This window comes from Papio anubis, chromosome 1, assembly GCF_008728515.1.
Source record: "Papio anubis isolate 15944 chromosome 1, Panubis1.0, whole genome shotgun sequence".
Classification (NCBI taxonomy): domain Eukaryota; kingdom Metazoa; phylum Chordata; class Mammalia; order Primates; family Cercopithecidae; genus Papio; species Papio anubis.
Genome location: NC_044976.1, coordinates 66,054,082 through 66,342,439, shown reverse-complemented (window position 1 = coordinate 66,342,439; position 288,358 = coordinate 66,054,082). Strand labels below are relative to the sequence as shown.

The following is a 288,358-nucleotide window of genomic DNA, read 5'->3' as shown; positions in this document are numbered from 1 at the left end:
GTGATAGACACTGGTTTAAATTCTGCAGGGAATGTGGGGGATGGGGGAGGAAAGACAAGACACCAGAAAGAGGGAATAAAAGAGGAAGGCACTCAGTCCTTATTCTCAAAGAGCTTTTTCTGTAGGTGAAAACATCCAGTGATCAGAATTGGACCTACACAAGTCTTTTAAATAACTTAGCTGGGGGGAAAAAAAAGTCAGATAAAAATATTATCCAAAATGAACACAAGCCAGGCTGACATTTCACTGGGCTCAAGTGTCAGGGACAGCGATACATACCCTAGTCTCCCCGGCTCTGCTCTGCCTCACCATGGTAACCGCCAGGGCCCTCATCCGCCAGATGGTTTTTTTATATCCTCTGAGTGTAGCTGGGGAGGAGGAGAAAATGCATGACTGGATGGCTAAAGTACCCTCACTCTCTGTGCAGCCCAGCAGTCCTAGATATGTCTCTCAAAATGAATTCCTTTATAAGCAGCACATCTTGGGAAAACTAATAACTCCCACTGTGTATCAGAAAATGACTGCCTTGAGCGGATACAGACCAAATCCCAAGCATTCCAGCCTGTGGGGCAGAGCTGCAATGGTGTATTAGTTTGCTAGGTCTGCTATGATAAAGTACCACAGACTGGGTGCCTCAAACAACTGCAATTTCTTTTCCTATAGTTCTGGAGGCTGGAAAATCCAAGATCAAGTTGTTGGCAGGGTTGGTTCTTTCTGTGGCCTCTCTCCTCGGCTTTCACATGGCTGCCTTCTCACTGTGTCCTCATATGGTCTTTCATTTATGGGTGCAACTCTGGTGTCTCTTTGTGTGTGTCCAAATTTTCTCTTATAAGAACATCTGTCAGGATGAATTGGAGCCCACCCTGAAGACTTCATTTTAACTTAATCACCTCTTGAAACGTCCTATCTCCAAATATAGTCAAATGCTGGGGTACTCAGGGGTTGACATTTCAACATATGAATTTTGGAGGGGCAGAATTCAGATGGGGCAGGGAGAGTCAGGGTGTTATATGGGTGTCCTCCTATAATACCCATCAGGCCCTCGTCCCTGCCTTCAATCATTTGAGGGCACTTGTTAAAAATTCAGATTCCTAGGTACCCCAGAGTCCCATTCACTGGCCTGGGGGTAAAGCCCAGGAAGCTTGGGGATTCCAGAGATGAAAATATCCTTGACCTCAAGAAGTTTCCAGTCTAATAAGTTGACATGTACACTTAGCATTGCAAAAGCTTTTTACTAAGACAGAAACTAGATTAAATGGGAGCATTACCTAAAACAGTGGTGAAATCTTCCTCAGGCAGTCAGAAGGGGCTTCTCAGGAGAGAAGACACTTGAATGGAGCCTTGGAGAAGGGAATAAGAAAGGTCTGCCAGCAGAAAACACAGATGTGATCATTCTAGAAAGAGGAAAGAGCAAGTGCAAAGGCATAGAAGAGTAAAAAATCTTGGTACTTTAGTAGACTAGTAAACAGCAGTAGAGCTAGGTCTTAGGATAAGGGGGCATAGGGAAGGAGGCCATGGGTAAGAAGAAGTAGAACATTCTAGAAAAGTCGGTGAGGCTAGGATTATGAAATGGCTTGTGGGTCAAGCCCCAGATTGGACTGGCTTTTATAGAGAACAGGGAACTGCTGGAAAATTTAAGCAGGGAAGTGACTGGTCAGATATGCATTTCAGAAAGATCATTCCACGGAGGTATGATTCCACCACCTCCCTCCCCCAACTTCCAGCATGACTGCCTCCACTCCTCACACTCCTGAACCAATGACCTTCCTTAAAGGCCAATCCCATCACAGCCCTCAAGCAAAATCCTTCAAAGATTTTCCATGGCTTTAAGAAAAAAGGTCAAACTCCTTAATGTATAGGGCCCTTCATGGCTAGACTGTACTCAGCCTCCCCTCCATCATCATCTTTTTTTTTTTTTGAGACAGAGTCTCACTCTGTCACCCAGGTTGGAGTGCAATGGCAGGATCTCGGCCCACTGCAACCCCCAGGCTGGAGTGCAATGAGGCAATCCCAGCTCACTGCAGCCTCTGCCTGCTGGGTTCCAGTGATTCTCCTGCCTCAGCCTCTTGAGTAGTTGGGATTTACAGGTGTCCACCAACACACCCAGCTTTTTTTTTTTTTTTTTTTTTTGTATTTTAGTAGAGACAGGTTTTCACCAGGTTGGCCAGGCTGGTCTCAAACTCCTGACCTCAGATGATCTGCCTTCCCAAAGTGCTGATATTACATGCTTGAGACACCACCCCCAGCCACCCTCTATCATCTTGAATCAGTAGAAGTTCCCCAATGTATTTTGGGTTTCTTGGCATGTGCTATTTCTAATGCTCTGAATGTTATCTCTTTACTACTTGTTGTTCTTTCCTATTCACCTGCAACACAGTTCAGACATCCCTCCCTGAGAAGACCTTCTTGGTGAATCCATGATCCCTCAAGAAAACATTGAGCCCTACCTATGATTATCAATTCCATTGTATTTTAAACAGTGTATAATTAACCCCTTTTGTCACTACATCATGAGCTCATTCAAAGGAATTATATATAGTTTTGTTGTTGTTGTTGTTTTTGAGATGGAGTCTCACTCTGTTGCCCAGGCTGGAGTGCAGTGGCATGATCTCAGCTCACTGCAACCTCCACCTCCCAAGTTCAAGCGAATCTCCTGCCCCAGCCTCCCAAGTAGCTAGGATTACAGGTGTGCGCCGCCAAGTCTGGCTAACTTTTGTATTTTTAGTAGAGCTGGAGTTTTACCATGTTGGCTAGGCTAGTCTTGAACTTCTGACCTCAAGTGATCCGCCTGCCTCGGCTTCCTGAAGTGCTGGGATTACAGGCATGAGCCACCATGCCCAGCCTAGAAACTATGTTTGATCTCTGTAATCCCAGTGCCTAGTATAGTACTTGCATATTGTCAGAATTCAATCAGGTAATTAAATAAGTAAGCATTAAAAGATGAATGAATGAAGCCCAGTGGACGATAAGAAACTGGATTCTTCCTGATTCTCCCACTAGTCTACTATGAGACCTGAAGAAATTCATTTCACTTCTCTGGACTTCATCTTTTTCATTTGCATTATAAGGGTATTTGTCTAATCTTGAATCTCCATGCCAGTTCTAATATTTTATGACTCCCAGCCAAGGTACCAGCAGCTCTTGCTTTGCTTTTATTTTTGTTTTCCTATTTCAGAAAGGCTTCAGTTTCCCTCACCTCCAGGGGTTTAATCCTTGCCACTTGTCAGCTATGTCAGTCACTGCATTACCTCCGATCCAATCCTTACTTTTGCACCTTTCCCAGATTGCTTCCTGGCCTGTGCTCAAGCCATTAGCAATGCCTTCCTCAACAAACCTCTTTCATCACCAGAGTCTCAAAACAATTTTCTCCCTTTGTGAAACTTTCCCAACCATGCCAGCCCCTAGAGCTCCCACTTGTCTTGGCATTGATTACCATAGCAGACAGAGAAAAAAGCTAAAGTATCACTGCATCACAAGTAAAGGAACAGAGGGGCTATTCATTCATTTAACAAATATTTGTTGAGCATCCTCTGTTTTCTCGTATTGTACTGGTTGCTAGGAATACAATAATAAGCAAAATATACATAGTCATGCCCTATGGAACCCATGTCTCTGCAAATGTTGGATAACAAAAATGACAAATATGAGGACATCACACCATCTATTAATTAAGAAGCATGGAGAGATGGGAGAGACTATTACAAAGGGGTCACAAGAAACCTGCGGGGATAGCAAGATCCTCATTATCAAAATTATAGTGATGGTTTTATAGGTTTATACATGTCAAATATGTAAAATATATGCAGTTTGTGTTGCTGTTAAGTATACTTCAATGAAGCTGTTAAAAATAAAGTCATCAGAATCAGGATGAGAAATAGGATTTTTGTGTATATGTGGGGGGTGTGTGTGTGTGTGTGTGTGTGTGTGTCAGGGGTGGGGAAAACAGGAAATTGGCAGGAGGCTTTTTAAACATTGGAATGGAGAATAAACCTGCAAGATATTTCATCATCTTAAATATCAGAGCTTAGAAGTTGTTTAGGGCCATACTTTCAGTTTCCACTTAGGGATCTGAGTCCCAGAGAGCTATGATGGTTTTCCAAAGGTCCTATAACACATTTCCGGTCATTAATACTATGAATAACAACTACCTTCATTTAGGCAAACACTAAGAACCAGGCACTGTAAGAGGTGCTTGAAGTCCATTATCTCACTGGTCCCCACAATTTCCCATCTAAATAGACATCATTATTTCTTTGTATGAGGAATGAGAAACCAGGCTTAGCTAAATACCTTGCTGAAAGTCACATGGTTAGAAAACTAAAGAGCTGTGATTTAAATCCAAGTTAGCCTGAGGCCAAAGACTGAGCTTATTTCATTTTAATAGAACCAAACATTAATAATTATCTACAAAGTGTTTTGTTCTAAGTAGAAGGTGAACATTATATAAATTTTGTGTTACAAAACACAGGGCCTTTGGGGTGATGAAAATGTTTTGGAACTAGATGGAGAGGATGGTTGCACAGCACTGTGAATGTACTAAATGCCACCAAAATGTACACTTTAACATGGTTAATTTTATGTTATGTGTGAATTTTACTTCAATAAAAAAAAATAGATGTTTAACTTCAGTAGAAGTAAAACACGTCTTTCTTCATCATTAAAATCAGTGAAATAAAGTTATTTCTAGACCTATGTTTTATTAACAGAGTATTAATTTGAAAGTCCTCTGGAAATGTATTTTCTTAAAAGCTGCAGAATAATCATATATAGCAAATTAGAGCATATTAGCAGTGCAGGCGTACGACAGAGAGCTCTTAACTGCAGCTGGCCAAGTTTCATGGAGTCAGGTGGGCTGGGAGTTTACCCTCTATATAACCTGGTGGGCCTTTTTGCTGTTTGAAACTTGGTTCCCTTAAAGTGAGGGTAGTACAATCTGTTCTGCTTGTCTTAAAGACCTATTGTGAAGCTCAAATCAGAGAAATAGCCGGAAGCTCTTTGTAAATCTAAAAAGCGAGACAAAATTGAGTCATTATCATTATCGGCAAAACACTGTAATTTGAGTGAAAAGCTCCTTCATTGCAGGGTGCCTGGTAAAGAGTAGAGGTGATGTTCACAATGCATCTAAGGGAATCTGACAGCCTCTGTGGCTGTGAGTCTGACAAGCTGTGACTGACAGGATCTCTGGCTCATTTGTTCAATGTCATATAGCAAAAGTGATACTGTGCCTGTTGCTGGTGTCAGTACTTAAGAAACTGGCAGCTTCTAATTTCTCTTTTTGTTGGTCTGGGGAAAGTAAGTCACCATGTAAAAAGTCTGACTATCCTAAGACCCTCATGATATGTGGAAGCCCAAGCTAGCCATGTGGAAAGGCTTGGTAGACAGAGAAAGAGATGCTGTTCCAGCCATTTAAATCCAAGCACCTGATATGTGAGGAGACCATTCTGGACATCAGTAGTGCAACGTGAGGAAAAATGCAGGAACCCAGCAGAAAGTTATAACTGAAGCCCTTGACAGACAGCCCTAGTTGACCTAGCTATCTCTAATTCTTGGGGTCACCCCAGCTAAGGCTCCAGTCACTGTGAAGCAGAGATGAGTGCACTGCCTAAATCCTTCCCGACAGAAGCATGAACATAATAAAATGGTTGTTGACTTACTCCACGGACTTTGGGGGTGGCTTTATATGCAGCAATAGATAACTAGAACACTGAGAGAGCAGAAAGCATAGGGGTCACAGAAAAAGATTACATTTGATTCCACACTCTTCCACGTACTTATTGTGTGCACTCGAGCACCTTAATTACCATCTTTGAGCTCAGTTTCCTCACCTGTCCAGTAGGAATAATCACATATACATTGCAGGATTCTTGTAAGGAATACACAAAATGTATGCAGACTTGCAGGTGTGAAGAGCACTTAATAAGTGGTAGCTATAAGAGATACCATTTTAATTCTTGCTGAGCTTTCAGTCCTCCTTCATGGAAAAAAGGAGAAACATTTTTGGAAACCTTGCTGCAATTAATTTTTTAGTTTGATTCGAGCTGAATGTAAACAGGCCGCCAGGTTTCTTTTCTAGTCAGAGCCCTTTACAAGGACTGTGTCCTGCCGGCAGCTGCTTTTCCCTGGGGGTGCCACCTCCCACACCCCAGTATGCCTCCCAGTCCTCCTTGTCCCATGTCTCTTTGAACCTGAAGCTTTTTGTTAGATATCCAGGGCTGGAGTACCCCAAAGACCTCCAGAGTTAGGAACTGTAGGCCAGGATTACAGTGTGGAAGTTCAGTCCTTTTGACCCTTCTAGCTAATTAAGCTCCTCGCTGAGAGTCTGGCAGAAAGAAATGAGATTCTGATTTGCAGCCAACTTTAAACTAGGAACTCTGGCCAATCAGTTCCTGTGTCACAGTTGTCAGTCCTGGATGGGGCCGGCCTGCATCTTTGGCGATGATGTGAATGCCAAATATCTGCTCAAGCTTTCTCCTCTGCCCCTTCATTCGCTTTCTCCTATCACAGCCACTGTCTGGCAAGGGGACAGTGTGGGAGAGCAGGCTGATAGCCCACCCCGCCTCACCCCCATGGCTCTTTAATTTCCTGTCCCTCCAAAATCCAAACAGCCTCTTAGGACCTGTTTAGAAAAACTGATTTATCAGTTCCAAATACCAACAGCAGGATTGCAGGGGATCAGGAGCAGCCAGGCTAAAGATTGGAAACGTGGCTTCTTTATAAATGTATCTATTTAACTAGCCCGACTTTCCCTCACTTCATTTTTCCTCCTCCTGTAACAAAGTGTAAGTGGAGAAAAGACAAGGGGCTGAGGGAACAGAGCAAGTGAGAGACCACCGCTCTTGGGCCTCAGGCCTTGCTTGCCGCAGCCACCTGAGGGACCTGAGTGGCTCTGAGCAGCCCGAACTGCCACCCTCTCAGATAAAAGGCGTCATAGTTGGCCTCTGCCCTATTAAAACAGCAGTGAAGCACTGCAGTCTTCACATTCATTTCCCCCTCTTCCTGTAAACACAGTAACCCCTTAATTAGTGCCCAGCCGTCTCTGACATCAGACAGCAGCACTCCTATGGGCAGCAATCCATTTAGCACCAGCTAAAACCGGTCTGGCTTCCAGGAGCAATTTGGGACCCCAGACAGCTTTCTCTGGAAAGAAAGAGCCAGAAGGGAGCCACAGCAGTGAAAAGAGAAAAATGTTCACATCAGCAGACCACGGCTAATTTTCTCAGGAGCTGCTGGCTGTTCACACAGCCCTGAGAGTAGCACAGGGTTGTGGGCAGGCTCACTGTGAGGCACCCCTTCCCTCTGCATCTCCTTGAAGAGAACTCACGTTTATTGAACCAGGGGCTTTAGAGAACCCTATTACCAGCGTCCACTTTTATCTCTAGTTTGAACAGGAAGAAACTGAGGCTCAGAGAAATTTTCATCACGTAGTATATTTGTTTCAATCAGGAAAAAAAAACCAAAAAACAGTACCACAAACTGGGCTACTGAAAACAATTCAAATTTATTCTCACAGTTCTGGAGGCTACAAGTCTAAAATCAAGGTGTCAGCAGGGCCATCCTCTCTGAAGCATCCAGGGAAGAATCCTTCCTTGTCCCTTCTAACTGTCCACGGTTGCTAGCAATCCTGGGTGTATCCTGGTTCTAGCGGCATAACTCCAACCTCTGCCTCTGTCTTCACACGGTCAGCCCCCTACCCCAGCACCATCTCTGTGTCCCAGTTTCCCTCGTTTCTAAGGACACCGGTCATTGGATCAGGGCACACCCTAATCCTGTATGACCTCATCTTAATTTGATGCACCTGTAAGGACCCTAGTTCCAAATAAGGTCATATCCGCAGGTTCCAAGGCAGATGTTTTCAACCTAGTGCAGCTGTAAACAACCAAGCTCAGATGGAAGCGTAGGTCTGTCTGAAGCTGGTCTTCTTTATGCCCAACAAACTGTTGCCAAGAATGTGTGTCCAGGGAAACCTAGAAACGTGGTCCCTTGACAATAGCTATCCCTTCTCATTTGCGGCCTTGATAAGCTAGGCAGGCACGATGTTCCACCCCATTCCATAAGCGGCCTCTGGGACTTAGCCCTTCTCCATGGGGATTGCTCCTTCACTCCTGTCTTGCTAAAGCCCAGACTTTCCTCCTTGTCCTTCTCGGGCTCCATAAGCACAATCTCAGAAAAAAGTTCCTCTGGGACCTGGCGTCCAACAGCCCTAAAGCAGGCGTACATACGTTTTGCAAGGAACATGGCTGTGCTTTGATCAAGGATAGGCCGAGGTAGGATGCTGACATCCTGCGTGACTTACCGAGTTTAGAGCACAGGCATATAACTCCACTTGTTACCACAGCCATGTTGCCATAACATGGGAAGGCCATCCCTTGGCCCTGTATCACTATTGTCTGTAAAAGGTATAACTGTCCTGCTGACACTGTGTGTGTGGCTTTGGGGGCTTGGCCCGGCTCAACATGGCTTAACACGACGGGTGTGCTGACGCCCAGAGTAAGAGAGAGAACCAAAGCTGTGCACCTTGCAGATGGACAGGAGGGAAACAGGGCACAGCTCGGCTTGCTCATGCCCAGAGAGAGAAAGAGTTAAGCTGCTGATCCTGAAGGCAGGGGAGAGCCGGCCGCGCAGCTGTGAGTGGGGTTGGCCGGCTCAAGCAGCCGAGACAGGGTAAACAATGTGAGAGTAAGCTGCTAGTGAGAAAACTGTTGATGAGAAAGCTGCTGAATAAAACTACATTTCACCTGCCTACAGCCCCTCAAGTGTTCTTTCTGCCCATCCACCCACTCCCTCGGACTTCAGCATGGGCTAGACCCGGATCCCAGGATCTGAAACCTATAATCAGCTCACAAACATGGCCACACTTCTTTCTGCCACCCTCTCTGGTACTTCAGCAAAGGACGAAGTTTGTCTCCCCAGCTTCTGCCCACATTCTGCCTTCATGCCACTCTTGTGGCTGCTTAATGTTGGTGGTTGGCGGGGCAGGGAGGGGGCAGGGGCGGGGTTGAATTCATATCCCCAAACCCCAAACCCTCTAGAACACTCCTGCAGGTTTGTTATGTACTCTCAGCTTAGTATCAGCAGCTTAAGAGGCAGCAAGGGTGGCAGTGATGGTTGATTTGTGGTGTCAACCTGAATGGATTAGGGGATACACGGATAGCTGGTGAGGTGTTCATTATTCTCAGTGTTTCAGCAGGCACTGAGCCTTTCCCTCTTCCGCTGAAAGGGAAGCCCAGGTGGTTTTGCTTTTGACTAGAATGATTGGACAGCTCCAGGTGTGTCTGTGAGGGTGTTTCCAGAGATTGGCTTGTGAGTCGGTGGACTTAATGGGAAAGAGCCATCCTCAATGTGGGCAGGTACCATCCAATCATCTGGGGACCCAGACAGTACAAAAAAGCAGGAGAAGGGTGAATTCTTTCTCTCTCTTGGAGAAAGGATGCCCTTTTTACCCTTGCCCTTGGGCATCACAACTCCAGGCTGTCTGGCCTTTGCACTCAAGGATTCACACCACCCCACCACAGCCCCCAACCCCACGCTCTTCAATATCTCATTAAGAGTTACACCATCAACTTCCCTGATTGAGGTCTTCAGTCTGGACCGAACCCCTGTACCAGCTGTTCTGGTTTTCCAGTTTGCAGACAGTCTATCATGGGATTTCTCAGCCTCTGTAATCAGGTGAGTCAATTCCCATAACAGATTCCTTTTCTTTTCTTTTTTTTTTAATTATTATAGTTTATGTTCTAGGGTACATGTGCACAGCATGCAGGTTTGTTACATATGTATACATGTGCCATGTTGGTGTGCTGCACCCATTAACTCGTCATTTACATTAGGTGTATCTCCTAATGCTATCCCTTCCCCCTCCCTACACCCCATGACAGGTCCCAGTGTGTAAAAGAAAAAAAAAAATGCTCATCATCACTGGCCATCAGAGAAATGCAAATCAAAACCACAATGAGATACCATCTCACACCAGTTAGAATGGCGATCATTAAAAAGTCAGGAAACAACAGGTGCTGGAGAGGATGTGGAGAAATAGGAACACTTTTACACTGTTGGTGGGACTGTAAACTAGTTCAACCATTGTGGAAAATGGTGTGACGATTCCTCAAGGATCTAGAACTAGAAATACCATTTGACCCAGCCATCCCATTACTGGGGATATACCCAATAAGTCATGCTGCTATAAAGACACATGCACACATATGTTTATTGTGGCACTATTCATGATAGCAAAGACTTGGAATCAACCCAAATGTCCATCAGTGACAGACCGGATTAAGAAAATGTGGCACATATACACCATGGAATACTATGCAGCCATAAAAAAGGATGAGTTCCTGTCCATTGTAGGGACATGGATGAAGATGGAAACCATTCTCAGCAAACTATCGCAAGGACAAAAAAACCATACACCTCACGTACTCACTCATAGGTGGGAATTGAACAATGAGAACACCTGGACACAGGAAAGGGAACATCACAGATTCCTTTTCATATTATCTCTGTATATATCCTATCAGTGTGTCTCTCTGGAGAACCCTGACTATAACAATGACATTATAGAATAATTATGTAATATAGAATGAGGCAAACTTGGGTTTGACCTTGAACCTTGCCTCATTTTAGCTGCACCATAAGTTATGTATCTTCTGGGAGCCTTGGTTTCTTCATGTATAACATGAGTAAAATAATATTTACTTGATTGGGTTGCACTGAGAAACAAACGATAATGTGTGCCAAGCACCTGGCACATCATAAAGTGCACAACAAATACACAGTAGATGCTGTCAGTGTCTCCCCTCAGCTAGATCTCCTCACCCCTACCATTTGAGTGCACTCCAACCCAACTCCCAACCACCAGCATCTGCATTTCCTTACCTTACTCCTCCTGCTGCAGCCTGCTTTCCCACCAAGAAGGCAGGCCTGAAATGCCGGGGAACAAATGCTCCCCGGGAGCAGCCCTTGGCAACTAACTATAAGGGCCAGTAGGTAAAGACCCTGCTCCCTCGACGCCTGAGTGGGATGGCTTTGAGCTGTATGGTTTACACTGTTCCCAAAGGTTCTCCACTGGGACTAAGCACCAGTCCTCCACACCGATGGCTGGCTTGTGAAGTGTCCTTTCTTGCCTGTGTTGCTTCTCTGTCACTCTTCTTCATGCTTCTCCCCATGATCCCTCTTTACCTCCTAAACTACAGTAGTCCTCCTTATGGAGATAAGTTCTGAGACCCCCAGTGGATGCCTGAAACTGCAAATAGTACCAAACACTATATATACTGTATTTTTTCCTATACAGACATATCTATAATTAGGCACAATAAGAGATTAAACAATTACCTCTAATAAAATAAAACAATTATAACAATATGCCATCATCACAACTCTTGTGCTTTGGGGCCATTAGTAAGTAAAATAAGGGTAACTTGAGTACAAACACTGCAATACTGAGAAAGTCAATCTGATAACCAAGCTGACTCCTAAGTGACTAAGGGGAGGTAGTGTGTACAGTGTGGATATGCTGGACTGAGGGCTCATTTACATTACAGGACAGTGTGAGATTTAAAATTGGGGATTGTTTATTTCTGGAATTTTCTCCTCAATATTTATGGACCACAGTTAACCTGGTAACTGAAGCTGTGGAAAGTGAACCCATGGATAGAAGAGACACCCAAATCCTCATCTCAGGGTTAGCTTCTGGGGGACTTCAAACTAAAACAAAAATAAAACTATTGCTATTATAATCACATACTTCTCATTGGTAAGACTCTCTAATGGTTAAAAATAATTCATCATTATATCGAGCGGAAATCTGCCTCCAGGTAGGTTGAACTAACTATATATCATTTGAGAACCAAAATGTGGCCATACAAAGCCAGCTACCCCTCACCTTTTGAGTTTAAGATCCAACAATCTCTCCTTTTTCGCTTAAGCAAGTTTGAGTTCCATTTCTATCACTTCCAACCCAGAGAGTCTCAACAACTCCACAGTTGAGCCAACACTTTAAATATATGATACGTGCCATTGGTTCCACAAATTTTTATTGAGCACCTACTCTGAATGCAGTTTTACTTTCCATATTTCTCTTGACCTAAATATTATAGACAATTAACAATTTTCCACATGGACTGAAAGATCAAGGAATGCTTCTCCAGGGAGTGGCAGTTGAGCTCCATTCTGAAGGACAACAGGAGTTTGACGGCAGCAGCGAAGCAAGTTCCAGATGGAAGAATCAGCACATGCTGGTTCACAGAAGTGAGAGAAATTAAAACATATTTGGTAAAGTGTAATAGTACAGATGATCAGAAAAGAGCTGCATGAACTCTTAAAGCTTTAGTTTCCTCATATTTTAAAATGGCTAACTAGCAGAAGTTAAAGTTAGCCATTTAGAAGTACTTTGAGGATTACATGCTAAACATATGCAGACATGCATCACTTAACAATGGGGATGAATTCTAAGAAATGCATCGTGAGGGGATTTTGTCATGGTGTGAACATCACAGAGTGTACTTACATAAACCTAGATGGTGTAGTCTACTATATACCTAGCTTATATGGTGCAGCCTTTTGCTCCTAGGCCATAAACCTACACAGAATATTACTGTACTGAATACTGTAAGCAGTTATAACACAATGGCAAATATTTGTGTATCTAAACAGAAAAGGTACAGTAAAAATACAGTATGAAAGATAAAAAATGATATAACTGTATAGGGCATTTACCATGAATGGATCTTGCAGGACTCGAAGTTGGGTGAGTCTGTGAATGGATGTGAAGGTCTAGGACATCACTGGACACTGCTGCTGAATTTATAAACACTGTATACTTAGTCTACACTAAATTTATTTTTAAAATATATGTCTTCAATAATTAACTCTAGCTTACTATAACTTTTTACTTTATAAACTTTTAATTTTTTGAACTTTTTGACTCGTAATAACATTTATCTTAAAACACATTGTACAACTATACATAAATATTATCTTTCTTTATATCTTTTTTCTATAAGCTTTTTTTTAAAAAAAAAAAAACTTTTTTAACTTTTTGAAGTTTTTTGTTAAAAATGAAGACACAAACACACATATTAGCCTAGGCCTACATAAGGTCAGGATCATCAAAATCTCTGTCTTCACCGTCCACATTTTGTCCCACTAGAAGGTCTTTGGAATAACATGCATGGAGCTGTCATCTCCTATAACAACGCCTTCTTCTGGAAGGACCACCCTGAGGTTGCTTTACAGTTAACTTTTTTATATACAAGTAGAAGGAGTATACTCTAAAATAATGATTAAAAAGTATAGTATAGAAAATACATAAACCAGTAACATAGTCATTATCATTATCAAGTACTATGTACTATACATAATTGTATGTGCTATACTTTGATATGACTGGAAACACAGTAGATCTGATCTGTTTACACCAGCATCACTACAAACATGTAAGTAATACATTGAACTATGACATTACAACAGCTACAGTGTCACTAGGTGAAATAAATTTTTCAGCTTCATTATAACCTTATGGGATCACCACTGTGTATGTGGTCTGTCCTTGACCAAAATGTTGCTATGCAGCATGACTGTATAAAGCCCCTAGTACAATCTATAATGTAAATGATGTTCCACAAATGTTAGTTTATTTTCTAAGTGCTCATATATTGTACATTTTATGTTCTACAACTTTCCTGAAGGTTGCCATTAAGGTCACGGAGCTAAGTAAATTACTTCAGATGATAACTTCCATCCACAAGAACAAATTAAGAGAGCCAGAAATGATAAATAAGAAGGTTAATATAACAAAAGCTATAAATATTCAATAGTTTTCCTACCTTATCTTCTTTAAAAGATAAAGTTATATAAAGTAATAATTATTACAATGTATAGATGTAATATGTATAAAAATAATGCCACAAAAAGGGAGAACGGGGAATAGAGCTAGATAGGAGTAACATCTGTATCTCACTGAAATTGTTAGTATGAACCTGAAGCTGATTCTGATAAGATAATATATGTTAAGTCCTAGAGCAACCACTAAAAAATAACTTTGAACAAGGTAAAACAGGCTGGGTGTGGTGGCTCATGCCTGTAATCCCAGCACATTGGGAGGCTAAGGTGGGAGGATCACTTAAGGTCAGGAGTTGGAGACCAGCCTGGCCAACATGGTAAAACCCCATCTCCACTAAAAACACAAAAATCAGCTGGGCATGGTGTTGTGCACCTGTAATTCCAGCTACTCTGGAGGCCGAGGTACGAGAATTGCTTGAACCTGGGAGGCGGAGGTTGCAAGGTAAAACAAATCATTAAAGAAATTTATATGCTACATTAAAAAATATTCACTTAGTACAAAAAACCCACATAAAACAAAAAGTAAAATGGCAGATGTAAATCCAACCATATCAATGTAAATAGATAAAACAATCCATTCAAAGGGAAGAGATTGTCAGATTGGATTTTAAAAAGTATTTTAACTATATATTGTTCACAGGAAACAGTTTAGAATCAAATACACAAATAGGTTGAAAGCAAAAGGATGAAAAAGGACATTATGCAAACATCAACCATAATAAAGCTGAAGTGACTATACTAATATCAGACAAGACAGATGGTAAAAAATATTATTAGAGAAAAAAAGAGACCTTTTTCAGTGACAAAAGAGTTGATACATCAGAAATACAAAATAATTATAAACACATATGCACCTAGTAACAGAGCACCAAAATACGTGAAGTAAAAAATTGCAGAAATAAAGGGAGAAACAGACATTTCAACAATGGTTGAAAATTTCAATACTCCACTTTAAATACTGAACAGAAAAACTAGACAGAGATCAATAAGAAAATACAGACTCAAACAACACTATAAACTAACTACAAGCAGACACTGATAGAACACTTCCAACGAAAGCAGAATATACACTTTCTTCAGTACACATAGAATATTTTCCAGGATATACTAGACCATACACTAGACCATACAAACCTCAATAAATTTTAAATGATAGATATAATAGAAAATATATTATTTGACTACAGTGGAATGAAATTAGAAATCAACAACAGCGGCAGGGCGCGGTGGCTCACACCTGTAATCCCAGCACTTTAGGAGGCTGAGGCGAGCAGATCACCTGAGATCAGGAGTTCAAGACCAGACTGGCCAATGTGGTGAAACTCCGTCTCTACTAAAAATACAAAACTTAGCTGGGCGAGGTGGCAGGTTCCTGTAATCCCAGCTACTCGGGAGGCTGAGGCAGGAGAATCACTTGAACCTGGGAGGCAGAGGTTGCAGTGAGTTGAGATCGTGCCATATAAAAAAAAAAAGGAAGGAAGGAAGGAAGGAAGGAAGGAAGGAAGGAAGGAAGGAAGGAAAACAGCAATCTGGGAAAAAAATTAAAATGTAGAAATTAATAAATGGGTCAAAAAAGAAATCAAAAGGAAAACTGGAAAACACTTGGAGATAAAGTGGTTATAAAATGAAGAGATAACATATCAAAATTTATGGGATGCAGCTAAAGTCATGCCTAGAGGGAAACTTATATTTATAAATGCCCATATCAAGAAAGAAGATCTCAAATCAATAACCTATCCTCCCACCTTAAGACATAGGTGGGAAAAAAGGGAACACTAAACCCAAAGCAAGCAAAAGAAAGAAAATTATAAAGATAAGAGTGGGCATTAATGAAACAGATGATGGAAAAACAATAAAGTAAATAAAACAAAAAGCTGGTTCTTTGAAAAGATCAACAAAATAGAAAAACGTTGAGCTAGTCTGACCAAGAAAACGTGAGTGAAGGTTAAAATTACTAGAATCAGCAATAAAAGTGATAACTTTATTGCCAACATTACAGAAATAAAAAGGATTATAAAATGCTCTGAAAAATATTATGCCAATAAATTAGATGACAGGTGAAATTGATAAATTCCTAGAAAATATAAACTATTGAATCTGACTTTAGAAGAAATAGACAATCTGAAGAGATTATAACAAGTGAAAAGATTAAATTAGTAATCATAGTTACCCACAAAAAAAGTCCAGGTAGAGATTGCTTAACTGCTGAAGTCTACCAAATGCTCAGAGAATTAATATCAATTCTTCACAACTTTTCCAAAAAAAAAAAAAAAAAAAAACCTTCAAGTCATTCAATAAGGTCAATATTAACTTGACACCAAAATCAGACAAAGACATCAGCGGAAAACTATGAACCAATGTTTATGAATATAGATGTAAAATATTCTCAACAAAATACCAGCATACCTAAGCCAGCAATATGCAAAAATAAGTATATAACATGATCAAGTACGATTTATCCCAGGAATGCATGGTTAGTTTAATATTTGAAAATCAATTAATATATCATCTCAATAGAATAAAACATAAAACCATATGATCATCTCTATAGATACAGAAAAAGGACTTGACAAAATTCAACATTCCTTTATAATAGGAACATTCAACAATGTATGTATAGAAGATAATTTTCTCACCCTGATAAAGAGGAACTACAAAAACTCACACCTACTAACATACTTATAGTGAAAGACTACGTGTTTTCTCTCTAAGATCAGGAATAATACAAAGATACCTGCTTGCACCTCTTCTATTCAATATTGCACTGGCACTGCCTAAGGAATTTAGTGAAATCCTAAGGAATTCACTAAAAAACCACTAGAATTAATCAGCAAGTTCAGCAAGTTTGTGGGATACAAATTAATATACAAAAATAACTTGTATTTCTATATACTTGCAATGAACTGAAAATAGTCCACTGTAAACAATTGTTTTTTCCCCTTCCTTCCTTCCTTCCTTCCTTCCTTCCTTCCTTCCTTCCTTCCTTCCTTCCTTCCTTCCTTCCTTCCTTCCTTCTCTCCTTCCCTCCCTCCCTTCCTTCCTTTCTTTCTTTCTCTCTTTCTTGCTTGCTTGCTTTCTGTCTTTCTTTCTTGCTTTTCTTTCTTCCTTTCTTTTTTTGAGACAGCATCTTGCTCTGTCCTCCAAGCTGGAATGAAATGGCATGATCATAGCTCACAGCAGCCTTTAACTGCCGTGCTAAGCAATCCTCCCTGCTCAGCCTATGAGTAACTGGGACTACAGGCACACCACCACACCTGGATTATTTTTATTTTATTTTATTTATTTTATTTTATGATGGAGTTTCACTCTTGTTGCACAGGCTAGAGTACAATGGCACGATCTCGACTCATGGCAACTTCCACCTCCCGGGTTCAAGCGGTTCTCCTGCCTCAGTCTCCCCAGTAGCTGGGATTACTGGCATGCACCATCAAGCTCAGCTAATTTTGTATTTTTACTAGAGATGGGGTTTCTCCATGTTGGTCAGGCTGGCATTGAACTCCTGACCTCAGGTGACCCACCCACCATGGCCTCCCAAAGTGTTGGGATTATAGGCATGAGCAACCACGCCAGGCCTATTTTATTTTATTATGGTGTTGGGGTCTTGCTATATTTCCTAGACTGGTCTCAAACTCCTAGGCTCAAGTGATCCTCCCACCTTGGCTTCCCAAAGTGCTGGGACTACAGGCATGAGCCACTGTGTATAGCCCAGTCTTGCCTTTTTAGTAAAAAGATAGGGTAAATATTTCTCTCATTGTTCTTTTACCTATTCATATTTGAAATTTTATGGAAATTTCTCCATGTATTGATTTTTTAAAATACTTTTTGAATTCTGCTATGTTGCTAGTCTGTGTGTATAGACACCTGAGGAAATGTTGACAGTATATTCTCTTGAGAATTTCAGGTTATGGTCTACATTATTGACTCTTCTTTCTGTGTCATGCCTATGGTCAAATCCTCATAGGGAATACATCAGGAAACGAGCTTCATTTTTACCTTATAAAATAAACCGTGTCCCAACATATTCTAAGTTTCTTCTTTGCAACTCAGAATACATTTTTGTATTGTCCTTAGAGTAGCCCACAAACAACCCTTAACCCTAAATCTGGCTAAAATACTGCCAAGTAAATTTCACTTACTTGAGAGGCTTGCTGTCAGTAAGTACTACTGAGTATTCCCATTATCAATCTGTCAATTTTCATGGTATACACTGCATTGATTAGTTGTTTTTCTTTGTGTTTTTCCCAAAAGTATGTCAGCTCAGCAAGAGCAGGCGCTGTGTCTACCCTGTTCACCTCTGAACCTCCAATGCCTAAAACATTGTCTAGCACATTGTAGAGGCTCAGTTAATCTTAACTGAATGAATGGATGCATTCTATTAGCCGCCAGTATAATTAAATCAGACTCAACAATTAAGCATCCAAGTATAAGAAGAAAACATGAAATCACAGAATGAGAACTCAGTGCAGAGGAAGGAGGCCTTGTACAAATCCTCTAACATCAGCTAGCCATGTCATCTTTGGCAAGTAACTTTGCTTCTCTGAGTCTTAGTTTGCTCAGCATAAAATATCTCTAAAGTCCTTCCCAGAGATAAAATGGTATGGGTACTTGAATTTACTTATCTTGTATAATGCTACTTGAGGAGGGACTGGTGCAATCAGAGAAAGATGGAGAGGCAGAAGAAAAACTTTTCCAAAGATTCTGAAGGAGGCTTCTGAGGACTTTGGAGGACTTTGCAAGTGATGGCTCTGTTAGTCTAATATCTTCATTTTCCCCACACACTAAATGGCTCTCTTTTTCCTAGCTTGAAGTATGTCATTAGAGCGTCCTTATGCCCATCATTTATAATTAGGGCCACTTTTAAGTTCATGACAAGTCTAGAGAAAGATAATTTTTGTGGTATAGTTTAGAGGCAGAAAAGAACGTGGGTACGATGTGTGTGTTCGTGTGAGAATTAGATGGCTTGAGATGAAGCACACTGGTTCATAAGCAATGAATGGCAGGAAGGAAAAAAGCAACAAGAGGGAAAATGATCCTCATGAGGATGAAGAAAGGAAGTGGTGGGGAAGAAATGTTGAATGAGCCAGTTATTCATGCTACGCATCCAAAGGCAATATCACCACAGAGTGACTGGGGCAAGCAGAGTTTACTTCCATGTGAGAGAGGAGACAGCAGCTGCTTTTTTGTTGTTGTGTGTTAACTTTTTTAAAAATAAAGGACATTCTCTTTTTGCTCATACCTCAATTCTTGTGCAACTGGGGTGCAATTTTGATGTCTTCATCTATCACATATAACTTTTCTATATCTTGACATTACAGTAGGTAGTCAGCTCTATGCTAGTTGCCTCTGGGGAAGAATATGGCAGGACTGAAGCCAGAATCACCCTAAAATTTCCCCAGGAAAACCAATTTGTCCTAGAGAATATGAAGGGAGAAGGCCCTCCTCCGGTTCACAAAGAGACAGCCCAGGCTGGGTGGAAGAGGAGGAGGAGGGCAGAGAGGTCTATGGCTCCTAGAATAAAAGGAGCTCAGAAAATGTGTCAGAGCCACAGAGAGATGGGGACCTAGTCTGTGCCTCCTGGAAAGCTGCAGGGTGGGAGTGCAGAAACAGAAAAATGATTCATGCCTTCTGGATCCTAGATAGTCCCAGCAAAATCCTGGGTGTCCTCCAATTCAATTCTGGGGTCTAGACAGCCATGGTGAAGCCAGGGTTCATATATGTGGCCACAGCACCTGGGCAAGGGAGAGCCAAAACCAATATGGCTCCATCCTCCCTGACACAGCTGTGCCTCCTGTCCATGCTGAGAGGAGTCGAATCCTCCAGGCATCCTATACACAGCTCTGTCCTCTGTCTGGAGCTCTATACTTGGTGTGTAAATTTAGGATCCAGATGAGCCCTGTCTTTCACAGCCATCCTGGGTGCCATGTGGGTACTTGGAACAAAATACCCAGGCCAACAGAGGAGGATATTAGGGATGGTAACTGTGTCATAGTTTCAAAATTCTTTTCAGTAATTTATCTTAAAGTCATGTTAAATTAAGTAACAGATAATCATAAAATGTCTGAGTAATTTCTATGTAACCTAAAATAGTGAAACATTATTTATTAAACCTAAGTTTAAATTTATATACTTTTGCATCTTATTTTTAAATGGTATAGAAAAGCTAAATATATTTAGATCTGTTAATAATGAAATATTGGGGAAACATCTTTCTAAAGAATTAGGAAATGATTTTCATCTACAAATACTCATATTAAACAGTTTGAAATTACTTCCTAGCTTTTCACTAGAAATTAAGGTTACTAAGATTTAAAATTCAAATTAACATATGTAATTAAAACTACTAAACTAAAAGAAATAATTCTATATGCAAGGTATACAAGAAAAGCAAGATATGCTTTTGATTATGAAAGATATAAAGGCATAAAATGTACATTTGGAAAAAAATTTTGTCTAGTTTAGGAGTTATTTAAAGGTTGCTTCCTATTGAGGGAATACAAATTATATAGATAAAACTAAATGAACATAGAAAGGTATGAAAAGAAAGAATACAAAGCAAAATTTAAGACGTAATTAAAAGTTTATGGAAATCTTGTGTGGTCAAAAGTTGACTAAGATAGAATGAATTTTATAAAGCATTATTTAAATTAGTTTTGGTATTGATAATACACTAACACAAAAGTAAAATTTGGTTTTCTCTTTTGAACAAGATTTTTGTGTAGTATTAACAAGACAGTAAAAGATTTTTGTTCACCTTTTAAGCAAACTGCAAAAATAAAAATAAAAAAAGGAGAGAAGGAGAGATAGATTCTGTGTCATGTTGTCTTTCTTAGATATTTTGATTGAAAAACTGAGTTTCTTCTTAAAGAGTAAAGATGTTTGTTTCTTAAAAACCTTTTAATTATAACTTTGGCTAAATGAATGACTATTACTTTACTCTAGTGACCTGTAATCCTATTTTGATTGTTTTAAACCCTTGGCATTCTTGATAGGCTTCCCAAAATCAAATTTCAAATTTTAAAATTGTCTTTTTTTTTTTTTTTACCTTAAACTAACTTTGGGATGTTCCAAAGGGCCCGAAAAGCATCCAAAAGATATAATAAACCAACTTATTTAATACGTCAAAATATATGGGAAGCACTGTAAAATAAGAAATGATGTTTAACATAAAATATGAAATGATGTTTAACATTTGAGTTATATTTAGGTCAATGTTTTATTACACTTTGGGAGGCCAAGGTGGGAGGATCACTTGAGGCCAGGAGTTTTGAGGCTAACCTGGGCAATATCACAAGACCGCATCTCTCTCTTTCTCTAAAAACAAACAAACAAACAAAAAACACATGGTATATGTTATCAGTCATAATTACTGTTATTATGTTAAATTATTGTTGGCCATAGAAATAAGCAAATTCCTTGTCAATTGTGTTTTTAACCATACTGTTTTAAGTCTTATTTCCACAGTTAATTCCTTAATTCTGATGCATTTTCTGAAAACTCTTTGTAAGTAAAATTCTAAAGTGTGTGTCTTCAAGGAGGTTTATGAAAAATATACAAAGGACCCTGACAAGCACTCTTGAATACAGGTTTCTGATAACTTTAAGATTTTATCATTCAAACTGGGTAAGAATCCTCAAACTCTAATGACTGACTAGTTTGTAAAACTCCTAACTCACACAGGAAAAGAATTAACTGAGCACCAAGAAAATACTTTGCCAGATTTTCATGCTAAATTAGCCGGTACTGAAATTGTTTTGATATGCAATTTGAATGAACTTCGTGGTCCAAGTCAAATTACCTATGATAACCCATCTAATGAAGAGTGCTATGCAGCTGAATTGGAGAAATAAAATTGGTATTTAACAGGATATAAATCTAATGTTGAGTATGGACTCAGGGACAGCCTGCATGACCACCTGGTCCTTCCTGAGTTCTCAAAGCTTCTATTATTAAAAGTTCTGTACTCTACGGCTCATCATGAAAGAGATAAGATGATCCAAATTATATTTTTAAAAATTGATGTGATGACTGTTCTAAATAGCTAAAATGGTTTATGACCAATGTATGCTTTGACAAACCCATAATCCTGAGAAGATACACAATCAAAACTTCAGGTACCTTTCTGCTACATGATGGTCCACATGAACATTTATAGAGGAATTTCATTCAATTGCCATTTTCAGTGCATGTTTTCTAATTGTATAGAAGCTTTCCCATGCAGGAAGGCCAATGCTAAACAGTAGCTAAAAAGTTATTAGGAAATGTTTTCTTTATGAAGCATTCCTGGAGAAATCTTCAGTGATTGAGGTACTTGTTTCATTGGACAAGTTGTTAAACAGTTAAATAAGGTATACAAATACAATAAAATTAGGCAAAGCTAACTGAATGAACTGGATTGCCTTGTCCAAAGGTATTGCAGATTGATGACAACCAGATCTACCTCCAGTGGAAAAGATAAGTTGACCACTTATGAAAGAGTCACTGAAGGCCTCTGCTCCTAATAATGGAACCTCGTGTATCTCCCACTCTCCTAGACTCTATTACAACTAAATGTTGCATGGCTTTAATATATTATGCCAAAGTGTATTTTCACCAGGTAGAGGAAGTTTTTCATCATCCACTGACTGTGGACAAATCTTTCACAATCTAGAATCCAGACATTGGGTCTTCTGGAAATGACATAAGAAAACGACCACCCTTGCCACCCACACTGCAGCAAAACTTCAGGACCTCAAACCTTGGGTCTGTAATCTCACAACTTAGAAGGACCCCTCCAGACTCTGGGAACTGTATGCCCATTGGAAATCTTACAGTAAAACAAATCCGAATAGTTTATCTACAGAAACAATGGCATCTTAGATGTGGCCAGCTTTCCCGGATCAAGATTTCTCTGCCATCATCAAACTCTTACCTCTCTTAATTTTTCCTTTCTTCTGTACCTATGAGCAATTGAACTGAAAAGGGGACCTTATGTATGCCCATGGGGTACACTTTTATTTGTGGAGGACTTGAGAGCCAACCTTATACATGGGCAACCTTATGTCTTGATGGATGGTAGATGAAGGACGAATGTGGGCTAGGAATTTGAATGGTATTTTTGTTGTTTCATAATTAGTCAGAGACAGAACACTGGTCCACTCCTCTTAACCTATATAATAAGTTAAAGAGAATACTTCCAGGAGACCTTCATCCTTCTGAATGGGCATCATTTTTAGATCCCTTTTGCCATGGCTTGGAATAAATATAAATGAGGCAATGGTTAGAAATGTATCCCTCATAATATGCTCTAGAGCAGATTCTACTGCAAAGGCTATGGTTCCACAACAGATTTCTTTAAATTCTCTCGCTAAAGTTGTAGTAGATAATAAAATTGCTCTAGATTACCTACTGGCCAAACAGAGAAATATCTGTGTAGTTGCCAACACTTCTGTTGTACATGGAGGAGAAATATATCGGATATTATGCAGACTCAGTTATAGGAGATTAACAAACAAGTTGCTTAATTGAAACAAGTAAACCTTAAAACACCAAAAGCAACGGCAACAAAAGGCAAAATTGACAAATGGAATCTAATTAAACTAAAGAGCTTCTGCACAGCAAAAGAAACTACCATCAGAGTGAACAGGCAACCTACAGAATGGGAGAAAATGTTTGCAATCTGCTCATCTGACAAAGGGCTAATATCAAGAACCTACGAAGAACTTAAACAAGTTTACAAGAAAAAAACAACCCCATCAAAAATTGGGCAAAGGCTATGAACAGACACTTCTCAAAAGAAGACATTCATACAGCCAACAGACACATGAAAAAATGCTCATCATCACTTGCCGTCAGAGAAATGCAAATCAAAACCACAATGAGATACCATCTTACACCAGTTAGAATGGCAATCATTAAAAAATCAGGAAACAACAGGTGCTGGAGAGGATGTGGAGAAATAGGAACACTTTTACACTGTTGGTGGGACTGTAAACTAGTTCAACCATTGTGGAAAATGGTGTGACAATTCCTCAAGGATCTAGAACTAGAAATACCATTTGACCCAGCCATCCCATTACTGGGGATATACCCAATAAGTCATGCTGCTATAAAGACACATGCACACGTATGTTTATTGTGGCACTATTCACAATAGCAAAGACTTGGAATCAACCCAAATGTCCATCAGTGACAGACCGGATTAAGAAAATGTGGCACATATACACCATGGAATGCTATGCAGCCATAAAAATGGATGAGTTTGTGTCCTTTGTAGGGACATAGATGCAGCTGGAAACTATCATTCTCAGCAAACTGTCGCAAGAACAGAAAACCAAATACCGCATGTTTTCACTCATAGGTGGGAACTGAACAATGAGATCACTTGGACACAGGAAGGGGAATATCACACACTGGGTCCTATTGTGGGGAGGGGTGGAGTGGGATAGCATTAGGAGATATACCTAATGTAAATGACGAGTTAATGGGTGCAGCACACCAACATGGCACATGTATACATATGTAACAAACCTGCACGTTGTGCACATGTACTCTAGAACTTAAAGTATAATAATTTTTTTTAAAAAGTAAACTTTGTATCTGGCTCATTCTTTGATCTACTTGACTTTAGTGGGTTTGGTTCATGGAGACCCTGGCTAAGGAGATACTCCAAACTCTTGTTGTTATCCTCCTAATGGTAGTCTCCCTGGTATGCTGTATTCTCTCGAAAGTTTGAAATGTATTCATGCAGCCATCCATAGAATACCAAATAGTCTCTTTTGACTGGAACAGCAAAAACTCAAAGAAATGCATGATCTTGTGGATGGACACTGTAACCTATAAATGACATGTTGACTGGAAACTCAAAATGATGGTAACGAGAGTAGTGCTAAAGCCCTAAGTCTGTCACACCCACACCTAGGTGAGAACCTGACCAAAAGGGGGGAATTGTTAAACAAAATTATGGCAGGCCATTCTTTTGAACTGAGTTCATGCATTAGGCCTAAGAAAGCAGACCTAAACAAAATGGAGTCACTCATGCTAAATGCCATATAATCAAATCGAAATTTTAAGAAAGCAGATAGATCCTAAAACAGACTAGTTTTGTTTTCTCTGAAAACAGAAGATTTCAGCATAATAAGGAAGTTTTTTTCTTCTCTCTTATAAAAAGGTAGCCTGAAGTAGCCTGGTATTAACTAGATTTTTCTATTGCTCTGTTTCCTTGTTCCCATCTTACAAAATCCACTGTTCCGTTATTACCCAGAGGGAGTTGAGACCAAATAAGTCCATTTATGATGGCAACAGAGTGACATCAATGTCTAAAATGGGGAAATTGTTAAATCAAGTTTAGCTTAAAACTAGCTCCTTACATATGTTAAGTTTGGCCTAAAGGTTTCTCCATGCATATATACTATTTTATTTTACCAATATTTTTTTTGAGACAGAGTCTTATTCTGTCAGCCAGGCTGGAGTGCAGTGGTGCAATCTTGGCTGACCACAACCTCCACCCTCAGGTTCAAGCGATTCTCCTCCCTCAGCCTCCTTAGTAGCTCAGATTACAGGTGTGCACCACCATGCCTGGCTAATTTTTTTCTATTTTATTTTTTATTTATTTATTTATTTATTTATTTATTTATTTATTTTTTAGTAGACACGGGGTTTCACCATGTTGGCCAGGCTGGTCTTGAAATCCTGACTTCAACTGATCTGCCCGCTTCAGCCTCCCAAAGTACTGGGATTATAGGTATGAGCCACTGTGCCTGGCCTATTTTACCAACAATTTTAAAACTAGCTTTATTTACCATTCTGGTTCTGGGAGCTGCCCAACTCGTGAATTATTCTTTGCTCAATTAAACTCTGTTAAATTTGTCTGAAGATTTTCTTTTAACAGCTTAAAACTGAACATTGACATTCTAGGTTTGATGGAGAGGACAGTCATGGAAGAATGTGATAGGACAAAGGTATGAGCTACATGTAGTAAACGGGGGCAAACCTGGCAGGGCCTGTTCATTCAGATTCCTCTCAGTATCCCTCTGTCACAGAGATAAAAATGCTCCTTTCCTCCAAGTCGTGAAAGGGCACCTCCCACATAAGGCTCTTATGGCCACATCAGGGAAACGTCAGAGAGTTCTTCCTGCACCTGCCGTTTCTCAAATTCCTTCAGCTTAAAATATGCAATATGCCAAAGTACCATATTCTGAGGTTCAGTGTGTCCTGAACCCCATCAACCTCTTGGTTTCTCTGAAGAAAAAATGAATGAGCATGATACCTGAAGCTAGACTATCCCTTAATCTATTCATTCATTTATCAAGTTCCTACTATGCACCAGACACTGTATTACACAATAGAGATTCAAAGGTAGATTAATCAGCTTCCTTTCACTCATAGTCACAGCCTTTTGATGTATAGGAAATCTTCAGGTTGTCTGTGTCCCACAAAGCCAGGGAACATTGTTCACATTATGAATATATGCCTGGAAGCCAGCTCACAGGCTGCCCAAGGAATTATGCAATACAGTGAATGGTCCTGCCTGAAGTTTCTCAACTCTAACATTCAATTCACTTTGAAACAGAGCTTTAGGTAAGTTAAGCACGGATTTTTAACTTGAATAAAGCTAAATAACAAGATACTCATTAAAAAGATCTTATAAGCTTTTCAGTCTCTTAGATTTTAGCCTTAAGCAAGTCAAAAATCAAAGAAGGTGACAAAAGTAGTTCCTATTTGGGCACATTCCTATTCTGTTTAATTCAGACAAGAGCCAAAAATTCCAATGGTTCAAGATGCCTCTGAATTGACATTGCCCAAAGGATGTTCCATGAAACACAAATAAAAGAGTTATTTGGGCAAGGCTTCTGAGGTCAGGTAAGTCTGAGAAACACTAGGTCGAATATTTTTCTTTATTGTAGATAATCTGGATGACATGAAAGTGTTAGTAAGCCACATGGATCTAAAAGAGAAGGGAATAGTATGTATTAGATCAACAGAACACTTTCTTCAAGAAGCAGCTGTCGGGTTTGGCCTTCTGTCAAAGACACGTGGGGAAATCTTCCAGATGATTCTTTGACCTTGGCCAGAACCACCTGTCAATGCACTTACCAGTAAGTGATGTCATATATGGCAATTAGCAGACCTGGATAGGGGAGGCACAGAGTGTCCCTCAAGGAAAAGGTAAACTTGAATTTTATGATATTCTGTGGCACTGACCTTTGAAGAATAAGAACCAAGTGCACACATTCAGCTCCCTGAGGACAAGAATCAGATTTTCTTCCTCAGTATTTCAGGCAATACTCAGAACAACTTGGTATTCAAGAAGTGTTTGTCCAACCCCATTAAAAAGTGGGTAAAAGATATGAACAGACACTTTTCAAAAGAAGACATCTATGCAGCCAATAAGCATACTCAACATCACTGATCATTAGAGAAATGCAAATCATAACTACAATGCGATACTATCTCACACTAGTCAGAATGGCTATTAGTAAAAAGTCAAAACATAACAGATGCTGGTGAGGTTGCAGAGAAAAAGGAATGTTTATACACTGTTGGTGAGAATGTAAATTAGTTCAACCATTGTGGAAGACAGTGTGGTGATTCCTCAAAGACACAGAAACAGAAATATCATTCAACCCAGAAATCTCATCACTGAGTATATACCCAAAGGAATATCAATTGTTCTATTATAAAGACACACACACATGTATGTTCACTGCAGCACTATTCACAATAGGGAAGACATGGAATCAACCTAAATGCCCATTAATAGTAGACTGGATAAAGAAAACGTGGTACATATACACCATGGAATATACTATGCAGCCATAAAACAGAACGAGATCATGTCCTTTGCAGGGATATGGATGGAGCTAGAGGCCACTGTTCTTAGCAAACTAATGCAGTAACAGAAAACCAAATACCGCATGTTCTCACTTATAAGTGGGAGCTGAATGATGAGAACACGTGGACACATAGAGGGGAATAACACACACTGGAGCCTAACGGAGGGAGGAGGGTAGGAGGAGGGAAAGGATCAGGAAAATAACTGTTGGATACTAGGCTTAATACCTGTGTGATGAAATAATCTGTACAATAAACCCGCATGACACAAGTTCACCTATGAAACAAACCTTCACATGTACCCCCGAACTTAAAAGGTAAATAAATTTTTTTTTAAAAAAGTGTAGCCGGGCGTCGTGGCAGGCGCCTGTAGTCCCAGCTACTCGGGAGGCTGAGAAAGGAGAATGGCGTGAACCCGGGAGGCAGAACTTGAGTGAGCCGAGATCGCGCCACTGCACTCCAGCCTGGGCTACAGAGCAAGACTCCGTCTCAAAAAAAAAAAAAAGTGTTTGTCAAAATAAATGTAATGTCTTAATATGCATACACATCGCTGATTTTACATGGGCATATGGGTTTCTATGCATGAGCAACTGCATTCATTTCATTCATCATAAGCATTTTGCATTATTGTATTTCTAGCGCCACGGGCAGAAAAATCTGCTTTTATCATTTTCACAGATAATATAGTACTTCCTGGTTCTAATTTCCTCTAAAAGCCAATACACAGCAATCAGGAGGAAGAAAATCAGCCCTGCTGCTGAGGCTGAGAGGCACTTACAGGTAATCTGTTCAGCATGGAAATTGTTTCCCTCATGGCTGTGCTTGCCCTGAAACTTCCAAGCCCTGGTCTTAGCTACAAGAAAACAGATGGAGGGGCAGCAAATGTCACCCTTGTACCCTGGCTGATTGTGAAACAGCTCAGAGCGGCCCCAGAAACAAATACACATTGATTACATTTAGCTATCCCGTTAAGAAGAAAAAGCAGCCATGACCTGCTGTGAGTCAAATTTTCCAGATAGTATTTTTTTTTCTTCTGGGTTTTAGAGGATTTTCACATTCTAAGGAAAAAAGGACAATCTTCTAGAGAGACACAGTCTGCAACCATCGTTTCTTCCATTCTCTCTTAGTGTGTGCCAGCAACAAGTCCAGCATGTTAAGTATTTCGTGGGGCTATTTTTCTTTTCTAAAATGTCAGTGCTGTTGTAATCTAAAAGAAGAAACCAAGCCCCTAGGGGAGCCATTGGTGAGAGGCTTAGTCATAAGGACACAGATATTGATTCTTACCTCCATTCTCTGAGCTCGGCAAGGACCTGGAGCTTTAGAGAAACAGCCTTGATTTATTACCTCTATCTTCTGACTGAAATCTCTCCATTAACAAGGTTGAGCTAGTTAAAAAAAAAAAAAAAAAATCTTACTGTGAAATATTTTTAATATATCTCGAAGTAAGGTAATTCAATAATTATGTCATATTGTTTTGTCTCTCCCCACTCCTTCTCTTGCTGAAATATTTTTTATTTTATTTTATTTTATTTTATTTTATTTTATTTTATTGACACAGAGTCTCGCTCTGTCGCCAGGCTGGAGTGCGGTGGTGCGATCTCAGCTCACTGCAACCTCTGCCTACCAGGTTCAAGCGATTCTCCTGCCTCAGCCTCTCGGGTAGCAGAGACTACAGGCATGTGCCACCATGCCCGGCTAATTTTTTGTATTTTTTTTAGTAGAGACGGGGTTTCACCATGTTAGCCAGGATGGTCTCAATCTCCTGACCTCATGATCTACCTGCCTCGGCCTCCCGAAGTGCTGGGATTACAGGCGTGAGCCACAGAGCCTAGCCTTGCTGAAATATTTTAAAGCAAAGCCCAGCTATCATGTCATTTTGTCCCTACATACTTAAATATGCATCTCTAAAAAGAAAGAGCCAAACTATCTCATTCGAAGTATGACATCATAATTCAGTGGGTTATCATATTTGAAATGCTATCATTTTCAAATTCTCCAATTGTCTTCTTTATGGTCATTTTATTCAGATCAGGATATTAAAAAAGGCAACTACATTTGGTTGTTTAGCTCTTATGTTTCTTTTAATCTAGAGCAGTAACCTACCGCCCCTTTTTAAAATGGCGATTGACATGTTGAGAAAGGGTTGAGCTATTTTAAAAAAGAAAAACAATGATAATATAATTTCCTCTCCTTTCCATCCTCCCCTCTCTACCTAGAAAAGGGGGAGCATTAATATCCATAGCAGAGACCACTTGTTACCACTATTATTTCTCTCCTTCTTCAAAGTAATGGAATTTGAAGCTGGGCTCATGACTGTCCAATATAAAGATGACAGTTCACGGCCACCCTTATAGTTAAGTATGGCCATGTGTGCAGAAGTGAGGGTGAACTTTCCAAGTTCCAGATTGTGTTCTGCAAGGAGAGAGGCATGCTTGCCTCTTCCTCATTCTTCTTCCCCACTGCCTGAACTGCAGCCATGGGGTGACCATGCAAACAGGACAGCACCACAGGAATGGCAAAGCCACAGAACAGCAGGTAGCAGAGTCCCTGATGATTCTGTGGAGCAGAGCTACCATTCCAGCTCAGACTTTTACACGAGAGGTAAATGTCTACCTTGTTTTTTCTTATTTGTTTTTGTTTTTTTTGAGACAGGCTCTCTTTCTGTCACCCAAGCTGGAGTGCAGTGATATGATCTCAGCTCACTGCAACCTCCACCTCCCAGGCTCAAGCAATCCTCCCAATTCAGCCTCCCAAGTAGCTGGGATCACAGGCTTGCACCACCATGCCTGGCTAATTTTTGTACTTTTTGTAGAGATGGGGCTTCGCCATGTGGCCCAGGCCAGTCTTGAACTCCTGGGTTAAAGCAATCCTCCCACCTTGGCCTCCCAGTGTGCTGGGATTACAGACTTGAGCCACTGTGCCCTGCTCAATGTCTACCTTGTTTAAGCCACTGTTCCTTTGGGACTTTGTCACATGCAGCTACATGTATATGCTTACGAATTCAATATCCATATTCATATGTCTTCAACCTGTCTTCCTGTGCTTTTGGGAACGTATTCTATCTCATTAATTCTGGATTTCCTCCAGTGTTAAAAGAACAATAATATTAATACCTATCTCAGAGCATTGAAAGAATTAATTCATGCATGCATTTATTCAACAGATATAAATTGAGTATCATATGTCAGTTACTGTGCTGTGCACTGGGCATATAGTGTTGAATAAGACATTCTTCCTGCCCTGTAGGAATTGACAATCTATTCAGGGAGGCAACAAGTTACAGATAATCACCTTAAAGTGCAATCATTTTACAATAAAAGAAATTAGGCACAGTGTGCCATGAAAACACAGAGAAGGAACATCAGCTTTGAGGCCTGAGAGTAAGGCAGAATTAGATTAAAAGGAGTTTGCTTATTAACCATCAAGAGTGCCTACACCCATCAGGACCTGAGCCTTGGTTGCTATTCCTACTTATTCATCTAACAAATGTACTAAATGCTGTGCATATAGCAATGGCTGAGACCTGGTCTGTGTTCTGCCTGGGGGAAGTACACAGTCTAGTGAGGGAGACATGCTAAGAGATAAATTATAAAATACAGTTGGAAGCATTTCAACAGGACCTTGAATGTAGAGGTAGAAGAAAGGGCACAGATAAAAATATTAATAATAGTATTAACCTTTGCTGAGTACTCACTAAAACCTCAGCACTAGGCTAAGCACTTTGTAAACATGCCTGATTTTCATTGGTAATCACAATAACACAGGATTTGAGCCAGGCACTCTTCAAAATACATTGGATGCATTAATTCATTTATTCTTCACAATAATAGCTCGAAGAAGCAGGTGATATTATTATCCTCGTTTCTCAGAAGAGAAAACTCAGGCACAAGAGGTTAAACAACTTGCCTAAGGTCATGTGGCACACCAGGATAAGAGCTTGGGCTCTCAGGCTCCAGCTTCATACTTGGCCACTCTGCTGGCACTGCCCCCGCAGAGCGCCTCCCCTCAAGTGGAGGGGAGAGAAGGCTTCTGGGGAGAGACAAGCTGGTAAGGACCTGACCTCAAGTAGAGCAGTGGGGAGAAGAGAGAAGAACCTCGCTATCTAAGGGAGACCTGACAGGATTTGATGACCTGTTAGACATTGATGAGGGTAAAGGTGAGGTGGAGTGAGGTTTCTGAAGAAGACCTTGGGAGAGTCTAGCATAGGAGGATGAGATGATGGCAGTGTCATTAATGAAGAATATGAGAGGAGGACAGGTGTCATAAGGGAAAGAGAAAGAATCTTGTTTGATCATGTTCCCTCTGAAGGGTCCCATGAATATTCAAGCAGAGATTAAGAGCTGGAGCTCAAGGAAGAGGATCAAGCCAGAGACAGAGACTGCCTAATCATTAGCATGGTGTGGCTGGTCATACAAGCCATGGGATGAGATCACACATGGAGTGTGTGTATGTGTGTGTGCGGCAAGAACAGAAAACAACCAAGGACAGAGCCAGAGGAATCCCCTAGCATTTAAGAGTAGACTAAGGAGGGCCGGGCGCGGTGGCTCACGCCTGTAATCCCAGCACTTTGGGAGGCCGAGGCGGGCAGATCACTTGAGGTCAGGAGTTCAAGATCAGCCTGGTCAACATGGTGAAACCCTGTCTCTACTAAAAATATAAAAATTAGTCGGGCATGGTGGCACACAGCTGTAATCCCAGCTGTTTGGAAGGCTGAGGCAGGAGAACCACTTGAACCCGGGAGGTGGAGGTTGCAGTGAGCTGAGATCACGCCACTGCACTCCAGCCTGGGTGACAGAGTAAGACTCCATCAAAAAAAAAAAAAAAAAAGATAGACTAAAGGAGATGAGACCATGAAATACACAGTGTCAGGCGGAAGTTTCTCTTATTACCATGAACATGGATGCTTCAGCAGCCATCTTATAACCATTGTGTAACAAGGGCGGGAACCATTAAGAGAATCACCCATATGTTGATCCTAACATAGGGCATGAAATTGCACAAATAATCGACTTTATACAGACATTGAAAGAAACATCATTATTCGAGAACTTACTGTATGTTGTTTTGTTTACAGCTGCAGTTTCCAAGAAACTGTTGATAATGTGGAGGAGTTACTGTACTCATTAAGCAGTAGAGATTATTCTTAACTATAAAATGAGAGTAACTGTCACATAGGATGGTTGTGAAAGCCGAGCCTAAGCATTTGTTGCATTCTCTACACTCATTAAGCAGACGGGGCACCAAGATACAAGGTTGTAAAATTTTCTTGGCCATTCACACAATAATTTGAGAATCAAAAAAAGCAAATTATATCTCCAGAGCAGGGGACCAATTATGAGGGGTAGGGTAAAGAGAATGATAGAGTAAATGGAGTGAATCGTGAAAATACAAAGTTTCCTTGCCATTAGGTCCAAGGTGGGGAGAGAATGAGATGAATCCAGGCCAGTGCTGACACACTGTTGACTCACCACAAGATCCTCCCATTTTGTGGTGAGATTCAGTCCTCTCAAAGAGGACAGACTACAAGACCAGTAGTTTAAAAGGGATAGAGGGGTTACATCTTGTGATCAGAAAAAGGGATTCCCCTGCTTTAAAATTTCAAAGGTGAAGTAGTTTCAAATAGTGACAAGCCCAGAAGCAGATGGTTGTAATGTGGTGGAAGCGGAGGTTACTGACAAAATAATCAAAATGAATAGTTTACATTTTATTTGAGTACTTGTCTAGCAGATTCCAGGTGTATTGGTTTACTAGTGCTGCCATAACAATGTACCACCAACTCAGTGGTTTAAAAACCAGAAATTTATTTTCTTGCAGTTGTGGAGGCTAGAAGTCCAAGATCAAGGTGTTGGCAAGGTTCATCTCTTCTGAGGGTTCTCTCCTTGACTTGTAGATGTTTCTTTTCCCTGTGTCTTCACATGATCTTCCCTCTATATTTCTGTGTCTGTATTTCTGTGTTGTATATGGACACCAGTCATATTGGATTAGGGTCCAACCTAATTCAGAGATCTTAATTACTTCTTTAAAGACCTTATCTCCAAATACAGTCATGTTCTGAGATGCTAGCGGTTAGGACTTCAACATATAAACTGTAGGGTTGGGGGACACAACTTAGCATATAATGCCAGGCAACATGTTAAGCTTTTGTATATATGAGTGCTATTTATACATCACCTAATTTTTACACTAGCCCTTTGAGAACAAAAGCATTATTTTCAAGTTTATGTATTAAAAAAAACGAATAGAGAGATTAAGTTACTTGCTCAACGTCTTAGCCAGTTTGGACTTCTATAACAAAATATCATAGATTGCATAGCGTAAACAACACACATTTATTTCTCACAGCTCTGGAGGCTGGGAAGTCCAAGATCAAGATGCCTGCAGATTTATAGATGGTTATTGCCTTGCTTTGTTTTCACATGGTAGAGAAAGAGATCAGTCTTCTTCTCTTTTTATAAAGACATTAATCCCATAATGAGGACCCTACTGTCATGACTTAATCTAACCCTGATAACCTGCCAAATGCCACATCTCCAAATACCATTACATTAGGGATTAGGGCTTCAACATGTGAATTCTGGAGAAACACAAACATTCATCCCTTAACACCCAAATACACACTGCTAATACCCAGTGGTGCTTAAATTCAAGCTCAACTCTGATTCCGAAGCCCATGTGACTTCTTTTCTCTCTTTCTCCTTCCTCTTATGTAAAATTTAAACCCTATCTTCTTTAAAATGGACTAGAGGAAGCATCTTACAATTATATCTAACATGAATCAAAAATACATTTTATCCCCAATCTGTGTTGTAATAGGTAATAAAAAAAAAATAGAGAGGAGGGACTAATAATGATGCAAGGGAATCAATAATGAAATTTGAAGATGACTAGTATGGTAAGAACTAAGCAATCGCTTAAGGAGAGCTGTGGATGAGGCATAACTCTAGGATGCTGCATTTCTGATTACCTAAAGTATTAGTTTTCTATTGTTGATATATTAAATTTTCACAAAGTTAGTGTCAAAAACTATAAATATATACTATCTAGCGGTTCTGGAGGTCTGAAGTTTGAAGTGGAGTCTTATGGGGCTAAAATCAAGGTGTTGGCTGGGGTGCATTTCTTCTGGAGGCTCCAGGGGAGACTCTATTTCCTTGACTTTCCCAGCTTCTAGAGGTCTCCTACATTCTTTGGCTCATGGTCCCTTACTGCATCTCCAGAGAGCATTGCTCCAACCTCTGCCTCTGTTGTTCTATCTCCCTTTTCTGACTGTGACCCTCCTCTCTCCCTTTTACAAAGACCTTTGTGATTACTTTGGGCCCACCCACATAACTGAGTATAAACACTCCAACTAAAGATCGTTAAATTGCTCATATTTACAAATTTTCTTTTGCTACATAAGGCAACATATTCATAGGTATCTGGAATTAAGGCATGGACTTTTCGGGTGCCTATTACTCATCCTACCATGCTGTTGTCCAGTGTTTATTTCAAGTAGGAGAGAAAGTACAATGGAAGTTACTAAGGCAGGTTGCTATTCTCAGCATTTTAAAACTTTTACAAGAAGAAATGAGGAGTGTAAGCACTGATCAAGCAGTCGGATAATGTTCCTCTATATAATGAAGTGTACAGTATGTGTGGTAGAGCAATCAGATGGTTGCTCTTTAATGAACATCCTCAAGTATAAGACGTATGACTCTTATTACGTAAATGTTTGGGAGCTGTAAAGCAGAGCATAAATTATGTTTGTGATTCTTCCTTTATGTGAGATATGAAAGGGGCAATAAAATGTTACTATTGTCAAGCATAGGATTTGACTATTTCACTACTTCTTATAGTAAAAATGATTTCAGGTGAGCAAGGTGTACTCTCTCATCTGGATAAATTAAACAATAATTTCCTTGTAGGGTGGTTCAGAGCTAAGTGGAGGTAGGGGTGGTATGTGAGAGCATTTGTAATGTGCACCTTATTTAGACTACCCATGGCTGCACCATCGTTCATCAGTATTTGATACCCACTTGTCTTAATCTGTTTTGTGTTACTGTGACAGAATACCTGAGACTGGGAAATTTATAAACAACAGAAGTTTATTGGGCTCACAGTTTTGGAGGCTGGGAAGTCCAAGAGCATGGCACCACCAGCATCTGGTGACAGCCTTCATGCTGTGCCAGCCGATGGTTGAAGATGGAAGGGCAAGACAGGGCAGAAAGCAAGGGGGGGCTGAACTTGGTTTTATAACAAACCTGGTCTCTCAATAACTAACCCGTTTATGAGATAATGACATTAATCCATTCTTGAAGGCAGACCCTTCTGACTCAATCACTTCTTACTAGGCCCTACTTCCCAACACTGTTGCATGGGGGATTCAGTTCCCAAAACATGAACTTTAGGGAACACATTCAAAGTATAGTATGATTCCTTCCAGACTCATAGGAGAATTGCTCTTATCCAGCCCTCTTGATGTTAGAAGGGTCAAAATAACTTGCTTTAGCCAACAAAATGTGATTGAAGACTCTCTAGCTATACTTCCTCTACAGTGATGATTATAGGAGCAAGCCTTGACATAAAGTGTCACAAGCACAAAATGCCTGAAGTCCTGAGCCTGCACAGGGAGGACAGGCACACTGAAAAGCAGCTCAGAGACAAAGAAGAATATATATGAACAAGAAAAAGATTCTCGTTCAAAGCTACTAAAACTCTGGGGGTTGTGATCCTGTAAAATTAAACAACTTAATCTGACTAACATACTATTACAGAGATAACCCTTTAAAGGTGGAAAAAAGCTGTCTTGGGGAAATTTGGTGCTAAACTGCTTCAAAGTTTCAAGGCTTTCAGGCTAAGTATGTGTAGTAGCAGTAATAATGGTAACATAACTGTTGTTGGTGCTTATGAGACTCAAGGTACCATCTTAATTACTTTACATTCTTTGTATTATGTCCATATTGTTCACACTGGTATCTGCAGTGCCAAGAACAATGTAAAACACAGTGGGCATATACTTAAATATTTGATGAATTAATACATTTCTGCTTTCTACTAGGAAGGAATTTGAGTACAACTTGAAGAAAACTCGAGTTTGATTAACAGTGAGTGAGCAGGCAACTTGCTTTACATGGGCAGTTACTTGTTTTTCATGCTTACACATTAGTATTTATTGCCATTATCAGCCAATGTATTGAATGTTTACCCTGAGTAGAATATATCTACTTTGATTTTTAATGGTTTGCCTACATGTTTTAAAACTGTTATATTTTTAAAAAGCACGAAAAATAATGTCCTTATTTCGTACAGGAAATGGTAAAAATATTAATCTATATCAGACATTAATAGGTCAGTAATGCTTGTTACAATCTCTAGAGTAACCATTAAAATTAGTAAAATAATGTGTAAGAAACTTATTTACAAAGGGAAAAGAACTGGATAATAAAAATAACTCAAAAGAAGGCAAGGAAGAAGAGGAGAAAGGAACATGGAAAGGGCATAGCAAGTAGAAAGGTGTGGCAAAATGATAGTTGTACACCTAAACATATCTGCAAATGCAGTAAGTATAAACATAATCAATATTTCAATGAAATACATAGATCGTTAGACTTGAGGGGAAAAAATGCTGCTTTTAAAAGACACACTTCAGATGATTCAGAATAGTTACAAGGATGGAAAAGACATGGAGGAACCCTAAATGAATACTGCTAAGTGAACGAAGCCAGTCTGAAAAGGCTACGTCCTGTGTGATTCCAACTGGATGACATTCTGAAAAAGGCAAAACTATGAATACAATAAAAAGACCAGGGGTTGCCAGGGTTAGTGGGGGAGGGTCAAATGAATAATTGGAGCACAGAGGATTTTTAGGGCAGTGAACCTATTCTGTATGACACTCTAATGGTGGATACATGTCATTATACATTTATCAAAACCCATAGAATGTCAATGCCAAGAGTGACTCCCTAAGGTAAACTGTAGATTCTGGGTGATGATGATGTGTCGTTGTAGTTCATCAGTTCTGCGCCACCTAATGGATTGCCCCTCTCCACCCACAGGTGGTCATCATCCTGAACCCATGTTCATCATTCCCTTTTTCTCTTCAACTTGTGCTTTCTATGTGTATACAAAGGATATACTTTTGCCTATTTTTGCACTTTATATCACACCTGAAATCATGCTGATGTATTCTTCTGTGAGTAATATTCGTTTGTTTAATAATGTGTTTTTGAGACTCATCCATATTGATGTGTGTAGGTGGCATTCAACCATTTTCATTACTGTAAAGCATATTGTTTGACTTTACATAAAAACAAATTTATCCATTCGTTTTTGACAGACATTTGGGCATTTCCATGTTTCTTTTTTATTTGTTTGTTTTTAAGAGGCTACACTGGGGAGAATCCTTGTTTATTTCCATAATGAGTAATTTTGCTAAGGATATGCTTGTACATATGCAATATTTTCTCTAGGTATAGTCTCAGTTAGTCTTGGGTCCAGTCATGAGTGACAGAAAGCCAAAATAACAATGCTTCAACAAGATCGAAATGTATTTTCTTCTTACTTCAAAGAAGTCAGGTTGGAAGCTGTGCATAGCTAGTGCAGCAGCTTTGCTCTCCTAAGTTCCCAGAGACTGGGACTCCTTCCAAATTACAATTTTGCCATTCCTAAGGTGTGGCTCTCACTCTCACAATCACGATGATGGGATCCTGTATTTCAGCCAATGGGAAGAAGGAAAAATGAAAAGTAAGCTGCAAAGTACATACATCAATTGTCCATTAAGGAAGTTTCCTATAAAATACTATATATATTTCTACTTATATCTCACTGGTCAGAAATCACACCTGGCTGCAACATAGAATGAGAAATGAAGTCTCTATTTTGGGCAGTCATAGGACCAGTTAGAAATTCTATTTTCATGGAGGAAGAAAAGAATGGATATTGGAAAACAACTGGAAGGTTCTACCACAAGTACATACCTAGGAGTAAAACTGCTGTGTGACAAGGTATGCATATGCTCATGTGTGCAAAGTAGTACCAAATCATTCTCTAGAGTGTTTGTCCCAGAGGGTAGAATTTGAATATTTTTATTCATTAAGCAATAAGTTATTAAACACCTACCATGCACCAGCTTTGTTCTAAGAGTTGTACTGTAACAGTGAGCTCACATTTTAGTGGAAACAAGTAATAAACAGATAATAAACAAACACTCACCAAAACCTGAATGTACAAAGTTACATATTCAGGAGTAAAGTGAAGTGAGTAGCTGATAAGACTGTAGGGGTACTAGGTTTTAGAGAGCAGGCAGGAAGGACCACTCTCCAGGACGCCTGAATGAGTAAGGCCAAAAAGGCACAAGTGGACTAAATTCAGATCCTTCTGTGTCTCCCCTTGGCACATAAGAACAAAGTTGTCCCTTCTAACAAGTGGCTTTTTTTTTTTTTTTGACCATCAAAAAAACTGAGCACGATGTTACTGGTAATTTATTCAAATAAGCATTATTCTGGTGGCAACTCCTACCTGAAATGCAGCACCACTAGATACAAAAGTTCAGAGGCCAGTCTTTCATTTATTCATCAAGTACATCACATTTGCAAAACACTGTGCCAACTAAGGGGGGTATTGCAAATGTGCAGAACAAAAGAGTGCAAATAGTAGCTTATAGGCACAAAGACAGTGAAGCCAGACTGCCACCAAGACAGGCACAGGAGGACAGGTAATCTGCCATGTGTGCAATGTACGCTTATGAGTACAGGGAGTACATCTCCAGGAAACAAGTCCCATGTGCAGATGCTCACATGTAATTTTCCCAAAACATGCTCAGAAAGCTTCTTCTAAGAATGGCAGCCAAGCTCAGGATTTTTTCTTTGCTACTGTAGTTGTAATTCAACTACCACTATTCCAGCTCCCCTTACCTAGAAAAATTACATATGAACCAATGCAACTTGAACTTTATACAGATACCATTCTCTCTCTCTCTCTCTCAATCAATGATTTATAAATGAAACGTTATTACAAAAACACATGCTGTAGCATAACAAATCTATTCATACAGTCATCCTTTCCACACTTGACTATCCTAATCCTTGAATGCAAACTCTAAAATGATATAGCTCAATATGCCCATCATGCTATTTCATCCCTGCTTGCAAACTAAACTTTTGCCTGAATGGTAAAGTAAAACAGCATGAAGTCAATCTACTCATACCTGGCTTGAACTTGTAGCCTTGTTTTAATTAGGCCTCAACTTCAAGAAGCTGAGTGAACCAACCACAAACAGCAGAGAAGTTGAAACAAGGAAAACAGCCATCATTCAATAAACAAACACCCAAACCTGAACGTACAAAGTATTCTCTGTGTGTGAACAGCAAAGTGGACCCCATGGTTGAGTCTAATGGGACATCAGATCTACACAGAACTAATATTTTAAAAAACGTGGGACGAAGTAAGTGCTGTGCCGCCTGGTGATGAATAGCACTCGCTGTTTCTAGGGCCCCATAAAGATGCTTGTATAAGCTCCATTTTGCTGGTTTTTAAACACAGCTGGGCCATCCATTACACTGAACCAGCCAGGACTCCTTTCCTCCCACACTAGATCTTGGAAGTAATCTTGGCATACAGTTATATTACAAAATTTTATCCACCTAAAATAATATAAAGATATTAAGTCAGGAAACAGTACAATGTTTGGCAAACCACTTCCCCATGTTGCCAATTTTCTGATCTTCAGAGTGCCCTTCACTTCACTTATGAAATATAGGACTGGAGTTGAAATCCTACTTTTTAGCTTTTCTGGGTCAGCAGACCATCACAGTGTCAGGGACATATCATCAACTGACTACTGTCCTCTTTTGCTTTTATTGGAACCCAGGGGTTGCAGCATATCTGCAGACTTCAACGGGAGAAAATGGTGACTTCCTTAGTCAGTGATCATCTTCATTCTCTTGCACTTGTCCCCTACCTACCCATGGCCAGAATATCCCTCACCACCTCACAAAAAAGAGGTGGGGAGTCACTTCCTATTTATTCTGGAGGCCCTCATGGTTCACTAACCTACAGATCTTAATTTCCTGTTCAACTAATCCCCATAAAACTCCTGTATCACAGTAGCCAACAGCTGATGCATTGCCTACAATTGGGCATTTACTAATTATGTATTTCATTGACGTGGAAAACACTGGGTTTTTAAAAAGTCCTACTGCAGCTATGGGAATACTGAGAAAGGATTTAGTAATTCTAACTGAAGAGCTGGGGAAGGCCTCGCAGAGAAGACAGTGTTTGAGCCACAGCCTGGAGGATGGAGTCAGTCTTGGTAGGCAAAGAAGACAATCAGGCATCCAGGCTGATGGAAGAGCATGAGCAAAGGCATGTTCAGGGAACACTGGGAAATTTAACGGCAGCAAAGACTGCATAATGTTGATGGGGGATAAAACTGGAGAAAGGGCTGGAGTCAGATGATGGAGAATCTTGAATGTAAAGTTAAGAATTTGGATTTGACTCTTTAGGTGATTGGGAGCCACTGAAAATTTCTGCAGAAAGAACTTCACCCGTCCTTTATAAAATCAGAGAGACGAACTTGGAGGCCAGTGAAGAGGCTACGGCAACACTCAAGGTAAAAGAAAATGGACACTTATCATAGAGAGTAACAGCGGGGAATTAAACAGGAGGAACCAGGCTAGCAAGTCATCAGGGAAGCTCAGATTTCACTGCTGATTTTCTAATTAGTAAATTGAGATGATTTGTATAACCTAAGGATTACTAAAAAAGTCATGGAACTGCCCATTTTTTAAATCCAGTGGTAGGGGAAGAACTAGTCCTATTGAATAAATGTACACCAACATGGGAGACACAAATTGATTTGTGGTAAAATCCTGAGTCATGCATTTTTAATATACTGCTTTCTCTATGGTCCTTCTTATGCATTCACCATGAAACCCAGCTTGATATATCCCTAAGGGCAGGTCAGCATCCTTAGTAAATGGGAATATTTTCATTTATTCATTCAACAGATATTTATTGATCATTCACAATATGCTAACTGCTCTGTATGTAATGAACAAGACACAGTCCTTGCCCTCAAGTTGTTTCCCATCTGGGTGATATGGGAGTCACATAGGAGAGGCTGTCTCAATGAAGTGGATGGCAGTTATGACAGAGGCAAGCAAGGGGTATCCACAGACCACCGAAGAGGCAACTAACTGAATCTTGAAGGAATAAAAAGGCATCAGCAAGAAAAGCAAGAGGTCAGTGAAAGGAAGGACAGTCAAGAAGAGTCTGATTAAAAGCCCCAAGGTGAGAGAAGGGTTGATATATTCAAGGAAACAAGTCGCTGTAGGATGGGAAATAAGGAAGAGGTGGAAATGTGAGAACAATAGTTCACCCAGACTGTGCAGCCTCCCAAACCATCCCAGGGAGTTGGGACTATATTCCAGGGTAATGGAATCATGAAAATCTTTTTTTTTTTCCTTTTTTTCTTTCTTTCTTTTTTTTTATTATTATTATTATACTTTAAGTTCTAGGGTACATGTGCATAACGTGCAGGTTTGTTTTAAGCCAGGAAGCAACAGTCTGTGTTTTAGAAAGCTCACTCTGACTGCAGGAAGCGGGGTGCATTAGAGGGCAATGAGGCTGCAGCATGGATGTGTACCATTCATAATGTGGCTGTTTCTGCCCAGAGCACCCTTCTGCCTATAGAAATCCTCCTTACTCATCAAGATTCAACTCCTGAGACATCTCTGCATCTCCCACACAATCACAGTTAATGATTACTCCTTCTTAAGTATCTCCATTATCCAGGTGCATGTACTTCAGTTTCTCTCAGTAAGTCCAGCTCTACAATACCTCCTGAAATATCAAAAGAATGAGAGCACCCTTTGTAAATTATAGTGTTATACAAATGTTTGCAAAGTGATGACAGTCGCAGTGAAGTTGTTTGCCTTTCTAGCTAGACTGAAAGATCTCTGAGAACAGTGATTGCGTATTAAATCTTCCAAGTCTAAATGTTTCAGCTTGGGTAAGTCTTCATGTAAAATGGTCTTTCATGCTGGAGGGTTGCTGAGACATATAGTAGAAAAGACTTTGGAGTCCAACAGACATGGGTTGGAATCCCAACTTCTGACTAGTGTATAGTTTTGAGTTCTTTTTACCTCTTGGAGCTTCAGTCTCCATATATGTAAATAGAAATAAAACTAACCCATAAGGTTGCTGTGAGAATCAGAAGTCGCATATAGAAAGTACCTGGCACGGTACGTTGTACAAATTAGGCAGTACATAATAATTGCTACTCTTAAATTGCCTCCATTTGTATACCCATGCTGGTGAAACCAAGTCCCAATTTAGAAATTGATATTCTGGCTTCAGAAGGAGGAAATCATGGCAGACCACAGGCAGGACTAGATTTCCCCTCCCACTCAGATGGACAGAGCAGTGTATACAGGCTTGCATAGTGAACTTTTGCTCCAGAACAACTGCAGGAATAAATGAGGAAAGCCGACAGAACACACAGATCCTCTGAAGGAAATGGATTGCTCCTGCAGGACCCAGGAGACACTCCAAATACTGTGCTGGTATCCACAGCTGAGAAACCCTCAAATGGTTCACATCACAAGACTCTGTGCAGACAACCCCCAGTACCAGCCCAAAGCGTAGTAGACTCGCTGGGTGGCTAGATCCAGAAGACAGATAACAATCACTATAGCTCAGCTCTCAGGAAGCCACACCCTGAGGAAAAGGGAGAGAGTACTACATCAAAGAAACACCCCATGGGACAAAAGAATCTGAACAACAGCCTTGAGCCCTAGACCTTCCCTCTGACACAGCCTACCCAAATGAGAAGGAAACAGAAAAACAACTCTGGTAATATGACAAAACAAGGTTCTTTAACACCACCAAGAAACCACACTAGCCCACCAGCAATTGATCCAAAACAAGAAGAAATCCCTGATTTGCCTGCAAAAGAATTCAGAGCTTAGTTATTAAGCAAATCAGGGAGGCACCACAGAAAGGTGAAGCCCAATTTAAGGAAGTCAAAAAAATGATACAAGAAATTAGGGGAGAAATTTTCAATGAAATAGATAGCATAAATAAAAAAAAAAACAATCAAAACCTCAGGAAACAATGGATACACTTATAGAAATGCAAAATGCCCTGGAAAGTCTCAGCAGTAGAATCAAACAAGCAGAAGAAAGAACTTCAGAGCTCAAAGACAAAGTTTTCAAATTAACCCAAGCCAACATAGACAAAGTAAAAAGAATAAGCTGGGAAAACTGGCTAGCCATATGCAGGAAACAGAAACTGGACCCCTTCCTTACACCTTATACAAAAATTAACTCAACATGGATTAAAGACTTAAATGTAAAACCTAAAACTATAAAAACCCTAGAAGAAAACCTAGGCAATAACATTCAGGACATAGGCATGGGCAAAAACTTCATGACTAAAACACCAAAAGAAACAAAAGCCAAAATTGACAAATGTGATCTAATTAAACTAAAGAGCTTCTGCAAAGCAAAAGAAACTGTCCTCAGAGTGAGCAGGCAACCTACAGAATGGGAGAAAATTTTTTGTAATCTATCCATCTGACAAAGGGCTAATATTCAGAATCTACAAGGAGCTTAAACAAATTTACAAGAAAAAAACAACCACCTCAAAAAGTGTGCAAAGGATGTGAACAGACACTTCTCAAAAGAAGACATTTATGTGGCCAACGAACATATGAAAAAAAGCTCATCATCACTAGTTATTAGAGAAATGCAAATCAAAACCACAATGAGATACCATCTCATGCCAGTTAGAATGGTGATCATTAAAATGTTAGGAAACAACAGACACTGGTGAGGATGTGGAGAAATAGGAATGCTTTTACATTGTTGATGGGAATGTAAATTAGTTCAGCCATTGTGAAAGACAGTGTGGTGATTCCTCAAGGATCTAGAACCAGAAATACCATTTGACCCAGCAATCCCATTACTGGGTATATACCCAAAGGATTATAAATCATTCTGCTGTAAAGACACATGCACATGTACGTTTATTGCAGCATTATTTATAATAGCAAAGACTTGGAACCAACCCAAATGCCCACCAATAGTAGACTGGATAAAGAAAATGTGGCACATATAACACCAGGGAATACTATGTAGCCATAAAAAAGAATGAGTTCATGTCCTTTACAGGGACATGGATGAAGTTGGAAACCATCATTCTCAGAAAACTAACACAGGAACAGAAAACCAAACACTGCATGTTCTCACTCATAAGTGGGAGTTGAACAATGAGAACACATGGACACAGGGAGGGGAACATCACACACCGGGGCCTGTCGGGGAGTTGAGGGCAAGGGGAGGGAGAGCATTAGGACAAATATCTAATGCATGTGGGGCTTAAAACCTAGATGACGGGTTGATAGGTGCAGCAAAACACCATGGCACATGTATAACTGTGTAACGAATCTGCACGTTCTGCACATGTATCCCAGAACTTAAAGTAAAATTTTAAAAAAAGACAGAAAATATGAACAATGCCTCCAAGAAGTCTCACATTATGTTAAATGACCAAACCTAAGAATAATCAGCATTCCTGAGGAAGAAGAGAAATCTAAAAACACGGTGAAACCCCGTCTCTACTAAAAAATACAAAAAACTAGCCGGGCGAGGTGGCGGGCGCCTGTAGTCCCAGCTACTCGGGAGGCTGAGGCAGGAGAATGGCATGAACCCGGGTGGCGGAGCTTGCAGTGAGCTGAGATCCGGCCACTGCACTCCAGCCTGGGCGACAGAGCAAGACTCCGTCTCAAAAAAAAAAAAAAAAAAAAATTTGGAAAACATATTTTGGGGAATAATCAAAGAAAACTTCCCCATTCTTGCTAGAGACCTAGACATCCAAATACAAGAAGCTCAAAGAACACCTGGGAAATTTGCTGCAAAAAGATCACCACCTAGGCACATTGTCATCAGGTTATCTAGAGTTAAGACAAAGAAAAGAATCTTAAGAGCTGTGAGACAAAAGCACTAGGCAACCTATAAAGGAAAATCTGTAAGATTAGCAGCAGATTTCTCAGCAGAAACCCTAAAAGCTAGAAGGGATTGGCGTTCTACCTTCAGCCTCCTTAAACAAAACAATTATCAGCCAAGAATTTTGTTTCCAGTGAAACTAAGTTTCATAAATGAAGGAAACATACAGTCTTTTTCAGACAAACAAATGCTGACAGAATTTGCCACTACCAAGCCAGTACTACAAGAACCACTAAAGAGCTCTAAAACCTGAAATAAATCCTGGAAACACATCAAACAGAAACTCTTTAAAGCAAACATCTCACAGGACCTATAAAACAAAAATACAATTGGAAAAAAAAAGGTATAAAGGCAACAAATAGCACGATGAATGGAATGGTACCTCACATCTCAATACTAACGTTGCATGTAAATGGCCTAAATGCTCCACTTAAAAGACACAGAATTGCAGAGTGGATAAGAATTCACCAACCAAGTATCTGCTGTGTTCAAAAGACTCACCTAACACGTAAGGACTCACATAAACTTAAGGTAAAGGGGTAGAAAAAGACATTCCATGCAAATGGACACCAAAAGCTAGCAGAAGTAGCTATTCTTATATCCGACAAAACAAACTTTAATGCAACAGCAGTTGACAAAGACAAAGACAAAGACAAAGACAAAGACATTATGTAATGATAAAAGGCCTAGTCCAACAGGAAAATATCACAGTTTTAAATATATATGCACCTAAAACTGGAGCTTCCAAATTTATAAAACAATTACTAATAGACCTAAGAAATGAAATAGACAGCAATATGATAATAGTGGGGGAATGCAATACTCCACTGACAGCACTAGACAGGTCATCAAGACAGAAAGTTAACAAAGAAACAATGGATTTAAACTATACCATGGAACAAATGGACTTAACAGATATTTACAGAACATTCTACCCAACAATCACAGAATATACATTCTAGTCATCAGTGCATGGAACTTTCTTCAAGATAGACCAATATGATAGGCCACAAAACAAGCCTCAACAAGTTTAAGAAAATTGAAATTATATCAAGCACTCTCTCATACCACAATGGAATAAAACCGGAAATCCACCCCAAAAGCAACCTTCAAAACCATGCAAATACATGGATATTAAATAACCTGCTCCTGAATGACCGACCATTGGGTCAAAAATGGAATCAAGATGAAAATTTAGAAATTCTTCGAACTAAACAACAATAGTGACACAACCCATCAAAAACTCTGGGATACAGCAAAGGCAGTGCTAGGAGCAAAGTTCATAGCCCTAAATGCCTATATGAAAAAGTCTGAAAAAGCACAAATAGACAACCTAAGGTCACACCACAAGGAACTAGAGAAACAAGAACAAACCAAACCCAAACCCAGCAGAAGAAAGGAAATAACCAAGATGAGAGCAGAACTAAATGAAATTGAAACAAAAAGAAATACAAATACAAAAGATAAATGAAACAAAAAGCTGGTTCTTTGAAAAGATAAATAAAATTGATAGACCATTAGCAAGAGTAACCAAGAAAAGAAGAGAGAAAATCCAAATAAGTTCAATTAGAAACAAAACAGGAGATATTACAACTGACACCACAGAAATACAAAAGATCATTCAAGGCTACTATGAACACCTTTACATGTATAAACTAGAAAACCTAGAGGAGATGTATAAATTCCTGGAAAGATACAACCCTCCTACCTTAAGTCAGGAAGAATTAGATACCCTGAATAGACCAATAACAAGAAGCGAGATTGAAATGGTAATTTAAAAAATTACCAACAAAAAAGTCCAAGACCAGATGAATTCACAGCAGAATACTACCAGACATTCAAAGAAGAATTGGTACCAATCCTATTGACACCATTCCACATGATAGAGAAAGAGATAATCCTCCCTAAATCATTCTGTGAAGCCAGTATCATCCTAATACCAAAACCAGAAAAAGACATGATTTTAAAAAAACTACAGCCCAATATCCCTAATGAACATAGAGCAAAAATCCTTAACAAAATACTAGCTAACCAAATCCAACAACATATCTAAAAGATAATCCACCATGATCAAGTGGGTTTCATACACAAGTCAATATGAAACCCACTTGATCATGGGTTTCACACAAGTCATACACAAGGGATGCAGGAATGATTTAACATACACAAGTCAATAAATGTGGTACACGACATAAAAAGGATTAAAAACAAAAATCAAATGATCATCAATAGATGTAGAAAAAGCATTTGACAAAATCCAGCGTCCCTTTATGATTAAAACTCTCAGCAAAACCTTCATACAAGGGACATATCTCAGTGTAATAAAAGCCATCTATGACAAACCCATAGCCAACATAATACTGAATGAGGAAAAGCTGAAAGCATTCCCTCTGAGAACTGGAACAAGACAAGAATGCCTATTCTCACCACTTCTCTTCAACATAGTACTGAAAGTCCTCGCCATAGCAATTAGAGAAGAGAAAGAAATAAAAGGCATCTAAATTGGTAAAGAGGAAGTTAAACTGTTGCTGTTTGCTGATGATATGATGGTTTACCTAGAAAACCCTAAAAACTTCTCCAGAAAGCTCCTAGAACTGATAAAAGAATTCAGTAACATTTCCAGACACAAAATTAGTGTATGCAAATCAGTAGCTCTCCTATACACCAAGAGTGACCAAGCTGAGAATCAAGTCAAGAACTCAACCCCTTTTACAATAGCTGCAAAAATAAAATAAAATAAAATGCTTAGGAATATACCTAACCAAGGAGGTTAAATACCTCTACAAGGAAAACTAGAAAACACTACTGAAGAAATCATAGACAACACAAACAAATGGAAACACATGCCATGCTCATGGATGGGTGGAATCCATATTGTAAAAATGACCATACTGCCAAAAGCAATCTAAAAATTCATGCAATTCCCATCAAAATACCACCATCACTCTTCACAGAACAGGAAAAAACAATCCTGAAATTCATATAAAATGAAAATGAGCCCACATAGCCAAAGCAAGACTATGCAAAAAGAACAAATCTGGAGGTATCACATTACCTGACTTCAGACTACACTATAAGGCCACAGCCATCAAAACAGTATGGTACTGGTATAGAAATAGGTGCATAGACTAATGAAACAGAACAGAGAACCCAGAAACAAACCCAAACACTTGTAGCCAACTGATCTTTGACAAAGCAAACAGAAACATAAAGTGGGGAAAGGACACCCTATTCAACAAATGGTGCTGGGATAATTGGCAAGCCACATGTAGGAGAATGAAACTGGATCCTCATCTCTCACCTATACAAAAATCAACTTGAGATGAATCAAGGACTTAAAGTCCTGAAACTATAAAAATTCTACATGATAACACTGTAAAAACTCTTGTAAACATTGGTGTAGGCAAGGATTTCATAATCAAGAACCCAAAAACAAATGCAATAAAAACAAGGATAAATAGCTGGGACTTAATTAAACTTAAAGGCTTTTGCACAGCAAAAGGAATAGTCAGCAGAGTATACAGAAAACCCACAGAGTGAAAAAAAATCTTTACAATCTATACATCTGACAAAGGACTAATATTCAGAATCTACAACAAACTCAAACAAATTACCAAGAAAAAAATCCCATTAAAAAGTGGGCTAAGGACATGAATAGACAATTCTCAAAAGAAGTTATACAAATGGACAACAAACATAGGAAAAAATGCTCAACATCACTGATTATCAGGGAAATGCAAATCAAAACCACAATGCGATACCACCTTACTTCTGCCAAGAATGGCCATAATCAAAAAGATAATAGATGTTGGCATGGATGCGGTGAACAGGGAACACTTCCACACAGTTGATGAGAATGTAAACTATGGAAAACAGTGTGGAGATTCCTTAAAGAACTAAAAGTAGAACTACCATTTGATCCAGCAATCCCACTACTGGGTATCTACCCAGGGGAAAAGAAGTCATTACATGAAAAAGATACTTGCACACACATGTTTATAGCAGCACAATTCTCAATTGCAAAAACGTGGAACCAACCCAAATGCCCATCAACCAACGAGTGGATAAAGAAACTGTGGTGCATAATATATGATGGAATACTACTCAGCCATAAAAAGGAATGAATTAGTGGCATTCGCAGTAACCTGGATGAGACTGGAGTTTGTTATTCTAAGTGAAGTAATTCAGGAATGGAAAACCAAACATAGTATGTTCTCACTCATAAGTGGGAGGTAAGCTATGAGGATGCAAAGGCATAAGAATGACACAATGGACCTTAGGGCCTCGGGGGAAAGGGTGAGAAAGGGGTAAGGGATAAAAAACTACAAATTGTTTACAGTGTATACTGTTCAGGTGATGGGTGCACCAAAATCTCACAAATCACCACTAAAGAACTTACTCATGTAGCCAAACATCACCTGTTCCCCAATAATCTGTGGAAATTAAAAAGTAAAAAAAAAAAAAAGAAAACGATACTCTGAAGAAACTAATAGATGAATAATAAAAGCTTCAATTAAAAAATCATTTTTCTCAGATAAAATTCAATGAACATGTCCCAGAAAGACAGACATGCTCCTCATAGTGACATTATATTCAAATAGAATGTTCTGCAATGATGAAAATGTCCTAAATCCACAGTGACGAATATGTGACCAGTAGCCACATGTGGCTCTTGAGTTCTAAAGATGTGACTAGTATAAATTTTTAATTTTAACTTTTTTCATTTTTTTCCTTTTTTAAAAATTTCAATAGTTTTTGGGGAACAGATGGGTTTTGGTTACGTGGACAAGTTCTGTAGTAGTGATTTCTGAGATTTTGGTGCACCTGTCACCCAAGCAGTGTACATTGTACCTGATGTGTAGTCTTTTATTCCTCACCCCTCTTCCATCCTTTACTCTGAGTCACTACAGTCCATTGTGTAATTCTTATGTCTTTGCATCCTCGTACTTATGAGTGAGAACATAAAATGTTTGGCTTTCCACTCCTGAGTTACTTCACTTAGAATAATGGTCTCCAACTTTATCCAGGTTCCTGCAAATGCCATTATTTCATTCCTTTTTATCGCTGAGCAGTATATATATATACACACACACACACACACACACACATATATATATATATATATATATATACACACACACACACCACATTCTCTTTATCCACTCATTGATTCATGGGCATTTAGGCTGGTTCTACATTTTTGCAATTGCGAATTGTGCTGCTATAAGTATGTATGTGCAAGCATGTTTTTCATATGACTTATTTTCCTCTGTGTAGATAGATACCCAGTAGTGGGATTGCTGGATCAAATGGTAGTTTTACTTCTAGGTCTTCAAGAAATTTCCATTTGTACTAGTTTACATTCCCACCAACAGTGTAAAAGTGTTTCCTTTTTACCACATTCACACCAACATCTATTTTTTTGATTTTTTGATTATGACTGTTCTTGCAGAACTAAGGTGATATCAAATTGTGGTTTTGATTTGCATTTCCCTGATAATTAGTGACGCTGAGCATTATTTCATATGTTTCTTGGCCATTTGTATATCTTCTTTTGAGAATTGTCTATTCATTTCCTTAGCCCACTTTTTGATGGGATTATTTGCCCTTTTCTTGCTCATTTGTTTAAGTTCATTGTAGATTCTGGATATTAGTCCTTTGTCAGATCCATAGTTTGCAAATATTTTCTCCCCCTCTGTGGGTTGTCTGTTTACTCTATTGATTATCTCTTTTGCTGTGCAGAAGCTTTTCAGTTTAACTAGGTCCCATTTATTTATCTCTGTTTTCACTGCATTTGCTTTTGGGTTCTTGGTCATGAAGTCTTTGCCTAAGCTAATTTCTAGAAGGATTTTTCTGATGTTATCTTCTAGAATTCTTATGGTTTCAGGTCTTAAATTTAAGTCTTTTATCCATCTTGAGTAGATTTTTGTATAAGGTGAGAGATGAGGATCTAGTTTTATTCTTCTACGTGTGTCTTGCCAGTTATCCCAGTGCCATTTATTGAATAGGCAGTCCTTTCCCCACTTTATGTTTCTGTTTGCTTTGTCAAAGATCAGTTGGCTGTAAGTGTTTGGGTTTATTTCTGCATTATTTATTCTGTTCCATTGGTCTATGTGCCTATTTTTATTCCAGTACCATGCTGTTTTGGTGACTATGGCCTTATAGTATAATTTGAAGTCAGGTAATGTGATGCCTCTGGATTTGTTTTGTTGTTGTTGATTGTTTAGTCTTGCTTTGGCTATGCAGGCTCTTTTTTGCTTCCATGTGAATTTTAGGATTGTTTTTTCTAGTTCTGTGAAGAATGATGATGGTATTTTAGTGGGAATTGCATTGAATCTGTAGATTGTTTTTGTTAGCATGGTCATTTTCACAATATTGATTCTAGCCATCCATGAGCATGAGATGTGATTCCATTTATTTTTGTCATCTAGGATTACTTTCAGCAGTGTTTTGTAGTTTCATTGTAGAGATCTTTCACCTTCTTGGTTAGGTATATTCCTAAGTATTTTATTATTATTATTATTATTATTATTATTATTTTGCAGCTGTTGTAAAAAGGGTTGAGTTTTTGGTTTGATTCTCAGCTTGGTCATTGTTGGTAGTGTTATCGATTTGTGTACACTGATTTTGTAACCTGAAATTTTCCTGAATTTATTTATCAGATCTAGGAGCTTTTTGGATGAATCTTTAGGATTTTCTTGGTATATGATCATATCATCAGCCAACAGCAACAGTTTAATTTCCTCTTTACCAATTTGGATGCTCTTTCTTTCTTTCTTTTGTCTGATTGCTCCGGCCAGGAAAATTTTCCTTCATTTACATTTAAGTAGCAATATATTGGTGTATGGCAGACATACACCAATGTATGGCAGACAGAAGTGACAGCAATACCTTAATGTAAGCATACCCTGAGAATGACCTATGGTCTAAGAAGAATGTGTTTAGAGTTCCAAGATAAGGAATCCGGGAGTGACCAACCCAGAGATTCATTCCTTATCTATGAGGAACATCTAAACCCCCCCACCACCGACACATGCCCTCTGCCCATCCTGTGGAATCCAGCTCATACAGGGGCTCAAGGCCTTTTGTTTTTGGTTGAATGAAGGTTACCAGGTGCAGGTTGCTAGAGAAAGAATACTAAGTGAAAATGCTACATATTGCATATTTTTTTAAAGTGGTGGCAGTTCTCCTCTCTAACCCACTGCCACCAGATCTCCCTGTGTGTAAGTTCCTTCAATAAACCCTATGTCTCATTCACTGGCTGTGGGTCTCTTCAGCCTCTTGAACACAGTGCCATCCCTATTGAAGTCAATAGGGGTCTGACACAAGAACGAGTAGATACCATGCTGGACTGTGTAGGTAGATGCTATGCACTGGGCTAGCCCTATAAGTGTGTGTTTTGGTGGAGAGAGCTTAGGAAAGGCATGAAGGGGCAGGAGGGATGGATGGGGAGATCTGTTTTCAAAGCTATACAGAAAAGTTATGTGAGTTTCAGTATAGTCATTACAAGAAGTTATAAGAAGGAAGCCCCAAGTGGCCAAGAAACTGGGTAACAGAGGTTAAGGAGGGTAGGTCCCACACCCCAGGATAAGGACAGGGATGGTCCTTGCTATGTGCAGAGAAAGAGAAAGCAATTCCCAAAAGCTGGTGCCAAACGCAAGCCCTAAGTATAACATCCTTATAGTGTCCTTGCAAATGAATTACATCAGCAGGTCAGACAGTTTGATACGTAAGGGTTTTATGATTTTGCTTCCTGTCTTTCAGCTGAACCCTAGATTTTACTCCACAGGAAATACATTTCTGGGGGTTGGTGAGCAACTGTTGGAGACGGCAGAGAAAAGATGAAATGCTAGAGGAATGTTCTGCCTCTCAGAGGAGGAAACACCTACTCTGAATTCTCTCCTCTCAGAATATGGGGCATGCATTTCACTCCAGGGCAAGTGAGCAAAGGGATGTGAAACCTTGCCTCCCTCTCCTGCCCCTCCTGCCTGCCTGCCTGCCTGCCTGCAGCAGGAAGACTGTTTATTACATTCCAAGTCCCCATGGAGACAGTCCCAGAAAAGTTGCCTTCCTCGCTCTTCGTGGGACCATCAGACAAGCCAGAGGAGAAGCAGGCAGATACCACAACCATTGGCCATATGGAGGAGGGGTAGCAGGCAAGCTAGAGACTGAGGGAAGAGGAGAAAGAGAGTGACAGCAACAAGGGCCGCATGAGGCAGGGGTCTGAAACATCTAGAAATTCTGGGGAATCAAGAGACTGTTATCCTATGAAACCCACACCCACCTCCTCTCCTGATTTTTCTCCCTGAGTTTTTCTTTCTAAAGTTAAGTTCACACTTAAAAATTTAGCTCAATTCAACAAATGTTTATTGAGCATCAATGATTAGCCAGGCTCTGAGAGGATACGTATGAATTCACAAAATCCCCGCCTTCCAGGAAGGAGACAGTAGGCATGCGATAACTGTTGTCTGCGAGACACAGACAAAGCACAGTGGGAGCGAATGAAGAATCCTGGTCAAGCATCCAGGGCAGTCTGCACAGAAGAGTTGGTGCTGGAACTGCACCAGAGACACGGGGATGCCTTCGATGATAGGGGACAGAGTAGAGCAGGGCAGCCTTGGTGTAGACAAGGACAGGGTGTGAGAGGAAAGGAGAAGGGTGGGCAGTCGGGCAGGAAGTGTGATGATGGCAGCACCTGGAAGCTGCTTTGGTAGTCATGCCAAGTTCTTCAGACCGCAGGTGAAAGGTAGAGGGGAGCCAGAGAAGATTTTTAACACAAAAGTGACGCTTATTTATGTTTTCTTTCTAAAGATGAGAAGACTTGGTCCCTCTTGTTAGGTTTCCAGAGTGTAAATGACAAGCGACAAGCTTTTAGAAGGATGCTAGGGCAGTGGTGCAGAGGTCAGGGTGGAATTTGAGGGACTGCAACAAGGAGGTGAGTTAGGAGGCTGCCAGCCATGAAGCCCTAAACTTCATGGGTGTGGATGGAAACAGAAGGAAGACATGGTTAGGTAGGAGACACTGAGTTAGCTGAATCAATGCAACTCAGTGACCCATAGGGTGAGGATGCAGAGGGAAGGGATGCAGAGGGATTGTGAGGAGGGGCTGTATGAGTAAACAGGAGGTATGCAAGGTGAATTCCTCAACCTGTTTGGAGGGAAATGACAGGATCAACTCCATGTCTCTCCTACTTGCCCAATAAAGTAAATTGGAAAAAAAAAAAAAAAAAAAGCACGAGGAATCTGAGAAAAACCATCCATATATAGTTAATATTGATCATCCTCCTGGGGAAGACCATCAATCATTTTACCAACCTATCCCAATAGCTCTGGATCTGCAAGGCACATATATGCACACACTCACATACAAATGTGCCCATGCATGAGGCAAATATCTTTGAATTGCTACTTCCTCTTACTGACCACCCTTAAATTGTTGTTGTCTAGGGGCAGTCATTCTGCATTCCACAAGGCAATATCTGACATTGAGTAAAAAATGAGTAGCTCAGAATTTACAAACATTATGGTATGTCCACTCCACAGAAAATATATTTCTGGGGAGTGGTAAGCAATTGTCAGAGATGGCAGAGAAAGGCAGGCATCCAAGGTAAGCTTACGTTTGGGTTTGCCAAAGTTACCCAGTGAAGACTAAAAAGAGGTAACCAGCAAATCAGGAGAACACTATAATAGTCTTTAAATTTTTTGAATTTGGTGTTCAATGGTTCATTTTTTTAAAAAAATAGGCACTGTTAAGAAAGTGAAAGACAACCCACAGAATGGGAGAAAATATTTACAAACATATCTAATAAGGATCAAGAATGCAGAATATATAAAGAACTCTTATACATCAAAAATAAAAAGACAATCAATTTTTTTTAATGGGCAAAGGACCTGAAGGGACATTTCTCCAAGGAAGTCATATAAATGGCCAATAAGCACATGAATAGACACTCAACATCATTAGTCATTAGGCAAATGCAAATCAAGACCACACTGAAATACCACATCACATCCACTACAATGGCTATCATCAAAAACGTGGACAAAAACAAGCATTGGCAAACATGTGGGGAGACCGGAACCCTTGTACATTGCGGGTGGGAATGTAAAATGGTGCAGCTACTTTATTAGAAACCAAACATAGAGTTACCACATAACCCAAAAATTCCACTTCTAGGTATATTCCAGGAGAATTGAAAACATATGTTCACACAAAAATTGATATATGAATGTTCATAACAGTATGATTAATAATAGCCAAAAAGTGGAAATAACCCAAATGTTTATCAACTGATAAAGGAATAAAGAAAAAGTATATCTATACAATAGAATATTATTATTATATTACTCAGCCACAAAAAGGAATGAAGTACTGACTGATACATGTTACAACATGAATGAACCTTGAAAACATTATGCTAAGTGAAAGAAAGCAGGCACAAAAGGCCACATTATATGAGTCCCTTTGTATGAAATGTCAAAAGTAGGTAAATCCATAGAAACAGAAAGTAGAGTATTAGCTGATAGGGGTTGGGGGAAAGGAGTGGAATGCAGAATCATTGTTTAAATGGTACAAGTTTCTTTTGAGGGTAATGAAAATGTTCTGGAACTAGGTAGTGGTGGTGGTTCCACCCTTGTGAAGATACTTAAAATAGCTAAATTGTACACTTTAAAAAGAGCGAATTTAATGGTATGCAAATTACATCTCAATTTTTTAAAAATCTGATGACTTCCTGGTCAGTGATCTAGGTGTTGAGAGTAAGCGCTCTTGCTGCTTTTAATATACACCATGATGTACCTAAGAATGTATTTATTTTAATTTAATCTGCTCAGAATTCATTGTTCTGTCTGAATTTGAGGATTAGTCTTTCATCAATTCTGCAGTCATTATCTTTTCAAAAATTGCCTGTTCACCATTCTCTTTTCTCCCTTTGAGACTCCATTTAGACTCATGATAGATCTTTTCATTCTCTTTCCCATACCTATTAACCACTTTTTCATATTTTCCATCTTTTTGTCTCTCTTTGCAGCATACTGGTTGATCTTTTTAGATTTATTTCTCAGGTTTGTTTTGAGCTATATCTAATCAGCTGTTAAATAATCAATTAAGTGTCTATTTTAATTTATTATTACAATCCAAATAACATGAATTCAGTCTACATGAGGCCGTATTATGTTTATTAATCAACTGAGTATTTCACTTCTCCAATAAGTATTTAAGCTCGAGATAGGCAGTGTTCCCATGTATCCTCTGTCAAGAAACAGTGTGACTATTTTCCTGTTTGTGCCTGAGCAAAAATTGCTGGCAAAGTATGAGTGAATGGTAAACAAGCCTTAGAATTTAGAGATAGTTTATTACCCCAGAGAGATTTGAAGGTTTATTTTCCCTGAAACTATTATTTATTTACTTTCAAAGGATAGTGGACACCTAGGGACCTTCCCCTTCTCTTCCTATAGAGGATTGGTTTACATTAGAGAGCAAAGGTTTCTCTTCCTATCTGCAGAGGAAAGGGCAGCAGTTCCTTCATAAACTCTGAGGTTCATAATTTCTGGGGTTCCCTCCCGAAGGACTGACTCCCTTTGTACATGCAAGGGGAATATCTGCTCTCATCATATCACCACAAAGGGGTAAATGGAGCATGGAGAACCATTAATGTTACTGCTGTAAGTAAATAATTGGTCTGATCGCTAATCTAGAAACCTTGTGTCTGCTATTAAGATAAAATAAGTATAGGAGCCTGCCACGGTGGCTCACACCTGTAATCCCAGCACTTTGGGAGACTGAGGCAGGTGGATCACTTGAGTTCAGGAGTTCAAGACTAGTCTGACCAACATGATGCAACTGCATCTGTCTGAAAAAAAAAATACAGAAATTCACTAGGCATGGTGACAGGTGCCTGTAATCCCAGCTGAGGCTGAGGCAGGAGAATCACTTGAACCCAGGAAGTGGAGGTTGCAGTGAGCAGAGATCGTGCCACTGCACTCCAGCCTGGGCCACAGACTGAGATTCTGTCTCAAAAAAAAAAAAAAAAAAAAAAGATAAAATAATTATAGATAAACATAAAACTTATCCTCTGGGCGGGCAGGGAGTGAGGGACCGGCTTATGTTTTGGTCATCCTTACATTAAAAGTACAGCACATGGAGGTACCAGTTTCCTACAGGGGCTCTCCTATTAAACTCTCCACTTCAGGCTTTTTCTCCTTTCCCCTTGCCCTGACAGGATGTGAGACGGAAGCTTAGGATCAGAAGAGTTTGGTGTATGCCCTCAAGGTAAAAACCACTCAAAGCAATGTTCAAGTTTGAGTTCTTACTGTGACTTTTTTTTTTTTTTCCTGAGGTAGTCTGGGATTTTTACTAGGATCTTTGTTATCGCATAATTGAAGTACCATAAACTGCACATATTTGATCAATTTTGGCAATACACATTGATGAAGTCATCCTTACAATCAAGAGACTGAACATTTCCATTACTTCAAAAGCTTCCCCCTGCTCCTTTGGAACAATTCCTCCAACTACTCCTACTCTCATGAAACCACTGACCTAGTTCCTATCACTACAGATTGGTTTGCAGTTTCAGGAATTTTATGTAAATGCAATCATAAAGTATGTATTCTCTTTTGTCTGGCTTCCTTCACTCAGCACAATGGTGTTGAGTTACTCCATACTGTTGCATGTGTTAACAGTTTGTTCCTTTTTATTCACTTTGGTTTAGGACTCTAAACTCTCACTGCATCCTGGCTCCTGCTTGCGATTAATTTCTTAAAAAATATTTTAACCAGACTTTTAAATTGTGTTTTGGTAAGAGCCAGACAGAGCACCTAGTTTTCCATACCATGCTTCCCGAAACAGAAATTTCATCTTAATATTCTGCTTAAAGAAATGTCTTACAAGACCTCTTGAGAGGCATTGTTGAAGGAATAAATGAGTCATGAGTAAAAGACCTAGTCCAGAATCCATATATCCTTGAGAATTTTTTTAAATTTATTTTTTATTATACTTTAAGTTCTAGGGTACAAGTGCACAAAGTACAGGTTTGTTACATATGTATACATGTGCCATGTTGGTGTGCTGCACCCATTAACTCGTCATTTACATTAGGTATATCTCCTAATGCTATCCCTCCCCCCTCCCCTCACCCCACAATAGGCCCTGGTGTGTGATGTTCCCCTTCCTGTGTCCAGGTAATCTCATTGTTCAGTTCCCACCTATGAGTGAGAACATGTGGTATTTGGTTTTCTGTTCTTGCGATATTTTGCTGAGAATGATGGTTTCCAGCTGCATCCATGTCCCTACAAAGGACATGAACTCATCCTTTTTTATGGCTGCATAGTATTCCATGGTGTATATGTGCCACATTTTCTTAATCCAGTCTGTCATTGATGGACATTTGGGTTGGTTCCAAGTCTTTGCTATTGTGAATAGTGCCACAATAAACATAAGTGTGCATGTGTCTTTATAGCAGCATGATTTATAATCCTTTGGGTATATACCCAGTAATGGGATTGCTGGGTCAAATGGTATTTCTAGTTCTAGATCCTTGAGGAATCGTCACACTGTCTTCCACAATGGTTGAACTAGTTTACAGTCCCACCAACAGTGTAAAAGTGTTCCTATTTCTCCACATCCTCTCCAGCACCTGTGTTTCCTGACTTTTTAATGATTGCCATTCTAACTGGTGTGAGATGGTATCTCATTGTGCTTTTGATTTGCATTTCTCTGATGGCCAGTGATGACGAGCATTTTTTCAGGTGTCTGTTGGCTGCATAAATGTCTTCTTTTGAGAAGTGTCTGTTCATATCCTTTGCCCACTTTTTGATGGGGTTTCTTTTGCTACAATGTGTTTCTGGCATCTCAGCTTCATATAGGTAGCATAAGGAATAGGCCTTTCCTTGGAGATCTACACGAGAGTTGACTTTGAGGCAGGGTTTAACTTCCTCCCAAATCTCCATCAACCCTTTATTCTTTGATGCGGACAACTGGTACTTTTCCAACCTTATGTAAAGTGCAGACAAATGCAGTTTCATGTATCCATGTCTCCTTTCCCTTCCAATCTGTTTACACCTAATAATTTCCTCCCATATTGACATTCTAAACTGCATTGTACATTTGTCAAAACTCATATAGCATACAACATCAAGACTGAACCCTAATGTACACTATGGACTTTGGGTGATAATGATGTGTCAGTGCAGGTTCACTGATTGGAACAAATGTCCACTCTGGTGTGGGATGTGGATAGTGGCAGGAGGCTGTGTGTGTGCAGGAACAGGGGTCTATGGGAACTCTGTGCTTTCTGCTCAATTTTGCTGTGAACCAAAAACTGCTCTTCACTTCCAGTTGCTGCTTCTTCCCTCACATTCGCTCTTCAGCCCTGGAGTTTGATTTTTATTTTTCTCACAGTAACCAACTCATCAGTTTGCCCAGAATTTTTTTGGTCTTAGCACTGCAAGTCCCACATCCTGGAAACCCCCTCAGTCCCAGGCAGTGGGGGACATCTGATCACCTTAGCCACCACCTCACAGAAGCTATCATGGCAAAGAACATCATGGCCTCTCTGTCATTCAATCCAACGGACACTTTTAAAAGCATCTTATTTTATCTCTCTGAATGTTTCCACTGTTCACCATTCCTTCCTGACTCCTATGACTTCACTTTATCCTGCATCCCAGTGATTCCTTCCCAGAGGCTCCTCTTTTTCTTTTCTCCCTTTATGTGTTTGCCTAAGGTTCAGTCCTCGGGCTGCATCACTTCTTACTAGTCCTCACAGTTTCCTGGGGTGATCTCATTCGCTCTGTGACTTTTCCTTCCCTCTCTAGGACCACAATTCAACCTTCTTTCTCTCATGAGCTCCAGACACCCCCAGTCAACTCTTCTGGGTGCCTTGAATCAAGATTTGCTGTGCAGACTGGGGGCCCAATGAGCAGTCCCTCATTGCAGACTGTAAACAAAACTCCCTTACTTCAGGGTGCAAGGTAACACTGGCAGATACACAAATATGAATGACACATGTTCCCTGGCCTTAAAGTATTGCATTTACAATAGAGTAGGAAAGACTAGTTGTTTTTCACCTCCCACTAATTCAAGATGAAAAGTACCATAAGTGAGGTCCCAGGAGGGTGAAAGGGAGTTCAGAGGAGGAAAACTTTGCATTTATCTAGGAAAATCAAGAGTGGTCCAAAGAGTTGAGTATTTAAGCTAGGACATGAGATTGAATGAGACATGCAATGATGCCAAGAAGGATAGTCCCAATGACAGGATTGATGTGTGTAAATGCACTGAAGCAAGCCAGCTTGGAAACTGGTGTAGCAGGCTGCCTGGGTTGTACATGTATCCATACCAGTGTACACACTCTCACAAAGCAAGGTGGTAAATTAAAGATTGCCCACACTCCAATGTATTCCCATTAATGATGATCACCCAACAGCTTATAAATCTTTTTCAGATGGCTTCATGATCTTTACAACCAGCACGGTTCATTTAGTAAGCAAACTCCAGCTTGGAGGAAGCAAATATCTCATGGGTCTGAAGGCTCAGGCCCAGGATTCTCTCATTTGCCCCTTTTCTCTGAGACCAACAGGCTTGCAACATTAGGAACAAACAAGTTGGTAGAAGCAGCTGAGATGGCAACATCACCACAAAGATATGAGGCCATGCTACGGTGGAAAGAGCACTGGATAGGGAGGCAGAATGCCTGGATTCAAGCCTCAGCTCTGGTTTCTATAACATGTGTAAGCTGCGTGGTTTGCTTAACTTCTTTGAGACTGTTTCTTTCTGTCTTTTATGGGAATATGCTCAGTGTTTTATGTTCTGAGGATCAAATGAGATAAATGTGAAAGGCTTTTGCAAGACAAAAATGATTATATATTATAAAATATCTGTTGCTGTTTTTTTTTTTCCTTTTTAATAACACACTTCTCTATAGAGATTATGACCATTCGAAAGGCATTCACCTCCAGCAAGGAAAGGGAAAGTGCAGACATCTATAACTATGTAACTGATCATGGATTCAGCCAAGCCCAAACAAGTGCAGTAATGTCTGCCTGTGATTCTAATACCAGCAGTAGAATCTCCCACTGGGAGAAAAATTTAGATGTTGTGTGCACTTTTCTTTCCAGATCCTGGACAGCACACCTAGCAACCAAGGAAATGAGAGTTATAGCTGTTTCTTACACAATAAAGAGTTCTCAAGTTTAATTAAAAAAAAAAAAGTCTCATTATCTTCCTCTCTACCCAACTCATGACATCATTTGTAGCTGAAAGTTCCACATGGGTGAGCCATCCCACACTCCGACCCTCAATTTCAATGACATTTCCTCCACACCATCCCAGCCACCCACTGCATGGTCATTTCCTGTCCTTTGTCATCACCAGAAAATGGGCAACTTCTAACCTCTAGATTCCAAGGACTCATTTTCATTGTCATTTTAGCTCACTTTCTCTGGCACCCCACTAGTACAATTCTAGGACTTCTATAAGATCTCTAACCCACTGACTCCATTATTTTCCTCTGTCTGCATACATTGTTATTATATATTATATTACAATAATATATATTATAACTTCTGTAACTTTGCAGCTTAGGTTCAGAGGGCATCATTATCCCCACTCCCATGCAAATATCCCTAACACCCTTGCCCCACTTGTTTCAAGGTTTTCTCCTTAGCCCTGAAAGAACCTCTGCATCCGCATCTGACATTTAGCTGGAATGCCTCAGAACAGCTGTACCAGTGCTTACTGCTGGCATCTGCTCTGAATGATTTTCAAAGGTGGATTTACTGTGAATCTGTCAAAGCCCAAGTTTCAGGGCCTCCATATGCAAAACACCTTTCAAAGACCCTACCCATGTGTTTACAAGGCCATATCAGTTTTGAGCAGACATTTTAAAATTTCCTTTTTTAAGGAAGGCCCTCTCCCCAAAATGTTTAAGCAAAACCAGGTCCATCCCTGCCAGGTGTTGACTATTTTAAATATTGCCCCTGACTATCACCCACGCAGTGGACATGGTTGTCTAATAGATGCAGCATACCCACACACGCTGGCATAATCTGCTCCCTGCCTGGGTCTCCTCTGCTTTTCTGCCAGGTTCCTCCTCACTCTCCAGTCACGCTGGTCTCCCTCTGACCATCATCACTAAAGCAAATGCCCTCCCACCCCACCCTTGCCAGCCCCTCGTCTGCTTCCTTCATAACACAACAAAATGTCATTCTTTGATTTTTCCATCGACTTTTTGTCAGTATCCTCCATACAACTGCATTCTCCACAAGTACAAGGTTGGGGTCTGAACACCCACTGTGTGTCTCCAGGACAAACAGGACCTACCACATACATACTTTGAATTAATTACAAATGACACCGACTGCTTGGGTTGTCAGTGAGGCTGTTTCCTCCCTACCGCTGAAGGGAAAGTCCGTGGCGGCCGCTTTCAGGCTGCTCTAAATTCCTTTTGTGGCTAAGGAGGAGGTGGTCTCCCGAGCACAGAGCAGGTTGCATTTCCAGATTCCTACAGAGTCCTAAAGGCTTCCAAAGCCTCTGCAGGAAAGCATTGCTCGATGCTCTGGGAAAGCCACATTGCTCCTTTGCTGTCAGCAGGATGGAGGCCTCCCATTCCAGTCCCTGGATGCCTCGTCCTTTGCCTACAGCTTCTTTCAGCTCCTTCCATTAGTTAAGTCTCCCTGGTCCCCGAACAATTGTCCTCTGTATTAGGGGATAGCCCAGGGAAAGAGACACCCGCAGTATGACAACCGCAGGGTGTACTACTTTATTAAGTTGGAGACTATTCAACACAGCATGCAAAATTATATACACGTTCATGCATATGCATGTGCATTTTAATTATGTAGAATTTATTTTCTGAATGCCTGGAGCTGAAAATATGGTAACCTTAATCAAGAGTTCCCTGAGGGAGGTGATGCTGACAGCTTGCTGGGATGCGAGGGATTCCAGGTGTGTTTGTGAGGAAGTTATTCCATAAGAGCAGCTGCTTCTTATTCCCACAAGCAATTACTGTCAATAAACATCTCCCAAACCTATTTATGAATGGAGCACTGTGTTGGCACTGGGTTACCTGACCTTATTTGCCCACTCTAATTTCTATTTGCATAATGTACATTTTTCAGAACTTTCATATGCATTCGCTCATTCAATTCAAAGAATAATGATGACATGAGGAAGATGGGGTATTAGGCCCCTTTTACAGAAAAGAAAACTGCGGCTATTCAGAACCAACAAGCAATGCAAGGTAGCGTCTGATATATGCCAAAAAGCCAGAGCTTGTAATGTGTGTTCCGGGTTGAAACCTACAAATTAATGAACCGTTGTAGGAAGGCAGCACAGTATAGAGGGAAAGGCCAGGTCTAGGGTTCCAAACATCTGTATCTGGCCCCAGCTATTCCCCAAACTGGCTTGTGTTCCCTGTCTACTAAATGAAGCCATGAAGCTAGTCAGTGGTTCTTCACTTGGGTTGGCCATTGTCATAATAATCAGGGAAACTTAAAATTCCCATACCCAAACTACACCATAGACCTATTAAATACAGTCCCTGAAGCTAAGAGACTTGAATTTCCGCATTTTTTTAATGCTCCCTGGCTATTCCAAAATGTAGTTAAAGTTGAGAAACTTGGCTCTGAACTAAATGATCCCTTGGGTTTTTAAACACACTGTAAACTTCTATCAGAAGACAATTTACAGCCTCTGACCAAAATAGATGTTCATTAATTGAGTAGCCTTCAAAGAAACCCATTTAATATTGTTTAACCAAGTCTTTCCCAGTCATATGACCACAAAAGCCTTTCCTCATGTGATAATTGTTAATACTTTACTAATATCCCAGAATATTAATGTATTATGGAAAATACTCCATGTAGGGTTTACCTTGAGAAATCCCTTTGGAAGAGTTTGATTCTCTAAGCAGTTTGGAGCACTGGAGATGCATGCCTTAGGAAGCTCTCTCTGGCAAATTGCCAGCACCTCCCAGCACATCCAGATGGGATGATGGCCATTTCTACTTAACTCTTGTTTTGGGATTCAGTTCTATAATTATAGCATCTTCTTTATTATATTCTGTGTCTAGGGATAAGAAAAGAGGATGTTTTATGTATGTTTAATGTGTTTCAGATGTTTTAAAGAGCCAAACATGAAAGCAAACCCATGAAAGTATAAAGTACAGCAAAATACATCAAGGTACAAAATGCAGAAGCAAGAAAGGAAAGGAAAATAAATTTGGATACATCAAGCTTTTAAATGGTAGAAGGCTCCATAAACTAAAAATAAAAGAAATTATATACTGGGAGGAAATACCTGCAGCACATGTAACAAATAACAAACATATGGAATATGTAAAGAAGTCCTATAAATCAACAAGACAAAGACAAATAGCCCCCAATAGAAATAAACGAAGATATGAGAAGGTAATTCACAGAAGAAAGACAAAGAGCCAGTGTTAAAAGATGTGAAAAGATGCACAGCCTCACTAGCAATTAGAGAAAAACAAACTAAAATAATTGCAAGACATTTTTCACACAGGAGATTAGCACAAAATGTAAGAAGATTAATAACAGCAGGTTTTCCTGAGGAGTAGCAAAAGGTATATACCTTGCACACTGTTAGTGAGGATATGAATTGAAAAAGCCTTTTTTTGGAGGACAATTTAGAGTATCTAAAAAAACTTGTAAATACACATTGCCTCCCACCTAGCAATTTTACTTCTTGGTCTTTATCCTGCAGAATGACTTGCAAGTTCCCAGGAAGGCAGGTACCAGTATGGTCAATGCCATGCTGCTTATAATGGAGAAAAACTGGGCAACATCTAAATAACCATCGAATGCCAAAAGAGAAACATTTGAACCCTTTGGGAGGCTGGTATATGGTGGTCAAAGTGGACTGCTTTATCTGCATTATTTAATTCATTTTTTTGTACACTGTCTTAATGATAGTGCCTACTCATAAAGTTGTTGTATTAGATGAATGAATATATATAAACTATTCAGGGCCTGTCCCATAGTAAGTACTCAAATAAATGTCATTGGTAGTATTTTTGTCATCTGTAGCCATAAAAAGTGGTGTTACAGTAACTTCCTGTTACTCAAGAGTGGCATCTTCCCTCTCCTCTGACAGTGCTGTGGAAGGCCTCATGTCACCCACCTTGGCTTACGAATAGTTCTACTTTTAAGTCCCTGCCTCCTCCATTCACCCAGGCAGTGAGCCCTGATTTCAGCTTTTCTGTATCAACACTACAGAGGCCCTGTGCTTTCTCAAGCCTCTGAGATGGGGAGTGCCACAGGGAAACGTGGAAGAAGTGCAGAGACACAGACTTGAGGATGTGTGCAGCGCCTTACTGGAGGTCTGCTGACTTTTTTTCTCTCTCCCTAGTTGCTTCCTCTCACATGCTCTCTTTTGTCTTTTTTTACTTTAGCCTTGGAACTAAGGAGACCATACCTTCTAAGTAAACCCTATCAGCTTTTCCTCCCTGACACCATCTCACTGAAAACATCTTTCACCCAGAGCACTGCTTCTGACCTGGATGGGACTTTTATCCTCTTTCGTCTCTTTCTGAATTTGACTGAGTTGACTTCTTCTCCCTAACCATCCCTTTCAAGAGGTTTAATCCAGAGATCTGGTCCTCTTTTCCTCCCTTTCATCTTTCCCCATGCTCAAATTTTCATTTCTATTTGAAGATGCACAGCCTTAGAGATATGTCACAGACTCCACGATTCTGGCAGGTAGCTGTGACTTGCAAAGCTCTTTCTCCAGCTCCATCTTCTTCGTGGGCACCCTCTGAAGTCCCAGCTATCCTGTGGATGCTGAAGGGTGAGGGAACACACCATTTTCCCCATTTCCCTTTGGCAGTATAAATCTCACCAGGTCTAATTCAGTCCTACCTTTCTTAAGAAGGCTTTCAGGACCGCCCCAGCTGGAAGTGATTTCCCCTACTGTGAATTCCTGTGGCACTTAATGTCTATATCACTTAAACGGCCCACCAGCTCTGTAGTCTGTAAAGAACTGTGACGACTATCAGAGCTGCTCGCAGACGAGGCTGTATGCATGTGATCAGAACTTGACCTTCTGGTTACAATGCTAGGTATAGGCAATGCAAAGATGATCAAGAAATGGTCCCTCCCTTTGTAGGTTTTTATTATCTATGAAGGAATATACAAACTTAGCCACATTTTTTCTCTGTATACAAACCCCCCTGGTTGAATTGAAGGGTGGAAATATTATCATTTGGTCCTTTTGGGGTTGATCTCACTTAATTCCTGAACTACTAGGTGTGACTTGGGACCTTCAATCAGGTACATGTTACCTTAAGTCAGGGCAGTTTTTAGATTAATTCCTTGAGACAATTAGTTTCATGGGATAATTCCTCATGGGCATATTCCCTACTTTCTTTTCTCACCACAATACAAAATATCAGCTGGAAATGGTAGCTCATGTCTATAACACTTTGGGAGGCTGAGGCCGAAGGACTGTTTGAACCCAGAAGCTGGAGGACCAGTGTGAGCAACAAAGTGAGACCTCATCTCTACAAAAAATTTAAAAAGGAGCTGGGGGTGGTGGCACATGCCTGTGGTCCCAACTACTCAGGAGGCCAAGGTGGGAGGATCACTTGAGCCCAGGAGGTTGAGGCTGCAGTGAGCTATGATCTCGTCACTGCACTTCAGCCTGGGCAACAGAGCGAGACCATGTCTCAAAAAAAAAAATCACACATACAGAGCAAACAACCATCACAACATCATACTAAAACATAGATTAACAGAAAATGCTTTATAAGATATATATTTCACATTAAATATACAAACCACATCTAAACACTGAGAATCCCTGGGTGATCTGTTTCTAAAACTCATTCACTCTGCTCACCACAACTGCTACCTTAACACTCATAACAGTTGGACCCACTTCCAAAAGCTCGAGTTTCCAAGTTTCTTAGCTGTTCTAACTCTGCTGTATATGTGTTGATTTTGATTCTCTTCAACCTGTTGTGGAAGCAGCTATATCAAGATTTTCTGTTGCTCTTACCCACAAGATGCTCCAAGTATTCAGCCTCAGCAGAAAATACCCCACTACGTCTAGAAACACTGTGCCTCTGGATCATCCTACTTTTAAGTCTCTTCCTCCACTTTTCAGATTTTCTTCCTTTGGTTCAGAACTTTAAAGTCTGTGTATATTCTTTTAAAAGGTCATGTCACTGGCTAAAAGTCTTCCTTTTCCGTTCCATCTTAGATATGTTCAGTCTCTTTTCTTCTTTACTTGTTCTTAAGAGTCATTTCAGGTTAAGCTTGGGCCATTCTCCCAGCCAATTAATTTCAAAGGATTTGTCTCTACACATAGCACCCCATCAGATGGCCCCCTCCCATGTAAATCCCTCCTGTTCCAGCCCTTACTCCTTTGTCTCCAGTTCTAAGTTATCCTTCTTGCACCAGAATTCCTGTGGGGCATTCTGATTCACTCATAGTACTCACCACTTTCTGTCTCCATTTAGAATTACTCAGCCCTGTAGCTGATATCCCTAGTATATTAAAAAGTCCCTGGGAACAGGATCTATGACTGACTCATATTTCTATGAGTCAGCACCCACTGCAATGCCTGACTAATAATAGGCACTCAAAAACTTTTGTTGAATGAATTGATAATGAAAAGATGGATGAATGGATGGATGGACGGATGGATGGATGGATGGATGGATGGATGGACGGAAGGACAGACGGATAGACGGACAGACGGACGGACAGATGGTCAGGGAACATGAGGTAAAATGAAAAACCTTTGAAATTAAATTCAGAAAACAGAGTTCAGATCCAGTTCTACTCCCCTCTATGTGACCTTGGATATGCCATTTTACTTCTTTGGATTTCAATTTCTCCATAAGAAAAATGAAGATATTGAGACCTGCCATAACTAAGGTTGTTCTGAAGATCAAATCGGGAAATTTATATGAAAGTGCCTTATGAACTATAAAGAATCTTAAGAAAAATACAAAGAATCAAGTGGTGATTTGCAGCCTTTCCATGTGAATTATACGTAAGGTATTCAAAGGCATCTAGATTATTTCTTAATTTGTACGTGTATACTTCCCTCCCATTACACAACACTGAATGAATGTTCTGGTACCATCACAAGAACACCATGATCCTAAGCATTGTGTTAAATACTCACAATCTTTAAGCTGAAGACTGAAAATACGAAGACAATTAAGTACATTACCATAAACCACTCTTATGAATTGTACTCCCAGTAGCAGCTAAGAATGAATTTTGAGAATTAAGTAAGTTTACAATATTGTTAACTTATATTACAAATAGATTACAATATCTTACATAACAAATTTGTGTTGAAAAGCATAAATTGTGTTTTACAAATACTGTATTACTTTTCTCCTTCCTCCTTGGCAAGAGTTTGATGCTTTGCTTCTCACAGAAAGAACAAGCAGCATGTCCTATCTCCCAGGCCTTATCAGCCTAAAGAGGAAGTAGGGACATGTAACCAAGCAGTAGTTCTCTGGCTCTACCTGTGATTTCCAAGCTTAGAGGACTTTTAGGGGACAGATACTCCCTCCTGCTCAGATCCTAGGTCTCTGGGCCACTGTGCTTTTCTGCCATTGCTGGCTTGGCACCCTTCTCCTCCTGGGGTGCACAACGGAAGTCCAAATGGGTGCATCTCTTACACACCTGCCAGTGACTCCCAGGCTCAATAGGATCTATGCTGCAGCTCCTGGGAGGTAACCCAGGTCTGGCTCACTACCTAGTCTTCCATGATTCTACCCTTCTGAAATGTGGCCGCTTCAAGCCAGGTGGAAAAATACTCCCTACCTCTGAGGCAACTCTATTCTTGTTTCCACTCCCCTCTCCAGGTCTTGGGCAAAAATTCCTGGAGCAAAGGCAAGAACCCATAGGAGTGTGAGTAAGATATCTGCTATTGTAAGTATCCCCCAGTAGGGATCGTTTGTCCATACCCAAGCCTGCCTTTTTCAACCCAAGCCTGCCTCTTTCAATGGCTTCTTTTCTTAAATTAAGTTTCTTCACATGAAGATCCCTGGACCAGTGGACATACCCCACATGGACCTAACCTTCTCACTACCCCAACAAGCACCAACGTATGTGTATACCTCCCTCCCATTACACAACATTGAAAATGGGTTCAGTATGTTTCAACTGTGCTAAGTAAAGGCCTTTATTCAGAGCAGATTTCATAAGATTTTAGACACAGTGCCTTTTTAAGAATCTGCCCGTTTTCCCCTCTTGTGGGTGGAGGCATTACGGCATAGTGTTCAAGAGAATGAACTTAAGATCAGAATGCCAGCATTCAAATTTCAACTCAACCTTGAACAAGTTTCTTACCCTTCTAGTGCTAGTTTCCTTATGTTTAAAATGGGTCTTTAATAATATATATCTCATAATGTTGTTTTGAGGATGATCAAAATTATTTGTAAACTGTATCATAAACCAAGCCTCAAATAACTTTGAAGTACTGAATTATTCAAAGTGTATCCTCTGGAATTAAGTTAAAAGTTAGTAATATAAAATTACTTGCTTGGAAATTAGGTAACCCATGGCTCAAATAGGGTACTCAGGTTTTCCCCGCTTGTTTTTTGTTTTTGTTTTTGTTTTGAGATAGAGTCTCACTCTGTCACCCAGGCTGGAGTACAGTGGTGTGATCTCAGCTCACTGCAACCTCCACCTTCTAGGTTCAAGTGATTCTCATGCCTCAACCTCCCCAGTAGCCGGGATGACAGGTGCATGCCACCATGCCCAGCTAATTTTTATATTTTTAGTAGAGACAGGGTTTTGTCATATTAGGCAGACTGGTCTCAAACCCCTGACCTCAAGTGATCTACCCTCCTCAGCCTCCCAAAGTGCTGGGATTACAAGCGTGAGCCACCGGGCCAGCCCCAGAACTTGGTTTTCTAATATGCACTTATACCCCTCAATTATCAGTAAAAACTGATGAAGGGCAAAAAACGAGTTGCCCAAATAGGGAACCTAATCAAGTGTAATCTGAGTGAGAAGGCTGCCTTACCCATCACATGCAGAAAACTGAGTGAAACAGGATACTGACAATCATTGCTTGGGCTTCTTTAATCATGTAAAAGCATATGTTCACACCAAACATGAGAGTCACCCCTTTTACTACACACATTTGCACAAGCTCACAACTAGGGAGTGAATTTGTATAATCACTTTCCAAGGAAACAAGCATGTTTTGCAGATTCCTAAATACGAGGGTTTATAAACAGGGCACAGTTTACCCAGTTCATCCTTTTCTGTCCAATAAATATGGGAATCACAAGAAGGAAAAATCAGGAGACTAAAGATGCTATTTCTGCTTCTCAGATTTACAGACTGGAGACCTTGCAGGGCAGAAAGGTGCTATCTGACTCACCAGTGTGCTAGCTGGAAGACTGTTTAAATTTTTCCAATTTGCACTTGGCTGGGACCAGGACATTTTGTATTTGCATCCGTGCCTGGCATTTCTGTCACCACATATGCTAAGGATATATCTCCTAGGAAACACGAGAGATTGATGATAAAAAGTGAATCATCACCCAGGGTTATGAATTAGCCAATGCTATTCCACACAACAAACATTTACAGAGCAATTATATTTAGTTAGACACTGGGCTAGGGCAACGGTGCCACTAAATGTAAACATCCAGATGGCTCATTATAAAGAAAGGATTGAATCCTCACATCAATTTCAGACACAGGCTGATATCACAGATAAGACATGAACAATGGACACGGAATTGGAAGGTCTGTGTCCTAGTCCTAGCTCTGGCACTTCTTCACTGTACATCAGCAGGTTAAGTTTGTCACACAAGGGAAAAAAGAGTAAATCATGTCTAATCCATGTCCAGCTATTTTCAGTGAGATAATGCATGTGAAAGCTGTTTTAGTACAGTTGAGGAGAGTTGCGGAGGTTCTTTGTGTAACATTGTGACATGATCTCCAAGAAAGTATTATTAACTTTTAAGAAAAGGGTACAGAAAAAATGCTCAATTTTTGTAAAAAAAAAAAAAAAAATAGAGAAAGGAAGAAAGCAAGAAAAAAAGGAAGGAAGGGAGGGAAAAAGGAAGGAAGGAAGGAAGGAAAAGAAAGAGAGAGAAAGAGAGAAAGAGAAAGAGAGGAAGGAAAGAAAGAAGGAAGGAAGGAAGGGAGAGAGAAGGAAGGAAGGAAGGGAGAGAGAAGGAAGAAAGGAAGGGAGAGAGAAGGAAGAAAGGAGGAAAGGGAGGGAGGGAGGAAGGAAGGAAGGAAAAGAAAGAAAGAAAGAAAGAAAGAAAGAAAGAGAGAGAGAAAGAAGGAAGGAAGGAAAAAGAAAAGAAAGAAAGAGAGAGCAAAAGAAAGAAAGAGAGAAAGGAAGGAAGGAAGGAAAAGAAAAAGAAAGAAAGAGAGAAAGAGGAAGGAAGGAAGGGAAGAAAGAAGAGAAAGGAAGGAAGGAAGGGAAAGAAAGAGAAAGAAAGAAAGAAAGAAAGAAAGAGAGAGAGAAAGAGAAAGAAAAGGAGAGAGAGAGAAAGAGAAAAGGAAGGAAGGAAGGAGGAGAGACAGAAGGAAGGAAGGGAGGGAGGAAGGAAAGAAGGAAGGAAAAAGGAAGAAAGAAAGAGAAGAAAAGAAAGAGAAAGAGAGAAAGAGGAAGGAAGGAAGGAAAGAAAAGGAGAAAGGAACATCTATGTACTGTTAAATGCATAGAATATGTTCGGAGGTAAACACAAAAAACCAGTAACACATTGCTAATCCCTGAGAAAGGCTACAGTGTGCGTGGTCTATAACAATGAGAGCAAATTTTTACCATATATCATTTTGAACTTCCAAATTATGAACCATAGGAAGTCATTAACTATTCAAAAATAATATTTAGTTTTAAATAGATTTAAATATTAAAACACATATTCTTAATATGCTGAGTTTTTCTGTGAAGACCAGTGCTCTCAGTATACTGCAAAATTATATAAGTAGACCTTAGTTATTAAAGTAAAATCAATATATTAATCATGACAGGAAAACTTATTTACTAGCAGGGAACAATATCTTGACCCAACAGAATCAAATCTCAATGGTACAGTGTCAGCTTTCAGAAATGGCATAGAGCAAGGAGACAGATTTTTGGTCACAGCCCTTTAAGAAACCTTAAGTTTTACACTACTAGAAGTCATGGCCAGTGATGATGCTGGGGTAGATACAAGCTAAGCTCTTTTCAGCTCCCTTCTTCAAATGACTCCAAAGGAAACAGGAAGTACATGTTGGATAGTTGGTTGGATCAATGGATGGATCATCCACTCTCAAAGGCTTATAAATTCAAAATCCATTAGTTCTAGTCTTTACTCTGAAATGAGAATATGGGACTGAGGCTAGAAGTGTAACAGAATTCATGGTCTTATGAGTCATTGAGGGTCCCTGTCTGCATTCCCCAGCTCTGATGCACTCTATTGAAAATTTCGCAATTCATGAAGAATTTCTGACATGTCCCTAGGATAGATACTGACTCTAATTGGAAAATTCCTTCACCCAGAATCTCCCTCTTTGATTACCCATCTACTATTTTACTGCCATTTATTTAGGTCTTCTTTAATGTCCCTCGGAAATGTTTTATAGTTTTTATTATACAGGTCCTGCACATGTTTCTTATGTTTAGTATTACTTAGGATTTAGTATTTAGTCTTGGACATGTTTCTTTTAATATTTAGTATTATTATAAATATATTTATATTATAAATGGCATATTTTATTTCTAATTTTGTGAGATTCATTTAATTTTATATGTTAACCTTGTATTCTGATACCTTGCTGAATTGACTTAATAGATTCAATAGTGTTTTGTAGATTCCTTTGTATATTCTATGTACACAATCATGTCATTTGTGAATACAGTTTTATTTTTTCTTTTCTAATCTTTTGACTTTTTCCCTTACTTTATTGTATTTGTAATGCTTTAAATATGTCATTCTGGTGGGCATTGTTTTTAATAAGTCTGCTATCATTCTTATTGCTCCCTGGAATGTTCTCTGAATTCATTTGGAATTTTCTCTTTATGCTTATATTTTAACAGTTTGACTATGGTGCACGTAGGTACGACTTTCTCTGTATTTATCCTGCATAGGGTGAGATCCTTGGATTTGATGATTAATGTCTTCCATAATAAAAGATGGAAAAAGTTTTGGCCATTATTCTTTTTTAATATTTTCTGCTTACTTGCCTATTTTTAAGTTCGCCGATCCTTTCTTTTGCAGTTTTCATTCTGCTGTTAAACAAATCCAATTTATTTTTTCTCTCAAAGGCTGTATCTCTAGTTCTAGAATTTTCATTTGGCTTTCCTTCGTAGTGTCCACTTTCTGCTGAGACTACCCATCTGTTCACCCATTCTTTCCTTCTTTTTCCTGTAGTTCTTTAAACATATTCATAAAAGTTGTTTGAAATTCTTCTCTGCTAGTTCCAATATGTGGATCATCTATGGGTCTGCTACTGACCATTTTGGTTTTTTTTTTCCACATGTCTTATTTTGTATTGTATATAAAAATATAGTGGAGATTGTAAGATTTGATTTTTTTTTTTCTAGTGTGTGCAAGCTCTTTCCGATGTCTGGTAGCTAAGATGAGGAAGTGAGCATTCAGTATTCACTAAGTGTCACATTTCACTGGGATAGGCCTCGGCTTTACTCAGATAGTTAGCCCAGTCCCTAGTTGTGCTATAGCTGCAGGAGCAGCTACCTAACTTCTTTGCTCTTATTAGCATTTGAGCCAGGGTGGCTGGGTTTCAGTTTCATCCTTGGATTCAATGACTGCAGTCTCCTGTTTGCAGGAACCATGGAAATCACCCATGAATTCCTTCTGGTATCCAGTCCTGCCAGTGCCGTATTAGTAGCAATTCAGGTAGGGGTTGAAGAGAAGCATCCAGCTGATCATTCAGGGCACTTTCAGAGTCCAGTGTCATACTTGCCCCACCATTACCAGTAGCTTGATGGGTGTCTCTTCTCCCCAGCAAAGTCTTTTGATCTTTGTAAACTTTCTCTCTTCTCACTCATACCCAGATCCAGAGTTCACCACCAGGAAACAGATGCAGCTCCCTGCTTGCCAGGGAAGAATGCTTCTCCGTGGAAGTCAGTTCATCAAGTCTTCCTTACATCTACTCTTTGGTTGTCCTGTTCATACGTATGATCTCTGTTTGATCCTGGAGTTGCCATGGGTATAGAAGGTTCCTATTTTTACATCTAACCAGAAGTAGATATTATATGTATTTTCTCAGTCTAGAGATCCTAATATACAGCTAGTCTCATCTTAGAATCTATAAAATGTTTAGATAGACATAGGTCTATAGATATAGGTGATGTGTAGCTGAACACTTACTCTCTACAATTCACTAAGATGACTTATTATTCTCCTTCTATAGATAAGGAAACTGAGACATGTAGAAATTAGATAACTTGCCCTGGGACCCCTAGTTAATATCCAAAAGGACAGGGATTTAAAGTCAGGTAGTCTGGTTATAGAACTCACTGTTATCCCCATGTTACACTGAGACATGGTGTCCTCATGATGGAAAGGTTAATGGCCACCACTCTAGAAGCACAACTCACTTATTTAGCCATCATCTGTAGAATTTAATCTACTAGCTATTTTTTCCCCATTTCCAGGCTGATGTGTTATCCTGGCTGAGAACATTATGTATTTCATTAAATTACACTTTATTTTGCACAAATCAATACAAAACCAATGATGATTTCTCCAAAAACATACACAGCATTACTGTTCCAGGTTTGTGCTTTTCTTCTTCAGCATCATATCCCTGAAAGCTATAGAAGAATCACTTATTTTAACAGGAATGATCCTTTCTTTGTGACACTAATTGAAATATTGTTTGTGTTTCAGAAAATGGCTGAACAGAAAATGTCAAATGTAATTTGCCAGTGCCTTTCCCAAAGTCGCTGCCCACCTCAGGGATGTTTGGCTAGACATCCTTCGGCTCCGTTTGCTTAATTGGAGATTCAGTCATTGGATTTTGGTTGATGGGGTGGTTAATGCCTTCCGCTTACCATGCCCTCTAGCTGCCCTGTTTAAATCACCTATCAGTTTATTTTTAACTTCCTCCCAAAATCTTTCCATGAGACCTGCCTGCTTTGAGATTAGAGCTGAACCTGTTGTTCCTCTTGATACCAGTTAATTTAACAGATGTCAAATTTATATCCCACTGAGTCATTTTTATGAACAGTCATCCTCCATTCAGACAAGGCCCGCATCTTCTGGCCCTCCTTTCTGCTAATAGCTTCATCTCCATTCCACTGCAGCCATCTCCTCACTCCCATGGTCACACCCAGGCCTCAACATTACCATTACCTTGATTTCACCACAAAAATATTAGACTTCAAAATCTCCCAGCCTCATCACAATTTCCTGAAATTTTACCTGTAGACCATAAAACTGTCCCAAAACCCTCTTCAAGGATTCAGTATTCTCAGGACCTCACTCCTCATCTGGCTTCACTTTCTTTCCTGTCCAGCCTGGATCCCAAGATCAAATTCTTCAAACCCAATGACAACTGTTTCCGCAGTTCCTCTCTCAACTATCGCTCTGCTCCATCTGCTTGAATGGCTCTAACCCTTGGGAAATCCAGCAAGCCTGTGCCTCTGCCTCTGATCCCTGACTGTCAAGAGTAGAGAAAAGCACATACCTTGCAGATTCATGACTTTTGTCAGCTGAAGCCTCGGCTCATGAATCCCTTCACTGGACCCTAGTACGTTACCTTTTCCACTCACCATAGCTTTAACATGGTCCTATTTCAGTTAGGATTGTATTTGAGTACATATCACTGAAACCCAGATAATAGTGGCCCAGATATGCTAAAAGTTTATTTCCCAATCAGGTTGAAAGAAATTCAGAGGCTGAATTTCTTGGATACTTGGATTCAAGTGTGCTATGCAGATACCACAAAATCATCAGAACCTAGTATATTTTTGCTCTGTCATTCTCAGCAGATGGCTTCTATCCTCAAGATGATCTCATGATCCAAAATGGCTGCCGGTGCACCAGTCATCATTTTCACATTCTAGATAGCAAGAAGGTGAAATAATAACAGACCAATTAGGGCGCACTGAAAGCTGAGTTATCTTCAAGCCTTCATGTAAGTCCCATACAACACTTCTGTTGACATCTCACTGGCTGTAACTTAATCACATGACATTTTGTTGTAAGAAAAGCTGGGAAATGCAGTCTTTTAACCATGCTTGTTGCCAACCTAAACAAAATCAAGGCTCTTACAAAGGATGAAGAAGATAACATATTTGGGTTAAGCCTCTAAAAATCTCTACCACATATCCTTAGCCCCTCTATTTCCACACTTATGCTTCTCATTTCAATCTGATGATTCAACCTTTTTACTAGGAAAGAAACCATAAAGTCTCAAATCTTCTAATACTGCTCCTCTTGACTTTCAACTTACTTGTTTATAGAACTAGCCCTCATTTCCTCCATTTCTATGTCAGAGGAAGAATTGTCCCTACTCCTGCTCAAGGCTAAAACTTGTGCTGTTAACATGTGCAGTTTATTATATGTCAAGTATATATCAATACAGCTCTTTTTAAAATTTAAAGATTTTAAACTCATAAACTTCTTAATCCTTTACCATCTGTTTTCCATAGAAACTCACACTTTCCACCATCTACTTCCTCCATTCCTTCAATTCTTTCTTCCCTTCATTTCTTGAGCTTTGTTTTTTGTTTGTTTTTGTTTTCCTTTTTGGTTCACCACCTGCTTCTGTGACCACATTGGTCTGTCAATGTTTTGTATTAGTGTATTTTGGAGACTTCTCCAGACTCTTTATTTTGTCCTCTTCTATTCTTGGCTTCCCAGATATTCACATCAATAATTACAGTTCTATTAGAGGAAATGTTATGCTTCTGTCCTCATGTTTCAGGATAAAGAACTTTCATTCCCAAGAAAGAATAGTATTGAAAGAACCCTACTGAATGAACCCCTCCTTTCTCCCATGAGAGAATTAATTTATCTGACTCCTATTTTTACATAGTCTCTTATAGGGGAGAGGTTGAAATGTTAAAGTCCATGGTTCCCATGTCGCCTGTCCTCTCTCTTTTTGTACCAGCCTGCCTGTGGAAATCACAAATTCTGCTCTCCTCTATGTACTACACTGAACTGTAGGTCTGAGGAATAACTTTAGTAATTTCAAATCAGAAGAGAGCTTTAGGAAACCCCTGTGGCAAGAGATCTAAGCCAGTCTTGTTACTATTGAAACAGATATATTGATCTCCATCTATTGGTATCTGTATTTATTTCTGCATTGGTCCTTAACTCAGAGAGAGAGAGAGAGAGAGAGAGAGAGAGAGAGAAATATGGTCCAATACTCCCTTAAGCGCCAGTGGGCCCCAAAAACCACATCTGTGCCAACTGCTCCCAGGCCCATCTCTCTGGTCCTGAATTATTATATTTTCAACTGACCATCTGGCTGTCCTCCTCACCCATCCCAGACTTCTGCTGTATTATTTTTTATTTGGCTGGTTTTAAAACATTGAGCTTTATGTAAGCATGATTTTTGAAGTTATATATGTTTTTCTTGAGGCTCAAAATTATTAAACATCGGACAATTGTGTAATTAATAGATTACAAAGTTGAGGAATCTCAGGGATAGGAAGAGCTAAGGAGTCATTTTTTCTGTATTCTTGATCTTGAAAAATGGCACAAGCATCCACTCAGTCCCAGGAAGAGGACAAGATGAATGGCAGAACCTCACAGCTGCCTGAAACAAGAATTGGAAGACCATTAAGAACTCAGGTATCTGCCCTTGTCTCCTAAATTTTCTCATTATTCCAGGAGATATTCCCATGCCCTTCTCATAAGTACTCCCTTTTGACTTCAGGTTGCTTTAGAAGATTTATATTACTGACAACCATCATCTGATGTTTATCATATGCTTTATACTTTTGACTATTTTCTAGGTTGTTCTTGAGCATGAAACAAATAAAGCACATGTTTTTAAGTATAAAATAACATATCCATGTTATCCTGCATTTGCTTCCTTTTTTTCTCTCCTTCAGATTGCCTGTCCACACTGCAGAATCTGGAAAGCTTAAAAGCTGCATTTCCAGACATTTTTGCACCTAGGGTGTAGATACAAATTTTGTCCCACCAAATAGATGCACTTGTGCAAAATATGGAAAGCAGAAACAAGATAGAGGCCTTTTCCCTGGCCGTTTTAGACTGGTTTTCTTCTAGCCAACATTATCTTGGGGACAGGAGCTATTTCTATAGCAAGGTTGCAGTGTCTATTATCCAGCTTCATTGGTATAGAAAGTAGTTGTAACAGAGGCATTGGCGATTGTAGCCTCTTAATCTGGCTTTCTGATCCTTGAAGATGTCATTCAGATCATGCAATGCAGGTCCTTGACTATGGGGTGGTGAGTTCTTCTACTTCTACTCAAAATTTCCAGGGGTAGCTTCAGAGATGGTAACTTCCACAGGGGTTAGGAGTTGCTGTGTTATTCTTGGAGCAAGGATTTTTCTCCTCCCAACTTTCCAATGACTTTTACTAGCAGCTAATTTCCTGCATTAAATCACTTCTTGCATAAAATTTCTAAAGTGGCTCTCTTTCCTGCACTGAACCCTAACTGATACACTATTGTATTTTCTACCACCAGAATTAGCAAGGTTAGAATAATATAAGAATCGTTTTCATGGCCAGAGACCCAGGAATGCCCAAATCCTGTTCTGCTTATCTTCCCTTCCATTGGAGTTCCTAAGGGAGCTGGCCATGAAAGGAGTAATAAATAAAAATCAAAATACCACTTATTACTAGGTTTACACAGCTTAACACCAATTGCAATGCCTAGTAATGGGCTCTTTGACCCCAAATGTCCATCTGAACATCTTATTGCTTTGGCTGGGATAGGCAGGAAGAATTGGTATAGGCAGTTGAAGAGAAGGTAAGACAACAGAGTCATCTAGAATCTGCTAATTCATCCACCTGTGAGAAGGAGAAGGGAAAAAGAAGTCTATGTATTTTAAGGTACAGTAACCTTGCTCACTAGTCCACATGGCTCAACCAACAGTCCCAAAATCTGACCACTCAAACTAACTTCTCTCCCTATGGTGGCAACAAACAAGGAGTTGAGAAAAGGGGGTTGAGCATGGAAAGAAATCACAGGATACATGAGAAGGGGCTGGCCAGGCGGAGCAGAGAGGTAAGAACTATTGAATATCCTTCAGTACGTGTTAGTCTCTTCTTCTGCCCCATCATGAGTGCTTTGATGAGTGTATATTTATTTACATTTGTGTCTGTCCCTTTGAAGTTACTTGCAGAGCTAAGACTTTCCAATTTGTACAAACCTATAAAAGGTAAAAGTGTGTGTGTGTGAAGGAAAAGGAAGGAATGGTGATGGGGAAGTTGACCTGTGGGGGCAGTATTGATAAGTCAGAAGGTGTTGATCAATATCATCAACTGTGTATTAACTTTTCATTTTTTGTTAATACATATTTGTACATACAGGGTGTATTAGTCCATTCTCATGCTGCTAATAAAGACATACCTAAGACTGGGTAATTTATAAAGGAAAGAGGTTTAATTGACTCTCACAGTTCCGCAGGGCTTGGGAGGCCTCAGGAAACTTACAATCATGGTGGAAGGGGAAGCAAACACATACTTCTTCACATGGTGGCAGCAAGGAGAACTGCAGAGTTGGGGGAAAGTCCCTTATAAAACCATCAGATCATGTGAGAACTCACTATCACGAGAACAGCATGGAGGTAACCACACCCATGATTTAATTACCTCCCACTGGGTCCCTCTCATGACATGTGGGGATTACACAAACTACAGTTCAATATGAGATCTGGGTGGGGACGCAGCCAAACCATATCATGAGGTACATGTGATATTTTATTTACATGCACAGAATGTGTAATGATCAGAGTTTAGTATCTCCATCATCTTGAGCATTTATCATATCTGTGTGTTAGGAACATTTCAAGTACTTGCTTCCAGCCATTTTGAATTATTGCTAACTATAGTCACCCTACTCTGCTATCAAATATTAGAAGGTATTCCTTCTACCTAATTGTATGTTTTCACCCATTAGCCAACCTCTTTATGCCCCCACACATATCCATGCTCTTTCCAGCCTCTTTGAACTATCATTCTACTCTCTACCTCCATGAGATCCACTTTTATAGCTCCTGCATATGAGTGAGAACATGTGATATTAGTCTTTCTGTTTTCTGCCTTATTTCACTAACACAGTGCTCTCCAGTTCATCCATGTTGCTTTAAACGACAAGATTTCATTCTTTTTTTGTGGCCAAATAGTATTCCATTGTGTATATATACCACATTTTCTTTATCCATTTATCCACTGATGCACACTTAGGTTGATTCCATATCCTTCCTATGGTGTGAATTTTTAGGATTAATTGGCCTTAATGAAAATACTAGTAGACCCCCTTCTCACTACTGCACTTGACTAGTCTTAAAAAAAATACTAGTAGAAATGCTACTAAACTACACAGATTTTTCTGGGAGGAAGAGACTGAGAGCAGAAATCCTGAATGTACTTTCAATAGGTTATTTGACTTAACCTCTCTGAAAGAAAATGAGTGACATGAACTTTAAAATTTTCTAACTCTACTCTGTACTCTGGAAACACCTCAGAGTTTTTGCCATCTCTAAACAGCTTCCTGACCCAAATAAATCAACACTAGCCTCTACGCTGGTAATACCTACCTCCTTTAGACACCTCTGCATATTGTCTTTATTTTTGCCTGCACTAAAGAAAAGAATATATCTTTCTGAAAGTGAAGAAGCTACACTTTCAACATTTTTTAAAAAATCAAGTTGACTCAGTATTAAAATAGACAGGAGTAAGTTCATTATCCAGGAAATAAAATTCTATTTTGTTTATCTTATTGACAGTACTGTTTGTATTGTTGAATGACCTTATGGACTCAAGTTTACAGCCAAGTACTTAACTAGCACTCGACAATATGTAGGGCCTTACATTAATACTGTCCTTGGGAATATATCCCAAGAATTGTGTCATTTCTATAAGAGATGGAATTCCTTGGGAGCAAGAACTGTGTCTCATTAACACCTACATCTTTCACAGCATAGTTGTAACACAGTGGACCCTAGAAATGTAGATGAATGGAGAGATGGTGAAATTGATGGTTAAACAGATGGCTGCACAGATGGTTGGATGGATAAATATGTTATTTTTGTTATCTCAATCAACACACTCCTTTGGAAGGGCTTCAAGATGAATCTGTGTAATATTTAATTCTGCTGAAAGAGAGGTAGGAGTAAACATGGGTTATAGTCAAACTCAGACACAACAGAACAAAACAAATTAATATTAAAGGTTTTTAAAAACTTTACATTTTGAAGTCCAGAACCCTAGTTAAATGTTTTGCTTTTTATAGTTTAGAATCCTCTTTTCCATTCTTATCTTTTATCTCAAAATAATGCTGTGTTAATATTAGCTCCAGGAAGGACGTTAGAACATAGTTATGCTCTAGTCTATTAGCTACGCAAAGTATGGTCCACGAGAGCATCCCCATCGCCTGAGACCATGTTAGAAACGCAGACTCTCAGGCTCTTCCCTAGACCTACTGAATCAGGATCTGTAGTTAACAAGTTTCCCAGGTGATTGCTATACACAAAACACTGGTCTATATTCTAGACAATAATGAGTGAGAAGTAGGCTAGTCCAGAAGCCTTGACCTCTGGCATGAGACTCTTAGTCTACACAGAGTAATAAACTTCAAGTAGTATCTTGCTAGTGGAGAAGTCTAAGACGCTGAGGAACAGATTTTGATATGTTAGACTACAGAGAGTAAGATTTGGAGGTAGAGGGTGAAGTCTGTGGGGACAGGGAACAGTGTGTATGTGTATGGGGTAAATGGGATAGTACTAAAATTCATTTTGTGGGAACTAGAACCCACAGGAAATTCAAGTGGCTAGAATCAGCTGATTGAAGTATAATGCAAGGTCTCCACTAGGTTTCATTGCCCTGAAAAGGGATGGAAAACCTGGGATACTCACATTGTCCCCAGAGAAACCTAGCTTCCCTAATATCACCGCTGAGCCCTTCAACTTCAGAAGGCACAGCCAAGCCCATGTCCTGCTTAGAGAAGGAAAGAACTGAGAGTTCACTGGCCAGCCATGTCAGATCTTTTTAAACTTTGGCCAGAGGCCAAGCAGTCTGCAGCATGCTGGGTGCTTACTTCAAAGATTTAAGAAAAATCTAGTATGGGAGGACAGAGCCTGACAGTGAGGATGTGTGGCTGGTATTAATGTCCTGAAATGACATATGGAGAAACTGACGCAGGTAGATAAAGTGTCTTACTTGCACTAGCTTGGTGTAATGACCCTGTGCAAATCAACTCACCTGTTAACTATATATTTTTAGTTATTTTCTTATTGGCTGCTCTAGAGATTACAATATCCATTTTATTACAATCTATTTCAGGTTAACAGTGACTTAATCCTGTTAAAATATAGCGAACTTTGCTCCAATATAGCTCCACTTCCGTGTTCTTCCTTTGTCCTATTATTGTCATCTATATGGCATCTTACATAGTTTATAAACCAGCCGTACAGTATCACAATCATTGCTTTTAACAATCTATGTCTTCTAAGCAAATTTTTATTTAAAAAGTATGTATTTATACTGCCATTTACAAAAGTATGTATTATATTTGCCATTTCTAATGTCCTTCATTTCTTTCTGTGGATTCCAGTTACTGTCTGGTATCATCACCTTTCAGCCTGAAGGATTTCCTTAATACTTCCTGCAAGGCAGGTCTGCTAGCATCAAATTCTCCGTCTTTATTTAGGAATGTCTTTATTTCACCTTTATTTCTCCCAGATAGTTTTGATGAGTATAGATTTTTGATTGACCTTTTTTTATTTCAAGACTTTGAATATGTATTCCATGACCTTCTGACTCCATTGTTTTTGAGAAGTCAGTTAGTTACCATATAATTGTTTCCCTGTACATAAAGCATTTTTCTTGTTTTCAAGGTTTTCTTTGGTTTTCAACAGTTTCTCTTTGATGTATCTAAGTGGAAATCTCTTTGCATTCACCCTACTTGGTGATGGTTGCATTTCTTGAATCTGTAGACTAATTTTTTTTTTTTTTTTTTGAGATGGAGTCTCACTCTGTCGCCCAGGCTGGAGTGCAGTGGAGTGATCTCGGCTCACCGCAAGCTCCGCCTCCCAGGTTCACGCCATTCTCCTGCCTCCGCCTCCTGAGTAGCTGGAACCACAGGTGCACGCCACCATGCCCGGCTAAGTTTTTGTATTTTCAGTAGAGACGGAGTTTCACCGTGTTAGCCAAGATGGTCTCAATCTCCTGACCTCGTGATCCTCCCGCCTCGGCTTCCCAAAGTGCTGGGATTGCAGGCGTGAGCCACCACGCCTCGCCAGATAATGTTTTTTATCAAATTTGCAAAATTGTCAGCCATTATGTCTTCAAATAATTGTGCTGCCTTCCTCCTCTCTCCCTGACTTCTGGGATTTTCATTACATGCATATTGACAGTTAATGTTGTCTGACAGATCTTTGAGGGATATTTTTCTTCAATATTTCTTCTCTATGTTTTCCAGATGGGATAATTTCTATCTTGTCTTCAAGTTACCAGGTTCCTTATTCCATGATACCAAATTTGCTATTTATCCTATCTAGCAAATTTTTCATTTATGTTATTCTGTTTTTCAACTCTCGATTTCCATTTTTGTAGTACCTATTTATGTATTTATTGAGATTCCCCATTTTTTGAATCATTTTCATCACATTTTCCTTAAATACTTCACAGGTAGTTTCCTCTAATTCCTTGGACATGTTTATAATAGCTATTTTGAAGTCTTCATCTGCTGAATCCATCCTCTGGGTTCACTTACGTATGATGCATATTGGTTATGTTTTTCCTAAGGGCCACACTTTCTGGTATTTGTACATCTCACAATTTTTTTCAACTGGACATTAATCAAAAATTATCAAAATATATTGTAGTAACTTTGTTTTCTGGTTTATTTCTCTAAACTCTTGTTGTTGATTTTTTGTTTTTCTTTATTTAGTAACTTACCTGTACTTAATCTGTGGAATCTGTCTCCTCTGCAGTACGCAGCCATAGTTGTCTCTGCTCAGCGTTTTTTTTTTTTTTTCAGAGATAGGGTCTCACTCTGCCATCCAGGCTGGAGTGCAATAGCATGATCATAGCTCACTGCAGCCTTGAACTCCTGGGCTGAAGCTATCCTCCTACTTTAGCCTCCCAAGTGGCTGGGGGGCCGGGCACGATGGCCCACACCTGTAATCCCAGCACTCTGGAAGCCTGAGGCAGGTGGATCACCTGGGGTCAGGAGAGTTCAAGACCAGCCTGGCCAACATGGCAAAACCCTATCTCCACTATAAATATAAAAATTAGCCAGACATGGTGGCATGTGCCTGTAATCCCAGCTACTCAGGAGGCTGAGGCAGGAGAATCGCTTGAACCCAGGAGACAGAGGTTGCAGTGAGCCAACATCATGCCATTGCACTCCAGCCTGGGCGACAAGAGTAAAACACTGTATTAAAAAATAAAAAATAAATAAATAAACAAATAAATAAATAAATAAATAAATACATACATATACCAAGTAGCTAGGACCACAGATGAATGGCATTATGCCCAGATAATTGTTTTGTTTTATTTGTGTAGACATAGGATCTTGCTGTGTTGCCCAGGCTGGTCTGGAACTGCTGGCCTCAAGCAATCCTACTGCCTCGGTCTCCCAAAGCACTGGAAGCATTTTTTAATTCTTACTTTTACTTTTTAGTCTAGTTTTCTAGAAGTTGCTCCTGTGTCTGCATAGCTTAGTAGTCAGTAATTGGTCAGAAAATGCTCAGATGCCTTCAGCCAGTAAGATTTCTAGCTAATCTTGACGGACCTGAGTGTGGGTCAAACTTTGTGCATACAAGTTTCAGGTGGGTTTCAGGTCAGCCCCAGCTTTTACTTTCCGTTAGGCCCCACATGGACTTCTTGCGCACGCATATCCTCTCAGTCAACCAGTGATGCGTGGAGAGCTGATCTAATTCCCAAGGTCTACCTGTTGAATTTCTGGCCACAATCCGAGGTTAGCAAAGCTGTAGGCTCTTCTTGTGTGTTTCCAATTTTCTGATTTTACTGATGATGTCCTTCACTCTAAATCAAGTCAGCGCCTTCTGGCACAAGCAGATCTACCCTGGCAACACTATTGTGACAACAGATCTAGGGTTATGAGGCATCCCCAAGCAAGAACAACACAGACACCCATTTTTCTTATCCAAAGTTCAGCAGGGTTCCATGAGCAAATGTTTCCCAATTTCTTGTTGACCTCTGTCCATTTCCAGAAGACTAAAATGGCTGGTTTGGACAGTTTTCTCCAGTTGTTCTTGGGAAAGAGGATTTGTTATCTTCTCCACTCTGCATTACGGAAAGCCCTGAATGAAATTCACTTTAAAGGGCTTTGAGTTTCTCATCAATAAAATAAAACCTAATTTTATTGCACAGGACCCTAGTCCTGTGCTATTTCCACTGGATCAGGGTTTCCAAAGGTTTTGAGGAACTTGAGGAGTATTAAAAGATGACAGGAATGTATTACCTAAGCTTTGGGAAAGTGCAACCTAACCTGACTCTAGCTGAAGCATATTGGAAGGACACAAGGCAGCTCAGAGATAAGACTGCCACTAGCACAAATTTAAAAGGATGTTCCTCCCTCAAATGAAAGATGGTTCCATTAGTATATTATTGCACAACCAAGCACTATACTCAGGCCACCCAGGAAAAGTAGACACCAGGTAGGTAACTACCTTACCTGTAAACGAAGAGAAAGTAAAACTAAAGCCTCTTGCCTGGACACACACCCTTAGTTTTCTAGGCCATACAAAGAAAGTCTGCAAGGGCCCTGGCAGGCAGAGTTACAGGTGCTCTGTAGAAATGGGTCTTGCTATACACACTTGTGCCCACATTCCTGGCTGCTTATCCACGTCCTATACTGGAACATACACACTGTTGACAGAGGCACACTCCATGCCCCCAGTCCTATTCCCTAGGCAAAGGGACTGTGTCTAGATAGGTTTCTGAGAGTATCTGAGAGCAGTGGAAGGATGACAGAAACAACCTCATAGAATTCTTGGGGTTACACAGGAACAAAACCAGGTTGTGAGTCCATGGTCATCAACAAGTGTGCATGCAGGTCACTGAAGTGAATGTATATTCTTGAATGCTGGTGCAGCCTAACTTCATCAGGAACTCTCCTCTACTACTTCCAGATGCAGCCAGAAGTCCCAGACTCTCCATTATCCACCGTCCCTCCCACCCCCATTCTCACAGGAGTTAATATAGATCTACAGCGTGAATGTTTTCTTTCTTTTTAGACATGGTGCCCTTTAAGCAGCACACAGCCTGTACAATTACACAAAGGAAGGCTAGAAAACCAGAACGTTAAAAGCTCAAGAAGAAGAGTAGCTCCAAAGATCCAGTAAGTGGAGCACCATCACCAGGAAAAATGAATTTCAACCATATTGAATCACTGCATTGTTCCATTCAAGATACAAATTCCAGAGAGAAAGCATTTGATTGGTCCATCTTGGGTCACATGCCCATACTTTGGCCAGGGCATGGCAAGGCCCCTTGATTAACACCCACTTCACACTGTGTCAAATCAAGTGGCACAGTTTCCCAGAACAAAATTATGGTGCTATTCCCAGAAAAGAGAACACATACTGAGCAGGCAATAACAACAGATGGCCAACACAAAAAATTAATTAGGGATCAGATTTTCTTTACTGTAGGAGTAGGACTTCTCAGAGCCTTCAATTAGCAAATCTTATTTTCTGAATCCTTCATAGGAGATAAAATACAGAGCATGTCTAAATTATATTACAAGAAACCATTTTTTGACAGAGTATTTAAAGAAGCTAATGAGTTTCCCAAAAAACACTTTTAGGAAAATTAAATCCTTTCCGGTTTTCCACTAAATTGGCCTTTACAACTTTTTCTCTTGGTTTTGAGCATTTGTGTGGTTAAGTTGTTCAATGATGCATAACTTATGATATATTATGTTACTTTCAGTATAATCAAGCAATTTTATCATAGAAATTGCACGATTCAATTTTGTTAAGAAAAAGCTCCCTTTTCCTAAGATAGTAATACATTCAGATTTACAAAATATTTCAAGGCATGGATCAGACAAAACAAGCATTCAAAAGCACAATTATAAAATAAGAAAAAGGTGAACTGTGTTCCAAAATGAGATGAATACAAACAATTTATCAATTTTACTGTTTCAAGTGATTGGACAAGAGCATTAAAATGCATTTAAAAATTTCTATTACCATAAAAACTCATAGAGAGACATTTATTTATAGGAAGTAAAATAACAGAATGCTGCATGTAAAATAGGTAGTCTGTTAGCCCCAAAGCTAGAGCCATTTGGGAAAGAGTTCCCAGAAATTAATTAAGAGGATACACTGAAATCAACCAGACATGGGTTGAAATCCAGGACCCATCCTAAAGTAGTTACGTGATCTTGAGCAAATTACAAGCTCTCTTCTGTTATCTTATTTCTAAAATAAGAATAATGACACCTACTTTAGAGGCTGGCTAACCAGTGCACTCTTCAATTATTAACTACTGTCTTACTATCTATAAAGTTTGGAGCAAATTAAAAATACAAATTGTCCCCTTAGCATAGCCTCCTCGCCATCTAGCATAGCTAATGAAATAAGCGTGTGACAGTAAAGGGGCATGGATCTGGGTCCACCATAGAGGGACATCAACTTAGAGGCAGGGAGGCATAGAAAGGGAAATAACTGAGCAAGTCACGGGCCTCAAGTTTGTGTATTAGTCTATATAGGCAGTTATAGGATCATGATGAAAAGAAGAAACTTTTCAGTCGCTTTGGGTTCTCATCATCACTCCGTCACCCACTAACTAGCTTTGTGATCTAAGAAAAGGTACCTATCCTCTCTTTGCTTCAGTTTCATCATTTTTTAAAGTTGCATAATAAAGTCTATCTCACTGGATAGCTGAATCAAGTGTGGTCATACATGTTGTGTGTTTATTTCAATGTGTGGTACATAAATGCTCAGCCAATGCTAGCTAGTAATCCTATTACTAGTAGGACTAGCAGTATTGATAATAGTAGTGGAGTTTCCAGGCTTTGGTTCAGGAATAAAATGCCTATCTCAACATGATTAAGGGTTAAAAAGGAAAATAAGAGTTATTCTATATAGCTTGGGTTAGCTAGGCAGCCACTCAGGACAACAAGGCCAAGATACAGACACAGAAACAAGGTACCTGGGGGAGACCAAGTGATAATAGCAGGGTAGAAACACAGCAACTCAAACTGGGACACGTAATCAGGTTTTAACTAGCATCAAGTATGACATGATGCAGTTGGGCTAAACTTGCTGACATAGAGATCAAGGTGGCTCAGCTGTTGGTAGAGCACTCTGGGAAAGGCAGACAGGCACCTCATAAGCACAGAAAAGGCACGATAACTCCTTATGTATGCAGAGGTCATTTATTCAGTAGTCTCTCTCACAGAGTAAGTAAACAAAAAGGGTTTCTGAACAATCTTTGTAATAAAGCCCAAGAAACAAAATGCACATCTTTTACTCAAAAGTAATTTTTCATCTCTTCATTCAGCTCCTGTTTACTGGTATTTTACTTACAATTTCAATGAGCATTTGTATCTGGTTTCCTAGCCCAGGACAGATTTAGGAAGAAATGAGAAACTTCTAGTGGCAGGAATCTGGTCAAAAAGGCAAACACTATAAAATTATTAAAACATAGAAACAAGTCTTATAAAGCATAGTGGTCTTGTGCCATTTCATGCAAGGGCAAATTGTTTTGGATGCCTCATAAACCAAGAAAGCACATTATAATACTAGATGTTCATAATGATAATTTTGAGTCTTCTCATCTTAATAAATAGTATCACCAATCACCAGTGGATCAAGCCAAACATCCAGAAGTCACTATCTTTGCCTTATCCTACGTGTCTAATCCATCAGCTAGTCTTGATGGTCATAAAGCTAAAATATGTTCTGGATCTGTCTGTACACTTCTTGCCACCGTCACTGTCATAGCCCAAGCCACTGTAGTCACTTGCCCGGATCACAGCAATCACCTCCTAGCTGGCCTCCTCAATAATCCATTCACCTTGCAGAAGCCAAAGTGAGCTTTTAGAGACAAACACTGTATATGTCAATTCCCTGATTTAAAGCTCTAGGAGCTTTCTACCATTTTAAGAGGGAAATCGAGACCTGTAAGATCCAACAACTGCTTTCCTGGATGTTTATGCACTCCTCCATCCAGCCACACTCTCCTCTCTGTTCCCTGAATATGCCAAGATCACAGCTGCCGGAGACTCTCTGCATTTGTTCTTCTCTCTTCCTGGCATGTTCTTCCTCCGGATCTTCACAGACACCAGATCAAATGTCACCTCCTCCCACAGGTCTCTCTGATCACCCAGTCCAAAGTAGCTGACCCATCATTCTATCACTTCGCCTGGTCTGATGTTTTGAATAACATCTAACACTCCCCAGATATTTCCTGTTTATTTCATTGAGCATGATCTCTCTCCCATACTGGAATGTGGTCTTGTCGCTCTCATTTGCCCTTGTGTCCCCAGTACCTAGAATAGTGCCAGGCACCTAATAAATACTTAGTATTTGTGAAATGATATAAATGAATAAATCTGCCTCAATTTGTTTAAAAAAAATAAATAATCTTCAAACCTTAACCATTATGACTGAATGCACATAATAATGTGCAGGTGCAGCCCCCTCATCACTAGTCAGGTCCTACTGATGGCTGAGAACCTCTACTATGCCCGATGACAAGAGGTGTGAGTGTTTTCTCCCAGGAGGGCAGCATGATGGAGAAGGGCTTTGACAGAGGTGAATCTAGAGGGTGTTTACAGAACAGATCAGAGGGGGACAAGCAACAGCCAAGTGGTCAGTTAGATTCCTGTTTTATCTATCCAGGTGGAAAGTGATGAAGCCTGAATTAGTGGCAGGAAAATGAAGGAACAGATGCAAGGATCATTGTGATGGAAGAAATAATAGGGTTGGAGGCTGATTAGATTTACCCGGGAAGCCACAAGAGTGAAGGAGCTCTGGGAGCTCAAAACCTGGCAATGATCTTCTCCTACTTATATGAAGTCTGCTTCCTATAAATGACACCCTGAGTGATTTAATAAAGGAATACAGATTCATTAACTGAGATAGCAGTATGTTCCTCTTTATTTTCCTTACATAATACTTACGAAAATCGTGCATTCTTTTAAAGACTGGGAAGATTTATTTGCTATCAATAAACATATCACTTAAAAATGTTTAAGTAATTATATCCATATACTATATGAATACAATTATTTTGAATGAATTGAACAAAAAACAACAGTTTGGTCTTTTTTAGTTCTTTTAACACTTTGATAACTTGACTGAATTTTTCACTTTACCTTTACTTGGTGTGGTGCGTTCATCTTTTATTGCGGCTGTAACATTACCACAAACTTAGCAGCTTAAACACAGTTCTGCAGGTGAGAAGTCTGGCCCAGGTCTTCTGGGCCAGCACCAAGGTGTAGGCAGGGCTGCTTTCCTTGCTGGAAGCTCGAGGGGAGAATTCATCTCCTGGCTTTTTCCAGCTTCGAGAGGTCACCTACATTCCACGGCTCCTGGCCCCTTCCTCCATCTTCAGAGCCAGCAACTTTGGAGAACACTTATAATTATAATTGGATTGGACCCACCCAGAGAATCCAGGTTAATCTCTCATCTCAAGATTCCTAACTTAATAACACTGGCAAAGTCCCTTTGGGCCACATAGGGTAACACATTCATAGGTTCTGGTCGTTGGGGCAAGGACATCTTTGGAAGGCCATTATTCTGCCTGCCACATTTGGTATCATATAGTTATTGTTTTGTCTATAAGAAGTAATTTTTTCAATGTTGTCTGATCCTGTGTCATACAGCTGGATTCTCTAGTAGCTACCCACATGAGAGGAAGAGGCAAATGAAAATCTTGATCAATTTCATTTCCAATTTTTCAGAAAGGTATTTTAGTTCATTTGTGTAGACCTCCACCATGTCCTAGAAAAAATTTAAGAATCCTTAATGGTCCTTAAGAATTTGATAAGGATGATATGTCTGGTACGGGATAGCAGCTCCCTCCTCTTCCTTTCTTTTCATCTGGACTGTCTTCCAACTACAGAGCCTAATGGTTCACAGCGCAGGTTCTGGTGCAGGGAACGACTCATGCTTGGCTCTGTCACCTACTAGCTGTGTCTTTGCACACGTTACCTAATTTCTCTGTGACTCTGACTCCTCATCCATAAAATGGGAGTTAATTCATGCAACCAATAGTTACTGAGCACTTACTATGTGGGAGTATCATTCTAAGCACTGGGGATTCAGTCAGGACTCACAAATACAAAATCACTGGTTGTTAAGAAACCCCTCATCCTCACCCCTTATTTCACGTCTGCCCCAACCTTTGCCCCAGGACTCTGGACTTCCCACAATCTAGCAACCAAAGGCAGTGTGCCTGGTTCAGCAGAGGCTCTCAGGAAGCCTGCCCCAGTGCTACTGCCTGCATCTATAGCACCCGTGCAATAGAACTGTTCAATATGTTTTCATATGACCTGAGAATGCAGCAGTGAAAAAGAGACAGGTGAAAATCCCTTTTGGATCCTGGTAGAGAAATAGACAGTGAACAACAAAGAGGATAATAAGGGCTATGGAGAGAAATCAATCGGGGAGGGGAAGCATAAACGTCAAGTTTAAATAAGGCAATCAGAGAAGGCTCACTAAGAGGAAGAAGGATGATGGCCCTTATCTCGATCACTAAGGGGCTACAATTCTAGGGGGTGATGAATCTATGAGGCAGATATTTGGTACCCAATGCGTTGCAAAATTCCAGCTGAACCCTTTTCTTACACACACACACAGGTACACACACACACACGCACACACATTGTAACCAGTAGGTACTGTTGTATGAATTCAGAGCACAGATATGGCCATATCTCATTTATTTTTTACTTGAGTACTCAAATATCCTTCATGCCCTATTAGCAAAAGTGGCATCTTGGGTTATCTTCAACTCTAACGAGTCCAACCATCTCCCTGGAGCTTACACAAGGCAACGATGTTCAGACCTGTCCCTCAACACCAAGCTGAAAGAGAAGAGGTTCGATGGATCCAGGGCTGCATGTCTTTTGCCTGGTGTCCTTGTGGATTGTGGGGGACTAGTTGTGCCCGCTCACCTCTTCACCTGGACTCTGAGGTTGCAAGTCTTTCAGATGATACTCTCGTTCTCAGAAATTCTTCCCTTCGTTCTTTTCACTGTGTCTGGAAGGGATACTGATATGAATGAAGAATTGTGTCGGAACCAGCCCTCCCTCACACATTTTAAGGTTTTGATCCCATATCATCAGCCTAGATATCTGTACCTTGAGGTTGATTTTTATTTTAGGAACCTCATAGGCCTTCCTTGCCCTGGTTTTAAACGGAGCCCTTCAACCTTTCTCAGAAGCTTTACCTAACCAGACCTCAGGAAACAGTTTGGAATGTTGGTCCCTTGTCTCAAAATGCCTGGGGGTCTTATGCAAATCAACTGCCATCTTCCTGCAGATCAGTTTCCCAAGTTCCCCTAATCCACAAAAGTCAGACATGCCCCAAAGCCAGAATAATGGGTACCTATAGCCCTGTATTAAATGACTAAAGACCACTCAAGAAACAGCACAGCAGAGAGGAGACAAGCCTCTCTTGATTACACACGTATCCAGACATTCCTAACTGAAAAGCAAAGGCTGTGGACAAAATCAGATAATGCAGTGTGAGCTATTTGTATCTGACACATTTTCATTTGATCTGTCTAAACATTATAATATATCTCATTAATTTCCTCATTGTCTAATTTAGGTAAGCCCTGGAAGGCTTGAATAATTAAGATGTGCAGACAGTAGAACCAATAGTATAACTCTCTTTAAATATGGTGGTTACCAACAGAGCTTTCAGAAAGACATTTAGATATAAAAACTCCATCACTCTCTCCTCAGTTAAAAATGTTTATTGGCCGGGCACAGTGGCTCAAGCCTGTAATCCCAGCACTTTGGGAGGCCAAGGCGGGTGGATCACGTAGTGAGGAGATCGAGATCATCCGAACACAGTGAAACCCCGTCTCTACTAAAGATAAAAAATTAGCCAGGCGTGGTGGAGGATGCCAGTAGTCTCAGCTACTCGGGAGGCTAAGGCAGGAGAATGGCTTGAACCGGGAGGTGAAGCTTGCAGTGAGCCGAGATTGCGCCACTGCACTCCAGCCTGGGCGACAGAGCAAGACTCTGTCTCAAAATAAATAAGTAAATAAAAATGTTTATTAATGCACATTGCTAGCAGATAGAACCCTAAAGATTGCCCATTATAAGAAGAGAGTACTGCTACCGTGGGAAAGCAATCCACAAAGTCCAAAGAAATCAACCTATTTCCTCCCTTGTGCTGAAAAGATGTGATAGCAGGATGCACTGTTTACTCTTAATTGTGCACAACAGCATAGAGATGTAATAATTTAAAGCACATGATTTCAAAAGCTGGGAGAAACACATTTCGCTCATCAGAGTTATTTAATCAGTTGTGAAACAACACTTTGGAAAGAGGCTGATCCCTGGCCAACAATATCCATGGCCCACTTAATGTATATATCGGTCTTCGTGGGTCTTTTAGTCCGGAGCTTATTGAAAAACCTCAACTTCCTTTCAGAGAGAGAACTGATTCAGATTTAGCTTTTTTGATCTCTGAACCATGTATGCCTAAGCCAGGGATAGCAGATTTTCATCTAAAGGGCCAACCTTGATCTATAATAAATTCTACATCTATATCCAGCTGACAGTCAAAAGTAATGTCTACTTGGGCATGGGAGGTGTATGAACAGGATAAGTTCTGCTCTTTTGCTTCAGTATTCCCAGGGCTTCGAACAGTGCTCAGCCCACAGAAGGCACTCTGTAAAAAGGCATGTTGAATGAATGAATTACCCTATCATCTCCAGCTTATATCTTTGAAAAAGCACAGTGTTGTAGAAAGCACACTAAAAACTAGAAGACGCTTGTTCCAGGGCTACCGTAACTACATGAGGAAGTCTCCTACTACCGCATCTCAGTTTTCCCCTCTGTAAACTGAATACAGCAACATCCAACTTAGCTGATTGGTCAGCAGCTGAAATAATGTTCTCCACAAAAAGCAACCCAGCACCACGTATCTTTCTGGAGTTTGATGCATCAGTTCACATTTTGCCATCAGCTTCTCAGAATCAATCTGCCTTTTTCAGCCTGTCTGACCCTCAGGACGTTTCTAAAGACAGGTTTGATGAGTTTCCAGGTGCAGCCCCTTCCTGGAAGCCAGCCTCAGGATGGAGAAAGACAATCAGAATGCCAGAAAAGGTAGTTTGCAATGAATAGACTCATCAGTGATGAAATTGTTAACTCCTGAGCAAAATTACACAGCAACTTTACAATAACATAATAAAAGGAGAACATGAAAAATCTAAGTGCTATACAGTGACATTTAGCTACAAAAGAAGAGGTTTCCAGGGGTATCTCCTTGACAACCAAAGGCAGAGTGGAGGAAGTGTAACCTTCCGTAGCCTCTTTCTGTCAAAACAAACTATGACTTCATTACATCTGTTCTAAGCGGAGGCCTCTCTGTGTTCGAATAAAAAAAAAACAAAACACATATTTATTCATTAGAATAGATTTCCTGCTCAATTTAAATGACTCAGAAATGAAAATTCTGGGAACATAGGAAAATCGGATTCAAACTATTTGGGACAGCATTGCAGCTTCGTAAGGATCAGGCCCCATCTATCTCTCATTCCTTTTCTTTCACTCAAATTTCACCACAGGCTTTGTATCCTCTTGGAATAAAATCTAAAATCCTTGCAATGCTGACAAGGCCTACCTGTTCTGGCCTGGCTAGCCTCCCCACCACATATGCATTTGCTACTGTGTTGCCCCCATTCACTCCACTGTAGAAGTACTATTCTTTAAACCTGCCAAACACAACACTCCATCCAGACCCTTGTATCTGCCGTGCCCTGGCCCTGAAACACTTTCCACTGGAAGATTCAAAAGACTCTGACTCACTTCTTTCAGATCCCTGTTGACATGTTAACTTAGCAAAAAGGACTTTCTTGGTCCTTCCATTTGAATGAGAAGCTCACACCCCAACACTCTTGGTTCTTTAACCCTTTTAACATTTTTCTTCTTTGCTTTTATACAATCTGACATTTTTTCCATAGGCATATATACATATGTATTTAAACATTTATTTGCTTATGGCTTATCTCCTCTTATTAGAATGTAAGCCTTGTAAGGTAGAAACATCATTTTTATTTCACTACTCTATCCCCAGTACCTAGAGCAGTACCTGGTGTATACTCAAATATTCATTGAATGGATGAGCAAACCCCTCTTCCCAGCCTACCCTTTCATGGTATTCAGGCACTCTTCCTCACATACATCATGCATTGCACCTCCATGCTCATTGCTGTTCCTCCCCCTGAAATACTTTTTCCCTTATTTCTGGATCCCAGAGTAATTTCTCTTTTATTTGTTTGTCTGTTTTGAGACACGGTCTTGCTCTGTCACCCAGGCTGGAATGCAGTGGTGCCATCATAGCTTACTTCAGCCTTTAACTTCTGAGCTCAAGTGATCCTCCCACCTCAGCCTCCAGAGTAGATAAGACTACAGGTGTGCATTACCATGCTGGCTAATTAAAAAAAAATGTAGAGTTGGGGGTCTTGCTATGTTACCCAGGCTGCCAAGAGGGATTTCTGTCCAGCACACACAAAAGCTGAACTGATTGGGAGGAATGGACAGGAGGTAGGAAGGTGGGAACTTTCCAGAAAAAGATTGCAGCAAAAAACAGTTATAATGGCGAACACAGGGAGAATTGGAAGAATAATTTACCATGGAGAAGGAGAAGGGAAAGAGTCACAGGGGAGACACCAAGCAACCATCTCCACCAAACTCAGCCTCGTGGCCCAGACCTGCATTTAAAAGTCTGCAGGGTTGCCATCACCTAGAACCTAGTCCTCCTTCCTCTCCTTTCTTCTCACATTTCCATCCATCCAAACCTTTCTTACCAAGATCAACATAAATGCCTACCCTGTGGCTTCCCCACTCAGCCCTTCAGAGTCATGTGCCCCTGCAGCTTTAGTGAGGGCCTCCACTCAGTGTTTATGAAACCCTTCTCTGTATTTGAGAAAGGTTTGTGGGGTTTTCCTACTTATTTTTTTTTCTCCAACTAAATAGTAAACTCCTTGTAAAGCAAAGATGTACAGACTTTTGAAATATGTTTAAATTTTGACTTCAATACTGACTACCATATTTCATAGAATCTAAGCTAATATAAGATACATTATTTTATATACCACTAAAAACAGAAAAATACTTCCACTTGATTGTAAGACACTGCCAATTGTAAAAAGCATCCTGATTTCAGAGATCTGAGAATGTGAAAAGTGAGCATAGAAGAACTGATGGAAGACATGTGGCCTTAGACACGTGGTAAGCCTCTCTGAACTTTAGACTCACCATTCACGAAATGAAAACCATACTTTTTCATTCATTCAGCAAATGTGTATTGAGTGCTTAGGTGTTGGGAACTTTTTAAGTTGAAAGGAATAGGAACTGGCTCTGGTTAATGTAAGCAAAACAGGATTTACTGGAAGGATATTGGGAGCTCAGAGAAACAGGGGCTGGAGCAGCAGGCTTGGTGATGGCAGGAAGCAGGGGAGCACCGAGGCCTGGGAAATGGAAACCATGGCAACAGCTCTCACCAGGAGAGCTCTGGTGAGGACAGAGATGCTGGGATTCAACTCGTCCTCTTGTCCATGGGTAACTCAGGAGCCTCTGATGGACACAGCCTGCCCCCTGGTGTAGGGGTCTGGGGCGGCATCTGCTCGCTTTGGCTTCCACAGTAGGAGGCAAACACAGAATTTGCCATCCCATCAAGACCACACACAACAGAAGAGTGGAAATTCCCCAAAGTGATTTGGAACATTAGAAAGATGAGAAAGGGAAATGGACAACATGTGATCAAAACAGAAACCAAAAGAGATAAATTGCATAACATATTCCTAATATGTGCCAGCCACTATGCCCCCAAACAGTCATGGTCCCTGTTCTCATAGGGGTTACTGTTACTATCCAGTGAAAGAGGCAAACAAGAAAGAAAGAGAAAGAGAAAGAGAAAGAAGGAAGGAAAGGGGAGGGGAGGGGAGGGGAGGGAAGGGAAGAGGGAAGGGAAAGGGGAAGGGAAGAGGGAAGGGAATGGAAGGGAAGGGAAGGGAAGGGAAGGGAAGGGAAGGGAAGCGAAAAATTCAGATACTGTCAATGGAGAAAAGACTGCTATGGGATAGAATAACTGGGGCTGCTTGGCTAAATCCAGTTGCTCATTTTCAGTCCTCATTTTACATAAACCATCAACAGCTTTTGACACAGTTGATCACTCCCTCTCCAAGAAACACGCTCTTCACGCAGCTCTGGGGAAATCATGTCCTCGTGGTTTCTCCTCCTTCACCAGTTGTTCCTTCTCTTTGATGCATCCTCCCTTCATTTCCCCACCCTTAAGTCCCAGAGGACCCTAGGGCTCAGCCCTCAGATTCCCACTTTATCTATACTCGCTCCCTTGGTGAGTCCCTCCAATCTCAAGGTTTTAAATAATGTCGGCATACTGGAGATGGCCAACTTTATTTATCTAGCCAGAATTCCTACACTGAACCCCAGACTCATGTATCCAACTGAAGTCTCAACAGCTCCATGGAGATGTCTAACTTAAAGTTCAAACTTATGTCTAAATCTATTCCTCTACTTTCTTCTACCAAACCTGCCTGACCCATAGTCTTCTCATTCAGGAAACAGCAACTCCATCCTTCCAGAAACCTTGGTGTCACCTTTCACTCCTGTCTTTCTCTCACCTCTTTCAGCTAATCTACCAGCAAACCCTGTTGGCTCAAGATGTAATCACCTCTCACACCTCCACCACTGTCCCGCTGTTCCAAGCCATCCTCATCTCTTCTGGACTAGTGCAATAGCCTCCTAATTGATCTCCCTGCTTCTACCCTTGCCCTCTATATTCTAACTTCAACACAACACCTTGAGTGATGCTTAGATATCTAGATCAGATCATGTACCCCTCCTCAAAATCTATGATGGCCCCGAAGACCTCAACCTTCCTCCTAACCTCTCCAAATCTTATTTCCTGGCTGTCTCATTCATTCGCTCTGCTCTAGCATGTTTCTTCCTCTAAGTTTTTGCAACTGTCCTTGCCTGTTCCCAGAATGCTCTTTCATCAAGCTATCCACAGAGCTTCCTCTCTCACCTTTTTCAGGTCTTTACCAAAATACCATCATCTCAATCAGGCAATCCCTCACTACTATATTTAAATTAGCAACACTACCACCTCCAAACACACACTCACACACAATCCCCTTCCCAGTTCCCATTTTATTTTCTCCATGCCACTCATCACTATCTGGTATATTATATATTTTATCTATGTGTGTGCTCCCCACTAAAACATAAACTGCATGAGGGCAGGGATTTCCTTCACTACTTACAACACTGCCTTGCACATATTAATAGTATGCTCTCAGTACAAATTTGTTGAATGAGCCAAGTTGCCTGACATTTCTGAGCATCAGTTGAAGAAAATGTGGGAAACAACGCTGCCTACAATATAAAATTTACATAAAAGGCCAATGAAATAGTGTGCCTTATAAACTGAGCTACGCTGTGCACACGTGAGGAAGAATGACAACCTGCTTTTTACATGACCACATTTTAGCACCCTGCTCTCTTAGCAATCTCTCACATAGACTGAAAACGTGAACATTTGTTTTGCCACTTGCAATACAGGTGAAAGACCAAAAAAACTGCTTCCTTCCCTCTATGATAAAGGTACATTTCCTATCCATTTCTCACCACACCCTTATTACCCTCCCCTCGCAAGCCCCCACATGAAATAGAAAGCCCCCACTGAAAAGCAATGCTATTAGATAATAACAGTATTAATTAGGCCAGACACGGTGGCTCATGCCTGTAATCCCAGCACTTTGGGAGGCCAAGGCATGAGGATCCTTGAGCCCAGGAGTTGGACACCAGCCTGAGCAATGCAGGGAGATCTTGTCTCTAAAAAAAAAAGAAAAGAAAAAAGAAAAAATTAGCCAGGTATGGTGGCATGTACCTGTGGTTCCAGCCACGTGAGAGACTGAGACAGGAGGATCACTTCAGACCAGGTAGGTCAAGGCAGCACTGAGCCATGACTGTGCCACTGCACTTGAGCCTGGGTGACAGAGCAGACCCTGTCACTATATATATATACACACACACACACATATATAAATATATACACACGCACACATACACACACACATACATATATATATATATAGTGTTAATTGGTAACATTTCTGAAAACCTATTTTCAAAGCGCCCAAATATTTTAGACTTTTATAAAAGAAAGTGAAGTATCTGGTGGCCTGAGCTAGTAGGAAATAGGGAAGAAGATAAATACAGTGGGGACAGCTGGCTGGCTTTGCTGTATAAATATTCCCTGTGGCTGAATCACAGGCACTAGCATCAAGTCAACTTCTTCCCTAGGTAAATTTGTGCTATATTCATACTGTGTGAAGCTCCAAACAAAACAGCACTCAGACCTATCCTACCTGGAAGGCTGGGAATATATGATCCTAACAGATAGCAATTGTACATGTTCCAATAGATGAGGAAAAGCTACTAAATAGAGAGTAATTTAATTCATTGCAGTGTATCAGGAGGCGGTGATTTTCCAGCATCCACATTCCATTCAGGAGCTTCCTCGCTCTCCATCTTCATGGCTTGCCTGTCCAATCAGACAAGTCAATTGCAGAAAGACTCCATCTTGTGTCAATGCAGTTGGGAGGAAGGATTACCAAGGAGGAGCACCTTCCAGGAGCCAAGTACTAAGAGAACCTGAAAGGGAGTCAGTCATCTTGCCATGACTCATGTGCTTCACTTATTAGATCATGCCCGGCAGGCTGCCCACAACTAAGGCTGGCAAAGAATAGAGTCTTAGAGCAGGGAAAGTGGAGATAAGGGTCACTGTGGAAGTAATAATAAGAGCTACCGTGTATTAAGTGCTTACTTTGTCCCAGGACTGCTAGACACATTATAGGCATGCATTATCTAAGTTCACACTCACACCCCAATGAAGTTGGTACTAATACATATACAGCATTCTACAGATGAAGAAAGAGACTCAGAGAGGTTATCTAAGGCTTCCAACTCAGGTGCTTGCACTAAGAACCTTTAGGATTAAGGGGCTTTTCATGATATGAAGCGTAAGTCCTAGATAGTACATGCACATAGGTACCCACTGAAACACATGAGCCTTCTTGTAAGAGGCCACAAAAGGATCTTTCTCATAAAACTGCCTCCACTTATGCACATTAATAGAAGAACTCAGCAGGATGGGCTGCACTTTCAGTGATTTTGACTAGACTCTGGTTGCGTGCCCCTCCAAGAATCCACCTCAATGTAGCTAAGAAGGTATGGCTTCTAAATCTGGGCTTTTTTAAAGAAATGTTGCCATCTGGTGGACACCCAGCCAGTACTTTTAACAAATATTCATGAGCAATTTTAAAAATAAAGGGAAGGGTGATGTATGTTGAACTTGAGTTGTCTCTTTTAGCCTCAGCTCTTTCGGCCTCAGTTGTAGGACTCTTGTTTGTACTATGTAATTAAATAGGGTTTATTTGTATTGTAGACATGCATCAGGCTTCAGAATTTATGTTCACCTAAAAATATGACTGTCATCTACTTCCAACTTCTCCATACAAACCAAGTCCTCCTCTTGTTTCCACCATCTTGCTAAAGTCACCTCCATCAACCAGGTTTTTCAATCAAGGAACCTGGGAGTCATTCTTGATACTTTCATCTTTCTCTCCCTCCTCTCCTGTACAGCTTCTCACATCATGTCCCATCAATTCTATCTCCAAAATACACCTCAGAACTATCCACTTCTCTGTGGATACCATCACACGGTACCATCTCTTGCTTGGACTAATACAATTTCTCTGTTTCTGGTCTAGGCCCTACCCACATTGCTAAACTCACCTCATCTCACTCTTCCACTGCTACTCTACATTCCAGCTACACTACCCTTCTTTGGGTTTCGACAACATCCCAAGCTCTTTCCTGCCCCAGGACCTTCACATGTGCTGCTCTCTTGGGCTGAGTTCCTCTTGCTCCCACTGCACTTGAATATTAACTACTCATTTTTCAGGTACAATTTGAAAATTCTTGACTCTCAATGTAAATTGAGTCTCCATTATTCTTTTTTTATGACATTTGGTTTTCTGTTTGGTTGCTTTTTCTTTCAGGGCACATACTTTTTGTATTTGTTTTATATACATACATGTATCTATTTTTTCTAAGTTTTCTAACTCCTGACCCACTTCAAGATTATTAAGTTCCATGAGGAAAAGAGCCATATCTGTTCAATTTACCTTTGTATCCCTGGTGCCTAGCACAGAGTGTTATATACAGGGTTTTTTTTTTTTTTTTTTTTTTTTAAGGTAGAAAGCCCTAGAAATCATGCTATGAACAATATTACTACTATTATGAATAATACTATACTACCCTCTACATTATTTTAACACATGGTTTATTAAAAATCCTTGTTGGCATTTCACCAGAGATATACAGATAGAAAATGCACATGAGAAGATGTTCAACATTATTAGGGAAATACACATTTAAAACATGATGAGAAACTATTGCACTTCTATCAGAATGGCTAAAATAAAAAATAATGACAACAACACATGCTGATGAGGATGCAGAGAAACTACATCATTCACAATTACTGATGGGAATGTAAAATGTTTCAGCAATGCTGCAAAACTGTTGGCAATTTCTTTGAAACTCAACATGCAACTACCATACCTAGTAATGTACTCATATACATTTATCCCAGAGAAATTAAGACTTATGTTCATACAAAAACCTGTACACAAATGTTTATGGCAGCTCTGTTGATAACAGTCCAAAAACAGAAATAGTCCATATATCATTCAGTGATTGAATGGTTAAATAAACTTTAGTGCATCCATCCCATAGAATACTACTCAACAATAAAAAAGGAATCAACTGTTGATACACACAACAACTCGGATAAATCTCCAGAGAATTGTATAGAGTGAAAAAAAAAAAAAAAAAAGCCTGTTTCCCAAAGGTTACATAATGTATTATTCCATTTTTATAACAACTTTTGAAGAGACAAAATTATAGAAATGAAGAACAGATTACTGATCGCCAGAGGTTCATGACATAGTGGAAAGGAGTGTGATTATAAAAGGAAACATTAGGAATACTTGTGATGATGTAAATGTTTTATATATTGACTATATTAACATCAATGTCCTGTTCATAATATTATACTAGAGCTTTGCAAGGGGAAAACCAGGAAAAGAGCACATGAGATCTTTTAATATTACTTCTCACAATTGTGTGCTGTAAGATAAAATTTTTTAACTCAATAAAAATTTCAATTAAAAAATCTTTTAATGCTTTGGTGGTGACAAAAAAAAAAGAGCCAAGTGGCTCATGACTGTAATTCCAGCACTTTGGGAAGCCAAGGTGGGAGGATCGCTTGAAGCCAGGAGTTCAAGATCAACCTGGGCAACACAGTGAGAACTTATCGCCATTTAAAAAAAAATTTCAAAGAGGCTTCCATACATGGTGTTCCTGTCTTAGTGGTATAAGTTGCCATTTGTGGTATCTTGTCCTCTCTGTGAGGGGTACCCTAGCACACTCCAGTCCCTAGAAATTTCACTGCAATGGCAGGCTCCTGAAGTTTTTTGGAGTTTATTTCCCACCTTCTGGCCCTCTTTGTTGTATCAAAAGAGCTTAAGTTATTTGCACTTCCTATAGAAATTCACTGTATGAATGAGAGGAATGATTTGACAAACTGTCTTTTTTCTTACCTAAGTGCTTCTATCACTCAAATCTCCACACGCTAAAACAGTGTCCACCTCCAACACTGGCAGTAGCATGAGCCATACACCCTCACAACATCCAGACATAGTGGCCTTTTCTATTGAGGACACAGGAAAGAGATGTGGAAAAACATTTCCCCTAAAGTATGAGCAGTGTTAGTCATGAAAGCACATGTTTATGAACGCAGGTTGTACTAGGCCAGGACTGAGCATTAGATTCAAGTGAAAGAGGTCCTTGTACATTCCTTAAGACATTTACAAAAGGTTTCTCCACTCATTCATCTTGATTAGTGGGCTCTGTAATGCAGGGGGCCCACGCTAAAGAGCCATGATAGAGGAGACCTCTTTTTCCTGAGTCTAAGCTCAGTACTATCTGGCAGGAAACAGATCATTAATTTGATGAAAGTTTAATAGTGGCTACTTACAAAGATTGGGCAGTGTGGCCGGGCGCGGTGGCTCAAGCCTGTAATCCCAGCACTGTGGGAGGCCGAGGCGAGTGGATCACGAGGTCAGGAGATCGAGACCATCCTGGCTAACACATGGTGAAACCCCGTCTCTACTAAAAAAATACAAAAACTAGCCGGCATGGTGGCGGCGCCTGTAGTCCCAGCTACTCGGGAGGCTGAGGTGGGAGAATGGCGTGAACCCGGGAGGTGGAGCTTGCAGTGAGCCGAGATCGGGCCACTGCACTCCAGCCTGGGCCACACAGCAAGACCTCGTCTCAAAAAAAAAAAAAAAAAAAAAAAAAAAAAAAAAAAAAAAGACTGGGCAGTGTTGAGGGAAACCAGCAAATAATAACGTAGTATCTAGAAGCTAGCAAGCAGGGGAACCATTACCACCCTAGGCCTAAAGAGGTAAGGGGTGTAACAGGTTACCAGAAGAGGAGGAGTTTAGCTGTGTGGAGATGACCATCTGACAGGAGCTATGGCTTTCACTGGGGAGATGCAGTGAACCCACTGACACTCAGCTGGGAAGAAATTAGGGCAATAAATATCCCAATCTCTTATTCTTTCTTTGATTTCCCCCCATTGGCCAAACTCTGCCAGAAGCTAGAGGACAAGGGAGCCCATTGGTGAAGTCCATGCTGGTCAGGCTGCTGGGGCACAGAACAGGATCTAGTGGGGAAAACAAGATATAGAGCACAATTTCTTTAAAATCTAGAAATAACTAAATAAATAACTCAAATCCCTAAACCTCTGTGACAGCAAGAAATCCAACCACCCTTCTAAAAAAGTACTTCCTTCCAAAAAAAGGATTCCTGAAGAAGACATAGGCTTCCTGATAAAGATACACATCTTTTTTTAGCACTTGCCACCTTGCACTCAAGATAGCTTCTCCATCCAGGTTTGCTGGTCTCTTCTTACCGTCTCATAACTGCTGCTATAGGCTATTAGTTACTGTCTTGACTTGCACTGTCTTGTCTTGTCTTGTACTGGTACACTGTATTGGTATCTCAACTACAGAGTCAACTTTTCCTTTCCTTCCCTTAGTCACTAGCCTGATGCTGGACTGTAGTGATTAGCCAGCCTCACTAAAGACATGAGGATATCCTGAGGTAATTATGATGCAGTGCATGAATACCACTCAAAACCCAGTGTTAGACATTTCTGCTCCTGGTATCCATAGACCAATCCCTGGTAACAGTCAGGGTCTCCTTAGCAGTCACTGATTTGGACCTCAGTACTGGACCCACTTCCATAAGATCAAAGTGTTCCCTTTAATTCCCTCTCTCCTCAGAGTCTTTGTCTTTCCCTAACATTGCATCTTTGGCACTACCTTCATACCACTCACAGGAAAATAAGACTCAGTTAACTTCAGAATAATCTCTCTACCCAAGAGGAGTATCTTTTCAATTTTATCATCCTTTGCAGTTTGACTAAACTGGGCATCTTGTCTCAACCAGTCCTCTCTAATCTGGGCCCTAATTCTTGCTCTATGTAAAAACAAAGGACCACTTATATGTTTTACAAATAAGAACCGTTTTTTGCTCCAAAATTATGTCAACAAATCTCCTAGATGAGTGTTTTTCAAACTGAGGGTCCTGACTCACTAGTGGGTCAAGTAACCCTGAGTGGGTTGCAATCAGCATTGATTTAAAAGATAAAATAGAAGAAAAAACATCAGAATGCATTTTAGACAGAAAAAAATAGGCTGTGTGCAGTGGCTCACGCCTGTAATCCCAGCACTTTGGGAGGCTGAGGCAGGTGGATAACAAGGTCAGGAGATTGAGACCATCCTGGCAAACACAGTGAAACCCTTTCTCTACTGAAATACAAAAAATTAGCCAAGCGTGGTGGCACGTGCCTGTAATCCCAGCTGCTGGGGAGGCTGAGGCAGGGGAACTGCTTGAACCCAGGAGGCGGAGGTTGCAGTGAGCTGAGATTGCACCACTGCACTCCAGCCTGGCAACAGAGCAAGACTCCATCTAAAAATAAATAAATAAATAAATAAATAAATAAATAAATAAATAAATAGAAAAAATTCAATAGTTAAAAAAAAAAAAAGTTGTTTTGAATTTAGAATACAGAACTAGCCATAAGCAATGTTTAAATTTTTATCTAAACAGAAATGTTAAGAAGGGAACCTATTTTTTCTTCTCACACTTCCACCTTAACCCATAGAAAAAAGAACACTTCTACCCAGCTTCTAGGAGAGAGAACATTCCTGCCCATACTTCTAGAGACCACCTCACAGATCCCCAAGGAGGAAGCAAGAGGATGCCAATCCCAGTGGATGGCGCCTGGTTCACACTGGATCACTTCCTGATGGCTGCCTTGTCTGTGTCCTGTGTCCTCTCCTACTACATGAGCCCATGTGTAGTGGGCCCATCTCTACATCCTGTTACCGTATGAGAATCTCACCTGGACACAAGCTGTCTCCTTGAGGGAAGCCTAGCAATACCTGTGCTCTCTGCCCAGCTTTCTGGTCTGCAGTGGTGTGGGTGAGGCAAGCCAGCCTTTCTCTACTGCACAGCTGGTTAGGTCAGTGGATTAGAACCTGCTGTGCAGGCCTAACCATTCTACACTCGGCCAGTCCCCACTCAAGGGAGTAGAAAACTCCATGTTGGCTTCTAGACTCAACCCTCCAGCACAGCTAACAAGACAATCTCTGCTATTCTATCAAATACATCTGGTTCTTTGTCTTGTAATTAGCTATTGATCTTTAGATATGTGGCTCCCTCAGCAGGGAGCCTTAGAGGTTTGGGGTACCAAACCCCACTTCAAACTCCTAATGAGGAATACATATAATTCTAATAATAAATAAAACATATTCATTTCATGAATATTGTTATAATTTCACTCATTTGCTATAAGGATTTAGGCAAGTTTTTACTCTCTCTTAGCTTAGATTTTATAAAATAAGGTAGTAAGACTTGATATCTCATCCATAAAGTGGAAATGATACCTCATAAGGTGATAACAGAGATTTCATAAGGCAATACATATAAAGCTCTTAGGATAGTGCCTTGCACACAGTAAGTGTTTAATGTTTGCTGCTAGTGTTCCTATCATTTCTTTCGATTCTTTAAAAAACACTGTTTTATTCTGTAAATCACAATACATGCATGCAATGACTAGAAATTTAGTCAAAAACATTCTCTCTACATTGATTTAAAATAAGAGATAACATGAAGGTCAGTAATAGAAGAGAAAACAAAAATGTAATTTGAGGGAGAAGAAAGTTAAATAAAACATGTCCTAAGAACAAAGAGAAAGCAAGAGAATAAGAGAAAGAAAAAGAGAGAAAGGAAGAAAATGAGCCATAATAATGGGAGGCCTAGAAACATTGATGCTTATGTACCTTTCTGTGATCTCATCCCAAATTCAATTCAAGCAATACAGCTTGACAAAGATGTGACTATCAGAAATCAGAATCTGATACTACCATTATCCAGGCTGCCCCCGCTTTTTACCTGTCAAGCAAATAACTTTGTGCCTGTATAGAAAGTTGCTGGCACATGGTTAAACACAGTTGATTGAACACAGGATTATCTCTATTCCTCCTTTCAAACAAATCTCATTAAAATAACATGAAATGAAAAAAAAAAAAGGGTATAAGTCCATAGAAGGAGGAAAATGAGAGAAGACCAGAACAGATAAGAGATGGAAAGTAGATGAACATCCAAGTGACAAGGCAACTGGCTTAGCAGAACAAGGAAAGTTGAAATCCAAATATCTAGAATATTTGAATTACAAAATGTCTCTTTAGTAATTCAGTCTGTTAGGGGGAATGCCAACAAAAGCAAGCTAGCTTATTCCACTAAAACCCAGAAAAGCTCAGAGATTGGAGGCACCAAGCACTTTTGAAAATAGGAATGTGGGTTAAAGCTCAAAACAGGAGGTGTCTTAGTCTGTTTTATGTTGCTATAAAGGAATACCTGGGGTTGGGTAACTTATAAAGAAAAAAAGTTTAGTTGCTCACAATTCTGATGGCTAGAAGGTTCAAGATTGGGGATCTGCTTCTGGTGAGGACCTCAGGCTGAATACAGAGACCCCATAATGAGACAGGAGGCAAGATAAGCTGGGGGAGGTGCCAGGCTCTTTTTGACAACCAGGTCTCAGGGGAACTAATGGAGAGGGAACTTACTCATTGGTAAGTTACCAATGAGTAAGTTCCCTTAATACCCAAGGAGGGTATTAATCTATTGATGGGGAATCCACCCCCAAGATCCAAACACCTCCCATTAGGCCCCACCTCCAACATTGAGGATCCAATTTCAGCATGAGGTTTGGAAGGGTCAAATATCCAAACCGCAGCAGGAAGACTGTTTGAAAGTCTTCATGATGGCCCCTTGGAACTCCAGATTTCTGCTACTTCCTTTTGCAGCCAGCCACCCATCCCTCTCTTATCCTGGCAGAACACTGGACACGTATCCTATTAGAATGTAAGCTCCATGAGCACAGGATTCTCATCTGTTTTGATTGCTAGTGTATCCCCAAGCACCTAGAACTGTGCCTGGCCCAAAGTATTAAGGGGACACTCAATATATATTTAATGAATACATGAATGATCAAACAGTTGAATACAGAGTACTGTACTGAAAACAAGATGATTAAGTGAATATCTAGATTAAAAACAAACAAAAACCATGATGAGATATCCAGGCTCCTGGAATGCTGGCAGTCAGGCTTAAATCCTCCTCTTAACCCCAAGTAGGGTATCTGATCTCCTTTTGGGGGTATCTGACTAGCCCTAGAGAAGAAATCTATAGAAACCAATAGAGTTCTGAAGACAAAATAGCCAAATCTCTGCTGTTACCTATTGTCACCACTCCGTAAGTTCTGGACACACACAAGGATTCCAGTTAGAATCAGCCAGGAATCAGTCAACATTTAAGGGAAGCTGCTAACATGAAAGACACAGATAAAAAGAAGAAATGTTTTAAAACACACAAAAGAAAAGAAAGCCAAAAGAAACAATAAAGACAATAAAAAGAACAGGAAAAAAGCCCAATATACATAATTAATGTTTTCAAAGAGATGAGAAAGTATTAATATAACCAGAATATTTACTATTAAAAAATAAAGTATATATGTGGAATCAATCAGTGGGGCTGAAGAAGTAGGTATTCAGAGAATAAAAGTTCTTTTTTAAAATGCCAAGAAGACAAAACAACTGTCAAGAAAAACAGACACTATCAAAATGTATATCTCTTACAGAACAAATCTATAACTTTTGAAGAAAATTATAGACCACCATGACATTTAATTTGAATAATTCATAAGTATTATTCCTATATAGAGTATACAATACCATTAAAATAACACACAAATAAATTTTATATGTTTTATAAGGACACATGCAAATAAAAAGAGGCATGTAAGAATTAAGATACACATCAGACTTAGAATGTCTACGAACAGGAAAGAAATGGGGTAGGAACAGCGTAAAAAGTATAGGAATGAAAACCATCAATCAATCAATCAAGAGATGGCCATTGCACAGATCAAAAATGAGCATAAGTCACCAACTGAGAAATATGATTAGCTGAAGCTTTTGCATTTGAGTTAAAAGAGACAGTGCTGCTGCATTATTCTAAATTCTTTTGGATGCAAAGGACAGAAATTCTACTTGTGCTAGCTTGAGCACACTGAAAGCAATGAACTGGTTTACTGAAAAACCCAAGGGTAGTCTTGCTGCAGGCAGAGTTGGATCCAAGTATTCAGATGATGCGTACAACTCTCAGGTCTGCCATCCCAAAACTTACAGAAGTAAAATAACCTTTTTACTTTGTTCATGAGTGTGTGTTACCTGTATGTCTGTGTGTGTGTGTGTGTGTGTGTGTGTGTGTCTGTGTGTGTGTGTGTGTTAGGAATTCCATAAAGGCTCAACTGAGCAGTTCATTTCTAGTCTACTTGGTGTCAGATGGGGAGTCCAGGCCAGAGGTTCCTCTTCCAAAATATCTTCTTCATTCATGTGTCTGGCACTTTGGTGTTCTCTGCTCCGACCCCTACACACACATACCCCATAGTGTATTGCAGATTCGTTTTTACTCTATTGCTACTTCTGCAAACTACTTTTATGGTAAATAACTTCATATATTTAAAATTTGTTATTTCTATCATCTCCTTAGCAATTCAGTCTGTTAACATGGCACCTAGGAAATATTCACAGCCTTGTACTTGTTCTGGGTCCATAGTTTAGTGGACCTGAGAGGCTTCACAGAGAACTAAATATATACAAATCTTTGCTGAGAGAAGACTCATGTTCTTCTGAAATCAGAAGCCCTGTAGCCATATTCAGTGCAGTATACAATTATAATGTACTACATAAATGTGGGGACTAACAAATAATTGCAGACTGGATTTTGAATCTACATAGAAAAACTCCCTTCAACTTCAGCTTGCTGTAAAAGTTGTTTTCTTATACTTAAGCCTCAGAGGTTTTGAGGTTTTGTTTGTTTGTTTTGCAGAAGAAAGGGGCACGATTAGAGGTGCCTCATAGGAAGAGTAAGCCAGCCTCAACTACAGGGAATTCAGAGACGAGATCTGTGATGTCCAAACATTTTTGATTGTATACTTCATCGGTAAGGACTTTGAGCATGTAGTCCTAATATATGTGTCTTTGTAAATTATATACCTGACCTACCATAATAACAAAAGGAAAAGACAAAAATTAAACGTAGCTGTGATTTCTAACATTTTTTCCTGCACCTCAGAGGACTGTCTTAGAGACTACAGTCAGAAAAAACAGTAGAGAGGCTTTTGCAATTGTCAAGTGAGGTTTTTAAGAAAACTGTTCAATTGTCAAGTCCATCTTTAGGATACTGACTAAATAATTTAAGGATGTTGATAGAAATAGCACCCCATCCTTTCCTTTATTAGGAAGGAGGAGTAGGCACATTATTATGGGACAGGAGGGCTGAACACTGCAGTGTCCAGTGTTAGCAGTCTAAGAAAAGAGGTCAGGGTGGCAATTCCATTGTGAGACATAATTAATATTTGTAAAGGGCTTAGAGCCAATCAGATTAAGAGGAAGGGTCAAAATCATGATTCATTATTACCGCCATGTTCCTGAATTCCAAGCAGATTCCAAAAATGTGACCTAATCTGCCAAGAACTTTGGCAGATTTACAGACAGAGTAACTTGAGTAAAGTCACCAGCATTGCAGTGCTCAAGGTCCTCACTTTGCAATTGAATAGAACTTGGCCTACATTCTTCTGGTTTCAGAATAGGAGCTTCCACTCTCAGCAACATCTGTTCAATTTTCCTGCTCATCATTCGAGTTTTCTCATGATCTCCATCCTGGTCTAGCTTTCATTCAGTCATTCAATATTTAATGAGTACCACTATGGGTCAGGCAATATTACAGGTGCTGGGGAGGCAACAGAAAACAAAACAGACATAGTACTTTCCCTCATAGAGCTTACAGCATGATGAGGGGGGCAGGCAATAATATTAGATAACACTAAGTTAAAAGGGGGCAACTTCTACTTTTAGTCAAGATGGAGTAAAGAACCAGTTTTGCCCTCCTACGCGTAGCAACCTAAAAACAGGCAAAATAATTGAAACAACAGTTTGCAAAACACTGTGCATCAGGTGACAAGAGGACAGTAATCCCTGAGAGATGGGAAACAGATGAGGTGTGTCCTACGACTCCCCCAGCACCCTCCCCTGAGGGAGTTTCCAGGCCGCAGCAGAGAGAGGGGAATTCAGGAAGAATCTGGTGGACTCCTTGAGTTAAGGAGATGGAGACAAGAAGAGATTAAGGCAACTAGAATTCCTAAGACAGAGAACCAGAGAGAAGAGAGTGTACAGAAAGAAAACCCAGAAACTAGCATGAGTATGGTGAGTGATAATGGGCTCTTGCAGGCGAAGCAACTACCCAAGGCTGAGAAAAGAACCGTGTGCAAGGTATTAGAGAGAACAATACCTGATGCTCACACAGGGCCAGGAAGAGTCCCTCCTCCCATCAACCAGGCTGAAAAAAAACACAAGATTTATGGAGCATTGAATAGACACACAATCCCCTTTTGCTTCAATAGAGGCAAAAATCCTACAGTGGTAACTGCTCCAACTCTGCTAAACAAATCTTAAAAGCAAGAACTGAAAGGACAAATCTGTTTCCAAATAACTTAACTATATTCCAGAATAAAGCTCAAGGATATTTATAGGAATACAGAAATATCCAGCACAATCCATCAAAGACCTCTGCAAGTAGATCCATGCCCAAATTGGTATTGGGCCTGCAGATAACTAATAAATAGAAGAAAATGTGCTCAATCTCCCTAGTAATCCAGGAAATAGGAAATAAAACAACAATAAGACACCTGTGGAGGATTTAAACCGGCAAGGAATGTGGTCAGAACACTCTTTAAATGAATGCACTTCTATTACCTTTAAATTTTTAATGTGGTATGTAATTCTCTGGGTAGTCTCAAGGCAGAAATGGTTCATATTTTTATTCTTAAAAAATACTGAGATAAATGAGTAATACCAACAATAATGCCAGGATTTCAGTACTCTAAAATATGTAATACTAGAATACTGAAAGAAAATAGCATTTTTATTACATTTTCTGAGATTCCCCCATGTTCTGAAAAAATATTTTATTTATTTTGGGAACCATGTAAATTGGAGTCACCGAGGTTGCAGGCTTGGTACTTTCCATTCTCACCAGTATCCAAAGCTAAATGAAATTAACAGGTTTGTTATCAAAGTGCCAGAGTAAATACTTTCCATTCCCTTTTTAACTTAGCTTACAGGTCCACAGGGTTGCCTGTGTATGAGTCAAAACCCAATAGCATAGGCTATAGGTAAACCAATAATCTAACCATCTCACAGGCTGCTTTTCTTTCTGACACTGCAGGGGCCTATGTTTTCTTCAGGGAAGGTATAAGGTGAGTGGCTGACAAAGAGCGTGTTTCTGTTGAACCATTTAATTACTTGGTATCTGAGTACATTCCATATCAAGGCCAATATCCAACTTTTCTGGCTGAGTTCTGGAAATCAGCAAGGGCCTGGCATTGCTCAGACTGGCATTAGTTAGCCTTGCTCATGTGAGTTCTGCAGATGGGAGCTTTGATGCTGGATACCGCTGACTGTGAAGGAGAAAAACCCCCAAACCTCCTCTGTATATCTGGAGGCTAGATGGATCGTGTGGGAAGGGTCTGATGAGGGAAGGGGAAAAGAGAGAGATTTACTCCATCCAATTCCCAGCCTTTCCTCTGGAGCTGGACACCCTCCCCTCCTCCTCAGCTGGGCTCCTTCAGCTTCCCTGTTTTTTCTCCTCCAGGTCTAGGTCTATTCTTGAGAACCTTGCCTCTCTTCCGCCAGGACAATTTATTTTGTCAAGGACTTCCTCAATTATTCTGTCTTGGAGAGATCCAAGCCAGGAAAGGGAAACCTCAGTTCTCCTCCTGGTACTTTCTCAAGTAGAACAGCATCTGAGGGCAAACCGTAGAATAAGATGGTGATCTTATCAGGAGAATGACAAGGAAGAGGAAGAGGAGGAGGAAAAGAATAAGGAAGAGGAAGAAGAAGGAGAATATACAGACCTTAGCTACCCAAATACTAATATTGTCACTTTGCTCTGTTATAATCACTACTCAGAACTGGGATATACTTTAAAATATACAGTCTATACATATTTTAATAGAAATTCAAATAAATTGAAATCTGAAAAAGTAAAATCTAGGTTGCAATTTGCCATACTGAAAACGTTTTCTAGTTTAATTGTCTACACCAGAGGTTGCCACACTTCTTTCCTAAAGAGGCAGATAAATACTTAAGGCTTTGCAAGCCGTAAGCTCTTTGACAGCTATTCAACTCTTACCTTTACCTAAAAACAAAAGCAGCCATAGACAATAGGGAAATGAATGAGTGTGGTTGTGTTCCAATTAAACTTTATTTACAAAAGATGTGGTCCTTTTGTCCTCTGGTCATAATCTGCCAACTCCTGGTCTGCACAATGCCTTTTGTCGTTTTGTATTATGAAAAAAGATACATTTATAATATGAAAAAAGACATGATTTATAGAAAAGCTACACATTCACTGTGAAAAAATTTATGCAGTATAAAAAAGATAGGTTACCTGAAATCTCACCACCCTGAGAAAGTCACTGTTACTATTTTCACAAACATAATTGCAGATACACTTATAGAAGAGATTCGTGTGTATGTATGCTTTTTTATACATGAATGGAAAATTCTCCACATGATGGTTTACAATCTGCTATCTATGCTCAAGAATGCATTGAGGGCATCTTTTCATGTGAACATATTTAGATCCGTATCTTTTTTTTCAGATGCTTTAGAGGGAGGTATCTTATCTCATATGATGGGCATTTGGGTTGCATCTCTGATATCCCCTACATCTCCACTTTCTAAGTGACCGCTGGTTGAATTCCTCCAATGATTGGAAATTCATTAACTCTTGAGCCCATATTTTTGACTTCTAGACAACAGTATCTGGGGACTTCCACTCCCTAGAGCTAGGGAGCCTATTGCAGTAATAAGTCAGAGAGCTCATATGGAGTTAGTAATCAACTAACTTGCATGGGTGCCTCCATTTTGGGTCACTCCCACCCCGGCGTCTGGAGGTTTCCACCCATGTGAGTGTGGAACTATGCTAAATTGCCTTCTGATCTGTAGCCACAGTTTTGGTCATAGCTCCTGCCTATGGCAATACACGTTTCAACAGGTTACGTGGGGATTTCCAAGACTGTGGGTGCTTCTCCCTGACCTAACTTCTACATGGAAATATGGCAGCCTCTGACTGAGCAGAAAAACCAGTTTGGAAGACACTTATTCCCAGGTGACCTACTCAAAAGGAGGGAGTTCTCCCTGACTTCCAGGGCAGGTCCAGACAAAAAGTGAAGCCATGTGCAACAGGACCAATAAAATCCACAGGGAGCAAAGCTAATATCCCAAAAATGTTGTTCTGAACTAAGATCTCCATCTCTAAAGAAAAAAAAAGAATTGTTCTGAAGTCTGTGGAGACCTAATCACCGAGAGACTGACTGATTTGCCTCACTTTTTAATTTCTTCACCATCTCTTTCTGACTCATCCTTTAGCTACGGTGTTGTTATTGAATATTAAATAGAAATTCACAGTAGATTGACATATGAATTGCAATTCATTAAAAAAAAAAAAAAAACTTTCCTGAATTATAAAACCACTTCTCTTGTTTGTCTCGTGAGGGATTCAATGGCCAAGAAAGCCACTTTTTAAAACTAAAATTTAATTTCCATAGAATTGGGACTTTAGAGGCATTCTCTTACAATCCCTTTATTTTAAAGACAAGCAGAGACCTAGCAAAGTTAAGTGACTGTCCCAAATTTACACAACTTGTTAATGGCAAAGCCAGGACTTAATCTCAAAGACCTTATCTCATAAAGCATAAATTTCACTCCACTCCACTGACACTCTTTCATAGGAAACTGATTTACTTGTTTTGAATGCCACTGGGTGAGGGAGTCGAAAATAATTCATTAACTATTTTATAGCAAGAACATAAAGAAAAGTAAGAAAAAAAGTTTAAAAGTAGAGAAAAAAAAAATAAAGAAACCAAATAGGCTCATGAAATTTGGCCCAACGGCATAGGGAACTCTGTAGACAATGTAGATCCACCCAGTTATCACAAATATGAGCAAAGGAGCTGAAATATTTATTCCTCCACACTGGCTAAAGGCTAGGGATGGAGGTGGAGGACATTAATTTCTAGGCGTTTCCAGCTACCCTTGCCCAGGCAAAGCAAATCCTGCAGCTGGAGCTGGGACTCTGAGAATAAGATGCAGGTGCTGGCAGGTGGGAATGAACGCACACCTGGAACCAGTGTGCACAAAACCGGAAAAGGATTGGAGGGGATATGGCCAAGCACTGACAGCAACTGCTGGAATTAGGCATGTACTTTAACATGAACTAGGGTAGAAGATTGATGCTTCCTTATCAAACCCATGATTACATGCTTGGAGTTACTAACTGCCAGGGTAATACATGTACAAAATAACAAAAGTGAGTCAATAAAAAATATAAATAAAAAATAGGAATTACAGTGGCATGAAAATGGAATGTGAATCATTTAAGTTTGGGAAACACCAGCAGAGTAGAAAGGACACTGGATTGAGGGCATGGATAAAAGAACAAAATATGAGGTCAGCCAGCCAGGGTTTGAATCCTGGCTCTGCCAGTTTTGCTCTGTATGACCTAACCTTACTGTGACGACGTCCTTAGGTTGTTAGGAGGAGTAAAAGGTTTAATATATGTAAAGCACTTAAAGCAACATCTGCCATGCAGAAAGTGCTGGTTAAGTATTAGTTGCTATCATTCCTGCCTTGCTATTAGGTTGGTGCAAAAGTAATTGCGGTAATAACTTTCGTACCAACCTAATACTAACTCGATTAGTGCTTCTCAAACTATCAGTGATACTTTATTTTCAATCTGTTGCAGGCTGATGCCTTTCTACATGATAAGAGAAAAATGAAATAAGCAGACATAAAATACAAAGCCGCATTTTAAACGATTCAACAGACATAAAATTACTCTGTCAAACTGCTATAAGTTTCTACATGCTTATCTTCAATTTCTATGCTCATCCCTTTGTAGATGGGTAATGGTTTGCAGACTGTCACTATTCTATGAACCACACTTTGAACAGCACTCAACTAGAAAACTTCCAACAAGCCACTTAAGTTACTGGTGTTCCAGTTTCCAGGTTTTTGCAAGAGACTAATGAGAGAAAAGTAAGAGTAAGTACATGAAAGCACTTATTAAACTATAAAGTGTCCCAGGAAGGGAAATTAGTAGTATGGCTTAGAGGAGTCTATTCTGTGGTCTGTGGCCAAAAAATACAAACTCCTGTATGCCACCCTCTCAGTCCCTGTGGTGTCATGCTGTTCTGTTTCAGATGTATCATTTGAACTGTTAGTACCTGTGAATCAGTCAAGCATTTCCTAATGCTGAACAGAACAGGAAATAAAGACCTCGCTGGTAGCCTGTGACTTGCACCCCCAAAACCACCTTCATCTGCAGCTTGCTAAGATCACACCCCTGGGGCAAGGCATGCATTCATACACGACTCTACCTGTGACAGCTCTTCTACATGTGCAAATTATTTCACTAAGCCTGATACTTGCTTAGGGGTCAGAAGGAAAGCAAGAGGGAATATAATGCCCTGACTGCAGTCCCTAGTTTCCAGATTCCCCAGGGCCCACTTGTCTTCAGTTGGTGAAACTCAATACACAAGACATCCCTCACCAATGCTTTCAGACTCCATTTCAAGTGCGGACTCTGCCCACACTGGTTCTATGTGACCTACTTTGGCCTCACCTCTTTTCTCTCCACCCTGTCAGACAAGAAAGCGGTTACCTAGAAATACTCCAGAAGTCCGCTGAGTGGTTTTCTGAACATTCAGCTTCTTTATTCTTTCTGGACTCCAAGAAGGCAAGCCCTCTGTCTGATTTCATCTTTATACCTCTCCCATCACCTTTAGCATCGCGCTTGGTACACAGCGGGTGCTCGGTAATGTTTGTCGAATGGCCCAAGGAATAGTACGAAATCTGTGGAAGCAGAAATGGCTCCTCCATTTACCCGACCTTGAACCATTCCAGAAAAGACCAACCAAATCCGATTAATTCATTGGGCAGAACTCTGCCAGGTACTGGACATTCGGAAACAAATTTCAGGGGGTTGGGGCAGATGGACGGGAAGCTAATGGTGGGTGGATGTACTACAAATTCAATAATCCTCCACTTTCTGTGAAACGTCTCTCCGTGGCCCCAGGGCCCTTTAAATGTTACTGTGAGTGTTTTCCTCCATAGTGTCTGGGGCAGAGCCAAACTTTTGTGTAGGGGTTTGGCAGCGCTCATCCTCACAGCCCTGGGGACCGCTGGCACAGGGGCTGGCGAGGCGTTCGCACGCGAAGGAAACTTGCGAGGCGTCAGGGCGGCCCCGCGGAGGAGCGGGTCGTAGAGTGGGAGCCCTCAACTCCTAGAAATTCAGGTCCTCCATGAGAATTAGGGGAAGGGGGATGGCCAAAGACGGCCAGACGTCCACCGAGCTTCCCCAGGCCTCTCCCCTCCTCCAGCCGGGCCACAACGCGGGCTCCGCGGCCCGGGGCAACATAGCCAGGGTGTCTGGGCGGGAGGCAGGGCCCGGCGCGGAGGAAGGAGCCTGGGGCCGCCGCCGCCCCGCCCACCCCAGCGAGGCGGAGCCGGCGCCCGGAGGAGCAGGAGGAGGAGGAGGAGGAGAGGTCGGAGCCGTCTCCAGGAACCCTTAGAGACCGAGTCCCGGCGGCGACGGCGGGGCAGCGCACCAGCAGGCGGGTGAGTACCAAGCGGCGGGCGCGGGTGGTGACTCGGGTCCCCGCGGGGTCCGGGCGCGGCGCGGGGCGTCGGCCAGCGAGTTCGGGGGCCGCCTCCGAGTCCCGGGTGTTGGGAAGCGAGATGGAGGGAGGGAGCGGAGGAAGGAAGGAAGGAGGGAAGAGTGTCCTGGAGGGCGGGGACTGGTCGGGGCGCTGGGCGCCGGAGACCGGGGAGAGGCGGAGGAAGGGGGCAAGGGACACCCAGACCCAGAGGCAGAAACCGCGCGGTCGCCCTCGACGGGCGGCAACCCGATGTCGCGGGGAGCCGGTGCCCCCACGGCTGGGGCTGGGGCTAGGCTAGGGGTGGAAGGAAAGGTCTCCCGGCGAGCTCGCTTGCCTCCTCGCCAGCCTGCGGCCGTGCGCCCCGCGCCCGATTGGGAGGCCCCCAGTGTTCCCAGCCCTGGCTTGTGGTGGTGCCAGGCGTTGGAGGAGGGCTGGAATCTGGGGGCGACAGAGACGCCACGCCCCTCTGCCTACTTTCTACCTCCCGGGACCAGCCGGCGGGAGCGCAGCCTTGGAATCCGCTGGGCGCTGGGGGTCTAGCAGGGAAATAGCGGGTCGCAGAGGGGAGAGCCCGTATGACGCACCCTGCGAGGGACCCCCGAGTGGGGTCCCTAGGCTGCCCTTTTGCAGACTGTATTTGCAGGTGATAAGGGGGAGATTGAGGCTCAGTCTTGCGTGATTTTTTCTTAAAAATATTATTGCCCCGACAGTTATCCCGTGGGTCAGGGTGACTTCTGTTTTTCATTGTAATTAGGGCGTATCAATAAAAGCTAACTTTAAAACCCTGTCAGCGCCTCCCGTCACTCACTCGTCCCTCGCTTTGTGTGTCCTGTAAACTTGGCTTAAATCATTCATAACTCACGGTAAGGAAGCCGTGATTCTTGTTCACGTCGCCGCAGTGGAGTGAAACTTTGCCCAGCTGGGGCTGAGTGGAGGCACTGCCGCGGCCGGTCATCCGGTGGTCATCCTGCCGGGCGTGGTTGTATACAAACAAGTGGGTAGAGAAGGAAATCTCTGAACGCCAGAGGTAGAAGGGAGGTTCCTGCGCCCACGTGTCAGGGCGCGTTTAATGGCTGCTCCCAGCGGAAACAAACGGGAATTTATTAGACCGTGTGGAGTTGGACAAACTTCACATGATTAGCTTCCTTCCCATCAGTTACTTCCTCTCCCCCCTGCTGTCTTTGCCGACACAGTTTATATTTCCTGGGGCGGTTGTAGCTTCGCCTGAATAGGCTGTCTATAATGAATCTTTTGGATGTCGTCAGAGGCAGGGTCTGCGTCTGTGCCTTCTCTATTTTAAAAGCGGAGTTTGGCTTTGTTGTTAAAAGTGCTAGTCACCAGACTGCACCCTTGCCAGCGCTTCTCAGCTCTCGAAGTAAATTATCGCAGGATGGCGGCCCTCACCTAGGAGAACCAGGAAGGCAGGCAGCGCTAGAACGACGGGATTGAATTTTACTATTGCCAAAACAATCACATTCAAGTAAGGAGCTGTTTTGTTTTGTTTTTGTTTTTTTTTAACCCAATTATATGTACTAGCAAGCCCCTTTTCTAGTAAACTAACATGATTCACACACACAATTTTTAAAGTAATCAAACATTTTACAGAGTCTTAAGTGATAAAAGGACTTTCAGATAAAATGTTCAGTCCCTTTGCCTTCTCTAATAGTTAACCAGCGCCGTAAAGCCCTGGTTTAAGTCCAAAAAATGCTAAAAAGTCTACTGCGTCGTTAGACCTTATAAATAATGCAGTCCTATTTTTGCTGTTTTTAACTCACGTAATTTACTAGATATCGAACACCCAACAGGGCATACAGCACTTAGATTTGTGTAGAAATATATGAAAATGTGAATCTGTGATTCACAAGAGCCTGAAAAAAATAGTATTATAAAAATTTCCTGTCCAGAAAGCTCCAATCTTACTTGAAAGCTCTCTAACAATTAGACTTGTGGATTTGTGTTGTCACTTGTTAGAGAATATCGGTGGTTTATTAAAGTGTGAGAGCAAAGGGCTTCATGGTCAGAACACTCGAGGAAGTGGTTAGCCAATATCAGATTAGTTTTTTTTTTTTTAATTGTTGAAAACTTCTGTCTAGCAGGAAAAAAAATCAAATTTAGAATTAAGTGATTTATTGTGTTTTGCTTTAATTTGGAGTTTTATGTCAGCTTAAGCTTAACCTAGAAAGGCAAGTTGTGAAAGTCAAGTAAATTTTTCTGAGCCCTAACTTGGAAGAGAAGCTTGTTTAACAGTGATTTGGGGTGTTGGCTTTGGAGTCAGACAGACTTAGATGAAAATATTAGCTATTTAACCTTTTCAGTCTGATTTATAAGATGGGGATAATAATGGTCTCTATCTGTAGGGCTTTAAAGTATGTGAAACAGTCTTTGGAAAACACTTAAACTGGACTTAACACACAGTACATGGTCAAAATTATTAGATATTAATCTAGCTTGTTCAAGCAGCAGGCTACTGGATAAATTGCAAGGTGGTAGCTTGAACCTTCCGGAAATGCTAGATAGAGCAATTTCAAATTCCCCAGAAGTAACTGGTATGTGTATGTGTGTGGTGTTTCTACCACAACAATATGAATAATTATGATTAAAGGATTAATAGTTTTAATATGCTTTTAGTGCCAAAGTTACAGTTGCATAGTAATTTTGACAGAAACATTGCATTATCCTTTACATTTAAAGATAATTTATATTTCAAATAGTTGTGTTTATTAACCCTAGGTAGGAAAGTAGCCAGGAACTGAAGTATTCATCTTTAACCAAGTATAATTCTTAATTAAAGTATGAAAACACGTGACCCAAGGGTATCCTGTTATTTACTTTTGCATGTACTGATGTCCAAGGCCAACAGATAAGCCATAAGAAGTGTTAGGCTGATTGTGAGTGGTTGTTTTATTTATAAATTTTCATGAGATTGGGTGTTCAGTTAATTCAGGGACTCTACTCATCACATTGTTGACTCATTTCCTAAAATCTAAAAGATTTTTAAAATGTCTTTATCTTGCCAGGCGCAGTGGCTCACGCCTGTAATCCCAACACTTTGGGAGTCCGAGGTGGGCAGATCAACTGAGGTTGGGAGTTTGAGACCAGCCTGACCAACATGGAGAACGCCCCCCCTCCCCCGTCTCTACTAAAAATACAAAATAAACTGGGCATGGTGGTGCATGCCTGTAGTCCCAGCTACTTGGGAGGCTGAGGCAGGAGAATCACTTGAACCTGGGCGACAGAGGTTGCGGTGAACCAAGATTGGCCATTGCACTCCAGCCTGGGCAACAAGAGCAAAACTCTGTCTCAAAAAAAAAAAAAGCCTCTGTCTTTAAAACAAACCCTTTAAATCTTCTTGTTTTTGTCTTAGCACGTCAGTTGCACAGAATTGGGCTGAACCAGGAGCTTAGCTCATGCCACAGATGATTTCTCGTTTTACTAATTGCTCCACTGGGACACAGAGATGTGGTTAATAATAATTTTAAATAACTATAAAGGGTACAGTGTTATTATTAATTGTTTCTTGCCTATGACATTATGCTCTGAAACAGTTGAAGCATTTGATTGAGTAAATTATTGACGCTTTTCACTCCTAGAACATAGCATAATGATTTGTGGCTCATACTTCTAGGTGAGTAGACAGTGAGCAAGTTACTTAATCTATGCTTCCATAAGTGTTATAAGGAATAAATGAGCTAATTTATGTATATAGCGTTTGGATTAGTGCCTGGTGCATAGTCCACATTCAATAAATGTTAACATTAAATTATTGAAATTTTCTCTACATGTTGTATAATGAGCATGCATTATTTTTGTAACAGGAAAACAGCTATACAAAATTTTAGTATTTCCCCCAAATCTAAAAAAAGCTCAGTAGTTTAAATAGTCCTGCCAAATAGTACTTACAAAGTAAGAGAGTTAGACAATCATCATTATGTCTTTTGAATGTGAAATGGTTTGTAATTTGTTAAACAAGTTAATTCTTCCAAATCTCAATTCCATTTTCTTTTTCATTAGACTTTTAAAAATCAGTAATGCATGAAGTCTGTTACAGTTTAAAATGGGGAAAAGCAATGTGCACAGTTACATTGTGTTATTACAATTACAGCTAGCCTAAAAATTATTTTTAAACCATAAAAAAAGGCTAGAAGAAAATACAGACAAATTGGTGATGGGATTATGGTGCTCCCCCCACCCCAACTTGCTTTTCCCCTATTTTCCACAATGCGCCTATATATATACTAAAAAATAATTCATTTGTGTAATAGTTACTAAACAAATCTGGTTTATTAACTACAAATACAAAAAAAAAATTGTGTAATAGTTACTAAAAAACAAATCTGGCTTGTTAACTACAAATAGCAGGATTTTGTTGTTGTTTTGGAAAAAGCACCAACTTTTATGGCAGTTGAATGTCCTTCGGTTAAATGTCAAAACCTTTGCAGTGAGAATTGTTTAGCAGTAAAAGAGAAGGCCCAGAAGCTTGTAGGTTGATCTTCATGAGGAATATTTGAAAAGTCTACCAGTGGGTTTTTAGGATCTGCATATAGACCTAGTCCACTAACCTTGACTTTATGGAAGTTGTGACTTCCCAGATCCAGGCCTGCATTGATGAGCTGCGCTTTTACAGCACCTTCAGTATATCGGACACCAGGAAGACAGTAATGAGGCAAATATTGGTGCACTTAGTTTAACAGGAAGGTTGGATAGATAAAAACTAATTACAGCACAATTATATGTATTCTATATACTGGGCTGTTTCTAAACCCTTCCCATATACAGTCTTGCTCAGTTCTCACAACAGCCCAGAGGAGGAAGCTGAGGTTCCCTAAAGTCTGAACCTTGCTTAAGTTGCAAGAACAGAATTTGACCCAGAAGCATCTTAACTCCGCATCTCATGCCCTCTGCGCAGAGATGGAGGTGCATCCAGCCAGAGGTGAGAGTGAAGAGGGCTTTATGGAGTCAGTTTTGCTTAAAAACTGTAAATCAAATCAAGAGAAACATGAGGAGGAGACTCCTTTTAGGTGACCTACCTGAGGAGAATCATCAGTGCCTCTCCATCAGACTTGCCACTCTTTAGCCATAGCGGTTAACACTTCCAAATGGCTGCTGAGACCCAGCAGGCCTGAAGAGAACACAAAGGTCCAGTCCTTGGTGACCCTGTGAAGTCTACCTCTTTCATCCCTGGACTCCCAAAGGGGGCCTGGATAATACAGATGAAGGAACTGACCTGCTAAGTCCTGTTCTAGAACCAGCAGATACCCACACATCATGATCTCCCCACTTTCCTCCCTTAGGAACGACAGGAGAGTAGTTAACAGGTAGCATGGATCCAGGGCAGATAGTGGAGGTGATTTGACTTAAGATAACTTCTAGCTAGATTATTCCGTTTATTGGAGAGTCTCTCTTGAAAATCATTTCTGGTGTCACTGAAATGTTTGGTTTATCATGTCAGGCTTTATTGGGTATCATAAAAGTGCTTGGTTGTGAAGTGTCTGGTTGCCATCCTGTGACAAGGAGGGTTTTTGTCTTCTTTTAATGAGTCTGCATTTCAGAGAATTACTGTATAATAAAAACTGGAGTGTTGGCCGGGCGTGGTGGCTCAAAGATCGAGACCATCCTGGCTAACATGATGAAATCCGTCTCTACTAAAAATACAAAAAATTAGCTGGGCATGGTGGCAGACGCCTGTAGTCTCAGCTACTCTGGAGGCTGAGGCAGGAGAATGGCATGAACCTGGGAGGTGGAGCTTGCAGTGAGCTGAGATCGCGCCACTGCACTCCAGCCTGGGCGACAGAGCAAGACTCCGTCTCAAAAAAAAAAAAAAAAAAAAAAATACTGGAGTGTTGGAGACTATTAAGACTTAATACTTTCAGTTCTGCCGGAGGGTTAGTAGCTAAAAGTTCTAAGAGATTGGTTGCTAAAATCTTCTGTAATTTTCAGTTTCATTGATTGTATAATAACTGGCTGACATTGGGCCCAGAGAGTCAGAAGGCTTTGTATTCTGTGTGCTTTCTGACACAGTAGGCCACCACTCCCCTTATAGGCAAGGTCATGTTAATGACACATAGGATCCCCTTTGGTTGACAGAAGAGAGAAGTATAAGCTCTGGTTGAACTTGAGTTTGCGTGATCACACATGCTCACTGGAGTGAAGTCTGAATCAGTTGTCATCTCTGCACTTGTGTGTAGAGAATTGTCTTCATTCAGAATGGCTGTGTCCAGACTCACATGAGCCCATCTTAACTTCACTGATGTGAAATAATCAGGCTTTTATTTAGCTGCAGATGGCACTAGCCGAGACGTCCTTGACCACTGGACACTAAACCCTTAACTCCCCGCTGGGACCCTTTGACTCAGACCCCAAGCTTGCAGTTACGTCAAATTTTGTGGGATTTTGGGCGGGGGGATAAATTATTGCAGAGGAAAAACATGAGGTTTTTCCTCAAGTGAAGACTCAAACTGAAATCCATTAAATCCCACCATAAGCTAAAGCTAAGGATGGAAAGAGGAATCAAAATCTGAAAGCCTTCTGGACTTTATTGAGGCTTATTGAAGACGTTAGTGAGATAACATCATCATACCAAGTTTAACCAGAATCTCAGGCAAATTAGAAAGGTGTAACCTTTAGACTGGATGCCTAAGTTATACCTACACTAATGAAACCTGAATTATTAGACCATGGCCTGCACATTAGACCATGGGGCTTCATGTGGGTATATAAGGTCATGATTGGCTGTGCAGATAAGTTGTCATGGGAGGGTTGGATGTCTGGCCAAGAAGCAGAAAGAATGGATTATGACTTCTTGGCAGGGATGCCTTGAACTGTTGTACAGGTTGTTCACTGCACAAGAGGGCCTGGGCAAGGAGGCAAATGGGAGGTTCACATCTGCTAAACAAACAAAAACCACATGCATCCTGGAGTAGGATTGCCTCTGCTAGGACAAAAGGGAACTTCTTTCTGATGCTATCAAGCCTGCAAAAGGCTAGGTGTACTTGGAGGGATTACCTTTTTTAACACACACAAAGGCACAATATGGCTACCAGCAGTTCTGCTTCTCAAAGCCCCTACAGCCACAGTAGTCCCCTAGATGCCATCAGCTGGTAGAGTCTGTCACTTAACCATTTGGTTTATCATGTCGGGCTTTATTGGGAAACGTATAAACTTCATGAATGCCAGTGGAATGAAGGAATAAAACCATGTTTTCTGTGGTGTGTGTCAGCAAGGTACATGTAAAAAAGTAGTATGGATTATATATGCTAGGAAAGAAACATTCAGTGGTACACGTTGCCTATGATGAACTTCTTTCTCTTCAATTCATTATTTCTGAGGGTCACTTGCCAGGGTCACCAGCACCCATTGTGTTGTTGGCCTGGTGCAGGGAATGGAGTAGCAGTAACTCTTGGGAATGTGGAGAGGGGTTCATGTTATTTATTGATCAGCCATAGGCCTTTTTCCTTGGGGACAGGATGCAAGTAACAGTGGTTGCAGGAGCCTTTGGAACTTACCTATGAGTAGCTGCTACTTCTGGAAAAAGGCTCCTAGTTTAGGCTAAGGGGTGCAGAGTCTTGTTGCCAAAGGTATCACAAACTCAGAGGGTTTGTCTGTGTTCCTCTTAGTACCAACTGGTACTACTTGCATGCTTTTTAAGTTGATCCTTTAGACAAGCCTATAGTCAGAATCAACTTCCTCCTCCTGGCTCCTCTTCTGGCCTGTAGGATCAGCCATGTTTAGTGAATCTGACTGCTAAGGTAGTGGTCCTGAGGGCCAAGGTGCTGGTTCGTACTTCATACCTAGGCCATCTGCTGTTTTCTGGAGACAATACACCTTGTGAAAAAATCCAAAAGATGCAGAAACGTGAATGCCTTTCACATTTAACCTGGTTAAATGCAGCCATCTTCAGACATACTCATATTCTCAAAGCAGAAAGAGCAGAATATGACAATTCCTAAGAATTTCTTACAGAATTTCTTTAAATAGCTAATTCACTTGTGTTTCTAGTATGATTTGATTACACAAAATTCCAGGAGTCTCAAGTTTTCAAGGAATATCTCTGTCAAATTAAGCAGAATATTCCAGCACATGCCTTGCCCTCTTTTTTAACATAAATATTTGATGAGCAGCATGCTTTTTCCAAGAGCAAATCAATGCTCCTGGCAGGCCGCCTGGGAGGTAATCCTAGTGTTCCTGTCTTTGCCTCCCATTCACCTACAGTTCTCTGACTTTCTTCTGGCTGTAATAAATATCAGGGGGCTCAGAGCCACGCACATCCAGCAGGTAATATAACACAGGGCAGAAATTGCCCTCTCCACGCTCACTGTGCTCACCTTCTGAACTCTGGACTGAGATTTCCCTGACCGACTTTCACATGAGAACCTACCTGCCTAAACCCAGGTTTCTCCAACTCCTCCTCCTGAGTTGCTGAACTCCACCTTAGCTTTATCTCTTCCCTGCCAATCTTGTGCTTTCTTCATACTTTTGGGAAAATTGCCTATGCAACCTCTATATTTTTGAAAATACATAATATATGATCTTGAAGAAACGTTATAATCTTATATAAAGGTAAACATTTTTGACAATTTCCTATAAGACTTCCCTACAAGATTTCTTTTCTTTTCTTTTTTCTTTTTTTGAGACAGGATCTCACTCTGTTACCCTGGCTAGAGTGCAGTGGCACAATCATGGCTCACTGCAGCATCGACTTACCTGGCTCAGGTGATCCTCCCACCTCAGCCTCCTGACTAGCTCGGACTATGGGTGCCTGCCACCACGCCTGGCTAATTTTTGTGTTTTTTGTAAAAATGGAGTTTCACCATGTTGCCCAGTCTGGTCTCGAACTCCTAGGCTCAAGCAACTCCTGAGGCTGCCAGCCTCGGCCTCCCAAAGTGGTAGGATTATAGGCCTGATCCACCATGCCCAGCCCCAGGATTTCTTTAAATAGCAAATTCACAAAAAATCAAAAGTTTTCAAATTCAAAAATCTTGCTCCCATCTTATCCCCATGCACGCCTGTCCCATATTCTCTGCAAGTAGCAACTTGTAAATACAATCTAAAAGAATATATGGTATTTTAATTCTTCCCCCTTCTCTCATTAAAGATGGTATATATACTCTTTACCTTGCCTTTTAAAATTAGCAGTATGTTTTAGACATCTGTCTCTGCAAGTATCTCTCTCACACACACGTAGAATAACAAGTCTTCCATCATGTGGATGTACCATGGTCCTCTTGACCAATCCCTACTGCTGGACCTTTGGGCTGTTTCCCAGTCTTTTGCTATTACAGACAGTGCCGTGAAGAATAAAGATGTAATAAATCATTTTGCTTTGTGAAGGTGTACCTAAGGATTGATGCCCAGAAGTGGGACTGCTGAATCACAGTGCTCTGTAGTACCCCTCCGGAAAGATTGAACCATTTTGCCCTCCCATTAGGAATGTATTGGATGTCCTGGTTCCTTAGGGCCACCGGCCATAAAAGTGTCAGCTCTTCTTATTTTTGCTAATCTGGTTTCTGCACAACAGTAATTTAGAGCCATTGAAATATTTTTTATTATGAGTGAGATGGTGGTTTGGGGCCGTTCTTACATCTTTTACAGAATGTTGATCCTCCTGTGGGCATTTGTTGACCTTTCCTCTTGCATACATCTCTGTCAGAATCTCCTAAATACAGACTTATGAATGTGATGGCTCTTTTGGGCCTAAGGGTAGAGTGGGCTGCCAAATTGTCAGTGCAAAATCAAGAGAAGTGGAAAGTAGGGTTTTATGCCAGTTGCTAATGTCTGAATTAAAAATAGTTTTCAGCTAATGGTATTACTAAACTGGGGCTTCTCCAAAAAACATGATGAAGATGATCTTCTAGCCTGGAATTTCTCCCTCTCAAACAAAAACAAAAGAGAGAGGTTGAGAATATATACATTTCAATAATATTTCCTGCAAAACTTAAAAACTTCCTTTTAAGAAGCCTAGAATTTTCCACTTACAAGTATCTCCTGAAAGAAGGTTATACATGCCACGTTTTGTTGTTGTTGTTTACTCTCTGAATTGGGCTCCTGTTCTCCCTTTAATTTCACCATCAGAGCTTTGTCTACTGTATTTCCAGGGTGAAAGAGAAGATGAAAGTAAAAGCACAATGTAAGAAGTCAAGCCAGAGCTCAAGATTCTACAAAGGATGTGGGATTGGAGTTGCATAGAATCATCTTTCTTTTTGAAGTGCTCTTTCAGTCAGCTCTTGGGATGTTATTTTAATATAAAATTAATTTTCATCTTTTAAAAACTGAATGCTGTTGAAAGAGAGGGAAGTTGTTATTTGATGGGAAGATGGCTGTGGCTTTGTTTTTGGAAATTCACAAGAGGCAGTCTTATGAATTTGAGTATAAAGTTACCCTATATCTCCATCAAAAAACAAAAAAAGCAAAAAAACAAAAAAAATATTTTAAACTCACAACAGAAAACTCTGTCTCTGGGAGTTTCCACACTAGCAATGAGTGGCCCATGAAAAATCCCAAAGAAAAAATTTTATCTTCCAGGCCCAGTGCTCTGTTTCTTTTCAGCTCCTGAATATGTACTTTCTGACTTTTGTGAAGGTTGCTTTGAAGTTCTCTGGATGTTTTGTTTTCCTTCTAGCACTTATCTCAATCAATTGTTATATTAACCTACCTCACTATAGTGTCAGCTTCATAAGGGCAGGATCTTGGTCCAGTACCTAGAAGGGTACCTAGCACCTTTGGGTGCCTGATCAGAAGGGATTGACTGCTTCCGGAGCTAGCTGGGTCTTTGTGGTCCTGTATCAGACATGAGCCTGAAGGAGGTCATGTCAGCCATTCCTTGGCCTTTTGACAAGATACCCTAGCCCAGGGATGTTCAATCTTTTGAACATGGGCTCAAAAGATGGGCCACAGTGGAAGGAGAATTGTCTTGGGCCACACATAAAATACACGAATACTAACGATAGCTTATGAGCTTACAAACAAATTGCAAAAAAATCTCAAAATGCGGGGCGCATGTGGCCCAGGATGACTTTGAATGTGACCCAATACAAATTCGTAAACTTGCTTCAAATATTATGAGATTTTTTTGCGATTTCTTTTTTCAGCTCATCAGCTATCATTAGTGTATTTTATGTGTGGCCCAAGACAATTCTCCTCCTTCCAGTGTGGCCCAGGGAAGCCAAAAGATTGGACACCCCCGGTTTAGAGCTTGAGTTTGCAGTTTCAGTCTCCTGGGCAAATCACCTGACCTCTCAGATGCTGTTTTCCCGTTTGCAAAATAGAGATAATAACACCATATTTCAACAAATTTAAGATGTCATTGATTAGATGTGCCAGTATTCTATGTGCCATTATTCTATGTGCCACTAAGAAAAAAAAAATGCTGCTGATTAAACTATAACGCACATCAGCTGTAAGAGTGTGTTAGTTTTCTATGGCTACTATAACAAATTACCACAAATTTAGCAGCCTAACACAACAAATATGAATTATCTCACAGTTCTGTACGTTGAAAGTCAGGGTGGGCTTGGCTGGTTTCTCTCCTCTGGGTTTTACACGGCCAAATTGAAGGTGTTGGCCTCTTATTGGGAGGCTTTGGGAAGAATTCATTTCTAGGCTTATTTAGGTTGTGGGTGGAATCTAGTTCCCTGCAATTATAGGATGAGGGCCTCTGGCTCTCTGCTGCCTCTCAGCTGGGAGCCATCAACTCCTAGAGACCTCCCTCTGGTCCCTTGCCCTTAAGCCCATATCAGAGCTAGCAACATTATGACAAATCCTTCTCATGCTCGGGATCTCTCTGCTGGTATTTGAGCTGAGAGCTGAATGAGCAGGAGGCAACCAGGTTAAATTCTGGAGAAGAGCGTTCCAGGTAGAGGGAGCAGCCAGTGCAAAGGCACTGAGCTGGGAACAAGCTTTGCGTGTTTGAGCACAAAAAGAAGGCTCCTGTGGTAGGAGTGTAAAGAACAATGAATGAATTAATACGTGGTAGGAGATGAGTTTGGAGAAGTCGACAGAGAATAGGTCACATACGCCATTATAAAGAATCTGGATTTAATGAAAATGCAATTAAGAATTTGCAGGGAAATCTGCTTTTTGTTCAGAAATAAGCTGTAATGAGTGTGGCATTTTGCGTACACACTATGTTATTTTTGAAGGGAGGCAAGTTTAGGATTGTGGAACTGCTGCTTTTTAAACTATTTTAAGTGTAACCAGTGCAAAGGGGAAAGAAGAGGAGGAAAGTGGCTTGGCAGAACTAGGGTGAAAATAGTGACTACCTGAATTCAGTAAACGAAGATCACAGTCTGTAGAATTTTCCTAAGACACAACTGTAGATTGTCTGTCTTAGGCTCTTCAAATTCAGGTAGACATTTGCTGAAAACTGATCTCATCATCTTCCCCTTAAAACCTGCTTTCCGGCCTGTTTTCCGTAAGACATTTCCATCCACCCAGGTTGCTAAGCTCTGAACCCTTGAGTCATCAGGAACGCCTCCCTCCTCTTCATCTCTCCCTAGCTCGTACACCCTGCCCCCAACCAAAGCCTGGGTCCATCTCCTAAAGCGCCCATATGTCTGCTCCTCCGTACCCCCATGCCTCTCACCTGGATTGTTGTTGTGGCTTCCTAACTGACCTTTACCCTGCACACTGCCTCCAGCATGATTTCTCTGAAACATAAATTTCAGTGGGTCACTTCCTGGCTGAAAATTGTCTGTGAGTTCCCCAGAGGCGTCGGAGTCTAGTAATGAAGGTTCACACTGCCCAGGTTCAAGGCCTCGTGATGCTTCTTACCACCTCTGGAATCTTGGGAATGTTTTTCACGGCTGTGTCTCAGTTTACTCATCTCTAAAATGAGTGTGATAATAGCACTTACCTCACAGATAGGTTATGAAATGTAAATGAGTTAATAGGTGTGAAGCACTCATAACCATGCTGGGCACACAGAAATCCTCAGTAAACATTATTCTGGATCTCTCTTTCCTTTGTAGAACAATTCAAGCTTGTCTTTCTTGTGGCTCTCCACAATAGCCCCTACCTCCACCTTTCTCAGTGCCAAAAGCTTGGTCAGCAGACAGACCTCTTTGTTAGCAGTCTGCAGCTAGATAAGTCCATGTTTGGTAATTTTTATAGCAGTTTGACCATCATTTTACATCTGTTGAATCTGTTGATTCGGAACTGGACTTGCATTTTGTCCCATTTTTGGCAGTTCCTTTTTGCTGCATTTTTATGAAAGATTTGGTCCATATTGATTTGGAAGTTAAAAAAAAAAAAAAAAACCTGGTCTTTCCCCATGAATAGTTTGAGAAGCACTTCTGTGTCCCCACATACCCACTATGTGATTCACATTGGCCAAGTTATCCAAACTCACTGTGTAACCTTAAATCTCTCTGGATTTCCTACACTGTTTCCTCTGCCTAGAATTTGTTAGACATTTATTAAGTACCTGTAATAAGTACAAGACCCTGGGGACATAAGGATGAATAAGGTTCTGCCTCTACTTTTGAGAATGTTTCCCTCAAACCACCTAGTGAATTCCTACCTGTCTCTCGAAGCTTAGCATAATTTCATTTTTTCCTTCATTCATTGAGAAAACATTTATTGGCCAGGTGCGGTGGCTCACACCTGTAATCCCAGCACTTTGGGAGGCTGAGATGAGAGGATTGCTTGAGCCCAGGAGTTTGAGACTAGCCTGGGGAACCCAGTGAAACCCTATCACTACAAAAAATTTAAAAATTAGCTGGGTGCAGCCAGGCGAAGTGGCTCACGCCTGTAATCCTAGCACTTTGGGAGGCCGAGGCATGTGGATCACAAGGTCCGGAGATCGAGACCATCCTGGCTAACAGTGAAACCCCGTCTCTACTAAAAATACAAAAAATTAGCCCAGTGTGGTGGCGAGTGCCTATAGTCCCAGCTACTTGGGAGGCTGAGGCAGGAGAATGGCACGAACCCAGGAGGTGGAGCTTACAGTGAGCCGAGATCGCGCCACTGCACTCCAGCCTGGGCGAGAGTGTGAGACTCCGTCTCAAAAAACAAAAACAAAAACAAAAAGCATTAGCTGGGTGCAGTGGCGTGTGCCTGTAGTCCTAGCTACTCAGGAGGCTGAGGTGGGAGGATTGTCTGGGCCCAGGAGTTTGAGGCTGCAGTGAGCCATGATTGCACCACTGCACTCCAGCCTGGGCAGCAGAATGAGATATCTCAAAAAAAAAAAAGAAAAGAAACAAAAGAAAACATTTATTAACATTTATTAAACACCAAACACCAACTGTTTACTAGGCACCTGCTGCCTTCCCTTTCTTCCCTAAGGACCAGTAAGCTAATGAGGAAGACAGACACAAAAACAAATAATGACAGAATAATAGGCATGTTATATGGCATTGTGAATACAGCAGTATGGAAGCACAGAGGAGAAGTGTGCTGGGCTACGCCTGGGCCAGGGCAGGGCACTGGGGAGGTCAGGAATGGGGTCATAGTCAGGGTGGAGACAGTGTGTGGAAAGATTATGATCTAGGTTTTGGGCCCACAGCCAAAGCCCAACTCTGCCATTCACTAGCCATATGACTTTGAGAGACTGCCTCTCTGAACTTGCGAGGTAGGTAGGTATTGCTTTCCTTATCTGTAAAATGGGGAAAGCAGTACCTACCTACCTCACAAGGTTGTTTTGAGGCTCACTCGAGATTGTATACATAAAGTGCTCAGATGAGTACCTGACTATCAATATTTACCTGCTGTCTGTCACCTTGTCCTCTTCTCTCCTCCATCTGTGGACATATGTAAATTTTCTGTTGTCTGACTTCCCAGTAGCATGCTATTCAGCCATCATACTAATTATTACATTGAATTATGTAGCTTTATCTACCACATTTCTGTTTCCCGCATGGAATGTATTGTACCCCTTGAATTCAGTGGCCTTTTTTTCATCTTTATATTGTCAGTGATAGGCAGTATCCATGCATAGAAGACTCAATTAATGTCTAGAGAAGTTGTATTGTATCAAAATAACTTTAAGCGCTTTGCACTTTTCAAAAAGCTTTCTGAGGAGTCTAGTCAAACATTAATTTCCACTTTACAGATGGGGACACTGAGGCACTTTCTAGAAAGCTTCTGTTACTTGCGCAAGGTCATGGGCTAGCAGAGGGCAAAGGTGGAGTTACAGCCCCACACCTCTTGTTTTCCTGCTTTTGTGCTGCCTCATTAAATCCAACTCTGGTGAGTTGGGAGTTGTCAGGTGCTGGCCAGGCTCAGGACCTCTTATCACTGGGCCCTACCTGTCCTGAGAGGATGGCTGAGTAGGCAGGAGTCAGTCCTGGAGAGAGCCCTGTCTACACCCTTCCCCACCCCTCTGGTTCACTGCTGCCCCACAGGTATTTAAGAGTCACACCCTAAGTGGCAGGGCCCACCTGGAAACCTGGGGTGGGGATGAGGGCAGAGGACTCCAGCTGGCTTGAGCTGGAGGCAGAGGGCCCTGTCCTAAGAGTGAGTAATTTGTAACTAGACTGGAGGATGAGTGCGTCCAGGAGGAACAGGAGCCCAGATGAAGGCAGGGTCTTGGAAAGTAGTGAAAGTCCTTGCATGCATATCCAAAGGGCAGTGAATCTGTTTCTTAAATTTCTTTTCTCTCCTTCATAAACTTCCAGTACATTTCCCTTCCACCCTCTTTGAAAGGGTGCCCTGTACACTGCCCAGGAGCATGTTCTGTGCTCCAGTCACTGCGGTTGGCTGTAGTCTTCATTAGGTGGGTGGGGCAAAGGGATAAATTCACACTAAGGACTCTGACCTAAACTTTCTTGAGGAAAGCTCAAAATATATGATTTCATACATTATCTTTTTCTTTCATTAGAAGAAAAGAAAAAAAAGTCTCAAGAGAATAGGCTCTAGCACCTTCTGCAACCTAACTGAAGACAGAAGGGACCAGGGCAGTGGTTTATAAACTTATGTGCATGTTAGGATCAGCTGAGGAGTGACTGAAAATCACGGAGCCCCAGCCGCACCCAGCCCTGGCCTGGGGCCCAGAGGGTACAGTCTAATAAAGCTTCTAGGTGACTCCAGGGCGTGGTCAAGGTAGGAGTACTGGGTGAACAGCCTTCTTGCTGCCAGAGTATACTGTAAGTCTCTGTAGTGCAGATGATTGACAGGAGGAGAACTCTGGATTTGGCTGCTGAGGAGTCTTGTGGATCCTGGCTCATTTCCTCATCCAGTTGTGGAGTCTGTGAGAAGCCTTTGGGCACAAATCCTCCCTCATGCCAGCCCTCTGAGCCCCCCTTCCTCAACACGTACCGAGCCCTACCTTTGGGCTGTCTAAATCTGTCCATTAGGAAAAAAATGAAAACAGAAAACTCTTCCTACTTACAAATTATTGGTGTATGCTGCTGGGTAAAAACAAAAGGAATGTCCCTGAAGGAAGAACGTCACCGTTTCCATTTCGACACAGTAACCCACAGGGTAACAGCACAGCACTCTAGGGATGAGGGCCCCAGGTACACAAGGAGCCTCTGCAAGTCCTTGCCTTGGCAAGTCGTGTTTCATGGAAAGTTTTCTTGAGAAAGCTAAATCTGAGGATTCTGGGACATGAGTGTTACTCATGGCCAGCTTCATCATATGGAGCCTGGGAGCAAATTGTTTTTTCAAGAGGCGTATGTAGGCTATTGAGTTTTGATTAGAAATGGCTTTAGTGGTCAACATTAATTTTGCTTTATATCCAGCAGCATTTCTTATGTTTATCAGGGATATACGTGAAGGAAAAACTGTGAGGGAAGGCAACCTGTAAAGTTCTCATTCATAGAAATGATTTGTGACCTTGATTTCCTGGATACAAATACTATTTAAAATTTTTTTAGAGAGGTTTTGTTTGGATGGAATTTCCAATCCACATATATTTCTCCATTCTGCCTTAAGAACTAGAAGTCTTTCGTATGGTAACACTTTCCAGAAGCACCTGAAAGGAGTCCTTTGGGAACTTTTGTGGCCACAAACTGGATAAAAATGAAAAATGGAATCTCAGAAGTGCAGCTTGGTTTTGAAAGTAACTTTTTACAACTTTGATTATGGGAAGTAACTTTGTTGTGTGTCTATTGTTGACCTGGCATTACAGCTCCATTAGGGCAATATAATTAGTTCGTTTTACAGAAGCAGTACAACTCAGAGAGCTTCAGTAACTTGTGCAAGGCTGCAAAGCCAGAATTGAAACCTGTGCCTGTTTGACTACACTACTCCTAGAACTAAAGAAACACATAACTCAAGTGTTAATTTTCTAATAGCTTTAAGAGACTTGTTTCCTTTTATTGTTCACAGAAGATTGTCCTGATAAGCATATAAAACATGAAAGCATATAAAGCATTGTAAAGCTCGAGGCTTAACGGAATTAGAGTCTACAAGAGGACAGAAAGTCCAGGGAAGAGAAAGTGGAACTGTTTCCTGGCAGGTACCATGTTTATAAAAAGCCCAGCAATCACTTATGTAAATTCATTTTTAAACTGGCTCATAACAGCTGCAAAGACTGAAATTGTCAGTTCCCAGCTCGATTGTCTTTTTATTGTTGTGACCCACCCTTGTTAAACAGGGAACTAATAGGTAGGAACAGTTTTGCTGATGGTTATTATGCCTTCAGTTGACTGTTACACTAAATGCAGGATTTTTAGTTATTTCACCAGAAAACAATGCGGAAGAAGTTCAGAGAGAACGGTGGAAAAATGACAGAATTAAAGGGTTGGCATTCTCTAAAATTTCTAAACAGGAAGGGCTTAGGGCTGGCAGGGTAGAAGAGTGCTAAGAGACAAATCTGAAAGCTGTTTGCTAAGCAAGCACAATGTTTTGTTGTTGTTTATGTGTTTCTGTAATGTTTTCTAATGATATTTTAAATTTTTACTTCTAAAGGTGGGAAAAGGTTCATTGTCAATATTAAAAAGGGGGCTCATGTAGTATTAGGGAGCAGGAACCTGACTGGCAGGGTTTAAATCCCAGCTCTGACACTTGCTACCTTAGTGGCCTTGAACAAGTTACCTTATCTTCCTCCTGGGGTTATTGTGAGGCATAAGTTTTAATTACATATATGTGTGTGTATATACTATATATATATATATGTAAATGCTTACAACTGTGCCTGACACTGAATAGACTAGATACTCAATAAATGCTTGCCATTATTTTAATTACTTGGAACTTAATTAATTTAATTGGAGGAGGTGATAGAGATAATGGGGGAGGAAAAGATGCAAAAGTTGCCACAATTCAGCCTTCTGCAAATTCTTCCAGTATAATTAATTCTGTTTAGCATAGTGATTTGAGGTTCATGTTTTTTTTTATTCTCATCGTATTCCATATTTATATTCTATAGTACGGTATAGTGGGAAGATCAGTGAACTATTTAATATTTAAAAACTTAACATTTTAACTCTACTTTTAAAAAGTGTTCAGTGTGGCCTCTGCAGAAAATGTACTTTCAGTGGGGTCAAGGAAGACAGAAGCTCTGTGCTGGAGACACAATTGTTCCAGTTTCCTTGGAACAGGGGCCTCCCATGCTTAGGCCCTAACTAATGCCTAAACATCGTAATGAGCAATGTCGTTTTCATTCATAATTGGCGTACCAGTTCTTCTGGAGAAATACATTTTTTTTTCTGGTCCTAAACTGTAACAGATGTATCATGTAGGTATAAGTTCTTATGAGAGGGCCTTTGGGGATAGGTTCTTCACTATCTTAAGTGGTTCTTCCTGGTAAATATTTAGAGAAATTTTTCTTGTGGCTATTTCTTATGTTGACCCTTGAAATAATTAGAGGATGCTATTCTTATTCAGTAACTGCATTTCTATGGGAAATAATGAAGTCCAAGAGCATGTTCTCTTGATCTAATTTGATAAAGGGCCCAGTTTGGAAAGAAGAGTGGCTAGAGTCGGGAGCTTGCCATCTGGAGCTTTGGGGACAGAATTATGGGATGTTACAACAGAAAGGGGCCATTCTCATTATGGAGTCTAACTTCTTTTTACAGATGAAGAAATGGATGCCCAGAGATTTGCCAAGTTCACATAGCTAATTGGTGGCAGCTCCAGGATTCCTGATTCCAGCTGCCCGTTCCAGCAAATATATCCTTGTCATAAACGGTGTACTTAAGAGTATCTCTGTGCAAAACGTTCTGCAATGAAGGACAGGTTAAGTCTGTCTGGTGTTGTAGCCACCAGCTACTTGTGTCTCTTGAGCATATGAAATATGACTACTGTAACTTGGGAGTTAAATTTTGCTTTATTTAATTTTAATTAAACTTGTTAATATATAGCTACCATTTTGGGTAGCTCAGCTTTTATAGACATTTAGGAGGAGGAAAGGGCTTATCCTCATCTCCTACCTCATTCTCACCAAATGAGAGGCCTTCTTTTCTAATGGCTCCAGTGCAGCTGCTTTGTGCCAAACCAAGAGAGTCACTCTCAGTCTCATCTCCTTGCCTCCTGCCTCTCGAGATGAAAGTTAGCTCCTCTGTAAAATTGACATGAGTGGAGTAGATGGCTCATTGAGGCCTCTTCCACTCTGAAGCATTATGACTTTAGACCTGGCTCTCCAGTGATCATCAGTGACCTTTAGCAGGGCACATAGCGTGCCCATACCTCAGTGTCCTTATCTGTCAGCTGAAATTAACACCCATTCTGCCCTCTCTCAGATTAGGAGAAGCTCAAAGTAGAAAATCAGTGAGATGAGCTCCGTTTGCAACCTTTATTTTTAAATAATCTATGGTATCTGGAAATATTTTTGGTTTTGATACAGATATTTTTTTTTCCAATAAGCTGCAGCAGATCCTCATTGCCAGGGTAGAGAAATAATAACCCACAGCCCATATGAAATATGAGCTGGGAGACATGGTACTGATGAAAGATGACTGATATGATCAGTGGGTGCTAGCTTTTATAATAACTTGCTTAACTTGGCATTCCCTAAGCCATTACTCCATAGTCAGCTGTTTATCTGGAAACCCAAAGCAGATCCCTTTTCCTGAGAACTGTGACTATCTATCTTGATTTTCCTTCTTTGGCTCCTTTACTCATTGTCAGCTTATGTAAGTTTCATTTGAATACTTGGAACTGCATGTTCTTCCGTAAACAAATACAGCAAAAACCTTCTCATGATTGTTTCCTTGGTTATATCCTCTACATCAGTAGTTTTCAAACTTAATTCCTAGACAGTGATTCTCCACTGGCATATCTACTGCCTGCTGCTGAGCCTCTGCTTTCTTCAGGAGTATGCCACCAAACATTGATTGAGACATAAAATGTGTTTTTGACACCACAGAGTAAGGAGGTCTTTTGACCCAATATGAATGGGGTACAGCTTGCTCTGGGCAGCAGACAGTGTAACATCAAGTTGAGGCTAGATATTACAAAGGATGTTGCAAAGAGAGCTAGATGGCACTTCTGAAAAGTTTTGTTCCAAGCATGTAAGATAGCCAAGTCAGGCCAGGGATGTGGTACTAGAGGGTGACCCAGTGTGGAGTGGCTTAGTTGTGGATGCCCCTAGAAACCCCAGGAAGTATTATTTTACCGCAGCAGGGTTTGCCTTATAATTATGGTCGAATCGCTAAGTGTTGTGTTAGTCCTTTAATTCTGGTAATGGTGCCACCAAAAATTGTAGTATCTGTAATGATCAAAGAGCATTTCCCTGCCCCAGAGGTCCCTTGGGGATGGCTACAGGGAACCAAGTGGGACCTCAAGGGCACACATCGAGCTCCCCCTACCCAGTTCAATCAGAACTGGTTCAAGTTTATGTGTTCCACAGATCAGCTTTCTGAATAAGATTCCTTTTGAAGAAAGGATTCCTCTGCTTATAAAGAAAAGAAGTTGAAAACTATGATGTTAGAGCAGCAGTTCTCAATTTTTAATGAGCATCAGAATCACTTGGAGGGCTGTTAAAACACAGATTGCTGGGCCTAGCACCAGAGGATTCAATGTGCCTGAGTTGCAGCTTGAAAATTTGCATTTTTAACCAGTTTCCAGGTGATGCTGATGCTGCCAGTCCAGGGGGTTGAACCACTGATTCTAGCAAACAGAAATGTTAACACTAACTGCCTGTTGCATTACATGTGATAAATTCCATGTCATTTGGTTCTGACAACCTTTTAAAGTATTTCTGTCCCCATGTACAAAGAATAAAACTGAGACATAGTTTCGGTAACTCACCAGTCATCACACTGTGGTCATCACAGAACTGGAGTTTGAACCAGGTCTGGGTAAGGCCAGACCCCTTCCATATCCCAAATGTCACTCGCCTTCCTTGTAGACCTATGGTTCCCAACCTGTGGTCCAAGGTGGGGAGGAGGAGGGAAGATTTATTGTTTTGGTTTGCAAATCCAGATGTAAAGCAGACATTGCTGGCAGACTAAATGTCTCACAAATCAGTCTTTTTTTAGTCTTAATAAACTTTAAATTTTATAGCAGTTTTAGGTTCACAGCAGAATTGAGCAGAAAGTACAGAGAGTTCCCATATACCCACTGTCCCTATGCATAGCCTCCTCCACTGTCCACATCCCACACCAGAGTAGTACATTTATTGCAATCAGTGAACCTAAGTTGACACATCATTATCAGCCAAAGTTCATAGTTTACATTAGGATTCACTTTTGGTATTCTACATTCTATCGGTTTTGACTAATATATGATGGCATATATTCACCAGTGTAGTATTATACAAAATAGTTTCGCTGTCCTAAAAGTCCTGTGTGCTCTGCCTGTTCATTCCTCTCTCCCTCCTAACCCTTTGGCAACCACTGATATTTTCACTGTCTCCATAGTGGAATGTCAAATAGTCGGAATCTTATAGTACATAACCTTTTCATATTGACTTCTTTCACTTAGTAATATGCATTTAAGCTTCCTCTGTGTCTTTTAATGGCTTGATAGCTCATTTCTTTTTAGCACTGAATAATATTCTGTTGTATGGATGTATCAAAGTTTATTTACCCACTGACTTACTAAAGGACATTTTGGTTTCTTTCAAGTTTTGCCAATTATGTACAAAGCTGTAAACATCCATGTGCACATTTTTGTGCGGGCATACATACGTCTTCAGTTTATTTAGGTAAATACAAAGTTGTACAATTACTGGATTATATGGTTAAGAGTATGTCTAATTTTTTTTTAACTGCCAAACTGTCTTCGAAAGTGGATGTACCATTTTGCATTCCCACAGTGAGAGCTCCTGTTGCTCCACATGTTCATCAGCATTTGGTGTCATCAGTGTTTTGGATTTTGACTATTCTGGTAGGTGTGTGGTGGTATCTCATTGCTGTTTTAGTTTGTAATTCCCCAGTGATGTAATATTGAACCTATTTTCAGATGCTTATTTGCCATCTGTATGTTTTCTTTGGTGAGGTATATGTTCAGGTCACTTTTGATCATTTTTCAATCAAATTATTTTCTTATTCTTGAGTTTTAAGAGTTCTTTATATATATTTTGGACAATAGTCCTTTATCAAAAGTGTCTTCTGCAAATATTTTCTCCCAGCCTGTGGCTTCTCATTCTCTTGACATTGTCTTTGGCAGAGAAGGTGGTTTTCATTTTAATGAAGTCTAGCTTATTCTCTCTTTTGTGGTTCATGCCTTTGGTGTTGTATGTAAAAGCCCATTGCCATGCCCGTGGTCATCTACATTTTCTCCTATGTTTTCTTCTAGGAATTTTCTAGTTTTGTATTTTACATTTAGCTCTGTGATCAATTTTGACTTAATTCTTATGAATGTTATAAGGTCTGTGTCTAGATTCTTTCTTTTTTGGGGAAGAGCGGGGTGGGGGGGTGGCATGTGGATGTCCAGTTCTGGCACTATTTGTTGAAAATACTATTTTTGTTCCATTATATTACCTTTGCTCCTTTGTTGAAGATCAGCTGCCTATATGGGTCTGTTTCTAGGCTCTATTGTGTTCCGTTGACCTCTTATCCTATTTCTTGGCTAATACCACACTGCCTTAATTTCTCTAGCTTTATATTAAGTCTTGAAATCAAGTGGCGTCAGTCCTCCAACTTTGTTCTTCAATATTGAGTTGGCTATTCTAGGCCTTTTGCTTCTCCATATTTTATATTCAGTTTGTTTATATCCATAAAATAATTTTCTGGGATTTTGATTGTGATTGCACTGAATCTATTGGTCAAGTTGGGGAGAGCTAACATCTTGACAATATTGTGTTTTTCTGTCTATGAACATGGACTATTAGTTCTTGGACATTTAGTTCTTCTCTGATATATTTCATCAGCATTTTGTAGTTTTTCTTATACAGATCTTGTACATATTGTTAGATTTATACCTAAATATTTCATTTTGGGGGTGCTAATGTAAATGGTAATGTGTTTCTAATTTGAAATTCCACTTGTTCGTGACTGGTATATAGGAAAGCAGTTGACTTTTGCATGTTAACCTTGTATTCTACAACCTTACTATAATTTCTTATTAGTTCCAGGAATTTTTTTGTCAGTTTTTTCAGAGTTTTTATATAGATGTTCATGTCATCTTTGAAAAAGGCAGTTTTATTTTCTCTTCTCCTATCTGTATATCTTTTATTTCTTTTATTTACTATTGCATTACCTGGGACTTGCAGTAAAAAGTTGAAAAGCAGTGATGAGAGGGACATCTTGGTCTTTTTCCTAATCATAGAGCAGGAAAACTCCAAGTTACTCACTATCAATTATGGGCTATTTTGTAGATGTTCTTTATCAAATTGAGGAAGTTCCCCTCTATTTTTAGTTTACATAGTTTTTTTTAAAAAAAATCATGAATAGATGGTGGATTTTGTCAAATGCTTTTTCTGCATCTATTGATATGATCATGTGACTTTTCTTTTTTAGCCTTTTGATGGGATGGATTCCATTAATTGATTTTCAGATGTTGAACCAGCCTTACTTACCCTGAGGTAAATCTCCTTTGGTAGCAGTGTGTAATTCTTTTTTACATTGTTGGATTCAATTTGTTAGTATTTTATTGAGGATTTTTGCATCTTTATTCATGAGAGATACTCTTAAGTTTTCTTGTAATGTCTTTATCTGGTTTTGGTCTTAGGGTAATGTTAGCCTTATAGAATGAGTTAGGATTTATTCTCTCTGCTTCTATCTTCTGCAAGAGATTCTAGAGAATTGTTATAATTTCATCCTTAAGTGTTTAGAAGAATTCACAAGTGAATCCATCTGAGCTTGGCGCTTTCTGTTTTGAACAGTTATTAATTATTGATTCAATTTCACTAATATAAATAGGCCTGTTGAGATTATCTGTTTGTTTTGTGAATGTTGGCAGATTGTATCTTTCAAGGAGTGTGTCTGTTTCATCTGGGTTATCAAATTTGTGGACATAGAGTTGTGCATATATTTCTTTATTAGCCTTTTAATGCATATGGGATCCGTAGTAGTGTCCCCTCCTTTATATCTAATATTGGTAATTTGTCTTCTTTCTTTTTTTCTCAGCCTCACTAGATGCTTATCAATTTTATTGACCTTGTCAAAGAAACAGCTTTTGGTTTCATTGATTTTTCTCAATTGTTTTTTTTCTGTTTAATTTCATTGATTTTTTTTGCTTTAATTATTTCTTTGTTTAATTTGAATTTTTTATTTTTTATTTTTATTTTTCATTGTATATTAATCATTGCCCATGCTTAATTTGAATTTTTTTCTAGTTTCTTAAGGTGGAAGCTTAAATTACTGATTTTAGATCTTTCTTTTTTTCTGATATATACATTTAATGCTATAAATTTCCCTCTCTTAAGCACTGCTTTGGCTTCAGACCATAAATTTTGGTTAGGTATATTTTCATTTTTATTAGTTCAAAATATTTTTAAATTTGAGATTACTTCCTTGACTCATGTATTTTATAGAAGTGTGTTGTTTAATCACTAGGTATTTTGAGATTTTCCAATTATCTTTCTGTTACTGAATTCTAGTTTAATTTCATTGTTGTCTAAAAGCAGACATTATATGGTTTATATTCTTTTAAATTTGTTAAGGTTTTCTTATGGCCCAGTATTTGGTCTCTCTTAGTGACTGTTCCATGTGAACTTGAAAAGAATGTGTATTCTGTTGTTTTTGGATAAAGTAGTCTATAGAAGTCAGTTATATCCAATTGATTGGTAGTGCCATTAAGTTCAACTGTTGGCTTTAATGTTTGTCTGCCTTATAGATCTGTCCATTTCTGATAGAAGGGCATTGAAATCTCCAATTAAAATGGTGAATTGATCTGTTTGTCTTTGAAATTCTATTAGTTTTTTACCTAGCTTATTTTGACACTGTTCTCAGGTGCATACATGACAAATATTGTTATGTTGTTAGTGAATTGACCCCTTTATCATTATGTGATGCCTGTCTTTATTCCTGGTAACTTTCCTTGTCAGCTCTGCCTGAAATTAATATAGCTACTACTATTTTCTCTATTAGTTTTAGCATATGTCTTTATCCCTTTACAGTTATCCCTTGGTATACACAGGGGATTGGTTCCAGGACCACCCCTCTGCCCTGCATGTAACCCAAATCTGTACATACTCAAGTCCCACGGTTGGCCCTGTGGAACCCGCACATATGGAAAGTTGGCCCTCCAAATATGTGGGTTTCACATCCTGTAAATATTAAATATTGTATTTTCCATCCTTGTTTGAAAATAATCCAAGTAGAAGTGGACCTTCCCAGTTCAAACCTGGGTTGTTCCAGGATCAGTTGTATGTATGGACATAAGCGTATATCATTGGATATATTGTTGCTATTTTTTAACAAAGTATATCTGTTAAATCAATTAAAATTAAGAAAAATTAAAGTTAGTATTTTACCTTCACTTATGCATTCTCTGATGCTTTCTTTCTTTATGTAGATCTGAGTTTCTGACCTATATCATTTTCCTTCTCCCTGAAGAATTTCTTTTAATATTTCTTACAAGGCAGGTCTACTGGCACCAAATTCCCTCAGTTGTTTTTTAATCTGAGAATGTTTTTATTCCTCTTTTATTTTTGAAGTGTAATTTTTCAGGGTACATAATTCTAGGTTACTGGTTTTTTTTTCTCAGTACTTTATATGATTCATTCCACTCTCTTGCTTACATCAATTCTGAGAAGTCAGTGTAATTATCCTTGGTCCTGGATGGGTAAGATTTGTTTTTTCTTCTTTCAAAAGTTTTTGTCTTTGATTTTTTGAACTTGAAATACGTTATGCCTAGGTTTTTCTTTTTTCTTTTTTTTTAAGTATTTATTCTGATTGGTGTTTCTGAGCTTCCTAAATTCTGTGGTTTGGTGTCTGACATTAATTCGGGGGAATTTTCAGTCATTATTGCCTCAGATAGTGCTTCTGTTTCTTTCTCTTTATTTTTCTGGCATTCTCATTACATGTATGTTACACCTTTGTAGACATGCTATAATTCTTAGATATTCTGTTTTGTTTCTTTTCATCTTTTTTCTCTTTGCTTTTCAGATTTTGAGTTTCTATTGTCGTATCTTCAAGCTTAGAGATTCTTTCCTTAGCCCTGTTCAGTCTACTAATGAACTTATCAAAGGCATTCTTTATTTCTGTCTTTTAAAATTCTTAGAATTTCCGTATTTCTACTTACATTATTCATCTGTTCTTGCATGTTGCCTACTTTTTCCATTAAAGCCCTTAGCTTATTAATCTTAAATTTTAAAAATTCCTGGTCTGATAATTCAGCATTCCTGCAATTTCTGATTCTGGTTCTGATGCTTGTTCAGTTCCTTCAGTGTTTTTTGTCTTTTAGTATGCCTTGTAATTTGAATGAAAGGCAGACATGATGGACCAGGTGAAGGAAATGTGATAAACAGGCTTTTAGGAACATGGAGGTGAAGTGTGGGATAGCGGAAGTGTTCTGTACCTCTGTGGTTAGATCTGAGGCTTTAGATGAGTCTTGCACCCTGGACTATGAACCTCACGAGTGCTTCCCAGTATTTTTTCTTCCCTTAGGTGGGACAGGATAACAAGAGGGTACTAGAGTTGGGTAATTCTTTTCCCCAGATAAGTTAGGCTCTGTTAAAACCCAAACAGATTAGGCTCTGGAAAAATAGCTTCCTCTGAAGACAGTCCATATTAAGAATAGAATGTTCTGGTATATTTAAAAATGCTTTTTTCTCCCTCCCCCTGCTGGAAGCATGAAGGGATTTTTCATCCCTTGATTCAGTGAGGACCTGAGAGAGCTTCTAGAGGTAAAACTCACAAACGTATGTCTTCCCATTCCCCCATTACTAGATTCCCCTGAAGTTTTTAACTCCCTGGCTTGTCCACACTAAGTCTCTAGCAGTTGGTTGGTTACAGCTCAGGTTTTTCCACCTCGGTGCTGGTTCCCATGGAGGCTTCTGCTTGAAGGTTTCTAATCCTGTATACTGTGATTTTCTGTATCCACCTGCCTTTCTCTCCAAATTTTGGGGCAGTGGTTTTTCCTTGTCACCTTACTTCTCTACTGCATCCAAGAAAAGTTGTTGATTTTTCCGTTTATTCAGCTTTCTAGTTGTTAGGAGCGAGTGACAACAACTAAACTCCTTGCGTGCCCAGCTGGCTAAATGTCTGTTTTTCAAATGCACTTTTATGATAAAGACACCATGGAGTCATATCAGGTGTCTCAGCTGGACAGAGTTAATGTGCACCTAGCATTTTCTCAGTGCGCACTGAAAGTACAGCTTCTGCAGCCGAGTGCTTGGGAAGTTTTTGGGTTTTGTTTCTAACGGCACGAAGTTGTCTTCATAACTAGAAAAGATGGGGAATTATTTCACTAAAGCACTTTGGTTGCCTTTTCTCAGTCTAGGGGGCGGTGGGAATTAAGAAGGCGTAATATTAATTAACTGATTTTTATTTGAAGAGGTTACTGGAGAAAGTAATACTGTCATGTTGATTAATTCCACCAGGAATTCATGCCATGTGACTTCAGCTGCAGGGCCCCAGTGGGAACAGGATTTCTTCCCTCCTGCTCTCGACTGAGGCCCTGCCCTCATCTCTTGCCCACAACCTTTAACCTGCTGTCTCAGCTTCTCCCTATCCCTCTTCTTTCTCTCTTGTTTGCCAAAGCCAGCCCTTCTGCCTGGATTCCATCCATTCTGTTGCCTAGATTCCTTACCCATCATCATCTCCTCTCCAGTTGCATGTTTTTTGCTTCTCTGCTGTTTCATTCAAATAATGTGGGTTTGTTTTGTTTTGTTGGTACACTTGCTGTGTAGCAGAAACGTTGTTCCCTCGTCTAACAGATGTGTTCAGGCCTGCCTCCTCTGCTCATGGTTATGATAATTAAACCCTTACCCTGTGTCAGACTTGTGCTAAGTATTCATCTTGCATCATTTACCACTGACTAGTTATGGGACATTGGATATGTTATCTACATTTTCTAAGCATCTCTAAAAAGGGAACATAACTTCATAAGGTTGTTGTGAAGATAAAAGTAAAATAATGCTCGCAAAGCACTTAACACAGGGCCTGATACCTTTTACACACTAATTATAGATATGGCACAGGAGGCTCACCCATGAAGAAAGGGAGAAAAGTCATTGTCACCACTGTTTCCTCCTGATTGGCTTCTGCAGTCAGTCCTTCCAGGCTGCTGTTCTCCCACCCCTTTTACCTAATCACGTTCCTCCAGATCAGTGCTTCTCAACCTTGTTTTCGTTGTCACCATATAAGGAGAAACATTAAGATAAATTAACTTAAAATTTTATAGAGGTGAGTTCACTACATTGTCCAGGCTGGTCTTGAACTTCCGGCCTCAAGCAATCCTCCTGCCTCAGGCTTCCAAAGTGCTGGGATTACAGACATGAGCCACTGTGTCCAACCAATTAACTTTAAATTAAAATTTTCTCCCTAATGGGATAAATATTAAGGAATAAGATTTTGGGGATGTAGGATTGAGCTTTGGAGGGCCACAGACCAGTGTAATCTAAGAATTTTTTTACTTGCATCCCGTGAGAACCGGCTTCTACTCCCTAGTTGGGGCAATGTCCCTTGCAAGGAGAATGCCCGCATTAGACCCCCAACAGTGTTTTCTTTTGTGAAATACATTAGCTTCTTCTGGACTTTATCATCCTTGGTCTCTCTTAACACCTCTTAGCTCCTCTTGCTGCTGCTTCTCTTATGGCTCCATGTCTGTTTTCCTGGCTTCATCAACCATACAGCAGAGACTGAGTGGCTGCTATATGCAGAGATGTCCAGGACAGGGTCATGTGTAGGGGGAGAGAGAGAGACCCAGCTTTGCTATAGCAGGAAACCAACCAGGGAATGGTGGGCAGGAGCAACGTCCAGTGGGAGCCCTGAGAAAGGAATGAACGAAGACTGTCTGGACAGGGGCAGAGGGTAGTGTGTGTGCTGGGGCATAGAGGATGCAGCAACAGGACAAAGAGAGGTAGCCTGGGACACAACTGCCTCAGGGGTGGTGAGAGAGCCTGGGCCTTAAATGATGCTCTCCCTAATGATTTTTTGTTTTGTTTTTCCATAATCTTAATATATGACCTTAAAAATAACAAGTGCCGCTTTTTGAGAAACTCTGCTTCTGGGAAAGAGGCGGTGAGAGCAGAGCTTGCAGAAGTCTGGAGCCTGAAAGCATGAAATCGCAAGTTTGGCAGAGCAGCAGGAGTGACTGGCTGGAGTTGGGGCGGTAGAGCCAATATGTGCCTTGCCGACAAGGGTTTGGAGCCAGTTAAAAGGTTTTAAGTCGGTGCGTCCTTTTTGTCTCTCAGATCCTGTTTTCTCTCATTTTTCCATTTGCCCTAATTTACAATAGCACGTGTCCTACAAAAATATTGATCCTTCACCCTGTGCCTTTCTTCCCTCATCTATTCCTTCCCTGCAGAGGACCTTCAGGTCTTTGCCCTTTGGTAGCTACAGTACCAGCCTCCTTGGCCCCTTCATACCAGTTCGTTCCTCTGGTCACCCAGGCTTGAAATCGTGGAATGATCTAATGGCTTTTTCCCATTCTCTGGTCAAGAAACCACAAGCGGGGCTTATAGATTTGCTCTCCCTTTGGTACTGCCCAGGTTCATCCAGGCATTCCACAGATATTTCCTTCCCTCAGCCATATTTCCTCCTCTGTACCTCCCTCCTTTTTTTTCCTCACCCCCCTTCCTTCTTTTTTCCTTCCCCCTTCCCTTCCTCCCTCCCTTTCTTCTACTTTTTTGTAGGCAAAATTTATTGAGCGAAGAACGATGCTGGTTGCCTTGTATACACTTTTTCATTTAAACCTCACAACAACTCTATGAAAGTATAGATTATTATCCCATTTTGTGGATAGGGAACGTAAGAATCGTACAGGAAAGGTAATTTCTCCAAATTCACACCGTTAAGCAAGAATTTGTGGAAACCTGTGAAGTCTGACACTCCCCACCAAGTTACGGTTTTTCACTGAGAATGCTGAAATAGGACACAAATTGCTCTCTCCTCTTCCTTTTGATCTCCACTCCAAGCCATCCCAGATCTCACTGGGTATAATCTTTCGACAGCACAAATGTTGCCCTCTTAATAAAAACTTCTCGGTTCATAGACTACCTGCACCAACATCCAAGCCTCCCACTGTATGGCCTGAGTTTCTATCCCTTTGAAGAAATCAGCATGTAGGGAAGGAGTATGGTATTTGGTGCCCAAAGACCTGGGTTCAATCCTGTGGCCACCACTTCCTAACTGTATGACCTTGAACAGATAATTCATTTCTCTGAGCCTCATTCATTTATTCATTCAGTGAATATTTATTGGGTGTTTCCCATGTGCTGACCACTGGGTGAGAGTTCCACATATTCATGAGTGAAGAAAATGGGCATGATCCCTGCCTTCCTTGGCAGGGATGCATAGGTGAGGAAGATAAGACCCATCTTCTGGGAACGTTGTGAGGACGCGACAGGTAATTTGCACATAGTACACTTGGCCATGTGGAAGGCGCTACTCAACTGAGGTTGTGCTTCCCTGTTCTGCTCTAGGAAAGTTTCCTGCCCATTTCTGGCTCTTTGCTTTGGCTCATGCTCCTTCCAACCTCCTTTACCTTTAAACATCCAGTGTAGTCTTGGTGGCTCAACTGAAAAGGTCTCCTAGACCTTCCCAGAACCTCCCTCCATAATATGAAGTTATATTTGTTTATTGAGATATTTAAGAACATTTATTAAACACTTTTTAAAACAGTGTTTTCAGTACATAGACCCTGGGGGTCTCCATGATTCTTTCAAGGAGTTCACAAGGTCAAGTTTGCTTTTAAAATCATATTAAGATCCTATTTGATGTTTTCCTTGTGTTGACATTTGGAATGATATTACAAAAACAGGGGTGGATAAAACTGCTAATTAAACAAGGCAGTAGTCGTATCCCTTATCACCACAAACTCAAAAACACCAAAATGCCATTTTCACTTAAAAATGTCCTTGAAGCAGTAGAAATTAAGTCTTATAATTTTGAGAGCACTTTTTAAAAATTCTGTGTGACATAATAGGGAAACTAAAGCTCTTCTGCTGATAATAAAGTATGTCTCAAGGAAAAATACTTGTGTGATTATTTCAGTTGCAAGTTGAACTAGCCACCTTTTCACCTGACACTGCTTTTACTTGGAAAAATGTCTGACAAGCTCTGATTATTCAGACTTGGATATTTGGCAGACAGTTTCTCAAAAAAGAATAGTCTGTCACTGCAAGAAAAATGATTTATTTATTGCTAAAATAATGCTTTCAAGCAAAACTCGGAATTTTGGAATACTTGTATCTGCCACCATGAGCTTGACCACTTCCCAATACTTAGGCTTTGCTGATAAGATCAGGGATGACATTAATGAGTACATTTTCAATATTGTGTAATGTAATATGTCAACATTTGGAAAACCTGTATAACTCAGTGAACCAATATTTTTCAGTGAACAATGTGCGATGTTAAAAACTCTGCATGGGTTAAAGTTCTGTTCCAATGCAACAGAGACTAATCAATTTTAATATAGCAGAATATGGGAAGTTCATTGAAAGGCTTTCAGCCAGCCTGTAAGAAGCCTCTGCTTATCAAGTTTTGGTTTAGTTTCAAAGAAAAATATCCACACATATCTTAAAAGACTTTTCATCTATATCTGTGTGAGGCCAGACTGTTCATACACTACAACGACAACAACATATCACAAAAATTGGATTTAGAAGCAGAAACCAAAAAAACCAGCTGTCTCCGGTTAAAAGGTGTGCAAAGATAGTTGAAGTTAAAGAGTTACAAAACTGTAAAACAATTTTCACTAAAATTTCTTCTGTTTTGGAAAACATTGTTTTTATAAATGTTTTTGCTAAGAGATAATGAATTTATTACTATTATATTTTAATGGATTAATAAGTATTTTTTAACTTCTCGGTTTCAATTTCTAACTATATATCAGATTAAGCTAATAATTGAAAATCTTTTGGGATTATCAATTTTTTAGGGTCCTGAGAACAAAAAGTTTGAGAGGTACTATGATAGAACTGTTTGTAAACAGTGCTAGTTGCTGGTATACATGTGAAAACTAAGTCCTCTAGCAAAGTTTATTCATGAACGTCACTGTGGTCTGGGTTCATTGGCACTATCTAACTAGATACAAAGTCAGAACAAATAAACATGAAATGATTGTAGAATACTATACAATGCTCTGCTGTTTATGGCCGCGCCTGGGGATTTATTATGCTAAGTACAGTAAAGATGTGAAGAAGAGCAGTTCCCTGGAGAGACAAATAAACGTGTCTGCCATGCCTTATAAGCCCCTTCTTAAAAGGCCCAGTTTCTGCTAAGGGAAGCAGACTCAGACTATTTGGTAAAAATGGGTAGCCACGTTCCTAACTATAGTTGACCCTCGAACGACACAGAGGTTAGGGGTTACAACCCCCATGCAATCAAAAACGTACGTATAACTTTTGGCTCTTCAAAAACATTACTATCAATAGCCTACTGCTGACAAGCCGTATTAATAACATATACAGTCACTTAACACACATTTTGTATGTTATATGTATTATATAATGCATTCTTAGAATGAAATAAGCTAGAGAAAAGTATTAAGAAAAGCATGAGGAGAAAATATATTGACTATTTATTTATTTATTTATTTATTTATTGAGACTGAGTCTTGCTCTGTCGCCAGACTGGAGTGCAGTGGCATGATCTCAGCTCACTGCAACCTCCACCTCCCGGGTTCAAGCAATTCCCCTGCCTCAGCCTCCCGAGTAGCTGGGACTACAGGCTCGTGCCACCACACCCGGCTAATTTTTTGTATTTTAGTAGAGACAGGGTTTCACCATTTTGGCCAAGATGGTCTCGATCTCCCGACCTTGTGATCCGCCCACCTCAGCCACCCAAAGTGCTGGGATTACAGGCGTGAGTCATCGCGCCCGGCCAGGTTTACTATTTATTAAGTGGAAGTGGATCATCATAAAGGTCTTCCTCCTCAACATCTTCACGGTGAGTAGGCTGAGGAGAAGGAGGAAGGGGAGGGGTTGGTCTTGCTGTCTCAGGTGGCAGAGGGGGAAGGGGAGGCAGGAAGACTCAGGGTAACTTTATGGAAATACATCATAATTTCTATCTGACCTTTTTCTCTTCCTTTTCTCTAATAATATTTCAATACAGCAGTGGTCTCCAGCCTTTTTGGCACCAGGGACCAATTTCATGGAAGACAATTTTTCCATGGCCAGCGGTCACAGAGGGGTTGGGGATGAAACTGTTACACTTCAGATCATCAGGCGTTGAGTTAGATTCTCATAAGGAGTGTACAGCCTGGATCCCCTGCATGTGCAGTTCACCACAGGGTTCATGCTTTGTAAGAATTTGATGCTGCCGCTGAGCCTACAGGAGGCGGAGCTCAGGTGGTACTGCTGGCTCCCTGCCGCTCACCTCATGCTGTGCAGCCCAGTTCCTAACAGGTCACGAACTGATACTAGTCCACGCCTGGGAGTTGGGGACCCGTGGTTTAGGGCATTGGAAAGCAAACAGGAGAGGGCAGACTGAGGCAGAAAGTGAAAGGAACCTCCTATAGGTTCTTGAACATAGGAGCAAAAATGTAGTTGGGACTGGTTTAATGAGTACGATGGACTGGTTTAATGAGTAGGATGGATCTGAGGACAGGGCATTTGAACCAGAGAGGCTGGTTTTGAGGCCACTGTGATCATCCAGTGGTGCCAGTGGAGATGCGTGTCACCTCAGCCCTGTTTACAGTAGAACTTGGTAAGCCTGGCCGGCGCTGTCACCTGAGGAAGGTCTTGGCTCTGAGGGGATGGTTCTGTCGTTAAATGCTATGTACATGCCATGATAGGGATATGTCGCGCCCTGGTTGACTGGAATTGGACTGATCATTATTTTTCCCATTTCCCATCCTATTTTCTAGGTCAGAACCTCTTCTGGCAAAGTGTAGAGTTTAACTGGAAATCATTTGAGTGAAATAAGTTGGGATTTTTTAAAAGTCAGAACTATCACAGCAAGGGACTGTTTTCCCTAAGCTGTACACTGCTAGTTGGCTTCTACAGAGTGAGTGTGGAGGGTTACGTTTTATTTTTGTGTAGTTCATACTTGAGTTGTTTTGCTTTCACAGGTGATTTAATTTATAGTTTTGTCCTGCCTGACTCAGTTATGCTTTTGAATCTCAGTGTTCAACAAGCCGTGGGACTTCTTGCCTCTGAACGGTCTAGTGTGGTACTTGGTGAGGCATTTTGGGAGAGTATTTCCACCTTCCATTGACATACAAAGGGAAGGGGATCTCTGCCTTTCAAGAACCTGTATCATCATGGCAGGACAAGTTAGGTATGAGTAGAAAAATAATTTTGGAATTTATTCTGATGAGCATGATTTTCTGTGTTTTATCACTTAATTTTTAACTCATAAAAGTATAATCCCATTGAAAATGAGCCAGGGATTGAAATGTGGTTAGCTGAGGTAGGAAGCTGACTACCTGTCTTAGTTTGGATGTTTATCCCCTCCAAATCTCATGTTAAAATGTGATCCCCAATGTTGGAGGTGGGGCCTAGTGGGAGATGTTTGGGTCATGGCAGCAGATCCCTCATAAATAACTTGGTGCCCTCCCCATGGTAATGAGTGAGTTATCACTTAATTACTTCACACAAGAGCTGGTTGTTTAAAAGAACCTGACATCTCTCTTGCTCTCTGGCTCACCAAGTGACACACCTGTTCCCCCTTTGCCTTTCACCATGAGTGGAAGCCTCCTGAGGCCCTAACCGGAAGCAGATACCAGCACTATGCTTCTTATACAGTCTGCAGAATAGTGAGCCCAATAAACCTCTTTTTAAAATAAATTATCCAGCCTTGGGTATTACTTTATAGCAACACAAAACAACATTACCCTATTTCTATTGACCTTAGCAAAATATTGGCCATTAAGCAATTGACTTTACCTATCTGCACCCCATCTATAAAACACGGATAATTATAATACTTCTTTTATAATGTGGACATGAGAGTTACATGAACTAAAGCATAACCCAACTAGTAAATATGTATTTATTGAGTGCCTACTATCTGTCATATAATCTGTGTTTGAGGTCATACTGGAAAACATGATTGACATGAGCTTATAGGAAAGTGCTTACAGACATACCTAGTATGTAGTAAAATAATAAGTGGTACTCGTTCTTATTATTTGAGAAAGGTACACTCAAGTTCAGGAATTCTTTAACGAACCAGAGTTAGCTAAAAGAAAGGTATAGAAATGCAGGCCTCAAGCAGAAAGCATCCTGAGTGTGCCAGTCTCAGCAGGGAATGGTTGTCCTTGAAAAGTAAAGATTGGGTTATCTGAATGTGCAATGTGAAAAGAGTATGTGTGTATTGGGCTTTTCACACACACAGCATTCAGACACCGGGAATAATGTAGTATATCTTTAGCCTGACAAATAAATAGATCTAAATAAATAGATATGTTTAGCCTGACAAATAAATGGATGTCTTTTGTCAGTAGGGCATTTATTTTCATCATAGGCATATAGAAGACATGTTTTTCTAAATCGGTCACATGTTAAATTGTGAGCCTGCATTTCATAAGAATTCAGTAACATCGATCATAAGAAGGGTATGGAGATTAAACAGAAGAAAGAAGAGCCAGTTTACAATTATTAAATTCTGAATTTTTATTGTACATGTAGGAGAAAGTATTCTTGTGAGTTCAGCTTCACATTCTCATGCCATTTGGTTTCCATGTGCATATTTTTGCATAACTGGAGTCAGTGTATTATTCTCTGTTGGTCTGCCTGCCTTTGCATCTGACCTTGATTCGTGTTGCCCTTTTCCTGTGTCCTCACACTCCACATCCTTTTTCTTGTAATGGCAATAAAAGAAACTCCTGCACTGATAAGTGGCCATTGGTTCAACTTTTCATCCAAATACTGGATATTTGGGTTGTTTCCAGTGTTTCACAGATGAGAACATATTTGCTATAAACCTGGTGTCCAGAGAGCTTAGTCAGCAGCTTATTAAACACCTTCTGGAATGGGACTCTCTGCCAAGGTTTTTGAAGTGATACCAACTCATTAAATTAAGAGTCCTGAGAACTGGCATTCAGGATTTCCTGAGACAGCATCTTATTCTTTGGCTTATTTTTTCTCATACATTTAATCAGCAGATATGTATGGACAACCTAGTGAGTGCCACAGAGTGTATTCAGCACGGGTAAGCAAGGTGGAAAAGGTCTCTGACTCATGGTGCAGACAGCAGCCTGCAGAGGCAAGGTGCATGCGGTTGAAAAAGAGATCATCATGGTGGGCTGCCATTTTGCAGGCATGGTGTCCATCAGACTTCTAGGTGGAAAGTGGACCTTTGGTCTGGGTACATCAAATGTCAAGAAAGGGTGCAGTGTAACTAACTGCAGATGGCAGAGTTGGGAACAGTCAAAATTGCAGAATATTAAAAAGCAGTGCAGTTTTTGTTATTTTTAAATCAGGCCAACAAGGAGATTACTAACATTTGAAGCTGCATGGGATAGTAAAAAGCGCAAGGCCTTTAAATTCACACATCCTAGATTTGAATCCTGACTCTACACTTGTAGACTAGGTTTTAGGAAAAACATTGAAACCATCTGTACCTGTGTCCTTATCTCTAAAATGGGTATCGTATTTTCTGTCCTTTGGGCTGTTTGTATCTACAGTGCTTAGTGAAGTGCCTGGCTCAGCAGTTGGTTGTTGTTAGAAAAAAAGAAGAAATGGGTTGACAGATAGGTGGGTGGGTGGATGGATGGTTGGTTGGTTGGTTGGACAGATGGATGGAGTGACCACTCTGGATTGAGAAAGCCGAAGGGCCTCTGTACTAAATAATATAAATATAGCTGGAGCAAGTCATACTTGCCCTATTAGCTTGAAGTTTGCTAAACAAACATTTTCTCAATTCTGCATTAGAGGAGACCAAATTAAGAAGCCTTTCTTTTGTCATCTCATATATATCAAGACTATAAGTAACAGAAAAGCTGGACTAATTTGTCCCTAACAAGTAGGGAGTTGTTTCTCTACCTCTTCATAAAGCTTGGAGGAGGCAGCTGCTTCTGCTCTTTGGCATGAAAGACTTATGCTCTTTTCATCTCTGTGATCCACCGTCTTTGTTGTGTTAAGTGTTTTAAATTGAGACATGCTTTCTCGTGGTCATCAAATGGCCGTCACGGTTCTGTGCCTCATGACCAGTTTCAAAGTTGGGAATCAAGGGGGCATGGGTCACGCTACCCCTGGCTTCTGTGAGGAAGCAGAATCCTTCCCCAGCATTCTCCTGTCATCTCCCCTCAGACCTCATTGGAGTGAGCAGGGCAAAGGCCCACCCTTAAACTACAGCTCCCATCTCTCCTGAGCTCACAGGGTCTCTATTCCAACAAGCCCAGGTTCTGCTAGCAAAGAGATGTTGAGGACTGTTGGTGGATGGACAACTTTATGTTGGCCACATTTTCACAAAAGTAATTAAGTGGAAAGTAAAAGCCAACATTAAAGTTTAGTGGATATGGTTTACTTGTAAGACTTTATTATCTGGGTTAAGGGATTCAGGATTTGTGAGCCCCCAATTGGTGCCTTAAGATTCTGTTTATGCCGAGTAGAAAGGTTTTTGTGACTGTTGTGTCTCTCCGTGAGAGTTTATCCCCCCGCTCCGTTTTGGATGGCAAAAGAAAAGAGTAAACGAATTCAAATAGAGAAATATTTTCTGGAGTCAGTGGTAGGCCTCTAAAAAGCTGCAACAGTGACTAATGCCAGAAATTGTGTGCTGAAACTGGTCAAAGAACTGTTAACAAAATACTTCCCCAACAAAGTGAGTGAAGAGAAAAACACGTGAAACAGTGTTTGAGGGAGGAGGGTTGGCGGTGAAGCTTTGCAGAAGAGTGCAGGAATTTGGGGGTCGTTCAGAATGTCACCAGCATGGGGTTTATGTTGGCTCTTCCCAAGTTCAGTATTCAGAGAATAGCGGAAGAAAGCCACTTGCACAGCCCGAGAGGGATGCAGACTGCAGTGGAATGAAGTCCAGAGTTAAACTGCACAAGCATAACATTCTAGGAGGCCAGATTTGTGGTTTAAAAAAAAAAAAAGTGCTTTGAGTGGGAGCTTTTGCCTTGAATGACCAAATACTTAGTATTTGATATCTACCATTTTCTTCTTTTGGACAAACCACCTAACAACTTAAATTCCCAAACAATTAAATAAGATTTCACATCACAAAGATCAAAATTTTTAAAGAAATACATGGAAATCAAAGTTCACCAAGACTTGCAGATGATTTGCTGCATTTTATTTATTAAACAAGTAAAAGGGCAGAACTGATACCCATCTGTGTTTTCTATTTATGTTATCACTAATGTTAGAATTTGACCAGATCTTTGAACTAAGCTGAGTCTGACATTTCTCAAATGAGTCAGGATTAAGAACATCTTGTTTTTACACAATAATTCCAAAGTCTTATATGTAAAAGATCCAGAAAGATTATGCTTTAAGAAAAGGAGAAAAGACACAGGAGACAATTTCCAGTTGACTGAACTTGCTGAAGCTGAGGTTTGCTAAGAGTCCAAGGTGGAATTCACGGAGCAATTGTGGTCTCTGTGGGGTGGTATTCACTGTCACACTGGGAAAATGTCAGAGGCTGGGAGAGTGGCTGTCCCCTGGGAGCTAACTCTGTCCACTGAGTGTGTCATGATAAATGGGCTTCATTCATGAAGGAAACACTGCTCTTCTGAAAAGCACCAATACTGGCCAGGCAGCCAGAAAACCCAAATGTATTGGAGACTCCTGGCAGAAGGGGCCTGAACTTCCTTCTAGTCTCTTCCAAGGAGTTATCTTAATATTCCACAGTGTTTCTGTGGCTGCTGGGCCCAAACAACAAAAGTTGTGGGACAAACTAGTTGGCATTGAAATCTGAGCAGCCTTATTCAGATACAACTGGGGGAAAAACAAAAAAAGCTGCCACTGCCACAAGTAAGGCAGACAATGTCTTTATTAGCTTAATTCTGCAAGCATTTTTTAAAGGTAATAAAGCCTTAAGGCTTTAGTTAGAGGTAAAAGACTACAGAACATGCCAGATGCTTAGTAAAAATTCAGAATGTAGCCATGAGGTTTTCTATATTGAGACACCCCGATGGGCAGATATCAGAATCTAAGGGGTAAGGCATACGTAGTTTAAAAATCATGCCTTATCTTATGATTCACTTGGGGAGAGGGAAAATATTTATTTTTATAATGTGAACATCAGAAAAATCAAGTTCAATAAAATATTTCTGCCTAGTTGAGAATATGCATTCATTCATTCAGTAACAAAAAAAATGCATATTTTTTCTTGAATGCCTAGCCTGTGTCAGGCGTTGCCTCTGGCACTGGGAGTACAACGGTAAACAAACAACATCCTTTTCTCATGGCGTTGACATTCCAGTGAAGGAGAGGGCTAATAATTCAATAGATAGAAAATAGAGTGCCAGGAAGGGGGAAGGGTTACATACCAAGAAGAAAACCAAAGCAGAGTCTGGGAAGAGAGAGTACAGCCTTCCTGAGGAGATAGCGCTTGACCCAGAGACCTGAAGGAAGTGAGGCAGTGAGATGTGTAGGACTACAGTGTCTGTGAGAAGTTTAAGCAGAAGGAAGAACCTGTGTGAGGACCCCGAGACAGAGCATTGCTTGGCAGATTTAAGGAGAAGGGGGGCTAGTGTGGTTGAATACAGTGAGCCAAGGCCATTTCTCATAGTGCCTGATGGGCCAAGGAGTGGATGTGAGTGAGTGTGTTAAGTATGCTGAGAAACTGTTGGAGAGTTTTGAGCTAGGAAGTAATGACTGATGGAGACTAGGTGGGGAGTTGAGGAGGGAAGCAAGTGTGAAGCCCAGATCAGCAGAGGGAACTCTTTAAGTCATCCAGGCGAGAGATGCTGCTAGTTTGCCCAGATGGGAGCAGAGGAGATGCCAATGCGTGACTGGATTCTAGAGGTATTTTGAAGGCAGGGCTGACAGGATTTGCTGATAGATTGGTTGGATATACAGTTGGTGAGAAAGGAGCCAAAAATGAATGAAGATTTTGGCTTGAACAAGGGCATGAATGATGGAGTCCTCCTGGTACCATTGATGTCCCCTGGGGGCCCCAAGAGGGGAGAGCAGTGTGGGAGGTGATTGTGGCCAGGGCACAATTGTTTGTGATGCCTTATTAAGCATCCTAGGGGAGATATTAAGAAGTCAGTCAGACAAGTATGTGTGGAGTTCAAAGAGCAAGCTGAGATGGGAGATAGAGATTTGAGAGTCATCAGATTTGAGGAAAAGGAGAGAATTCAGCAAAGGAGACTGAAATACATATCACAGTTTCCTAAGACACCTAAGGATGGGTATATCAGAATCTGATTAGGGATGATAAGGTTATCAGAAATGAGTGCGAATTTTAAAAGATTAAGAAAAACTGTATTTACATCATCAGTATCCACAATTATTCCTGGAATTAGGAGAGACATGTTCACAGGAATAAAAGCTGGCTCTGACAAATAAGATAAATAGAACTGAATTTCAGAATTAACTCTTGTGTTACCCTTCCCCTGAGCCACTGTGAACATTTCAGTTTTCGAAAATTAGATATAATTAAGTACATCCAGAGTGTTTTTTTCATTTATTAACAATCTAGGGCGCTTCAAGTAAAGAGATAATTCTTGTGGGAAGGAAAACAAATACATATAGGAATAAAGTATGGACTGGGCATGGTGCCTCACACCTGTAATCCCAGCACTTTGAGAAGCCGAGGCGGGCAGATCACGAGGTCAGGAGTTTGAGATCAGCCTGACAAACATGGAGAAACCTTGTCTCTACTAAAAATACAAAAATTAGCCGGGCGTGGTGGTGGCATGCACCTGTAATCCCAGCTACTCAGGAGGCTGAGGCAAGAGAATTGCTTAAACCTGGGAGGCAGAGGTTGCAGTGAGCCGAGATAGTGCCACTGCACTCCAGCCTGAGCAACAGAGCGAGACTCCATCTCAAAAAAAAAAAAAAAAAGGAATAAACTATGGCCTATGCAGTCAGGGGACTTCACAATCAAGTTGTTGATGCAGATACATAAATGGCCAACAGGAGATCCAAGGAAAAGGGATGGGCACAGAAGTGGCTGATTTGACAGATAGAACGTTGTTGAATGCCCTAAGCTGCCTTTAAATCTCCCTGCTGTGGTATAGTGGATGACAGATTTTTTTTTCTTGGCTCTGAGTTTTTTTGGCTAGTACAGTGATTATATGCTTGTATATTTCCCTAAATGATGGGCAATTGATTGTCTGTGTAGTTCAGAATGTATGTAAAATGGAAAGATCTGTAAGGATGCCTGATGGAGGGCGGGGGTGCAAACTAATATTACAATAGAGGCAGCAAAGATGGCTTTACCCAGGAAGCAGGTGGTAAGTGTAAGAACAGGTGGGTTGTACTGGATATGCTGATTTTCTTCAGAATAGTCTTCCTGTTGAGTTATGGCTTTCAGTGGACTGTGTTGAACACAGATGAGTGTTTTGTTTCTGTTTTTTAATAAGCTGTTGATCTCTTGATGATACAGGAAAAGATGAGCAAGTCCTTAGAATCTGTATATCTTACTTCTTTGGTTTTCAATGACAGAAAAATTTCTTTGCTAATCCATATTTTGGTAGCTAGAGTTTAAGACTAAACTATTCTGTGGAGTCAAAGCCCCAAAACCAGCGTGGGGTACTTTATAGCACACCCACCTCACACATCTCTGAATGTGCAGGTCTTGGAGGGAGGCTCACAGTCTCACCTGATGAGCACTCCTCATTTTCTTCCTCTGAGTCCGAGGCCTGGGGAAGTGCGCTCATCTACACCAAAGGTCTGGCAGAGTGGAAACAAACCCTTCCGGCTCTTGTTTTTCTGATCCAGGCTCAGGGCAGTGCCCTTGGCTGCATCCTGCCCGCTTGTGCCGCCTGACTCTGCAGCAGACATAACCTGAATATGTCTTCTGTGATTCTATGTCTGATGCAAAGATGTCGGCAAAAAGAGTAATAGCATTAGAGAACTAAACCTCAGGGGCAAAATGTTTATTTTCAATATATAGCAAAATCTCAGTTACCTAGACTACTCCAATAAAACCAGAATTTTTAGAGGGACTCATAGTTACATATCACCAGTAAAAAGTACTGCTAAATTTTACTCTTTAATTTTTTTTTTAGTTTTCTGAGGCTAATGAAAAGTATTTTTAATATAGTTCCATTCAAACACGATTAGATGTTAGAAATATCTTTTCATCGAAAGCTAACCAAAAATGTGTTAGAAATCATTGCTTTTGTCGGAGAAAGATTCTAAGGCACGTATCTTCATCCATTCCTATGTTAGGATTCTCACCAAAGAGCATTAGCTTGGATGACATTTCCTGAGCTTCCTGGGGGGATGCCTTTTGAATCAGGACTTAATAGCGGGCCCTTGGTCTTCCATTGAAGTCTTTCTGCATCTTCTGCAGACCGAAGGCCATGTCACCTATTTTATTCATTACCACCCTTGTAAGGAAAGGACTGCTCTTGAAGAGCTTTTGCTTCCTTTTATTGGACAAGAACTGTGTGCCTCAGCTTGGAGCTCCCGCTGCTTTAGTCAACAGCACTGTAGCAAAAGCACAAGTATAGCCTTTATCTCATTCACTATCCTCATCATTTTCCTTTTTGTAGTTCTGTATGGGCCACTTTCCCACCATCATTCATTCTATAAAGATTTGTCAGCCACTCTCTGCCTACCAGATATTGCCACAAAGTAATATCCTATTGTGACTGTATTTACTGGAAACTATAATGCGTTCTTGTTGTCTTCTAAACCTTCTTAAATCTGTCGAACAGTAAGAATGTAAGCCATTGCAATAAGTAAGGCATGGTAGGATTCCTGGTTAATAAAGATATATGAAAATATGTATACTACTCTTCCTGTGTAAGTAAACTAATTTATTTTAGGAAGATTTTCAATGTCAGAAGTTAAAGCCAGCCAGACACAGTGGTTCATGCCTTAAATCCTTATGCTTTGAATCCTCAAGCAGAAGAATGGCTTGAGGCCAGGAGATTAAGACCAGCCTGGAAAACATAGCAAGACACTATCTCTTTAAAAAAAAATACAAAAACTAGCTGGGTGTGGTGAAGTGACCCTGTAGTCCCAGCCACTAGGGAAACTCAAGAGGATTGTGTGAGCCCAGGAGATAGGGGCTGCAGGGAGCTGTGACCTGATCACACCACTATACTCCAGCCTGAATGACAGAACCAGACACTGTCTCAAAACAAAACAAATCAAAAAACTTAAAGCTGAAAGATTGTTTGGTTAACTTTCAGTTAACAACAACAACTAATTTCAGACGACTCTTCGGGCTGATTGCTGTGAAGTATGCAATTATCTGATGTTAGCACACAGATAGTAATCACTAAGCCCTCAGCTAGGCTTTTGCTTTGCAAATATTATTCAGTGTAAATTATGGCAAATAATATAGGAGCCTTGGAGAAGCCACTAAGTTATTCCAAAAGGTTCCGTCATTCAGAGGATCCAAGTTAGCTTGGGAGGTCAGTCATGTGTAACTTTGCACCAGTTCCTATACAAAAAGCTGTGTCATAAATCCCATTGCCCACTTCATGTACGTCACAAACTCTGAGTAGGCTGACCAACCATCTTGGCTTGCGTAGCACTGAGGGGATTCCTGGGACATGAGACTTTCAGTACAAAAACTAGGAAGTCCCAGTCAAAGCAAGATGAGTTGGTTTTTCCTAGTCAGAAGCTGGATCGATCAACAGAAAGGAATATTGATAAATCCTGTCTTCTAAAACCAGCAGCTTACCTGTAAAATGGAGATAATTCTGCCATCCTCTTAGGGTTGTGAAGAAGGCCTGCACTCTTCCTTTTTGTTGGGTTGGGTAGCTGGCTATTGGTTTTTCCTTGGAATTGGAAACCGGCATTGACTCTGATGAGGTTGTGGCCATGGTACAGTTTATCTTCTTGCTCTCTCTCTAGAGGTCTATTGCTCAAAAGGGCTTGGGCTGTCCCCTCTGTCTGTGATAACTCTTTCTGATGTGAAGATGCTAGAGATTCTGGGTCATTTCCATTGGTCCTGTGGTTTTCACTATAGTTACCTCCTTTAGGTTTTGCCTGGCTGTTGCCTGTTAGTTAATAAGGACTCTCTCCACTTGAGAACCCTTTGCCCCAGTGCACCAAGCTCTTTGCATCCCCCAGTGTGCGTAGGGACTCACTTCCTCTCAGGCTTTGGCACGAGCTTTTCCCTCTACCTTACTTATACCTCCCTCCTTTCCTCTTGTGGTAAACCCTGGTCATTCCGTACAGTTTAGCTTCCACTCTGCTTCCTCCTGGAAGCCTTCTGTGATCATCCCAGACCGGTATAAGTGTCCCCTGTGTTCTCAGAGTTAGCTGTCCTTACTGTAATTAGATTATTTGCCACTGGAGCTATGGTGGCCTCATGAGTTGTTTATATGACTTATTGTGGGTTCCTTGAGGAGAGGGACTATATATATACACACATATTTATACACACACATATATATACATATATATAGACACACACACACATATATATATATACACATACACACAGAGAGAGAGAGAGAAGGGAGAGACAGGGTCTCACTCTGTCACCTAGGCTGGAGTGCAGTGGCCCAGTCTCTGCTCACTGCAACCTCCACCTCCCGGGTTCCAGCAGTTCTCCTGCCTCAGCCTCCCAAGTAGCTGGGATTACAGGCACATGCCATCATGCTTGGCTAGTTTTTTGTTGTTGTATTTGTATTTTTAGTAGAGATGGGTTTTCACCATGTTGGCCAGGCTAGTCTCGAACCCCTGACCTCAAATGATCTGCCCACCTTAGCCTCCCAGAGTACTGGTATTATAGGCGTGAGCTACTGCATCTGGCCCATAGAGGGACTATATTTTGTTCTCTGTTTTGTCCCTACCACCTTCCACATTGCCAAACACATAGTAGGTTCAGAGACACTTATAAGCAGCAGGATGGTGGAAGAGCTAACAAGCTACAGACCCTCTTCTACAGTTTTCTTTGGCCTTGCTCTGTGGCTGTCCATCATTGTCCCTCCAGTTCTCCTTGGGAGATATAGCTATGCTAGATCTTTCTCAAAAGACCCCAATCCTCTCTGTCTGGGGACCACCGTCCAATTTAGTGTTAGGTACTAATTTGTCCCACAAGGCACTGGGCACGTTATGGAAATACACATGAAACAGCTAACCTCAACTGCCAAGGGTTACATAAATATCCGCGGGGAGATACAGAATCTGAAAGTATTGTGTAGGCTGGGGTATTCACTTTTGTTTATTGGTGTGTATATACGGAATAAAAATGTTTCTACTGTAACAGGTATTTCAATAAAATGTTAAATCATCCCCAGTTTTGAAGATCTCATGGCTCACAGGTTATACTGTATTCAATTGTAAATTTTGGATGTTTTCATTTCATAATTCAATCCAGATTATTTCTTTCTCCCTAGTTAACATTAATCATTTCCTGTGAATTTTCCTAGTATTAGGAAACAGATGTCCCATATTTTTATCTGAGTTTTTCCCAAATGCTGACCAAGACTTTAGTGCTTGTGTGCTGTGTGTCTGTGTGTATACACAGTGAATTTTTGAGAAATAAGTTATATCTGAATTTGCAAATAAAAGCATCACAGATATAGCTGTGTATTTATACAGATTTGTACATGGTTGGAAACATTCTTAGACATTCTGTTTAATGTAGTTTAGTATTATTTGGCTAATGCAGACCTCCAGCCTAAGAATGCATTAGAAGTGTCTCATGATAGTATGTTTGCCAAAATAAGGAATGGTGTAGCAAAGAGAATACAGTTAGTGCAACCTGTACTTTAATGCTCTTATTTTAATTACATTTTTTTAAAAACTGTTGTCTCTTAACTATGAAAATTCTTCCCCCATGTCTCTGTAAAACATTGAACGAGTGCTCCTCCATGCAGAGAAAGATGCCAGGTGATTTAGGAGATACGACTAAAATATGGACCGTTGGGACCTTACCACCCAGTAAGAGAAGTGCAGCACATTCCCAAATATCTGTGATAAAAAGTAGGAGGTGAAAAAGGTTGTAGAAATTCTAAGAGAAGGGTGGTTTCATTGAGCCAAAGAATGAGGGAATACTTGGGAGAAGAAGTGGTATTTATGCCAGGTAAAAAAAATAATAATAATAATAACTTAAAACTTAATTTAGGTTTAAGTTATTTAAATTATTTTGTCTGTATAAAAAACTGTGTGAGGGTAGATCCATTTTGTGAGCCATTGTTACAGTAAATTTGCTGAAATAATGCTAGCATTTCTTGAGATCCTCCAGCGAAGTAAACATGGTTCTTGGATGCTGTGTGTAAAGGCTTTCTAATAGGAAACAATATAGAATTGGTGCTTTGAATAATAATCCATTTTGCACAAAATACGTCTCTTCACTTTTACCTTGTAAGCTTCCTTTCACAAGGGGTCCTGTGACTCAGAGAAAGAGGGATTCAGCTGCAGGATTCAGTGATCCTGTCTCAGTCCCCTGGCCTGTTTGGATCTGTTTTCTCTACTGTACAGGCAACACTGTTATACTCCCCAGTTCACTCACAAGGTTGCTATGACGATCAGCGTGGATATAAATTGACTTTGAAATTCAATCAAAAGCCAAACATTTTGCCAAGAAGCAGTATCATATCTCTTGAGGTTTATACAAAATATAGCTGTTACACATTATTTATGAAATGCTATGTAAGTGAAAAGATACTTTCATACTTACTTGCATAAGTTTTGGGAATCTATTTGTGGCAAATGTATATATTATCTGTTGATTACTGTGCACTACAAAGAACTTACTCAAACTTACAAGAAAACCATCAGGTTCCTAGTACATGAATAACCAAAAAATATAAAATTACTGTTTTTCAAGGTGACACACCATCAATAAACATGTAAAAATGTTGATCCTAATGCTCTTACAAATACAAAATAAAACAGTCTTAATACTATTTTATGTATAAAATATGAAGATCTCAGGAACTGTGCATTATTTTGCTGGTGATATTGTATGCTAATAAAAATCCCTTTTTTTTTTTTTTTTGAGACGGAGTCTCGCTCTGTTGCCCAGGCTGGAGTGCAGTGGTGCGATCTCCTCTCACTGCAAGCTCCGCCGCCTCCTGGGTTCACGCCATTCTCCTGCCTCAGCCTCCGAAGAAGCTGGGACTACAGGTGCCCGCCACCACGCCCAGCTAATTTTTTTGTATTTTTAGTAGAGACAGGGTTTCACCGTATTAGCTAGGATGGTCTCAATCTCCTGACCTCGTGATCCACCCACCTTGGCCTCCCAAAGTGCTGGGATTACAGGCGTGAGCCACCATGCCCAGCCAATAAAAATCCTTTTAAAAGCAAAAGCTAGTAATTCTACTGTTAGGAATTTAGAGAAGCCAGAGAAATAAGATAAATGAAAAAGCTAAGTCATGAAGATGTCCAATGTAATCATGTTTGTGATAATAAAAACTGGCAGTAACTTAACTATCCAGCATTAGGGGATTGATTTAGGAAATTGTGGCTTTTCAACGTGAAACACTTATGTCTATGTGTAGAAATACTAAAATATTTAAAGTGAAATTTTAGAAAGAAATAGTAGCCGTAATTCATGGAGTTTGTCCTAGTGGCACTGTGCTAAGATTTTCTTTTTTTATCCTTAGAGCAAGTGTATACAAAAGGTAATATTAGCCCCATTTTACATGTTAGGAAATTGAGCACTAGAGATAAATTGTTCAAGGACTTGCGTCTCATTAGTTGAGGATCCAACATTCAAACCTAGATCTGCCCAATTCCAAAGCCTTTACTACCAATACCGTATAAACTATGGCCATAGTCACATAAAAGCACATGTTTCTATCAAAGGTAACATGCAAAAATAAATAGCAGCACTAGGATGCTGGAAATATGGGTAAATTCCAAAGAAGCTTGCCATCCTTTTAAAACTGTCATTGTCCTTTCAGTACAAAAATGGGAAAAAAATTATGTTGAGTATAACATTTCAATTTCTTGTTTACTCTTTTTCACTTATTCTCTTAAAATGTGATGAAATAGGAATCTATGGGTATTTTTTAAAATCTATACTGTCTTTGGCATTATCAGAATACTTTTCCCCCAACTCATCTACAAGTTAGTTGAGTATATATACCACCAGTTCCTCATTTGAAAACAAAACTTTGTCTTCAGAAACTCTCTGTAGATTAGGACAGTAGCCAGGTAAAAAGAGTTTCTCCTGATGAACAGCCTAGACCAGCTCTTCCAGCCAAGAGCCAGTCCCAAGGTGGAGATAATGGGGTGGTACCATTTGGTTAAAGTAGGCCAGTTCAACCTTTTGGGGTGTGCCATTCACACACACAACCTTTTGGGGTGTGCCATTCTCTGGGACAGAAGCCCTTGTACAATGGGACAAAATGCCAGCATTTTAACCCACTGTTTTTAACCTTTGGAGCTCAGGAATGAATTTATAATTCTTTGACACATACAGTATTACTTTACAAAGTTGGTAGCCCTCCAAGCATCTAATAAAGGCAAATTCGTAAGATAGACTTAAAGCATAGGGTTTATTTCCCTCAACTATGCCCCACCTTTGTGGAGCATTTACCTTTTATCCCTACAGTAGGGTCCTTTATGTGTGTCAAAAGCCCTTTTACATCTGTTTTTGCCTTTTGAGATAACATATCAGAATTTGCAAGTGAAACCATATAGTGCCTGTGCTGTTCCATAGAGTAGCTGCCTCTGTGGCTGCTTGGTCACTTGAAGTGTGGCTCATACAAATGGGGAAGTGAGTTTTTAATTGTATTTAAATTTAAAGACCCACATGTACCTATATTGGACAGCATGGTTCTAGACTTCTTAATGCTTTTTTGACATCCTCCCTTGGATGTCTCAAAGTTAACCAGATCACATCAGAATTCTTGATTTTTGTTTCTTCCCTCAATCTGTTTTCTCCCTGAGTAAATGAAACCATCATTGACCAAGTTGCTTGACCCCCTGTATTGACTTCATCAGCAAGTCTTAATTGTTTTACCTTTGGAACCTATACTGAATTCATCTACTTCTCTATATCTGAGGTACCATATCTCACCTGAACAATCAAATGGCCTCACACTTGGTCACCATTTGTTCGCTATTGCCTCTTCAATGTTCCTCCCTATAGCTGCTGAAGAAACCTTGTTAAACTCTTCATTAGGTCACTTCACTCCTTGCATGTATGAAAAAAATTGTAGAACTTATTGTTTAAAATGATCTTATTTACTTATTTGCATACGTGTTTGTTTGCTTTCCCCCATTACAATGTAAGGGCCTCAAGTCAATAATGTAATTATACTTCATTCACCACTGCATCTCCAGCACCTAAAACCATCCCTGGCACATGATTTACATTCAGTAGACCTCTCAATAATAACTAAATTAATGTCACTATTTCTTATGTAAGGAGATGATATGGCAAGAGTCAATACAGATTTATGGTTTGGTTGTTAATAACAAGTGATGCTGACATCCATCTACTTACATGGGAAGGTGGTGGATTCTTTTACATTCTAGATGCAGTATAAAGGGTGGATGTGATGGCTGGCTGTATTTATCTGCAAGTGGGTAGGCTGGGCCACAATCCTGATGCAATCTCTGACCAGGCTAGAGAGAGCTCCTTCTCTTCCTAGAGATCAGTGTATGTTCTAGATCTTAAAACTTTTTGCCTTTCTCACTGTTAGAGGAAAGTATTCTTCTACAAGTTCAAATTCCATAGCCATCCGAGGGGAGTTTAGTTAGTAATGGAAAGAAATATATCCTGGAACTCCAGGGTAGAAATATCCAAGCCATGTCCAGGCAGCCAAAGGAAATTTTTTAGCATGTGTCTTTTCTGGCAGTCCTTGATAATGGCCAGCCAAGACTCTGGGTATGCTATTGCTTAAGCACATTATTACTTAGTTCTACATGCAAAGTAAAGTAAAACTGATGAACTTGGAGGTGTGAGCAAGTCTGCCAAGCTCTGAGTTGCTTCTGCTCCCTCTGGTACTGAACAGGCCTAGGAAGTGACCATCTCCTTGGTACCGGCTGGATTTAAAAGATAAAGTCAAAACTTGCTTTGTTAAAGTCTGTATTTGAAGATTCTTTATCCTAAGGCATTTTTATCAGGCCTGGGTTGATAGCCTTGGCTCCTGTCCTTTCAGTGCTATTCCAGTGTTTTCCTGTGTATGTCTTTATTGAGTATCTGCCATATACCAAGCACCTTACTAGGTCCTGGAGAGACAAAAATGAGCTAGACACATTATTAACCTTCAGGGATTCTGCAAACATGGGGAGAGAGACCAATAAATGGAAATCCTAAAATATAGGAGATACCAGAGTAAAGTAAGTACAGGGGCAATGAAGGTAGAGGGAAGGGGACCCTAGTTGGAGGCAGGCATGCAGTATGAGGTCTAGAACCAAATTGTCTGGGTTTACAATTTGACTCCGCCACTTATGAGCCATGTAACCTTAGGCTACTGGCTTAACCTCTGTGCCTCAATTTGCTGTCCTACTAAACGGAATAATGAAAGAATCTTCCTCATAAGATTACTAAGGGGATTAAAGGAGCATGTAAAGCATTTGAACAGTGCCTAGCACATTTAAAAAACCAGCTTTTAATATTACCAATAGTACACTCATGTGCATATAATGAAATTTCAGTCAACTATAGGCTGCATCTGTGGCAGTGGTCCCATAAGACTATAATACCATTGGTACCAACTGAATGTGTTTTAAACAAAACAACCTATTTTAAAGATGATAATACCATATTTTTACTATACCTTTTCTATGTTTAGATACACAAATACTTACCATTGTGTTATAGTTGCCTACAGTATTCAGAACAGTAACACGCTGTCCAAGTTTGTAGCCTAAACACAATAGGCTCTACCATGTAGCCCAGGTATGTGGTAGGCTGTACCCTCTAGGTTTGTGTAAGTACACCCTATGATATTCACATGATGAAATCCCCTAAAACTTCATTTCTCAGAACACATTGCCCTCCTTCAGGGACACATAACTATAGTAGTATATAATTGCCATTTGAATCAAATGAATACTACCTTACTGTCACTACTGCAGAGAAGTTGTTGCTAAGCCAGTCGAGAGTATTCACACAGGCTTCCCAGAGGTGGTGACTTTTGAACTGAGATGTGAAGACCCACTGATACTGTAGGGAAAGGACATGTTTGGCAGAAAGAACAGAATCCACAAAGGCATAGAGGAGTGAAGGGGGCAGGGTGTGCATTTTGGGACCTGTCAGTGAGACGCCTGAGGGAGAGTCCAGGCATGAGGCCACAGGGGCTTTTTAGAGTAGTCTGAGGAGCTTGGCCTTGATCCTAAAACCTAGAGGAAGCCACGGAAGGATTTTCAGCAGGTTCAGGGCTCTCTATGGGAGACTGGGTGGCAGCACTTTGAGTGGCCTTAGCTCTACGATGTCAGTGACCAGCCTCCGTCTCTGTGATTTGGCAGAAAGCTTGCATGTGGCGGGCTGATTTTGCTCACTGAGTGTGATTCTTTTGGGGCCTATGGATTAATAAAGTGAAAAGGATGTGTTTTCTTAATTCTTTTACTTGATTCTTCCTAACTCCCTACCCCTGCTGAGACAGATATAGGGATACCTATCTAAAAGACTCGTTTGAGAATCTTTCAGCATCTGATGAAAGCACTAGGCCCTTCCCTCAGAAAAATCACCAAAAGAAGATTTTCCATGGACCTCACATTAACCTCCCCGACCACCACCACCTTAGTCATCCAGACAAACCTCCAGACCTGGTGCAGCCTTTTCGACCCCGCCTGCTATGGTTTTTGTGCTCAGATCCCAAACTGTTTTAAATTTAATTTGCTAGTGCATCCAGTAACTGTTCCATCTGCCATCACTGCTATTATCTAACCATGTTATCATGAGAGCAGACTTGGATCATTTGATGGTTATAATTAAAACTGAAAGTAATTATCTTATTTTGAGCTGTTCAAATTTAATTGAGAGGGTAGTGGGTAAAAGCATGGACTCTGGAGGCAAACGACTTAGATTTGAATCTCATCCCTGTCACTGTCTCACAGTCTTGTGTAAATAGTATAACCCCTCTGTGCCTCAGTTGCCTCGTTACAAAATGAGAATAATATATTTACCTCATAAAGTTATTGTGAGGTTTAAGTGAGGTAACACAGGGGCATGCCAAGAACAGTTCCTGGCACATAGTAAGTGCTATATATAAGTGTTTGCTGTCATTTTGTCTGATTTCTGTTAAAATGACATCATGAAATGGGAGTAATGATAGATGACTGAGAGAAGGAAAATAGGTGAATAAGATCTTCATATGCGTCGGACTTCTTGAAGCCTTGCCAATACCTGAAGGCCAAGGATAGGTTCCCTAGACCTGTGCTGTCTAGTATGGTAGCCCCTAGCCATGTGTGGCCATGGACTACTTGAAATGTGGCTAGCTCAAGTTGAGAGGTACTGAATCTTGAAGATTTAGTCTAAAAAAAGTAAAATATCTTATTAATTATTTCTGTATTATGTGTTACAATAATACTCTAGATAAATTAGGTTAAATTAAATATTAAAATTAATTTACTTTTTGCTTTTTAAATGTGGCTACTAGAACACCTAATATTATGTTCTAGTTATTAAATGTATTTTATTATAATTATGTATAGTTATAATTAATATATATAATACAATACATAATTTTATATTATTAATCTAATTATTAAATATATTTAATATTATGTTTTAATAGTATGTGGCTTGGGTTATATTTCTGTTGAACAACACTACCTTAGGCTCATTACTATCAATTAAGACAAAAATCTGTGTTTATGTATATGATCAGATAGCCACTATTAGAATGTCTTGTACACTCCTCCTCTGCCCTTCAAGTTATGTTGGACCACCAGTGTTTTAGGTGGTGTCTTAGAGGGAGCCATGGCTGGGTCCTAGCATAAAGAGATTGAGAGACCAAGGTAAGGGCAACAGCTAGAGAGGCTTCCCCTGACTTGGAGAGGTTTGGAAAAAACACTACCATTTATAGTTACACTGGCCTCAGATTTTGAGCACTCCCCAAAGTAGATGAGAGCATGCTCTCTCTATTCAGGAAGTTAAACTGTGTTGGCAAAAAATGTTCGCTCTTCCATCAGGAGCCAGAAAAAGCTTTGTTCATCTTTCACTACATGAATAAATGCTCAATGTTATGGCAGTCACTTGGGATCGAAAGCACACCCTTTCCAAATGTGATTTACTTATGGAATGTTTATTTAATTCTATTTCAGATTCATTCCACTTAAAACCTGAAAACATTGGACCACACAAAGTCTTACTGGTAAGTTCTTCATTTCTTAAAGTGACTGTTTGACTTTATTTTTGAGATGACATTCACACTTCTAGGTTAGATGCTTCCCTACCAGTGCTATGATGAGATGTCTATTTATTTGTACTTTTCTTTAATCTCTATAATGATTTATGATGTTTCCATGCCTTAAAAAAACAGAGCAACCCATGTTCCTTTGTAAGACCATGGGCAGGATAAAGATCCATGATTACATGCCAAATACTATTAAAATAAAAACTTTTTTGGGTAATGAAACTATTTCCAGGCCCCTGTTGATGGTCTGCTTGTTTCAGGCAGTATCCAAAACAACAGAGTGTTATTTCAGCCAAGGAATTCAGACAGTCCCTTGTAGTGTGTTGTAATGAAAATTGGCTCATAGCTACAACATAAAACATACTGGGGCTCTACTCTTTATTTCTGTATTTTTTTCTCCCATCTCTTAACTCACCTAAATGTGATTATTGTCAGGTAATAGTTCTGCCATGGTAGAAAACTTCCTTAAGAGCTAGGAAAATAATGTACTTTTTAAAAGTGAGAAAGCTTCTGGGGCTTCATATAGCATCACTCCCTAATATTGTGGTTATTTGCAATGTGTATCAGTTATCTTATGCTGCATAACAAACCACCCCAAAATTTACTGCCAGCATTTTGAGTCAAAATTTACTGGCTCAAAATAACAATGCTTTATTTATCTCACCATTCTGTGGGTTGGTGATTTGGGCTGGGCTCAGCTACGTGATCCTTCTCCTTTCACCTGGGACTATTCATGTATCTGCAGGTAGCTGCAGGTCCATGTCAGCTAGGCTTTGTTTCTTGGGGTCACTGACTGTCAGGTGGAGTGTTAATGATGACTAAGCCATGTATCTCATCATCCTGCAAGTTACCCTAAGTGCATTATAAATCGTAAGTATAATTAAAATGAATTAATTGATTGTGGATCTCCAGTCGGCCAGTGTTCTGAAAAGGGCAGTAGCCTGCTTGGTAGAGGTAAAAGGAATAGACAGTGAGTGATTAAATGGTAGTGGTGGGATTAACAATAACAGCAACAATAGTAATAATGAGTAGCTACTGTGTACTGAGCACTGTGTGCCAGGTACTGTGCTGCCTTACATAGAATTACTTGAGATTTACAAGAAAAATCTCCTTTTCAATTGCTTTTGTACTACTTTTGTAGTATATTCCACCATTAGTGAATTACTTCTGTGGGGTTTTTTCCTCTTCAAAATGCCTGGTTAAAATGTACCTGTCCTTGAGAAAGAAAAGACACTACGCTCTTATCAACTGTTGACAACATACAGTCAAGCCCAAGGTTCTAGAGAGAGGTGGAAGGCATTTTGATTTGGTGGGAGGAGTTGAGGGAGGGAGAGCAACCAGTAGCACTAAAGAGAGAGTAGGTGTGGATGCTCAGGAATGGCCCAGGGGCACTGGCTGCCCATGGGGGATGGAGGGTAGGGAAGGTGAACAGGAACACAGGATCCCCAGGGTAGGGAGAATGAGATATTTGCTGACTTGATGAGTTGGCCCAGGGCTATTGCTGGTTCAAGACCATCACCCTGTGGCTGCCACTGCATGGCAGCATTTGTAAAACTCCTCCACTCACCATCTGGTTTGTTTCCTCTTATGTTGATTACTGTTGATCTGATGTATGTACCTATCTTCAAAGATTTTTGAGATGGCCTTTAAACATAGGTATAATATAACGCGATTAAGAAAAATAAGGGAGGAAATCTGTGGAGAAGGAAAAGTGGGGTGAAGTCAGAGATAAAATAAGGCCCCAGTTCATGGGAGAGAGGCTATTCATTTGCTGTCAGGTCCCACAGTCTTACCTCTGAGCTTCCGAGCAGTCAGTATAAGAAGGAAAACATGCTCCGTTAACAACTTACGGTGGCTGGAAGATAAAAGCACACGAGTTACTCAGAAGAAGCAAGGTTGATCATGATTCAAGGCTCAGAGAAATGTCTTCAGAGTGCTCATAAAGCGAATGCCACACAGAGTGGCCGACAACATCCCTGTAGGTAAAACAATGAGGACTGCCTCTGTGCAAGCGAGTGATGTGACAGCTGAGTGCAGTCCAAGAGAAACCCCTCTAGTTCAGGTGTGCATTTCTCTGTTGGTCTTGCTTAGTCCAAGGATGAAATGTAATTGTTTCAACTGAAATAACAAATACATATATTCACAACCCTCCTCCCCTCCCCACCTCGTAATGGACTTCAGATTGTCACGGCCGTCTTGATGCTGAGCCTTGGCATTTTAGTTATGGACCAGATTGGACGCGTGAGTTGAAATCTACTTACCATCCCTGTTCTGAAAGAAAAACAAACAACTTCCTGATAGTGCTCTGTGAATGTTACTTCTCTCAATTCTCAAGTCATTCTACAGTGACTCAGTCTGTGTTGTGGCTTTTGAAACACAGAATTTACATTGACCCTGCATGATCCTCTTCCCTTGCTCCATGTCTCTCTCCTTCTCTTTTGAGCCCAGTGGTTCTAGGTTCATTTCTTATACTGGAACGTTCAGTGCCTTTTGGGGGCAGTTTGAGAGGCTCATGAGACTTGACTCCAAGTCTCGCTATTTGATGGTAGCGAACTATAAACTAGGCTACTATTGTCCATTTCTGGGTCCCTCCTCTTCTAATGAGTAACCTTAATACTTATTACAAGAGGTAGTATCCGATAGTGTAGGGAAGGTGAGCAGGAGTGCAGGATCAAGGGTGGGGAGAATGAGATATTTGCTGACTGGCGGCACTGGTAACTGTTGGTGCAGAGAATGATAGGGAATAATGTTAAGCCTAGACTTTTTTGCAAGAATGTCATAGGAAGAAAAAATTTTAATTCATTTAGGGTCGTTATCAAAGAGGAGCCCAGAATTCCACAAGGACTACCCATGAAGGGGAATTTCCTTTGGGACTTTGTTTTTCTTTAGATCAAGTTTATTAGGAGTATTTTGGTTGCAAGCAACAGAAATATAATTCAAACTAGTCTCTTGACTTATATGATTAGGATGGCCATACTAGTAAGGGCTTCAGGCACAGCTGTATTCAGGAGTTCCAAAGATATCATCAGGCCATTATCTTTCACTCTGTCTTGACTTTACTTAGCTGTCTCAGCTTCATTCTCAGACATGCTCTCCCTTACCATGGTGGCAGAGGTAGCTATCAGTAACTGGGTTTCTGTTATTCTCACAGCTATGGGTGCCTCTTTTGCCATACTTCTAGCAGTAGTAAGTGCCAAGGAGGGACCTTGACCAGCCCAGATTGGATTGCCTGCCTGAATCAGCATGGCCAGAAATAGGCAGTCGACAATAAGCAGCATCACTTTAGCTAAGGCCTGTTCATGTGTCCCATGAGAGAGGGTAAATCCCACCGGAATTACACAGAATGGGTTCCCCATAAAAAAAAGGAGGGGTAGTGTTACAGCTCTTTTAGAATTTGTCTAGCAGGTTTTCTGTTTTCACTGGAAGACTCCCCACATTAAATACATTTAAAAAATTAAAAAATGATAAAAAGGAGAGTTGTTGCTACCAGAAGGAAGGAAGGAAAGATTGAGAATGCCAAGCAGATAAATGTTCTAGGTACCAGAGTCCACTAGTTTAGACATTCTTCATTTGGAGTCTGTTAAACTTGAAAGGTTGGAAATTAGATTCTGCACAGTTACGTTGACTACCTACTTCAGGTTTGGTGTCATGATCCAGACTACCAATAAGGAACATGTGGAGAGGACAAGGATGGGTAGCACCACTTTGAGATCTGGTGGGCAGCTCTTGGCCTGAGGACCTCATGTTGAATCCTCAGGATCTACAGGAGTGGTTCTTAATCTGGAGATTATGAATATACTTCAACAGATCTGTGAACCTTCTGTCATTATTTGCAAAATTGTACATATGCACTTTTTTTTATTGGAGAAAGTATTATGTTTTCCATCATTGTGTCACAGGACTCCATGCCTGCCCCCTCCCCTGGGCCCCCCTTGCTTAAAAACCATTGCTTCAGACTTACTCTAATTGTTTTAGACTTGGCTAGCTTAATCTACACGTTCCTTTCTTGTCTTGGCTCAATTAGTAAAGTGTAGTGTCCATGATAAACATAGCTCCTTATGGGACAGACACAGTGACATCAGTGGCTGAGCATGTTGCGTTAAATTATATGTTAAGCTTTTTAGGCACATATGTACACTTTCCACAATCATAGTTGCCATTTACCTAATGCCGGGCTCTGTGCTAAGTGCTTTACATGCATTCTCTGAACTCTATATTTATATACATGATTATAATTCTGGGAACCTCAGATCCACCTGCTGGAACCAGCTCCTTCCAGCTGCCTCTCCTGGAACACTGGATACAAATTCTGAGTTTTTCCTCTCCCCTATGTCTGCTGTGGTGGGTCCACCTCTCTCTACCTTCCCACTCACAGATGATAGCATCATAAAATCAGAGTGTTGTACAAGACCCATAAGATCATACTTGTCAGTGGCTTTCAAACTCTGCTTTTTGGTTTTCTAGCTCAGGGACTCCCAAGGAGGAAGGATGGGCAGGACCCAAGTCCCTTTCCTGCTTCAATCACAAATTTGCTGAAAACCACTCATCCAGGACAATATGAGAGCTCACGGATAGATGTCAGGCTTGAGGTTGAGTACAGGTTCCTACTACTTTACTTACTTACCCGTGTGACCCTGGGCAAGGTGCCTAACTTCTCTGAGCCACAGTTTTCTTATCTGTCAAATACATGCCTCAAGGAGTTGTTAGAGGGACTGAATGAGGTAGTGTCTGTGAAGTCCATGGCCCAGTGCCTGGCACATAGTCAGGACTTACCAAAGGTTAACTGTATATAACTAATATATTGTACAATGTGACTCACGAGTCATAGTTAAGACTCAGCTTCATTCTTATCTCCCACTCTTCCTTTAAAGTTTATTCAGGGAGGTGTGTTGTACCCCATTTCGGATAATAACTTGATCAGACCCATGACTTTTCTGGTTACTTTTCTGGTAATGAGAAGTTCTAAGGCCACTTGAAGTCAGCCTGCCTTTCTCTCTCTCTCTCTCTCTCTCTCTCTCTCTCTCACTCTCTCACTCTCTCACTCTTTCTCAGCATGCACACACACATGCACACAGGTTCATTTTGGAAATTTGAAATGCCCTCTTTGGTCTATAAAGAGTCAGTATTCATTCCAAGGGAGGACTTCCCTCCATGCAGCCACCAAGGGCCACTTCCTCTTCCAGCGGCCTCCAGCTGCCCACTGCTCAGGTCTCTCCAGGTTGTGGGGTCAGGGGGAGTGTGCAGCAAGTCTTTACCTGACTGCGACTGTCACACCTGGTGCTGAGCCTGGCAGACAGGGAAAGGGGACTTTTTTCTCTCCTGGCCACCTCCATGGCCTTCTCCAGGACTCCTCTGAGGGGCCTTGCACTGGGGCCCCTGGGATTTGGGTGGTTCTCTCCTCCTGCCACTGTTGCCACCCCTCAGCACCTTCTGGTTTCCAGTCGGACTCTCTTTGGGGTCCTCTCACTCTCATGCCAAAGCCCTCTCGGGGAGAACCTGTTGCGAAGAGACCCAGGCTGCCACTCTGGGTGTCCAGGGTTCATACTGCTTTCACCCTCCCCTCCGCCATGGGGCAAGGGGACAGTACTCACTTTCTGAGGTGGCATCCGCCCTGCTGGCTTAGCCAACGTCAGCCACCTCTCACATTTTGGTTCCTAAGGCAGATGTCACATATCAACCTGGGAACTCTAGGAGATGCATATCAAACTCACCACATACAGCTTTTGAAACCCTTTTCTCTGGGCTGGAGAAAAAAGGCTGAGCCCTCTCCATTCCACCCACCTTGGAAACCGTAGGAATCAGAGCATTACCAAAGAATCTTACTCACAGAATCCTCCATTGCTTTCCACTGTCCTGTTTGTGTCCTCCTTCTGGATCTTAGAGCCAGCTTCTTAGAAATTTCCACATAATGATCAGATCCCCTGCTTTGGAATTTCCCATCTGTTACATCTTGAGGTGGTGGAAACTTCCACTTTAGCATATTAACCTCAGACCCAGTGTGAGACACTTCTCTTCTTTTAACACTCCAAAAGTGGTCCTTCATCTGGTGAGGAGCTTCCTGTCTCCCTCTCCCCTCCCTCCCTCTCATATCATCCCATTCAGATTTTCAGCTAAGTTGGAGTTGTTGAAAAGATACTGCTCCCTCCGAGCCAAACCTAGCTTCCTATGACGTTCTTTCTCTCTAATGGGATCTCAGGAGAGAGAGAGAGTGAGAGTATGAGTGTGTGTACGTGTGCATGCCTTGTCTGGGAAAATTGGACATTGGAAAAATGCGAAACGTTTGGGAAAATTGGAATTCTTGCCTGGGCCTCAGATTCCAAAGTGAAGCTTAGACACCCTGTTCTCTAAGCCCACAGGGAAACTTTTGTGTGTCTGGGTGGGTTTCCTTTGCCTGCATACCAACATGCACCTGTGTAACTCCAGCAGAAAGCTAGTATTTGGAAACGGTGCTCATGCCATTTCTCATGCTCATGACCCTAACATAGTTTCTCTTGATCTGAGAACTGATTTGCTGTGCTTTGTGGGGGCATATTGATCAGGGCTCCATGCAGGGTTTATGAACTCTGCAAATTCAAGCTTGCAGAATGTCCTACCTCCCTCCAAAGACCCACCCTCACTTATGTAGGTTTTCTTTCATGCTCATGTGACATTTGGAGTCAGCATATTTTTCTGCCTTCTCTGGCACCAGCGCTGTGAACTCAGCCTCTCTGCCAGCATGCCCTCCTTTGTCATGTGCGGTTGGATCACTGTGATGTTGGGTCCTGTAACAATTAGGTCACTCGCTGAGTATAGGCCCCCCAACCCGTAGTGAAGCCAGCATCTCAAATGAGCAAGTGACCCATGCTGGGAAGATGCTTGGGTCAGCTAAAGTTGGAGTCTCTCTGGGTGCAATGGCCTAAGAATGTATTAAATGCATTTGGGGTAGTTCCATCGTGTACTAGTCTCTTGGCAAGACTGAACATCATATATCCAGATGTGAAACTGATTTATGTCCTCATTTTTACTGGCTGTTTACAAAGATGGCAAGATACAGCTCCCTCCTTTCCTCCCCCAGACCCATCATATGAGGTGATATTAGAGACAGAAGCTCAGATAGCAGAACTCAACTCCCCTGGGACTGCTCACCTATACTCTCTTGGCCTGAAAGCATATAGTGATTTCTGTTGGCCATTCAAAGATCTAGATATATATTTGAAATAACTAACAGGCTCTTAGCTAAAGCATGCTTTCTATTTGTATACATTTTATAGTAGGGAAGTGGCTTAGTGTGGGCAGATAGACTAAAGTTCAAACTTTCCTTAGCTATTGAGACACTTTGAACATAGTGGTTATGGTTAACCTTTCTGAGTCTCAGTTTCCTCATCTGTTAAATGGGCATCATATCATTTGCCTCACAAGATAGCTATATTAAAGGAAACAGCGCATATAGTGAACTTAGCCAGTGCCCATCACATAATACATGTTCAATAAATGGTAGCTATTATCATGGTTTGCATTTAACTATTACGATGATTTCTAAAAACTTTTAAAGCCTTGGAAAAAAGTAGCCCCATTTCTCAGCCTGTTCTCTTTTTCTTTTTAATCAAATAGGAATTTGGGGAAAAATCGAAATATGTGCAATGATCTGCTTTTAAAAAATAACTCTCTTGTGAAACTCACTAGTTCTTTATAGTATCGAAAGTGATTTTTGGCTGCAAAGGCAGCATGGCATGGGGACTTAAGAATAAGGCTCAACCTATCCAGCCTGAAATCTATACGAAATACCTTTGTAACCTTGGACAAGTCGCTTACCTCTTAAAGCCTCAATTTCCGCATCAATAAAATAGGGATAATACTGCATAGGGTTATTGAGGTTGATTAAGTGAAATAGTCTATATGAAATGTTTAGACTACATGTAGTTCACAGGACACAAATAATGGTGGCTATTATTTTCCCATCACACTCCATTTTACAAATAAGAATTTGCAGAAGGTCAGGCACAGTGGCATGTGCCTGTAGTCCCAGCTCATTGGTGGGCTGAGGCCAGGGATTCCCTTGAGCCCGGGAGTTTGAGTCCGGCCTCCTCAATGTAGCAAGAGCCCATCTCCAAAACAAGTTTTAAAATCAAATTTGCAGAACACTGTTTTTTGTGATAAATGGCTTTTATGAAGACACTTTTATATGTAAGAAGTTGTTCTTACTGTTTTGTTCAAAAAGAAGAAAGTTTATATCTGGTTTGCTTATACATTCCAAACTGTAGCACATGTGAAAACAAGCTACATTAACTAAACTTAACCTTCCATTTTTTTAGGCCTTGCCTCATTTTATTAAGATTTGGGTAAGTGATATTGCCATCAGATAAGGAAAAAATTGCGTATTATTTTTACAAGGACTGAAAATATGCAAACAAACTATGTTTAGCTAAATGCTCGCAATTCAGGTCACTTGATTTTGCTCTCTTTCAGTAAAGACTAGTATAGTTGGCACCTTTGTGCAGCCCAAGGAGGTCTGGAAGCAGGGGTGCATAACCTTCCATGGGTGGAAAAGGAGAAGAAGGCGGAGTCTGAACTAGTGAGATGACCCAAACTGGTGACTGAGGCTTGGTCAGGTAGGTGTGGAGAGCTGGCCCGTGGCAGAGGAGTTTGTTCCCTTTCACAGGGCAGCGCAAGTGTTTCTTTCAATAGCTCCACCTCAGTATCTGTCTCCAGGCAATGGACAGTCGTAAGCGGGTGGAGCTCGGGCCCTGTCGTGCTGAACCCGTATCGGCCTCGTTAGAGATGGCACCATGTTCAAAAGGCCAAGAAGAGACCCAGAGCCAGCACACGTGACATGGGGTTTTATTGCAGGATTACATGGGTTTTTATTGCAGGGGAGAGTCCAGTGGTGGCAGGCTGAACAAGATAACTGCGTGGCCCAGCAGTTAAGAGCCCTTAGTTTCAGGATCTTTCACTGGCAGCATCCCCTTCCAATGCCCTGTAGCTAATGTGGTATTCCTAATTTTGTATTATATTTCTAAAGAGGACCGCCAAAATTGTATAAGGCTTAGAACTCACAAAAACTGGATCTATCCATGCATCAGGGACACACACTCTGAGCCTTCTGCCCTGTTGTATGGTTGCCAGGGCGCTGAAACTCACATTTGATTCTCCCTTGGGAATAGGCATTGCCTGTGTGTGCCCCTTCTGTAGCTAGACCTGCGTTCCCTAAGAGGACACCTAACCCTTTCTGTAAGGGGGAAGCGAGGCCCAGCGAGGAACTGCTGTCCAGGCACCTTCCTGGCCACCAGATGCCATCCTTAGGGTAGAAAGGGCCCCGTTCATGCAGGAAGGGAGGGCAGGCACTCAGACCACCAGCGGCTTGCTTTGTGGTTTTTCAGAGGGAGGCCCTACAGAGGAGACCGGGTGGAAGGGAGCCCCGTGTGAGGCTTCAACTGGCTTCAGAATTTCCCCAGTGGAAAATTCTCCTGGGGAAAAAAAACAAAAACAAAAACCATATATTCTTGAAAGTGTATCATCGCTGGCAAAACCATAGCTATGATCGCAAGATTGAGGAGAATGGGCTGGCCAGCCTTCAGGGCTGTGCTGATTAAGCCCTGCTCATGCTCAGCCGTAATCACATTCCCTCCCTGTTACTGCGCCGAAGGGCTGGGCTGCTTTGCTCATCAGCGCAAGTGGAATGTATTGAGAAGAAACAGGAGCGCGGAAAGGCTCCTTTATATGTGAGTATCTAGCACTGTGCGAAAATCATAATTTCCCCTTTCAGTGAAATGCGAGCCAACTTCGCCCCCTAGAGGAGGACCAGAGAATTGTTTAAAATGAGCCCTCGAGGCATTTTTATTGTACTGATTGATAATCTGGAAAGATTGTTAGCCTGTAATTAGATGGGACTGTGAAAGGGGCTTGTCTAAGAGGACTTTAGGGTGTGTGTGTGTGTGTGTGTGCGCGCGCGCGCGCGCGCGCACGCTTTGCTTTGAGTTTTTGCCTTGAGATTTTGCCTTGAGATATTATTGTAAACTTGGGGTTGAATACTCTTATAGCTATCAAGAGTAAAATAGTTTAAATGCCACCAGACTTTAGGCTCACAGCTGTTACATTTATAGTGGACTTTTTTTGGCCAGATTTTCACCACTACTTCTAATTATGACAGTCATTGTTAGTCTTGAGTTTCCTTTCACTCCTTGGGGTTGTGGCAGACATAAAGCCCACTAGAAAGCAGGAATTTTCAACCACAAACTAGATATGTATTAGAGATCCTAAATTATAGACTTTAGTTATGTCACCCACATTGAAATCTTTTTGATTTAGTCCTGCTACTTTATTTGCATCATTTCATTTACACCTGCTACTAACAACTGATTCAGTCACAGGTTAACTAGGTAGTAGTTATTTCACTACTTCCTATACATTTTGTGTATTTTTAAAAGCAAAATGCAAAACAAGCAGAAGGATAAGGGTTGAAGCATAAAAACCTTTCTATATATTTCATCTTCTGTTAAAATATGATCTTATTCTGACACCTTTGTTAAGCCTTTGTTAATTATTCAGCTGCTTTTAATTACCAAATCCGACGCAATTACTTGGCTTCTAATGTGTCCCCTGTAAATAAAGCCTTTATAATAAAAATGTTATCTACCATCTTTTTTCTCTGGGTAAATATGTTTATCATCTTCATTGTTCTAGATCTTCATCCCTCAAGTGCAAGATACAATTACAGTGTTGATATTAGTAATAGTCTTAATGGGTTTTTGTCTTTCTCTGCTCTTAGAAACACTGAGCTGTACTTCAGTATTTGAGGGCATGGCATTGTTAAGAGATCGTTACTCGTGCGTCAGATTAATTGCCTACTGGGGACTGTTTCCCTCAGAAGGATGTGAAAAGAAAAGAGTGTGCATACATTTTGTAGATTATTATAAGTTATTTTTTCAGGACTTGAGCTTCTAATGACTATTGATAATCTTGTATATTTGTCTACTTTAGTTTTTATATATTCTTATATGTTTTGTCTCATTTTTCATCTCATGCAATTTTTATGCAAGGAAATAATTTTTTGACAATATAATCTGTTGCTTTTTGCCCCAAGTGTGTGGAAACCAATTGCCTGAAGTACCAAACAGGCTTTGTTTGGAGAAAGATGGATATATTTTTCCCAGGTCCAGTTCCTGGAGGATTCCTCTGTGTTCTTGCTACTTGACTCACTCTGACGAAGTCCAGAGGTGATGGTAAGGCCTAGAGAGCTGCAGTTTCTGCTAAACCAGAGGAACTCCAAAGCACAGGCAGGTCGATTGTTTTTGCGGGAACACCCATCTTCCTTGCTTGTGGCCGTCACCGCCACCCCAGTTATTGAAGGAGAACACACACGCATATACCCACATGCATATACACACAGCTGTTAGTACCTTTGTGTCTTCTTGGACATCTGTCCCCTTTCCGCTGTTGAAAGTGGCCATTAATCTAATGTTGAGACAGTCTCATTCATTAATTGTCCCTCAAAGTCAGGTAATTGCAGTGCTGAGCAACATCAGGATGGTATCGAAGTTCCCTCTAATTTCAGAGCATTTTCAGGCTTTCATTATTATTCACAAATTGCAACACGCTGAAATTTAGACCCTGCTGACTAGACCCTGCTGACAGAGGAGAAGGGTAGGCTTTGGAAGTGGGTACTTGGGATAGGTCAGAGTAAGGGTTCATATTTTTAGTAAGAGCAATGTTTTGCAGACATTTTGATAGAATTTTGTGGTAAATGCCAAGAGGTACCCCACCTCTTTCTCCTGGTCCCCCAGCTGCAGCTCACTGGCTCATTTGTCTTTCTGTATGCACCAGGCTATTCCCTGTCTACCTGGAGCACTGCCTCTGGGTACTCATTGTCGCACCAGCCTGTGTATTTCACATCCTTTAACACAATCCATATATTCTTATTTCTTTCTTTACTTGAGACCTTGATCTCACACCTAAACTATTGGCCCAGAATATACACTTAATACTTACTGAGTGAATGCGAAGGAGTGAAAGAACGAGCAAGCAAGGAAAGGAATATATTCAGAGGCATGACAAGAGCAGTGCCCTTTATAATCACAATTTAAGGTGAAGGCCACTAAAACAGCAATGCAATACTAGCATGTCAATGCGCAAGGCTTGTTAGCCTGACGTGGAGTTCACACTCTATCCTTTGTTAGACTGCAAATTGACAGAGCTTCTTAGACAAAAGTTGTTAATATAGTAACAATCTTAATGTATTCTTTTAAACAGATAAACTAAAATATAAAAATTAATAGTGGAAAGCCAATCAGTAGTTCATAGGGTGGGAGGGGGGCTGATTTGGAATTATAGCAAAATTATAAAAACAACCTAAAATGCTACAACAAGGAGATGCTTGTGTAAAATGGAATTTGTATTCCCAGCTACCTTGGAGGCTGAGGCAGGAGGGCTGCTTGAGCCCAGGAGTTTGAGGCTGCAGAGCTGTATCATTGCGCCACTGCACTCTAACTTGGGTGACAGAGTGAGACCCTGTCTCTTACCAAAAAAAAAAAAAAAGTGATGTATATTTATTTCTGTGTATCCCTACCAAAAGTGCATAACCTGCATCAAATCAGGAAGAAACATGTGCAAACCCAAATTGAGGGACATTCTACAAAATAACCACCTTTTACTCTTGAATATCAGTAACATAAAATACCAAGACATACTCAGGAAGCATCCCAGAGTAAAGAAGACGAAAGAGACATGACAATTGAACATAAAGTATAATTTTGTATTTTCTTTTCCTGTAAAGGACATTACTGGGATAATCATCAAAATCTGAATAAGGTTGTAGATCAGATAATAAGATATCAGAATTAATTTCCTGATTTGACTAATTGGTGTGGTTATATATGAGAACTCCTTATTCATAGGAAACATACACTGAAGTATTTAGGATTAAAACTTCGTATTCATATTCATTCATATTCATTCTCTCTCTCTCTCTCTCTCTCTTCCCCCCGCCCCCGGAGGGTGGGGTGTTAAATATAGTAAAATGTTGACACTTGAGGAACCCAAATCTGTGTGCTTTGCGACTGTTCTCTAAGTCTGAACTTATATCAAAATAGAAATTAAAACATGATGCTTATAAAGACTTTATAATCACATAGGGAAATGCTTTTGCTAGAATGGAGCAAAATACAAAGTTGTGTAGCAGAGTATAATTTAGACTACCTTAAAAACTCAATCTGATCAAGGTTTCCTTTGATTTTTTTAAAAAGGAAGAACAGAAAACGCCCAAGAAAATATTAGAAGGAAATATAACAGCATGTTAACTTTTACCTTCTATTCACTTTAATTATATTTTACAAATTTTTCACTAAATTGCATGTATTTCATGAAAAAATAGGGGGAAAAAAACTTTAAAAAGAGATAAACGCTAGCGCTCAAAAATCTGAGTGAATCTTACTCTGTGTGTCTTCACCACCACATACCCCATTCCAGTAGAAGGATGTATGTATGCATGCATGTAGAAATGTATGTATGTACATAAATACATACTCTTTTAAACTTTTCTCTTGTTTTTCTTTAATATGTTGTGAGGGAAATCCTATATTGGGCAGGATTATAAATGAGATGACCTCTTAAGCATCTTCTAGCCTTGCAGTCCTTGCCTTCCTTTCCATCTCTTTTGGAGTCAGCACCTCCTTAATCCAGATGCTGTGCTAGCTAGGTACTGAGTATGTAAGGATGGTTAAGCCACCCCACTTCATCTTTTAGAGATGTTTCAAGTCCTTGGGGTAGGCAGATAAACAAGTCAGTGATTACAATCTTGTGCTAGGTACTGGGCAAATGTAGCAGTTCCTACAGTGGACAGGCTTGGGTTGGGGGCAGCCGTGGTGGTCAGGCAAAAGGAGAAGGTGTTGATCTTTAGACCTAGAAAGTTTAGTGAGAGCTTGCCATTTGGAAAAGATAGCAGAGCATTCTAAACTAAACATTGCAGCATATCTAGTGTATGTTCTCACCAAGACCCACTGGAGTATCGTTCTGGAGGCCCTGAACAAAGACGCCAAGAGTCTTACAAGACCTGAGAAGCTCCAAGTCCCACTGGGTCTGCTTTCCTGGGTCTGGGAGGGAGTGGTCTGACTGCAGGTGGCAGTAGTTGCTTTCTTTGGTCCTGGAGTAGAGCCCTGATTAAACTCAATGTCCCCATTTGCAGGATCACTGAGAGAGTTTTCCTGATTGCCCCTGCCTCTCTCGCTGCCCCCTCCCTCACCCAACAGAAAGCGGATGGTGTGCACATACCCTCAGGGAGGGTAAGGGACTAAGGGTTAATGGGAATACCTGGTTGGAGAGTTTGCCGATCTCGGATATACCCTGCTGAATTGTTGGAAATGTGTTTTATTCACTTGGAATCATAAAACCAAAGGGCCAAGTTGGCCTGCACTTGACCTTGCAGGCTTTGTAGATACTTCTAGGGACCCAGTATTACCCCAAAGCAATGTTGTTATTGAACAAGATGCCCCCTGTTTCCCTGGACAGTAACTCATCATTGAACCATTTGCCTGGGCCCATTATCCATTCCCATCATGAGAGCTGAGGACGCCAGTACATAAGGTTTAAATCCACTATTCAACAAAATCAGAACAGAGGTTCAGGATGCTACAGCTGGGTGAGGTTGGAAGCCTCTCTGTTTATCTTGGGAATCTTTTAAACTATTTTAGAGCATGATTTTTTGCCCAGGTATTATTTCTACTTTAAAGTTGTCTCATAGGTTCTTAAGAAGATTACATAAACTGATAGAAATTCAGGGCATGGCACAGAGTAAGCATTCAGCAACTTCCAGTTATTATTCATAAATATTGACCAGCACAGTGTATGGAGAGAGAATACTAGACTCTTGGTCAGGAAACCCGACCAAGGTCTAATCTCAGCTTTACCCCAGAATCCTAGAAGTGAAGGGAAACTGAGCTGGAAAGAGGCCTTAGAAATCTTCTAGTATCTAGCACAACTTCATTTCAGAAACTTAGACCTAGAAAGGCATAGGAGCCCTGTTCATTACCCACAACTTAAATGTTCTCCTGCACATTTTCAAAGCAAGAATAATCATCGCACCCCCATTATAGGATCGTTTCAAGTCAAGGATGAAGCGAGTTGGTATACATCAAACTCTTGAAACAGAGTCCTTAATACATATTAGCTGGTGGTGTTCTTGTGGATTTCCTGTGTATTCTCCCCCTCCTATTTAACTGCAGGGATCGAGATGTGTCCTCTTGCTTACTGTCATGTCCCTGGCATCTGGCACAGTGCCTGACTCTGGAGGTGCCCAGTCAATGTTTGTTGAATAACTGAAGAAGGTATCTTGCTGAGGATCAAATTAGGCCAAGTCTGAATCAGAATACGAGCGCTAACGCTAAGGTTCAGTATTTCCACACAGTTCTACATTAGCTTTGACTTTAAGCAAGTTGCTTCATTTCTTCATTTGGTTTCTTCACCTTGAACACGATCCATCATGTTTTTCCTGATCATGAACAAGGTCACCCGTCCATCAGCCTTTTCGGGCAACCCATGTTTGTGCTCCACTGGCCACTAGGTGTCGTGGTTGGTCAAATATCAGAGAAAGCAAAAAAATAAAAATAAATTGAACTGATTGCCCTACCAACCTGCCAAATGATGGGAGTGAGCTTATACAGTTATTGGAAGCTAGTTACCTCTGGATGACTTGATTGGGTTGCCTTGGAAACGCAGGGAGTTGCCCAGGATTTGCATGCATGGACTTTGAAGCGAAGCCATAGATTAGAGCCCACAGCTATGCTCATACCAGCTAGCACCTTGGACACACTGGAACGTCACAGGGCCTTGGTTTCAGTAATGTAATGCATGTAACATGCTCGGCACTTTGCCACAGTGAGGGAAGAGCACTACAAAGTTAGTGGCTATGAGGGCTGCTTCTGGTATTTGATACTGTAAAATGCTGCTTTTCTGTTCCTTGCCACGCCAACTGCTAAAGCTTTGCAGGCTTTCTGCCTTGCTCCCTGTTTTACAAAGCCAAATTTTTAAATAGCCCCTTAAACAGTAGAGTGGACAGGGTATCAGTATCAGGTTAAAAGGGCAGCCTCGAATATTTGGAGGGACACCAGAGCTCCTTGGAATGTCACTGTGGAGCTTAGTCAACACAAAGCAGAGTGTTTTTTACATGACTGGGACCCAGAGTGGAGGGAAGTGAGAGTGAACGTCGTTAAAAAATGGCCTTCACTGAGATTGCTCAAGGAAGGGATTTCTTTGTTACATGGACTGTCATTTAGATCTAGGTGCCTTCTTTTTAAAATAATTTGGGGAAACTTCTAGGAATAACAATGACTAGTATTTATAGCGTGCTTACTATGCATAAGGTATTATACAAAACATCATACTTGCATGATTTCATTTAACCCTCACAGCAACTCTGTGAGGTACATACAGTTCTTATGTCCATTTTGTAGATGGAGAAATTGAGGTGCACCAAGATTATAATAATAACAGCCAACAGATACTAAGTACTTAGTAGAGATCATGCATTATTCTAGGAGCTTTAAGTAGTATTCTCACAATAATCCTATAAAGTCAGTATTAGTATTACCTTCGTTTTACAGATGAGGAAACCACGGCACAGAGAGGTTATATAGCTTTCTCAGGTCACACGGAGAATGGGTGAAAGAGTCCAAACACAAACCCAGGCCTACCTGATTCCAGAATTCGCTTTTTTTTTTTTTAGACGGAGTCTCGCTCTGTCGCCCAGGCTGGAGTGCAGTGGCACGATCTCGGCTCACTGCAAGCTCCGCCTCCCGGGTTTACGCCATTCTCCTGCCTCAGCCTCCCGAGTAGCTGGGACTACAGGCGCCCACCACCTCGCCCGGCTAGTTTTTTTTGTATTTTTTAGTAGAGACGGGGTTTCACCGTGTTAACCAGGATGGTCTCGATCTCCTGACCTCGTGATCCGCCCGTCTCGGCCTCCCAAAGTGCTGGGATTACAGGCGCGAGCCACCGCGCTGGCCCAGAATTCGTTTTCTTAATGGCTGCACCGTATTGTCTCCCACAGTACTTTGGATGCCGTTAGGCACTTGACGAATGTTTACTGAGGTGAGTAGTTATCAGACTATAGTTAGCCAACACGGAGAAGACTGTCTACGCAGGAACCATAGAGACCTTGACGCTCCTCCCTCCGAAAGCCACACGCCCTCTGGCCTGCATTTAGTACTGTAGGATGTATATGCTGTTTCATGTGCTGGATTTCACCCCTAACTTCTTAAAACATTTTTTATTGTTGTATAACGTGCAGATTTGGGGGGTACATGTGATATTTTGATCATGTATACATTGTGTAATGATCAAATCAGGGTAATTGGGCTATCCATCACCTCAAACATTTATCTTTTGTTTGTGTTGGGAACATTGCAATTTTTTTAGCTGTTTTGAAATATACAATAAATTGTTGTCGACTCTAATTTTCCTACTGTACTGTCAGATACTAGAACTTACTTCTTCTCCCTAACTGTATTTTGGTACCCCTTAACCAACTTTGCATCCCCTCTTCCCAGCCTCTGGTAACCATTATTCTACTGTACCTCCATGAGGTCTACTTTTTTAGCTCCCATACATCACTCCTAACTTTTTGTTAGTAATAAGGTATTCCTCCATTGGAGCAGTCAGGAAAAGGCGAATGTTTTCAAGTCACACTTCCACGGGGAGCATCTTAGCTGATTTTGTTTGCTTCATGTTTTTCTGTCAAGGACTTTTTTGGGTAGGTTTGTTCTGGTGTAGTTGTGTCCAGCCTCATCTCTCAAGCATCTAAAAGCCAGAGCTGATGGGTTAACAGCGATGAGCCCAGACCTCTCTGCTGTACCATCAGTGTGTGCTCCAGTGTGCATATGGCAGCCACTCAGCCCCTGTCCAGCATGCTCCCCAATCCTGACACCAGGCCAATGCCAAGCTGTATGAAAAGCAGAGGAGGGTCGGCTGCCCAGCTTAGCGAGCTGGCCGCTGCTACCAGCCGATGGTATTTCATCATCATGGCGAAATACTAAGTCTGAGGAGGGACAGCAGGACCCAGGCCACAATAATCCTTCTCTAGGTGTAATAGTTTAGTCCCAAGGGTTTGGTTGGTTGTTTATTCTAATGTGTTGCTGCAATAGGAAACCCAAAGCTAGGGCTGGGCGTGGTGGCTCATGCCTGTAATCCCAACACTTTGGGAAGCCTGGGCAGGCAAACTGCCTGAGGTCAGGAGTTTGAGACCAGCCTGGCCAATATGGTGAAACCCCACCTCTACTAAAAATACAAAAATTAGTCAGGCGTGGTGGTGGGAGGCTGAGGCAGGAGAATCGCTTGAACCCGGGAGGCAGACACTGCAGTGAGCCAAGACCGTGACATTGCACTCCAGACTAGGTGACAAGAGCAAAACTCTGTCTCAGGAAAAAAAAAGGAAACCCAAAGCTAAAACCTCCTTTTCGGACCTGCAATTCTGAGCCCTGAGACTTGTTTATATAACCCCTGTCCATTTCTGCATTGCTGCATTTTCTTTTTAAGTGAGCTGAGCCATCTCAAATCTTTCTCAGAACTTGAGCCATCTCAAATCTTTCTCAGAACTTCTCAACGCTCCCCAGTGTCCCTGGGGACCCCTAGTTCAGCCTTCTCAAATAAAGCGGTGCTTTTCCTTCTGAATTTTTCTCCTCTAAATACAAGATTCTTTTTCCACTGTGACCAAAATCACAGATATCAAAGGAGATGGAGAGGAAGTTTGGAGCTTCTGGAGGGAAGGCAACAGTCAATATAGTGCAAGGTCCCCCAGAAGGCAGGAGGGCATGAGGTAGAAAGCCCTAGTGGAAAGGCTCCCATTTGTGACAGTCCCTTTGGCCCTACTGCTTGGCACCTTCCAGCCGTGTCGGTCTTTGGTTGCCTTGCCAGTATGCAGCTGGAAGCAGGTTGATGTTGGCTTTGTCATTAAAGAGCTGGTGGACACTTGAGTGATGGAAGGAGACGAGTGATGAGCCAAAGGGGATTCTGGGCTCATGCAAATGTTTTCCTTTCTCTTGTCTAGAGTGGTGCTTCCTGCCAATTTCCTCATGTAGGTTGATCATTCCTAATCCAGAAATCTGAAATCCTCCAAAATTCAAAACTTTTTGAGCACTGACATGACACCAGAAGTGGGAAATTCCCCATCTGATACCTTTGCTTTCTGATGGTTCAGTGTGTACAAACTTTGTATCATATACAATATTTAAAGTATATAAAATTATCGTCAGGCTCTGTGTGTAAGGCGTATATGAAACATAAATGAATTTCAAGTTTAGACTTGGGTCTTATGCCCAAGATATCTCACTATGTATATGCAAATACTCCGAAATCTGAGAAAAATCCAAAAATTTAAAAGATTTCTGGTGACAAGCATTTTGAATAAGGGATGCTCCACCTGAATGGCACACTTAGAAAAGTCATATTATAGCATGGAGGAAGATGCCCACAGCTGGAGGCTCTGGATGGTCCAGGCCCTGCCTGGCCACCTGGGGCTGAGGCATACCTGAACCTCAGCAGGGTACACCGGCTTAGAACCCTGGTCCAGAGAATCATAAACCTTGCAGTGCAGATGACCCAGGCACACCAGTTGATTGGTTTTAGACATTGTGTGGCCCAGCCTCTTGATAGGACCTGTGAAAAAGTGGGGGTCAAAGATGTATGACCCCTTGAACTAGATCACAGAGGAATCTGTGGCCATGCTGGGACCAGAGCCATTCCTGTGCTCACCTAACTGGGATGTGGTAAATTAGGAGGCAGAGCATCACATCACACACGTATGCACAGACACGTGAACTCATGCTCATACCAGGTTAAAACCATCACATTCTACCATGTTGCCTCCAAGTCAGACCCACTCCCCAACCTGAACCCGGAAGATGGGAAGCTGGTGTCCAGAGCCAGCATCCTTTGAGCAGCAGCCACAGCACCACATGCTCTTGAAAACCCAGGCCTGACATTATTTGTCATTAACCTGTTTCCAGCCTGAGAAACCTGTGGTATTCCACAGTGAATTACTGTAGCAGCCCCTCAACTGGCCTCCCTGACTTCAGCCTTGTCTCTCCTACCTCATATTACAGTCAGAATCCGCTTCTTGTAAACTACAGACCTGATCATGCTACTCTTCTTTTTATTTTTATTGTTTATTTTTGTCCCTTCCTAAATGATAGACTTACCCTTTGTGTTCAGATACTTCTCTGAGAGACCTTCTCAGTGCATCAGGTCTGGCCTTGGAATCTCTGTTGCACCCTCTAGCTTACCTATTATAACATTTACTGCACTCTTTTGAAGTTGTCTGTTTTTCTTCCTCCCACCCTCAGACTCTAAACCCCTTGGGGAAAATGGGTCAGTCTTACCTGGTTGAGCCCCAAGGCCAGGCCCAAGTAAGATGGGCATTCAGCCCACATCCAGTGGGCAGCTCTGCTGCTCAAATTTTATTTTTTTTGCTTCACTGTACAAAGCCTAGTTCTCCTTGTTCTATTTTAAGGCTTTAGCATCTTGGTGGATCAAAGCTCTCATATAAACAAACAAAAACTTACCACTAGTGATCTCCTAGAACCAGGATATATTTAGCACTATTTGTTGGTAATTACTGTTCGTTATGACCTTAGGATGTTATAAAAGTCCTAAGTGCTCTTGACTCATCGGAGGCAAATTAAATTATTCATTTAGCAAACATTTTGAGTATCCACTTTGCGCAAAGCATGTGTTGAGTACAGTGAGGTATGTAAGGATGGATGTGATAGGTTTGCCTCCTAAAGTGGACTGTAGAGCTTTTATATTTTGCTCATGTTTCTTCCTACATTGAACGTTTGTAAAAATAAATGAAGCAAATTAAGCCCCTGAAGAAGGCCCATCTACAGGTTGTGAGACCTTATAGTGTGAGGCCAGAAGACGGTGCTGGCTCTTCATTCAAGCTCAAGAATAGGACAAGCCACCAGCCTTTGGGAGATACAAGGTTCTATCAAAATGCAAATGCTGCCCTTAAAAAGACCACAGTCTAAAAAAAAGAAACAGATTTATACCTAGTAAGTACCTCTAAGACAAAATAGGCAGTGAAAGTGCCCAAGAATCTGTAATCTGTTTGAACTCCAAGTAACAGAAAACCCAATTCAAAATGGCCTTAACCAAAGGGGACTTACCATCTCACAGAAAAAGAAGTCCACGTAGAGTCTGTTTCCAGTTCAGCAATTCAGAAGCCCAGCACCATCAAGCTCTTTCCACCTATTCTGCTATCCTCAGAGCATCAGCAAGCTCTCCTCCTAGGTACAGAAAGGTTGTAGGCATCCCATCCTCTCATAACAACGCCAAGGCAGACGGATAAAGAACTGTTTCTTATACATCTCTCTATGAATGAAGAGACCTTTCAGAACTCCCCAGCCGACCTCCCCTCATGTCTGGCTGGTCAGAACTGGGGCACATGCCCACCGCTAAACACTCATAAGTGGTCTGGGGCCATCCCTGTGGCCTAGACCAATCTGGATTTACCCTCATCACATGAGGAAAGAGTGAACTTGTTCTACCAGCAGAGACGAGGGAGTAGATGGCCGTCAAGTAGCAGGCTGGAGTGCGTGCAACAGAAGGAGTGATTAAAAACCTTCCACTGCTCAGAGGAGAGCAAGGGAGCCCTCACGGAGTGGCCTCTAACGCAGAAGACCCACAGGTGTGCTCGGTGTCCTGATGGGAGAGACGGAGGTGCTGTGGCTTCCTGCATCAGCACTGCTTCCTGCAGGAAGCAATGTCTAAACTGTGGACAGAGCTTTAAAAGAGGAGGGTCACGTCAACTTTTCTTTACCGAAACATCACTCTGGGTGTGCAGAGTGGATTGAGGGGGTTCTGTGGGGAGATAGTGAGACCTGCTAGACAACCATGGCTGTGCTACAGTGATCCAGTGGCCAGCTGCTTATAGTCTCAACTGGGGTGGGGCAGTAGGGTAAAAATACACTAATTTGAGAAATATTGAGGTGGCTTAAGCAAGACTTAGAGGCAGAAGAAGGGATGTGGTGGAGGTGTGGGGAGTCCTGAATGACTCTGGGGTGTCTGGCTTGGGCAGCTGCCCAGATGACAGTGCCACTCCCTGAACTGGAGACCACAACAGTAGGCGGAGGTTTGTGGTGGTGACAGGAATGGTGAGTTCAGGTATGACCGGAGCTTAGTGTGTGGGAGTTGGGCGTGGTCAGGACCAAACTGAAGAGGTGACCGAGCAGTCACAGCACACAGCGCCTGTGGGCCAGACCAAGAGCTTGCCCTCCATCTGCCCAGGAATTTGTGCAGAGTTGGAGGTGAGGAGAGATGAAGGAAAGGAAATACTGTGCACAGAGATGGGGAGCTCACAACCCTCTGGGCACGAGCGGGAACAGCAAGTTGTCACACTGAACTGCACAAAGTGGCCCAGAGGAGAGTGGGCAAAGGGGCGGGAATGCTGGAATGACAACACCAGCCCGTGTAGGGCAGCCTCCTGAAGAGGAGAAGGGAGCGCCTACCTTTACCCTGGCGGAGTGCTCAGATACCACTGCCACGCTTAACACCCGCCACCTGTCCTGCTGGGCAGGCATTCTCTCACCGACACCACAGAAACAACCCAGACAGAAACCACCCAAGGGGATCAGGGCAGTTCTAGAAGTAGCTCCCTGTTCTCCAGTCTCAGGCCAGTGGTCTCTTTAGTACAGACCCTTCAAAGATCTTTATTCACCACTGACCGAACACTTTACTAAGTGCTAGGGATACAGCACACAGTCCAGTGTGGGAGGCACAGAAAGGCAAACAGCAAACCCAGCAGTGAAGCATGGAGGCAGAAGCTGAGCTGTGAATGCTTTCCATGCTTGGAGAGGAGGTGCATGCAAACAGCTGATTCAAGGAAGGTGTTGGGGTTGCCGTAGCCCTCACCTCAATTCTAGCTGGCCTGCCCACCACTCATTACTTTAGGAAGTAAAATTTCATCCAGTCGCAGGGTTTGTCACAGGTCATGTTCACTGTAGGGCATGAATTGAAACTCAGCAAGTACAGATTGAGAATCACTTACCTGAAATGCTTGGATCCAGAAGTGTTTCAGATTTCAGGTTTTTTTCAGATTTGGGAATGTTTACATTATATACTTACCAGTTGAGCATCCCAAATTTGAAATGCTTCAGTGAGCATTTCATTTGGGTGTCATGTCAGGGCCCAAAAAGTTTCAGACTTTGAAGGATTTTGGATTTTCAGATTTGGGATGCTCAACTTGCATTTGAAAACAAGAACTTTAAAAAAAAATTCTTTCAACATAATTACCAAACACCCACTCTGTATTCCGCATTGTTCTAGGTGAGTAAGACATGTTGTGAGCTAAGGAGGGAAGAGGATACATGGACAGACCATTGTAGTACCACAAAGTGAATGCAGTGGTGACACTGTAGGAAGCAAAGGGGAGGCCGCTAATTCAGGGTAGCAGTCACCTGGGAAGGTTACTGGAAGCCGTAATACAGGTCAGATTTGAGCCACCTTTCCCTGCCTTGAGATTTTCGTAAGGACACAGGGACGTAAATTGGCACTTAGTGTCTAACAGTGTCTGGCAATGGATGATAGCCCATATTATTTATAGCTCAGATTAGTGGAGGAATTAGCTAAGAAGTATAGAGAGAATGTTGCTAAAATAAGGTAATGATACCTTAGTCAACTATCAGTTGCTTCAAGGAAAGAAAGTATATGAAATCAATTAGAACAAAAATAGTTCATTGTTTCCAACTTATGTGATTGGAGCGAGGTGTTGAAAAGAAGTATTAATTAACTCACGTCTGGGCCCAACAGGAAAGAACACCATGACTCATTAGTGATAGCTGCTGTGAGTGCTGATCCATTAGGGATGTCTACCGTGAGTGCAAGAGGAAAAGAGGCAACCTCCATGCCACATGTCTGCATTCCTTAAATTGGAATAATAGCTCAACGGAAGGGGGATCTGACTGCATGCGACTTGTTAACCCCAAACTCCTACATGCTTGGCATTTTTCAGAGACAAAGTAAACAATCAAAGTAAACTTTCAAAATGTCTGTTGTGATCCTGGTACATTCAGACCAGTCTCTTATAGTTGCTACTTATATACAGCTGCCCTCTTCTCTCAAGTGAGACCTGGAACCAGAGCAACATCCTGAAACGCCAAGGAAAGATGAATACGGGGTACTTAGTTACTGCATTGAGTCAGTTATATTTCTCCAAATGGTGGGAGAGTGAAGGAGTATATGTTAGATTTCCTGTAACAGCTGATCAAAGAAAAGGCCTGCTAACAAGAATATGGTTATCAGAACTTCTCATTAAAGGGTCAGCGTAATCAATTGAGGATGGGCCACATTGAATAACTATGAGGTGCTATGGGGCAGGGAGGAGACTGCAGTTTCTTGTCTTGGTAGTAACTCTTACTGAAAGACAGATGTAATACAACCATACTGATACTTGTCATCCTTCACAGCCATTAACCTGGCATCTCTGTTGTGCCACTTAAATGCCAACTTAGCTTAGAAAGACAGCTGTGAACTCCAGAAAATGGGGAGAGGCTCATCTCATTTAGTACACGTGTTCAGCACATTAGGCTTGAGAGAGGTTTCTGTTTGCTTATTGTTTGGGTTTGACTCTTCCAGCGCATCTGCATGATAACTCTTTCCGCCAGCCTTAGAGACACAAGAGATGTCTCGCAAGCCATGCTGGAAAATCACTTAGATTTCTCTTCAGGATGCCATTGAATGGGAATAAGGGTCAAGGTATGGCTTTTCAGGTTACCTAAGTATCCAAGAACCAATACACCAGTCAACATTTGTGTGCATGTTCTTTTGTACTCATAACCCCAAACACAGCAACCCTGACCTGTTTGAAGACCCCACCCTGGACAGGGGACAGTGTTCCCCCAGAGCTGCCACTCTCGAGGCTCTGGAGGAGACTGGGCGGAGACCCTCACTGTGGGACAGGCAACTGAAGGTGATTGTCCTGCCCCCTGAGCCACTGCAAGCTTTTTTCTTCAGATACTGTATTATTCCCAGAGGCAGACCATTAAACACTCTCCCTATGCTGTGGTGAGAAGTGGCTCACAGACTCTGCCTCTCTGTTGAACAACTATAGCTTTTACTTTGAAAGCTAATGTCATTCATTTCTATAATGGATAATAAATATTTTTAGTGGCCCAGAATGCATTTTACTCTGTGTGTGTGTGTGTGTGTGTGTGTGTGTGTGTGTGTGTGTGTGTATCCATGTAAATAGGCAGTCCTGGAGGCTATAATTAGACTATGAGTGGATGTGTGGGTGGGTGGGTGGGTGAGGGGGTCAATGTGTGCATATGGTTGGGAAAGTCTGGAGTGGCCCAAATAATAACTGAGGTTAAAAATTGTTGGAAAATATTTTAATATAAAAGGAAAAACAGAAGTGCATGCATATTTTTTAATGAGGAACAAAAATAACTCCTTACCGGTTAGTGTTATTTTTAAAGTATATGATGAGTAATTTATTACCTGCTGCTACATATAGTGTCATGAAATATGAAATATGAAAATACGACTAATAAGTGGGAAAGGAAATTTGTGCAAGTCAGCATTGCTGTAACTGAAAGAACATCCTGCGCATGTACTGGCAGTCTAATGTGAGTCTGAGGCAAATGAGAGAGCTCAGTAAGACCACATATAAGTAGGTATAGGATATTCTGAGAAATAAGTGGGCCTGGAAACCTAAGCCCCAGTTATAACACTGTTTCTATGGGAAAATATGCTCCATAAATACCTTCTTTGAAACCAACTTTTGAAACCCTGCCGATTTGTAAGTTGGGGGCTAATGATATAAAATGATCACCTACTGATCTGTAAAATTGTCAGCACTAGTCTGTCATCAAGCATTTATTGAGTAACTGCTGGGTGGATTGCGCTGTGATAAGCATAGCAGGGTAAAACAAAAGAAATAAAGGAGTGTTTCTGCCCTTAAAAAGCGTGCACCTCCTTGGAGAGAGAAAACCTGCATACAAAGCAACCTGAGAACTTTTACAATGCCTGAGCCCACAAAGCAGGAGCCCTGCAGGCAGCAGTGTGAAAGAGGAATGTGAGGCAAGTGTGGTGAATCAGGAAAATGTGGGGTTCCACTGGCAAAGCATGTTCCCTATTCGTTTATAATCCCCAGAGGCACACCAAAGACTCTCTCATTTTTCCTGGAGAGCCTCACACAAGCATGAAGCAGTAGCTGCAGTGAATGTCATATGATCCTGGCGTGCCAAGCAATTTGAAACTAGAAATGGCATGTGGTATTACCTTATTAGGAAAGGTTCAGGCTTTTTTCCTCTTTCTGCTTCGTTTTTGTTGTTTAAAGAAAGATAGGTTGCTGGCAGGCTGGGCAGTGGGTACCTTCTGTCCCCAGAGTTTCAGTTCTGAAGCACACCCTGGTGAATCAGAGCCTTTCTCAGAGTGCCCAAGGTTTGGAGCCCAACTTTGTGTTTTTGTGTAATTTTCTGGGAGAGTCTGTAGATGGGACAGTTCCTAACCAGTGACTCAGCACCTGAGAGGCAGAGTCCTTACCTTATTTGTCAGGCAGAGCTGTTGCTTTTCATTTCTCTCAAGCCTTGAGGTCTCCAAAAGGGAGAAGGGAGATCAGGAGAGGGGAACAAGTTGTGGGTAAAATTCCCGGAGTCTGGGGCTGTGGTGCATCCCACTGGGAATGCCGATAGCCTGTGGAGAGAAGCGTGTGGCTGAGGCTGCCTTGCTGGGTGTGGCATCCAGATCAACCAGTCTGTCCTGACCAGAGGCTCCTAAAATAAGCCCTTTCCTCTGTTCTGCAGGCTGCCTCTGAGACGTGCTTCCTGGGGGCTGCAATCAGCGAACAATTGTACCCAGTCCCTTCCTCCTGGTACTGTCTTTTAGCTTTGAGAAGCACTGAATCCTTGTTACTATACATGCAGTGGCGGAAAGGCTGACATTTCTCCTCAAAGAATTTGCATCATCATCAGTAGCAGCAAACATTTATTGAGCGCTTACTGTGTTCCAGGCACTCCATGTGCTTTGTCTCATTTAATTCCCTTTACAGCCCTGGAAGGGCTTTTCTTTACCATTAAAACTCCTAATACTGTTATCTTAAAATAATAATTTTACCCTAATGTAAAGTTCCATTTTGCAGGTGGAAAAAACGGAGGTTTAGGGGAAGGTTAAGCAACCTATCCATAGTCTCACCATGTGCAAATGACAAAGGCAGGATGTGAACCCAAATCTGTCTGCCTCCAAATTAGCAGACTGTTCTTAGACCTTTTTATTTGCAGTTACTGTAAGTAATGTCTATAGACCTTACTTCTGCTTTATTCTCCTGCATTATTCAGGAAGAAATGGAGGGTTTGGTTGTTTCCCCCACCCCGCCCTCCAGGGGAGCGGGAAGAGGGAAAGGCCTTGGAAAATAAGTCAGATGATTTTTTTTAAAGGAGAGTTTGTAAGGGAAGTGTTGAGTTGGCCAACCGAAAGGGAGAGGCTATTCTGGACTTCACATGTGTTACGGAAGAATGCGTGGTAATGAGTGGGAGAAACAGAAAGTAAACCAGGACAGGGCAGGATCAAATAGAAGGAAATGTGATAGCAAAGAAAGGGGCAGTCCTGCCTCCAAAAGTAGCATGTTAATGATTAGCACTCTGCAGACTTTTCAGATCTCACATGCTCTCAGCAGTATTCAGAACTCCCTTGTTTTGGGGGAGAGTTTTGCTTTCCAAAACACAAAACCATGACATTTAATTCTGAGTTTCTATAGGGACTGGATGAAATCACCACTGGAAAAACAAGAATGGCAGTGCATATTAATTATTTCAGGAACTCTTCGAGGGTGCAAATAAAACAGCTGCCATCCCAAGAGATGCTGTACTTCTTCCTCCACCCTCTCTTCTTCTTGTCCCCCAAAGCCCTGATTTCTGCTTTTTGTGCCCTTCTTGCTACTTCTTTTAAAGAACTCATATCCCTTGTGTTCACTGAAGAGAAAAATGCATGCAAGAGATTATAGTTTTTTTTTTATAAAGCATGTTACATCTTCCCAGTAGCCTATGGTATGGTTTCAGGACTACTCTGATTTTCATATCTGATTGACCTTTGATTGGTAGCCACCAAACTCTGGAAAGCTAAGAATTTCTTGATCTATAACCAAACTCCCAAACGCTCAGAACTTCCACTTTTCAAAGGAAACATATTACAAATAGAAAACTCCTTCGAAAAGTGAATTGTAGTCCACTCTTTAGGTTCTCTCCTTTCCCTGCCCCCAAGAAAGGAAAGTTCTTTATCTGTGCCCTCTGCCTTTTCTCTCCCTGCCCCCCCTTCCCCACGCAGACTAACAGGCTCTTGTTCTGATATAGAATGTTCTGTAATTATTTGTTCTCTGAAGATTAGGATAATAAAACATTTCAGCCACCCTCTTTTGGGTTCCCACTTTGCCCCAGTGAATAGAACTATTCCCCACCATCCTCATAGCCAGCAGCCTCAAGTCCCACAATAGCTCTGCCTTGGCACAGGGAGCCAACATTGTTTGCATAGCATACGTTCCTGGACAATTAGAAGATCTAGTTTAACCTTCAGAGCATCTCCATGAGTTTGTGGGTGTTTGTTCCGGGCAGAGGAGGAGAGATAGTGACTTTTGTGGTCCACACATGATGCCACCCACACACAAGTCCAAATCTTTATAGTCTAGAGATGAGCTGAAAATTGTGTTGCTAAAGTTCACATGTAAAATCAAACTTTTTAGGTACTTCAGTCTTTCTGTCCAGAAGGAGATAGCATTAATACTTGCTTCTTATAACACTACTCACCCACCTCATTCTCATTAAGTGAAAGCTTTTTTAAAATAGCCCAATTTCATGTGAAATTAATATTCATTAATCAAGATACTATAATAGCACACCTTTCTGAAAATACATTCTGGTTATGATTGATGCCTGATGAGGGAGGCTTTAAAACTCTTATTCCAAAGATGATACAGTCTTGGGCCATCGAACACTCAATAGATTTTTTATGGTTTGGGCGCGGTGGCTCATGCCTGTAATCCCAGCACTTCAGGAGGCTAAGGTGGGCAAATCACTTGAGGTCAGGAGTTCGAGATCAGCCTGGCCAGTATGGTGAAACCCCATCTCCACTAAAAATACAAAAGTTAGCTGGACATGATGGCACACCCCTGTAGTCCCAGCTACTCGGGAGGCTGAGGCAGGACAATCACTTGAACCCGGGAAGCGGAGGTTGCAGTGAGCCGAGACCGTGCCATTGCACTCCAGCCGAGGCAAAAGCGGGAAAAAAAAAAAAAAAAAAAAAAAAAAAAAAAAGATTCCTTATGCTTTGAAAACTGCATGTTAGGAATTATTTGCAGTTTTGTGTGCATAGAAGTTGGATCCCAAAATCACATCAGGAAAGATAGGAGTAACTAAGGTGAAACTCGCCAGTTTTTCTTCGACTTATTTATAGTGAATTATAGCACAGCCCCGCCACGAAATACACACACACACACACACACACACACACTTTTAAAGTGTTTTATTTGCTTTAGAAATGTTTAGCTGCCTTTCACTTTCAAACTGGAATTTAAGCCTTCTACATCATATTACCCCCCTTCTGTTGTCTCTTTTCACCTTTCCTCAGATTCTGAGAGAATAAATATTTTAGAACTTTGGAATCAAAATAAAATGGCAACCTCCTTGAATTACTTACTAATACTCTCTGGGTCTTAAGCATAATTTTTTGCACATAATTTAAAAATCAAAACACCAACTGTTGTATTTAAGCCAAACTCCCTATTTTTAGAACAGTATATTTTAGACGGCAGATTTTATTTTAGACCACAGGGATGGAGAGTAATGAGGGAGGCTCCTGGGCACTTCTCCGTCCCTTGGGGAAGAGCTGGTGTGACCACCTCCCCCGCCCCCATAGCTCCCTCCAAATGCCTTCCTCAGCACAAGCCACTTCCGTGTCTTCATGAATTGGTTGCTGGGAAGAAAGGATGTTGCTTAGTTTAAAATACATATATATATTTGGTAACTTTCCTTTTGATTCTGGTGAATTTAAGTGCTCATTGAGCTAGAGGGGAAAGTGGGGACTTTTTAAAAAATTAAGAATGGAAGAGAAAAGTTTCTTTATTCTTGCAGGAATCAACTTAACTATGCCTTTGTCAGCAGGTAGTTTATTGGAGAGTCAATTAAAAAAGAAGGCTCTGGCCTTTAATTATCCCGGTTGGTATTCAGCTTTAGAAAGTCTGTGGACCTGCTGAGTATGTTAATTTAACAACCCTGTAGTATCTTAACTCGGCCATTTGTCCGCCCAAACCACCTCTCCAAAGAAAAGAATTTAGAGGAGTCAGATGATACAATACACCAAGAGCTTTAGTCCTACATACCTTGTTTCTTAAGACTTTGGACTTTCATTAATATCTTTAGGTACGTTTGTTTGCTTCTCATATAACTTCAGAGTCATTTATTCATTGGTTCATGTATTCATATTTTCCACAAATGCAGTCAATAAGTATTTATTAAGTACTGACTCTACCAGTTGCAGGGATGTAGACAGAGATGTCCCTGCTTTCAGAAACCTTAGCTTCTAGGGGGATGGAGAAACAAGTAACAAACAAGGAAAACTACATCAGACAATGGTAGGTGCTGCACGTCATTTCCACAAACATCTGTTTATGTATTTATTTATTTATTTTTTAGATTTTTACAGTGACTTGGAAACCACGAATACTTACTAAGTATCCACCTGTTGCCCAGCAAAGGAGATGCCCGTGGAGAGCTCTGTTTGCAAAGGGGCTCTAACCTTCCCTTTCTTACTTGCCCTCAACCCTGTGAAATAAGGGGACAGACACCATTTTCTCCATTTTAGAAGAAATAGAGATGCAAAGAAATAAAGCAGTTTCGTCCAAAGTTATAAAATTTGTATATGGGAGAACCAGACCCTGTGGGGCTTGGACGCCATTTCTCGGCTCTTTCCTTCCCCATGCCATGCTGCCTGGTCACCGGAGCAGCTTTTCACCTGGGAAGAAGCAGGGCCCAGAAGAGTGAAATGCTGTCTCCAAGTCACACAGGAATTCATGTCAGATCTGAGACTAAAGTCCAGGACTCTTCCAAATGTATTCTTCACATCAGCAATTCAGATGGAAAGCTATCAGGTCCCACAGCAGTGTTTGTGGTGGGCTTGCTACATTGGCCACTGCGAGAGTTGATTTATATAAGTTTTCCATGATGACACATCTATTACCCTGGTTTATTTGTCGTCTGTGTATTAAGTGCCCATGTAAGAGAAAGTTTTACATTTTTATTTATTTCACACACTTAAGTAAATATTTACCATGTGCCAAGCACTGTGCTAAACCCTTTACAAATACTAGTACATTCATTCTTCAATACAATCCAGTAGGATAGGTGCAATTATTATTCGCATCTTACAGATACTGAAAGAGGTACAGAGAAAATAAGCGACTTGCCCTCAGTCATGTAGCAAGTCGGTGGCAGAGCTGGTCAAACCCAGACATTCTGGCTCCAGCCTGTGAACTTAGCCACTACTCTTGGTTGTAGTTTTAAACAGGATCACAGTCTCTCTTAGGCGATATGCTAGGAGGGACAGAAGAATTGGAGGTAGAGATTCAAATGCTGGATCTACCCCTTGCTAAGTGTATAATTTGGTGCAGATGACCAAAGTCCACTATTCCTATCTGTAACATGGGACATGTTACATACTTTGTAGGGTTCTAGTGAGGATGAAATGAGATATTAATAGCATCTGTATGGCCTTTCACAAAAACACCTGAGTCCTCCTAGCTCCTGCCCCATGAGTAGCAGTCACATATGCATGATTCTGGAACCGTGCCTTGTCTCTGTCCATTTCCATAGAGCTGGACTAAGACATGTGGGCCCTCTCTGCAGACTACAAACTGGTGCTCCTTCTTACAAACATTCTTCATATATCTGAAAATCAGTTATTTAAAGAAGTGCCTGAGCACACTGTAGGGCACAGTGGAGAGGAAACACCAGTTGTAGCCTCTGCCTTTCCTTGGACACCTGAGAATTTCATTTCAGGCTCTGGAGTTGCAGACAGCAGTTAGCAGTACAAAATCCCTGATGTTTAACCCAGAACAATCTTGCTTAGAAGGCACCTGGGGGACAAGCATTTAAGAGCAAAAGCTTGGAGTTGTTCTACCTAGGATCACATCCCAGCTCTGTGACTTGCTAGCTGTAGTTTACTTGATTTCTTCATGCCTTTGTTTCTCCATACATAAAGTGGGAATGATAGAAGTACTCCCTCATAGGGTTAGTGTGAAGAGTAAATGAGGTAATTCTTGTGTAGCACCAGTGCCTGGTACATAGGAAGCATCCAGTAAATACTGTTAGGTTTATTGTTCGTACTGTCATCATCACTCAAGCAATGCCTTTTGAGGATTCTCTTCCCCACGCACACACACAAAAACTCACTCAAAGGAACACACCCAAGTGGCTTAATATGTTATTTCTACTAACCATTTTCAGTACTTCACTGACAAAATAAATGCCATTTTCTCTATTGTGATATATTTCCAGAAAATTGTTTAACATGCAACTAACGTTCTCAATCTCTTAAAGACCAATATCCTTGTAAAAAGCTGGATGCCTGGTCTTCCTCATAACTTACCTCCTGCTTATAAACACAAAGAATTCAGTTTATTGATGAATAGAAATATAGAAGTGTCTTAAGCATTACAGCAGCCTAAATTAATTGCTCTTTGAGTTTCTGAAGTTTTAAAAATATATGCCATAAATAGGGCTTTTTCAGGGGAGGTAGGGGGCAGTCAGGAAGCAAATTCAAATGGAGGCAGGTGTGAGTGAACCTAAACTGTCTTACTTCCCTGGGTCTTGCAAAATCCCTGTATGCAAAGGCATTCTGGCCTGTCACGGTCTTTATCTAATCTAGGCTTTTCTGAGTTTCACTCTGTACTTCTGTTGAATTTGGCTGCGTTAGCAGCAAATAAAAATTCTCTGTCAGTTGCTGTGTGGAGACATTTATGCCATGAGGTTAGATGCAGTTTTTATTGTTAACAAAAATGTATTGCATTTTGTTATATTTGTTGTTTTTATGTTATTTTGCCCACCTAGCTGACAGTAGCATGAAGAACCTTGCTTCTGCTTCAGGTACTAGCTTCAGTGCATACTAAATCTTGACGCTGAGATTTCCAGATTCAAATTCCTAAAACAATAGATAGCATTTCATTCTCACCCAGCTTCCCCTACTCCTACTCTCCAGATCCCGGAAGGTGGCTTCATGGTAACACTCTAGGAATGTTTTCTTAGTCAACCCAGTGTAACTGAATTTTTTACTAAGCAGTCAAAAAGAAACCTTTATTCTTCCTGATTAGTAAGTAGATAGCTTGTATCTTTACTCTTCTAGTAAGGTAGTGTATTCTAAACACCAGTATTTTGCATGCCACCATCAGAGTATTTATCAGACCTGCATACCATCTAGTATCAGATGTTTAGTGTTTTTCTTTAAATCCATTTTAAATCAACTCACTTTTTAACTTATCCTTGTCTCAAACAGTATCATCCATAAAACCACTAGTTTGATGTGTAATTATCTTTTTCAAATCTTTATCTTTTTATCACGTTTAAAATAAACATGAGCTATTTCTATTAAAATAAGTGTATGTCCATATACCACCAGAAATCATTATATGTTTCCAAGAATGGAAAATTGTGTTCTTTGATGTAGAAAGTAATCAAATGGTATAATTTGCCAGTGATCTTCCACTGAAATTTAGTGACTTTATTTATAATAAAAATATTTATTTCTCTTTTTTTAGATAGCTTATATCACTTTATACACATCTTTGCTACTTTTCTTCAACTTCTTTGGACCCCAGCTATCCTTTCAGGCCCCCAAATTTATTCCTCTTTTGAGATAATAATCGTGCTTATCTCATAGAGTAGTTTTGAGAATGAACGCTCTGAGCACAGTGCCTGCCACAGAGTTAGAGCTATAAGCTTCTCTTTGGTCTGTGTGGGAGTTTTCTTCCCAGCTGAATTACCAAATCCTTAGGGCCACAGAATTCCTGAATTCTTTGTGCGTGTAGAGTGTAGTAGCTTGCCTCTAGAAAATGCTAACATATAGTTATTAAATTATTGAAGATTAGATTGTTTTAGAGTAGGTCAGGGGAAATAAACAGAACTTGAGTCATGAGAATAAAACATTTCTTGATATTAATTGATTAATGCACATTGTGGTAGATGAGTCTTTTTATGAATGTTGTGAGCATTTACTTAGGTCACTTCTAAAAGGGTGTTAGAGAATCTGCCGGTTCACCCTAATTGATGCCCCCTCTAAGTAGAAAAGCAGAACTAAAATTCAGTCTCAACACTTTAAAGATTTTGATTCCTAAACTTGATGTTGGTCCCACTGCCTGCTTGAAACATTGGAACAACTTTCCAAAAGATGACTTACCCCACGGTCACAGCCTCAGCCACCTGTGGGCCCAGGCAAGTATAGCAATGCAGCGGGTGAGTCCAGGCCGTATCCAAGAACATCTGCTACTCAGCTCCAACCGAGCAGCCACGTGGGAATGTGCTTTATGTAAAGAAGCCAGAAATCTGGATTTTTATGTGAAAACTCCCAATTTCTGAATGTTAGCTCCATTAAAAAATATAATAATTCTCTGTAGGCCAAATAAAACAGTCCGCAAGCCAAATTTAGCCCTCCAAATGCCAATTTGGGACTTTTGACTTAGACTTTACTTCCTTGATCCAATTCTAGAGCTTTGTCAAGTTATACAGTATTTTTAAATAATTTATTCTAGTATCAAACAACTAGTTTGTTATAGACTCAAAGATGGTGGAATCAAAGACCTTTGATGATCAGTTTCTGTTTGGGGTGATCCCAGCCCCACCCCCCGCAGAATCTGAGAATGAGCTGTTAACCCTAAACATAGCCATCAGTCCTTCCCCTGTTGGCAAACAGAGGAAACAGATGCCAGGCAGTTAACAGCACTGGTAACTTGTGAGGGACTTTGGATAGAATATGGTGAACTTTCTTCCAGGGTCAGTGCATTTTTGTAGCACAAGGAGGAACAGCTTGGAGGAATTAAGTCCATGTAGTCTGCACGTGTCAGTGACCTTACACAAGAAGGCGATGGCCATGAAGTCCAGGTGTGCAGTCAGAATGGCCGGGAACTCTGACGTGTTTATTTTTCCCAAAGGCCAGAGAAGCTTTAAAAAGCAAACAAAACCTTAAGTTGTAAAAAATGGTTTTCAGTTCTTGGCACTAATCTTTAACTTAAGAAGCATTTCTCTGTTGCGTTTCCCCAGTCTGTATTTTATAAAAATGAACTGAGCTTCAAATTAGATAACAAGCTATCTGTTAATGCTTTATATATACACTGAAATGGAAACAAATGGGAAGAATAATTTTGGGGAATGGTTTTATTCTTTAGTTTGGGGTTTTTTTAAAGAACTAGTGGATAAAAATATAAAATATGGATGAATCCTTGTTCATTCATATTCATGGTTGTTACAACAAAAATACCATAAATTGGATGGCTTATAAACAACATTTATTTCTCACAGTTTTGGAGCAGTGGAGGTCCAAGATTGGCTCCAGGAGATTCGGTGTCTGGCGAGGTCCTGCCTCCTCATACATGGTGCCTTCTCGCTATGTACCCACATGGTGGGAATGGCCAATTAGCTCCCTTGAGCCTGCTTTATAAGGGCATTAATGTCACTCATGGAGGCTTCACCCTCATGATCTAATCACCACCTCCTAATACCATCACCATGGGGATTAGGATTTCAGCATATGAATTTTGGGGAGACACAAACATATAAACCGTAGCAGTTATATATGTGGTAAATTTTAGAATGAAGCATGATCTTTTCTTACTCCAGATCAGGGGTTGGCAAACTTGTTCTGTAAAGGGCGAAATAGTAAATATTTTAGGCTTTGTGGGCTATGCAGTCGTTATCACAACTACTTAACTCTGCTACTGCAGGGCAAAAGCAGCCATGGGTAATACATAAACAAGTGAGCATGCCTGTGTTCTCATACAACTTTATTTACAAAAATCATCAGCCGACTGGGTTTGGCCCACTGGCTGTAATTTACAGACCCCTGCCCCAGATCAGCAAGAAAGAAATATAGGAGACTGGTTCTATTTTTAATTGTTTTAATTGTTCAAACAACAGTGGTAAGAGTATTCATAGTCCTGTATAGCAAATTAATTCATTTTTTTATGTTCTGCTCATTCTTTATGCATTTTATATATAATCTAATATACTCTCTGAGTAGCACGGGTAAAACTATATATTTTTTACTTAATGTAACATCCTGAACATATTTTATATAGCAATACAATCTTGAAAAATCATGCCTTCAGTGGTACATTTATCCAGCTGGCATGCCATAATTTATCCATGCCTGTGTTTTGTGAATTTTTATTCTTTATTTTTAATTTTTCAGTAAATAATACTGTAGTGAATATCTCTACACATACTTTGGGTTATTTCCTTAGGATGAATTCCCTGTGTTCAGATTATGGGGTCAAAAAATATGAACATTTTTATGCTTTTGGAAAAGGATTGAAAAGCAGCTTTAAAACAGAGTGTAACTGCTTTCCGGCCCATTGTGGAGTTCCAGTTTCACAATGGCTTTCCTGGCTGCGTTACGTTTAAATTAAGCAGCTCATTTGGTCTTCAACTATCTGAACTTACTATGTCTGGTTTATGCCCAGCTCTGATTTGCTCTGGTTTGTAGGAGTGAGAACATAACTTTTCCCTCAACCCTGAAGTTCATCTGTCAGATATTTTGAGTATTCATGAGTACATTTCTAGCTTACAAGTACACCACTTTGACACAGGCTTTTCCTCTGAAGATGTAGCTCATGAACACCACTTTCAAAAACCTATCCCTGATCCCAGGACAAGATAAAGCCCCTATTCTATGATTTTCCAATATAGCAATCCCAATACTTCTCATCAGTTGTGTGATGTCAGCCTGCCCTCTGTCTTCTGTGTCTATATGGGGCCTACCACATAGTAGGCATTCAGTAAACTTACGTTGAGTGAAGATCATATTGGTCATTGTGATCAACTGTGTCATTGTGATCAACTGTCTGCAGATATCACCTTGAGGGAGAGGATTTCAGAACAGGAAGAGTCTTTTGGGCCTGAGCATTTGGGTGAATGGTATTACCATTTCAGAGATGGCGAATGCCACAGAAAGAAGGATTTTGACAGGCATACAGGGTGGAATCCAGAGATTTCTATGTATTAAGTGTGTTGTTGCTGGGGTTTTTTTGTTTTTGTTTGTTTTAATTGACGGAGTCTCGCTCTGTTGCCCAGCCTGGAGTGCAATAGTGCAATCTTGGCGCACCACAACCTCCGCCTCCCAGGTTCAAATGATTCTCCTGCCTCAGCCTCCCAAGTAGCTGGGACTACAGACACCTGCCACCACGCCCAGCTAATTTTTGTATTTTTAGTCAAGATGGGGTTTTACCATATTGGCTAGGTTGGTCTCGAACGCCTGACCTCAGGTGATCCACCCACCTTGGCCTCCCAAAGTGCTGGAATTACAGGTATGAGCCACCACGCCTGGTCCCATTTCTATTGTTTTAAAAGCCAAGGTCTTGCTGTGTTGCCCAGAATGGAGTTCAGTAATACAATCATAGCTTACTATAACCTTGAACTCTTAGGCTCAAGCAATCCTCATGCCCCAGCTTCAGGAGTAACTGAGACCATAGGTATATGCCACCATGCCCAGCTAACCTTTTAAATATTTGTAGTGACAGGTTCTGTGTATGTTGCCCGAGCATGTCTCAAACTCCTGGTCTCAAGTGATCCTCCCACCTCCCAGAGTGCCAGGATTATGGGTGTGAGCTACAAAGTTTACACGTGTAAACTTTGAGATACATTTTAGATATCCAAGTGGAATGTTGAGCAGTCAGGTAGAAATTAGAGACTGGAGCTCCACGGGGAGGTTGAGGCTGGAGATAAAGAGGGGAGGGCTCAGGATCGTTGTTAAAGAGTTGATATAGACCAAAGCTCAGTGAGGACAGTGATTGAGTCTATTCACCTCTGTAAACCTAGCACAAGATTTCAGTTATGTATGTCTAATGAATAAATTAATCTGTGGCTGTTGTTGCACAGTGATTGTGATTTAGCACAAAACAAAATCACTAACTGAAAATTTGCTTTATTGTTCAAAACAAAACAATGGAAATCTGGTATGTAGTTTCTTAGAAATAATTTGCTTATAGGGCCGGGCACAGTGGTGCACACCTGTAATCCCAGCACTTTGGGAGGCTGAGGTGGGCAGATCACCTGAACCCAGGAGTTCAACACCAGCCTGGGCAACATGATGAAACCCCATATCTACCAAAAAACAAACAAACAAAAAAATAGCCTGACATGGTGGCACACACGTGTCCCAGCTACCCAGGAGGCTGAGGTGGGAGGATCATCTGAGCCTGGGAGGTTGAGGCTGAAGTGAGACATGATCCTGCCACTGAACTCCAGCCTGGGTGACAGAAAAAAAAAAAGAAAAAAGAAAGCTTTTATAATAAAGCGTGACACTGAAAAGAATCTTAGAGGCCATTTAATGCAAAGGTTCAAAGTGTACAGGCAAAGAATGGTAAGGGGAGTGGACAGTTTATTGCAAAGGGTGAGCCATTGTTTACAGGGGCCACATATTGACAATAAACTGAGTAACAATGTCTTAAACGTAATGGCACCACTCTCGTTAAAGTTATGAAGATGTTGTTGCAATTAATAAAGAGAACATTTTTGTTAATTTCTTGTTATTATGTATTTTCATAACCATTAGCCTCCAAAAACACAGCTGTCTTTGGAGCAGGGAAAAGCTACTGCTTATACATTTAAGAAAAAAAAAAGTCTTCATATTGAAAAGAGGAGGAAACACTGACCTAATCCAAGCTCTTTGTTTTACTGATGCAGAAAGGGAAAGGGAAGGGGATTGAGTGACTTGCATGAATTACACAGTTAACCAACTAACACCTGAACCTAGATAGACCCTCGATTTCTTGACTCTGGGCCCAGATTCTTCTTACCATCCATGTGACTGTTTATCTTTCAGAACCAACTTTCTTCAGGCCAATAAATGAGGTATTGCTTTAGAACAGAAATAATTTACATTTGGCTATGGAATTATATTAGTGATTTATTTTGATAATGATTTAATATGAGAATTAAACTTGCTTTAGCTAGTTTCAAAATCCATTTACGATCCCCTAAGCACAGGCCATTTGGCAATACAAAAGACTAAGTAGCCTGAGGAGGGTTGATGAAAGTATGATTTTTAATTTGCAGTAGATAATTTACCCAATGAGTACTGCTTATATAGAAAATTAAGACGGTTTTAGTTGCAAACATCATTTTAAGGAAGCTTAGCAGCCTATGTGGAATTTCAGGAGTGGACACCTCTGAATATCCACAATTCTTGGTTTAAATTCAGGCTCCACAACTTTAGTACCTACATGATGTTGGCCACACTCACTCACTCCTCCAACCCTCAGTTTACACATCTGCAAAATGAGATATTCCCTTTCCAGTGTCGCTGTGGACATTAGCAAGCACACACATTTGGTGTTTGCACAAATGAGGTCCTAAGAGGTGGGTTCCTGTCATCTTACATGAGGAAACTGAGGCAGATTAGAAATGACCCAAGGAAACCACTCCGAGTTCAGTCTGGAGCCCACTCCCCTAGGTTATAATCATCCTCCAACTCAGTCCCTATCTGCTGAGGTTCCTGAATCCAGATGGTGCTTTCTAAGGAATTGTCTGTCCCCACCACATGGATGGTTTTCCAGGCAGAGGTGGTGCCCTGTGAGGGGGTCACTGCTCCTGGGGTTGGCATCATGAGGCTGAGCCTGCAGGCTACACAAGTATATTTCACTGAGAGGCTGCCCTGGTGGCTCCATTACTCACTCATCCCTGCCACAGAGTGCAGCTGGGCGCTGGCCCCAGCACAGGGTTCATTTACATAGCTGCACAACAGGAAGCAGCCTAGTGTTTAGAGCCGCTCTGGCCCACTGAGAGCAAATTGTTTCAGGTGCTGTGGGTTCTGGAACTGTGGGCTGTGCCTGTGGCGTCCACGTTTGCATCAGGAAGCAGTAGCCCTCTACTGCAACATTCTCCCTGCCTGCTGCTTGGTTCAAGGGTTGGGATTTTTGTTTTGCTTTGGTTTTTGTACACTCTCACGCTTGGCAGGCACAACCGGAAGAAGAGGTGGGCGTTGTGTCAGGCTGGGAGGGAGTGCCTTTGTGGAGCCAGGATTCCTAATGAACAGACTCCTAGTTCTTCTCCCACAGTGACTGCAAGTGAAATGGCAGATGTATGAGTCACTTCATAAGATGGGAACAGGAAGACATCCTGTTGATGCCAAGCCGTTTTCAGTTCAGGGATGAGAATCTACCCCCCGCAAGAAAGTGTGTGTGTATCTTCCTTCTTTCCCTAGTGCAGAGGGGGGTCAGCACCTCGCTCTTTCCCTTGTGAGAACTCCTCCACTTGGTTTAGCGCCCAGGAAATCAGCCCTTGTCTTTCATTTGTATCTATTATGTTATCCGAAGATCCTCTTTGCCAAAGATACTTTCTGTCTGAACTATTTTTTAAAAAATATTTTCCCTTGTTTTTTCTTTCTTTAGAATAATATTGTACTGTGTGATGGTTTAGGATTTTCTTTCATGGAAGAATTTTTTATGTTTTTCTCACAGGAGCTTCACTGTTGTTAGTGAAGATCACTCAGAAATTATAGTATTTACAGTGATTCTCTGCCCCTTTTAATTGAATTCTCATAATTTCTTTCTTCAATTATTTGGTAGTCTTTATCATCATTATAAGAGGTCCCATTTATTGAATATTTGGAGGCAGGCACAATTTTAAGCACTTTGCGTATGCATTTCATCCTCGGATAGTTCCATGAGATGTAGAGACTGTTGTTATTCCCATTTTTGCAGATGAGCACACAGGCTCCAATTACGCAACTTTGAAAGTCACTCAGTTAAATGGCAAGAACCAGAACTTAAGCTCTGTTCCTAACAAGTCCATTTGTCAGCATTCACTCCAAGTGTGATCAGCAGAACACTGATCTCATGAGATGTTCCTCAGAAAATATTTTTATGTGCAAATAGTTTGGGGAAATGCTGCAAGCCACAAGCCTCTTGCCAGATCATAAATGTATCTTAGTGAAGGAAAGACCCTGAGAAGCCTTGCATGAAAGAAGCCTGCTTATCATTGAGTGAACTAGGGCTTTCCAAAATATATGGCATGGAACCCATTTCAGTATATACCTATTAAATTATAATACATTTGAGGCCAGGCGAGGTGGCTCACGCCTGTAATCCCAACATTTTGGAAGGCCGAGGAGGGTGGATCACCTGAGGTCAGGAGTTCGAGACCATCGTGACTAACAAGATGGAACCCCGTCTCTACTAAAAAAAAAATACAAAATTAGTCAGGCATGGTGGTGCATGCCTATAATCCCAGCTACTTAGGAGGCTGAGGCAGGAGAACTGCTTGAAGCCAGGAGGCGGAGGTTACAGTGAGCCGAGATTGCGCCATTGCACTACAGCCTGAGTGACAGCGTGAGACGCTATCTCAGAAATAAATAAATAAATATTAAATAAAAATAGTAATACGTTTTGAGAAACACCACCCTAGTCTAAAAAAGCAACTAGAGCCAGACCCTGTAGTGTGCCTGTAGTCCTAGCTACTTAGGAGGCTGAAACTGGAGGATTGCTTGAGCTCAGGAGTTCAAGGCTGCAGTAAGCTACGATCCTGCAACTGTACTCCAGCCTGAGTGACAGAGCAAGGCCCCATGTCTAAAAATCATAAAGAAGGCGACATAATGTTATGGTTAGGTACAAGGACTTTGGAGCCAGAGTTCATGGGTTCAAGTCCAATATCTGCTACACCCTAGGTAAATTATTTAACTTCTTGTGCTTCACTTCCCCCATCTGTGTAGTGGGAAAAATATAGCACTCTTGCATAGGGTGACTGTAAGGGGTAAATTAGTCAGTGCATCTAAAGGACCTGGAACACCGTTGTGCACATAGAGAAGTAGTCAGTGTTCTAAATGTAGCAGAAGGAATCAAAACATTTACCACCATGAGGTCTGATCACAGCCAAAATGCTGTTTGCCCAGTCTTCAGAAAACCTATCAAAGAAGAAGCATGCCCTCACGCTCCTTTCCTCTGGTACTCTCTCTAGCTGCCCTGTGCTCGCTCTGCCTCTCACCATCTGCTTGTTCCAGATAGCAGCCCAGACCTGGGCTCAGGTCTAGGCAGTAGGTCTCTGCCCTGCCCTTGAGTCAGGAATAACACACACTCCCGCTGGGACACAGGACAGCTATCAGGTTTAGCCACACGCTGTGGGTGGCCCCAGCAGAATCTGCAAAAAGAACATTCTGGTGAGAAAGGAACTCAAGTTTCCTGCATTTGAGCAAGGCAGCTGCGTTTGCAAACCATTGGCCCTGGATTTCCAGAAGGAGAAACTATCTTCAAGCATTGCACACTCACTGAAATTGCCACTGCCCCATTTCACCTGAGACTGTCCTCCAAGGAGAATGGGTGCTGTATGAGGGGCCTTACAGTTCTGCAGGCTCAGCTTCTGGGCTGATCTCTCAGTACACAGCCTGCCTGGGCTATTTGTTGGGAAGTCCTGCAACAGGCAGATAACATTTGGTTGGGTTTTTCTCTTTCCCCTCCCCTGTGTGTTCTGAAGTTGGTCCTGCAATGACTCCCAGGAAGATTTGGGGGAAGTCCATGGGGGAGAAGGAAAGAAATTGCAGAAATTTACAGATTTTCAAAATTCACTTTAGGTATTGTTTCATGTTGCCCTTGGGGTTTTTTTTTTTTTCCTATAAATTTTAAGTATTTCAAAACAAAAAATTAGAAAAATACACTAACACTCTGTATGGGCAAGGATGGTTACATGTGATGTGTTTATTATTGAGTGAAAAATGCAATTGCAGAACCATGTGCAAATATGATTCCATTTGTTTAAAAGACCATGCATGTGTATATGATTGTATGTTTGCGAAGACCAGAAGAGGGTATGGAAGGAAAGAAAAAGACTGTATTGACAGTAGTTACCCCTTTAGAGTGAAATTCAAAGAAAAGAGTTTTAACTTTGTGTTCTATAGACATGCATATAGTTTGAATTTTCAACACTTTTTTATTTAAAAAAAGAAGAAAAGGCAAACACACTAAGCCAGCTCCAAAAATAGGGCTAAATACTGGTGGCTTGTGATAGGTGTTGCTGCCTAACTGACTGGAGGGCTTTGCAGTAAGGGAAGGAAACTCAGATCAGAAAATGGGCTGATTGCAGTCACGGTCAGCTCTGCACCATGCACACTAAACTGGGCTGTGCAGTGTGTGGCTTGGGAGCCTGTGCACTTGCAAGTGGTGCTAAGTTTTGCTTTTCCTTTCCCACGCCCTCCCTCGGGTAAGCCACACCAGCTGCTCAGATCCTCCAAGGTTCAACTTCCCGTGTATTGCCCTTGGCCATGATAAAGCGCTTAATCACCCGGGCCTGGACCAAATGGAGGGGCCCACCCCAAGCACAACTGCCAGGAGGGCCGTAGCTATCACTGGTCACCCCTGCGGAAACTTGCTGCCCCTACAAAGGCCTTGAGATGAGTGGAGAGAGTCTCATCTGAGGGTCAGGAACCCAGCTCCCTTCCCTAGTCCCGGGGGACCTTGGGCAAGTCGTTAAGTCTCCGTTTGCCTCAGTTTCCTTTTATGCTAGCCAGACAAAGTGATGAGGTGTGATAATAAACATGAAAGAGCTTCAAAAGCAAAAGGCAATGTTATACAAAGAAAACAAGCACCATGAATATTATTAGCTATAGTGAGCTATGGGACCTGCCACTCAGTTCCTGAGCTGACTTCTCTCCCAATGGAGTGTTTTGTTCTTTCTTGATTGGAGGCAGAGCCCCTTTCTTTGCAGTATGTAAAGTACTTGATCCCCTCTTTTAAAATAAGAAACCCAAGGGCCTGAAAGGTTGAACGGTCTCTTTTCCCCACCTTCCAGATCCCACGGAAAGTCAGAGAACAAGGCCAAGGGTTAGGCTGGACTTTCTGATTTCATGTTCTAGGTGCTAAGCATTGAATAGGCCTCTCTTGATAATAACAGTCGCTTTATTCTGGGGGGTCCCCTGATAGTCAGTTTACTTGAGAACATAGGATGTGGGACAGTATTCCTCACGTACACCTCATATAGCATCTTAAGTAACTTTAAACATTCTCCTTTGTGACTGCAGTTTTTTCCTCTAGATGTCAGTCATTCAGAATAGTGAACACTTAGGCATAGACGCGGAATCTAAAGACTGAGCGGAATACCTGAATTCATCCAGCTTTTTTGTATTAGTCCTGTGTGTTTTTTCTTTTGCACCTTCCCACCTTCCTTCCTCATTCATTCATAAATGGTTTTAAGTGGACATTGCACATTCATTAAGTAAATATCTGTTGAGTGCCACCACATGTAAGACAGCATGCTAGCACTGAAACCATTTTTGTCTTCCATTAGACCAAGTCAAGTTGGGGTGGAGAATATAAAAAAAATAAGCGTACAAAATAACCATATTATGAAGGAAAAGGCAGTGAAGTACCACAGAGGCAGAACAATGCATTTTAGACCCTCGAAGGAGGAAGAGATCATCTTAATCCCTCTGAGATACTAAGGCACATATCTGATCATATCATGCCCTGTTTATACTTTTTCAGTGGCTTTCAGTTGCCTCCAGCATAAAATTCAAAATCCAGAGCCTGAAAGCTAACCTTCTGCTTCCAGCCTACAGCCTTCCAGATCTTCATGGTGCCTCTGCTCTGGGTGAACCAAACTGCCTGCCCTTTCCTGCCCAGGCTCATGGGTTTCACCACACTTACCTTCATCCCTCACTTAGAATGCACTTTCCTTCTAGCTCCAAATCCTGCAGGGCAGTTCCACCTCCTTCATGAAGCCTGCTCGAGTTTCCCCCAGCCAAAAGCAATCACTCTTCTCTGAACTCCCCTTGGCCTTCTCTCTGTCTCTCTCTGTTCTTTCTGCTTAAAGTTACATGTGGATTTTACGTGTGCTTAAAGTTACACCTGTTTTCCTTCTACTGGATAGAAAGCTCCTTGAGAACAGGGATTAGTATTTGTACATCCTCAGGGCCTTCCAGAGCATCGTAGCAGTCCACTTATAAATAGCTGTGACAGGAAGCGAAGGGGTAATTTTTGGTTTGGGAATCCAGAGACTTGGTGGTAGAGGTGACCTGACAGGCCCTAGAAGCACAGGTAGAATCTCAAGAGGAGGAAGTCAGAGAGGGGAGGGCTTTCTAGGGGGAAAAACTAAAAACAAAATAGGAATAATCACAGAGTTAAATTCTAATGACCATTTGAGGAGCAACAAGGAGAGTGATTGCTCTTTACTTTTTTGGTTTGCGGGACCCCTCTGAAAAGCTGACAGATGCTCTGGATGAATGCTATGGAATGCCATGAATGCCTCTCCCCAGAAAATGTATATTCCCACAACATTTCGTAGGAATATCTGAACCCCTTAGGGGTAAAGAATCACCACAGTAGGACGGGCGTGGTGGCTCACGCCTGTAACCCCAGCACTTTGGGAGGCCGAGGAGGGCAGATCACGAGGTCAGGAGATCAAGACCATCCTGGCTAATGTGATGAAACCCCTTCTGTACAAAAAAAAAAAAAAAGCAAAAAAAATAGCCGGGTGTGGTTGCGGGCGCCTGTAGTCCCAGCTACTCGGGAGGCTGAGGCGGGGGACTGGTTTGAACGCAGGAGGCAGAGCTTGCAGTGAGCTGAGATTGCACCACTGCACTCCAGCCTGGGCAACAGAACGAGACTCCATCTCAATTAAAAAAAAAATTTAAAAAAAAAAAAAAATCATGACAGTAAAATGAAAAGGTACTCTGAAACAGTAGATTACAGCCATATTGAAAAGGGTTTCTGGGCCCCAGTGAAAGTTGCATTTAATGCAACAGTTAATTGGGAATATTTGATGATTTGTTTGTTTTAAGCTTTTTATTGAAGTAAAATATTATACAGAAAAGTACCCAAATCATATTGATTTAACCTTAAGTGAAACACACAGCCAGCACTTGGAAGCTGCCTTGTATTTCCTTTCCCACCTTTCCCGTCAAAGGAAACCAATATCCCAACTTCTAACAGCATAGATCAGTTTCACCTGTTTTTAGTACCTAATGTAAATAGAATTATATGGTATGTACTCCTCTTTTTTTTTTTTTTTTTTTTTTCCCTTGTGGTGTCTTGCTCTGTTGACCAGGCTAGAGTGCAGTGGCATGATCTCAGCCCACTGCAACCTCCTCTTCCTCCTGGGCTCAAGCGATTCTCATTCCTCAGCCTCCCAAGTAGCTGGGACTACAGATGTGCACCACCGTGCCCAGCTAATTTTTTGTATCTTTAGTAGAGACGGAGTTTTGCCATGTTGGCCAGGCTGGTCTCAAACTCCTGGCTTCATGTGATCCACCCACCTTGACCTCCCAAAGTGCTGGGATTACAGGCATGAACCACCACACTCAGCCTCCTTTTTCACTCTTTTATGTTTGGCTTCTTTCACTCAATTTTATGTTTGTGAGACTCATCCATATTGTGTGTTTTTAAAAGTTGTTCATTGCCATTTGCTGTATAATATTCTATTGAGTGACTCATTGTGTTCTTATTTTAGTCATTTGGGCAGTTTCCATTTGGGGTGTGTTTTGAATAGTGCTGCTGTGAGCATTCTAATACCTGTCTTTTGGTGAAAATAGGTACACATTCACTGTTGGGAATATACCTAGGACTAGAATGGCAACACCTAAGTCAGTACTCCCATAATTTACATTCCCACCAACCAGTTGGTGATTTTTGAGGAGGATGATATCATTAGAGCTGAATTTTAGGAAGATTCATCTGGCTGTGGTATCTATGGTGGCTTGCAGCAGCGATTTCAAATTGTCTTGGGTAGCCCTGAAGATCTGCAGAGTCCCCTTGGAGGCTGCCACTGGGGAGGGAGAATGGAAAGCCAGTTAGTAGTAGTGCTCTGAGCCACCCCTTTCCCACACAACCTCCAACAGAGCAGGCTGGCTCATACCTGTTTACTTTGCTTTTGCCAACCGTCTGATGGATTAAAAGCCTTAGAGTAGAGCACAAGGGAAACCAAGAAGACCAAGGCCATTGCCATCATCTCCCAACACATATCAAGGGAGGGCCTGAGCGAAAGGTTGATGTAGGGGACTAGGAAGGGAGGTGCTGAGTAGAAAATAGAACCAGTAGGTCTAGTCAGCTCTGGTTGCGAGCAGGCGAAGATGGAGGTCTCAGAAACAAAACTAAAGTTTTGAGTCTAGGTAACTGTAATAAAAGCTATTTTATTAGCAGAAAGAGAGAAGCTGAGTCCAAAGAACTGGCCTCCTGTGTAGAGGAAAGGCACTTCGACTTTTTCAGTTCCAGGACCTGGCAGGCTGTCTGGATGAAAGCGTGGGGTCTCACAGACAGGTCCCCAGGACCATAGACAGATAGATCTAAGAGTCCTCTGCAAGCCCTTGGAGGTGGATTACAGGAGAGATGACAAAGTGAGGAAAAAGCATGCACTTGGGCAAAATCTTCAAGGACAACTGAATTTAGAGCACTCAGAGCAGGAAAGATGTCAGCCCGGGACATGGGGCAGTGTCTGTCAGAAATGTAAAGATGTGCCCAAGGGAGGGCCAGGATCTGAAATGAGAGCAGGCCAGGGTAGCAGTATCAGTGCCAAAAAATGGACTTGTTCAAAGAGTTCTTCAGCATTATCTAGAATCATGAAATTTCACAGAAGTGCCTCTTAACTGTCACTTATGTTCCAGGTTTTCTGTGTATTGTGCTGTTTCTCTTTGAATTAGCTACAGTAGTGCCCTTGCACATGGTAACTCAACCAGAAATTTCAACTTGCTGTCATACCCTTCCCCAAACCATTCTGGCTAAAGGAGAGCTTTCTGTGTGTGGGGGCATGTTTTCTTGAAACATCCATTATCACTGTTTTCTCTCCCGAATGCTTGCCTGCTTTAGAGCCCCCTTGGTAAAGAAAGCTGCCCTGCCCTGACTCTCTCCCATAAGCTGGTCCCCAATTGTGAAGTGTCCTGGGGCTTCAGAAGCTGTCAAGTGCTGACCCGTCTCCCCTCCCCATGTGCATATTTCTGTCAGGCACTAGATGCAGCTGTTTGTATCACCTCTAAGGTTCACCCTAGTGACATTTACAGTCCCCGTGTTGATCATTATGATAACATATAAGTATCAAAAGCTTAAATTGGTGGCTTGAGTAGTTCTGAAGAGCAAGGGAGGGCTGTTCAGAGAGAAGCAAAGAAGGGGTGCAAAGCATCTCTATTCTCCTTTGTTGGGGACGAGGAAGCTGAGGCCCAGAAAAAGAAGTGACTTGACCAAGGCACCAGAGAGAGCAATCAGGGAGACACCATGCCTTGTGACTGACAATTCTGCTGTGTTCTAGTCCCATGGCTCTTAACTAGGAGTGCAGGTCACACTCATCCAGAACTTTTCCTGAGTGCACTTTTGCCAAGTCCTACCCCAATATTCTGACTCTGGAGGTATGGGGTGAGGCTTGCACCTGGATGCATGAAAAGAGCTAGCTGCCCAGGTGATTCTGAAAGGCAGCCCTGTTAGGAATCCACTTCTGGTGGCTTTGTTTGTGATTTCCGTCTTTCATTTTGCCCTACCTCTTAAGTACAGGCATAATCTGCTTCTAAGAAAATATCATTAAATAGGTTCTGTTTAAAGGGGAAAAAACAATATTTTCCTCTATTTAAGGTCCAGGAAATTATTAGAAGTGAAAATACACTAAAAAGAGGAGAAGCAACTGATAGGGCACTAAGAAACAGGATTCTTAATGAGGCAAAAGGTTCTGGGTTTTTTCCAATCAACTGCCAAAAAATCTTATTAATCACATAAATTTGCATGCTAAATTCAACAGGTTCAGGCAAGACCATAAGTAGAAATGAAAATAAAATTAAGCAATTAATTAGCCCTATCTAATATAGATGGTATGAGAAAGCACCTTGTAAATTGTTATCTTTTAATGGCATTATAGCAGGCTTACCACATTAGAAATACAATACCAGATTTCTACATTGGGTAAAGGCGGAAGGGACATACAAAGATGTGGCAGCATCTACATGGGACACATAGGTATGTTTTCCCAGAATTCGGCTGGGATTGGTTTTCAGTTATAAAGCCCTCCAGCCCATGAAGGCACATGCATCCAGAGATCATGCGAATGCCACATCTGTTGATTTGTAAATGGTGACACTGACAGGTAATGGTTGTTTATAAGAATTATATGCATGTATTTATTCAATCTACTAAAATCAATCTTATAGTTTCTACATGTAATATAAACACATGTCATTTATTTTGACTTACATTGTGCATAAAAGTGTTTCAACGAATCTCACACACTTGTGAAAACATTCCAAGAACAGACTTTGTATAGAATTTACTTCAACTTTCTGAAACTCTTACTTCGTCACAGACAACTAAATACTGGTCTCCTGTGATCTCTCCCAGGAGTTTAATCCCTGGACCCATTGAGTACTAGATAAGTTTAATTGACTTTGCAATTAAGTACATAAATAAAAGGCATAATATTGTTGTATTACCTATTAGAATTGCCCAGTGCCACTCATAAGATGAATTACCCTTGGACACAGCCCTGTTTCCCTCCACTTTAATTGACCTGCACAGGCAGATTTAAGCAGTGGAGGCACTTGGCACACTTCTCTCTTTCCAGAGCTTGGAGGGTCACATGTATACTTTCCAGTATTTGTCTTTAATACACCAAGAACAGAGATCAGAAGAGGAGCAGCTTATGAAACCAAAAGTAGCAGGTAGCCTAAAACCAAAGTCTGTGTCACCCTCCCTTTCACAAGTACAAGAATGATGAGAACACATGCACTAGTAATGTACTTTGGAAACTTAAGTAGAATTATACTCAGAACATGCAAGATGTTGTGCAAAAATGTTATATTTTGATTTAGAGATGTGTATTACAGTTCCTAATTGATATTTAACTAGAAAAAAGCTAAACAATTCATTTCTTTGACTTAACCTTTTCATTCAATAGATAATACATTTGGGAAAGTCTTCTCTGGAGGAATCTTTTTGTAATGTGACATCATATCATTTGTTTCATAAATTCTGGTTTTCACGCATTGGGTTCAAGCCCTTATCATCACTCAACTAAAGCACTGCCACAGATTTCTGTGTCATCGTTTCACTGGATGAAGTGTTTATTGAGTTCTCACTCTGTGCCCAACCCAAGGCATGTGTTGTTCCTGTGTTTCCTGAATTATGAAGAAGAATGACAAAGCTGTCATTTCTGCCAAGACCATCCATGTGACTCATGATAAATCAGCACATATTTATTCTTTGTCTATTGCATATGGAAGATATAAAGCACTATATAATGTGAGGTGCCCACCATCAGATAGAGGATTCGACTTAAAGACTCTCATGAGTGAAGTAGATGTCAATATTTGTGAAAAGTCTGCTGACTATAGTTTTAAAAAGTCAATGCTTGGGACCCATGGTCTGGTCAGTTACTGATATATCAAAAGAAGCAGAATATTTCAAATAGGTCTGGCCCAAGAAACCTGGGGCTGAAAATAGCCATGAAAGTTCTTTTGGGGGGATTACAGACAGGAATCCTCCCACTCCATTCCACTCCATGCTCTTGTTTTGTGATATTCTTAAATTTGAGTGAACAAAACTTAACAAGCAAGTTGTTTATAGTAACATAAGTATTTAAATTGGTGTCATCTTTTCATTTGTTGTAAGTGATGCTCTGTCATGTTTTGTTTGACTCAACCACAAGTTCTGTACCTATTTAAAGAAAAATTTTAACTCGAATTAATATTTGAGAAATTTTATGTCACTCCTTAAGATGAACTAGAGACATTCTGAAATACAAAACTCAGTGAACTAAAGTATAAGCGTACCATATGAGTGCCATGTTATTTAAATTGTATTGCTGTTGCTGATTGGGTTTGGACTTTAAATGGCTTGCTTTGATTTCTGGCACATGTTTTCCCTCAAGTAACATTTTTAAAAAGAATCTGTTAATCAAGTTTGCTTTTAGAGACAGAGAATTCTAATCAATTTAGGGAATGAGTTAGAACTGTCAGAAGTTGACTTGGGAACATCTTGTATCATCAGTCCTTTCCCCTTTGAAAATATATAAACATTTAGATACTGTGAGTCTCAAAACAAGTACTTTAACCATGAGAGTCAACACAAAATGTTCACCTTGTTGGTCACCCCAGAAATTCCACAGACTTTGACCTTTTTCAAAGTACAGATGTGTTTGATAGACATGTTTCCTCAAGTCCAGACATGTTTAAAAGGTGGTGAGGGCATGTTCCTTGCTATCGTTTTATGGGAGAAGGTGAAATGAGGGAAGAAAGAAAAATTAAGTATCCTATTTTGCATTTTTTGGCATGTCAAGGTTATGAGTATCTGCACCACAGTGTTGGGCCTTTCCTTTTTCATGGGTACCTCCAAGGAATGATGCTTCCTGGCAGGTAAAAATTGGGTGTCTGTGACCCAGAGCCTGAGCATTGTGTGCAATGGGCAAAGGGCCCAGATTGTGGCTTTTTTAATCCTGTCCATGCTCCCTCAAAAGGCAACTGCTTCCTTTGTGCTGTGGACATTGGACATACTTGTTACATCATGATCTAAAGAAGGAAATTGTGGATAATAATTAACATGTCTTCCATTCTTTCATGACAAATCTCAACTGATAATGTTAATTATCGTATAATATATTATGATATGTTTAGAACTATAGACTTTTAATTTTTTTTAATTTTCAAACATATATAAAAGTCAAATGAACCTCATGCAGTTTAATTGTTGAAGTGACCCGGCTGCAGCAGTTAACTAACTCAGAGCCAGTCTTTCTTCATCCATATCCCCACCCACTCTGTACTCTTATAATGTCTATCACTGTAGATGAGTTTTGCCCGTTCCCGAACTTTATATAAATGGAATTGGGCCGGGCACGGTGGCTGACACCTGTAATCCCAGCACTTTGGGGGGCCAAGGTGGGTGGATCACTTGAGGTCAAGGGTTCGAGACCAGCCTGGTAAACATGGTGAAACCCCATCTCTACTAAAAATACAAAAATTAGCCGGGCTTGGTAGCACATGCCCGTAGTCCCAGCTACTCAAGAGGCTGAGGCAGGAGAATCACTTGAACCTGGGAGGCGGAGGTTGCAGTGAGCCAAGATCATGCCACTGCACTCCAGCCTGGCGACAGAGTGAGACTTCGTCTTGAATGAATGAAATTGACAGTGCATGCTCTTCTGTAACTGCCTTTTTGTTCAATATAATATCTGAGAGATTTCACCTGTGTTGTATCAGCAGTTCACTCCTTCCTGCTTTTCTACCACTGTATCCACTATAACCAGTTCTGGTTTATCAGCTCCTCTTTTGACCAATTTCTGAATGCAGTCCCGAGCTCATCCCCTTCTGCCCTCTCAGTTACCCTCTTTGCGCATCTTCACTCTCCCTAGTTTCTCAACACTCCTCCTCTGTTTCTGGAAATGCTCCAGTGCCAACCATCTCTAAAACAACCCTCCTGCCCCTAAAAGTGTCTATACAATTCCTTGTCTTGACTACACTGCCAAATTTTTCTAAATATTCCTCTATAGTCACTGCCTGGTCCCTGAATTAATAGTTCTGTGTTCAACCCCTTATCATTTGAACTCCATTCCCTTCAAGCTGTGGAAACTACTCAGCAGTCCCCAGTAACTCCCAGTCATCTGTGAGCTGTTCTTGCCCTCTACTTCCTCTTACCCCGTAAAGTGACTAATAACTCCTCCCCCTGGTTTTGTGAATAACAATTACTAGGTGCTTTTTTTTTTTTTTTTTTTCCTTAATCATAAAAGTATCACATGTGGTTAAAGAGCATAGAATCAGGAGCCGGGCTGCCGGGATTAGAGTGCTGACTCCTCCATTAACCTTCTTTCTGACCTTGGCTGTGTTCTAAGTGGCTGCCTCCCTCAGTTCCCTTAATTCTAAACTAGGAAGAACAATAGGAATAACCTCATAGCATGTTTTGAAAATTAATATCTGTAAAGCCCTTAGAACAATGCTTTGCAAGGGTGAGTGCTATATAAGTTATTAACTATTAATTCCAAAAAATGAAAAACTCACAACTACCAGAGTACATAGAAAACAACACTAAAAATCCCCTGAAATTCATACAACCTGGCAATAGCTACATCTTGGAGTACATTCTTCTAATATGTTTTCTGGGTATAATATGTTTTTAACTAAACATATTTATACAGCATTAACTTGTGCTTCCTCCCTAACACTCCCTCTCTTTCCCTTTTTGTGAGGATGTGGCCCTGTCCAGATGGCCTCCCCCAGCCCGTCTCTACTCCTTTGAATCTGCCCCACTATCCCTATCCAAGTGAGAAAGGCTCAAAGCCATCCTCTGCACTTTTCTTCATGCACCCCTCGGAAATCAACAGCCATTTCTGGGCTGTCACTCCCGTTCAGCCCCAAGAATGGAGTCTTATTCATTCTTACATTTTCACAGCTCTCACATCCAGCTGTTAAAATTTTTTTTGCATTGTAATTGCTTCCATCTGTTTGAAATCTCATGCATTAACTCCTAATAATAATGATGTTTGATTGATAGATGAACAGTGGATGGTTTCTATGTGCTGGCTCTTTTCTATATTATTTTCTATATTATTTAATCATTACAGTCCTGTGAGATAGGTACTCTTGTTACCCTGTTTTACAGATAGAGAATCTGAGGGTTCAGGGAGAGTGATTTGTTCAATGTTATACAACATTAAGTGGCAGAATCCGGATTGAACCCAGTTCCATCTGACCCTAAGCCCTGACTGTGTTGCCTGCTCCTGAACCTTGTGTGGAAATAGTCTACTTTATCTTTCACTGTCTCCCATTTCTGTTCCACCCTGCATAGGAGGTTGCTCAATCATTTTCCCCAGTGTTCCCTTATGCCTGCTTTTTCTGCTCAGAAACCTTTGGTGGCTCCCATTCCACATGAGAAAGTCAACTTTAATCTGCTCTCTACCGCTTCCCTCAGTAACGATTTTGAAATTCTCCCTGCCCCCACCTGTCAAGTTCCTACCCTTCAAGGATTTAAGACCTCTCTCCTCCATCTGTCTTCTGGCTGCTCAAGTTCTCACTGACCATCCTTTCTCTAAGCACCTACTGCTTGCCTTTGGTATGTTTCACTGACCCACTTACATTCCTTATTTATGTGCAGGACTCAGTCCATCATGCTGGAGTCGTAAGCCCTTTAACCACCAGGCCAGTCGCCCACATTCATTGTTTGTTGGTGAAGCCCAGCCCCAGCTGGCGACTGCAAATGTCAGCGAACTGCACACACTCTTCTCTGTCCTTTCTCAGCCTTTTTGTCTCCTGAATCCATTTCTCCTGCCCCTTCAAGAAGCTGACACAACTCAGCACAGAGGAGTGGCTCCCTAGGAATTTAATTTCTCTTCTCCTAAAATGGATGCAGCAGCATGTGCCTGTTGCCTCATTTTCAACCCTCCCATAAGGTGTTTGGGTTTTTCGGTTTCTTTTTTTAAAATACATTCTAAGGAAGTGGGTGAGCTCCTATTTGCTTAGCAATATTAGAAAGCATGCCCTCCTCTTATTGTGGGTCAGATGCTAGGGCTTTAAGCCTAGAATCATAAATATCTCTGTTCTTCTTCTTTCTCTGTTCTTCTGCTTTGTCAGCCCACCAAGAACTGGGGTAGATTAGCTACATGGTGGGCAATATCCAGGGTAAAGGGTTCCATTTCAGACAACCTCCAGCCCTGCTCAGCCAGGGGAGCAGGGAGCAGGAATACTGATGGGAAGGATTCCCAGTTGGTCATATAGGGAGTTACAAGTTGTCTGGATTTAGGTATCAAAAGGGCCACAGACCACTTCATCGCAGATAAGAGGTGGAGCCCTCAACCAGGGAATTTGGAATATTTTGCCTCCTTCCTTAGGCAGATTGATATTATGCCCCTTGCCAGGAATAACCTCCTTAAGATGTAGGGTCTGTCTGTGTATCCCCCATTCTCAGCTTAGTCCTAGGATAATGCTAAGAATATGGATCAATCTTGGCTTAAATAGACTGATGCTAATTTACTTCATAGCTGGATCGTCCTTCTGTTGAAAAGCTCTAATCTAGAAATTACCTCTTCTAGTGGGGTGGTTCTTAAGCTTTAGGGAGCATCAAAATCACTCATAAGGATTGTTAAAACAGACTGCCAGGCCCACTCCCAGAGGTTCTGATTCAGTAGATCTGGGATGAGGTTTGTGGATTTGCATTTCTAAAGGGCTCCCAGGCGATGCTCATGCTGCTGGCTGGTGTCACCACGTGTTTAGAACCACAGCTGTAGCGGACTTCTTGCTGGAGTTACTCCAATCTAGGTCTCCTTCCTTCACACATGCTTAGCACCTTGGAGTACTGTGAACCTGTGGCCTGGATATGTTCTTAAGTTGTTTGGAAATATTCTCTCACTTCATATAGTATTGTTTGCCCCTAAAAGCAATGAGTTCTTTTAGGGCAGGCATTTTTTTCTTCTGCTTCCCTGATCATTCCCACTTCCTCTCTGTAGGCTCAGAAGCGTTCTGAAGGTTGCAGGAGGCCTGCAGTGTGGAGTGATGGCTAGGAGCACCAGGCTTCATGTCAGCCCTGGAGCTTTTTAACTAGGTGTCCCTGAGCGCTTCACTTGGAAAACGGGTTAATAATACTAATTTTACCATGGTCTCAAGAATATATTATTAATCAAAATAAAGACAAGGCTCAGAGCAATGTGTATAATATGCTCCCATTTCTATTTTTAAAGACAGATATAAGCATAATCATGTCTATATATGCATGGGATGTCAGGAAGAAACATGAAAAGCTGGTAACAGTTGTTGCCTGGGAAAGCCAGGAGTACCAGGAGACCTAGTTTTTGTCGTATAACCTTTTAGACTGTTTAAATTATTTGCTCATGTGTATATTCTTTTAAAATTTGAAAACTAGTTAATGAATAATAGTAATGCCTTTATCAGGGATGTTTTGAAGAGTAAATAAAATAACTTTACCTAAAGCCCTTAACGCAGTGCCTGGCACAGAAAAAGTACTCTAAATGTTAGCTTTTATTTTCAATATCAAATAATTGCTGAATTTGTCCATTCGTTTATTCATTTATGGAGAAGCACATGAGATATCTGGCTCTCCTAAGCCAGCCATGCAGATATCAGCAAATCTTTTGTCAGCCCGTCTTGCTATACTAGGTGGAGAGTAAAACTTGTTTGTAAACATTGTTCTTAGTGTTGACTGTAAACACACGTCTGTGTGTTACTGGATTCTGGTCCAGCAGAGCACAGAAGGGGCCAAGTTCCACTCCTCTATGGGTCTGCATCTGAGAGCTACTCCCCACGGGCCCGCCTTCACCAGCTGAAAACTTATTTGGGGCACAGGATTAGGGTGCATGGTCCCTTGGAATCTTGGTGCCACTCAAGTGGCTGTCTCATGCTGGAGGTGAAAGTTCAGAGCACCAGCAACTGGCCCTAATCAAGTGCATGGAAACGTCAGAAGCTCCACCCAGGCTTCTCAGAGTTGTGTAGGCCACCAAACAAGTGAGCATCTGTGGGCTCAGAACAGTCAGTATTTCGCGGGATACTTGTAGGAAGGAGCAGCATGGTGTATCCTGTTGCTAAGAAAACAAACACTGGGCACACAAACACCCAGGGTGCAAGACTCAGGCTGGCTGATATGTTGGTTGCTACATTGCATGTCTTAATCTAATCCAGTTTTAATTGAGGCCTCATTCTCCATATTAGTCAATATGAGAGAGAAGATGGCATGGGATAACTCAGGTGCCTGATTAGGGCGTGGCTTTAAAGTCAGATAGCTGGGTTGAAGTCCTCTTTCTGCCATGTAATAGCTGGATGATCTTGGACAAATTATGTAACTGTCCTGAGCTTTTGGTCTCAATAGGTATGATAAACCCCAACCTCCTATAGTTGCAGAAAATATCAAATGAACTAATATCTGCATAGAGTACTTGACACAGTAGCTGGCACATAGTAATGAATAAGTGTAGTTGCTCTATTATTACCGAGCCAACAGTAGAAAGACAATACTGATACACAGTAGGCACTAAATAACATACAATTAACCATTGAAATAAATGGTGTTATAGACCTTTTTGAAAGCTTGACGGTAGCTATAAATCTTATCCTCCAGAAAACAAAAAAAAAAAAGCAAAACATAAGCACACACAACAAATTTTGCATACAGTTCTAGGGCATTAGTGCACAACTCCCCCTGCCTACCTTTTGCATTCATGACCCACCCTCAGGAGTCCTTGAACCCATAAGATGTAAGCATGTAGCAGGAATTCCTGAAGGGAATTAATTACTATAAACAAAAGCAAAAAGGGAGACAGACCTTCCTTGGAAGAGGTGATGTGAACTAGGGCCTACAAAAGGAGAATTTAAATAGGTCAAGAGAAGAAGACAGAGGATTTGAATGGAGGCTCACAAGTGAGACTTTAAACACAGCCCACGAAGCCAGGAAATGGGGTGACACTCCCCTGACACTATGACAGTATAGCAATAGAGGTTCTGCGCCGGGCCTTTGGAATCAGCCTGCCTGGTCTCAAATCCCAACCAAGCAGCTTGCTAGCTGTTTGACACAAGACACATATTTAACCTCACTGTGCCTCAGTTTCTTCATTTGTAAAATGGGCATGAAACTAGAGCCTACCTCATAGGGCCATTTGAGGATTCAATAGGGTAATGTATTGACATTGATGGGCATATAGTAAGCTCTGTGTAGAAATTAGCTGCTTTATGATTAGGATTTTTATTATGGTGGCAAACACATTAGAGAGGATCTTGAGTATGAAACCAAGCCCTTTGGACTTTTCCTGGGGGTCCTGGGAAAGCCAGAGAGGACCAAGCTGAAGGGGTACTATATCTGAGCATAGTGGTCAGGGTGGATCAGATTGAAGAAGGATTAGGGGCAAGAGTGCTGGTACAAGGCTCAGGCAGTAGCCCTGATGTGAGCTGCAGAGAGCCAAGACTCAGGTAAAATAGAAGACAGGAGAATGGGGAAAGTTAAAATGGGTGGGGGAGTTGTCAAAGTGGAGAATTCAAGATTTTCAGAGTCCAGAGTTTCAGGTCAACTGTCTAATAAGGCAGCCACTATCATGTCCAAATTGAGATGTGCTGCAAGTATAGAATATTAGGTCTCACAGGCATAGTACAAAAAAAATTTCAATAATATTTACAATGATTACATGTCAGTTATTTTCATATTGGGCTAAATATATTAAAATTAATTTCACTTTTTTTTTAATGTGGCTGCTAAAGAATTTTAAATCACATAAGTGGCTCACATTTTTATAGGACAAAGATGGTCTGAGGAGTTAGAAGGAGGGCAGAAGCAAAAGGAGGCCTCTGTGACCAGGACAGTGGTGGTCAGGTTGGGGGTAGACAGTGGTGTTTCGTCGGGTTTCACCTGTGTTGTGTTTGAAGCAACTGTGGACCATTCAAGCATAAAATCAAACAGGCTGTATTTACCCACTGGAATTCAGGTGAAGGATCGGGGCTGTATGTGAAGTGGGTTGGTCATAGCTGAAGTCATAGGGTGGAGAGAGCATCATCTGCTTTTCCTGAGGACCAGTGCGTGTCAGGCACGTGCTGAGTAACTCATATGTGCTCTCTCAGTTCATCTGGTAACAACTCTTTGAGGTAAGTACTATTGTTATTCCTTCCCATTTTACAAATGAGCGAATGAGGCCCAGAGAAGTAAAACAACTTGGCGTAGGAAGTGATGAGCCGGGATTTGAATTTGTCTGGCTCTGAAAACCCATGATCACTCTGCTAGAATTCCAGCCCCTGAGAATACCTACTCAGGAGAAGGAGCGAGAGCTGTACCAAAGGAATATCCCTGGACAGGGCAGGAACAGGAGAGTCTAGCATCACTGATGCCAGGGAGGAGATGCTTTTCAGAAAGCAATGGCTGTTACAGATTCAGGCTTTTGTAACAAAGAAGTATGTTAAATGGTAAGAAAAATTTCAATCTGAAGAACACTTAATCCTGTAGGTTAAGGTAATTAAAAGAAGTTATAATTTTTACTTATTCAGAGCTTTGAAAAGTTAAGCATAGAAAAAAAGTAGTGTCTTTTTTTTTGGAGACGGAGTCTCACTCTGTCGCCCAGGCCAGAGTGCAGTGTTGCAATCTTGGGTCACTGCAACGTCCGCCTCTCAGGTTCAAGGGATTCTCCTGCCTTGGCCTCCCAAGTAGCTGGGACTACAGGCGTGCGCCACCATGCCTGGCTGATTTTTCTATTTTTAGTAGAGACAGGGTTTGGCCATGTTGGGCAGGCATGTCTCAACTCCTGACCGCAAGTGATCTGCCTGCCTCGGCCTCCCAAAGTGCTGAGACTGCAGGCATGAGCCACCGTGCCCGGCAGAGTAGTGTCCTTTTAAATTGACATTTTTTAATCCCCAGGAAGAAATAAACATGGGGGGGAGGATCAAGAGACGGAGACTCTGATCATACTAGAAGCCATTTCTTCAGAGGACCTATATCAGAATCATCTAGGAGGCCTTTGAATATGGATCTGTGGGCCCTTCCCCAGCCCTACTGAATCAGATTTTCTTAAACAAGCGCCCCAGGTGTTCTAGACACACAGTGAAGTGAGGAACTCGCTGCCCAGGCTCTGCAGCTCACTCTCTGGATTTATTGCCGAGAATTGACTCATTCTCATGGATCCTTGCCAACTTCTCTCGGGCACGGGAGAATCATCTTGTGTCTTTAGCAACAGCCCTATGTAGAATCTGGGGCAGTCGTTCTTATAAATAAGAACAATTGATTCTCCTTCGCTTAGGTCTTCTGGCAAAGCCACTTAGCTTCACGCTTCTTACTGTCATTGCTACGGGGACAACCTGTCTGAGTGAACAGCAACCCCTGAATGGAGGCCATGTCTTCTTTATTCAGTGCTTCTGGCTGATACTTGCCTCCTTTCTCCCAACCCCTTCCTTGTATTCTTGCTGTTCAGAGGCAGGCAGCAAAGGGTCGTAAGTAAGACCATGATCTTGAGAGCCAGGTAGCCCTGAGTCCCAGCTCTGCCATGTAAATCTGTGTGATCTTGGGCAAGAATTTTTTAACCTCTCTGCTTCATCTGTCAAACAGAAATGATAGAAGGATTCATCTCTTAGAGTTGTTGACAGACTTAAATGCAATGCTGCTTGGAATTTACTTAGCTGGCACAGACTCAGCACTCAGTAAATGGTGGTAATTGTCAGAATTAATCATTATAACTTATTATCTTTATTGTTATTATTTAGGGGCATGTACCCTGGATGGCAGATAAAATCAACTAATGAAAGGCACCAGATAGGGACCTCAAAAGGATTTCCAAATCTGAAAGTCTGCTGCTTTTACAGAATGAGCTCTGTTGAAGTTTTCAGAGAGAGGTGTTCTCATTCTTTCTCATTCTGCAGATTCTGAACCTATATAAACTTCTCTTTGTAAAGCTCTAGACATTCTGTCTTCCCCACCCCAAACCACATTTCCCACCTCCCTGTGCAGCCCCTCCTCATCTCTCCCTCTCATTTGCCTCGCCTGTAAGCCAGCAACATGTTCTCTTTTGCTCTTTGCTCTCATAACTATACCGGACCAGGGCAGCACTTGCCGCTGACCACAGGTTCAAGCACCCTGGCCTCATAACCTGCAACTTTGATTGGGGAGAAAGAGAAAGAATTTTATGTCTTAACTCCTTCCTCCCTTCAAGTTTTAGAGTTTGGGATGTCCAGCAATGATGGCGTGGTAATAATCCAAATAATAGCTGATATTTATAAGTTATTTGCAGTTTACAAAGCAACAGATTAACAATTGTGAATCAGCCAAGGTTCAGTTACAGCAAACAGAAGGTGCCCTTGGCAGAGTTAGCAGAATGAGCTTCAATACAGAGAATTAGGTGTTTGCGTAATCATTGGAAGGGCTGGAGGAGCAGGCCCGTGATACTGTCCCCAGGAGCAACTCCCAGACACCACTGCAGAACTGGCCACAGGTGCCCAGTGGGGAGTAGACACTCAAGAGGCTGCTGCAGCCATGCAGCTTCTCAGTCCTGTGTTGCTAGTGACTGGACACTATGATGCCTAAGCAGCTTGCCCACCACCCTGCTTGTCAGCAGAAATAACCCAAGCATCAAGAAACTGGCCTCCTCACTTCTACCTGCCAGATCTCTCCTAAATGCATTGAATTGGCAGAGACTGTCATCTGGAGCCCTAACATCAAGATAACCTGGGTGTGATAGTGTGCTAGGAATGCCATAACAAACTGCCACAGACCAGGGGCTTAAACAACAGAAATGAATTTTCTCACATTTCTGGAAGCTAGAAGTCTGAGATCAAGACATTGGCAGGGTTGGCCTCTTCCAAGGCCTCACTCTTGGCTTTTATTAATAGACGGTCAAGGCCAGGCGTGGTGGCTCATGCCTGTATTCCCAACACTTTGAGAGGCTGAAGCAGGTGGATCATGAGGTCAGGAGTTCAAGACCAACCTGGCCAACATGGTGAAACCCCGTCTCTACTAAAAATACAAAAATGAGCTGGGCCTGGTAGCAGGCACCTGTAATCCCAGCTACTCAGGAGGCTAAGGCAGGAGAATCGCTTGAAACCAGAAGGCAGAGGTTGCTGTGAGCTGAGATTGCGCCACTGCACTCCAGCCTGGGCGACAAGAACGAAACTCCGTCTCAACCAAAAAAAAAAAAGTCGTTCTCTCCCTCTGCGTTCACATGGCCTTCTCTCTGTCCCCATCTATGTCCAAATTTCTCCTTCTCACAAGGATGCAAATCATTTTAGATTAAGGTTCACTTATGACGTCATTTTTTATTATTATTATTAGAGTTTATGTTCTAGGGTACATGTGCACAACGTGCAGGTTTGTTACATATGTATACATGTGCCATGTTGGTGTGCTGCACCCATTAACTCGTCATTTACATTAGGTATATCTCCTAATGCTATCTCTCCCCCCTCCCCCCACCCCACAACAGGCCCTGGTATGTGATGTTCCCCTTCTTGTGTCCAAGTGTTCTCATTGTTCAGTTCCCACCTATGAGTGAGAACATGTGGTGTTTGGTTTTCTGTTCTTGCCATAGTTTGCTGAGAATGATGGTTTCCAGCTGCATCCCTGTCCCTACAAAGGACATGAACTAATCCTTTTTTATGGCTGCATGGTATTCCATGGTGTATATGTGCCACATTTTCTTAATCCAGTCTGTCATTGATGGACATTTGGGTTGGTTTCAAGTCTTTGCTATTGTGAATAGTGCTGCAATAAACATACATGTGCATGTGTCTTTATAGCTGCATGATTTTTAATCCTTTGGTTATATACCCAGTAATGGGATGGCTGGGTCAAATGGTATTTCTAGTTCTAGGTCCTGGAGGAATCGCCACACTATTTTCCACAATGGTTGAACTAGTTTACAGTCCCACCACCAGTGTAAAAGTGTTCCTATTTCTCTGCATCCTCTCCAGCATCTGTTGTTTCCTGACTTTTTAATGATGGCCATTCTAACTGGTGTGAGATGGTATCTCATTGTGGTTTTGATTTGCATTTCTCTGATGGCTAGTGATGATGAGCATTTTTTCATGTGTCTGTGACCTCATTTTAAATTGATTACCTCCTTAAAGACCCTGTCTCCGAGTACAGTCACGTTCTGAATTACTGGGGGTTAGGATTTCAACATATAACTTTTGGGGGACACAATTTGGCCCATCACACTGGAAGTTGTAGTTTTCCACTTTCCAGCCCCGCAGTCCAGTGAGGCATGCTAGGAGGAGGGTAGAACTGCTGCCTGGCTGCAGTCCACTGAGGAATGCAAAGTGCTGGGTGTACTTCACACAGTGTATAAGAGGATGCAGGTACTAAACACTCAGAAACCAAGTATCCTTTGTATTTATTACACTCACATACTTATTTTATCTGATGCTCTTTAACAGTTCTTTGAGATAGAAAAGTATTGTTACCCCATTTTTCCAATGAGAAAGCTGAGGCTTAAATAGGTTATCAGTCCTCTCCCAAGGCCTTAGATCTGGGAAGTGGCAGGACAGGAGTGAGCCCAGATGCCCCCAGCAAATCCCTGAATGTGTCCCTGGAACTAAAATATCCAAGGCATAGTGTAAAGGCAGTGCCACAGTTCAAATAGAGGGCCTGGCAGGTGCACCAGCAAGTGCTTGAATGGGCAGCTGCTGCTCAGATCCAGCCCAGTTTTATAGGATTTTCTGATTTTTCCAGAAATCTTCCTTTTAAAGTGAAATCTCTCCATTTTTCAAATGTTGACATTCAATTTAAAGTTAAAACACACACACACACACAATTGAGTTAACACTGTGTGGGGCCCAACCAAACACATCTGCAGCCTGGATTTAGCCTGCAGGCTTTGATATAAATAAGAAGTGCTCATGAAAATAGAGGAACTATTCTTAAGAGCCTAACTCGGCCTTCTCACTAAGGCCACATTAGAAAGTTGTTGCTACCTGGTCACATTACCTTGAAATTCTTCTGTTGCTTCCTGAATCTTTCTCATTTCCCACCAAGCACATGTTTTTCATCTTGTTAGCGAGCCTAGGGGCCGGCATTTAGTAAACATTTGTATGTGCAAGGGAAGGTGCTTCTGTTTCTTCCCTGACAACGCTATGAGGTCTGCATTGTAGTCCCTCTTTTATAGAAGAAGAGGCAAATGAAGAACTAGAGAAAGACATTGAAAGTTGAAGGCAAGACCAGAGAGTAAGTGAAAGCCAGTGACTTTTTTCTTTTTTTCTTTTCTTTTAGCCTGCTCTTTTATTACAGCCACAGGGGTGTGTTTGCTCATGAAAGTTGGCTTCACTCCAGTGATTCAATTACTGGCCAGGCCATAATGACTTGTGATTCAGACCTTGGGGCTTCCTGGTGCCTTCCTCCCAGAGTGTGCTCTGTGACACTCTTTCCATCCCCACCCTGCTCTCCCTGCTTCAGGCCCCTCTTGACGAAGATGAAAATACCCATATTTCCCTAATGGACCATCATGTTCCTAGGAATTTCTAGGAACCTGAGAATTCAGATGAACCACAGCAATAAAACCAATGCGAAGTATTTGAATAGCTAGATACTACATGTGTTTATTCAAATCTGTTATCCATATGCAAAAATTAAAGCAAGGCTGCAGAAGCGATAGCCAGTGTGTTACCAGACTGACAGTCTGCACAGGCATGCACAGGCCTTGGCCCTTCTGGGTAGGATAGAATACTTGGTGGCTCAGGATCTGCAGATGCTAACTGCAGTCCTTGTCTAGGAGCGAGAATGTTCTTGTTTAGCTTGCATACATGAGAAGGGAGGTGTTACACAAACATAAGGCAATCAGCAAGCCCCCTACTTTAGGTCACCACGTGTCAGTCACCCCTGATTAAGAACCACATGGTGGGCCGGGCGTGGTGATTCATGCCTGTAATCCCAGCACTTTGGGAGGCCAAGGCGGCAGATCACCAGAGGTCAGGAGTTCGAAACCAGCCTGGTCAACATGGTAAAACCCCATCTCTACTAAAAATACAAAAATTAGCCGGTGTGGTGGCAGGTGCCTGACTCATCTCAAAAAAAAAAGAGGAAAAAAAAAAACCACATGGTGGAGCATTCAGTGATGCCCTGAGTGTGTATGAATCAAACTAATTGGAATTAGTCCTTTCCTTGGTGCAGTGGGAAGGGTGGCTTCTGGAGTGAAAAGGCTTACCAACTAGGTTCACTTTTTTTTTTTAATGGGGGTCTCACTCTGTTGCCCAGGCTGGGGTGCAATGGTATGATCACAGCTCACTGCAGCCTCAACCTCCTGGGCTCAAGAGATTCTCCCACTTCTGCCTCCTGAGTAGCTGGGACTACAGATATGTGCCACTACTCCTGGCAAATATTTGTGTTATTATTTGTAGAGACAAGTTTTTACTATGTTGCCCAGGCTCGTCTCAAACTCCTGGACTCAAGCATTCTCCCACCTCAGCCTCCCAAAGTGCTGGGATTACAGGTGTCAGCCATCACACCCAGCCTGGGTTAACTTTTGAAGCAAGATTTTCTAACTTTGATTGCCTCATCTAATAAGGTACCTTTCAGGATTATAGTGAGGCTTCATGGAATAATGCATATGCAAGCAATGTGTGTGCTCATAGGTTCCATACAAATATCAGGTATTGTTTGCCTTGGAAGCTATTCTCGGTGTAAGAATAAAGCAACCTTTTTATCTACTTAGTAGAACAAACAAACAGCCAGACATCCTCACCATTGAGGGAAGACCAAAGAAAACCCTCCAAAGGCACAGAGATATTTGGAGATATTTGTTTCCCCAGCCTTTCTGTCTTGTTCTGCACAACCCAACTGTTGAGGAACTGCAGAGCAGCTGCAAGTCAGAAGGAAGTCCTTAGCTAGACCTCCAGCTCCTGTAAACACCTCTGCCTCTCAGGGGTCACACAGTGGCCCTCTTTGTGCAGCCATGTGGCAACTCAGCGGACCAGAGGCTCCTTAACTTGAAACGGTCTAATTTTGATCTGCTTTCTCCATAGGAAGAATGTTATGATCAGAAATTATCTTCCTTTCCACTGGCCCAGTGTACAGCTTTTTCTAAGAATGACCATGAAGGAGTTCAGGAAATGCCACCCAAAATATAACACTTTGGTGTGCTGATTACTTTGAACTGAGGACACTTGGGGAACAGCAGATGTAGGCAGAGGTATTCTCTGAGCTCTCCTTATCAGCCTAAAGACAGATCCTCCAAAAGGAACTCAGTTGTCACGAATCTTCTCCCGGAAATCTTATCAACTGGGAAAGATTAACTCAGATCTCAAGAGGGGAGACTGGCGGTGACACCACACCCAGACAGACTGTCACCTCTTTTTCCGAGGGCTGCTGTGAGACAACTTGTGTTAACTGAGAATTTTTGTGTGCTTGACAAAACCACCTTTATTCACCATTTATTTCTTCCCCTTACCTCCCGTAATTCATGTCGCCACCACCCCCCAGAAACCCTGTACCCCCATTCTTTTCTGTATCTCAGGATCCTATGTGAGCTTTCATCATCTGACCACTTTGAGTCTCATATTTGTGGCACTCCCATGTGTACATTCATAATTAAATACAGTTTTCCTCCTGTCAATCTGTTTATATGTCAGGTTAATTTGTAGCCCAGCCATAGAACTGAGAAAGGTGGAGGGAAGTCATTTTTCATTCCCCTACAATCACAGTTACCCCCATTTAATCGACTTCCCAAAACAATTGCTATACAGTATTCATAGAAAGTTGTTTGTGTTTAATAAATCTATGAAGGTGTAAAAATTACCTGTCTCCTAAACTTTAATTTGTATTTTGGGTGAGGCTATCCATGTTTGTACCAGCAGATGGGAAGGGACTTTCAGCAGAGAAATTGTATTCGAGTTAGGAGCCTGAGAGGGGTAGCAAAGCAGGAGGAGGGGCCACTATGCCTGAAGCAGAACGAGGTCTCTGATGGCTTGTTTAATGTTGCTTCTGTGAGGGCAGGAGCTCTGTGCCTGTCCTAGCCATTTATTCTCAATATACTGTACCTAGTAGCAGTAGCACTCAATTAAAAATGTGTTGTATGGACTTTGCCTGGGACCAGCAGGAATACCCCATTGGAAGGGAGCAGGGAGCCTCTGAGTGACAAGGTTGGAGAAAGCCCTCTGAAGAAGCAGGTCTGAACACAGATATCAGAATGCAGGAAAGCTGCAAGAAGCCTGAGCTGGCAAGCGTGAATCATGAATTGCTGGCTGTTTTTAATCTTGACTATAATATAGTCAGGAAGTAAGAAAGACCTTCATGTACTAAATGCTGAGTGTCTCGCCAACTTTAGAGGGACCTACTCGAGCATTTTATAAATATTAATAGAGTCTGACTGTGGACTGCTTGCCAATGGCCATGCCGGGTGGGAGCAATTACTGGTCCAGTCCTGATATGTGTGAACTGTTCTGCAGTTACCGGAAAACTTGCTCAGGCCTTGGAAACTTTATGCCCTGGAGATTGGGAAGAAGAGAATGTTTGACCTTATCCTCATGCAAAGGGAACATTTAGAAAGTCCTTAGGGTGCAACATGGAAACCACAGGTCACTGAGAAAGGGTGTCATGTTCGTATTCTGGAGTCTGGGGGCCTCAGAACCAGCGCCAGCTGGAAGGAGAGCCCAGTTTAATTTGCTGCAGGGAACAAAATACATATATATGTCCAACTTGTTGTGAGTCAGAGCACTGCACACTGTTCAGGGTGAGGTTGCCCACTTCCTCAGTTGCATTGCAGAGGCTCTGTTAGTAAGTGCTGGCCTGGGAGCACAGAAAGGGGTTGGGCCAGGCCACTGGGTGTGAGCAGAATCTAAGAGACCCTAGGCCTCTCTTTTGGGTGGGGCGGGGATAACTGAGGAATCTGAGGAAAAGGTAGCTACTCTGGGAGTGTGTTGAAATGAGCTCGTCCAAGCCTTAACACAAGGCAAGGCCACCCTGCCCTGCCACATGCTTCATCCTCCCAGTTTTCTGTACTGCTAGAGCTTCCTTATTCCTAGGGAAATCCTGTGATGGCTGTCACTAGTCTTTGCATTCGGCTCTGACACTAGTGGCGCAAATTGCCCAGGGACTCTAAAAAGGGCTGGTGCCCATAGCCCCACCCAGACCTGCTCAATCAGAACCCTTGAGGCTCATTGACCAGTTGTTGGGGAAGTGCAGAACAAACAGGTAAACAGGGAATTACAATTCACTGTGCTGTATATGACCCCCAAGGATAAAAGTACTAGCAGCTGCAGTTGATGGAATGTCTTGGTCCTATGCAGAATACTTGATGTGCAACAGTAAAGTGAATCCCCCTAAAAATCCTTTGGAATGTGAAGGTTGCTTATTAGGCTGATTCAAAATTCTGCATACAGTTAAAAGCACAATTTTATTTGTACATTTGACCCAAAAGTTCCTCTGACCACAGAGGCTACAAGCCCTACCCAAGTCCTGGAACTCGGCCTTTGGGAATATTCTAAGTCTGGTAGAACTCAGTGTGGAGCACCGTGGTGCCCACATGATGGATGCCCTGGAGTCTGGGTTGCTAGTGTTTTTTTGCAGCTTTGTCTGGTCTCGGCCTTTATGGCAGAATTACATTATTCAGCCGCAGCCTTTCCAAAAGGTTGAGTCAGCCTGAGTTTGCTGCTGGCGCCATGGAGCCCTAAGACTTTGCTGAGCCCTCACATAGCGCTGGGGAGGCACACCTACTGTCCACCTGCTCCCATGAGTCATAAAACTACCACACTGCTGCCAGGCCTGCCAGCCCTGCATTTTCCTCCAGTTGCCACCCTGATGTGAATGAACTTAGCCATATAGGTCAGGGCACCAGGCAGCACTTTTCCCCCAGCCTGCCTTCCTCTTGCAATGTGCTATTGGACAACCAGTTTGTAAAGCAAGGGCCAGGATGTTTCCATTGCTTTATACCAGGTGGCTAAGGAGAGAGGGCAGCAGGGCAGCCTAGAGGCCAACAACCCAGGCTAGAGAGGAGAATCAATCCACGAACATATGATGGAGTAACAGGATTAGCAAGTGCCCAGACCATCATGATGAGACCAGGGAGAGGTCAAAGGAGGGAATAATAAAGTTTCATTAATTATTTCAAACTGTAGGCTACTCATGTATCCCATTTGACTTTTATTGTGTATCTATCACAGAGAGTCTCCACTGAAAGGTTTCACTCTTTCATGAATAAAGACTTCCTTATGTGCCTAACACTTTGAAAATGATTCCACATCATGACAGTACCTAAAAATAAGCGCCCTTTTTTCAAAGTTCTCTAGAGGAGCTCTCTTCTCTTTTTCTGTTGCCAGGACTTTGATCAGCCTAATAGTTGGGTGCAAGAGCCCAAAAAAAATGAAATCAAACCTTCTGTGAAAGTTGGTAGCAGTAATATTAAACTGATATGTAATGTGCCTCCCATAGCAAATGCTCACTTTTGCCACAGGTGCCCTAACTACTACAAGTGTTTGCGTATTTGTTTCCTCTTAGGAAATCCTAGAAAAGTCTAGCTTTATGTTATATGTTGGGGTGCATCGATTAAACTGCTAGTGCTGGGTTTCTGCAAACTAAAGATTTATGTAGGTGCTCAAATGGATGACAAACTTAGATACCTAGGTCACCGCTCAAATTTCTAAGGGGCATTTTAGTAACTGCCTCCAAGGAGCTGCAATGACTGGGAAAATCCATCTATTTCCCTTGAAGTGGAACATATTATTATGAATGTTTAAATAACTTAAAGATGCCTGTTACTTCAAAAAAAAATTCTCCTCAGATTTCAGGTAAAAACAAAAATTGAAGATGTCCAGCAAAACAGCAAGTACCAACAATATAGCCCAGGCAAGGAGAACTGTGCAACAGTTAAGATTAGAAGCCTCCATTGAAAGAATAAAGGTAAGAAGCCCCGACTGGATAACATGTGCTTTCTACTCAGTTCCCCCTGCTCCTGGGAGGCTGGACCACTTGCCAGAGAAGATAATACCATTTCATTCGCTTGCTTCCAGGATTTTTCCAGAACAGGCTGAGAGTCTCAAAATTTTAACTTTCATTTTCCTATCTAGCATGAGCCTCACTTCAAAAGTGTCTGCATTAGCCTCTCTGTTTGTAAAACTCGGAGACAGGATTTCCTGAGGACCTGTCTCCCCTGAATGAACATGGTCAAGTCTGTTGATCCCTGTGTTCTAAAGTGGGACAGGGGTTCCAAGTAGACTTCATCAACACCCTAGTCATTCCTCTGGAATTGTAGTGTTCTAGAGTTATCAGTACAGCTGAGGCAGCTTCACATAACAAGTCAACAGTCTAGGTTTCCTTTTTAGGGAAATGAAGCTTTTAAATGTGTTTGGCCCTCAGTGACCACTTTCTGTGCCCAGAGTAATAATGCCAGCTTTAGTTGAGATCACATAGAGAAACTGGAATGCGTTTCTTAGATCACCTGACTTCGAAGTCTTTTCCCCTGAATCCCAAGAGAGAACTAGGCAGTGAGTGCCCTGGAATGTTATGACTAGTTCTTCCTTGAAACTGAAGCAGTTGGCCGGGCGCGGTAGCTCATGTCTGTAATGCCAACACTTTGGGAGGCCAAGGTAGGCAGATCACCTGAGGTTGGAAATTCAAGACCAGCCTGACCAACGTGGAGAAACCCCTGTCTCTACTAAAACTACAAAATTAGCCAGGCATGGTGGAGCACGCATGCCTATAATCCCAGCTACTCAGAAGACTGAGGCAGGAGAATTGCTTGAATCTGGGAGGTGGAGGTTGTGGTGAGCCAAGATCATGCCATTGCACTCCAGCCTGGGCAACAAGAACGAAACTTGGTCTCAAAAAAAAGAAAGAAACTGAAGCAGTCACCTGATCCATTCCTCTGGGCCTGGAGATAGTCACCTGTCTTTCCAGCATGAGGCTATCTGGGCTGTACTAGACAGGGCTCAGCTGCCCCATTGCTCTTTGTGTAGGGCAAAGAGATCCTATTCTGTAGGATCTCCTTCCCAGACTTCTGAAACAGGGCATGATATTTTCCCTGTTTAATTCATGCCAGAGTAAGGTGCTGCCTCTTCCCATGCTGGTTTAGTCTCTCTTTTTACTTCCGCAAGCCCAGTCTCTAACAGTAAATCTTAAAGCTCCACGACTTGGCTCCAGAGTTTTGGCTCCAAGCCCATCGTTCAGTTCTTAAAGTCTGTTCTGCATTCCAATCTGTTTTTTTTTTTTTTTGCTGGGGGGGAGGTAGAAATTAAGATACAACCTTCCCTTGATTCACATATGCTTTTTCTCACCTGGCCCCTAACTTTTTATTTTGAGACATTTCAAACCTGCAGAAGAGTTGTAACAACAAACATTTATAAACTCTTTACCAGGATTCACCAGTTGTTAACATTTGACCACATGTACTTGCTTGCACTCTCTCTCTCCCTCCATCTGTCTGTACACGCATACACACAAAACATATATAATGTCTTCTTTAAACCCTCGAAAGTTATTTGCAGTTCAGGATTATCTAACAAGAATACCTAACACACAGTCCATTTTTGAAGAATCCAGGCCACTTATTTTGCAGAATCACCCTCACTTTAGGTGTGATCGTTTGCTGACTGGACTCCAGGTAAATGTTGGACAGGAATGCTAGCTCATTAGCTGGTGGTGTGTCCTCAGCACTCTCCTGAAGGGATACATGGTGCCACTTTGTCTGATCGTTGTTAAGTTGCCTGGTTAAGAAAGACCTTACCTGCCAAATTGCACCATTTTAAAGGCACCATTACCTTTTTTTAACCTGACAAGTATCTGAAAGTGATGCTTTGAGACTCTGATGATCTTGTTCAAATCAGTCTTCCATTCAATAGCCTAGCATTCAAATACACTCTGAAAGTCTGCAAGTAAAATATTTTCTTTCTTGTTTGTTTGATTTATTTCCATGCTAGGTTTCGAAGGCATCAGCGGACCTCATGTCCTACTGTGAGGAACATGCCAGGAGTGACCCTTTGCTGATAGGAATACCAACTTCAGAAAACCCTTTCAAGGATAAAAAAACTTGCATCATCTTATAGTGGAATAGAGAAACAGCTCCTCGCCTCTTCTCAACAAAGCAAATTATGAGCAGCTCCTTGAAGAGATTTACCTTCAGCTTATTTGGTAACCACTGCTAATAACTAAAATGTTCTCAACTTGGAATAACGGACTCTGAAGTCTCTATTTTCCAAGTTGTCCTTTCTCTTAAAATACCCTTTACTGATTTAATACAGAATAACAATCTTATTTTCCACTTGGTAACTATAGCTTTATGTTGGGTTACTGTTTAAGGAAAGTTGATCTGGGCCTTTTTAAAAACATAATTATATACTTTAAATATACAATGGATTCCGATATGTCAGGACCTAATTTGCCTAAGCACCTGTCAAATTAAAATGCCAAAATTAATTGAAATCCTAAAGCCTTTATATCATATTCTTTATAAGGCGTGTGCCAGCCTGTATAGTATATAAGGGAGAGGGATGTTTTGTGTATATATATGCCTTTGTGTATACACTTATCAAAGCTATTTTCTTATGAAAACATCCCTCTTTCCATACCATCAGTTTCTCAGTTCCAGAAGTTATACCTTTACTTTGAGCTGTGTATAGGTAGAATAAAAAAATTCCTTTCATATCGTTATTGTACAAAAAGTAAAGAGTATCCTAAAGATTGTATTCATTGTAATCAAGTAATGCAGTCATCTCTTCTCTCTTGAAATCTTGCTGGACCTCTTAGGCTACAATAAACTGCACCAAGCTAAACTGACAGTCCTTCAATAATATGAGACATTAATTTACAAGGACCCTTTTGGGCTTCAATGATGCTGAGTCTGGAAAAAGGGAGGAGACCCTTGGGAGGACCCCATGCAGCTGTGCTCCCAGGGCTCATGTTCTCTACTGGATTAGGGATAGGCACCTCTGAAATCTCCACCCTGATCATTGGAATGAAACGGAGTGAACATGAGCCCAGCTGAGAGAGGAGCAGGAATGTGTGAAAACCAGCTGCTCTCCTTGTCCCAGCGTTGTGATTGAGCCCTCTGTCTTGCTCTCTCTGCCTTCCCTGTATCTTTCCTATCTTACCAGAGCATTTGTTTGCAGAATTAATACCACCTTCCCCAGCCGCAGGTGTGTGGAACACGGTGAGAAAAAAAAATTTTTTTTTTAAATGCAAAGTTGTCAGGATGCTTAAGTTCTTTTCAGATATCTGCAGTTTCATCCCTACCTTGTTCATACACCATCCAAGAGGCCTATAGGCTACCCAAGAGAGCCTTGGATTCAGTGGTACACTCCTTGGGCCCAAGGGCTTCAGCAACTGTGTATGGAGTTCCTTGATTTTCCTCTGGGCCCAAATACAGCCCTCACACCCTTGGAATTTCCGGGTGTGGGGGTAGCCCCAAAAGGAGGAATCTCCTATGGCCAATAAGGTATCTTGACTTTATCAAAGTAGAAGAGAGAGTCACTTCGCAGTCAAATCATACACACGGCCTTTGATATTTTAATTCATCTTTAGTTCGTTAAAAGTAACTACTAAGGAAAGGTTAAAAACTTCCTCTCAAAAAGGAATCAACCCCCAGAAGCAATTATTTACAATGATTTTCCCAAATTTTGTACAATCTGTCCTGGAAAGCAAACCCCTTTTAAAATCTAATGTCTGGGCTTTGAGTATTAGCTCATTTAGGGTGAACAAAATGCATTACTGTTTTTAAATTGCCCACATTTATTCAGTATTTCTCCAAGTTGCTATCTCCTCAGCCTTGTGAATGGCCCTCACTTTTCTGAGGCCATGTGAAAATCACGGCACTGCCCTTAGCCTTGTGTCATCTGCTTTTTCGTTCTGCAATATGCCCAGTTCCCAAATCAATTATAAGTACCTGTTTAGGAGAGAGAAAGATTTTACCTCTCAAAGGGTGAGATTGGAAATTTACACTAAAAAGACAACTTTACATTTAATGCTTCACTTAATGAAACATTCTTTTTTTATAAGTCTATTTTTCTACTCAGTTTCAGAACACTAATCTGATTTTCACTCTGATTTTTAACGTTTCTTTAAATATTTATAATGTAGCTTCTTTCAAAATATTCTCATGAAAAATTACTTTTATTATACCATTATGTGCACGTTATTGGTAGCAGGCATAGTTTATTATTTAGTACTGAAACATGCTCTTTTACCTAACAGTAAACAAGTATGTTTTGATATATATCTGTTAATATGCTTATAGTGGTAAGAAATGGACTTGAGGTCCCAGGAGATTTCATTTTCTTTGCCCTGGTCAAATACAATAAAGGCTATGAGTATATATATGTAACTTCCTAACCAGGTGTAGGGCATGTTCATGAATATCAAATCTTTTGATGCTGGACCCAAGAGGGGAAAAATTGTAGCTAAATGTTGATTTACTTATAACTAGACGTCTGTGTGAGAAAATATATGTATACGTATATATGATATGCAGAAGTCACTTTTATTTATCAGGCTTTATTCTCCTTACAAAGCCACAGTTTAACTGTCTGCAGCAGTTGGTTTATGTTAATGATAGACAAATGCCCAGGGTTTGTTATTTTTTCCAACTACCACTGTAATGATATACTTTCTCACGTATATACATGCAACTTCTTGGCTTCATTTCCATGAAGCTATTTCAATATATTCAGTATACTTTGTCCTTAATGCTGCTTCTGTTAGCAGTGATCTCTTTCTTTTTTTCATTCTTACATCTTCATTAGTTCATCATAAATCTGTCCACTTGAGGCCTCAGGACCATGGCAAAATTTCATGACTCCGAAGTATTTTACAGAAACATTTTTTAAATAAGGGAAATATTTTATATATCAGATGGTTCACAAGTGATGGGTCATAGCTAGTTTTTTTTTCCTTCTAAAAAATGTCAGGTTTTAAAAATCACTTACCTTATTAAAATGAAAAGTGCCATACTTACCTTTTAAAGGAAAGACCTGATTTGCTTTTTCTCTATTTAAACTGTTTTTGTACTTTACTAATCTTTAAACTATCAGGAAAAAAACCAAAACTTTATACCAATGATTTGGTAATTTTGAGGCATAGGGTAGCTTACATAGTGGAGGATGTGCCAAATATTCTCTTCAAATGCCACCTTCTTAACCAGTTTATAACTAAAATAGTGTTATCTGACTAATTCCTCTGAATTTTGATGTAAGATCTATACAGGCCCCCAAAATGATTATAGTACATGCCAGTCGTTTCTCAGTGAAATAAATACAATATCAGAGGACATTATGGGTTGTATTGCTTTCTTTTATGGTAGACCTGTTAATGGGGAAAAAAAATACATCACATCAAATAGAATCTTGTATCTGTGTGTTAAAATAGAGCACTTACCTGAAGTCAGTGGCCTGGATCGTAGCCCTGGATCATTTCCCAGTCTGTCCTGTGCTGTGTGACCTTGGACAAGGCGCTTCATCTCTCTAAGCCTCTGTTTCTCCATGTGTAAAACAAGGGGCTGCAGGAGATGATGGCTGAGAGCCCTTCCAGTTCCCAGATGCCTTGGTCCAAAGACCCCACCCCTCTGCTGGTCCTGCCAACGTGTTGGTGCTATAAGCTGCTTCAGATATAAAATTGGTTTATCTATAATGTTTATTCATTTAATAGCTTCTAAAAGGCCTTTTTGTTATACAGTGCTTTTTTTCTAGTTTTATGGACTTGGTTACTGTAATAATGTCTTGTTTTTAGCCATGTAATTACAAACACATATTCTCTTGATGTCTCAGTAAATTTGCATTTGATATATCATTGATGAGATTTTGTTGTTATATAATATTCTTCGGCTACTCATCTGTCCAGCATCTTATTAACCATAACACTGTGATCATTGTTTGGAAATATGTCCTACGGAAAGAATAAAAGGATTTACTTCACAGCTAGCATGTTCACAGATTTGAAAGAAGTTTCATTAAAAGCGCCATTGCTTTCTTTACTGCATCAGTGCCTCGTTGTAGCATCCTACCTGTGTTTTGCTCAATAAATGAATAAAATACCATTTCTCTTCCCCTTTCCCTTCCTTCACTCAGTTAACATTTTCTGAGCACCTCCTGGGAGCAAGCTGCTGAGAGTCAGGCTCCCATGACACCCAAATGAATAAGACACACACCAGCCCATGAGAAGGTCACAGTCTGAGCAAGGAGGGTGGGTATGACAGATATGTAAACCAATCATCATAGTATCATGTGGCAAGTGCCATAACTCAGGTGATCACAGAGTGCTGTGAGAGCCCAGAGGAAAGAGGGACTAGCTCCACATTGACAAAGACCTCCCTCTGAAAAGGCTTCCAAGGGTGGTGATGTTTGGGCTGAGTGAGAGAGGAACAGTATGCGTTGGAATTGAGGTCCTGGGAGGAGATGAGAGGAGGAGAAAAGAGGACTGGAAGCCAGTGTGCAGATGGCCCCCAATCCTGCCCTCCCATCCTGCTTGCCTATCCTGAAACCAACAAGGGGGCTAGAGAGGCTGTTAAGGAGTGAGGTAATAACTCTGACCTGTGGAGGGCTGTGTCCCATCCTGAGACCAGCTGTGGCCATGGAAACTGATAACAAATGGAAAGGTCATTCGATTGGTGGTGACTCATATTCACCATGTGTTTGCTGAAGGTGCCCTGCCCCCTCTTCTGCCCGTTCCCCCAGGGCTGGGATTCCCACAGAGATGAGGGGAGGGCAAAATCAAAGAACAAGGGCAGAGGCAGCCATCAAGCCCCAGGCTAGGAACCAGGAATGCTACAGAGATGGCCCCTGCTTCTGAGAACCAGCACTCCACACTTACAAGAAAGGTAGGGGCAAAAGACAGTCCCTGGGCCCTTTCTAGTAAAAGACTGAAGGATTTAAGATACATTGGTTTTGAAAAATAACCACTGAGAAGCACTTTTTACCGCTTCTGACCAAATTGCCAAGTTCTTGTAATCCTCAGTGGAGGAGAGTTGGGGATGATGGATGGGATTGGGAAGGGGTGGGTTTTTAAAAGTCGGGAGGAGGGAAGGTAATGAAGCTGGAAGAGGCAGGTGAGATGGATACTTCCTTAACATGGACAAGAAACCCAGGCCTGCGGATAGTGATTGGAACTCAGAGTGGAGATGCATGTCACGGGGGTTTCCACCTCTTCTGGATGTGTGCCATGATCAGGTTTTCCCTGGCAGGAGGGTCAGTTACACATAAACACATGGATTTTCCCTCTAAACCTTTTTATTTGGGGCTCTGTAATGCTTATTTGGGGCTAGGCAACCGTTTTTTGAGTATTTGTCCCTCACTTCATATGCCAGGTTTATAATCTCTCGGCTTAAAACTCTGACCGTGTCTGTGGAGCCTGGTCCCACCGTCAGTTCTAGCTGTCTTTGTACCACCTGGCGTGGCTAGAGCCTTGTGCTTGTTTTCAGAGCATGGCCATACTTGCTGCTGTACCACTTTACCACTGTGAGTAGCAAATAACCTTTGCCTTCAGATGAGCCCTCTGTTACTCTAATTACCTTCTCCTTATTTGAATGATCTGGATCATTTAAATCCATGAAGGTTGTTTGACTTTAGGCCAACCCTGGGTAAATGTGCAGTTAGTCTAAGGAACCCTCACCTCAATTGCCCATTTTTTTCAAAAAATTTTTCTGCCCTGAAGGAAAATGCAGTCCCAGTAAATTTACTGTCATGTGCAAATAACTTAATATATTAATCAGTAGATGACCACTGGCACTGTCAAATACAACTCTGGAGAGAGTGATATTTAGTACAAAGAAGTGGAAGTTCATAGTAAAGTTTAGGCATCACTGAGAATTAATGTTACATATGAAGCATTCCTATACCCCTTAATTCCTCCTAGACAATCTACTGAATGATGAAAGCAATTAATTGGAATGGTTGACATCTATAATGGGAAGATACCAGGTAAGTCCAAGAAATTTGCAGCTGAGATGTCTGTGTGCACGATAATAGTTTTTATTTTTATTTTTATTTATTTATTTATTTATTTATTTATTTATTTATTTATTTGAGACGGAGTCTCACTCTGTCGCCCAGGCTGGAGTGCAGTGGCGTGATCACTCACTGCAAGCTCCGCCTCCCGGGTTCACGCCATTCTCCTGCCTCAGCCTCCCAAGTAGCTGGGACTACAGGCAACCGGACCGCGCCCGGCTAATTTTTGTATTTTTAGTAGAGACGGGGTTTCACCGTGTTAGCCATGATGGTCTGGATCTCCTGACCTCGTGATCCGCCCGTCTCGGCCTCCCAAAGTGCTGGGATTACAGGCGTGAGCCACCGCACCTGGCCTTATTTTTATTTTTATTTTTTTTGAAACGGAGTCTCGCTCTGTCACCCAAGCTGGAGTGCAGTAGTGCGATCTTGGCTCACTACAACCTTCTCCTCCCGGATTCAAGCAATTCTCCTGCCTCAGCCTCCCAAGTAGCTGTGATTACAGGCATATGCCACAAAGCCTGCCTAATTTTTTTTGTATTTTTAGTAGAGACGGGGTTTCACCGTGTTAGCCAGACTGGTCTCAAACCCCTAACCTCAGGAGATCCACCCTCCTCAGCCTCCCAAAGTGCTGGGATTACAGGTGTGAGTCACTGCTCCCTGGCCCCACGTTGCTACTTCTGATCTCTAGAGCCAACCACCTCCAACCCCTCCACACACACACCCTGCTCAGGGATAGGAGGGCATCATCCGCTAAAAGACCTTAAATATGGTCCTAACAGAAGACATTCGCCAAATATGTGATGTCATGAGGGCACTGTGGATCCATAAATTTGTGTACTGGGGCAAGCCTAAAGGAGTCACTCCCTGAACAACTGTGGGCAGTGCTACCTCCTCTAAGCCAGGCACTGACAGACTTGGTCACTAATGTCGCTGACTTTAATTAAAAGTTGGCATGTGAGATTTAGGTAGTGCACATGTTAATTTTTTAACATTTTATTAATTGGGTAGTTTTATATGTATTAGGAAAACCAGAACTAGCACAAGTTGTGATAGAAAGTTTCCTTCTAAAATAGATTTAAATAAAAAGTAAGCCAACTTATATATTTTTTAATGTCAGTATATAATAGCATACCTTTGATCTGGATATGGAAAAAATTGTCATGAAGCCCTACAATACAAGCAAGTAAAAAGCCAAGCATCCCCTTTGGGAATCAACTCCAAGAATCACCCATGTAGGCCAGGCGCGGTGGCTCACGCCTGTAATCCCAGCACTCGGGGAGGCCGAGGCAGGCGGATCACGAGGTCAGGAGATCGAGACCACCCTGGCTAACACGGTGAAACCCCATCTCTACTAAAAAATTCAAAAAATTAGCTGGGCATGGTGGCGGGCGCCTGTAGTCCCAGCTACTGGAGAGGCTGAGGCAGGAGAATGGCATGAACCTGGAAGGCAGAGCTTGCAGTGAGCCGAGATTTCACCACTGCACTCCAGCCTGGTGACAGAACCACTGCTCTCAAGAAAAAAAAAAAAAAAAGAATCACCTATGTAAAGCAGACAAGGTTCACATTTCTACTTTTAACCTTGAAACATTTTCCCATGTTAACCTTGAAACATTTTCCCATGGCCAATACCCTAGAAGTGCTTTGTTCTAAATAAACATTTTAGATCCGACCTTGGTGATGTAACATTTCAACATTGGCCATGCAACATCTGTCAACATTTGTAGACATCTGTGCAAGGCAATGAGGAACACTGAACTCCAGACACTAGGCTGGGCATTGTGCATGTGTTCTCCCATTTAAAGGACTCTTTAAAGGAAAATAGATGTGATTTAAACCCATCTTACAGATGAGGAAACTGAGGCTCAGAGAAGTTAAAAACTGAGGCTCAGAGAAGCTAGATCCTACAACATAAAAGGACGGGTCCTAAGTACATACACCCAGGCAGATAATACAGCCCATGGACTATCTTAACATTTGTAGCATGGTTTGAATAAGGGAAAAAACAAACAAAAAGAGTAACTTTGGTAATTGTTAGATTAAATAAAAGGTAAGGTAAACAAATAAGTCCTTTACTAATCATAGGTGTAATACCCTGGGCCTTAAGAATAAACAGTGCTATATTTCAGGCATTTACTATGACTAGGTACTGTTCTGAGCATCTTGCATCTTTTTTTTTTTTTTTTTTTTTTTTGGAGGGGGTTGTTGTTTTTTGTTTTTGTTTTGAGACAGAGTCTTCCTCTGTTGCCCAGCCTGGAGTGCAGTGGCAAGATCTTGGCTCACTCCAACCTCCACATCCCAGGTTCAAGTGATTCTTCTCCCTCAGCCCCCCAAGTAGCTAGGATTACAGACATGCACCACCACGCCCAGCTAATTTTTGTATTTTTAGTAGAGATGGGGTTTCACCATGTTGGCCAGGCTGGTCTCGAACTCCTGACCTCAGGTGATCCACCCGCCTTGGCCTCCCAAAGTCCTGGGATTACAAGCATGAGCCACCACACCTGGCCTGCATCTGTTAGTTCATGTAATTCTCACAACAAATCCAGGAAACAGCTACTCCTATTATTTCTACTTTACATACTAGGAAATAGAAGCCTGGAGACATCCAAAAGTATATTGGATATGGTTTCAGAAAACCATTTTTCAGGGTAGCCAGTGTGACGTAAGAGAAAGAATACGTATCTTGGAATCAGCAAATGCATGTTCTGGACTGATTACTATTTATTCACTGTGCAACCTTAGGACACTTATGACCTCTGATTCTATTTCCCCATTCACTTTTTTAAAAAAGATATAGGCTAGGTAATTTTTAACATTTCCTCTAGCTTCAAATTTTATATAAATCTGTAAATCTGAGAGGAGATCAACCCTCTTGCCATCTCCACCCCAGGACATTTTACATTTTCCTCCTTGAACTGAAAATAAGGAGAAGAACCGAAGTCTAGCATATGGAGTCAGAGGAGGGCATGTGGGTTTGTTGTGTATAATTATAGGTATTAAAAATATATTTAAAGAATCACCTCCTGACACTTCAGCTACTGGCTCATCAACAGATCAGTAAAGAATTTTAAGGAAAAATGAATTATAGAAGAGCATTTTGAATATTGACAGCCTACCACTAACAGAATTAAGTGAGCAAACTTCTTCAACAAACTTAAAGTGTCAGTAGCACCTTACGAGTTCATAAAATGTAACTACAAAAAGAAAAATAGTCCATTCAAACATTAAATATGAATGAGAGTGCATTTGGTTTATAGAAACAGAACAAAGAGAAATGTATTTATTTGTTGAGCTCCTACTAGCACTGTGGTAGGTATGTCCTAGGATAAACCCAGAAAAGACAAGGATAGTGGGAGTGGGGGTAAGAGGGGCGTGGGCAGTAGGAAATAAACAGATAAATTGCTATGCAATATGGTAAATGCTATCATAAGAAATTGTTCTGCCTGAATGAGTCAGAAAAGATTTAACAGAAGAGATAATACATTAGTTGGACTTTGAAGAACGAGTAGGAGTTTGTTGGTAAAGAACAGGGAAAGGATATTCTCAGCAGTGAAAAAGAGTGTGCGCAAAAGCCCCAGGATCTAAGGAAGTATGGAGTGTCAGAGTAGCAGAGACCTTTGCAACAGAAGTATGGGAAGGTGAATGTGGACAAGGCTGGGAAGGAAGGTTGGGTCAAATAATCAAAGGCCAAGAGTTTGTATTGAATTATGTGGGGGAGAAGGGTAGTTAGTAAGAGATTTTTAAGCAGGGTCTTGACATGAAGATAGTTAGAATGAACAAGGATAATAAACTAGTGAAGAAAAACTGGAGGATGTGTTTCTAATTTCTGTGGGGAGTGGGGAGTGGGGGGTGATATTCACTATTCTTTTATTAGTTCTTCAACTCCTTTCCATTCCAAATCCGCATCACTCTCCTCCAACCCCACCCGCTATTTACCTCTTCTGTGATCTGTTTCTGTCTACCTCTTCAGCCTGCCTTTCTCCACTCCCTTCATTAAATACTTAATCCCCTAACAAACACCACAGAGCCCCACACATGCCACACCCCTCACCCCAATGAGCTCCTAAATGTACTTTAAGACTCACATCAAGCATCACCTTCTCCTGGAAGGCTTCCTGACCACCCCCTACACACACACGCACACACACACACACACAAACACACACACACATTGTGCATACCCACGCTTGCCATGACACCACTCTGGCTTGAAAATTATCTGTGTCTGTCAGCTTCCTATAGTTCCTACAGGAAACTGCAGGTAGAAACTGTGTCATAATCATCTTTATGGAGCAAGCTCTAGCACAGTACTTGATACCCAGTACTTATGTTCTCACAACCTTGATTTTGAACAGAAACTGTTCTGATAACCTAAATGAGAGATAAAGAACTAAATTGAGTTAATGGAAATGGAGAGGGGAAACTAGATTAGTAAAAATTAACATAATTTAATTGGGTGGTGTCTTGCTGAATTCAGTTATGTTGGGCCATGTAGTTTACTGGGTGGTTTCTTTTTTACTTATATAACTAATTTGCAAACAGAACAATTAAATATGAATGGAATATAAACATGCATAGAAAATCACCAGTTCATGGAAGATGCAATTATTATTCGCTTACGTATATTGACTGCTTCTAGGAACTGAGCTAGGTTCTTCCTATGCATTGTTTCCTTTCTTTTTCACCATAACCCAATGATATAAGTCTTGTTTATTTCCCTCATTTTACAGGAGAGGTAACTGAGGCTTAGAGAAGTTACACTAACTTTCCCAAGTTCTAGCTAGGATCCAGGATTCAAGCTCAAGTCTTTCTGCCTCTAAGAGTCCACTGTCTTTTTTCTTCATTTTTCTTATTCTTTTCTTTCTTATAAAGATAGGGTCTTGCTATGTTGCCCAAGCTGATCTCAAACTCCTAGCCTCAAACAAGCCTCCCAGCTAGGCTTCCCAAAGTGCTGTTATTACAGGCTGGTATTAAGACAGCGGCCTGGAGTGGCGGCCACTGTCTTAACTGCTGTACTCTTGTTCTTGTCTTTCACTAGCCCTGTCCTTCACAGTTATATAAAGACGCAAAATCAAATCAGAAGACTTCCTCAGATGACCCATTTCTTGCTGAGTGCTTATTTCGATGATGGTAAGATGATTACAATATGGTGATATAATCATGTGTTAAGTGATGATACTAAGAAGTTTGCTGCTTTTCTTATAAATTCTTTCTCAGACAATGCTAGAAAAGATATTAGCATAAAAGCATACAGGGACACAAAGGTCACCTTTCCAATGATGCTTAGAACTTTCCCAGTTCTCAGATGAAAGAAGACAATTCTTAGAATTCTCGCCTGCCTGTTTTGTGTGTCCTTTAGCTTTCCCAAGGCTCTGCCCCACTTATTGGATAAGTAAAAGATTCGATTCAATTAGTTTCATTCTTCCCCAGCCTAATCTCTGCTGTCTGGTTGGCCTCTTTGAGAGACTGACCTAGCATCAAGAGGACTGAGTTCACAGGAAAATTCTGATTCTTCCACTTCCATGGGATCTTGGAGGTGTCTCTTGATTTCTCTGAGCCTCAGTTGCTTTAGCAGAGAATCAAATGAATTAATAAATGTGAAAATCCATGAAAGGCAGAAAGTACTAGTGGTTGTAAGAAAAATGGAAGTGGCCAGGCGCAGTGGTTCACAGCTGTAATCCCAGCACTTTGGGAGGCTGAGGCGGGAGGATCACCAGGTCAGGAGTCCAAGACCAGCCTGGCCAACATGATGAAACCCTGTCTCTACCAAAAATATAAAAAATTAGCCGGGTGTGGTGGCACACACCTGTAATCCCAGCTACTAGGGAGGCTGAGGCAGAAGAACTGCTTGAACCCGGGAGGCAGAGGTTGCAGTGAGCCGAGATCGTGCCACTGCACTCCAGCCTGGGCAACAGAGCGAGACTCGGTCTCCAAGAGAAGAAAAAAGAAAAACTAAAACAGGAAGCCCCACTTACTTCTCAGCACCTACTACGTGCCTGACACTGAGAAGTACTCATTGTATAACAATAACAGATTTTAATCATGCTTGTCAGCTTCTCCCTCATCTTCAAAGTGCCTAGCGCCATGTCTAGCACATAACAAAGGCCAAGAGTTTGTATTGAATTATATGGGGGAGAAGGGTAGTTGGTAAGAGATTTTTAAGCAGGGTCTTGACATGAAGATAGTTAGAATGAACAAGGATAATAAACTAGTGAAGAAAAACTAGAAGATGTGTTTCTAATTTCTGTGGGGAGTGGGGGTTGATCTGTCAGTTCGAGAGGTAAGAACCATTCTGTTTGCAGACTCTTCTACCTTTTTTGCAGTGATCACCTGAGTTAACTTGTAAATTCTCTGTCTCCAGGTAGCAAATGGTTCTGGTACACCTCTTCCTGGGAATCCCTGCAATCTTCGCAGAGAAATATGCATCCTTTTGGTGGGCTAACATCAAGGGAAACTGGAAACTGATCATGTAGAAGCTTCTCCCTCCCTAATCCCTCAGATTTGTAAACAGAGCTCCGAGAGACCATTCATTGTTTCTCAAACTTCCCTTATAAGAATCACCTGAATTACTTGTTAAAAACATATACATATGTGTGTGTGTATATATATACATATATATGTGTGTGTGTATATATATACATATACATATATATGTATAGAGAGAATATGTGTGTGTGTATATATGTATATATACATATATATGTGTGTATATACACACACACACACACACACACAATGTTTTCTTTTTCTGGGGCTTGAATCAGGAAAAATAAATTCTGAGCCTTATTCCAGCCCCACTTAATCTAAAGCTTCTGGGAATAGGTCTTGAGAGTTATATTTTTAACAAACACCCCAGGGCCTTATTATCATCCAAACAGTTTGAGAAATTCTGATAGTGTAAAACACTTCATTTTACACAGGAAGATTCTAAGCCCCAGTCTGAGTCGGTGGGGTGGGGGCGAAGGGTGGACCTCACATGCCTAACAGGATTAGGGAGGGAAGCTTACATGAGTCCAGCAAACTAGAGTTACAACAGGGAGGGGTGAGGTCTGTGGCAAACTGGAAATCTGAGACTAAAAGGGAGGGGCCTCCTCTCGGCTCCAGCCAATTGCCGCCATGCAGAGTGTGGAACCACTGTTGCCAATATAGCAAATTTTCAAGAGACAATAGAAGTCTGGATTTTGCTAAGAAATTTTCCCTTTTTAAAATGTTTACAACTGATTTTTGAAAATTTTTAAACATTGTGTGATCCACATTTCTTTTGGCTACCAGTTTCCACCCTCACATTAGGACTTTGTAAGCTATAGCATCATCTTTTTGTTGTCTGTCTCTTGGTGGTGCCAGCATCTGTCTCTTCTCTTAGTTTTTGCCAATTAATTTTAATGGCTTTCTATCATCTAGTAGAAAAGAAGCTTGGCCTGCAGGAAAATCATGCTCCGGTTTCTACCATCTTTGCCACTCCATCACCCATCACTGGAGGACATGTTTGCATCCTGGTCTTGCCGCTCACAATATGATTCTGGGCAAATTAAGATCTCTGTGTATCAGTATTTTCACTTTCAAAATGGGGCTAATAATAGTAGCTACTCCCACAGGGTTGTTGAGAATGCTCATGAGTTCCTGTCTATAAAATGCTTAGATCAGAGCTCAGGATGTAATAAGTCTTGTACGACTGTTGCTGTCCCCCAAAAGCTAGCTCCAAACGCCTTCAGTGTGTACTTTCCTGAGCTATTGTTCTTCCTACTGGAGTAAATGCCCTTCACATTCACCTGGCAGATCTCTTCATCTTTCAGGTCTCACTGAACCTGGCAAACATTCCCTGGCCCCAGGAACACTTAGGTCTTGAATATACCTCATTATCACTTACCACCTAGTATTACAGGTATCAGGTATCCCTACTAAATTGTACACATCCTTAAAGACAGCTGCTTTTTCACCTTTGTGGCCTTGGAACCTAACACAGTGCCAGGAAAATGATATGCATTCAGTAAACAGCATGATTGAAATGAACATGCTTATCTTTTCTTTAATGTGCTTAATGATTTCCTTATAGATTGTCAACTTAAGGACAAATGCTGTAATAGGCTACATCTTTGTATTCTTTGTAGCACATAGCAGAATTATATTCGACATTCAGTCAGTCAATCGATCCCATTTTTGTGCTGTTTGCAAAATACGATGCTAGCTTATGAACAGAGAGTTTACAACCTTTTTCTCCATTCCATTCCTGTATGCCTTCTGGAGATTTCTATCCTTTGAACTTCCGGAACAGTTCTCTGGGCCTTTCTTATGTTGCTGGTAATTTTCTGCTTTGTATTCATGTAGTAATACAAAGTCCTTGAGGCCAAAGTGTGTGTCTGATTTTTTTTTTCTTTTTTTTTTTTGTAGACTTCAATATAACCAGCATTGTCCCTTGCCCACAGTAAGCACTCACTTAATATTTCTTGGTGGTTTTCATGAATAAAACCTTTTCACAGAGGTTCTTATGTTTACCAAAGTATTGTTAAAAAGAAAAAAAGTATTCACTTCTTTGAGGGATACTTGCTTGGTGTCAAATCATGCCACTGAGTTTTGTTCATTTGAAGAAAACCTATCTCTCAAATTTCAGTCTTTTACTATATATCGAAGAATAAAATTCAACCTATGTAATTGAGAATTAAGCCATTATTTCACAAAGGCTCCAGTAACTCATCTCAAAACATGCTTTGGAAATATTTTCAACTGACAGTATACAAATAATTCTTTCCTAAAAATGACCCTTTTTTCTTTATTTGGGAACTAAGGTATGTATTATAGGAGATTAGCTACTTTCATTATAAAAGTTTAACTTGCTAAGAGCCTAGGTTAAGTGTGGAGAGGAGGAAGCAATGCTATTTATGACACTGAGGTGAAGTTGCCAGTGGAAAAAATAGGTATTTTCCACTTTTCAACATTCAATACACCTTAGGTAGATGAGGGGATTTTTGTTCTTGTTGTAACATAGCTTGCAATAAGTAGATTTAATGGTTTTTAAGGCAACAACTGAAGAATATTGGCATCAATTCGAGATAGAAGCCATCCAGGTAATTTTATACTTGTTTAAAATTAACTGTTTCATGATTGGGCTTTTCAATGCTGTGTTAACTTTCTGTTATGCTCAATCAGGAAAGAAAAACAAGAGTTTAAAAAGTTTGAAGGAACCAGACAGCACTGCAGTAATTGTTGAGATTTTCCTCAAAACAATCTGAAGAATGTATATTACAGATATCTAAGCATTGTGAATTTAGAATAAAGCTCAAAAACTCCTTTTGAAAAACATAGTTATATAGATGTACATGTCATAACACAGATCTCTCTGATGCCTTCAGTTTTCCTATTGCTGTCACCTGGGTTTTAGTAATAGCCACACTCCATTGAGCATCTATCATGTGCCAGGTAGTTTGTATTCATTATTTCTAATCATTCATTTATTCAGTAAATGTTAATTCAGCTCCTACTACTTGCTGGCACTTGTGTCAACTACTGGGCTACAATAATGAAGCAGATATTACCTGCCTGAGGGAGGTTGCAGAGTTGTAAGAGTGGCCACAAGTCTGCAAGATAGGTAATCTTATCTCCATTTTACATGAGTAAAACAGGATGAAGAAGGACTAATCAAGGCCAGCTGCTACTGTGTTTGTTCCACTAAGTGAAGCAGCTTTATCCACTCTGTACCCACTTTAATTCATTCATCCAGCAAAAGGGTTTTTACCAAGTTATTGTGAAAAGGGGCTGAAAACACCTTACTTTAATGGGAAGGCAAAACACCTTGCTATTTAAAACTCACTGCTCTCAATCTTTTGGTAATATAAGAAACAAATATTAAATACCAGTTACGTTTTGGAGTGGGCATTGGATTTTAAAAAGATACAAGAAGCCTACATAAGCCTAAAAACCCACATTTCTAGCAGATGTAGAAAAACAGTCACTTGTGAAGACACAAGAAGCCTAAACGAGGCCTAAAAACTCACATTTCTAGCAGATGTGGGGAGAGAGAGTCATTTGCAAGGTGAAGGTCTCATGGACCTACGTATTCATAATATATGCGGAAACTTGGAGCTTTTTGTTGCTGTTAGTGGGTTTTCCCTACCCTTTTTCCTGATTGTATGTAGTCATGACTAGGATGAAAGACAGATGGCAGGGGAGCCATAAGGGGATGGTTTGAGAAATAGGACAAGAAAATTCCTGTGGACTAAAGCAAGGCTAGGCCTTGCCTCCATAAGCATTTTTGCTTTCTTTGGTCTATGTCTACAAGGTTGTTGGAGTTAATTATCAAGTGACTGTTCCAACTAAAAACGATTGTTCTACTGAAGCCTTTTCTTTTGCTTTTCTTCTCTGCCATCTATTCCATCTGATATAATTTAAGCGGACCCCTCAGTACCATAGAAATGGTCAGCTGGAAAGCACAAAGCTTTAGGAAGAGACTGGGGGCACCAAAAAACGTTGCCTGGCCACTTCCCTGTTTGTTCTGTAAAAATGGTTCTGCAAAATACACAGCCTTGGATTCTTAGTCACTTCCTAATTGGCCTTGTCACCTACAGCTGCTCATCCCAATTATCATCTTTCACAGATCCTGGTGTTAATTTCCTAGAACACTGATCATGCCACTTCCTTCAAGGGCTCCGCTGTCTGCCTGAAGTTTACAGAAGGAAGCCCAAATGCATAAGGGTGACACAGAATGCCCTTCACAGCCTGGGCCTAATCCCCACCTTCCTTCTCAGCCCTGTCGCTCCCTTATCTTTCTACACCAGAGGCACACACAGAATCACTCTGTTTTTACTGACCTGGTTGTGGTATTTCAGGCCTCCACACCTTTGCACAAACTAGTGCAGCTGCTAGCAATATCCCTTTGCCCTCTGTAACTAGGGAAATAAAACTAAGACCAACATAAAATGATCTCTCTTCAATAAAAACTGGTAGGTAGCTTTGGTCACTCTGTCCTCTCTGCCTCCTCAACCTTTTGTGTATAATCTTATTTTGGCACTATCATTGATCTTTAATTATTCAAATTTTGCAAGCTGAATCTCTAACCATCCCTTTTTCCTAAGTCCAACTCCTTTAAGTCACGTGCTTTCTAACTATAGACCTGGTATAGAGCAGAGCGTCAGTAAAATGTTTTAAAAAGTACGAGTTAAAAGAAACAAGAGCACACAATAAGAAATGATGCAATTATTCATACCAGTTTATTGTAGGTATTGTGTTTCAAAAAAATTTATAGCATAAATAACTTTTCATGTCATAAAATAACTTAGTAGAATTTATAATAAAACTTTGAGAATTTAATATCTCATCAAAATACAATAAAATATGGTTTTCAAATATGATTAACCCTTTAGGCTTTTCTTTTACTTGAGGGCATATAAACCAAAAATACCCAAACTATGGCTGTACTTTTAAACTTTAACAGATTTGGTTTATTTTAATGTAACTCAACCATTCTAAATTAATACATAGTTTTCCTTCCTGCATGGTTCTTTGTAATTTTTGTTCCTTTTGACTTATTTTTCTGTTTCAACACAGCTTCCTTCTTCATTTTCACCTCTTTCCATCTGCAAAGTCATCTATCTCCGGGCCCCCAGAACATGTAGTTGAACTCACTCAGCCCCTTGACATCAGTTTCTGTAATCCTTGCATCAGTGTAGGGAGTAACTGCTTGAGTAACTACAAAGGTATTTCAAAAACTTCAGTGCAATTTGGTTCAGTTATTTTCATTCAGATGCCATCACCGTTCAGGGAGATTAATCACCGGAACCCACTGATCCATGTAGCGACTTTCCCGGCAAAAACAAATAAGTTGACTTAAGGCAGGATCCTTCCATTGAGATGAATGTGGATTCTGGAAACAAATTTGGAAAAATAAACTTATTTTTTAAAAATCGATATTTGCTAGTATTACACTTTTGAGGAGAAGACACTTGAACATTCTATATTTTGGCTACGTGACATGGAGACAAATTAGAAGCACAAAAAATTAAAGTTTCTTCAAAGTAGTTGGGTTCCGTGCAAAATCGTTAAGGGTAATTACCTATTAAACTACACACTGCAAAGTCTGAACCCATGCAACCCAAGCTGAACCACATACATATGTTTGCATATCTGTTCAGTTTTGCATGAGAGTATCATTCACGGGTTTGCTCTACCAAACTTGTTACCCTGACCTGAGTGAAACAGTTTTGAGAAAGATTTCCATGCTGTGTGCACAATGAGATGACAGCTGCACAGCAGTTAACTGGAATTGCCATCAACTCTACTCCCAAGAGACAGAGTAGTACTTTTAAGGAGTAGCAAAATAATCCGGCTGTCACTTGACTAGACCAGTCAAAAAGCAAAATTTAGAAGACAAAAGTAGCACACTTATCCCTGAAAACATAACTTCCTTACCTACCAAAGGTTTTTATCAGAAGAGGAAAAAAAAAAAAGGCCCATTAAAAAAATGCAAGATTGCAGAGAAAAAAATTCCACTCTATCCTCTTAATGTATTTCTAGGGAATTAACAAGGTTTGTCTCCTACACAATTTCTATTTTTAGCTCTGACTGGCAGAGAATGAAGCTGACTCCTTAATGAGGGGTGAGCCAGGAATTCATTTGGCTTTATCTAATCTGCCCTGCTAAAGGAATTAGTCACGGGAGGCAGTGCAGATGTAGGTAGGGAGTAGCTGGGCTGACTGCTGACTCACAGGGATCTCTTCCGCTGCTGGCAGTCCCCAGCATGCTTAGACATGTTCTGTACCACAGATTATCCTGATGATGAAACTAGTACATCTCGGCTGAAAGTCCAGCCACACTCTCGTGGGGCAAAGGCAGCCACCCTCCTGACCCAAACCTACCCCAGATCCACAATCAGGCGACCCAGCCCTGACTCCCGTCCTTCCGGGGCTCTACCCCGCAGGCTGCAGTCCCCCTGCCCCTTACCGTCACCAGCACGCAGTGCAGGTCCGGGGGCTGCTCGGCGCCCTCGGTCGCCGCGGGGCCAGCGTCGGTCTCCAAGAGCAGGAGCTCCGCCAGCCGGCCCGGGTTGCTGACGCGCAGAATGTTGATGTCGTTCTCGCAGCAGAACGCCTGGATCAGGGTGAAGTGGATCTGCAGAGCCACATCTCGGTCGTCGTCCTCGTCCGCCGCCAGCAGGCACAACACCACGTTATCGGGGTCGCTGGGGGCAGCAGGCGGGGCCAGTGAGCGCAGAAGCGCGGACGCCCTCAACCCCTGCCTGGGTCCCCGGGGGTCGCCGCCCGGCCAGCTCGCCCCCTCCCCTCTGGGACAGGCAGCCGCGGGGGCAGAAGAAAAGCGACAGGAAGTGGCAAGGCCGGGCGAGGAGCGCCCAGCCAAGGCGACCTCCCGGGCTAGGGCGGGAAGGGGTGCCACGGGAGACGCGCAAGGGCCCCACTTACACGTTGAGCAGTTTGGCCGCTTCGTACACCCCGACAGTGATCGTGCGCTGACTCAGGGCTTTGCTGAGCACTTCCTCCAGGGCATCCCCCACCTTATCCATCCTACACGCGGGCAAGGGCGAGGGGTCCCGTCAGCCCCGGTGCCCTCGGGCCCATCGCCGCCCCCATTGCCCGGCACCACGCCCCTCCCTCTCGAATGCAAGCACCACCGCGCACCTGGGCTCTCCGAAAACCCGGCGCTCCCGCGGCCCCGTCACCCCCCATGACCCCTGCACGCCCAAGGACCGGGCGTCCCGTGAGAAGTCCCGAGAGTGCCCCTGCCACAGGCTGCCAGCCCCGGGAGCCGCACGGGCAGCGACGGCCACTGCTGCCCTTTGCAAAGGCCCCGGCGGGGCTCGTTCGGGTTGCGGGGCATGCTCTTTCAGTCCGCGGACGCTACACGGAGAGTCCCGAGGGAGCAAGGGCGGGAGTTGCCCTGTGCAAACTTTTCTGCTTCCTCCCCTGCAAACCTTCCACAGCCCGCCTGCACCCGGGAGCGCGGGGTAGGTGAGAGAAGTTCCGGCCGGAAGAGTCCGCAGGCCGATTTACCTTTCGGTCTTCTGCTCTCCAGCCGAGAATTCCTCCAAAGTCATATTGCAAACTGCAGGTCGCCCACGGAGAGAGCGCGGCGTGCGGGCTGCTCCTGCCACGGCGAGCGCGCCAGCGCCTGCTTTCTGCACTCACTCACAGGCGCCGCGCCGGGAGCTCAGGCCCCGGCGCTGTCCGGCCGCCCCACGCCCGCCCGGGCTCCTCCTCCTGTGCCAGCCACCGCAGCTCCGGCCACCCCTCCCGCCCCGCTTGCTCGTTCGCTCGCTCTCCGGCCCTCGCCTCGCCACCGGCCGCACGACACTAATTGGGCAGCTGCCTCCCAGCCACTGCTTACCAGCCACTGGAGGACAAAGGGCCCCGCTCGTCGGCGTTATCCTGCCAACCCTCAGCCAACCACCTTCCGCCTCATTTGCATGCATCTTGGCCATTGGGCTATGCAAATAAGCCTGCTCCGGCAATTTGACCCTAGCTCCTGGAGTCAGGTTGAGAGGAGCGGAAAAGGGAGGAGCCACGCGGGAGGCAAGCCGAGGGGGCGGGGGCGGGGGCGGGGACGGGGGCGGTGCAGAGAGAGGAAGGCGGGTCCCGCGCGCTCTCTTATCCGGTTGGCGGGGACCATTGGGAGTGGAGGGCTTCAGCAGAGGCGGGAGGTGGCCTCAGCTTGGGCTGAAGCAGGCTGCCAAGTGTTTTTTTATAATAGTCGCGGCACTTTTTTCTTATTAACGTTTCATGCCTTTTGTTTTAAGGGGTGGCTATTAAAATCTATTTCCAGGGTTAATGCACCGAAGTCTAGTAATTATTAGTAAGCAGTTTACATTAAAAAAGTGTCTCCAGACCTCCGGGGCAAAGTTTACCTCAGAAGTGTTGTTTATCTAAGTCTAGGCGAAGCTGCTTATTAGCAGTAGTATTATTTCGGTGCCCTGATGGCTGGTTTGATTTATTTTTGGAAAGCTGCAAGGGTTGGAAGCTCAAAAAAGAAAAACCAACCCGTTTGTATTCAGGGATGGCAGGGAACCAAGTTGGAGTCTTTTCCACAGAATGCAGAACGGTTTCCCACCTGCCCGCTGTAACTGGGAAATCGTGAGCTGGTCTGCGTGGGGAGCTGGTGACCACATGTGGGAATCCCTGGCAACCCAGATTCTCCTTTCTCAAAGAGCCTTGCCCAAACAAGGATCCTTCTGGATGCCCACCAGTCGAGAGACAACCATCTGACACCCACACAGCCCACAAGTCTAAATTCAAAATGCTCTTGATATGCCCTAAGCTTCCTTTCCTAACGTATGTATGTCACTACCTTCCACAGAGAGCCTCCTGTGATCTCACTGTGAATTATTGATGTTAGATGCTGAATCATGAAGCCGTAACTATAGGAAGTTTTTAGTCATATGCTAAAATTTCACCTTTGAGATAATGGCAACTTGCAGGTGGAAAGCAGACCTTTAAAACTGCAAATGGTAGTTACACATTTTGAAAAACAAACTTTAATATATAGACTCTCACTGAGTAGTTCAAAAGTCCCTTCCTTTGTTTTATGGTTTATGCAATAAATGCAAAAACATTTCTTAAACCTACTGAAGTCACTAAAAGTGGTGAAAACGGCTCCCACATGCTTGCATTCAAAACAGTGCTTGCATTATTAAGGTTGCTGTACAGCCAAAGGTCACAGAAGTAATTTTTTGCAAAGGTCACCTGGGAGTTTTGCACCCTTATGTTTTTATCACTCTAGACAAAGTATTCTCCAGCTCTCTTGATCTTAATTTGGTAGAAAAGAAAAGTGATAGGTTTTTCTGGTTCATATATTTGAGTTGTCATTTTGCACTCATTTTTTAACTGCGTTGTCAGCCAGGGACAACCTTTGAGTAAAGAAATGGTCATAGTCAGTGCATAATTCACCCAAGAATGCTTATGTATCTCATGTCTGTGCCTTAAATCTTCACATTTGATGTGTTTCTTAAAGAATTCCTCAACATTGAAATTTAGGTAGGTTACCAAAGCATTTTCAGTTTTGCAGACAAAACCTGAATTACACAATCTAGCCTGAGTCATCATTTGACGATTGTTAATATGTTCCGTGGAACTCCAAGGTTCTATCCACTAGGCATTTCTTAGAGGTTCTTGGGAAGCAAATATGATCACAGCAAGCTGACAAAGAATTAGGGAATCATGTGAGTTTCTTGACAGCAAGGACTTCATCAGTTTGGTGTCCTCAGCTCCTAGCACAATACCTACATTTAGTAGAAGCACAGTTAAGATTTATTGAGTTGAATAGAATCTGAGAGTTAAATAAGATATCAGAATCCTGCAGTCCTGTGCATTGCATGACTTCCCACATATTCCACATTTAACGTTAGTTCAAAAACACTTTTTCCTGTCCTCCTCTATACCAAGAACTGTACAATTCCTGGTCCTTTGCCTTTAAAGAGCTTAGGCTCTAATTGGTATGTCCAAGCTTGAACTGGATTTTGGGACAAAATACTATGCACTGTCATCAGCTAACTATGCTGAAAGTCCCATGACTTCAGTCATCTGAATGGAGGCTAGGACAGTAGAACCCGTGTATTGTTTACACCAATTCAAATGAACCACAGTCCTAAAGTGCCCCACCCAAGTCAACTATATCCAGTAAAAATGTGATATCAAATGGTTACTTTTTATTATAGGCTTAGTCCTCCACTCAAAAATTGTACTGGATGCTATATTTGACTTCATCAGAAAGTTATTTGCCCAAGTATTTTGGGGATTTTCTCTGAGATAAGCTTGGGCTTCCAGTATGCAAAAATATTCATTTGTCATACTTTCTGACTCAGATATGTTACATCATTTTGCCTGATTGCTGAGTATACCTAGAATGTTTTCTCAGTGATTATCTTCAAAGTTGGACCTAATGGCTGGAAGTAAAAACTGCATTTAGCTACACAGTTAGATTGTAGTTATACATTAGAATGGATATAGATGATTTATCACAACTGTTTATTAGTCCTGGAGGACATTGGTAGTCAATGGTAAATCAGAGAAATTTTCCTATATAAGTATTTTTTTATATATATTTCTTTATAATCAGTGTGATAACTCCAATATGTGATGTCATTTTAAAAACCACTACAGGTAACTCTGAGAACTGCAAGTACACAGAAGTAGAATGCCCTTGTAGTAATGTTTGTAAAGATGCCAAATAATTATATTTGGAAATCATATGAAAATATATATTCAAGAATTGTTCAATTATTTTAGCACTGCTATCTGCTTTGCATATTAAAGATCTTTTTGATATTTTAGTCATGCTTATCCTACATACATTCCTACTACTGGTTCCATAATGCAGAATTATTCTTTCTTTCTTTCAAAAAACAATCAATGCTTTAACATCTGAAAGAAATATAATGCTTGTTATTTCAGCATTAGACCGATCATTGTCCACATTAAAGGAGAAGATCAGTTCGACTGTGACGGATGTATTTTCCACCTACTTAGATTTGTACTGTATTATTTTTTTCTTGCTAAAAATCATAAGGTTCCTGGCCAAGTGCAGTAGCTCACACCTGTAATCCCAGCAATTTCAGAGGCTGAGGAGGTCGGATCACTTGAGGTCAGGAGTTCAAAACCAGCCTGGCCAACATGGTGAAACCCCACCTCTACTAAAAATACAAAAATTAATTGGGGCCGGGTGTGGTGGTTCACACTTGTAATCCCAGCACTTTGGGAGGCCAAGGTGGGTGGATCACCTGAGATCAGGAATTCGAGACCAGCCTGGCCAACATGGTGAAACCCCATCTCTACTGAAAACACAAAAATTAGCCAGGTGTGGTGGTGGGCACCTGTAATCTTAGCTACTTGGGAGGCTGAGGCAGGAGAATCACTTGAATCCAGAGGTGGAGGTTGCAGTGAGCTGAGATGGTGCCATTGCACTCCAGCCTGGGTGACAAGAATGAAACTCCGATTCAAAAAAAAAAAAAAAAACTAGTATAATATTCTTAATGCCATCTTTTTTGTGTGTTCAATAAATCCTTACCCTCTGGAAATTCTCTTCAGCTGTTAAGAATCATGGTAGTAATCATGGTGTTGATTTGAGCTTTGGGCTGGCCATCTTGCGCTGCCACCAGCTGCTCACATTTCACCAGTCAAGCAAGGTCCAGCCAGTGGAGCAGTCAGATGAAGAGACTAACTAGAACATTATTCAAGATCAGCACCCCCTCAATCCCCCACCTCTCTGTTGGTAAGTGTGTATCAGAAGGCTTCTATCACGGGAGGAATGTTCTGAGAGTCTCTGCTTCGGAGGCTAATCACTGGTGAGGGAAACAGGTGGTCTGAGTTGTTGATTGGCCACTGGTAGGTTGTTTTTGCACCTTGAACAGATTTGTGAGTTTGCTTTTTGCTTTTCTTTTTTGAGACAAGGTCACCCTCTGTCATCCAGACTAGAGTGCAGTGGCACCGTCATAGCTCACTGCAGCCTTGAACTCCCAGGCTCAAGCAATCTTCCTACCTCAGCCTCCTGAGTAGCTGGGACTATAGGCACATGCCATCACACCAGCCTAATTTTTAAATTTTTCAAAGAGATGGGGTCTTGCTTTGTTGCCCAGGCTGGTCTCAAACTCCTGGGCTTAAGCAATCCTCCCACTTTGGCCTCCCAAAGTACTAGGATTACAGGTGTGAGCCACTGCTCCCAGCTGATTTGTGAGTTTTCTCTCTCTGAAATAAAAAAGACAATTCTATTCACCCATCAACTTCATTGCAAAGTTTTCTTCTTCCTAACTTCGTAACAGCTCATGCTTATACCTCTTCTCTGTACTCACTCTCTTGGTGACCTCATCTGGTCTCATGGCCTTAATTATTTATATGCTGATGACTTCCAAACATATTTCAAACCTGGTCAGTCATCTCTTCTCAACCTCAGCGCTTATTCATCATATCTACATCAATATATAGTAAGCATCTTAAACTTAAAATGACAATTGTTGCTCTCCTGATTGGCCAAATCTGTGCATACAATAGGTCAATGGCAACTCCATTCTTCCCACTGTTCAGGCCCCCAAATCTTGGTGTCATTCTTGTTTCGTTTTTCTCATAACCAACCACATCCAGTCCATCAGCAAATCCTATAGGCTGCACTTCAAAATGTAAACTAATTCAACTATTTCTCATCACCGCTACCACCAGCATCATCTCCCACCTGGAAAAATATAACAACTGGTCTCCCTCTGCTTTTGCCCTTCCTCCCTTCACCTCCAGCAGTCAAAGGGATCCTATAAATAGTAAGTCAGATCCCAGTCAATTCTTTAACCCAAAGTTATCAGTGGCTTTTCTTTTTACTCAGAGAAAAACCCCAAGTCCTTACTATGGCTTAAAATACCATATAAAATCTGTGCCCATGATGAAAATGTCCTAATATTGATAGTGGTGACAATTGTACAACTCAGTTAATATAGTAAAACCCATTGAATAAAATATTTAGGGTGTGTACAGAATGTGAATTATATCAATAAAGCTGTTATAAAAATCTGATCCCTACAGCAATCTTATCTTATACTGTTCCCCCATGCTCATTTCTCTCTAGCCATATTGAACTCCCTTTTGCCTCAGGGCCTTTGTACTGACCGCAAGCTTGGAATGTTTTTTCTCCTGATACCACATTGCTCATTGCCTTCCAGCCCCCTTCCTAATGAGCCATGCTCTGCTCACTCTAGTTGAGTTGCAATACCTCTACTTCCCTGGCACTACTAATCTCTTAAACCCTGTTTTTTTAAAAGATCATGTCACAATCACCTTCAAACATATATATTTTACTTATATATATTGTTTGTTATCTGACTCTCCTCCTGCCCACTCCACTATCCAAAAGTATGGAGTAGAATTTTGTTTTGTTCACTGATTGGTCCCTAAGTGACTAGAACAGTGCCTTATATAGAGTGAACCCTTAATAAATATTTGTTAAATCAGATATTATTGAATGAATAAGGTACACAGATTTTAATATATAATTGATGAGTTAGAGCATAAGAGTTATACACTTTGTGGTCTTTTTTGTATATTAGAAAGGAAGATGTCTTGATCAAATACTGTTTTGCTGCTTTTTTTTTTCAATCCTCCAAGACATCAGAAAACAGCTTGTATTGTTTTAGGTACAGAGGGTTATGCACCCTTATCTGCATTCATATTATTCTCATAGTCCCTCCACCCCCATCCAATTGTTTTTCTTATAATTTTTTCACGGGTTATAAACGGACCCATTTTGTAAGCTAAGGATTTTGACCTGTACTGTATACACATATAAAACTCAATAGATTAAAAGGTGCTTAATTGCCAAGCTTCAAATCTTGTTCTTTCAATGTAGCATAAAGAGATTATAATGATGAGGAAAACAACTTTGAAAGGTTTTATGAAGGTGAGTTTTGAAGTGGGAGATTTAAAAGCAAAGATGGGTTATGTTGCAGAAGCAAAATGCAAGAAACACAATTGGAGATGAAATTAAGGAAATAAAGTAATATTTAGGAGACTGAGAACAAAAGAAAAAGAAATAAAAGAGAATAAGAGCACTCTTTACTACTATTTGAACTTCTACCTCTCTCTCTGGCTTTAGTGCTTGTAAGCATTTAATCCTGATTAACTGGAAATTTCTGCCAGTAAAACTTATTCTTTGAAATTGCTTATAAGATTTTTTTTTTGCTCTGTGAATAATATGCATTCTTATATTTTGGTTTGATCCTCATGTACTTTGGCAATAAAATGTCAGTCTCAGAGTCTGGAAGATATTAAATATTAAAACAAGATCATTTAGGATCAAACTCTGTAAGACTGTGATGTTTTGAAGAGGGTCTAGGACATGGTCTTTTGGAGTGCTCATTTCTGTACAGCTGGTCTTATATGTGGGCCACGGCCATGTTTGTGTGACAGTAGTCTTTCTGGCTCCCATGTGACTTTGTACTGTAAAGGTCCAAAGTAGCCTCATTTTCAGTAACCAAAGAATGCAGTGAATGCTCTGCTATCCGGCTATTCATTATGAACACTTCTGTGCTTTGTGGACCGTATCAGTTTGTGGCAAAGTGATGGATTGTGTTTAACATTCTGTTGTCGACCTGTACGGATTTTTGCCATATGTTCCAGCTCATTCCCTTAAGATATAAGAGGGGGGAATCTTATTAGTATCATTGTCCACTAAGCAGAAATGTGTCAGAGATTTTGCTTTCTCAGCTGGAGACTCCCTCTTGGCAAGCCATCCTCCCTATTTTAGGAAAGCATCGCCATCAAATACAAGAAGGCCCGTTTATAAGCTTATTTGTTTATATTGTATATCTGGTCTATATTTAGGGAAGTTTTGAAATGAAGCTGTAAAATTAAGAACTATGTGGCTACTTTTCAGACATAGTCAACAATAATAAATCTCTTTTGATGTCCCTCTGAGAATGTGGCTTGAATGATATAATCTTTAGCAGGTTGTTTACCTTCTCTATTCCTCAGTTTCCTCATTTGACAAATATTTGTGAACTCTTTTTAATTTTGAAAGGAACTCCCTTTCCCCAAAATCCATAGTAGGCATAATCCCCACATATAGATAGATAAAAGTGGAAGTGTTGTGGCTGCAGTAGCCGGATGGCAGTGGGGGTGAAGGGCAGGGATTGGCAAGTTTAGGCTTCCCCTCATAATCCCCTCCTGCAATATACCCCATAACCCCTGAGACATGCATACTCATCATAATGGGAGATATCTTGTTCTCTAAGACCCTTCCAGCTCTAACATTTTTTACTTAATAATTTTGTTATTCTATAATTACTCTATATTTTTCCACAGTCACTGAAAAATCTCAAATACCTTGCCTTACCACAAAAAAATTATTTTTCTGGGCCTTAAAAATTCAATCACGAGATAATGTGCCTAAAGAATTTTAAAAACATTCATGCTCCTCTGCTTTGATATCAATTTTCAAACATTTCAATCTATTTCCATAGGTCGGTTGAAGTTATGTTACAACTTGCCTTATTAACCTGAATTTATTGTCTGGTCACCAAATGCTATGGAGTATGATTTGGCACTGCGTCTTAATAAACAGGTCGCACCTGGGAGTTAGCGCGACCTCTCCCATCTGAGAAGAAGGAGCTGCAACAGATGGTAAAACGACTAAAAACCAGGTGGGGTTATTGTTTAATGACCATCTGAATTAAGTTTGGTTAATTTGGCGTGTCCCTAATTATCCCTAGCAACTGGACCCTCTACTCCATTTTATAAGTTTGGATTTATATCTTTTATGTAAACTATCAAAACAAGTCCATCTGTGATCCTAAAGCTGTATTTGCCTTAAATCTAACCACAGTGGAAATCCTAATGTATTTGGTTCTAGCTATGAGGAGTCCTTAAACACTGGGTTTTTACAGTGCTCTGCAATTTACTTTTTCTCAGGTTGTCACCTATGATGTGAGCATTTCCCTTCATTCTTCTCCAAGTTTAAATTAATGAAAAGACACTCAGCATAATTTCCAAAAATCAGAGATGTCAAAACTTCAACCTATGTGCATTCCTTTAGAAGATTTTCTCATGAAATCCGTGTGCAGCAGTGAGTTGGCTTCCAGAGATGTTTAGAAAAATCAGAAGTTATGCTGTCCTCAACACTGTAATAGATTCAAGACCTGCCAGCTCCTTTAAAGACACTTCCTCCCCTACCCCCACTATACCTTATTTTTGTTTGTTTATTTGTTTTTGTTTGTTTGTTTTAGGCAGGGTCTTGCTCTGTCACCCAGGCTGGAGTCCAGTGGCGCAATCTCGGTTCACTGCAGCCTCCACCTCCCAGGCTCAAGTGATCCTCCCCCAGACCTTATTTATTAATAAGACTATTAATTTTTGCTGGGATGGTGGCTCGCGACTATAATCGCAGCTACTCAGGGGGCTGAGGAGGGAGGATCACTTGAGACCATGACATCATATAAACCAGGAGTTCAAGACCAGCCTGGGCAACACTGTGAGACCTCCATCTCTAAAAAAAATTAAAATAAATTTTTAAAATATAAAAAGAAGAAAAAATACTAATTTGCTAAATGCTTATCATGCTTAGCAGTATGGCAAAATTGTTATTTACATGATGTCACTAAGCCCTCACAACAATCTATGAGATAGATACTATTATCTTCATTTTATTGCTAAGTAAGTTGTAGCCTACTGGAGAGGTTAAACTAGTTACTAACTCAAAAGACCCATAGCTAAATGGCCAAGGCAAGATGCAAATGCACATCTGTGGGACTGCGAATCTCACATTCTTAACCACATATTATGCTCCTCTAGAACAGCTGTGGTTCACGTGGCATCAGAGTGTAGTGTTCAGAATGCAGACTCTGGAATCAGGCTTGGGCAAGCCACCTAAGCTCTTTTGCCTCTTTTCTCTATCTCTTAAATTTATTATGAAAATCAAATGAGGCAAAATACGCACAGCACTTAGAGTACACAGCATGTAGCAGGACGTCATGAATATTAATTAGATGGCACCCATTTTCCAATGTCCTTTCTAGTTTTCTTTGTTCTTAATTCCTTCATCTAAGTAAAATATTGTATTTATTTCCATTTTCTCTAACACTTGAGGCATCATTGCTAATGGCAAAAGTGCTGACTGGACTTCTCGGTCCTCACCTACTGCTGTGAAAATTCTCCTGAATTTTGATGCAAGCCACAGGTAGATCCAATATACATATTCCCTTTCTAACTACAGATGAACTGAGGTTCCCCCGTCAGTGCATTTTAGATCTTTAGGCTGTTTTTTGTTTTTGTTTCCTTATTTGTTTGAGATAGGGTCTTGCTCTGTTGCCCAGACTGGATTGCAGTGGCATGAACTTGGCTCACCGCAACCTTGGTTCACTGCAACCTCTGCCTCCCGGGCTGAAGTGATTCTCGTGCCTCAGCCTCCAGAGTAGCTGAGACTACAGGCCCGAGCCACCATGCCTGGCTAATTTTTGTATTTTCAGTAGAGACAGGGTTTCACCATGTTGACCAGGCTGGTCTTGAACTCCTGGCCTCAAGTAATCCACCCATCTCGGCCTCCCAAAGGGCTAGGATTACAGGTGTGAGCCACCACAACCAGCCTTTTTAGGCAGTTTTGGTAACGTGAATCGTGTTTCTGTGCATGCTAAGGAACAGGCTTGATGTTATTCAAACCCTTCTTGTGTGTGTGTTTTTTTAATACAGAACAATGAGTTTCTCAAGTTCACTGTAAAATACTCTTATGTTTTCTTTTATCCTCTGAGAGCTTCCTGTATTTGTGAGCTCCTTTCAAATCAGCAACTGCAGCCTCGGCATCTGGATCCTCCCTGGTGTAGGGAACATAAATTAACTGGTAGCGCCCTGTAAATGTTATAGGCAGGAGGAGTTCAGGGAGTGCACAGAGGCAGGCCAGGGTGCTTTCAGTATGTAACAGCTGGTCCCGATGTAGTGCCTCAGAACTGGTTTTAGCTGACGTCAGATAACACTGATGTGCACCAGACTGACTTGTAGTACCAGGAAAGCTGACCCCTCCCACTTCCCCTACTGCCCCTGTGCTTGCCAGAATGCTGGAGACCATTATGAACTCACAGTTGTCATTTGATCTCCATCTGGCTGCTGTCACTAAAGCTGCCTTTTATCATTTGCCAAAAAGTGTAAAGCAAAAGACATTTCCCTTTCTCACAAATCTTTGCTTCTAGTCCTTGCTCTTCTCATTTTCTGGGTAGTTCCAAGTAATTCTCCTTCTGTCTGAGTCTGTGTAGCACCATCAGGAAACCAGCAAAGGACTCACTAGAATATTTACCCATATGCCATCTTCTTGGTGAACTAGATTTAGCAATGGATTTTTTTTAGGAAGTGTTAGAGGTGGGCTGTGGCTTTGCTGACTTCAAATATTATGTCTTAAGTTTGATGTGGTTTGAACTGCTGGTATAAATGTGAGATTTGCGTGTATGAGCTCATATTGTGGTAAATTTTATGAGGATGTAGATCACAACAGTCTAGCCATACAATTATGTGGGTCCCTGTATTAAATTAGAATCTACCCAAATTAAACAATGAATATAATAGCAGCTTGCCATAAATTGGATCTTATAACAGCTTAGTAATGTGAGGGGAATAGAAGAATAAATTCTGAGGTGATGCTTGTTGTACTTGGTCACTAAGAACACTAGAATGTTAGTTGAAGCTGATCATAAATCTGGTACCAGCTTAAAAATTTACTGTTAGTGATCACCTAGCAGTTAAGATTTAGCAACATTAGCAAAAGATCATTCTTTGTCAAGAAAACTCTTTAGGGATGACATTTGATATTCAATAAGTGTTGATGGTAATGATGATGGAATATCGTACGCTCCAAAGGTTTTGGAAACAAATTTAGGATTCTGATTTTTATGCAGTTTAGCAAATTAATCCTTCAAGAGGTAATTATAAAGAACCTTTTATGTATGTTCTCAGTATATGTTTATAAAGAAATTAGAAGGCACTGCACTCTATATGAATCCATAGTGTGTGTGTATGTGTGTGCAAAAAAAATGTGGATGGATATACCTCAAAATTTAAGCAGTGTTCCTTTTTGTTCTCCTTCCTTCCTTCCGTACTTTCTTCCTTCCTTCCGTCCTTTCTTCCTTCCCTCTCTCCTTTCTTCCTTCCTTCCCTCCTTCCTTCCTTCCTTCTTTTCTTTTTCGATAAGATCTTTCTCTATCACCCAGGCTGGAGTGCAGTGGCCCAGTCATGATGTGTATGAGCTCATACTGCAACCTTGACCTCCCAGGATCAAGCAATCCTCCTACCTCAGCCTCCTGAGTAGCTGAGACTATAGGCACACACTTAGCTAATTATGTTTTTTAGAGATGGGGTCTCATTATGTTGCCCAGGCTGGTCTCAAACTCCTGGATTCAAGCAGTTCTCCCACCTTGGCCTCCCAAAGTGCTGGGATTACAGGCATGAGCCACCGCATCTAGCCTGTGTTCCTCTTTGAGTGATGAGATTACTGGTGATTTTTATTTTCTTATTTTTGCCTACTTTTATTTGGTGATGTTTTATATAATAAGTGTGTGTTACTTTAAATATATTTTTAATTGAGGTAACATTTATCTTCAGTGAAACACACAGATCATAAATGTACAATCTGATGAGTTTTGATAAATATATATTCTTGTGTAACCCAATCAAGATATAAAGCCCAATCAGGACACAACCCTATTAGTGATATATCCCCTATCAAGATATATAAAGTTTACATTACTTCAGAGAGTTCCATTCTTTCAGTCTCTTAAAAGAAGCTTCTGTGTAGACTAAGATAGGACACATACACACAAAAATTGAAACAGTTATCTGCCTTCAAGGATCTTACCTTTTTGGTGAAGAGATGAGAAAAATAATAGAGAGCTTAGCACGGAGCATTTAAGGGTTAAATTATGTAGCTCAAGAAAACTCAGAGAAGAGCCAGATAATCAGGTAAGATTTTATAAGAGTTTAGATCTGTTATTTCATTCCAATAGAAGAGGTAAAAAGTTTACTAGACTATAAGCTCTAAAAGGTCAGGTACTATGTTTATCTCGTTCACTGTATCCTAAGTGCCTTACACATTGCCTGGCAGAGGGTACTGACTCACTAAATATTTGTGGACTGATTAAAAGGGTATTATTTATTTAGTTACTCAGTCAGCAAATATTTATTTACTCTTCCAGTAAATATTTGTTAAGCTCCTACTGTGTGCCATGGATTGTGCTAAGCCTGGGAGATATGATGGTAAAATGATGGACATGGTTCCTAACCTCATGGACAATTGTATCTTTGTGGAAGACTGATACTGTATTAAAAGTCTTTTAGAGACAGATAGAATGGCACTGTGAGGGATTAAAGAGGAAGGCACGTGGTGAACCTGCAAGCATATTCAGAAGTAGAACTGAGCCTTGGCAAATGATTGGCTGTGATAAATAAATGAGTAGAGGTATCAAAAGTGACTTCAGATCCAGGAATAAGCAACTTGGTTAATGATAGAGCCATTTAATTTTTTTTCTTGCAGATCATTATGCAATAGAGGCCAAGATTATGGAACAACCATAGTGAGGGTCAGACATCTGTTGGCCATGGTTCTAACTATGGATCTATAATGTATCCATTGCATACCTTGGGGCAAAGGCAATGATTTACAATGCTGGTGCAGGGCAAAATGGTGACTTGAAAGGATTTTTATTTGGTGCCCATCACCTGTTCTTCTGATTACCTTTTCTTCCTCTTGCCCATGTTCCTCTCTTTATTCCACCAACCCTCATGTCCTTTTCCGGTATCTGATAACTCATCCCTACTAAGGTGATTACTGATCACTGTGGCTCTAAGGTGGAGATGCCTTTTTCCCAACTCTCAAACCCTTACATACCTGGCATGTTTGCCTTTTAAGAGGAATGGAATGGATATTAGGGCCATAAGGATGGGTCACAGAGCCAGTTGTTACGATTGTAGTTTCTTAGAGAAGGAGGCTGCCCTTATGCCTGTGCCAGTTAGACCTATCCTATTGCTCTCTATTTCCCTATATTCTCTACCTTGCCCTTTTCCAGTATTTTTTTGTACTTTCTACATATTAAGTTGCCTTTATTTTGAATCCCAGCTCTGTGACCTTGAAAAGTTTACTTAACATTTATCAACCTCCATTTCTTCAACTGTAATTGGGAGATACATCAATGTCAGTGGATTCAGTGTCTTCCACATGGCAGTTTCTCAGGATTAGTTGCTTTTCCCCATCACCCACTGCTTGGCTGCATTGCTGAGAGTTCTAGACTCAGGAAATCACTCTCAAGTATACTCAGCTTTTATAGACAAGCTTAATGGTACCACCTCATTGCATTTGAGAGGCGTTTCTCTCAACTCTGTTCCACCCTTACTTGCCCAGTTTCATTTGTCTCACCAAATTGTAAGTGTATACCATTGGACACAATAATTATTAAGGGGGAGTGTACCTGGATCTGCACAAATCCATTCCCACTGTGATCAAAGCAGTTCGATAAGTCTCTGCACTGATTACCAATCACAAATGTCCTTGTATATGAAGATGAATCCTTAGTTTGAAGACTACACATGTGAATCAAGCAAAGTAACCCAAATCATTATGTGTATGAATAATATATGTGTTTATCCAAATTAGTTAACAAGGGCCCAGCATCCATTCATTCATTTTGTTATACATAGTTGTTAAGCACCTAGTAGGTGCAAGGGAGTGCACCAGGTACTAGGTCTACAGTATTGAACAAGACAGATTTGCAGTGTAATTAACATTGAGATGTACTTGAAACAACTAACTTCAGAATGAATTGCTCAATTATAATTGTGGTAAGTTCTACAAAGAAACAATTACAGGTTTCTATGAGAGTGTATAGCAGGGGATATGATCAAGTGAGGAGGTCAGGGAGATCGGGAGAGACTTCTGAGGAAATTACTGAAGCACTAAATATGAGAGCTAAAAGCATTTTGTGGAAAGAAGGAAATGTAAGAGCTCCCCACTTGTTTGTAAGAAGAAGATTCTGAATTTCCCAATGCTGGTGTTGCCGTCTCAGGGTCTGACCCTGGGAGAGCTGATTTCAGCTTAGGAACTTCATGTTCTGAAGCTGAGATCATGAAGGATCTTCCCACTTGGTTATACCTAAAGGGAAGGAACTCACCCTCAGAAGCCAACCAACCAGTTAAAATTGAGGGAAAAGTTATAAAGGTATTAAGCATCATTTAGTTTTGCTTACCAAAGACACGCACAGGCTACCCAGGAACCTGACTTTATTGAAGATCTGCTTAGGGACAACCTTGAGCTCACTCAGTCTTCTGTTAACCTTACAATGTAGATAAAAATCCCAATTTACACCCAGGATAACTGAAGGTGAGAGAAGTTAAATAACTTGTCCACACCTGTACCAACTTTCATTCATCTGATTTGAAAGCTCATAATCTTTCAGCCACATCAAGCTACCCCATTGTTAGCATTTTGTTAAATGATTGCCGTTTTCTTTAGGAACAATTAGAACAGTAAAGAAAAGTTTGAAAGGTGTCAGTTATCCCTGAAACCAGAAAAATAATCTACTATATTCCCATTTTTAAAAATTGTTATTTAATGAAGGGGATTATGAGTCATAAGTAGATCAATACTTTGACTATTTAAATTTGTGTATGTTGATATTCTAATTCCCTAAGTTTTATGAGCAAAGAGGTGAAAGGGAAGTTAGCATGATTAGGACACTTTCCACAAATGGACTGAATCTTCAACAACTGAACAGAAAAATGTACCATTAGAGGGTTAAGAACAGGTAATTTAGTTGTGTGAACTACTGTCAGCCTCCAAGGATGTAGGTGTTTACTGTTTTTGTATAAATGAAGCCAATATTGGTGCTTGAACCTCCAAAGAACTAACGTGTTATTTAATTTTATCCTTATTATATTGGAGATCACATTCAAATACTGCAAGTAAACCAAAGAGAACTCAAGAAGCTTTGGGAATAGCTTGGTAATTGAGAAATTCCATCGGAAGGGTGTAAGGATCATCTCTTTTTATTTCATAGGAAAAACTCAAGTGACCCAAAGCCACTGTTCTTTGGAAATAGATCAAGAAAAAAATAAATAGACTATTCATGTGCGTCTTTGCTTATGGAAGTTACAGAAATGGAAATCTGCACAACGGCTTCATTCCTTGCTGTTTGTGCATTAGCCTTCTCTAGGCTGGGAATGTCACTGACATAAATGATGCTGAATAATTATATCATGCACTACTTTAAATTGGTCTGGCAGGCTGAAGCAAAATGGTAAAGTTTTCTCCTGAATGCCACACCCTTGGTTCCGCCTTTCATTTATTCCTTTTCCCTCATATGCACCTTGAGTGTCAATGCTGACAAGCCATACCTTCTATTTATTTCTCAGACTGCTTTTCTTGGATATCCCCACTGAAAAGACCAAGGTCAAGGCTTGAGCCTCTCTGGCCCACATGATGGCCACTGCTGCCATGCTGTTCCCTTGTTTTCCTCTCTTACCCTCCAGTCTACTTTCCATAAGGCTGCCAGGAGTATCCTTTTACAAATTAATGCAATCAGGTTGCATCAATGCTGAGATCCCTTCTATGGCTTCTTGTTAACTATGGGACAAAGTCCAGGCTACTTAGCATAGCATAGCATCTGGCCTTTGCTGATGTCACTGGTGTCATTTCCTGCCTCATAAAGTACTTATTCTCCATGTACTTCTTGTTCCAGCAATACTGAAGCATTTATGGTACCCAGCAGGTCTGGCTTCATGGGTGTGCAACCTATGCTGTTTGACAGGGCACTGAGTTTAGAAGGGCTCCGTTTCATTTAATGCTCTGCTATAACTATTTTGAACTAATTCTTGCATGAAAGAAACCACGTCTTCATGCTGGCCAGGCGCAATGGCTCATGCCTGTAATCCCAGCACTGTGGGATGCTGAGATGGAAGGATTGCTTAAGACCAGGATTTTGAGAACAGCCTGGTCAACAAGTGGAACCCCATCTCACTTAGATGCCTTTGCATATATTCCCTCTCCCTACATCTTCATTTTGCACTGAGTCCTGCTGGCCAAACATCATATTGGTTCACTCCTATGTGTATTGTTTCACTCCTCTGTCTGCCTAGTCTATCTTTCCCTTCATTCCATTTCCTGTGCTCTTCTTTGTCTTCCAAACCTAATTTGAATACCACTTCTTTTGTTTGTTTGTTTGTTTGTTTCTGAGACAGAGTCTTGCTCTGTCGCCCAGGTTGGAGTGCAGTGGCCTATCTCGGCTCACTACAAGCTCTGCCTCCTGGGTTGATGCCATTCTCCTGCTTCGGCCTCCTGAGTAGCTGGGACTACAGGCGCTTACCATCACACCCAGCTAATTATTTTGTATTTTTAGTAGAAATGGGGTTTCACTGTGTTAGCCAGGATGGTCTCGAACTCCTGACCTCGTGATCTGCCTGCCTTGGCCTCCCAAAGTGCTGGGATTACAGGCGTGAGCCACCGCACCTGGCAAATACCACTTCTTAAGTGAAAGCTTCCCTGATCATTTGTCCCTCCATCTCCTACCACATTAATCACTCTCTCTTCTGTGCTACCGCTTTATATTGAACATACATCTATTATAGTCCTTCCAAGCACAGAATCTACCTTGAAGGGTGGGTGCTGTGAGGTTTGAATAAGATAATACATGTAAAATGCTTAGAGCAGTGCTTGGCTCATAATAAATGTTGAATAAATGTTACCTGTTCTTATGCATTATTCTTTATGGTGTTCCTGGAACCTAGTAGAGTGACTAGAACATTTATTCTTAGACAGTTATTAAATACCTACTGTATGCCAGGCTCTGTGATGGCTTCCTGAGATACAAGGTAAAATAAGACATATCCTTTACTCTTAAAGAATTTAACTTTAGTCAAGGAGCGGGATGAACCACTAATAATCATGGTCCAGTAAAAAAAATGCTAAGTGCCAAGTACTTCAAGAGTGCAGAAGAAAGATATTGGGATCAGACTGAGAAGTTAAAGCTTCATCTGAATTATGCGGGATGAGTGGGAGCTACCTAAACGTGGAAAAGGAGGAAGATTATTCTAGGGAGAGAGAATATATGCAAAGGTACATAAGTGTGAAAAGTCTTGCATGTTTAGGGAACTACATGTCATTCTATGTGACTGGAGCAAACGGTGTTTGGTGAAGTTCTGGAATGCTAGATCATCAGAAAGGACTAGCAAATAGATTTTCACTCTGGTCTTTTGGTGGTGGTTGTCTAGAACATTGTGTTGTGAAGGATTCTGAAGCTATGGCCAGTCTCAGCGGGAAATAGTGATGGGATACATTGCTTCCCTTTGTTGTGGGGGCAGAAGAGGGGAGTGGGAGTCTGTATGTCATATATCTGCCATTATGATGGATTAGGGAGGGTCTCTTATTCTGTATTAAGAAGCTTGGATTTTATCCTGAAAGCTATAGGGAATTACTGAAAGATTCTAAGCATGGGAGTGATGTGATCATATTACATAGTAGGTGCTCCATAAATGTTGAATTGAACTGACTATGAATCCCACTTTACCTATTAATGATTTAGTGTATCAAATAGCACTCAAATGATCTGAACCCAGCAAATAAACCATGTATAATGGAGCCTATAGTGCTCAGAGGCTCTGTGCTAAGTGCTGGAAGAATTAGAATAACATCTAAAGGTGCTTAACATGCTCCCGTGGTGTGGCTTACATAGGAAAACAGTCTGCTTCACACTGCAGTTTTAATCGGAGGATTAAAGTGGTGTTAATAATTTATGCAGCTATATTGTTTCATGCTATGCGCTGGAGCTATCCCAAAAGGAAGACTTCCAGGGGGCTTTTTGAACCTTTAACCCTCCTGCTGGTTACATATAGTGAGAAAATGAGTGGAATAAATGAATTGCAATGTTTTTTAGATATAAATATATTAATATATTTTCGTAAATATTACTAATAAATCTTTTATTTGTAACTAGGTGGAAAGTGCTCTGAAATGTGGGCTACTATTGCAAATAAATAACCAGACTTATCCTTATTAAGAAAATAAATTGAAACCCCATAAATTTGGCATTTGTTATCACCATCATTATCTTTTAACTGTTACTGGTAAAAGAATTTGTGAGAATCTGTGCTTCTGAAAGAACGCACAAAGCGAGGTTGTTTCCTCAACACATTTAGTGTAATGGCCAAAGGCATAGATTTCTGTTTATTTTTCCTTGATTCCAAAGGGACTTAGGGTAGCATGAAACAATGCAAATAATACAGTGAGGAAAAGTTAATTTAAAATAACTACAAAAGAGGGAACAAAGAGAATTTTAATGTAAGAAAATTTAATGGGATCTATGCATGAGATTAGTAAACAATGTGTAAGAAAATTATGTATCTCAAGATACTCAAGTCAAACAACACTTTAGTTTAGTTCTCTCTCTCTTTTTTTTTTTTTTTTTTTTCTTTTTTGAGATGAAGTCTCACTCTGTTGCCCAGGCTGGAGTGCAGTGGCATGATCTCAGCTCACTGCTGCAACCTTCACCTCCTAGGTTCAAGCAATTCTCCTGCCTCAGCCTCCAAATTAGCTGGGATTACAGGCATGCACCACCACACCCGGTTAATTTGTTTGTATTTTTAGTAGAGATGGGGTTTCACTATGTTGGCCAGGCTGGTCTCGAACTCCTGACCACAAGTGATCCACCCACCTCGGCCTTCCAAAGTGCTGGAATTATAGGCATGAACCACCATGCTCGACCTTGTGTTCTTATTATGTACCAAAACCAAAACTGAAGTAATTAATATTTCTGATTTAATTTTTATAAATAAAAAGACTAAAAACAGATTTTTCAGATACTTACTAGAAATGATTAAAAGAATCACTGGAGATACTGAAACTAAAAATTTATTTCCCATCGATTAATTACTTCCCTCTTCTTTATGGGTCTATCTGCTTTGTCTTTGTAGCATTCTGGCATTATCCCCCTGTGACTTCCTGTCATTATAAAGGCTAACAATGGTCATACATCAGGATGAAAGAGTTTTGTCTTTGTGTAAAAATTCTTTCTTGCAGTCACATTTGTGGAGTTGGAAGTAAGAGGAAAGAATTTGGAATGCAAACAACTTGAACTGACAGTGTTTTTTTCTGTATTACTAACATCTAGCACAGTTCCTAACAGATAGTTGATCCTTAATAGTTGTGAGTTGAAAGAAAAAAATGAAGCTTCACAGAACTTATTAGTCCTTACAAAAATGCATAACCAATAAAGATGTATGCCAGTATGATATCTTTATCATTACTTCTGACAGTCAATTCTTAATTTGTATGGTTGTGTTACCTGAACATTTTGTTCTAAAAGCATCTAGGCTACAATGCAACCCTAAGAAGAAGGTATATTAGGAAGACAAGATGTAGAAATCAAGGAAAAATCAAAGAGAGGGCACTCATTAATTCCTCTTCCTTTGCTGCTCCATTATTTATTGTTCTCTTAATTCATGCTTTTGTAAAAACAGGAAGCCTTCTAAGTCCTCCAACAAGATCTCCCACTGTCATCCAGCTGCCTCTTATTCTCAAAAAGGATTTTTTAGCTTCCATTTACCAAGTCTTTAGAACACTCAAAAAGTTTGGGAAGGAAAGAGTAGACCACTGTTTTTGTTGTTGTTGTTGTTTAGTTTTTTATTTTTTAGTATCACTTTGTCCTGGTTGCTCTGTTAGGTAGTTTAGCAGACATTATATGATTTAGTCCTCACAGAAACCTTAACAGGTGAGTATGTCCCCAGTTTATAAATCAAGAAACTGGTGCTCAGAAAGATATCTGGCTTCAAGGATTCAGCTGCAGGTCTATCCTCTACTGCGCAAGAGAGTAATTCTCCCACTCTCAAACTTTGTGTTTGTTTGTTTGTTTTAATTGTTAATCAAGAGCTTCTAGGCTCCATAATCAGGAAGACTTAGTATTCCTCACCTGGAATAGGATTAATATTTATATTTCCAGTGTATCTGGCATATCTGGCATTAACTGTTACCACAACAGATCAATCCAGTTGGTCAAGTACTTTACAATGGTCTATTGTTTGAGTAGAAAAAGGAGGCAATGGCAAGTACATAGAATAAAAACTTTCTGTACTGTCATAGACATGATAGATCTCTAGTTTCATGAGATGACCATTAGAATGTGTTGCTCAAATTGCCAATACGATGATGATACTGATGATTAAAATGATGACAATAGTAATACACTCATTTCCTGAGCACCTAACATGTGCCAATGACAATTTTAAACATTCGTATTGTCTCATTTGATCTTCCTGATAAACGTATGAAGTAGGTGTTATCGTCCTTACTTTACAGCTGAGAAAACAGAAGCTCAGAGTTGTAATTTGCCACATTCTTATAGTACTAAATGACAGAGCTGGGTTTGAACTGAGGTTTGATGCTCATCCCCCTGTCTTTAGCGATAATGCCACATAGCTTTCTATAATAACAACTAACATAATGGTACATACTATCACTTAGATTTTAGTTGTGCTTTCATTTCTCTACCACAATTGCATTTGCTGGAATTCTTTTTGGAGTGTGTGTTTGTGTGTATGTGTGTGTGTGTAGTAGCTGGTTGTATTTATTTCTACTTTATAGGAGAATTTTACCAATAATTCCATGATTTTAATACTCTTCATGCCCAGGATATTCTAGTTTGTTGTGTAACTTAATTTTTCTATAACTTATAATGCTCATTTCTGAAATAGTCTTCAGAATATGCTATTATCTCATTTTACTTCATTCATATATCTATGTATATATTTTATTATATTACATAAAATACATGTGCATATAATCTCATTTGCATTATTTTACCTTTAAGGTGAAATGGTGTCACCCCTCATAATCCAGCTTCTGCTACTTTTCACTCATCTGATAGGTGCTGAGTCCCCACTATAAGTTAGATACTCTGCTAGACATCTGGGACACCAAGATGTAAGGATGTGATTTCTTTTTTTTTTTTTTTTTTTTTTTTTTTTGAGACTGAGTCTGGCTCTGTCGCCCAGGCTGGAGTGCGGTGGCCGGATCTCAGCTCACTGCAAGCTCCGCCTCCCAGGTTCACGCCATTCTCCTGCCTCAGCCTCCCGAGTAGCTGGGACCACAGGCGCCCGCCACTTCGCCCGGCTAGTTTTTTGTATTTTTTAGTAGAGACGGGGTTTCACCGTGTTAGCCAGGATGGTCTCGATCTCCTGACCTCGTGATCCGCCCGTCTCGGCCTCCCAAAGTGCTGGGATTACAGGCTTGAGCCACCGCGCCCGGCCGGATGTGATTTCTATACTCAAGGAACTCATGAAACTCATTCTAGTTTATGTTTAAGGCACAGAAAAGATTGATACTAAGTCTGTGGAATAGTTCAAGTTTAATTTGTGGAATATATCCAAGTGTTCCCCCTTCTCCATCTTGCATAGAAACCCTACTGTAATATGGCAACAGTCTATAAAATACCCATGTTTAGCATGCTACAGTAAGAGATGCCCAATAGCCTAAGGATGAATTCTAGTTAGTTTCTGCTTAAGAAATTCCCCAAAGTCCTGGAACACAAGATGTTGAAGGGGTTCCAGAAACTAACAGAGAGATCACCTTTGTAACTATTGAAAAGTTCTGTTACTTTAATTATGCTATCCAAAGCCTTGAAAAACAGACCCTATATTCAAATCCTGGCTTCTTCAGCTACTATCTGTATCATGTCACTATGTTATACAACCCTTCCTGAACTTCAATATCCTTATTTGTAAAGTGAAGATAATAATGTCTTTTATTAGTTTGCTTATGTATTCATTCATCCAGAAAACATATTCTTAAATGCCTACTGCATCCCAGGCATTGAGCTAGGCACTAGATAAACAATGTTCAACAAGATAACCATTGTTCCTACACTCCTGAGCCTTATAGCCTGGTGAGAGACAAGCTGTAAATGAGCTGGGTGCTATGATGAAGAATAAAGTGAGGCAATCTGCTTTCAGGTGGGTAAGCAGAGAAGGCCTCTCTGTGGATATGATATTAGGCTGATATCTAAAGAATGCAAAAGACAAGCTTTGTAAGTTGCAAGTGAGAAAAGTGTTTCAAGTAAAGGAAATTGTTTGTGCAAAGGTCCTGAGCTAGTAAAGGAAGAGGTTGAGAAAGTAAAAATAGCCTAGTAGATTGAAAAATGAAAAGCGGAGGGCTGGGGCGGGGCAGGGGGGGCATTATCCTAAAAAATGGACATTGTCTACCCTAAAACCCAGTAATTTCACTCCTGGCATACAACCTAGAGAAATTCTTACATATGCCTACTAGGAGACATACATAAAATACTCCTAATAGCACTATTCTTTGTTCATGATAGCACAAAATTAAAATAATCCAAACATGGACAAAAGAAAGGATAAGTAAGTTTTGGTGTATTCGCACAATGGAAGATTATACAGCAGTGAAATGAATGAATTGTAGTTAGACCAACGAAGATGAATCTTATAAGTAATACTTTGAGATGAATACTGAGTGATTGTGGCCATGCTGTTGACCTCAAGCAGCAATTGACTTCTCCACATGGAACCCTGGAGTTGGAGACACAGAATCTCCCTTCCCACTCCTGTTTTTGGCTTTGTGAGAAAACTTTCCATCAAACACAATGGCTAGCAATGTAACCAACAAGTGAGATCCTCACTCCATGAACCCCAGAGTATTCGTTGGGAATCTCAACACGCTTGTGGTCAAGAATTCTGATGTGGAAGCAATCTTTTCAAAGTATGGCAAAATTGTGGGTGACTCTGTTCATAAGGGCTTTGCCTCCATTCACTATGTTCATGAGAGAAATACCCAGGCTGCTGTGGCAGGAGGGAATGGCAGAATGATTGCCAGCCAAGTTTTAGATACTAATCTGGCTGCAGAGCTGAAAGTGAATTGAAGAAAAGCCGGCATGAGATGATCTGCAGCGGAGATGTACGGCTCCTCTTTTGACTTGGTCTGTGACTTTCAAAGGGATTGTTATGACAGGATGCACAGTGATCCAGCACATGCTTCTCCTCCTCCTCCTAGTGCTTGGGCTGTAGTGCCCTCAAAACGCCAGCGTGTATCAGGAAACACCTCACAAAGGGGTAAAAGTGGTTTCAATTCTAAGAGTGGGCAGTGGGGATCTTCCAAATTGAAAGGAGATGACCTTCAGGCTATAAGAAGGAATTGACCCAGATAAAACAAAAAGTGGATTCTCTACTGGAAAATCTGCAGAAATTTGAAAAGGAGGAGAGCCAACAAGGAGTAGAGTTGAAGAATGTGAACGGGCAGAGCAGCAGCTCCATGAAGTAAGATGAGACTAACGTGAAGAAGGAGTCTGAGGGGCTGCAGATGACTCTGCTGAGGAGAAGGACCTGCTGGATGACGATGATACTGAATGTGGGGGTGACCCACATTGGAGATAATCAAGGATGATTAAAAAGAGGCTGAGAAAGGGGAGGATGACAGAGACAGCGCCAATGGCAGAAATGACTTTTTTTTTTTTCTTTTTTGAGACAGAGTCTTGCTCTGTCACCCAGGTTGGAGTGCAATGGCACAATGTCGGCTCACTGCAAACTCCGCCTCCCAGGTTCAGGCAATTCTGCTGCCTCAGCCTCCCAAGTAGCTGGGATTACAGACGTGTGCCACCATGCCTAGCTAATTTTTGTATTTTTTTAGTAGAGATGGGTTTTTGCCATGTTGGCCAGGCTGATCTCGAACTCCTGACCTCAGGTGATCCACCTGCCTCGGCCTCCCAAAGTGCTGGATTACAGGTGTGAGCCACCGCACCTGGCTGAGAACAACTCTTAAGCACATGATGGGGTTTAGAAATCCTATCCCATTATCTCTTTACCTAGGCGGCTGTCTAAGATCAAATTCCTCACCTGATTCTCTCCCCTAGTATCTTCAGCACATGCTCACTGTTCTCCCCATCCTTGTCCTTCCCATGTTCATTAATTCATATTGCTCTGAGCCTAGTCTCGTTATCACTTCCTTTGAGGCTCCTAGTAGTTTTGTTAAGTCTTACCCTGTAATTTTTGCTTTTAATTTTGATACCTCTTTACAACTGTTCAATAAAAAGGATGTATGGTTTTTATCAACTGTCTCCAAAATAATCTCTTGTTATGCAGGAGTACAGTTCTTTTCATTCATACATGAGTTCAGTAGTTGTTTCCCTACCTGCAAAGGCAATCTCATTTAGTTCAGTAGCACTGGAGGGCAGCTTTGAGTTAGAAGTATGTGGGTTATATCCCACATACGT

At 41.1% G+C, this 288,358-nt stretch overlaps 2 protein-coding genes, 2 long non-coding RNA genes, 1 other non-coding gene and 1 pseudogene across 9 annotated transcripts; 3 read left to right on the top strand and 3 right to left on the bottom strand.

Annotated features, from left to right (window-relative positions):
- Positions 1 to 92,646: 92,646 nt before the first annotated feature.
- Positions 92,647 to 93,729, bottom strand: LOC103885916. The gene is made up of 3 exons (XR_649257.4): positions 93,084 to 93,729; positions 92,898 to 92,982; positions 92,647 to 92,807 (listed from the first exon to the last, which is right to left on the bottom strand). It is a non-coding gene; the product is annotated as an uncharacterized LOC103885916 (long non-coding RNA).
- A 24,278-nt stretch (positions 93,730 to 118,007) lies between these two features.
- Positions 118,008 to 247,752, top strand: GNG12 (G protein subunit gamma 12). 5 transcript variants are annotated; one of them, XM_009210555.3, is made up of 5 exons: positions 118,008 to 118,432; positions 172,109 to 172,158; positions 180,646 to 180,788; positions 241,518 to 241,636; positions 243,652 to 247,752. In XM_009210555.3, the coding sequence occupies exons 4-5, from the start codon at positions 241,544 to 241,546 to the stop codon at positions 243,775 to 243,777; spliced, it is 219 nt and encodes a 72-aa protein (XP_009208819.1). In that variant the 5' UTR covers positions 118,008 to 118,432; positions 172,109 to 172,158; positions 180,646 to 180,788; positions 241,518 to 241,543; the 3' UTR covers positions 243,778 to 247,752. The 5 variants fall into 5 exon arrangements, 3 of the variants coding, with proteins under 3 accessions (XP_009208819.1, XP_003892083.1, XP_003892085.1); XM_003892034.3 differs by lacking the exon at positions 180,646 to 180,788; XM_003892036.5 differs by lacking the exons at positions 118,008 to 118,432; positions 180,646 to 180,788 and adding an exon at positions 118,717 to 119,953.
- LOC108587406 lies at positions 169,957 to 178,079 on the bottom strand. Its single transcript, XR_001905989.3, has 3 exons — positions 178,028 to 178,079; positions 173,994 to 174,055; positions 169,957 to 170,006 (listed from the first exon to the last, which is right to left on the bottom strand). It is a non-coding gene; the product is annotated as an uncharacterized LOC108587406 (long non-coding RNA).
- LOC116272100 lies at positions 175,572 to 175,632 on the top strand. Its single transcript, XR_004180815.1, has one exon. It is a non-coding gene; the product is annotated as a U7 small nuclear RNA (small nuclear RNA).
- A 13,085-nt stretch (positions 247,753 to 260,837) lies between the features above and the next one.
- On the bottom strand, positions 260,838 to 264,136 carry GADD45A (growth arrest and DNA damage inducible alpha). Its single transcript, XM_003892033.3, has 4 exons — positions 263,655 to 264,136; positions 263,067 to 263,168; positions 262,591 to 262,828; positions 260,838 to 261,514 (listed from the first exon to the last, which is right to left on the bottom strand). Exons 1-4 carry the CDS (start codon positions 263,696 to 263,698, stop codon positions 261,401 to 261,403), a joined length of 498 nt encoding a protein of 165 aa, XP_003892082.1. The 5' UTR covers positions 263,699 to 264,136; the 3' UTR covers positions 260,838 to 261,400.
- Positions 264,137 to 286,720: 22,584 nt separating this feature from the next.
- LOC110744027 lies at positions 286,721 to 287,653 on the top strand (annotated as a pseudogene).
- Positions 287,654 to 288,358: the final 705 nt, after the last annotated feature.

What these genes read in the sequence shown, in the direction of transcription:
- GNG12 (XM_003892034.3), top strand. Translation starts at nt 241,544, where the DNA reads ATGTCCAGCAAAACAGCAAGTACCAACAATATAGCCCAGGCAAGGAGA. An exon ending in CCTCCATTGAAAGAATAAAG is followed by an intron (nt 241,637 to 243,651) that starts GTAAGAAGCCCC and finishes TTTCCATGCTAG; the next exon opens with GTTTCGAAGGCATCAGCGGA.
- GADD45A (XM_003892033.3), bottom strand. Translation starts at nt 263,698, where the DNA reads ATGACTTTGGAGGAATTCTCGGCTGGAGAGCAGAAGACCGAAAG. An exon ending in GGAGAGCAGAAGACCGAAAG is followed by an intron (nt 263,169 to 263,654) that starts GTAAATCGGCCT and finishes GCCCGCGTGTAG; the next exon opens with GATGGATAAGGTGGGGGATG. An exon ending in GCGGCCAAACTGCTCAACGT is followed by an intron (nt 262,829 to 263,066) that starts GTAAGTGGGGCC and finishes TGCTGCCCCCAG; the next exon opens with CGACCCCGATAACGTGGTGT.